The sequence below is a fragment of the Agelaius tricolor genome, unplaced genomic scaffold (genome assembly GCF_023055355.1).
Source record: "Agelaius tricolor isolate 1412-34295 unplaced genomic scaffold, bAgeTri1.0.p SCAF_16, whole genome shotgun sequence".
Classification (NCBI taxonomy): Eukaryota; Metazoa; Chordata; class Aves; order Passeriformes; family Icteridae; genus Agelaius; species Agelaius tricolor.
In genome coordinates, this window is record NW_027269276.1 from 13,322,593 (window position 1) to 13,596,841 (window position 274,249).

General features: G+C 38.5%; 2 protein-coding genes and 1 long non-coding RNA gene across 23 annotated transcripts; 1 reads left to right on the forward strand and 2 right to left on the reverse strand.

Moving 5' to 3' along the window:
* Positions 1 to 5,991: 5,991 nt before the first annotated feature.
* ZNF280D (zinc finger protein 280D) lies at positions 5,992 to 46,050 on the reverse strand. Of its 8 annotated transcripts, none has more exons than XM_071441597.1 (18): positions 45,835 to 46,049; positions 41,005 to 41,156; positions 39,267 to 39,300; positions 37,164 to 37,229; positions 36,688 to 37,058; positions 34,919 to 35,036; positions 28,838 to 28,947; positions 27,008 to 27,234; positions 24,827 to 24,984; positions 24,255 to 24,355; positions 24,014 to 24,160; positions 23,326 to 23,460; positions 21,920 to 22,164; positions 20,670 to 20,810; positions 19,385 to 19,447; positions 18,722 to 18,840; positions 18,508 to 18,544; positions 5,992 to 8,498 (listed from the first exon to the last, which is right to left on the reverse strand). In XM_071441597.1, the coding sequence occupies exons 2-18, from the start codon at positions 41,071 to 41,073 to the stop codon at positions 7,865 to 7,867; spliced, it is 2,775 nt and encodes a 924-aa protein (XP_071297698.1). In that variant the 5' UTR covers positions 41,074 to 41,156; positions 45,835 to 46,049; the 3' UTR covers positions 5,992 to 7,864. The 8 variants fall into 8 exon arrangements, 7 of the variants coding, with proteins under 7 accessions (XP_071297698.1, XP_071297699.1, XP_071297697.1 ...); XM_071441598.1 differs by lacking the exon at positions 45,835 to 46,049 and adding an exon at positions 45,230 to 45,337; XR_011681482.1 differs by lacking the exon at positions 39,267 to 39,300 and adding an exon at positions 16,142 to 16,239 and having other exon boundaries at positions 8,363 to 8,498.
* A 4,203-nt stretch (positions 46,051 to 50,253) lies between these two features.
* On the reverse strand, positions 50,254 to 75,454 carry LOC139596901 (uncharacterized). Its single transcript, XR_011681483.1, has 4 exons — positions 75,211 to 75,454; positions 67,366 to 69,925; positions 65,002 to 65,140; positions 50,254 to 53,999 (listed from the first exon to the last, which is right to left on the reverse strand). It is a non-coding gene; the product is annotated as an uncharacterized lncRNA (long non-coding RNA).
* Positions 75,455 to 79,953: 4,499 nt separating this feature from the next.
* TCF12 (transcription factor 12) lies at positions 79,954 to 240,854 on the forward strand. 14 transcript variants are annotated; one of them, XM_071441604.1, is made up of 22 exons: positions 79,954 to 80,093; positions 81,121 to 81,221; positions 82,010 to 82,082; positions 121,994 to 122,067; positions 123,986 to 124,054; positions 134,571 to 134,673; positions 170,623 to 170,687; positions 185,887 to 186,022; positions 189,254 to 189,306; positions 210,672 to 210,777; positions 211,900 to 212,039; positions 212,358 to 212,502; positions 213,971 to 214,035; positions 218,128 to 218,206; positions 222,768 to 222,841; positions 223,766 to 223,837; positions 224,577 to 224,783; positions 231,676 to 231,790; positions 232,596 to 232,767; positions 233,746 to 233,978; positions 237,048 to 237,201; positions 238,571 to 240,854. In XM_071441604.1, the coding sequence occupies exons 2-21, from the start codon at positions 81,147 to 81,149 to the stop codon at positions 237,188 to 237,190; spliced, it is 2,199 nt and encodes a 732-aa protein (XP_071297705.1). In that variant the 5' UTR covers positions 79,954 to 80,093; positions 81,121 to 81,146; the 3' UTR covers positions 237,191 to 237,201; positions 238,571 to 240,854. The 14 variants fall into 14 exon arrangements, with proteins under 14 accessions (XP_071297705.1, XP_071297708.1, XP_071297707.1 ...); XM_071441607.1 differs by having other exon boundaries at positions 233,749 to 233,978; XM_071441606.1 differs by having other exon boundaries at positions 224,580 to 224,783.
* The last annotated feature ends 33,395 nt before the right edge of the window (positions 240,855 to 274,249 follow it).

Below are 274,249 nucleotides of genomic sequence, written 5' to 3' on the forward strand. Positions count from 1 at the left end.
CAGCATAGGCTGATGTGCTCTGAGCTTTTTTATATTTGCATTAAGTCCTCTGTGATTCCTCCTCTGAAATGTGTGCATATGCTGAGTCCATGTGAGATGCTACCACTGGCGCTTGTCATAAGAATGAAATCCCTCTCAAGCTTGTTTACAGCTCAGCACTTGTCATACTGCTCCCCTGAGCTTCATGCCTGGTTGGGTTTTTTCTTTCTCTTTGGCTTTGTGAAAGATTTAATTTCTTTTTTGTTTATGTGTGTACTTACACTTGCAGGTGCAGAAAAGAAAAAAAATCACTGTACCCAGATGTTCTGAAGCTGCAGTAGCATACATAGAGCTCAAATTAAGGAGAAAAACTGTAGCAGATAAAATCAACTTTCTCGTACATTCTATAACATATTTAATAAACTTATTATGTTTCATTGACAAGAAGACTCTCAAATTCCATTTTAGGAAGACCAGAATATTTTACATTTGTTTTCTTTGCCCTTTTGCAAAGAGCTTTTTAACATCTGAACACGGTCCAATTACTCCTATTTTTAGTTTCACTAATATCCTCTTGTAATGGTTACAGACTCCATCACCACTACAGCTACTGCAAACCAAGCTGTCTTAGCTCATTACTGAGTTTGTTGAAGCTCCCAGTTTCACCCAAATTTTCACTCATAATTTGAAAATTATATTGTATTGTTAAAAAAAACAACAAGCACAAAACAAAAGCAACAAAAAAACCCTAAACAAGCCTCTTGCTTCTGCAGTAATAGAAGTCATTGTCTGGATTGCCTGTAGGGACTGCAGTTCTGATCTCTCATGTCTAGTTAAGCATGTCTCCATTTCACAACTGTCACTGGTTAACCCTGCAATTCCTTTACCCCCCCCACACAGTCCATGAAAGGTGAAAATACCACTAAGCTGTGGTTCCACAGGCAGCTCCTGTAGCCATCCCTGTACACCCAGAGCCATGGCTTGTCTGCCTCACCTCCCCAGCAGCTGCAGGCAGAGCCCTTCCCAGGCAGCACAAGGGCTGCTTCTGCCTTTGCTCCACCTCAGCACCTGCATGAGAGCCTTTCCACATGCATGGTCCCAGGCAGTCCAGTTCAGTCACACAACTGTGTGTGGAACAAAAGAATTCTTCTGTGAACTTTCTTCTGATCAGTTTTTACCTTTTGACTTTTCTAGTCATGCATAATTTGCAACATGGAACTTGCTGACAATGGGAATAACAAAAATACAAGCATCTGATGCAGAACCCACTGGAATTTTAAAGGGCACTCTAGTGAAACCTAAACAGATGAATCTGCTTTTTTTTTTTTTAGCTGTTTTCAGGTTCAGTAACCTCCTCTAGAGCTCCACTGGACACTATGTGCAAGAGCCTGATCAATGGCTCTGTGACATGACCTCTACAATCACAGCATTTTGCCTGCTGGTACTGTGGGAAGTCAATTTTTTTACTTTCATACCCAAGATTTTGTTGGGTTTTCTCTGGATTTCCAGCAAGCATTAACGTTTCCTGCTCTGCATGTTCAGCAGGGTAAATGAAACATAAGAGACCTAGTGGATAATAGAGGTGAGGTGCAGAAAGTGCTTTTCACCTCCTCACAGCCAGACACATTGCAATATATATTTCATTTGATGGACAGGAACTATGTTTGGACCAAATGAACTTCATAAATTATTGATCTTTAACTCAATTGGTGTACATTAAACTCAAGAATATCCGTTTACAGCCAGGTCAAATCTTTGTGCTGTGAACTGCTGGTAACAGTTTTGTCCGATGCTGCACAGAATCTCATAATAATCTTCTTAATAGAGATGTCTATTCTCATTAACCAAACTCTTATTAAATACAAGAACCAAAGTAGAAGCATTTTGCTTGTACATGTTCTAAATTCCACTCACAGTAAAGTCCCCATTTTCTGCTGCTTCTTATTGATCTTTTATTGCAATGAGGCATCTTGGTAATCCAATAACACTCTTTGTTTGCTGCTTTGTGTTTTCTCTGGAGATTCTGTTCAGAATTCCTATCACCTTTAGCATCACCTATGAAGAAGAAAATACAGCTATTATGGCAGGGAGTCAGTTCAGAGTGGATATATTTTACCCACTCTAATTAAGGATAAGCAAAAGACTGACCTTCTAAACATTTTCTTCATAGCTCCCTCTCCTTGTTCTAAGTTTTGCAGGTTAACATACATATAAAAGAGATGTGACCAAGAAACTCTCATAACAGTGCAAGTAGATTGTAAGCTCTCTCAAACAGTACATTTTTTGATGGAAAGAACTAACACATTTGTAAGGACTGTGTAAACACATTAAATAAAGAATACATTAATATAAATCACAAATTATGTGAGAGGACAACAGATTTATTATTACTGTCAAAATATGAATAGCAATTAAGAGGCAACAATATGTTAAAAGCTTCCAAGATAGCTGAGTAGCTCACCTAGTCAAGAAGTGTGCTTGGATTGGTAAAATGCTCTAATTCAAGTATAATGGCAATTTTAGAACAAACTGTTTAGACAACTTTATGCTCAAAACAGCCTAAGGAGCGCTGCTGAACTCTCATTTTTAACATGATAAAAACAAGATCCTCTTTGTGTTTTATTACTCTGTTCAGGTACACCAGGGAAAATAAAAATCAAGTTATGTTGTCATTATAGCTGCACATAACTCTTAGTGTGTGTACACAAAGGAATGAAGGAACAGTCCAATGTAGCTAAGGCTTCACCTTACTTCCCACACTGCCACCATTTATCTATCAAGTTCTGTGTTTCTGAAGTTTTCCTTTAAGGCTGAATTGTTCCTAATTACTCACAGTACTGGGATTCATTTTGACAGCCCCTAGTCTGTCCCGCTTAAATGATATCTAATAAATACACTGGATTTCATTAAATAACCTGGGAAATGATACTATGTGCCTTCAACTTGCTAGCCCCAAGAAGAAGTGAAGTTTTTCCAAGATTAGGTGGAGAAACAAATTTCATGTGAAAACCCAAGAAACTGGTACACAAAATTGAATCCTCATTTCAGGCAGCAAACACACCGGTAATTTAAATACATACAATTTAAAAACTATTAAGCATTCATGTTCCAATTCTACAGCATTAAAAGAGAGGAAAACAAGGGCTTTAATTTGTTGCTAGAATATCATGACAGATCCATATGAAAAACATGTAAGAGGCTGTAAGGAACAGACCGGCAGGTGATTTTCCTTTAACCAAAAGGACTAATTCTTAACTACACTATTTATGAGCAAAACATATGAAGGTTACATTTTCAAGGCTACCACACTGTTAGTATGAGACAACTTCCTTCTTAAAGAAACCAGTTTATTCACAAAAATTTTTGGAGAAAACAGCTCTTTTGACTTAAATGACTAACATCGAGACATTAGTGAACTAAAGTATGAAATGCAGTTTATTTATATTAGATTAATAGCATAAGCAACCTAGCAATGCTGCTTAAAAATGGAGAATGGCTCACTTAAAAGCTACTGGTTTTGATCATGGACTTGATCTTATTTTGGCCTGATTACAGCCCACACATGTAATTTGAGGAGTCAATTTCCTTAATATGAAGATAAATTTGTCCAAAAATAAATGTAGATACAGATATAACATCAGAAAACATCTGGTTGTCAGAAAAAAACTCAGCTTCTCTGATATAATGGTTTTAACAGGGAAGAGCCCCTCAACAAACCCATCACATTTTTATGCCAACAAACTCATTAGCTTTACAGCACCTTGAAGGCACAACTACATTCACCTCCCTCCAAGTATTTCACAGATAATCATTTTCAACTTTTTTGTTTTCTTTAATCTGGTGCAAAAAGGCAATACCAACTTTACAAGGTTAATTTGGGTCAATGAAATGACTGAGTACAAAATTTTAATTAGCTGTCTTAGAGCTATAATAGCGATCCAAAACTCAAAGGAACTCTGCAGAGTGTCTGTAAACAAATCTGAAATACCAGTCAATATACTTTTCCTTTTAGCACAGAATTGGGAAGATTAGAGTCAAAATCTTGCATAAGAATAATGTTCAAAGGAGATAACATGCCATCCCTTCATTGAAGGACTGAGAACTTCCTTTTGAATTACATTAGAACTGGAATAAATATTCTCTTCAAAGCAAAAATCACTCAATATAATCAAAAACATACTTACCTTTTTCTTTTATTAAGGGCATATGAAAATATACAGGATACAGCTAGACAGTGTAAGTTCACAAGCTGCAAAAACCAACAGTAATGAAAACAAAAACAGAACAATGAGGTATAAATCTGCCCACCACAAAAAAAAATCTAAGTGGTCTGTAACAAAATTCTGTTGTGACAGCCAATGGTCACAGTCTTTAGTGGAATATTTGTGTATCTGACAGTACAAAAAAAAGACTTGTCTGCACGGCAGCATATAAACAACAATCATTAATGCCTGTAAAAAAGCTTTAAGATCTATTATTTAAGGTGCTGCAGAATACAAGCATTACTCAAGATTCTTTACCCTGACATTTAGCTTCTGATTCCTTCTAGAAGTAGCATGACAGAAATGAGATTTAACACTTATCAGCCAAGGTTCGTCTCTCTCACTGCCCAAGGAAAAGAAAATAGACAAAGTTTTGTTGTAAAAACTTTCTTTTTTAAATTACATCACACAATATTTAGAATTCAGTGTGTGGTACAATTGGATTTTTTTTGGTTTTGCATTTACTCAGCCATTCCATTTAGAAAATCTGAACCACAGGTGAACCAAAGCTTCTCTCCCAAGCTGCACAAGGCAAACAGACACTGGTTGCATTTGAGGAACATCCAAATGACTGAATGTTCACTGATCATCATAATGACTGCAGTTTTCTATTAAATGTCAGTAATATAGACAGCACACACAACTTCCTTAAAAATAAGCACTATATAAACAAGCTGCAGTGATCATTCAAGCAAATATGATAAAGCCCTTGAGAGGAGGGGAAAGGGTGATTCTACTATGGACACCAAGAATTGACTGTTTTTAGGTAAGGCAATGAAAACTGGAGGTGAAATGTCTTCTCCAGGACAAAAAGAGAGGTGACACACTGTAAGAACCACTGATGGCTGGATGGAAAAAACAACTTTTAAATGACTCAGAAACAACAAATTGAATCATGTGCACTTATGTTCAATCAACTGAAAATGCATTAATGAAACTTGATCCTCCACAGCAGCTTCTGCCAAAAGTACCAATTCAACTTATCTCTTCTTTGGGAAACCTCCCAAATAACATTACAGAAATTTATCTTTGTACTTGTGCAGTTTCCTACAGCATTTACGAGCAAATCTATTACTCCATACAGGAAAAATAGTAATGAGTTTTAGTTTTCCTTCTTCACAAAAATACCATGCCAGTGTTTTCATTATATTCCTTCCCTGCATATGAAAAACTATCTGATGCTCTTGCTAGAACAATCAAGTTCTTTCACCTCTTCTTTCAGAAGGACCAGAAGATACTTGAGTGGTCTTTACCTAACATTACTTTTTGCATAAGCATTGTCAACATGGTTTGAAACAAATGACATTTTACATAATAAGCAGCTGAGATGACATGGATATAATTCTGCCAAATATGCAGGGTTTTGAGTTCTATTTACCACCTTTTATCACCACTATGTGGCCAAATCCTTCCAAATTCTAATTAATATGGTTATGTTTTAAAAGTTTAAATGCATAATAAAAGACACATATGTGGAAATGTCAAGTATCGCAACTGGTTCCAGTTGAACTTTTATCTTTTCTAACACCACATATCAGAACATTATTCAAAATATATAATTTGCATGGAAGATCACCAACCAGATTAAAAACACTACAGATTTCCCTGGGTTCCAACACAGATGCATTCAGAAGTCCCTTGGTAACACAGACATCCAGTTTTGTACTTGATGACCTGTTTTAAACTGCATAAAATAAAGCATCACATTGAGTAACCTTGCATGTGTAAAAGCATGAAGACATCAGACTGGTTAACCAAAGCACTATTTAATGGTTTCACTAAAATTTTTAAAGAACAAAGGAATAATGGAACTTATTCTTCTCAGCTTTTTCACGTATTGTGGTATTTGAAGTTCTCCAAGAGGCAGATCTCAAAGAGCTGTGAGCACATAAACTGTTCCACTTTTCTGTTTTAAAAATCTTCTACACGTGCATGGATGACAACGAAGATGCAGTCCAAAATTTAAATTCTACATCTCTTTGGAGCTTGAAGGAACTTTTGAGGCTGTTGAGATCTGTTTTATGTAGAGGTTTCAATAGTAAGCTGGATGGTCTCTAGGTTTTAATACTGTTAGTCTTACTTAGCAGCTGAGCTCAGTGAACTTAAGAGGACAGAGGAAACTTCCGTTGCAGGCTGATGGGCCAGAAAAAAATCTGTATAGTCTGGAAAGGTTAGCACATCATATCACAATAGACAGGTACAAAAAAATGTTTATGCATAGGCACTTGCTCATTTAATTCTAAAATAAAATGAACAAACAAACCAACCAAAACCCAAGAAAAATCCTCGGTGAAACATAGGTCTAAAATTCACAATAATGGCGTTACTTATTTTTTGGGAACTGTCACTAAATCTTTTTTAAAAATAGGAGAAGGCTATGCCCAAAGTTTCAAGCTGAGCATAAAATTATACACAAAGACAATTTTTTTGTTGCAAATATTTACTCAAAAAGTAATAATTTACAGCAGTACTTTAACAGCTGTTCAAAACATTTAACATTCATTAAAAACAAAACTGTAAGTCAAAAGCACATTCTGAATGTTTCAAATGGAGCAGTGAAATCAAAGGAGCAAGCTACTGTTACCATATGCATTCCTAAATCTAGCTAACTAGAAGACAAAAAAAAAACCCCAAAACCAAAAAACCAAACTAAAACCAGCAGCCATCTTTCTGTACATAACTTAGACTACAAAAAGTCCTGAAATTGAACTGTACAATACTACTTTATATGCCCTTGTGTCCTATTTTTAAGTTTGCCAGTAGCAGCTGCAAAATGGCAAAATGCATGCCAGGTGGTGTTTCCAGTTTGGAGCTTTCCTTATTTTGGCTTAAAACCATTTTTACATCAAACCATACTTTGGTGTGACTTACAGACCATTCCTATGGGTCTATGGCTAAGAGGAATTAAACCAATGGTAAAAGCCTAAGAGCTACAGTACTTTCAGCATTGTGTCCTACTTCATACAGCTATGTTTGGTAGTTCTGCACAGCCTGCACAGTGAAAACTCCACAAATATATTTTTTTATTGTAATAATTTCACTTTCACTGAAAGTTTATTAAGGTAAGTTTACAGCCTGGCAGGATTACACCTGTACAGAGGTGCACAAATTCATATACTTCTGTTTACGTGCTTTTACAGACAGGAATGTGACACCAAGTTCCAAGGTTTATATTTACGTAAACTATCAGCAGACCAATAACCTCCATTATAAGTGTGCTCCATATCAGCATCAGAAGTGAATTCCTACTCAATCCCCTGTTCAGTGATATTCACACTAAAGAATTTAGAAAAATACTTTCTGGGCGAACAAATCACCTTATCCTGGGCTAGGTAACTATAAAAAAATTAGAATTTATACCTCTTTTCAAGTATCAATCTAATAATATATCACATCCAAGAGACAGGAAGATATATTTTAACATGTTACCTTTTTGAAGCTTAATGAGTTCAGTCATACATACACATACATGCTACCTCCATATGCAAACTTCCCTTTGGTGTCCCTTTCTCTTCTCCTCCCTTTCAAAATTTTTAGTCTTTAGCATCCGTGAGCACACTCATCAGGAATGGTCCATGGTGTTCTTACCACAGTTTAAAACAAACAATAAAATTCACACAATTTCAGCTTGCTTCATTCTCATCTGTCTTGTTTGCAGTAGTTTCCATTCTGCTGGGATTGCTTTCTCTAGAAGTCTCATCTGTTTGTTCAGCCAGCTGTCCGGCCTTCTTTGACGAAGGTGCGACATTACCTTTTTGGAGAATTTCAGTAGCCTCATGCTCTAGTACTTCTGATGGAGTTAAAGGCTCCAAATGAATACTGCCTTGTTCACTGATGTCTGAACTCACAGATTCAGGCTCATCCCTCTTTCTCAGGAACTGCTCAAAGCTGACATCTTCCCCCAGGCTCAGCTTTAAGTCCCTGACGTTCTTGGCTGAAAGTGCAGTTCCATCCCAGCTACTCGCTTTCGTCTGCTCATTCGGGACAGCATCAGCTGAACTTTGGCACATTTTCATCTCACTTTCATCAGGAATACATTTTTGTTTCTCATCTACTAACTGTTTGCTATTAGCTGAATCACAGTATGCTCTTTTTTCATGCAAAGAATTCTTTGAGCAGTTGCCAGGGAGCTGCAAACGACGGACATTTTCTGTATTTGACAGTGACGAGTCTTCCCTCTTTTCAACGGATGCAACTTTTTTAGTTTGATTTCTACTGCATTCTTTTGTTTCATCTGAAGAGTCATGCTCTTGTTTGCTGAAAAAACCAAAGAAGTTATTTTTAGATATGATTTTTATAATTTTAGGTTATAAATGAAAAAAAGCTATGCTTGGCTATACTCTGCAAAGTGACACTTGGAGGGGTTTTAAAGATTTCCTCTTTGGGATTTGTCATGAGGATTCACAGCAAGAAAGGCAGAATTTAACTAACAGCTGCATTTTTCTCATCTATTTACAAACTCAGCTTTGTATTTAGCAGTCAATTAATACTCTAGTTCTTGCATTTCAGTTGCAGAAAGGAAGGCTGCCTTTGTGTGACACATGGAATTTCCCAAAATAACACCTGTAGTAGCTCCTCTACCTGCACAGCCTTTTTGACACAGATGCAGATAAAATTGCTTAATACCTTTATACCATCAACTGACTCTGCAATACTCATGAGAATAAAGCTAACAGCTGGAAATCTAAATTAATAAATCCAAAATTTATTTGAGCAATCACAATCTGCATTCACTGAAAAAGTAAATCTGTGAAGCAGCATTTTCAGTCACCTTTCAGAGTAAAACTGTGTGTTTATAAAGAGGAAACACAGAGAAGTTAAATTTTTTCTGTAAAGATTAAATCTGGTAAAAGTGGCGTAATTTTTAATCAATCCAAAGTTTTTCAGAATGATAAGCAGATTGAATTACCTAAAATGATGATGGTGACAAACAAAAGAAAGTGGTGGGGAGAGGAAAGGAAAAGCTGGAAGAACAGGAATTTGTCTGATTTCAGATATAAATTCTGTATACAAAGTGAAATTAAGCTAATTCTCCCAAAGGATCTTTTAAAATTTAAATTGAAGGTAACAATCAGAAGAGTAATATGCAGAGAAAAGCTGTGAGAAACACAATATCACCACTTGGCTCATTAATCAAAATACATTTTCATTTTACTTCTTTAAGTGGTTTTAAACATTTTTTGGCTCAAGCCACTCAAATTCTGTAAGCAACACACAGTTCAGAACTCTTAAAAAGAATAACCAATTCCTTGCTACTATGTTTCAAGCTGAAAACCTATATATGTTCTAATTATCCTTTGAATTTTAATTTTTACTAATTTAAAACAATTCCAGTGATTCAATTATAAGTGACATTGAGTTCTACAAAAATGGCTGTTCTGCAAAAGGAGCTACAACCATTCAGAAATCTTTTTTTCAAGTTTTACTTTTATTTAAATAAACTAATCCAAGAATATTCCATTTCCTCCTTCTACTCTAGGTCAGAGGAATAATTTGAGCAGGAATAAGAGACTGTTGGGACACCCTTCAATGGTGAAATTTTGGTGGTCACTGGGGTACTCATAGGAATCTTTTCATCCTGTTACACTGACTTTCCATTTGTTGTAAGGAATGAACTCAAGAGATAGGCCAAACTCTTTACCAAATTACATCCTGTATTTGCTACTTTTGTCAAACAGAAATGTTAGGGTTTGGGGGTTTTTCTCATTTAGTGGAGTAGCTAAAGAGTAGATGAATTTCTCGAATTCAGAATTTATCCAAGTTCTTCTCTCTCAAACATCTAGAAAGAAAAGGGTAAAAAAAGTAATATTGGAAGGAAAAATCAAGACTAAGTTTCAGTACAAAAATGTCAGTTAACATCAAAGCAGCTTCTGCTGTTCTGTGTTCTCCATCTTTTCCAAATGTAAGGGCTACAAGTGTGGGGTTTGGGTTTTGTAATGTTTTTACCTGGGGTTTAGACAGAGGATGTAGCATTTTTTGTTTTACTTTTTAAATAAAACCCAGTATTATGGAACACAATTCTATGGAGAAAAAAAGCAAATTTGACAGCCATCTTCTATAATGCTGAAAACCAATATGGGACAAAAAAGAAAAACAAGGAGAAAACACACCTGAAGTGATAATGGAATCTATGGAAAAGGTGTGTTTGTGTAAGAGAATTGTTCTTAACACTTCTGAATGCAAATGAAAGGTCTTGTCATTTCTACAAAATCATTGCTTCTGTTAAAGAAACTCACCAAACCCTTTGTACTTTGTAAGGCTGGCAAGCAGTGCTACAAGACAAATTTTTCCTAGCTTTGAGGACTTCTCTCACTCTCTTACCATCTGGGATTTCTGTAACAAGAGTGCCCTTTCTGAAGGACAACAAAAAGACAACCTCTGAAAAAAAAATCTGTAAAATCAGAATCCAAAGATGATATTTCTAAAAAAACCCACTAAGAATATGTACTGTGAGATCACTTAGATTCTGAGAGGCTCCCAAAAATTACAGTTCAGAGTCAATATTAACCAGATCTCACAGTGACCAATTTCCAGGTTCCCTGAATATGAAGATATATAAGGAAAGGAAAGCATTCCTTTATGGAGGTTGGCATTCAAGAGTCAGCCACAGGGACTGAGTATAAATTACAAACTGACTATGAACTACAAACTGCACATCCCTGCTGAGGCAGCCCCACTAAGGTGTGCCTCTGACAGCCCAGCTTTCTGCAGGAAGACACAGAAAGCTGGATTCTTATACCATGCAGAACCTCTGAACACCGTGACCAGTAATTGATGTAGAGTTAAAAAAGAATTGTCTTGGATCTTCACACTACATACAAAGGTCAGAGATACTCTTAGACTATGTGTAGGACAGACAGGACATGACCCCCAGCTTAGCTTCTTTCTCTCTAATGGAGATTTTGGTGTGGATCATGAATTAAGATTCAATGTTTTAAAGTACTGTATGGTTGAAATAGAGATAAGTAATCTGAAACTTATTTTTTAAAGTTAATACTTATGCTGAGCTTAAGCATACTTCACTTCAGAATTTTGAAGTGTTTTATTGGGTGTACAGGAATTATAAGATAAACTTGTTTCATGTGAACTCTTTCAGTTATCTTCCTCAGGAAAACCAGGAACCAACAGTCTGAAGATACTGAGCATTACTTTTATTCTAATTCTACCTGAGGAATGATCTCCATAGCAGAAAGGTCTTATAAACTATGATTGAAGTATTTTAAGATCTGAAATGCTAAATTAAGTGCATAAAGCTACCTGACAAAAACATTCTCCAATATAAGCTCAGTTTTCTCTTATTTGTCTACCATAACTACAGCTCTGTTCTGGATATTTGGGTTAACTTCAGGAGAACTGTAAAACATTGCAGCTGACCTCCAACTACTACATGAGGGGATGCTTCCTGCAAAATACCTTTACAGGCACAGTCCATACATTAGATGAGCTATAAATTATTTAGGCTTATTGACTTTGAAAACCACATTAATTAAACAGCTTATCACAACATCACCAAAATTGATTTTCTGTGTTTCTGTAAGAAAATGTTATCGCAGAGATAGCAAGAAGTATCTCCTACAAACTTGTTAAGTCATCAGTTCTAACAAAATCTAACCTTTCAAAGGTTTCTTACAGAAAAAAAGAAAAAGCAAACAAACCCCTCAAAACTGCTTATGCCTAAATCTTCTTTGTTGATGTTGCATTAAAGGCAAATTTAATCTGCTGAAGTGTGGTGCTGCCTCTATTATATTTAGATAATGTTATTAATCATAAATTAAATTATTCACAACCTCAGCGAGTTGTCTACAGGGTTGTCTACAGGGTGCAAAGTATTTGACATAAAAAACAGCTTTACCACTAAAATTTTATGAAAACTGTATACTAATATTAGATTGATCAACCACATGTATTTTCCTAAATCCAAAAAAGCAGCCTAACCCCAGACCTTTTAAAGAATTTAAGCACATAGTATCTGCACACCATGGATACTTTCTAACATTAATGTTCTAGCAGCTAACCAGCATCTGAACCTGTAGCATAAACAATCACATATTGGTATTTATTACATCCTAATCTGCAACAATAGATGGCAAAATTATCTACAAAAAAGGATTGGTTTCAATAGCACTGTAAAAATACTCTTCTGATTACCAGAGAAATAATCAGGATAAATCAAATGAGAACAAAAGTTTTGGGTCAGGGCTTTAAATACTCTGAAGTATTTAATCAAGGGAAGCCACACCAGTATAAGATGATGCAATGCCAAATATTTAGCTTTACTACTTTAATGATTTATATGCAAGAACTTAAAACAAATATGTAGGAAATACCATTTGTCATAAAACAGTCACTCCTGTTAGACTCACTAACTTACACATGAATAGATCAGATATTGCAAATCCAAGGACAAAACATACTGTTCTTCTTGTCTCGATAAATTAAAGTTTTGCCACTAACTTAAAATGTGTGTGAATTGGATCCAATATCTATAGATTATTTTAAATCCATTATAAACGTTATTTTACATTATCAAATTTGAGAGGATTTTGTGTTCACATTTTATATCTTATAGAGGAGATTGCAACTGGCTCATTTATGTTGGTTTGGAAATGAGCAGAGTTTGTAACATTTTCTTGTAACCCCATCTTTGTTATTTTGGTTTACTTTGGATTCATGATGTATACTCTCAACCTCAATTTTGTTTAGGTATAGGTTTAGAAAGCAGTTCCTTCTAATTTGTGATTGGCAGAAGTTGCATCAATAGACACTAAACCAGAGAAAATTACCACCTTGTGATGATCCCAACACTTTATGACACAAGAAATCTTAAATTCCATAGATCTCAACCATCAACAAAGGCAATGTTTTCTCACATCTGTGAAGTCACAGTGCTTCTGGAAAGAACATTATGAAAATAAACCAAAGATTGTGACCACCTCCAGGAAGTACAGCCTGCTGGTCCAAAAGTTTTGAGCAACTCTGAAACCTTTCCAGAACTCTCCAAAAATTCTTCACTCTACATGAACTTCTAGTCAAGAACAATGAAAAAATGCCCTTTAATTGTCATTCCTTAAAAAAATTGCCCATAAAAAAGGAGCAGCTGAGCACAAAATTTAACCTTGAGATAGCAAACAGAATGGATCAGCCATAAAACCAAAGGGACTCAGAGTGAAAGTCAAGTAAGAACATTAATTTAGACACCTTGAAGTCTACATTCAGTTTGATCTGAGACTTTATTTGACAGATGAAGAGACACCTAGGACTAATGGAGGAGATCTGGAGTCAGTACCAAAAGCTAGACTCTAAAATGCAGTTAGGCACAAATAGGAGTATCCTCATTTCTGAAATTCAGTCTCATTGCTTGTCCTGCTCTCACACAATGAATTGTATATTTTTGCACACATGCACAAAGCTCAAATCATGAGCCACCCTCTTCCCAGCAATCTCTCATGTTTTCTTACAACCCAAGGCTCACTGGGTAAGCAGAATGAACTCAGCTGGAATCTTCTGTCGAACATTTCTTTTTTGTCCACACCTAAACAAAAGTAACTTTTTCTGGGATGACTCTAGCTTCAAGGATTTCTAGAAATCAACTGTAAGTGGCTCAAGGTATTTTCCACACTCAGCTGAATCATACACAGCATTAAAAAATTAAATTTATTTACACCGAAAAAAAATGGAAAGGTCATTGGGTTTGGGATTTTTAGGTGTTGGCCTTTTTTTTAAATTAATCCCACCTTCTTGCAAAAATTCCCTCTTTTGACAGATGTAACTTTAAATGCCACGGCTACATTTAACAGAATAACAGAAACAAACATTTACTTTGTATGACTTTTCAAACAAAGATAAAACATAATTGGCTAGTCAAGCAGTGACACTCAATGTCCTAAAAATAAAAAAAGATAGGTTAAACTACATACAAATGAAATCTTAATTCTTTGACCATAAGCTAAATTGGTTATATCATGCATATTCATGCTCTGCCCCTTGCAGATATGGTCCAATATGTTGCATTATTCATGTTAATTGCTGGGATCATCAGAGAGATTTGATACTAAGGCAGGTTTATTTTAATGATTTAGAACTGCTTTTATGAGTTTTCAACATGAGTAACTTTTCCAAGATCCTCACACAAATGGAAACAGGATGTCACAAGGCCAATTGATTCTACATGAACCATTTCCACAAATCTCTCATATCTCTAAGTACCCTAAGAAATGTTTAAAATGCAAGTTTGAAACTTAAATTTCTGTAGCAAATCTGCAAAAGAACTGAAGGACAATATTCCAAATAAGCATTTAAAAGATGTAGAATTCACATAACTTCAAATCCAAGTGTCTATCTAGTGTCACCTCTGGGAAATTCTTAGAGAATGTTTCTGAAAGCCACAAAACCCTGCAATCACATTCCATTCTTCTTGTTGTCAGAAACCTGAATGAAAGTGAAATAGGAATTCAATTTCCTCTGAAATGAACAGCATGCTCACAATGAAAACACAAACCCACTATGCTTTTCTGAATGCTGCTGTGTCAAAACAGAATTAAGTCCTGCAAGAAAAACCCGTAGTTGGTAAGTGATGCTTGAAGCTGAACAGCAGCATTCAAGATGGAACACAGCTTCTGTCAGAAGGAAAAAAGTTGCAAAAAGAGCAAGACTTTAGAGTACTGAATAAGTGTGCAAATGCTCACTCACAAAATATGTGGAAGAGACCATGGATGACAGGATCCTTGCCATTATTAGCAATACTAAACAGCTGCAGGAGCTCACTATCACCAGACCTGTGATTGAGTACTAAAAGTCAAGAGGACAAAAAAAACTGGTCAAAATGAATTAATTTTAAAGAATTTGATTATCCAGGAAAAGGAAGTGCTGCAAATCAAGAACAGCTTGCATTCACCAACACCAAACTCTTACAACTAGGAAGCTGTATCAGTGACTGATCCTTAAGTGAGGTCAGCTTTATCTATTATGCTGTTCTCAGGCTAGGAAATGAGAGATTCAAAACATATCCACTGTAAACAGGAGGCTGAGTTTGGAGGAATATTACAAGTTCACCATTGCAAAAGCAAAGCTCATCGAATATCCTGATGGATAAACTTGCCATAGATAATCTAGAACTGAAGATGAAATCAGAAGCAGTAAAATCAAAAGCAGCAAATGTCCCAGCAGCTTGAGCAGAGCATCCTTGAAGATGAGAGACGATCCCAAAAGAACAAGGTGTGAAATCAACTGGAACTGTAGCTGCTCCACCCTCAGAATCAAGGCTCAATAAATGTATGTACTTCCATTACATGCTTTCCTCCTCTCACAGTATTTTGGAACAAAAAGAAGCTTAGCTACCAGAGAGCAAAGCAGCTAATAAATTCCTTTGGCCAAGACTCAGTTTACGTAGTTACATGCAACAGAAGACATGGAAAGCATATTTTGCCACTATATATCACAAAGTCACTGGCAGAAAAAAATGTAACTTACATGAATATTAAATTGATCAGGACTTGTATGCTTTAGTGAACACCCAAAAAACAACAAAGCCTTTTAGTTTCAGAAGGTGGGATCAAGTTCAGAACAAAATGGGCTTTGATGTCAGCACATATGCATCAGCATTTACTCACTACTCTAGCTTGGGATGATACTGATAGACTGGAGCAGGGAAGAAATGCTGCACATGAGCAGCAAAGGAACACTGCACCATGTAAGTGACACTCTCTTCAATAGAGCACAGCCCCCAAAAAGCTGCCAATCAATGCTGTAAAGTAGAGAACATTATCAAAAAGGGCCTTTGACTACAGTATTTGGAGAAAAGACCAGACCCGCTGCCTAAAAGATGCAAGAAGAGAATACCACAGCTTCAATGCATGAAGAGAAAGGAAAAGGTCTGGTCAGATCCTTGTTTGCTTACATACCAAAATAATCCCAAGCTGGACTGGGTTCAATTTTCTGGTCCACAATGATGTATCAGTGAGCCAAGGCAGTATAGGATACCTGCTCACTTTCAACTGCCCTGCAACAAAAATGTCTGCTGTCAGTTCATTTAAAAATATGTTAATGGTTGTGCAAAGCAGAGAGTTGAGCAATTAGAAGAGTACTTGCATAGTTATTAAATCTTACTTCCTCAGCACAAGGTGGATCACCAAATAAACAAAGAGACTTATGTAGAGTAAAAATTTAAAAAACAAATTCTGCTGGAACACCCCCAGCTAGGTTATCTGTATTACTAATGGCAGGATTCTGGTCCAAAGACAGGCTCTGTAACAGTACACAGAGTTCATGGAACATGTCTGATCATTAGCAATAAAGATGAGTTTTAAAACACATACAGACAATCCAATATATAATAAAAGACACCCAAAGACACCATCTGAGAGATGCAAGAGAAGATCCAGAAGTGTTCAAGATCGTTAATTGAGTCATTGTTTCCAATGATGAAGTGATTCTGAAGAGTCCCATAAACAAGTCATTGAAATTACAGGTCAAAGAATTGGAAGAAAGATTCAGAGATCACTGAGAAACTATACAGCAGAAGTTATGAATATTGTCTGCAAGTTCCTCTTCTTCCAAAGCAGCCAAAAAGTACCACTAAGAACCAGTCCACAAAAAGATGAACTTTTTTTTTGTACTCTGTACAGCAAATTACGAATTAAAATATCTGCTACAGAGGTACACTCTTCAGTTTAGCAATGATACATTCTTGTCCTAAGTATCAGAGAACTAGCATATGGAACAGGACAAGATTCATTGAAATTAATGAAGCCTATGAGCCTGACAGTTTCAAAAAGCACCATCACTGATTTTCTATCACTTCTTGTGGTACCAGCAACTAATTTTATGTTGGCATCAGAACTCTCAAAAATAATGGCTATCTGCATCTGTCCTACTCTAACATCTTGCAGAAACAAACCTGCATAAACTCTTGACTTCACTTCAAACCTTTCCAGTGCTCATCCATCTGCTTCTGAGCAATAGATAGATATATCCATACAGCCAACATTCTTACATATTTCCATATGTCTCTGCAACGTATTCAAGAAAAAAGGTCCTTTTGCAGTACTGGAGACAGCCTGCCACAGCTGGATTAGTGTATCAGTATATCTATAACCTTTCCTTCCATACACTTCAGCAGGCATTAATTCCCAACACCTAATGCCAGCTCCAAATACAAAAGCTAACATTTCCACAAGTATCATAGCTCAACACTTGATTTTGTCATTGTTTGAGTTTCACTCAAAGCTAAACTACTAGAGGATCTCCTCTTACTAGCCACTTTATGGAAACTAAGAAAGAAAATACTTAATAAATATTAAATAATCTATTTGGGGAATCTTGAAAACTCACTGAAAGCTGATTTATGCTTAGAGGCCGAGGAATTTATCACTCTGTTGGAAGAGTTCTCACCATGCATGAGACCATCTAAACTCCTGTTAGAATCCTGCTAAAGGCTAGATGGGTTATCAGGGTTAAACCATTTTGTTCTTTTAAAATATTTCTTTGCAATTTAACTGACTTTTTTTTATTCTGTATTCTGAAAATGATATGAAGAAAACACAAATGTTTGATTTAACTGACACACCTCTAAACCTTGAATTAAGGCATAAACTACCCTATAAAGCCTCAGAAGCTGTTCCAGGATGATCAGGGAGAGCTTGGCATGTCTGATTCTTCTAAGGTTTAAAAAAACCCCAAACTAACACAATCTGAAATACCACCTCCACAATACTGCAGGTTCTTCTTCCAATTCTTAAAAAACCCTGATTAATACATACTAATTCCTCTTTGAAAGTCAGAATAAAAAAGCTAATACAAAGCAGTATGCCTTGGTCACATGAAGAACATATTTTTTAATAATTTCTAAATATTTTTAAAATATTAAGACTGAATTTGTCCTACTTCAGTAAAGGAGATTCCTTTTTGTGTTCATATTACATAAAGAACACAAACCACTAATTTTATAAAGCTAGTATTAAGTAGAAGTAACAATCTCATTGTATATAGACAGGTTAGAATTGAGAAGTTCCAACATTGCAACAATTATTTATCTTTCTTCAAACTGATTTTATTTTAGCTGCAATAGGTACTTGCTTTATCTCTTCATTCTTGTAGTTGTGGACATGGTAAGATGAAAAAGCACTAGGTACAGTAAAGGCATGTGTTCATCCACACATTTCAAATTCAATGGAATTCAAAAGAAACCCAAGTTCAAAGTGTAAGTTTTGGTCATCTATCACTAAATTAATAGAGAAAAAAAACCATTAAGCAGTAAAATAAAACTTACTGAGACACTTGTGCAGCAGTTGCATTATCTGTGGAAACTGAAAACAAAAACAAAGGATTGAATTAAGAATATTTTAAAATGTGGAAATACAGAAGCACTCACTGTTAAATGCACGCACAGAAAGAATGCAATTGAAAATAAGATTGTGATAACACAAGAGACATCCACATGGAAGTGTTTATATTCTGTATAAAAAAGTACCACCTGTACTCACCTTCCTCTACAATAACTTGACATGTATGAGTCTGGTTCTCACTCAGATGTGTGGCCATGTTATCCAAACCAGAAACATCAGCCAGGAAATCACAGTTGAGACACACTACAGTCACACCTCTAGGAAATAAAAATCAAAAAGGACACGCTATTACAAAATGGTCATAGAAACACTTTTCTTAACTCACAGCAACTGGACAGACTATTAAAAAAATCAACTTTAGATGAGATGATTCACAAAAACATAATCTTACTTTTTCTACTGCAACTAGTATCAGGAAATTCCCATCAATGAGCAGGGCATCTCCATGCTGGATATAGTACAAAGAACATGACTTTAGACAGAAATTTATCTGTAGAGTATGAGTTTCTCTGATTGGATGATTCTCTGATTTCTCTGATTCTTTCCCTGACCCCCTCCCCAATTTGCATCTTATGAATAATCAAAAAATAATAATTAAAAATTAAAACTGCTCAGAATTAAGTTCATAAATGTGGACAAATAAGTATTTGTCACTGACCAGATCACTGCTGCTGGAAAACCTAATGGTTTCATTTCTCTGCTCTAAATTGTGGAAATTCAAGAGGTTACAAAACCTAAGTTAGCAATCCAACATCAGAAAGTAAAACCATACTGATCTGTAAGTGAAAAAAGCTGAATTACCGTAGCTGTTCTGAATGCTTCTTAAAGATCCAAAACCTTTTACTTGGGCGAGCACTGTGAAAGCTGAATGAATATATGAAAACATTACCACTCAGACTGGTTTTAATGAATATATTACTCTGCATAACCCCTTCAACAGTCATGGCACTGCAATTTGCTTAGGCCAAAACACGAAAATAGAAGCCTAAGGTACTGACCTGCATTATTCTGAAACATTAAATGTTTAAAGCTTACAAACCTGGGAATCTCAGCTCTAGTTTAAAACATTGGCTCCCCTGTAAATGAGCTTGGGAGGTGAAAAGCTAAACTTTACTGGCACCATCAACAATTCCATTTTCGAAGAACCATAGCTATAGAATGCACCACAAAAGAGCCAGAACTTGGCTGAACTTGTGCTTCATCAAGAGATGGCTTTCAATGAGACATGAAATTTTCAGATAACAATAGATTACACACATAAAAGCATGCAAACTATTTCAGCCTAGGACTTTTATGAGCATTGAAATTGGTATGAATAGGTCAATATCAAGTGTATCTAAAAACTTAGATCACAGATTCAAGAATCCTAGAGTTCACAAATGCGAAGGCATTTCCTATGTACGTGAATTAAAAAAAAAAAAATCACATTCACTATTTTCCACAATACAGTGGGCTTCTTCAGGGCACAGGATTTTAAAATTTTGTTTTACTGTCACTGCTACGTGATCTGTATCTAATTATTGTATAGTATAATTCTATGGCTCTAAAACCCTGCATTTGTTTTCTTAACAGGCTTTTTTACAGCTGTCATCACTAATACCCTACACTGCCCCACCACTGCTAACAAAATGAGATGTTATTTCTATGGATGACCAGAACTAGGCTAAGGAAAAGTATCCACTTGAGTTTGCTATTTGAGACATCCTTCAAATCTGAGCACAGACTTCACTAGCGATAGCTGTGGCCTGTATGCATTCAGCACTTGTAAAATCAAATGAGCCATTCAATCTGAAACCCAGAAAACATCCCATAATTAGTCATTATTTGCCAAGTCAGGCTGAAGTGATTATGGAAGGTACCACAGAAATTCTGAAGCAAAGGTATAATACTGCCTGCACCATTGGATTTTTAAAGCAAAACAAGAATGTGGAGTTTAAGCCTTTGCTAAAAAGTAAAAAAATCCAAGCTCACGCATTTCCCTGCCAGTCTGAGGACCCAGTTCAAAATTCACCTAACAAACACTTCACCCCTTACATGAACTTAGGAAGTATTTACTAAGCCAGTAAAACCTTGGAAGAGTTCTTACCTCATCATGTGATTGACATAGGCTTTGCTACAGCTGGTGTTGTATCTGCATAAACTACAGTGGACGTAAGCAGGAAAGTGGCTTGCAAAATCTCTTATTTCTGAGAAACACTCAATGCATTTGTGAGTTCCCACATGATACCTGACATGAAAAAGTCATCAGTTAATAGCAACACTTTCAGAAGAGTTAACTACTTCAAACTTTTGTTTTAAATAACTAGTAAGCTTGCCTATACTAGGGAAAAATGGGGAACTTAAAAATGCATCAGTTAAATACTTAAAAGTTACACGAGCAGAAAGGAAGAAAACTTTGCTTTTACTTGAACTATGATTTAATTATGATTGTAATAAAAAAGTGAAAGTTAATGTACACATCCACTATTGGCCACTCCTGGAAACAAGAGATAATGCAGTGGATGAGAACCTCCAAGTTCAGCTGCTGCTGTTGCCTCCAAGTACTTGAGAAATATTTTCAACAATGATTTGCATCCATCACAATGCACAGAAAAAGCCTTTGGCTTTTCTATCACCCCAATATTACCCACGAGGTTTGAAACATCTACAAAGCAAGAATATAATCCTGCTCTTCCCCCAGTTTTGCTGACTGTTTTTGGATCTCTCCCAGAGCTACACACTGAGAAAGTTAGAAAGTGGAGGGGTGGTGTCTTCCATCTCTGACAATAAAAAAAGCTAACTCATCATAACCAATGAAATTACACTCCAGTGTAATAAACAGTCCATAAAACACCCATGAAAACTGTCACATAAGGACAGCAAACCCCAATAAATTGTCAAGATAAGGACTTGCTTTTACTTCCTTGATTTTTTAAATTAGCTCCCCAAAATGCTCTATCTCCTAGGATAGACAGGATTTTATCTTTTAACTAATGGGTTCAAATTAATAAAATTAAAGGAAAGAAGAAAAATAGGAGAAGAAAAAGAAGAAAAAAGAGAAAAAAAAAAGAAAATAAAAAGAAAGGTTCCATGCAGAGAAAATTTCTAAATGTGACAGAGAAGTTTCCAGAACACTTGTTCTTCCATCATGAAGTAGTCTGTCACCACCAAGATCAGTGACTGCAGATTCAGAATTACAACCAAGGTACCAGTATGTAGGAAGTTTATGCATCTGCTTTCTCAGCAAACCTGAGGTACCCACACCTCCTGTATTACAGCACTAAATGAAAGACCATTAAACCATCAGTTATTAATGTTCAAAGTGTACTTAAAGACAATTTAATGCCAGCATTTTACCTTAGATTATGAAATGCTATATTTGTCGGTTCTTTTTTTCTTCTGCTGTTCGTCCACGCATTTTGTTTCCTCGATGTAGATTGTTTTGATTTTCCTCTTGATTTACTTGTATTAGATTTGTTATGATTTTTAGTGGTTGTGTTTTTAGCTTTAGGTGATAACTGAAACGTGGAACTGCTTGTACTAACAGAAGATGTAGCTGATGATCCTGACTGATGAGATCCCAAAGATGCTCGAATAGTCACCTACAAGGATGAAATTTTAAAATAATTGTTTAGATAGAAGCTCTCCAAGTTCCTACTTCTATTTGTCTCAAAGTTTAAGCCACTTTACAGCACAAATCATAGCATAAGAAACTCTCCTGATGAAAGATTACTTTGAAAACTACAAAACACTGAAAATACTGTTGGACTAGAGTTAACCTCTAACAGCCAACTGGACACTTAAAAGGTTCATTTTGGTCAAAATAATTAGTCATGATAAAACAAGTTTTCTTTCCAGAGCTGCAATTGGCTAGATCCTCCTTTCTAAAATGAAAAAAATGTAGCAGAAGTGTCAGGCCAATCAGCCCTACTAAGAAGAATGTCAAACCACTCCATCAGTGCCTGGATTTAACAAAAAGTCCTCATGATGAGCCAGTCCACTCCCTTCAGATATGTTTGTTTCTCATCCTAGAACTCCAAGGAGTAATTCTGGTTTCTGACCTCTTACCTGCCATTCTTGAACTCCTTTGTCATGCTCTCAAATGTGGTTTTGACTCAGAATAAGACTCCTAATTATACTTACCCATATTCCTAGTTTAGAAGCACCTTGTCTTCTAAATCTGGTTCCAGGTTTTTCAGTATTATCATTTCATCCTGTCAAGGTCTACTAACATGAATTTTAACATAATCCAAGCTTTTGTTAGGTCATGAAGACCCTGAAATCTTTAAAAGATTGAGGTATTGTCACAGAGTAAAGAATTGGTGCTTTACATTCCTTCTGCCAAGGAAGACCATCAACAGCAGCTGAAGTAATTTTCCCTTCCTGATTCTACAGCAAATGAACTGTGAAGATCTGATCAAAATGTTAACTTCTTCCTTGCAACTGAAAGGACATATATTCTGATACTCTACTAAAAAACTGTTGGAAAAAGCCCCAAAATCTACATGAAAATCCTAGTCTAAGTAGTTCCTTCTTGAGAAATGGGACTGACCTAAAGACAGCATAAGTGTTCTGAGGGGACCCAAGTTTTCCTCACATACCTTCAAATGCTGAAGCTAAAGAAGACCTGGTGAACCCAGTTTTAGGCATACATATTCTATGCAGAAGAAAGGAGAAAAGCATTTCTTTCCATTCTACTCTTTCCTCCACCAAGACCTTTTTTTTCCCTTTGCCCCCTCAAGTTTTCCTGCATGAACACTCACCTTTGTTCCAGGAGGCAAGCCTTCTAATTGCTTGGGTTTCCTAAATGTTCGGTGATGCTGAGTCTTGTGATCCATTTTCTCTTTGCATGTTAAAAATTGCAGTCTGCATTTAGTGCAACGGTATATTCCCTTTTTCTTTTAAAGACAAATGACAATCTATAGTAAGCATGGATGGCATGACAAAACTCTAGCCTAGGCTGTCTCAAGCAATGCTTATGCAGTTCCTAAAACATCAACTAAACAAACAAACTCCTAATACTACACAAAGATAAGACACCCTGTAGGAATTAGATATTTGTAAATGCAAGGCAGTGCAGTTACTAAGACAAGGATGAATCAGATTCCCAGTTACAGGACACTTCATTATCTTTTTCTTTATTTGAACTAGTGGCAGGTTTGCCAGTAACCTCAAGAAAAGCAGAATCAAATCACTAAAATGTAATGAAGAAACCAAATAGCAAGAAGATTGTTCCAAGGATATTCAGAGAGTACTTTAAACAGGAAGCTGCTATCACACAAAACCAAAACAATTCCCTTAAAGATTTCTGAAATTCTTCTAATGTATTCTTATTAACTACTCTTACCTAGTAACAAGCATAATAATCAGTCTCATTTGTTTTTTCAGAGGGAGATTCCCTAAATGTATTCAGCATTTTTCTAGCATTAAGGATGGAAAAGATCTGCTTACCTGATGCCTCATGTAATGATGCATATATGGTGCTCCAATTTTAATAACTTTGAGGCAAAATGGGCATAGCAAATGTTTTGTGTTTTCATGAACTGTTCTAAAATGTGTTTCTACATCTGAAAAAGCTGAGGATCTGTAGCTGCACACCTAAAATAAGAAGTTTGACTTTTTAGTTACGAGTTTACGGACAGTGAAGACAGGGGAGTGGTGTAATCTAAATACAAAAGTCACTCTGAGATACCTGGCAAACATACGGCATTTCACCTGGCTTATGATTGTCCTTCATATGTTGCAAAAGAACTTGCTCTGTGTCAAATGATAACTCACAGATTTTACAAATCGCTAGAAAAAGTGAAAAACAAGAAAAAAGTAAAAATCTTATAGGGGTCATATGTACATAAATTATAATACATATATATAAATATATACACACATACATTAAATGTATATATCATTAAAGGTGAAGAAATCTAATGATTATTCTACTCTTTACAAGAAATTCCCTGTACAGTTTCAGAAAGCCAGGAAGGCAAGGGCCTTAAACATCAGGTCTTAAAGGAAAGCTTTCAATTAAAAATAAATAAATAAACAAAAAATGTAAGGAAAAAACTCAAATGCTCTTTAAAATAATTTTTGATATATATATATATAGCTCTCAAACGAAAAAAAAAGTGCTCGGTTTCTGGTTTTTTTCATATTAAATCTCAAGATTATTGTTATCTAAGTACATCAGATTTATTCTGAAATTACAATCCAGAAAATAAAAATTGGGACATTTCTAAAAATTTGGTCTTAGAAGAAAATTCAACTCACTGGATGACTCGTAAGGCGTGTGTGTACTCTCGATGTGGCACTGCAGCTGGAACGGCGTGGGGAACTGTCGGTAACAGTGCTGGCACGTGGTGTGGCTTTCCCAGCTTTCATTGCTCTGCTTCTCAAGCTCCAAGTGATGTTTCATGTGGTTCATAAACCTTTAAATTATAGTGAACAGGTGCAAAAAACTACATTTGAATATTCCTTCTACATATCATATGCAAGATGTACAGGATTCTTTAGAAATTTTACTCTGTAGAGCTTCTGAATAAATAAAAAAATTAAGTAGTAAGTGTTTCCTCAAAAAAACAGGCAACAAACCTAAAGTTGACTAGAAATCTTGACTTTAAGGAACACACATTAAATCTAAAACATGTTCTAAGACTAAATCTATTACATTTCTCATGTTTGCTTAGACAAAATTCTTGCCTTGAAATATAGGGAAATAAGTAAAGACAACAAGAGCACATCAACTGTTCACACTTTATTCACACCAGCAATCTCAAAGCCCCATTCTGAAACACATGTAACTTGAGCTCAGCTGAAAAGTATTAAGTAGCAAAAATGTATCTGCAATTTGGACATGACAGCCTTATGTGGCAGGAGTTCCAGGAATGTTCCTTGTCTAAAGCATTTAGGCCTGACCTTGAATTATGAAGGACAGTTATCAAAAACGCCACTGTGCAGCCAACATTAAGAGTGGGAGAAACTGGTATGGTGCTATTTAAGTTACCAGCTTTTCCTCATTAATCTGTCCATCTGTCTGAACCTATTCTGGCTGAGAAGTCCAGGCACTCATGGCAGGACCAGCAGATCACTGTTACTGGTGGAGCAGCACAAGGACAAGTTACCTGCAAACCCACTACAGTTCAACTTCCAAAATTCCTGTTTTGAGTGCAATTTATTTCAGTACAGCCAGAGGAATTAAACTTAAGTCACACTCACAAAAGAAATGCAGACCTTGGAATTGGAAAAAATCAAATGAGCAAGGAGAATAGTCCCTTGAGCTCAAGCTCGTACTACCATGCAGTTGCTTAAAAAACAGAAACAAGAAAACCAGAAAAAGCCAACTGAGTCTCTCCAGTTTTCTAAGCAGACAAAAGAAACTGACACTGTTACTGCATAATGCCTTAACAGAAATTATTGCAATGGTATGTCCAACCACAAATCTTTTTAAGAAAGCAGGGGATTACCATGATGAATCACTTTCTGCTCTTCTGAACTTAAGTCAAAAAAGTTATACTTTAATTAGGATGGTAAGACGTATTTATTTTGTCCACTATAAATAAAGGTGCAAAATAATAATGGAATAAAAATTCTTAAGTTATAGAACTATGGAATAAAGCTACAAGGTTACAGTCAAAATTAATATGGTTAAAGTCAATGCTACAGAAATTAAAAAAAAAGCTTGTACATTTTTAATGATTTGCTGTGGAACACATAGGCACCGCAGCACCAATTGCTTACAATATAATGCTGAGTATAAAATAGTGCCTCTTTAATGATTAATAGCAAATGTCACTGTTTTAATTACAGAAAACTTGTTTTTTTCAATAATATGTGTCTAATGTTAGCATAAACCTGCTCGTTTTAACTTGCAGACTGTGCCCTTTGAAACAATAGTCCATTTTTCAATTTTACATTCTGCTACTTCAGCTTCCCTTGAAGAGTGCATGTGAAAAAGTTCAGTGACCTTAACTTCCAAAGGAACGATGACACAAACTTGTCTACCTACTAAAACAGCTTACTGGGGTTTTATCAGCATTTGGAAGTAAAATTACTCCAACAAAATAACAGATGTTACATAAGTGAACTACTGACTATTAGTCATTGTGTGTCCCTAAAGGGAATTAACGCTCGCATCTACCAATACTGCCATCAATCCAGATGGCAAACTGTAAAATCCTTTGTGTTGCCCTTTCTAACCCCAAAGTCCTACAACTGCTCTTATCAAAACCCTATGTTTATGTTAGACACCACTAAAATTCATACTCTAATCTGTAAAAAGTTTCAAGTTATGGTCATACATGGAAAGTAAATATTAATTCAATTTCTGTTTAGTCACCCAATATTATCAGTTTTCAGTATGAAAGGAACTCTACTCCAGAAACACAAAATTTTAATACATGAGACAACTATGGACTGTGATTAATAAATAATTAAGGAAATGAGCTCAAATACCTTATGTTATTTTTAAGAACTTTGAGACAACTGATGCATTTAAATGTCGTATGAGTCTTCTGCTCCTGTTGTACCTGCTGGAGGTCACCTTCATCCTTCCCATAATAAAAGTCATTAACTAACATAATCAGCTTTCCTTTCTCAGATTCCATGGTCTTGCTTGTGCTCACACATTCTGTTTTGACCATTTCTGAGAAAAAGTTATTTACCATATCTGGACAGCAATACTGGATGCAAACAGGGAGAAGAGATGAGACACAGAAACCATGGTATCAGTCTCACAAACTGCATCAATGACAACAGCATTTTAAAAACCAAAGGCACTAATGAGAGATGCAAAGCTTAATTCTCTGACACACTGACACACTTAGTAATATTCAATTCTGAACAGTGTTTAACTAGTGTTTAAGTAATAAAACACTATTTACTATAAAACTGAAGAAGATTCTCATAGGTTCAAGTAAGATAAATTTAATCAAGAAAACAATACTACTGTTGCCTTATTCTTGCAAAAAAATTTCTATTTCATTTACGTTTAATAAAATGAAAGAAAAAAGCAGCTTTCGTGAAAGTATTTTGCAGACAAGCATAAGTTTATTGAGAACTTAATGGGAAGTTTTGTGCTTTATTTCTTAGGGAAGAATGTATGTTGAAACCTTCAAAAGTTCTTTCCAGCATTGCTAAAAAATTCAGAATTCTGAGTCACATAATAGACATTGTTCAAGCTTCTTTATGTTGAAGTATATGTAAAAAACGCTTAGCCCAAGAGCCATTTCATGAAACTTATCACTTAAAAAGTACAGCATACTCCATAAAGAAGATGCTATGAAGTTTCCAACAAAACTAGAATGTTTCAGAGGACAAATTTTTCTCCTGCTAAATAATGGTTCTTACCATGCAGGACTACTTTCCGTAAGCCTACTAGTAAGGAGCAATTTCCTGCTGTGGAACTGTAACTCAGTATCCTAAGTAAACACACTTCTTCAAGGGTTCCTTCATTCAGTTGATGTACTCAGTGCAAAAGCTATTCTGTACAAATAATGATTAGAAAAAGTTAAAACCCTTGGGGTTTTTTCCACTCCTATCTGCATTTCTTAATTATGTTTCAGAACCGAAGGAGACAGCAATTACAGGGTATTGTAACCCTGTAAATCAGAACCATCTGTGAGAACAGTAACTCAGATCCTCACAAATTCAACTTATACAGTAGTCTGACACTCCTTTTTGTTTTGGATATTCACGTTGTATACAGACTGCAAAGCCATTTCTCTGTCCCTGAAATGAAATACATATGCCTGAGAATTGTGAGGATCTTTGCCAAATGATAAATATTTTCCAGGAAACAATGTTTCTAGAAACAGTAGTACGTAGTTTCACAATCTAAGTGATGCTGAGTTTCTGAGAGTTTTGTTTACTGCAGTGTTTGAGTATGAACTACAAATGAAATTCCTCCCCACAGCTTAACAACTTTTTTATCTATTAAGTATCAAGTATTTTTAACTTGCTGTACCAAGTGATACATCAAGATAAAACAGTAAGTTTATATTGTCATCTTTGTGTCAGCTGCAATCTTATACAGATGTGGGTCACCTGGCTGCCTGTTCTCATAGACCCCTTCAGCACACTGGAAACATGAGGCAAAAAGCAGCCAGATTTGGAGCTCCCCTGCTCCTGTCTTGCTCTCTGTGACTGCAGGACTTTGAGCATTTGGTTCTGCTTGATAGCAGTCAGAAGCCAAACTAGCTTCCTATCAAACCATGGCACTCTTCCATAACCAAGGAGAAGCCCACAAAGTTTGTTCTAATGCTTACCAGCCCCAAAATATTTTACCTTCATGTGATTTTTTAGAGGATCCATAAGATTGAAATGTATATTACATTTTGGACAAGCTCGTGGAAAAGGTCCTCCATTTTTAATGGTACTGGATGCAGCATTTGTCCCTGTAAAATTTAAAACATATAAAGACTCAGAATTCACAAGTAGAATACTCAATTTAGTAGTAGTAGTGGCAGTATTCTAGTAAAATATGCTATTTCAAATGAAAATTATTACCATCAATGAAGCTGTAGTAACCATTAAAAAGACTTTACAAGCATCTTTTAACTATTCTTCCTTTTTCCCAAACTGACTTGGAGTTGGCTCTGTTTGACATAGACTGATAAATAGATTTTAGAAAATCTTATCAGCAAACAAGGAAAAAACACATGAGGAGATGAAGGCAGCATGACAGGGAGAAAGCATTTCTTCTGTGCACTACCAGCCCAGCCCATCCTGGATAGGATGGATTTTTGATGGTTTTATTTCACAAACTTTTCAAATGAACACGTAAAGCCTGTTTTCTGCCACAACCTGATCATCATCACAACAGGGTTCAGATAAAACCCTATTGGTTTGGAAAGGAATTTCACCATTTGGTCCTCAATGATGAGGCTATTTATCTCTGGAGATTTGTTGCAATCTTGGCTTATTCAAATGCATTATTTCTGTTAACAAAGGTGTCTTTGGAGAACCTAGAGAATAAATCCTCTAAATTAATAATTACTCCCAGTAATTAAAGGAAATAATGCTTCTCTTGTCAACATAATTAATACCTTTTGAGCAAAAGAGATATTAAAGCTTTGCATTAAACTTCAATGAATAAACTAAGCTTTGAGTTTTCTCCAAACTGTCAAAAAACATCAGAGCAAGAGCTACTTTTTCAGATGAAATTCTCTTGCATTCTCAAGTCATTCACAGATTTGGAGAACTCCATACTAAGTAAGCAGTTTAGAAGCTAAACACAGGAAACAACATCTCAACAGCAGAGTCAACTGCTCCCTGCCAGGACTATGAAAAGATGTAATAAAAACAAAAACATAAATACAAGGGAATGAATAAGTGTATGAGTTAAGAGATGACCATGCAATAGTGTTTTACATTTTTACATCACAATAGTCCTGCCTAGACCATAAATAAACAGTAATTTTCCTGAAGATAACAGTTTTGCTAAGAACCATTGCTAAGCAGAAAGTCCTTCACGAGTGGATGGCCATGTAAAAGATGTACCACAAACAGAGCTGCAAGACTTCACTCTTACAGTTGGTAAAACATTTTGACACATCACAGCTAAGTGCAAACTGAGTTGAAGAAAACCAGTTCTGCAGCAAAACCTTGTGTTCTGCAGTGCTTCAGTGCTGGATGCTGTGACAGATTAGAAATTGCTATGCCAGCATGGGGTGGCTTAGAGACAAACTCAGCAAAATAAGGTTCTCAGTGAATATGATCTACTTCTTTTTCTACCGAATTTAGCAAGATCCTTCAGTTATCTTTTTTTATGATATGCTGCAGCACAATATCTATTTCACCTGAAAGAGAGTGGAGGAATTTTTTTTGCTGAAATGTTCATGTTATAGCCACGTCCTTCTGGGAGCTGGAAAGAGCAAACAAGCTCTAAATAAGAAATGCAAAAAACTCAAATCTGAAATTGTTCTAAACAATCATTTTAACATTATAGGAGAGAAGATGTCTTGGAAATGTCTCAAAAGTCAATAATAAATCCTGGCGTATTGCAATCACTAGAGAGGACCTTTTGGCTCAGGACAAAAATGCACCTAATAGTTCATATTCTGAAACAGCTGGACCAGCTCTCTTCTTCCAGGGAAGGAAGAATCTTTCCAATAACATCGTTTCTTTAGAATAGACCTTCTCTCCATCCACTACTATTTCAAACTATATCAGAAATGCTGCTGGGGAAAAAAAAAGGGGGAAAACTGTAAAACACACTTTGCGATAATTAGACAAAGTACAGAATCACAAAATAATTTAGGTTGGACTTTTGGAGGTGGTTTTCTGTAACTTCCCAGTCAAAGCAAGTCTAACCTTATGCTCAGAGCATAAGAGTTCAGTCAACTTCTGAGAATCTCCAAGGATAGGGATTCCACAATCTAATTTGTTACTGCCTTGCCTGGCATTGCTAAAAGGATTTTTTCCTTCATCTAATCAGAATTAGTTCATAAATTCAGCAGTCATAGAATTAAGTCAAGAATTCTTTCAATCTTGATTTTCTGATTGGTTGTGTTTTGAAGTTTCAACCCCCTACTCCCTTCTTTGACATAGAAAATCAACTAAGAGAATGAGGTCAGGGGCATTTATTTTTATCATCTGTCTCTGAATGACTAATTACTGCTCTACAGAAATCTAACCTACCTTCTAAACAATAAAGGTCTAAAATTTGAATAGGTAATAACCTCAGGTAAATTAATTTGTAAAGGTATATAAACCCTTGCATAGAATAGTTATTTTATTTTCACAGCATAAGAACAGTTACTTACTTACACTGCCTTAAGAGCATTTAAAACACTGACCAACTGAAACACTACAGATGTGTCAGCTTTTTCCATGACACAGATGCAGGACTGCCAGCTAGATCATTCCAACTTCCTACTGTTTGAAGATCCGTTTTGTGCCTGTGCAACTGGCTTCAAACTGTTCTTATGCTGTAAAGAAAAAACTGTTGGACAGTTACCTGGAGGTGAAACAGCCAAGTTGCTCCTAGCACCGACCTCAACAAGCTTGGCCTGTTTTGGAGTTCCACTGTCACCTTCAGAATAGCAGGAGGTTTAGATACAAAACCACTCTCATTTAGACTTAGAGTACTTTAAAGAACCTCAGGTTTTTTCCCATAGTAATTAGAACACATTAGTGGTGACTGCAATTTAGAGTCCACAGAAAGCTGTTTAAATATTTTCCTAAACTAATATGCCATACTGAACTTAAGAAAATACCCAACTCAGACTGAAGGCCCAGGCCAGTGAAGGAGGAAAGGGTAAATTCAAGAGATACAGACCCACCTCTGACCCCATTAAATCACACTGTGGCCACCTGAATTCATTTGCCCTACTTTTCACATCTTGACCCACTCTAATGTGAGACAAGGTGAGTTCACAGTAATGAAGCTAAGCTAAGCAGCTGGTTTGTGCAATGCCTGCTATCTGGAACAAGCTCTGTGCTTCTGATGGAAAACACCTCTCCTTTCTTTCTGGTCCTATGTTAATGCTGTTTTAGTTTCTTATATACCTCTGTAAATGTCAGTTTGCATGCAAAATGAAATGAGTGTTGTAACTTCTAATGACCAACCACAGCACATCTACCTGCTCTCTTCTTCTGAAAGAACATCATACATGTCCTTACGGTTTGCAGTATTTCTTCTGAAGAAAATCAGTAAAAAAGAACAAACAAAAAAACCTCAAAGAACCAACAAAACAGAAAAACCCATAACAAAACAAAAAACAAAGAAACAAAAAGCCAAACAATACAAAACCAAAAAACCAAAACAAAAACCACCACCACCAACAAAACCTAACAAATCCACAAAAAACTCAACCAAGAAAAACCCCACCAAAAAAAAACCCCCAAAACACCACCCAACAAAAAAATCCACCAACAACTTTGAAACTGGGAGGTTCAGTGGCTGATTAACATGCCTATAAACAGTCAGCTCCATTTGGTCAGAAATCCATGTTTCTGTCACGGTAAGATTACCCTGGATGATATGAACTCAATGCAGAGATCAGTCCTCAAGTAGACCTGAAAGACACAGCTACAAACCAAGGAGTCTGAAGTGCCAGCACAGGTCTTGTAAACCTCTCACAATGACAGACTGCCAACAGCCTTAAGACTATAATAAAATATGTCAAAGGCTTCAGTTCTGGACACAATGATCTAAGCTAAGGACATTCTGGTATATCCCTCCCTACAATGACATAGCTGCACCCTGAGAATTCAGGGTGTAAGAAGAAGCTCAACAAGTAGAGATACTTTGTGTCACAAACAATTATTCACACATCTGAGAAGAAACAAAATAGCTCTCTGGCACCCATAGTTCTGTTTACTCAGTGGGAACTATCTAAACTTGGCCAACAGTCTGGAGAATCTCCCCATTCAATGCCCATAGGCAGAATCCCAGCAGGGAATGCTGATGAACATCTTGGAGAATTTGCCACACTGTGCCTCAAACATGGAAAAACATAACTCACTCAATATACGGATACCTAAACATCCTAACATTGTCCTTTGTAGTACACCTTTCCTTCTCTTTAATATAAATAAACATATTAAGCTCAAATGTTTTGCTCTATGCATTGTTTGCCTAAGGTTCATTCATTCACAAAATGATCAGGTTAATAATTAGATGCTACTACTTCCTAGGGGGTTTAATTTACTTACACTCACCATGTTCAGTACATGAGCTGCTTACATGGACACAAGTCCTGCTCAGTCCATAGAGCTGGTATGGCCTTAGCATTCATCTGTATCACCTGAGGCTATTGGAGCACCCAGCCATCAACCTACAGCAGCATCTGCTGCTGCTGGGAATTAAACTATGTGTAGCTCTGCAATGGGGGCTAGGGAAAAGACACAAGGTCTGACTGACTTTACAAGGATCTCCAGTGAAGTATTTTATTTGACTGCAGAAAACCCTATTTGGAAACAAGGACTATTTTTATGTTAAAAATACTGTTCATAATTCCAATTTTAAAAGCCTAACACATATGTGATAAAAATTTTGAAGACTCTTACATATTTATAAAGGTGAATAGTCTTTGACTAGTAAATTCTCTTTCAGAAGAACTGTAATAATACACAGGTTTGCATTTTAGTTCTTTTGTTTGTTCACATAAAAAAAAAAAACAGGCCTATTTTGAAAACTAATCACACCACCTCCAAGTATTATTTAATATCTTGCTGGTATAGATCAGATTGACACTTCTTATCAGGAAAGTGCATCTCTCAGCTGGAGTGTGGACACCAGAATTCCTTGAATTAACCACATTCTAGGCCAGTTTGTCAAATACTCTACACAGCAGGTCACAGGGACTCTGAGTACTCAGGACAGCAGGGAAAAGCAGTAACCAAACAATTATTTTTTGGCCACCTCGGTCACTTTGTGCTATTAGTGAACACTTCAGTAGCTATTACTCAGGAGTTGGCTGTGCTCATACACACAACATTCCTGTGTACCACATCCATGATGGCAAAAAAGGAGCAAAGTACACTGGCTGCAGCACCACCTTGCTGATAGGTTTCTGAACCCACAACACCACTGAAAACACCTTAATGCTGCTCTGTGCATCCGTGCTGGCCAGGCCTGATTTTATTAAGGATGGAAAAAGACATCACAAATAGTAACCTAGAATAAAAACACCAAATGTACTGTGATGCCAGAGTAGGCACAGGAAAGGCAAATTGCTTCAGGCCTCTTAAGAGCAGTGTCCTGCACCAACACCTCCCTTTAATCTGGAGCTATGGATTCATGGATGCACTCCAGTCAACTCCACATGACAGATCTTTGGGGCACAGCAACTTCTCGTTCCTCCAAGTGGGTGGAGTTGAAAAAAAAGGGTTTTGTTGTCAAATTACACACTCTCTCCCTTCCCCTCCTTTTCAGGAATCATCCTTTTGATCCCATCTACTCCAACTCTTGCATATAGCAGTCAGAAAACCAAGATCATCATTACAGGGAACCCATCCAGACTCAGTTCTTCAGGTGCTGTTCACAGCCCCTCTTTTGCTAACAGTCTTTTCCTATTTCCACAGGCCAAAGAGTGATGAGTATACTGAAAACAAACCTTTGCCTACCAATAAAGATACAGTGGATCTGGCAATGCTTTTTCCCATCTAAATGAGCATTATAAGAAGACATCAGTTGATTTTATAGTCAGCCTGATGCACTGAAAAAGCAAAGTCTGACAACACGAGACTCCAAAGTTTATTTAATTAAACATTATACAGGGTTATGTACAGGAGGAAGAAAAAAAGTAGTTATACTATATTCTAGAAATCTTATTTAAAGTTCTAACCCACAGATCTGCACTAGAGTTAAATGACATTAGGTTGGTTGTTTCTCTTATCAACTACTACAGTTCTACCCACCTGTTACATTCACTGCTGGCCCAGTCTGGTACGGTGGAACCCCCGAGTTCTGTCTCACACCAAACAGAATGCCAGATGTACTATCTGGTGCATCTGGCGGAGAATCCATAATATAATCCTGATCAGATATTTTCAAGAGGGAAAAAAAATTGAGGTTTAATGTTTTTTTTTTTTTACTTGCAGGCTTCAAAGGGTTTATTTTAAAAACATATGATGACTTTAAAAAATACTCCGCTGAAAATCAAGTTCATTACAATCTCCCCAAAATAGCTTCTTTTGACATTTTAATAAGGTTGCAATTCTCATCAGTGCTTGTCAGTTTTATAGCTGTGTATTCAGAATAGTAAAAACAATTGTAAGACCTGGGAAAGACCATTTAATTAAACATCACTAATCTGTTTGAATTGCTAGTTGTAAAGGTTTTTGTTCCAAAAAGTCTGATGATGCTTCAGATTATACTTAATTGTTTTTCCAAAAAACCAAATACTTTCTTCCTTCAACCTAAACTTGGGCATTTGCTTGTTACTCCTGCATAACATTTTGCTGCATTTCAAAAGATCAAAAAAACAGAACTCAAAAGAAGTGCAATCTTGTATCAAGTAGAAGCTTCTCAAAGCAACAGCAAGGTAGAAATGGAAAAGTATTGGCAATTTCAACTCTGCAATAATTCAAATGGTTACACTTCATCAAGCTGTACTGTGAAACAAAAAATTGACTAAAGCAGGGCTATCTTCCTAAAATTAAAAAATCAACAAATTTTAAAAGACATCCAATACATAATACAGAGACCTTGTCATCAGCAAATCCATGAGACAAAGGCCAAAATACATTTTGCTGGGGGAAAAAAAAAACGAAGCTCATAAACTGCTTCCCATTCACAATTGTGCTACTTATTTGAAAGCATCCCTGTGCAAGTTACCACATCTTAAACTACCACCATGTAAACCAAATTTAATGGAAAGAAATCTAAAGGAGCACAAGTCCATAAACAGGTATCATAATCTGGTTTAGGACTCCTAAATACTAGAACAAAAAGGAAGATGTTGCTCCCCCATCCTGCCTTTTTATTGTACATCTCCTTAAATGAAGACCCTTCAGGACCTTAATAAAGAGCCACTCTTTCTTCTGGTGAGTCACCTAATCCACTCTAACCAAATTAAAAATAGATGTTCAGGAGTAGCTGAGGAAATAGTTACTGAATTTCTGTGCCGTACTTCCTAAGAGTAACAGCTACATGAGCTGCAGTCACAATAGGGAAGGTGTCACTGTAGTCACAACAGTTCCAGAAGAGGCAGTGAAAGGACAGCAAAGCACCTCAGCCTGCAGGCCCCAGCTCAAGCACGACTAATGTTCAGGGGATAAACCTGTGGCAGACTCTGAGTGCAGAGCCCTGTGCACATCATTCACATTTGAAATGTGACCAATACAACAGCGACACACAAACACTGCATCTCTTACTAGTCTGTAGTTTCTTTGGTTTTATGTCCTACCAGTATTTTAATTTTCAACAAGATCATAGTTTGGGTATTTTGATGGCATGGATACATCTCCCCAGTATATACTAAACATATCCAGCAAGCAAAAAAAGTAAAAAAAGACAAACTTCAACAAACAGCAGAAGCTTTAGGAGACCACAGAATCTGCACTGAATATCCCAGATAAGGATGCATTACTTCCTAAAGCATGTCAGTCTAACCTGGAATAGACAGAACTGATTAATTTTTTCAAAAGTACCATATCTTTTACATTTTAAATGAATAAAGATGTACCTGATTGAGTATTACAGGCTGTGCTGTAGCAGGAGTCTCTGGCCTGGACACAGGCTGAGCCACAACAGGAACTGTAATATTTCTTGATACCGGCTGTGTCGTCACTGGAATGGTTACAGGTCTGCTAACAGGCTGTGCTATTCCAGAACTTGACCCAGGCACCTGCTGTGTTGACAAACATCCAGCAACTGGTCTCTGCAGTGGTTGTGAAGTTCCTGAAACATTCACTGCTCCAGCCAATGGCTGAAGTGCCACCGAGCTGGTGGCAGGTCTGGGCACAGTCTGAAAGACTGATGGGGCAGGCACGGCTCCGGGGCTGGAGGCAGGCGGCTCGTAGTGCTGACTCTCTGACTTGAATGTAGTGACTGCACCTGTTGCAAAGGATGCCAAAGTGAGCTTTATGTAATTCTGCAGTCAAATGGTTCATAAGTGTTGTGGATTTTTTTTGTAATTACCATATTAGGACAATAAAGTACCTCTACTGGGTGCACCATTCTGTATCCCCCTTCGTGGTGAGCTGAGGTTGACTCTGTTCAATATATCTGTCAAAAGTTACATTTATCTTAATTGCAAATAAATTAATAGCTTCATTGATTTGAAATTTAAAAGCTGCATTTATATACAAAAATTATGCCAATTAGAATTTGGCTTATAAATTAAAATATTATTTCTAAAACAAAAACCTGGCAAAACCAAGTGTCATTTGTACAAATTATGATATGTTCTTCCACTCCTCTTTGGTTAAGCTAGTTCACTTAAGAATCTCAATGTTTATTCTCTTGAAGACAGGTTAACACACAGGAAGAATACAAACAACAACAAAAAAAAGGACATGGCATTAACATTTCAATTTGCTGATTATAATGCCTTCATTTACATCTCTTTCTCACATATACCTAATGTTTCCCAAATACTAGAACTGCCCTACATTAAAGGAAGCATTTTCTCTAAAGCAGTAATGATATCATTTGCTTCTGTATTAGCAAAATACAGCACTTAAAATGTGGATTTTAGACTTCATGATATCCATTTTCCAATGTGAAAGAAAAATCAACAGATCAGCAACCAAAGGAGTCGTATTAGAATTGCATTACAAGAACACTGATTTTCTTACTTATCCTACATGGTAGTCTGTGTCCACAGTTCTAGCTAAGCAGGAGCACATGCAATTTCTTAAATTACATTTACTCCCTAACTAATACCACTCATATTCCCCGACTTTTATGTCTTAGTCTGGGATTTCTGACAATTTCAGAAAGTTACAAAAATATTCATCAAATCAAAATATTCTTCTACTCCCAGATTCTCAGTTCCATTAGAGTTGCTGACAAGTTGCTTGCTCTGACCTGTGAAAATATGCATACGAAATTAGATTGATTCTCTAATATCTAACCCACAAGGCTTGAAGTAACTTCTCAAACAAGGGTCAAATGACATCAGGTTCACAAACAATACATCTCAGAGTATCTACACATTGTGTTTAATAACTTTAAGGCTATTTCCACCACCAATGGCCCATTAGCATACACTTCACCAGTTGATAAATACATCTAATAGCAGTAGAGCTCAGAACACCACAGCTTTCAACCTGTCACCTGCATTTAGATCACACTAATAAAAAAGCAGCTGCAACCAACATATTCAAGCAGGTTTGCATTTTTTAAGATATGACAAAATTTGGTGCTGTAATAGTAATACTATTTTTACTTCAACATAACAGTAACTACAAACCAGGATTAAATTATTTTGGTATTTACCTGAATACATACATTTTGCAAGTGTTAACAAATCTGTACCTCATACATGAATTCCAGAGTGAAATTAAACTAAAGCATCATCTATCTACAAAAGAAAACTTTTGTCTTACAAAGCATAGTTAAGACATCTGATATGCACACATTCTAAATTACAAAGGTAGATTTTATTGCTTTTAAAAAGAACATTTCAGAAAGCCAGTTAATTGAAATTATAAACTACATTTACATGACTCAACTGACTCATCACAGACTTGATGTGCACTTTCCCCTCTTCCATCAAAGTGGTACTTGTCCCGTTTAGGTAAAACAGCACTAAAGCACAAGCATGCTGACATGCAGAGTAACATTTTCAAACAGTAACAAATAACAGGTGTGTATCATTATGAAATAGGAAGCAAGAACAACAAGCGGTAACTGTAGGAAAAATGAGCAGTTGCAGAAAAAGGTAAAGGAAACAAAGTGTGAACTACTTTTCAACCTGGCCAAAACAATCCTCCAGTACATCAGAAGGGACACTTGATACTACACAGCTCTCTGACAGCAGGTCAAAGTTGGAGTATTTACTATTTCCTTCAAGCTTTCCACACAGTCTGTACGAAAACTAGTAACTGTACTGTCAGGAAAAGGCTAAGAAAATGCAATGCATTGTAGAAACCACACCTTTCAGAAAAATTAAGACTTATATGTGAGTTTCTATTTGTCATCAATTTTTCATCTGATCAGGTGCAAATTAAACAGTGATAAGCAAAGCTGAGCTCACGGTATCTTGCCTATCACCGATAACAAACTGAAGCCTGACTAGTGCCAGGTAGTACTACTTACAAGCCAGAGAAGAACTGAGGTCATTCTTCCATAGCTGTTTTTGATAGTGAAGTAGAAGATTAAAAAGAGAAAAGTTGAGGAAAGGGAAGGAAAAAAGATAAAGTAACAAGTTATACCATAAGTGATTTTATTTGTGTCAGGACCGAGTATGGACAGCACTAGAATAAGAAGCAACCATTTTAAGTCTCCATCTTTTACCCAAGTTCTTGAAGTTCACAGAATCATATCAAAATTATAGTTTTCACTATATTATATCACTGAATTATTTCTATCCTTTCACTACAAAAAAACTTGGAGGCTACAACAACTGCAATCAAACTTGGCATGTTTGTTGTTCCAACACAAGCTAGTGCCTTAATGGTTGTTGTATGCCATGACCTACTGCCAATGACCAACAGCAATCCACAGGTCTCTAGACCTTCCAAAAAACAGGGTATTTTTCAACATTCTATATGTTTGTAACTGCAGAAAACTTAAGAATAATTTTAAAACAGTCTTCAAATTTTTCAGAGTATTCAGAGTATTTTTAAAATATTCACTCTTAAAAAAATATTATCTGGGGAGAGTACTTATCAGATTCTGTATTCTTCTCATATTTAAAATAATTTTTTCACTTTTTAACTCTTGTGTAAGAAGCCTTAAACTTGCTATCCTAGTGAGCAAAAAAGTGATAGATGCAAGATGAAAGTATTGTGAACTAAAATGACTGAACAGCTAGCAACAGCTCTGAAATCCACGCAGCAGTGTGACAAATAGCCTCATGTAACATTTTGTCCTGAGATCCTTTACTGCAAATTTTACACCTTCAGAAAACTACTATGGAAATCTTAGCTACAAGCATTAGTAGAGATAAAGCAGAAACTGTGAGGAGTAAACCTCACCAGGTCAAGTCCTGGGTATGTGACTGCTAGGGAGACCTTAGGTCACAGCTCTTAAAAATTGACTACAGGATGGATACACAAAAAAAAGTTTCATTACTGAAGTTAATTAAAATAACAAGAAAAAATGTTATTCTTTACTTACCTGCCAAACCCCAAGCATAGGACAAACACGGAATTCTGAACCATCTCCTGTCATCACAACCACCTAACCTTACTCCCTGCACTACCTGCATTTGGGACAAAACTAAGGAACTTGATGAAAAAATTCCATTTCACAAAGGATGGGTCAATTTATCAATCAAAATCTTGTACTTCACAGACAGGCTTTCAGTATTTTCATATTAGTCACTTTCCAGACTGTGCTTCTATTATAGACACTGAAGACAGTTATCTTGGCTTTGTCAGAATGATGTTCACCAACATATGAAATGAGAGGTGGAGAAAAAAAAAAAGAGTGTAACAGGAAGACTTCAATTCATGCACATTCTTTTATGAGGGAGACACTCCCAAATATATAACTAAATTTTAACTATACTATGTAAGCAATTGCATGCATTATTTCAGCACTGTATATAGGAGCTTTTAAACTCTGTCACTAATGCTAAAACCTTCAAATGTCCTTATTTTGACCTCAGAGATTCAAGGTTAGAAGTAACCAGAGCTGTGCATAACCTGGGACTGGTTTAATTTAAGACAGAATTTCTTAAGAATTCTGATTTTCAGTAAGACAGAGTCGTACAGCTTTAAGGTGTGGAATGTTTTAAGTCATACTATTAAGAATTCTATACTTCCAAACTAAGTTTAACTTTCTATACTTTGAAAGTTCTGTTTTAAATTATGGAAAAGTGTTGTCTTACATGTAGTGGCTGGCTTTGAGCTGGAGATTTCCCCAACAAAGATTGGCTCATCATCATCGTCCTCATCATCCTCTTCTACTTCTCTCACTCTCTTTTGCCAGGGTTCTAGCTCCTCTTCTTCACATTCCATAAATAATTCTGCCATCTTGAGACTAGACAGTAAAAAAACCAAAAAAACACACACACCAAAACATTCAGTACTTTCATGAAATACTTCACTGCTCAATAAGGAATACTGCAGTTGTCAATAATTCCCATAGAATGGTCTCCCTCCCTCCATGTTCTTTACAGATTGAACATCATCTGACACAGGAGATCTTCAAAGACTGATGCCACATCACCATTCTGACAATTACTTGGATGCTCATCTTTGCTATTAAAGAGAAAACACCAAAGATATCCTCCACAGAATTTAAGCTATTCTTGTATAAAGCACCAGTGACTTTCAGAGGAAGCCTCTGACACCACAGTGAAAGGTATTCTTTTTAAAAATTCCAGGTAAGTCATTCACAAGAAACATGAAGGGCCTTCTACAAAGCACATAACTGAGTTAGTGAAACACTGATTACAACTTTTTTTTGATTACTGATTACAAATTTTCTTTGCATCTTAAAAAGCCCAACACAAACACAACAAAACCCCACCCAAACTCACAGCCTCCCAAATTTTCTAAGACTTTGCCAAGGCTTCCCATAAGGTCACATTTTCTTTAAACCCTAACAAAACCAACACAAAATTCCCAAATACCCACAAAAGAACATCAACATGAACAAGCAAACCGCCCATAAAAAGCACTTTAAACAAAAAAACCTCCACAACAGCAAAATCCCCAAGCTGTACCTACAATGCACTGCATACTGATTCCATTAGCAATTAAACATGATAAAAATTTGGAGAGATCTCATTAGCTGGAGTCCCTCATGCCTGTAGATATTTTCTTGTATTAAAAAAGTCATGTATAGAACTAGTCACAAAAAATATGTACTTTTTGGAATTAACCAAATTTACATCAGCATATCTTATCACAATTGATTTTATTTGTTTTTTAAATAAACAGAGATGGCCAATAAAGTTTTTATTCTTTTAACATAACCTTGAATGTATTTCTGAACAACAAATAAGTAAGAAATTTTGCTGTTTCTTTACATGGAGTACCAATAATCTAATAAGACATCAGAAATAATTAGTCTGTAACAGCTTATCAGGGGAGCAGACAATCATCCTCTGCTTGTATGAGAATGGGGCTGCTGGTGTTAGCACATGTTAAGATCTGAGATGAAATAAAGTAGAGAAATGCCCTGGGGTGACTTGATGATGCCTGTGTCCCCAGACTGCTCTGTGTCTGCTGGATTTACACCTTTGGCCAGCGCCAGACCCACTACACAGAGCTGAACTCCTCGTTGGCTTCCTCCATCAGCTGAGAGTGCTGAAGTCAGACATGGTGCTAGAAAAGAGAACAGGACACTAAACTAAATTACTGTCTGGGGGAAAAGGTAGATTCTGAAGTGATTTCCACTTGATAGAGACAACACAGGCCACACGCCAGGTCTCGGAAAGAGAATCAAGCCTAACTAAAACTTTTTCTTCTCTGTAGGGCATTCTTTGGAACTTTTTTTTAATAACACTGAGGCAAAGTTGAATAGGCTTTAAGGCAAAAAAAATTACTATTTCAGAGACTTCTTTTACAGAACAGACAACATAAATGATCAGTGTTTTTATTTTAAGAATTTAGTATTACTTGACCTCAGGGGAAAAAAGGAATAAATTATAAAATATGCTCAGAGGATGCAATGCAATTTCTACTAAAAAGACAAAATAGGCACAAGCAATGATATATGTTAGCAGAATCCTAACAAGATAAATGTAACCTCACCTACACTGTAACACAGCCAATTTTTTCCTTAAATACAGTTAAAAGAAATTTGATAACACAGCCATGGGCTTTTAGAAAGTGACACCAACTGCTGATACCTCGTATGGATATTTCATTTTATGCATCAGGATATGCACATTAAGATACTCTTAAAGGTGACTCAAAATACATAGCATCTTTTAAAAGGCAAGTATCATTATTAATTTCACATCTTTTAACTTTTTTTTTTAATTACAATGTTATAATGTGAAGCCAAGCTTTCACTGACTTCTTTCCTGGGAAGAAAGCTGGCCTAATGAGTTCCCGCCCTGCTCCTGCACCGTGTCCTCAGTTGTGCCAACCCAACTTTACACAGAACTATGGTGTGAAGCAGAGCAGGTTAAAAATAACCTGGCCTAGTAACAGTTTTATCAGCACAACTGAGAAATCAAAAATCTGTAGCCTGAACAATCAAAAGTGCAGTAAGGGGTGATTGATTGGATTAGAGGAGATGTACAGGAACAGCTCCTGTAAGTGGTCTCCATTGCCAAAGGAAACATCTACATCCATGTTTAGAGGACAAATAGCTTCCAAATTTTTAACTTTTTTAACTACACTAACACACAAAATGTATTCTAGGAATCCTGCTAGCAGTGCTCTCGAAGACAAAACCAACCAAGTGAATCCTTCCCCCACTCTGCTTAAATATTTCCCAGTGGTGGTTCAGACACCAGTGTAAAAAAAGTAAACCTACTGACAATAGACTTTATCTTCCTCATTTTTTAATGTGCATAAGTATATATTCATGTTTATACACACATTTCCTTAAAGGTAGTTGACGGAACTGAGAGGTCCAAAGCTCCAATGCACTGCTGTATGCATAGACACAAAGAAAGTGTTGAAACTGGTATTGTAAGGTAAAGCATCAAAATTGTGAACAAGTTCTTTAAAACACTTTAAAAATAACAGTATGGACTATATCAAGATATTGCTTTAAAAAGCAACTGCCCATCTAAAACTAAGCATAACTATGGAAGTTCATTAGGCAGGCACAAATAACCAACAACCTGCAAAAACACAAGCCCTGGAACACTATTATAGTTACTAGAAAAGTGATGAACTAAAAACCTGATACAGGACAGATTACAAAATGAGAGCTCATTGCCCTAAACAGCAATAAGCTTCTAATGAAATAACTGTTTTAAAAGTACTATTTCAGCCATCTTTATCATGGCAGTTAGGTTTAAAAATACCTAACTTTATTAAAAGCCAACTGTATTTATAACCTCTTTTTCTTTAAAGCTAGGATTTAAAAGCACTCGCATAGAAACAACAAAAAATTATCTCATTTAAGTAAATGTATCAAGAGTATAACAGCTGTAGTGAAAACAACACAATGATCTGTAGAAGAGCACCACAAGGATGGACAGAAATTGGCACTATAGAAAATCACAGTAGATAGAGCCACAGTAAGACTTAAGAGTTATTGAAAATCCTGTTACCACTTCAGATGGGAATTTGTCTATTCCACCGTTAAGCTCAAGTGAGCCTTCCAATACTCAAAACTTCCTTGGATTGGCCTAAAGTCAAATAATTAAAATGAAATTGGTAGTGAGCTCAAAGAGTGAGGACATTTACACTAACCAGAAATTTGTCAGACTAGCCTTGTCACCATTTCATATAGAATGGCAGAATATTCTGAGTTGGAAGGGTTCCACAAAGATCACAGTGTCCAACCCTTAGTCCTGCACATGACATCCCTAACAATCCCATCACGTCCCTGTGAGCATTGACAAAACTCTTCTGGAACTGGAAGGTTTGGTGCTATAACCACTTCCCTGAGGAGCCTCTTCCAGAACCCAACCACTCCCTGGGTGAAGAATCTTTTCCCAATATCTAACCTAAATCTCCCCTTACACATTTAAACCATTCCCTCGGGTCCTGTCACTGGTCACCACAGAGATCAGTGTCTGTCCCTCTTTCCCTCATGAGGATTGCCATAAGGGCTGCCCTCAGCCTCCTCTTCTCTAGATCAAGTGACCTCAGCCACTCCTCATATAGCTAAATTAAAATTTTCCCCCCACTTTAATACCTGCATTTCAAATGTCCAGAGAAGTTACCTTATTTACAACACAGATCACACAACGGACTACATGATGTATAGCTCAGATAACGTCCCATACAGGCACATAACTTTCCACCGTATTAGTTGATGAAGGGTGTACAATCCACAGCTCCACCAGGACTGGGAACAACTGGATTTTAATTGAGGGCTTCATTTGTTTAGTAGCAAAGAAACAATGATCAAGCTAAAAGGGCACCTGAAAATAGTTAAAAAACCAAAGCGTAAACCCACTTCCCTTAAACACAAACCTCAGGAGCCAACGCTGCCCTCTGGGCCATGAGAAGGCACAAGCTCCGCCTAGGGAAGGGCAATATCGGCGGTGCCAGCCCGCCAGCAGCTCACGCCGCCGAGCCGCGGTGGTACCAGGCCGTGGCAGCAGCCGAGTCCCGAGGGCAGGCGAAGAGCTGCCGCTGCAGCCGGACCGCCCCGCGTCCCGCGCCGGTGACCGCCGGCACTCGGCTCGAGCCGGGGGCTCCGGTTTGGGCGAGGCCCGAACGGCAGAGCCACGGCCGGCAGGGAGGAGGCCGAGCTGAGCCGCGCCGCCAGCGCCGCTCTTGCTGTTAACGCCCGGGGCCCTTGGGAGGGCCCCACGCGGCCGACTGCGGGCGGAGCGAGCCCTGCCCGGGCCGCCCTCGAGGGCAGAACCGGACGGTGCCAGCGGGGCCCGCGGGCGGCTCGCGGGGGCCCTCACAGCGCGGGGGCCCCGCTCGGGGACGCCAGGCCACGCTCCGACCTAAGATGGCGCCGGTCTCGCCGGCGACAATCCCCCCGCGTCCGTCCCCTCCGAGCGCTGCTCCCGCCGCGCGGGGAGCGCGGCAGGGCGGGCCGGGGGCATGGAACGGGCTGACCTTACCGTGCTTCCCGTCCGTAGGGGCCGCGGCGGGACAGCCACTCCCTGCCGCCCGGGCCGGCGGGGGATGGGGCAGCGCCGACTGAAGCGCCTCGCTCACCTCACCGGGGCGCGGCGCCACCTCAGCGCCGCCGCCGCCGAGGGAACGCGGGCAGGAGGCGGGGGCGGCCGCAGCCCCGCGCGCTGCCTGACGGGAACCGCGGGTCGGACACATCGCGGTGCCCGCGATCGGGGCGGGGCCGGGCCGGGCCGGGGCGGGGCCTGCGCCATGTGCTGGGCCTCACACCCCGGATGGCACCGCCGCCATGTGCCGGGCCTCACAGCCTGGTATAACACAACACCGCCGGGAATCACAGCCTGGTATAGTATCGCCGCCATGTGTCGCGCCTCACAGTCCTGCTACCAGGAGCTGCTGCTGGTTTTGGGCCTCATGACCCGGTCCGCACTGCTGCGGTAGGCCAGGCCTCATGCCCAGCAGCCCCAGCCCAGCCTCGCACTGCCTGCTCTCTGCTTTGGTGAGGGCACACAGGGCCACTGCCATGCTGTCAGGGAAACCAGCCAGTATCAACAGAGGCTGGGGACTGAACAGATCGAGAGCAGCCCTGCCAAGAAGGACTTGGAAATGCTGGTGGACTCAAGGCTTAAGATGAGCCGTCAATGCTCACTTAAAGCCCAGAAAGTCAAACGTGCCCTGGGCCGCATCCAAAGCAGTGTGGGCAGCATGGGAGGGAGAGGATTCTGCCCCTCCACTGTGGTGAGGCTCCACCTCCAGTACTGCATCTCTTTCTGGGGTCCCAGCACAGAAAGGACCTGTTGGAGCAAGTCCAGAGAAGGCCACCAAATTGATCAGAGGTACGCAAACCTCTTCTATGAGGAAAGGCTTTAGAGATTTGGGATTGTTCAGCCTCGAAAAGACAAGATTTTCATAGTAACCGAATTCCAACCTTTCAGTAGGTGAAGGTAACTTCCAGAAAAGATGAGGCAAACTATTTACCCCGAGCATGCAGTGACAGGGTCAGGGGAAATGGGTTCAAATTGAAAGAGAGTAGGTTTGGATTGGATATTAAGGAAAAGATTCTTTACTGTGAGGGTGGTGAAGCTCTGGAACAGGTTGCCCAGGGAAATTGTGTCTGTCTCATCTCTGGACATGTTCAAGGCCAGGTTGGATGAGGCTCTGAGCAATTGGTCTCATTCTACATGTGCTTGCTCACAGCAAGAGGTTTGGAACTAGATGATCTTTAAGATCCCTTGCAACCCAAACCATTCTAAGATTGTGTGCTCCACTACCTAGGAACCTCTTTGGCTGTGACATTTGCACCCCTTGAGCTGGGACCAAAGCCCTTTTGCAGCTGCACCTCCCACACTGACACAGACCAGATTTCCTTACCAGCTCGGCCACAGGTTTTACATAGCAATGCCTTAAAATAATTTAATCGTGGTGTAGTAACTAAATCATAAAATAGCAGCTCGAGTAGGGTACCTCTCAGGAGGGATCCGGGTTTTTATACCCTCACAGTCTAAGGGTATGAAACTCTGGGGTCGTTGGCTCCTGTCTGTGTGTCCCTCACCTGGCCGGGCCGCTGGTCCCCGAGCCCTTTGTTGTGCAAAGGGTCGGCAGTTCACGGCTTCCTGCCGAACTCTCCTGCGAGCTGAGCCTGCAGCTCCAACTGCAGCTGCCCCCGGGGCCGCCAGCACCGAACGGGCTCTTGAAGAACGCGTCCCGGTCCCGGGCGCGCCCCAGGGCCCAGCACGGTTCCCCTCAGCGGCACCGCGGGCGCGGTTCCCGCTTGCTGAGCCGCGGGGCAGCCCGGGGCGGCGGGCAGGCCTTTCCCTGCGGACAGCCAGCAGCGGGAACCCCCCACTGCCCTGGGGCCGAACAAAGCCGGGGACAGCTGTGCCCGCAGTTGACATCGAATAGAGGCAGCGGAGAATGTAGCACACAGCGTGCTGCTGCAGTCAGTGGAGCAGCACAGATACTCGATGCTGTTCAGACTGAAGGTTCGTTGTGCACCTGTGTTCTCATTTCCCCGCTGGGTTAAATATCAGTCAAATACATGATCAACTCTTCTAAAGCTTTATTGAGTAAAACATTGCCATTACTTTCAGTGGGATGTCGCTGGACACAGCCTTACCTGGGCAATGCAGTCACAGTCGCTGGAGAAAACTGCCCTGAAGCACAGCACCTCCAAGAGCTGCGGTTTCCCTCGCCTCAGAATTTGCATACGAAAATCTCTGATTCGAAAGGTGACATAGTGTAATGAAAAGTAATGCAGTTTTCTCATGCCTTTTTGTCTATAGTGCTGTCTCACCCTGGCCAATAACTTAGAATGCTCCCAAGTTTGAATTTGGGGTTTTTTTTCAGGTTTTATGTCCATTATTCCCTTAATTTAAAAAGTCCAAAAAGAACAAAAAAAAAAAAAAACCAACCAAGCAACCAACCAAAAGTTAGAAAAACAAAACCAAACACAACACAAAACTAAAACAAACAGAAAACAAACAAAAACCCAACAACAACAAAAAAAAAAGCCACAAAAAACCCACAAAAAAAAGGACAAAAAAACCCCCACCAAAGTATGATCGTTTAGTAAAATATGAAAATATTTCTGGTGATTTTTGAAGATAAATAATAGGAAAGAAAGTACTCAACTTTTTTTTTGGGTACTTAAACTGAAAGTACTCAACTTTTTCAGACCATACTTCTCAGAACTTATTGTTGTACTATCTGCCATAACTACCTTCCGAAATACACAGTTTATTTTGTGTAAATTCCCTCTCAAATATAGGTATTTTTTAGATGAATGAGTGAAGTGTCCCTCTCCTTGTGAGGTTAAGCGCTAAAGACATGAGTACTGTATTTATTCTGGAAAATATTCTGTTCATTTTAACTAGTATCTTTAGCCCTGAGATGCTTACAGAGTAGTTTGGAATCTTAGAGAAGTGAAGAAAAAAACTAATTAGTAATTAAATAATTGCTGTTTAGTGATTATGTCATTAAATCCTTTGGTTATTACAGTTTAGTTGTTAAACAATTACTAAACTTGCCCTTCTGCCAAAGAAGGATGAAAAAAGAGAGAAAAAATATTCTTAATATTAGGCAGAAAACATAGCTAAAGGATAGGAACCAGAGTTGAACTTATTTGAAGCAAAGTGACTGGGAAATAGTCCATTTACTTGAAACACACATTTTCAACTACTAATTTACCTACTGAGAAATCATTGCAGGTATTTATGCTCCATCTAAAGCAAGATAAACATAAAGAGAATATGAAGATTGCAAGGTAAAACATTGAAAAATTGCGAAGTAACAGAACCATGATGCCCTCTGTACGTTTTTGTGATTAAATTTGTGCATTCCAATGGTGCACAATTGCATACTGTCTGTTCTTCAAAGCCCTAAGTCCTTGGACAGATTGGGGTGAATGTCTCACACCATCCCACAAGGGCATAGGAGCAAACCAGAGTTTATCAAGTGAGAATTAATAATCTTTCGTAACTCTAAAACACAAATTACTCAAGGATAGGAAATACTCCCCATAATTACAAAAGAATTACAGGGTAAGCTGCAAACATATGATATACTCTAAAGAAAAACTTAGCAGGAGCTGATAAAACAATTGGATTTCATGCAGTTGGGCAGCATTCATGCACTGTTGACTGTAGCAGTGCAGTTAAGCTTGAAAGTTAACTAGTCTGAATTACTTCATCTGTTGTTACAGTCTGCTGGCCTGGGACTCAGTTGCTAAAGAGACATTCCTTCACCTGTAGAAAGGTATTGATAGCAATCTCTCATCAGTTTCTGGGTTTTGCCTTAAAAAAGCACAATCTGTGCCAGAGAAATTGATTGATTGCCATATCTTTCAGTGATACAAACTGCTTCTCTTGCTTGTTGCAGGTTAAAAAACTGGGGGAAGCACAACTAAATTTCTGTGACAAATACACCTAATGATGATTTTTTTATTACTATTTTTATTTTAAACTCTCCTAAACTCCCTGTTGTGTCTAGTCACTATTTGAACGTGATCTGGGAGTCAGAGGGCAACTGTCTAGTCCTGATTTTGTATGTCAGTAAAACACCTGGAGCAGAGTGGGGATGTCTTGCTCATTAGCACTGAAATTTGGGTTTGTTTAATATTGTTTGTTATTCTTTGAGGCACTAGACACAGACAGCAAGTACCAACCCGTATGACATTGCAACTGAAGCTGCTGCCAAAGCTTCATTAGAATAGATATGTTCAGATGGGAAGCCTGGAACTATGAATGCACAAACAGATACTAAATGAACATCTGCAACACAAACATTATTCAACACATGTATGCTTTACTCATTTATTCCATAAGGTACACTTGTAAAATTGATTGCATTTAGTCTGCTGTGGTTTGTTCTTACAGTATCATACCTTCAGGAATTTGGCACAAGTATAAACACTGAGGGGTGATCTAATGTGTTTATAACATTATTTTGCACTGCTTGTTAGGCACATGTAACATGTTTATGGTGTCCTTTTCAAGACAATATGAAAAGTCTCAAATATGCAACCCTGAAGAAAGCATCAGCTTCCAGTCTTTGGAAGTAGGCTTCTGTAAATGAAGAAGGAAACCTCAACACAAACCATAATTTACCTTTTTAAATACTTCCAACATATCATTATGCAGAATAACAATAAAAAATTATCATCTATGAGAGCCAGTGTCTCATCAGCATGTATATATTTCTCCTGTCAACATTACCCTAACTCACCAGATGAAAACACAGTCTTAAGCTGCTTGAAGTTACAAGAAATGTGTGAGTTGGATGAGCTGTATCAGAGTGAAAATGGCTACAGAGCCATCAGTATTAAAAATCCAGTTTGTTCATTTGGAAGCAAAAGAAAAATGTTTCTTTTTTTTTTTTTTTTTTTTTTTTCCCCAAGCAGTTTTTCATGGCAGCTTCAGGTTAAAAGAAGTTCAGTAGGTTAACATAAAGAAATAATATTTGAGATAATTTAGTTTTTATTTAAGAAATTGATCTTGGGAAAATGATGCTATGTACATCTACTTACTGCAGCTGCTCACCCAGTTCTCAGAGCAGAGACACAGGGCATACACTTTGTTCATTGGATTTTTATCCTTCCTATTCAAAGAAATTAAATCCAAAATGTCTACTGCTGTATGTAATCCACATGGTAAAGAAAATCCAAGGAAATGGCTCTTTGGTTTAGCCTTTGCATCCACTTCTACTCTATTAAGTAACTCAGCAGTAAAGAACATTGTTCCACTGAGGTGATTCCAGACTGTCTTATATTGACAGAAGTCTTAAAGAGCCTGAAAGGTGACACAACACCAACTCAACGGACGACCTGGACATCTTGTTGAAAAATTACACTACTGGGTAAAGTTTACAGTCATATTTACTGCTTTTTTAAAAAAAAAAAGTGACTAATATATATTTATTGGAGCAGTTGTTTTATTGACAGCAATTGTGCAATCCTACAGCCAGATTGTTTTCCTCTCTCACAAGCCTTGTCAGAGAAAGAAAGGGTGTTGTCTGTTATTTTGTCAGGATATTGTAGTTCATTAAAATATGGTGAACAGATATTCAACAGCATGTGTCCTTGTTAACAGGAAGTGAAAATTTCTTCTATGATGCTTCCTTTTGTTGTGATTTGTAAAAATTAATCAACTCATGCAAAACATTAACCATTGCTCGTATAGGATTACAGAAGCAAACCACATTCTTTTGAGCAGAAAAACGTAGGATAATTCCTTAAAAAAGGATGGGGAAGGGGAAGGGGAAGAAAGGAAAGGAAAGGAAAGGAAAGGAAAGGAAAGGAAAGGAAAGGAAAGGAAAGGAAAGGAAAGGAAAGGAAAGGAAAGGAAAGGAAAGGAAAAAGGAGAAAAAAAGAAAAGACAACTCCAAAAAAGTGAGTTAAAACTTGTAGAAGTACAATGTTCCAATGCAGCTTTTAAACTATTGCAGAATGTACCAGAAGTGATAAACAATGCTGCTACTTTGAAATCATAAAAATAACTCACATTGTATCACAATGAGTTGCCATTGGGATGAATTTGAAAATGCCTGACAAATAAACATGGAAACACATTACTAAGCTTCTAAGCAGAATTTTCTCATCATCCAAAACCCCCAAACTTATAATAAGAAATAAAGACAGAAAATCTGTTACATGTAATATTCCTTTAGCACAATACTGTTCAAAATTTCTGCTGAGGTATCAGCAACTCTGGATCAATCACTGTAAGAAGAAAGTGACACACCTTTAGATTGTTAAATTTCTTTATGTTCTTTAAAAGTAACAATGTGTTTGCTTAGGAGTTTCTGTTAAGAAAACGAGAACTGAAGGTAATTTCTTGGCATTATCATCACATCTGTAAAACTTGTCCATGAATTCTGAGAAAGTCTGTGCCAATAACTGATTTTTATTTATCAAACTGGCTTCCAAACTGAAAGGAAAGAAAACATTAGGATAACAAAACAGAAACCAACAGGAACTGCTGTCTTATCCAGTAGCCAATCAGTTACAGTCTGTAAGGGGACACGTCTTCTTTTCTGTAGGCTCAACACTTCCCACAGATCTGATCTAACCAGATTTTCACAGGGTATTTGGGGTACTCTTCTCTGATTTAGTTGTTTCACTTCAAGAATGATAAATGTCTATCTGAACAGAGATTAAAAGTCTAGGATGTCCCATCTCCCCAGTGTGTGGTTTACATATCAGACTTGAGTCATTCTGACTCAGTGTACACTTAGATGAAACAAAACAAGGAGGTTTATTTCAAAATCCCTTCTGAAAGTCTCCTCAAACAGGCAGGGGTCTTCTCTGCCTAGTGCCTTCTCCCAGATGAATGCATTAGTGACTGGACTTTAGGATGAAAGGTGGCATCACTTCCACCACTTCTTGCTTATGAATCTAGCCAGTTGTGTCCTGGGGCTTTGCATTAATGCTTCTTTATGCAGTTTAGGAACCAGCAGAAGTATTGCCCTCTTTTTAAAGACTTTATTTCATTTCACTACTGCATTGTTGCCTGTCTTTGAGCAGCTGTATTTGGCCAGGCTCTACTAAGAACAGTCTCTAGAATATAAACATATTTCAGTTTTAGAAACTTCCTTTGTAGCACATGAATGATAACTTTAAAATAGTAGAATTATATATTTTTAAAAACCTTAGTAAAATAAAGATTATGCTGTTTTGTTTGGGGTTTTTTTGTAATCCACTGACTTCTATTTATAAAGCTGTCCAACAGGCCTCATATCTACACAGCTATTTCCTTTTTGCCTCAGTATTCAGTCAACTTGTTTATCTTTATTTCAGGCTCCCTTCTTTGGGCATGCAGTGTTTTTAGGAGAAGTTTTTTGTTTTCTTCAAGAAAACCTACGAAACAAAATTGTAAGCAGCAACTCTAAAATAGGATTGATATTGTCAAGGCTCTCCATCATCTCCAGATTCTTGAATATTTGGTCCTCAACTAAAATTTTGCCAGTTTAGAGTTCCCTTGGCAAAGTAGAAAGCAGAATGCATGCATCCTACCTGGGTTATGTGTGTCTGACAGCCTGGAGTGGTTTGTTCTTCAGTCAGAATGCAAAATGCATCTGAATGCATGGTGATGCATGCCTCGTTGGTGTCAATATTGACTGGGCTCAGACAAGGCAATCATTTGCTGAGGAATATCTCAGGTGTTCTAAACAGCTTGATTGAAAATTACTTGTCATGTAGAAGTATAGAGGAAGAGTCAAAAATGCATGTAAAGAATATAATTTCTTATTTATTCCTGCATATTTGAATAGTAGGATTAACATGATATTAAATTTGGTAGGATTGTCGAAAAGAAATTTTTTTTTTCATGTAATTTCTAAAAGATTGAACTTTCATTTGGCTTCTTAGAGGTATTTGCCCTAGTTTAGTAAGGAAAGGAGATTTGTGCAACCATAGCACACATGTCCTGTTAATAGGTTTTGAGCACATAGCCTGATTTGAGACAAATTTTATAAAGTAGTAGATACTCCTTTAAAGTTATTAAGAACTTCAAATTTTTGTTAAAGAAGATACCCAGGATGAGACTTAAAATGAAGAGATCCTTGCTCTCTCCAGGAGAGGTCTGAGAAATGCTACAAATGTGGCTTCCATCAGTTTGTATGCAAGAGTCAAGTTTCATTTGTTGTGATTCTCACAGACCTGAGGAAAGAAAAGGAAAGCACTGTTATATCCCAGGAACTCCTGAACTCTGAGGGCATGGATGGCACATGAGCCATCAGAGTCTGAGCTGGCTCCCAAATGACAGCTGAAGTCCAAATGACACTCTGTGTGTCATTCTGTCACCTCTAACTTTTCTTTGCTGTTCTTCACAAACAGAACTATTTTGCTGAATATATGAATATTACTTTTCTGAGTCCTACAAGTATTCTTAAAATAATAATGGTTTTAAGTTTCAAACTAGAAATTACAGCTCTTTCTTTTTCTGAGAATTCATGACCTCACTTCAAGTTCAGTATCTTTGCTCTGTTTTCTTTATCTCAATACTCCATAGTTCTCCATTTCCTCTCAACATGCCTTATTACTATCCCTGTTTCCAGGGTTGCATAAATGCATAAAATTTGTAAAAATATCCTTTAATTTCTGTCTTCAAATTCTGTGTCTGGCTGGCCAATGTAACATTTCAGCCCAGCTACAGTAAAGTTGTGTGTTGTAGACTCACATCATGGGCTAATAGCAATAGAGGCCAGCATGGCATCAGAGCCTGTAGCAATAAAATATTGTAGAGCTACATCTTAAACAGATGTAGAGTTAGAGTTATAGGAGAACAAAGTTTGACAGATGCATGTTTGATCTCTGAGTAAGGATTCACAGAGAAAAACTGGAATTTCAAATGACATTACAATTGATAGTATTGCATAGGCACTGGCTGAAAATTCTTCTGGCTGAGGACAGCAGAAATGCCATTCTGGTGTTAAAACAGCCATAGATTAACTTTACATTTTATGAAAAAGCAGCATTAAATCACAACAATGCAATGGCAGTAGAATCCATACTGACAAAAAAATACAGGTGAACAGAATCTGCACAGAATTCTTTAAGGGATCTTGATCATAACATTCTGCATGCCACAGATTTCTAACAAATGGTTTTTATGTGCCTGCAGGAGACATTTGCAGGGTGATTTCCTTAATTATGCTACTGTATTAGTACAAATCTGTGTGCAGTAAAAAATATTTTTTCTAGACCTTGAATATCTATCAACACACTGAAGCCCTAAACAATTTGTGGTTTGTGGTTAATTTTGTTGTCGCAAACAAAAGATGTCAGACTAGTTGTTTTCTCCAGTGTCCCACTTCTAGTATAGAGGTTCCTTGGGAAGCATTAACCATGAATCAGTCAAGTGCTCTGCTTGTTTAGACAGGTGGAGTACAGATATTAAACTTCTACAATAAACAAGATACCTATGTGAATATGACAGAATTTTAAAAAGCAGTATTTTGGCATGTTTTCTAAACCACTGTAAACACTGTGCATATGCTGTACTGTAAGCCAGAATTACTCACCAGGTCTGCCAGTCCCCAGAATCAGTGTTTTAAAAGGCCATGTACAAGTCAGTGAAAAACAGCTCATCACTTTGGTGGTTCAAGATAGGGTAATATTTTACTTTTCAGGAAAGAGAGGTATGAGTTACCAAGAAGAATATCAAGAAGTGGTATATATGAAGCAATGATACTTAGCCTTCTGTTCATAGCTATTATTGTAGAGAAGACTTTCTGACATTGACAAAAGGTTAATTTTTAAATAAAATAATCTTTCTGGAAGTTATCCAAGTGTAATTCACTTGCAGATTTAACATCACACCTTGCTTCTGTCAGTATATTCTGTGTGGACCAAAGTTGCACCTTTCAGACAAAATGCCAATACCCTGACAAAATATATAAAAAATGCACCTGTGAAAAATCTGGCATTAATTATAAACTGTCTCCAGTGGCTTTAACTACAGGAATGCTCTTGTTCAGTGGCAAAGTGCTTGCATGGAAACTTGTGTTATTATTTTAGGGCAGTTTCTCAGATGAGTTTTCTATTTCAACAGCTAATTGAAAAGGATTTGCAGGAGCAGCCACATTCATTCATTCATTCATTCATTCATTCACATGAACCTCCTATTGATCTGTAATAGGGGCAGAGATACTGTTCTCCTGGAATCATATAGCCATCAATTCTTCTAAGGTACTTCCAATTTGGTACTATTTTGGAGAGGAATAAAATGTACCCACACGATAAATGGATCATTTTAAACATCAACCTCCAGGTATTCTTTTATCCATTAACCAAACATAGCTTCCTCACCATCCAGAAATACAATATTGTGCTGATTTGCATAACAATTATTTAACTTTACTGATTTCTACTGTAACTTGTTAAAATGTTTTGAAGTTAGAAAGGCTCCTGCAGTGTCTTTGGTCAGATATTTATTGTTTTGGTTCAATTTCTTATGAATTTTAGACAACACCGAGAAAATGATAACAGATAACATTAATTAAAATCCTGTTTGAAGAGGAGTTAAACTAAATTAAGCAACTAGAAATTAGGCAGATGCAGAATAGCAATAATTGTGATGACATCAGTTTTAAGTTATGCTTTTCTTCTGTGATCTATCCCATACAGATGGGACAAGCATCTTCAGAGTTTTTTCATAGCAAAAAACCAACACCAATTTATTTGATACTCTTTGTGCCTAACTACTCTTTTTCTTTTCATGAGTCATTAAGAAGTCTAACATCCATATGCAACCTAATTCCATTTCCTAATTCCCAGTAGTTGAAGTCAGTGCTAAAACCAACCTGCTCATGATTTCCATGTTGTTTTGAAAAGCCAGGTCTTAGACCTCATTCTCACCATTTGAAAAATACATTGATTCATTCACCATTTTCAGGGAAACCACCTCTCCTGTGCAAATATTATGCTTGATTTCTGATTACTCTTGTTGGACTTTTTTATAATGTAAAGTGAGAAAATAGACATTTTGAGAATTTTAAGGAATAGTCTGAAGTAAGTTTTCTTTTTAACTAATGGAAGGGTTGGATGCTATCCTTGCTGTCACCTGGACACAACCTCAATGTGAGGCTGAAGTGAGGAGGAAGGGCTTCAGTTAATGAGGAAAAAAAGCTTTTTAAAAAGCCTTTGATTTGCTTTATATTTGCAGTAGTCAAGATCCAGAAGAATGAGAGCTGGCTAGATGGCTGAATAACTGGATGCTTGGGCACAGGAGATAGCCTGGTCTGTGACAGTGTCTCACAGAAATGAGAAGAGACCCATGAGAGATGAAAATTAGCTTTTTTATCAGCAGACCCAGGTGGGACTGCTGTGACTTACAGTGCAATGAAAGCAGTAGGAGCCAGTGACTGACACGGGCCTGATCAATGTCTCTGGTGGCCCCGAGAACATTTGGCAGCAGAAAAGAAGGTGGGTAGTTTATTGCTGTTTTGGCAGAACTCTTGCTTTTACTACATGAGATGAACCATGTATCTCACTTCACTACAGCAACTCAGAAATAATGTCATTTTGTGTTCTTCTTGGCCACTGTATAACAAATTTTAGTTATTCTCAATGCAGCCTTTGTCTGTGGTTGCTACAATTTCTCTGTTTAAGAGTAACTCTGCTGGTCTCACCAGGTATTCTATAAAGGAAATTTGACTTTGTCATGACTTTCCTCTTCCCACAACTGATTTAATATTGGTTGAGCTTGACCTGTAACACAACCCAAAGTACTTTGCAAGCTTGTCTCTGTCTATCTTCCTACGAGCAGTGAATTTTTTGGGCTGCTGTTCTATTTTTATATTTCTTGCTTATATCAAAATCTGACACCAGTTTGCTACATTTTTGAAGAGGCCAGTAAGATTTTAATTTCAACCATTGCAGATACGCTGCCAACCTAGAATTAGTTCTTTTGGTGGGAAAAGCTTACCATAGGAGCCATAAAGCACTTGTCTTTCTTTTTACCATACCCCCTTTAAACAAAAATCTGTGTTTTTCTAGCAACATAGATTTCTCTTGCAAAAAGCACCAATAGCAAGTGAATAATCAAGGCTTTCCACCCCCAAGTTCTTGCACTGACTACCAGATATTATAATAATCTTCATTCAGTGGGTTAAGACATGAACCAAAGGTCTCACTGCATGATTCTCAGTGTAAAACCGTAATGTTTTGTACTATTCCATTTTAAATGACACCATTTCTCTATAGATCTTTGTGTGAATCTGACCTTTCTCAAAGGATATTAGAAGAATTAATTTAAAATGTGAACAAGAACCAAAATTACCTGAGGGTCATTGTAATCTGCAAAAAATACATCCCATACAGTAAAATAAACTTACCATCAGTTGCACACCAACCAAAACATCCATTTTAGGGTGTAATCAAACTGATCATTTTGTACCAGTGTATCTTTGAATCATATGTGGAGTTACAGTATTAAAAGAAGATGGGCAAAGCATTTTTCACCAGTGTTCATGTATAATAATCTGAAGAATCTGTATGGAGACCTTGAGAATAAAACTTGCAAACCTATGACTGCTTTAGGAATTCAATTCCATCTGTATGCACTACTAAGGTCTCTTTTCTACAGGTACATCATATATTTTACAATACTAAAGAGGATAACAATGCAGCATGCAACAAGGGCACATTGGTAATAATCCCATTCCCATTAAATATTTAGAATTCTGTCATATTTCATAATTGGAACATAGAAGTAACAAATTACAACAACTCCATCTGATGAAAATGACTAGTTAAGTATTAAAAGCTGTGAGAGAAAGCCATTGCTTGAAAACAAAATCCTCAAAGGGCAAAAAAAAGATGTAGTTACAATAATTTCTAAATGCTTTCTCCTCTTGATTTTTTTGTTTTGTTGCAGTGTTAGGGCAAGAACATAAATTTCTGGATATCCTGGACATATCTGTAATATCAAAAGAAATAATTTCATCTCTCTCATCTATAAAATTGAAATATTACAGCTTGTATAGGCTTGGGGCTGTTCTCATGAGACATGGAAAACCTCAGTTTGCAGTGATGCCCCTGAAGTTTTGCACTGAGTCAGACCCTGACACAAATCATAGCAGCTCTAATGCTGTTCCACTTGGAGCAATGGATACAAGTCTTTGGCTCTGTAGCTGTTACCACATAATGAGATTGGAACTACTAATGAAAAATTGGAAAGTACAAACAGGGAGAGCTGCAGCCTCAGCAGGTTCCAACAAAGTATTTGAGCTTCCCTCAGCTCTCAGACAGTTTTTAAAGGTTCAGGCAGACCCTGACAAGCAGTACAGAGCTGCAAAGCTACGTCCAGTGGCAGCACCTGGGTGGGAGAAGGGCAGCAGGGCCTCAAACTCACACAGCAATGCCAGGGATTTGTGCTTCCTGTAACCCACCCAGATTTGTGTTTGCTCTGTGCAGGCAGATCAGAGCAAAGCAGATGGGCTGAGGCTGGTTCCCACCAGTACTGAGTTATACTGGTTATAGCTTTAGATGACAAAACACTGTCTGTTTTTCTTTTAGGGAAAACACCCTAAAAGAGAAAGAGAAGCACCCACAATTCCACATGAATGATGCTTTCTAGTCATCTTCCCATTAAAAGATCAGTCTCCTGTAATCATGTCTGAATTATTTCCTTACGAAGTAGTTACACCAAAATCTGTCATAGTTCATCTATGCCTTTGTAAGGGTCTATAAATGAAAGTAAAACGTCTCCAAGTATAGTAGTTGGATATTCTAAAAGTTTAGGAACATTCTAGCGCTTACATTTTAAATCTTATTACAGAAAATGCATATTTCCAAAGGACAACACAATTTTTATTACCAGATATCCAATGGATTTCACACCGTATTAGCAAGTTGTGGGCAATTAACAAGATTATTCTGTTCTTTGACTTCAGACTTTAGCCTTCTTCAGTCTGGAATACCAGTTTTTTAAGATTAGTATTTTGTATCTGAATATTAGCAGTAGAACTGAAAACTTAAACTTAACTTAAACTTAACTTAAAACCAGTTAAAATCCTTTAAATTAAATCACAAGTCATACCCAACATTAAGTTGATATGGTGCAACACAGAGAGGTCTGCAGGGAGTGACTCAGTATATTCATAACACATAGTTTTATCATAAGCTCCCTTAGTCTGCATATGTAGATGGTGTGGATTTCCTGAAATTTTGATGTACACAATAAGAGTTTGATTTAGAGTAAATTTCAAAATGTTTACTTGCTTTGCTTAATATGATGGGAAATGTTTTGAATTTAAGATTTTCTGTATAAGGCTCTAAATCTCTTACACTCTCAACCAACAATGCCAACTGTCTTAGTCACTCATGTCATGTAAAATACCTATTAGATGATGATCCTCAGGAACAACCCAAGACATCCCCTCCTTAGCAATATTTTCAAGTCCCACCAGCTCCTGAGTAGTGTAGGAATTTCAAATGTGGACTCTGAGCATTTGTTCTATTGGTTGATCTGGTTATGGCATATACAATGATGGAAGATTTATAAATGCTTGTGTAACATAGGAAAGAGGCTTCTGAGAAGCAGGGAATCTCTGGGCCAGCATAGGCAAAGCTCCAATAACATGGCCAAGAAACTGCCAATTAGTTGTGGTTGCTAATCAACTGTATAATATTAGCTGTAGGTGCTAAAACGAGAACCTTTGCTAGAAAAATGTAGATAAGAAACAAGAATGCATCATAGAGCATTTTTTTAAGGTAGGTATTTCAAAATGTCTGCAAGATGTTATATCTGTCTTTATCACCTGCTCAGTGCAAGAAGGAAATGGAGTGTTTCATGCTGGGATTTATAATCTCTGTGGACTGTACCATGGTATCAAAGATTAAGTCAGCTACCATCTGCTTCATTTTATGCAAAATGGATGTGGCCCTTGAACTTCTGGCAGTTTTCTAATTCAATCCTCCACGCAGATTTCTAACACTCCTGCTTTACAAGATATCCTATTATTCATCTCAGACAGTAAATTTTACTAGTCAAGGTCAACTATTTGTTGGCCACGTAGACAGTGAGAAGAGTGGCAGGGCAGAAAGGCTTCTACTCTTGTTTTTCATAAAAGCCCTAAAAGAATGCTCTGAAACAGTATGTATATGTACACTTTTCACTGTAATGACCCAGATTCATTCTTTACCACAAGATTTCTGCAAGTGGCACAGAAGTACTTGATTACTAGGTTTTACTCTTTTAAACTTTTTTCTTGAATACACAAATCCTGTTAAAATTCAAGACTAAAGGTTGAGAAAGGTGATAATTCAAGAAGCCTGATGCAAACAAATATTTTAGGAAACTCAGCCATGTCATTGACGTTAGCATTTTGATTTTAGGAAAACTTGCAGAATTTGAGATCTTTCTCAGAGTATCATTCAACTTTAATAATGTAAAAGTATAATTTTTCTGCATAGTCAATACCTTTTAAAAATCTTTGTTCAGTGGTTAGATTTTTTACATTTATCTTCAAGGCAGCATTTTATTACATGAGGCTGAAGTAATACTTTGTAGTTACTATTAGAAAGAAACTTAAAATGTTTCTATCTTCAAGGATTCCAGATTTGGTGGAATGCTGTGGTTCTCTGTTCATAATGCACTGCAAATTAACACTGTGTTTGTTACATTTCATGTGTGAAACATGCTATGACATTTCACTTCTTTTAAAAAATTCACTCTTGCTTCATTTTTCATTTATTAAAAACAAAGCATGGACTGTTTTTCCAAAAGTCACACCCGGATCTGCCTGTAAAATATTTTAATTTTTAATTTTAAGATGTTGAAACAGGAGGTGTAGCTCCAAAAAGCCATTATTGTTTTCAAAGTACATTTTGAAATTTTACTATTTATTATTAGGAAAGATAGAAATCAAGAATACCAATTGTACAAAGGTGAAATTAATTCACCTTTTGAACTCTCAATGTACACATATTTAGGATTTGATCCTCATAGTCCTAAACAGTTTATCAAATCCAGGGATCCATTCATATTCAGATAAAGGCTGTGATAGCAGGGATTTCTTATCTTCAAAGAAGGAGAGAATTCAGAATCTCAGTAGAAAGAAAACCTCCATACTGCTGATAAGAACTGTAACTGTTTCCTTTGAAAACTGACACTAGGAAGGATTCCTGTTCAGGGAAACCTGAGTGATATCTTTAAGTAATAATGTCTGGACTTAGATGTCACACACTGCAAAATGCAAACGTTTTGACAAGAGAGCATGCTAAAAGTTGGAGCTTACAGGAACTGCAATGGGTACAGCAGCAGACTGAACTAGAGCAGTAGCATCCTGGAAGTGGCAGTCTAAACAGAGCTCCCATGGTTACCAGCATTTTCCATTTGTTGTCATTTCACTCTCATCAGAGAGACATTTATGTCACAGTGACTACTGATAAAGGAGTCTGTGGCACGCCTGCAATAGTGACTCCAGGTTTCAAGGACTGATGGCTTTTCAGAGACATTCCTGCTTTAGCTCCTTATGATGGATTTTGGCATGATGCCAAGACTTTAATTTTGCATTGCATTAAATAAAAATCCAACCAAATAGAAAGAGTAAAGTATTAACTATAGTACAGATAAGGCACCTCTTCTCTATGCAATATTTTGGCAGAATGTTTATTTTTCGGGCTATTATCTTGACCAACAAGAGAAATTCTAAGGCTCAGGTAGGTCCAGGTGCATATTTACTGTCACATCTCTCAAAAGCTGTTAGTCTGTTGTCCCTTTGTTAAATGTTAAGTCAAGGAGTCTGTAAATGCCATGGGGCATGGAATGTGTGTAAACTGTCTTCAGGACAAGGAAGAGATTATGTGCTTCCTATGTGTTACCTGATAGATTCTGGACCAGAAAAGGATGCAACAGAAAGCATTTGGGAAGATTTGAAGGAGACTGTAAAATTTTCCTCAAATGTTATTCTCATGCTATCTCATTCACTTCCAAACTGTGCAGTTTTGACCTTCAAAATTTCCCTCAACTTCCTTCCAAGAAACGTTTGAGCCCACAGGACAATTTTGAAGATGTTTGTCTTCAAAACTTACTAACTGAACTTACTTTGAAGGGGAACAAGGCTGGCAAACACAACAGAGAAGTTATTTTTCCCCTATAATGATTTAGCCTTTGATGCATAGACAGATGGTCATGATCTCGTCCTCCTCCACCCATGGATTTTTCTAAAATGACACCCAAGTTTTTCTTGGCAGCAGTTAGAAAGTCTGGCAAACAGCTCACTTCAGCTCCAGTTATATTGACCACATTAATGCAGAAGATCAGCAAATGAAATGTTCCATATTCATTTGGAAGAGATGAACTAGAATTTGCAATGAAATAAAATAAACATGAATTAGAAACAAATGCCAGCTACTTACCTCCACCCTTATATTTAAGGATTTCCTGTGGCATGTTTTTTTTACAGAATGAAGGCTTCTTAAGGGAGTAGCATTTAATAGAATTAGATTTCTGAGAATGTCTTCATGGGCAGAATAAAACCACTTGCTCTGAATGTTTTAAGGAATATTAGAGAATAACACTTTCCCTCCATTCTCCAGGGACACCAACTCTTCAGATGAATGTTATCTCTAGATTTAATATCAGAGCTTTTCACACTTCTCTGTGCTTGTCATAAACTCTCTGGAGCACGGGAAAAGCAACCAGGAATGTGACTAATTCCCACTCGAAGGCTTCTAGCTGAATATTTTTTTCAAGGCAGTGCCTACCATCCAAGATACATTTCTTTAGCAAGGCAAAAATGAGGAAACCATGCTGGCAATTCTTTTTGCACGCAGTTACAAGTTAACTTCTCGCTGGTACTGTGTGCTGTCACAACTGCACACAGTACAAATTCACATTCTGAATTCTGTCCTTCTTTGAAGATAAGAAATCCCTGCTATCACAGCCTTTATCTGCTTGTAACTGCTGGTCAGGTTAGTACTTCTCTACCAGTATATGGGCCATCACAAAGAGCTTTACCTGTGGCAGCTAAATAACATGGACAAGGTATATCTGAAGACAATTATATTGTAATTATTTATTCACCATCTCTTTAGAAGGGACAGTAGGCAGAGCTGTGTAATATCTGCTATATACATACATATATGTAAATATAAAGAAATCCCATTTATAAAAATCCTTCCTTTTTTTTTAACAAAACTTTAAATACTAACAAGTTACATCAGTGAAGATATCTTGTGATGATAATTTGTTATTCCACCCAGACCATCTATGAGTCTGATTCATTGGCATGAGTAATATAAAATTAACACTGAACTTAAGGTGTTCACAGTTCCAAGCTATCTAAAATAAGTTTCTAATTCTTAGATACTAAATTATCAAAACCTTCTGATCATTCTATGTAGCAGGAAAACTCTTGTGCTTGTGTAACTATGTTTATAAGAATTGCACTCGGGCAACTGTATACTAATTCCCAGCATTGTATTTACACACACTGAAGCAAGTTTATGAATCAAATCTCTTCTTTCAGGTCTCTGAATATTTTAAGGAAATGTCCACTATTGAATCACAGATAGCAGGATTTGAAATGCCATCTTAAACCTCAAGCACGTTCAGTCCTAGTTTTTCATCAATTCTTATCTTTGCCATAAATCACACCCTCCTCTGCTGTAAATATTCATTACACAGCTGCAGCTCCTCCTTTAAGCTTGCTAGCACAGCTGGAGCTGGAGCGTGCAGACCAGATGGCCAGTCACACCCCTACTTCCTATTGTCTGCAAAACACAAGAACTGCTGCCAATAATCTCTGCTTCTGGGCCCATATCTTGTGTGTTTTAACTAACCATTCTTCCCTCAGCTAAAAATCTGGCCTCTATCACACGTTCAACACCATCATATTTCCTTAAGGGCTTCTTCTACTATTTTATTAGCATCCTCAACTCATTTTTTTACCTTTTTTAGATTTTTTTCATTAGAAAAGTCTTTTTCACCTGGTTTAGCCATATTGTGCAATGGAATTCTATTGTGCATTAATTCCAATACTTGTTCTACTTTAGCAAAACAGCAAAAAAGAAAACAGCTTTTTTTTTGGTTTTTTTCTCCACACTAGACACATCATTTCTACAATAACATATACATAATGAAATGATATATCTTATATCTATGTATGTTAAGAGCAAATTCATGAGGAGTTAGAGAAAGCACCAGACTTACAGTAGGAAACAGGTTTGGCAGTTCCTGTACAGCACTTTGTGGAAGTGTGGCCATCAGCTTGGATCAATTGTCAAGACTCCTCAAGGAGAACTGTGGCAACAGCAGCTTGTAAAAGAAATGGATGAAAAAGCTTGCTCTGCTGGAAAGATAACAAATGAGATCATCTTTCTGGTGGTATAGGGAAGCTAGGTCTTGGTATATTAGCACCTCAGTGATGTTATACTGAAAGTGCTGGCTAAATATATACACAGTTTTTATTAAGGCTTTAACATTTGAAAAGACAATACTTACCATTAGTTCCTATGATATAGAAACGATATTTAAAATTACTAATTATTTGTTTGTTTGTGTGGGTGTTTGGGGTTTTGTGCAGTTTCATTTGTTTGGGTTTTCTTTAATTACTGTCATCTGAAAAGAGTTTGAAAAGCATAAATAAAATAAAATAAAGACAACAACAAAAACCCTCAAAAAACCAATCTCCTCACCTTGGGAAGTATAGCTTCAAAATCTCTAGTTTTATTCACCAACCTTTTTAAGAGAGCCATTTTGATGGCAAATTTTTTGTTAAACAAGTATACTCCTCCAAGCCAGTACAGCTCTCTCAACAAATATGAGGTCTCTACAAAGAATTTTAAACTCCATGTGTGCAAGTTTTATTGCTAATAATCTAGTCACAATTCATGAGTCCAGCCTTTCTGCTGTACCTGTTGTTCCATTTTCACAAGTACAAACCCAGTCCCCCAGTCATTTTAAATTATCAATCATTTTCAAGAGCAACTGTTGCTAATCCCTGTGCTCAGCAGTTCTTTCTTTTTGAACTGTTCCATTTGAAGGGAAGCCAAGCATTTCTCTATGGGTAGCTTTTTGAAAAAGGGGGAAATATTCTAACACATTTGCATGGCACTTAATGTCTAACAGTTAGGGGGAGAAAACAGAGTCTGAAGAAGCTGAATTTTAAACTGTTTATTTGGAACATAGAAAGACAAAGAATGTTTTCAACCAAAATACTCATGATCTTTTTCATTCTTTAAAATTACCTTTTCATAAACCAGTAATGCCTACAAGCTTGGTGCAGTAAACAGCAGATAGTGTTTGTCCTCAGAACGTTTGAAAGAGTGAACCCACTTCTAATTCCGAAGAGAATCTACTCAGCAGCATCCCTCTGCTGTGAAATTCCTGCAGCTTTCTAGACTTGCTTGAGTTAGCAACACCTGCCAGTTCAAGATGAGAGAGGAGGATGTCCCAGTGGGGAGATGCTGGCAGAAATCTTGCCAGTGCAAGGCAGCTCCCTCTGTCACCTCTGCTGCTCACTGAGGAACAGAGGGGGAGAGATGCAGTCTCCTATTTAGGGCAAATCCAGGATGGGAGCAGGTAGTTAGCCCAGTTCTTTTAAAATTCCTCCTCAAACACAGCCCAGTCAGGATAAACATGAAACACTAATGTGATTGGTTTGGTTTTTGGTCTCTCATTTGCACTGTTAGGATTTAAAAGCTCTAACAGCTTCATTCTCTCAGTGGTCATGAGCCCTTGACTTGTTCAATCAATTACAGAATTCCAGTTTCAAAGTAAAAGGCATAAATCATGATTGCATTAAGGAAGGTAATCTAATTATAGAATCACAGAATAGTTGAGTTTACACCTGAATAGTGTCATGAGTTACACTTAAATTCTAGAATCAAATATCCCTGCTCAAGGAGCAGCAGCTAGAGCAGGTTGTTCAGGGCCATGTCTCCAAGACTGGAGACTCCACAACCACTCTCAAAAACCTATTCCAGCATTCAGTCACCCTCAAGGTGTTTTCTTATGTTTAGATGGAATTTAATGTCTTTCAGTTTATGCTTATTGCCTCTTGTCCTGTCATGAGCACCACTGAGGAGAGTCTGGTCATGCTCTGCTTGGAAAAAAAAAAAATGTTCCTAATAATTTTAAAGTGTAATTGTTTAGTAGCACCTGGAAATCCAATCTACCTCCAAAATGACATAAACATAGGTATGAAATGATGTGGTAAGCCTTTAGTCATGATTACAGGAAACATGTTCATGCTCATCATCCTGAGCACTGTTTAGTAGTGTCTATCAGCAACTCCTAAGGAGCAGCATGAAAGACAATGTGAGCCCTGAGAGGAACCTTCTCATAGCCACGACAGAGGCATTCCTTAGTGCAGGAGCTGCAAGAAATCTTGTTCAATAGGTACATAATTCTTTGCTGTAGCAAGTTGCTGCTCAGTGGGGAGGCAAAAGGAGCTCGAAGAATAGTACAAATTATCTATTAGTTGTAGTTATGTTTAGGCTATAACAGATGTCAGCAGCCTGACAGACCAGCCTGACAGACCAGACTAGAGCACTTCTAGTCCTTTCTGCTTACCGGTAGGACTGGGGTCACACTCAGCACTGTTCCCAAGGGTGCTGTGTTTGGTGAGTGCAGTCAGAGCCAAGAGGGCAGGCTGTGCAGCTCCAGAGATGACTCATGAAATGCTCTCTGATGCTGAGACAGCTTGGCCTTGCTCTTCTGGAAGCTTCTCACAGCACAGAAGAATACCCTGTAGTGATTATTATAGAAACCTACATGGTTAGTAGTCGTGTATCAAGTGTAGTGTGCCTTTCTGTACAGATTACTAGAAAGATCCAAAAGCCACTGGAAATAACATTTCAGAGATAATCATAGTCTTGCTCAGTGTGGGTTGAAATGACGAACTCTTCTGGAACTGCTGCCTCTGGAAGCAATTGACAGACAGGTAACCTTAAATAAAGTGGGCAACAGTGGGAGCCAGTTTGTCAGTTCTTGAAGAGCTAACACATATCATTAAGAAAATTAAATCCTACAATACAGGAAATATGTCTCTGAATGCTTAGCTTCAAAACTGGAAAATATTTTTGCTTGGTGCCTCATCTGTTTCATGTCAAACTTCATTGACTTTGTAAAATGTATTCAGCCTTGTGAATTGTTCCGTGATGAAATTCGTATACAATATTTATTCTGTTATACTGGTAAAAGTTCAGTGAGTGGGATCTTCTGTTCTGCAGAATTAAACTATAACTTTACAGTGATTCTTAATGTAGTATCTCTTTTAATCTTCACAGAATACATACATCATGCCCATAGGAATAACTCATAAAAATAAATCACATTGACACATTACATGATATTTTCTAAGACCCTGCAGGGTGGCAGTGGCAGCAGCCACTTTTATTTAGCATGTGTCTATTCCCCCAAAAGCTTTTTGTCCTACTTTTAATTTGGCTTTACATCATGCTAAACAGTCTCTCAAATGTAGAAAAATCTCAAAACAAATTATCTGATATTTCATTGCTAACCTTTCTAAAGGCTGACTGTAGGTCAGAGACATCAGTCCATCCTCTGTGATGAAGTTCTGTATACCTATAGAAGTTTTTCATGTGCAGTTTTTAATGCAGAACCATGAGATAAATGTAACAGTTCTGTTATTACCTTGTTCCGTTGCAGTTGTCGTTCCTTATATCCCAAAGTATCACTGCTTATCATTCACTGGTAGTCTAAAAAGCAATGCCACTGGAAACAGCTCTTGTCTTAAGAAATCTCTTCAGGCTTCTTAAAACTGTTTTCTTATTGATCAAAATTAAGTCTCTCCCATGGGGAAAAAAATGGGGTACCTCTTTTTAGCAAATAAAAGCTGTTCAGGTATTATGTATTCTGTAGTGGAAAGGTGGAAAATATGCTCTAAAAATGTGAAATGCAAATAAGTAACAACTCATGGCAAAGAGCTAAGTTTTATTTTATTTCTAAGCTACAATTGCCAAAATAGCTGTAAAATGTACTATAAAAAAATATTCCTGCTTGTTTGGAGTTGCTCAAGGAATGGCCTTGTCTCACAGACTAAGGAGTAAAACATTTTTCTTTTTAGATATATATACCTCATGCTATTTTATCATTTCAGTTTTATAATTTCAGTTTAACCACCATAAATGCAATATAAACTTACATAGCTGCAGCATAAAGCCAAAAATACCTAACAAACACCACCTCTTCCCAGCAGGCAGGTGTCACTCAAATGATACTCTAATAGTTTATCTTTTTATTTGATTTAAGGACAGTTTAAAGGCTATATTGATACAGAGTTGCAACCTATTTTACAGTGGTTTTATAATATCGGGTAGGAGGTGGAAACATGGAAACTGTTTCCTGTTGAAATAAATACATATTTTAACATGTGATGAGTGAAATTGGGTGCATGGAATTTCACATGGGAAAAAAAGTTAAATTCATGATCTCTGCATTAAAAGAATTTAGAAAATCATTGCCTTCACAGGTAATAGAAACTTAGGTATTCTTTAGGTATTGTACGGGTGTAAGGAAATGCAGGTCATTTGTATAAATTTTAATAATACATCTCAAGGCAGTAATTTTTAAATGTATTTATCATAAAGTTTGAAAATATATGTGTAGGACAGAATCTCTTTAAATATTTGCATATCAAATAGCAATAATGAGGGGGTTTTAGATTAACATTATTAGCTTTTCTAAATGAAGGTAGCATATGCCTACTGGTAAAATGTATAAATTATCTAAGATTTTGCTTGATGTACATCTACCCTATAATCCAAAATTAAAATATAGTCTTACAGGTATGTAGAATGTTACCCAGTTCTAGTTTTAAATGTCAAATTACGTAAAATCTTTTTTATTATGTGTTTCATTTGAAGATCTTGTAGTTTGGTTCTTCTTGGCAAGCCTTTAAGGGAGGTTATTGTCTACTCTTATGTTACATGTGAGGCAACTGAGATAAAGAAAATTAAACTTACCTATATGAAGTTACTTGATTATTGACTGAGTTGAAAGCCCAGAAAGAAAATCATAGCTTCCCTGAAGAGAAACCTAAAGCTTTGAGATGGTTCAGGAGGGCAAGATTCTGCTGCAAGTCTTCTATTTGTGCTGCTAAAATGTTTTCCTTAACATTAAAAATAAGATCAAAGAACATAATATTTAAAATTGTGAAATGGAAGGCAGTATTCAAAATTATGTATACAACAGTAGCCTTCCAGAAACCTTAAACTGAGTCTGACATTGAAAAAAAATTGCAAACTGTACAATAATTCTTGCCTCCCAGAGATAAAAGTATGTTCTGAACTTGAGCCTGGGCTCAGCAACCCCTCAATTTTCAGTTCTGAGCCAGTACCCTGATAGCAATGCAGCTGCTTAGGTCTCTAATAACCATCACTTCAATCACCATCAGCAATGAATGTAAACTTTGGAATTGCCTTGAGCTATATGATCAATTTAAATTTTTTGTGCAGTTTGAAAAAGAAGGGATTAATACAAAACAATGTTAGAAGAAAAATCTCTTGACTTTGAAATAACCATTTTTCTTAGAGAACATAATGAAAAATTTCCACATGTAATATGAATTATTTTGACAGGCTGTGACATTTCTGCTGGAAATAGTTCTGAAGGGACAGTGGATGGGCTACACTTTGGTCCTCCTTTGAAGACAATTGCTTCATATCCATTGACTTCAATGAGAACAGAATTATGGCAAGTACCTTTTATAACTGCTTTATTCTGGTTTTTGTTTACCGAAGATAAATTTCTGCAGTTGCACTGCCAGTTTATCTGTTTGTCTTTCCAACAGCTTTTAAATGAATTTTCCAGTTTTTATTCAATTTAACAGAGGGAGCTTGTTTCCAAGATAGTAAATCTCTACAAGTTTCATGAACATAAGAATTTGGGTAGAAGACCCTGAGCCCTACTAGGGCAAAAGCAGAGGGACACTGACCTTTAACCATTTGGCTTGGTCTGTCCAACAACCAAGAGGCAACAGCTTGCATATAGTAGCAAACTAACCATGATACCCTGTGCTAATCACAGTATGTTCCATACTGTAAAAACTCAACTTTACAACTAAAGATAAGGTGATCTAGGGAATGTAAAACAACTGACTAAAAGCTCATATTTTAACTTGGGACTTAGTTTTCAATGGCAATATATTGATGCTGCATTTGATGGAGAACAACCACAAGTCTTCACCATCAAGACTTGGATCTCCTTGAATGACTTTCAGAGTCTTGGAGCATATTTACCCTATTGACAGCATTAAAGAGTTTCATTACTTGATGATTCTTTTGCCATGATTTCTACAAATATGGCTACTGAGTAGTTAAAATAATTCAACATGAACCAAAGAAATTAATGAAGGATGAGCTCTCAATAGCCACTAAAAACAATAATCAAATGCAACTTCTTGCTTGAGAAATTATTAATTTTCTTATTGGCAAAAAGGGGAATATATCAGGTACGGGATTACTCTGTTCGTGCCTGATTCTTACATACTTCTCTGAGTGTCCTGTACTGGCTAATGATTGATCTTTCTCATTAGTCTGGAAATGATGCAATACCAGGAACAGGCACTGGGCCAAAGCCATTTCTGCTCTCCAGAATCCCACTGAATAGTCACTGCATTGAGAACATATGAGAGACTAAACTGAAAAGAGTAACTCTATACTGGGCTGTTATTTTGGAAATTGGCTACTGGGATAGGTGGACCTTTGGTCTGAGCAGCATGGTTTTCTTATGTTCCCTATTCTTATAAGCTGTTGAAACTTAATTTAAAGTTGTATTTCATTCAGAAGCCTCTTTGCCATAAGGCAGCTCCCCAGAACCTGCAGCTGTGGTAGAATTATGGCTCTGGAGGTCATAACTACTACTGTATAAGCACAGAAGAACAGAAAGCATAAATAAGCTGTTTAGAAAGTAAACTGTTCTTCAGAAAAGAAAGTAAAATCTCAAAAATTCACTTTCTTTGAAGTGTCCTTTAGCTCTAGACTTGAAACCTGTATACCTGTATAGAACAGCCCTCTACATGGCGTAACATTCACATTTTCCATGTTAGTTTCAAGTTTAAGAGCAGACTCATAAAATTTCTGATGGATGTAATCTTGAATGGGACACTGTACTGTTCTGTAGCATCTGGAAACTAGGTAGTTGCAACAAGTATCTGAATGTGACAATGTCAAAATCATGTGACTGTATAAGACAGTTCATCTGCATGTGATAAAAGAGGGGTTCAGATGAAAGAATAACCATGATAATCAAGTATCTTCAGTAACTGAGACAACTCCTCCAGATTTTCCTATGTTAAGAGCCATATAAGGGCAAATTATGGGGAACAAGATATATTTTATGAAGCTTAATCTTAAATGATTAATGTAAAAAGAATATTAAATGTAGTTAATCAATAGTTCTCTGGGCAGAGCACTTGCAATACGGTCTCTTATTTCTAACAGAAATATTTATGTAATTAACAAGGAAATTATAAATACGTGTGACAAGGAGACTGCCTACAATTGTATTCCCAAACAAAAATCAATCTGATGTATTCTGCAGATATTATAGGAAACAATAATATTGATTATATATGAGGAGGGAAATACTTTAGTATTAACCATGTCTTCATACCAGGGTCCACCTATGATGTGGCTGCAACAATATTCAAAATAGAACTTCAATTCAGAGCTTTGTTTTTCTTCCTAAAGCCTTAAAAATTCCATATTACCACTCTACTGACTTAAGAAATGAAGTTTCTTTCAGTGTACTTTGAAGTGTAGTTCTATATGTGCATGGTATAAAGAGTTCCTACCATTCTTCAAAGTTCTGATTTTCCTCTGTAAATGTGGTCCTCTCATTAGTTCCCCAAAGTGCATCATCTGATGGTCCCTTAGCTGTGTGAGGGGCAGAAACTCTTCCCATCAGTTCCAAGCAGGGAATTAGTTTTGGGTAGGAATCTCATGCATGAGGGACCCATCTGGGACTGGCTGATGAATGGCTGTAGTCAGAGTTCAGTTAAATTCTTCCAAGCAATTTGAGAATGTAAAACATTATCTATGGGTTATATGGCTTTTGATTACATTAAAGCAATTATTTCCTGGCTCATGTGAAACTTTGGAGATGAGGAAATGTTCAAAAAGTTCTGTGGAAAACAGATGGATGATTCCACTTCCTGTGGCAGACAGAATACCAGAGTTTTGTCTGCCAGAAGGGAACTGCCTGAAGTTACCTTTGCATCCCTGGGTTCTTTGGTCACTAACAGGGATTGACCCTAACTACTCATTTCTTCAGTAGATGCACTAAGAGTCTCTTGTTTTCCTTTCCTTTAATCCTTGTTTCCATGACATGCATGAATGTGATCTAATTTTCCTTGGTTGAAATTGGCAAGTGAATTTGTGATTTATTAAGAAAACTCATCCATCCCCATGAACACAGTGTGCAAGTGATTTCTCTAGAAAACAAGGCTAAAAGTGGTGATACTAATGTTTTATCCTTTCTGCAAATTAGCTGTATCCTGCCTACCTAGCCAACATCATTCAGTGTGAGAACTTACTAGTGGGAGATGCTTTGCCCCAATGGCTTTCACCAGTAATGATCGTCCTAGAGGTCTTTCAGAACTGTTCACGTTGAACTGTGTGATGTGATCATCATAAATGATGTGTAGTGAAAGGCATATAGTTCACATAGGAAACTTAAAACATTGTATTATTTCCTCACTGAAAATAAGTCCCCTTTTTAACCTCAGTTACAGGACTCTTTGTTGTAATCTGTGTTTTCTGAGTTTATAAGTGGGTTCTGGGGTCTCTTAAAATGAAGTAGTTCAAAGTGCTGCAGCTGCCCAGCCCCTGGACTGTTGTTGCCAGCAGTCTGTCCGTCCGGTAGCGGGGCCGTGCTGATCCCACAGCCTCCCCGGGCGCTCGGTGGCACTGGCCGGCTGCGACACCCGCTGCTGGCCGCCGTGCCGGTGTCACCTCCCAGGAGCGGGAGGCAGGGCCATGCTGAGAGCTCCTGAACAGAAAGGTTGAGATACGCTGAAAAAACCCAGCTTTCTCCAGGGATATCAATCTGCTTTCAATGTAATGAATGCTTTAATTAAACATCTAAACACGTTTCTATTAAGCTTTAGATCATACTGATTTTTAAAGCCACCTTTAAAGACAATGTAATTTAGATTAATTTTATTAAGCTTGTGTAAATCTCTCGTGACTACTTACTTCTCTGTAAGTAGCAAAGTACTATAAAAGCAAGAAAACATTATGTCTCTTTTAGCATAAACTTGTTGATTGTTGTAGGTAATTTAAGAAATACTGGCTTTAACAAAACGAGTACCCAAGACAGCTCCTGTGTGAATTGAATTTAACGTCATTTATTTATTTAAACTGCTTACTTCTTCACTGGTTGTGTTTCTTGAGCTAGGGGAAGATGAGGAGTGTTCCAGCACTCATGGCCACGAGCTGCGCCGCGCTCGTACTGGCGTGTACCCGCTCGTGCTGGTGTGTGACTCCCGCGGGAAGCGCGGAGTGCAGGGCATGGAGCGGCAGCAGGGACTGCGGGAAATCACTTTCCCCCGGCCGAACCGTTTGGAGTTCTGCTGCCCCGCCAGCCTCTCCGCGGCCCCCAGGCCGGCAGGCGCAGGGCGGCGGGGACGGGACGGGACAGAACGGGGCAGAGCGCGGCGCTGCTCCAAACGCGCCTCTCACTAAGGCCCGCGGCCGGCGCGGCGCGCCACAGTCCCAGCCAGCCTGCCCCCGGCCTGGGCGGGACGGGATGGGGCTGGGCTCCCCGGGATTTCGTAACCGGCCCTGGGGAGGGCTCAGCCGGCCCGTCCCGCCCCGGGGACCTGCGGCGAGGAGCGGCCCCCGACCCTCCCCCGCGGCCGCCGCTCCCCTCCCCCGGCCGGCGGAAGGACAAATAGTCCTCGCCGCATTGTTCGGCCCCGCACAACTTTGGGCCGCTCTCGGCCGGCGGGTGGAGCGGCGGCCCCGCGGAGGGGCGGCGGCCGGGCGGGCACGGGCACGGTCACTGTCACCGTCACTGTCACTGTCACTCCGGTCCCCCGGGGCAGCGGGACTCGGGCGGCGCTGGGGGCCGGCTGCGCTCGGCGCGCCCGGGGCTCCGCCGCGGGGTTCTCGCAGCCCGAGGGGCCGCTGGCGGGGAAGCTCCCGCGGCCTCGGTCCCGCCGCCCGCCCCGGGCTCTGTGGTCGCGGTCACGGCGGGCGGGTGTCCCCGCTGTGCCCGGCCCGGTTCTGCTGCGGGGAGCGGGACCAGGAGGAACCATCTCTGATGGGGCCTTCCCGCCGCGATTTCTCCTTTCAGGCGCCTTCTTTTTTTTAACCTCGTTCCCCCAGACAACTTTTGTAGGAATTCCTCTTGAGAGGAGGTCCCTTACGGCGAGCGAAAGCTTTTACTCACCGCCTGCTCAGCCACAAGCACTTTGTCAGCGGCAGAAAACAAGTGAAGTGTAGCTGTCAGTGCCCCACAGAAACAGGTTTTGACTTAACAATAGTCACTCTGAATATTTTCTCTCTGGTCATCTCCTAAGTAGTTCTCTTTGGCGACAGGTTTCACCATTGTAGCCTCCTGCAAATGTTCTAAATCTTTCTGATTGTAGAATATGTTACATAAATATATGTTATATAATTTTAATTACCGCGAGGTAAATATAGCAGGCAGCAAATTCGGTTATCTGTAAGATGGGCTGTACTGATAACAGCAAGCACTGCGTAATCATGAGGCTTGGGCATAGGAACACAACTCTGTGCTCTTTCGTAGGATACTTTTCCACTCTGTTTTGCAAGATGTAAGAAGAACAGAATGCCTCTCCAAGAATTTAATCCAGAAGTTTCATGCATTACAAAAAAATATTTTAATTTTTTATTGGGTCAAGTCAGCTTCCAGGTGAAGAAATACATCAGTGAGAAAATGGAATTGGTTTGTCCATCCTAGTGCAAGAAACAATGTTGTTATCTCCTTATTGCTGACTCCAAATGAGCATTGCTCTCTGTACAGGGAAGTTTACTGGAAGAAATAGAAAGAATTCAGTGGTTTAGGTGAGGTCAGGAATTTGTTGTAAAAAACCAAACAAGAACAACAACAAACTGGAGCAGGGAAGAAGGTTTGCTGACTTTTCTTCAGGGCTGTGGATTTGTCGAGCAATAGCATTTATCATGAATAAATTGTTGGCTGTGGATGCAATCTGACCACATACATGTTGATTTAAAGGAGCTGTTCCAGTGAAAACTCCATCCTTGGTCAAATGCTCTGTTGGGGATCACCCTAGGAGTTTGTACAGTTTGAATGGTGATGGTGAATTAATTCAGCATCTGTAATTTTGAGAATAAATAAGCCAAAAGGAGACATGCAAGCTTAATGATTCTATTCACACAGGCATGATACATTAAATAGTAATACGGAATACATTTTCTCACATCCCTGAATGCACAACAGCTGTCTGCTGTATCAAATATTTTTCCTTTAAGGAGTGGGTGGAAAGCAATTCATGAAGGCTGTGAAAACTGCATATGAGTGTGATTATTTTCAGGGAGTTGTGCTCAAGTGATTTGGGTTTTATATTCCTCTTAATTTTTTTATTATGTTCTGTATGTAATTCTTCATTTTCATGGTCACGTTGAAGCATGTGGAAGAACGCTGCCATCGCCATCTGGCAAGTAGCAATTCCCTGATAGCTCTGGTTGGTCGCTGACCATATTGATGTTGGTAGCTCAGCTGTCAGGGCAGTTACCATAAAGATTTACAGTTGTATTGTGTGTTCTGTCAGCGTCTGGAGTTCACTGATGACTTTGTGTGCAGAGGTTTACCTTCCTATTACTTGCACTACTCCATGACAGACTGAAGACTTCTCCAAGGGAAGGGTATTTATTTACTACACTGATACTTCTCTTGGTAGGAAATTCATTGATGAAAATATTTTTAGGAAAGCATCTACAGGAATACAGTCCTGATTGCTGGAGTCCTAGCTTGTGAAATCACCAGTAAAATTATTAGTGCTTATGATTGCTCCTGTATTTTTCTTCTATTCATCTGAATTGTTGCTCCCTACATAGTGAAGACCTTTTATTTTTAATGAAGTGAAAGAAAAGAGGGTGTAACAGAAACAAAAGGGGGTAGCATTTTAGCCTGCTACATAATGTACTGGAAAGGTACAGTCATGTCACAGAGGGGTTGGAAGTTTTTTATTTTTGTGTGATTTATATACTATGTTTGCTGTATTTGCACATGTGCAAGGAAAGAACCATATCTAGGAGTTGTAGCAGGAATGAGACTGGAAGCATTTTCTTTCTTGCAAATGGGAAACCATTGTACCTGTTTGAACCAGGTTTCAGACACTGGTTTCTTCAGATCTTTAAAAGTGTTTACAATACATACTGCCTTGGGTTTGTTTTTTTTTATTTATTTTTAATGTTGACAGGATTAGTTTTTGTTTCATTTTCTGTGTATGGCTATGACAGAATAAGGATATGGAATACATTTTTAAAAAACTCTTTGCAGTGAACAGGAATAATTTATAGGGAGTGGCAGAGCTGGAAGGATTCTAAGTAACACCTTGAGCATGGGGTTGGAGATCCTGAGAATAGGTGAAGGGCAGTATTGCATAGACCTAGAACATCATGCCTCAATGTTTTGAGTGTACAAGTTAGTTCCGGGTAGTGTTACATAATAAGGGGTTAAAAACTGAATACATTAAAGATTTCAAATCTCACAAATGTGGAAAAATATGTTCAGCACCCAGGAAACATTAGGTTAACTATATTTTGAATTTTACTGTAACAAAGGATGTGATAGTTACAGATCTTCCACAACAGTTTTAGTTGAGCAGAAGTACATTCTGAAATTTCTGACTTGGCCAGCTCACTACAATTTTGTGTTCCCCGGCAATCTTCTTTAGGTCGGACTCACAGTGTATTTTGGTCAAAGCATATCTTCCCTGAGGCCTTGTGTGATAAATTGTCTGGCATAATTTCTGGAAAGTTCATTTATGTTCTGATCATATTTCTCTAAGTGCCTTGAAGTTTTTTGAGAGGACCGCTAAGGCAGGGAGGTGTAATGCAGACTGCTACAATGTGACTTCTGGCAATGAGCGCGTTTACTCAGCATCTGCACGAGAAAGTGACATGTCATTGTGGAGCAAATAAAACATTTTGTGGTATTTTCTGTAACTGTAAACCCTGTGCCATGGATTATGTGGCTATATCATCCTCCACTCAAAACTTCTAGCTGCAAATAAAAGCCTATAGATGTAAACTTTAAAATCTGATTCAGATAGCAAATACAAAGTATTTGTATAAATGAAGAATCTATAATTATCTATATCTTAACAAAAATAAGTTATAATTTTAATCCAATTACACATCAACACAAATAATTGTTAGCATTATTACTTCCACGTTCTTTACATTTAGCCAGCTTTCTAATCAATGCTTATCAGGATTGCAGCTGTACTGACTGGTACTGAGTGCCACTACTGGTTAAAAGTAGCACTTCCAGAGAAACAATATCTTCTCAGTAGGTATATAGGGGATCTTGTAATAAAAATATGTTAAAGAATGTTGCTCATGAAATGTATAATGATCTGTGTCAATGGGCACTTCCCTCTAAAGTGTAGTATTATTTATACTTCAAAGAGAAAAAGTACATACTTATATCCCTCAGGGGCACAGAGAATGGAAGTCATTGTGTTGGTATTTTAATACAAATTGCTTCCTGCATTTCTAAGTGGCAAATATATGAATATTCATAGAATCACGAGGCCAAATGATCATCCAGCACAAGGCACGTAAGGGAGAAAAATGGAGGAGCATCTCCAGAATCTCCAGTTAGTCTTTGCCTGCGGGTGGTAAGTTTGTTACCACATTCCCGTTCCTCCGGAAGATGTCACAGTCAGGACCTGGGTGGGAAGAGCTGATTTGAACGGGAAGGGTGTGTGGCTGGAAAGCCCTCGGTACAGCCTGCTGCTTTCCAGAGCTGGGGGCCTGCCAAGCAGCAGCCTGTGAGGGATGCGAGCTCCTCCACACAGCGTGCCCTTCCTCACTGCGCTTACCGGCTCCCTGGTGCCTTTTATGTTCTCCGGGATTTTAGTATCCTTTCTCATTGTCCTTGTGTTTCGTAAATACCCTTGCTCCAAAAGAATAATCTGCCAGTGGCTGCATAGATTATTGCTTTATAATTCTCACTTTCGGAGAGAATGGTAGCTGGCCCTGGGTAGCTGGGGTCAGAAAAGAGCAGGCCCAGGCCCAGGTGGTGGCAAGTCGGTGCCACCTGGGGGCTCTGCAGGCTCGAGAGACGGGCGTGCGACGGAGCACCGGCATCGCACCGACCCCGCTGCGCTCGGTGTCGGGGAGAGCCGTGCGCCTGCCTTAGGCCGGTACGCTGCGGTGTGGGGTGGTTTACGGACACGAAATAAACTTCCCAGCAGGACAGGCTGGCAGGGCGGTTTTGTGAGAAGAAGGAGCACAAAAGAGTGATTTGTCTGTAGCGGTGGCAGGACCCAAATGAGGGCGCAGGTTCTTTGCAAGCTGCTTCCCATTCCTGCACGGAAGCCGTTGGGCTGGTTCGCCTTTAGCATCACCTGTTTCAGAGAGCTGCTGAGTTTATTTGAATGTGTGTTCTTGTAGTAACAGCCATGTTCTTGTGCTTTGACACGTTACGGTTTTAATGGTATGTATTTAAGAGGAAGCTGCTAATGAATGCTTGAAGATTTATGTAATTTACATGCCATTTTATTTTGAGCAGTAAGACTGTGTATTGATATATTGAAAGTATTCAGGCGTATTTTAGGGTCTGTGAATGCAGGGTGAACGCGATAATGTCTTTTGGGGCACGTGCATTGCCGGCAGTGCTGCATGTCGAGGTTTGCTGTCGGTTTGGCTGAGTTGGGGAGCGCTGGGGAGGGGTCTGTTCCCGCGGGGTGCGCGTTTCCCTGAGCGGCCCGAGGAGACCCGCTTTTCCCCATCTGCTGGGGATTCCCGGCGCCGCGTCCGGGACCGAGGCGGGTGCCGGGGCGGCTCCCGGGGGTGTCCGTAGATCCCCGCCCGCCCCGTTCGGGAGCGGCGCGGCGCGACAAGGGTTAAGGCGGCGGCGCTCGGCGCGGAGGGATACGGAGCCGGAGCCGTGAACGTGGTGCTGAGGCTCTGTAAGCAAAAAAATGTCCGCCTGAGGGAACCCACAAGTTCCTTCCAGCGGGGGGGGAGCGCTCGGCTCGTCGCCTCCCACCCAGCCCGCGGCCCGCGCGCCGCCGCCGGCCCGGCCCTGGTCACCGGAGCGTACAGGGGCAGCGGGTAAGTGCGGGCGGCCGCGAGAAGTTGGGAGAGAGCGGCGGGGGAGGGAAGCGGCGGCCGGGCGCTCGCAGGGGCAGAGGCGGCGGCGAGGGGACGGGGCCGCGGGCGCGCGGGCGGGAGTGGGGCTACCCGGGGCGGCGAGGGGGAGACCGCGGGGGAGGCGGAGGCTCCTCTGGGGAACCCGAGGGGCGGCAGCCGGGGCCGGCCGCGCGGGTGGCGGGGCGGGCGTGCGGGGTCTCCGGGCCGCGGACCGCGGGAAGGAGCGCGTCCCCGCGGGCGGCGCTCGGCGTCTACCCGCGCTTATAAAGGACCGAGCGGCTCGGAAACTTGCCGGGGCGCGGGGCCGCGGCGGCTCCCCCGCGGCGCCCGCCGGCACAAGGGAAGGCGCGGGCCCCTCCCGTCCCCGCCGCCGCACGCGCATTCCAGCCCCCCCCCCACCCGCCCGCCCGCTGGTGGCGCGCGCGCCCGGTCCCGCGTGTGCGCGTGCGGCGCGCGGGGGCGGCTCCCGGCCCGCCGCGGTCCCGAGCGCGGAGCGGCGGCCGCGGCCCCCGGTGGGTGGGTCGGGAGAGAGGGGGAGGGGGAGCCGGCACCGGGCGATAATGCCGGGGCAGGGATGGCTCTGCTGAGGCTCGTCCGGCCCCGCTCGTCAGCCCCATTGTTGCGGGGACAGTGAGTCACTTAATCTCTCGCTAATTCTCCGGACCTCGCCGGGCCGCGGCTGTTTATTTGCTTTCTCTTGCCTGGGGGGGACTTAATTCCTTGCGGCCGCCCTTCTGCGGCGTGACGGTGCCTTGCTCGAGGCTGGGGGAGAAGTGGAATGAGGGAGAGGAGGGAACCTGAGGAAACTTGAAGAGAGTTGGTTAGTTCGGGAAGCTGCTGCTGCCGATTCCCTCCGCCCGCCCGGCCGAGCGAGGCTCCCCCGGGAGTCTCCACCCCGCCCCAGGGGCGCAGGTACCGGAGGCCCCTCTTCGCCGGGGCCGGGTTCGCGCCGTGAAGTGCTGCCTGTGCCTCTCTCCCTGTGCCCTAGAAAGGTGATCGGAGGAGCAGAGGAAGATGAATTCCCAGCAGCAGAGGATGGCCGCTATAGGAACTGACAAGGAATTGAGCGACTTGCTGGACTTCAGCGCGGTAGGATATTCTCTGAGGTCTTCTCATGACTTCTCCGTGGTCGTGCGAGCTGAGGAGCAGGGGCAGCAGCGTGCAGGGCTTGGCTGGGTCTGCCTCAGCCAAGTTGGACACCTGAACTTTGATGTAATGTCTAGACTTCCAGATTTAATACTGTAATACCAGCTGGGTCAATTGGTTTAACTGGTTAAAATCAGGCTGACCCAGTGGTGGCATAATCTAATAATTAACATTGGTTAAGCTGGTGTGTGGCACTGGTACCTTGGCTCTTGGGTGTTTTTTTTTTTTTTCTTATTTAAACAAAAGAAAAATTATTTCCCACAAAAAAGAAGTTAATAAGTGATGGTCTTGGCTAAGAAAATTGTAGGTATTTTCTGTGTGTTACTTTTACCATACCAAAAAGGCTCCTGATTTTTAAATATAATAGAAAACTACTGCATCTTAAATGCTGTCTTTGTGCAGTGTCTTTATACTTGTAGATCAGTAAGAAATATAATTTGAGTAAAAAATGGTAAGTCGTGTAACTATTTGAAATAGTCACAGTAGTAGTAGGTGTCCTTTTAGTTTTAAGTTGTTTGTGTTCATGCAGAAATGAGGTTTTGGTCCTATTAAGGAGTACTTCAGCTTATTGGTTTTGTGTTTCCAAACACACATCTTGCATTGTTTTCAAGCAGAAATAGAAAAAAAAAAAAAAAACCTGTTTCCTTTTAACCTTTTTTCTGTTTCCATTAATAATTCAGCACAGATTTTCAAAGCCAATTAAAACATGTGTTTTTTTTCTTGTTTTGCAGATGTTTTCCCCACCTGTAAATAGTGGAAAAACCAGACCAACTACACTAGGAAGCAGCCAGTTCAGTGGATCAGGTAGGATGCATCCGAGACACATAACGTTCATCTCACTGGGTCTTAATGTTTCAGTGTAGTCTCCATGTTCTGAGAGAATTGTAATCTTTCATTTGTGCATATTCTCATAAGATATTCAGATCAGTTAGAGATGTGCTGTTTTGTTCTTTATAGGGCATTTTGCTAACTTTAACCATGGTTTTCCTCTCTGTCTTAGACTTTTAACTGCAGTACTGTGAAGTGTTGAGTGTCTCTGGCTATACTGACATGGAAGTTGTAAATTTCTTGTATTAAAAATGAATGACTATGTTGTTTTTGTTTAAGAAAATCAAACCTAAATGTTCACTTGAAGAATTTCCTAGCCCCCCTGTATAAAGGGAGAAAACTTCTGTAAAATACCAAATAGTTAAATGCTCCTGACTCAAGGACATGCTGTTTTTAAATGCAGTGCTTAAGGAAACTGTGAGTTTAATACAATTTTCTAGTACTGTGTAGTTCTCAAAGACTTGACAACTAGAATTTTCTTGTGTTAAAACTTTATCCATGCATCTGGAAAGCAAGTAACTGTATCTTTACGTGTTGCATGTGTTTTGTGGCTTCAGTGTATAATCACATTATCACAGGGTCCACCTCATTGCTGTGTCAGAGACCTTTAAGCTAGGACTGTAATAGGAAATAAGTGCAATTTTAAAACAGGTGCTTTGTGTCATTCTCTAAAGGGAATACTTACTACAAAAGAGAAACCAAAGTAAATTTTTGATAAAATTTTTTATGTAGGTTCATCTTGTTTGAATAGAGTGAAATGATATTTTTGATCCTATGGATACAACAAAGTGATGTTTGTGTTTTAGTTAATGAAAATAAATGTTTAGAATGCCAGTAGAGAAGTGAAGTAGTGGCTTGAAGTTTTGCAGTGACATCCCCTGTTAACCTCTTGGGTTGTCAGGGCTGTTACTTTGGGAGTCCAAATGACACTGCATTTTAGTAACTCAAAGTTTTTTGTTTTTAAAAGTATCTTAAAACTTATCCATTGAGTAATTTTTCAAATTTTCCAGAGACTGTCTCTCACATTTAATTTAATGAAACTATGTAGCAAATGTAATTGTTACATACTTGAAGGAGTCTTCAAGTTAGTTTTCTCCTGAAATAAACGACTGGCTTCCTCTTCCTCTTTGAAAGTACATCAGGTGTAAGTTAATGGCAATAGTAAGACAGCAAATCTGTCTTACAGTGTAGTTAACATTTAAATTTTTAAAAATACAAATATTTATGAGAGTTGTTTCCCTGAAGCTTGTTTTAAAAGACATTCAGGCACCTAAAATTTAATTGTGGGGAGCACAGCCTGAACACCTCATCCCGCTTTGTCCTTGCTTTTCCTGAATGAGTAGAATGATTTTCTGTTGAATAATAATATTTTCATTTTTACGTAAGGTCTTTGAGCACTGCTAAGTAATGTGGCATGTCCTATTTGTAGGTAATGCTTCCCTTTCTTCCCTTGGATGTTTAAGAAAAAGAGGAAATGCCAGAATAGATATTTCGTGAAGAGAAACAGTGTGACTCCTTGAATTTCCTTGCCAATATGGTGCATCCTCCTATAAATCCAATTCTCAGTACAGCACTGCAACTGTCAAACAAGCTACAACCTCAGCTGAGTTCCCCTTGGAATGCCAGTAGTATATATTTGTGGATTTTCATTAAAAACGTTTCTAGCTGTAGAAATGTACTGGACAGTGGATTCTATGCCCTAATTCTGGTGATGTTATGATCCAAGCCTTGACCTAGCATGATTACTCTACAGGAGTGGGAGGTGACAAACTTCTTTATTAGTTGTGTTCTGAGACATTTTTAAGTATTGTAGAAAAACTATGCCAAGATCAGTGATGAAGTACAGGCATTTAATTTCTAAGTACTTCGATTTAATTGTGGTCTTGCTATAATTTCAAGTGTTTTGTAACTTCTAGGACAAACAATACTTAAAAGCTTTTTTTTTTTTTTTTAACTGACCAGAGATCACTTTTTACAGAGAAACATGGAAAGAGGAGGTATTTATTCCTTTGAGCTATCTAGGATTGAAAATCACACTGTGCACAGATTCCTAAAAAGTACTTCTTTTTTTCTTTGGGTGTTGCTGCCTCTTACAGAGACTTTCAGTGGTTTTGATGGCAATTAGAGAAGTGAAGCTTGTTTTAATATCTTTCCCATTAAGCTCAGTTTTATTTTTGTGATATTTTTACAAGCATGCTAGAGGAAAAGTGCTTTCTTTTTCTTAGTTGAAGTAAGACTGTGTTCATTGTTTTTTATTTTAGAGCCCCCTCTTTCTCATTTAAACTTAAACATCTGCTAACACCTCCCCTCCCCCTCCAACCTGTCAGTGATTTGAGATTCGGCCTAATGGCCCCCATTAAGTAGGTGAAGATCAATGTATGTCTGCATGGCTCTTAAGACTCCATATTTCTGGGAAATCTGATTTAGAAGGAAGGAATGCTTCCTTGGTGCTTTTTCCTCCTCACCCACTGGTCCCTAGTTTAAAAGGACAAATTAGTTGCAGTTAAAGAATGGATAAGTTTTGTTTGTTTTTCAGGTGTGGTTTTGTGAAGTGTTGGAAATACTGGGGTGCATGTTATTAATCCTGATGTAACAAGCTTGCTTTGCTATAACTCTGCAAGACTTGTGTTGATTATATTTTAGAAATATATGTGTAGTTGGGTTGCATGAATAAAACAGCTAATACAACTGATGTATAATTTGTAAGAAATTGCTGTTTTGGATTAACAGATGAACATTGTGTTTTGATTAAAAGATAGCTGGGGCAGGTTTGCTTTCTCCAGGTAAATCAGTTATGAATGAAAGCTGCAGATAAAATAAGTGAACTAATCTGATATATTGTAGTATATTATGACAGTAAGTCATGTAAGCTGCTGATAAAGTCAAATAACTTGGTCAGACTGCTGGTGAAAATAAACATATTGGAAAAGTAACTTGATCTGTAAGCCAGTGAGTTAAGCCACAAAATATTCCTTGTCATACCTGCTGTACTTAATTCTTGTTTGAAACAGAACTTGTGATTCTTTTGTACTCCAAAACCAACTTCTGAAGATGAAGCCATTTCTGTCTTAGAAACTTTAGTAGAAGGTGGCAAAGGTCAGAGATTTGTTCCGTTGGACTTTTGAATCAGATTTTTTTTTCTTCAGATTTTATGTAAAATCTAAGTCTTCTGTTGCTACTATGGCTAAAGGTGGTGTTTGTGATTTACAGTGACATTTTGCTTGTTTTGTCTTTGTCGAAGCTACAACATAAATACCAATACAAACTCAGATGGTTACTGATTTTGCCCAACACCCTTTATTTATTGCATTAGTACATTTGTTACATTAGTAATTCCATTAACAACTAGTCACAATATGCACATGCCCACCATAGGCAGTAGTAGTGCAGTTTTCTTATGGTTTTTAGTAGATTTGATCACAATCTCAGTTTTTTCTGTAACTGATTTTTTTTAATCTCAGGTTTGGTACCCTAAAATAACTCCCTTTGGTGTTTGGTTTTTTTTTTTTCTTTTGCAAAGAAGAGTAACTCCGAGGCAGTATTTTTCTGTGGCCTACCATTTTCAATTTAGTACCTTTTTCAGTGTACTAATAGCATTATTTATTATTTTTGCACATGGCTGTACACATGCATCAGTGAGGTTTCAGTCAAAGAGATGAAAAGAGGGATAAGAGTTTAAATAAGAGGTACAGTTTAGGAGCTAAGTTGTCAAAATATGACACCTCTTGCCTGTAAGATTTTTCTGAAGTTCATGAGAACTAAGTATGCAAATTTGGGAGTGACCAGCTTTGGGCACAGGTCTTGTGTGTACCCAGACATTCCTAATACATGCAGAAACTTCTGAAGGTATCTGTTTGTATTGGTTTGGTCCCTTTTATACAAATTCAAAAGACTAGCTGCCCTTTCCACTTGTCTCTACGAATGTACTGAGTTAGTAAGGGGTGAACTGGATTGGGATAGGCTGCTAATGAGTGACTTGATGCAAAGACCATTTAAGTTGATAGCCTGCCATTAACCTGAGTGTCCCTAAATTAGGGCCGTGTGTCTTGAGAATGGACACAATGGCAATTCTTGAGCAGGTCTCTTAAGTTACCAAACAGCGTTTCCAAAATTAACAAAACCTGACTTTGTCAATCCTGTGAACTCTTATTTTCTTTTCAGTTTTCTTGTAAAAGAAACAAACACAAAAAAGAAAAAAATTGGCAGAGTTACCTGGAGGAGCAATGGTTTAGATACTCTGTTCATTGATCTATTCAATTGCTGAAAAGTCCCTCTTATTTTGTCTTAAATGCTGGAAATCTGGAGTGGCCTGTTAAGCATTAGTGTATGCAGCAGTACAGCTTTTTTATTAAAAAAATAAAATTAATATCTGGTTTGTCCTCTAGCTTCATTAAAGGTGAACCAGCAGACCTGGTAACCTGGTATTTCATCTTTGGTTTGAGGGGTGCTAAATTCAGTCCTCTTCTGAAGAGCCTTAGGAGAGTTGAAGAAGCTTGTGCTTGAAAGCAGAAGGGTGTCTGTGGCCTCTTTACCTTCCATTTTTTGTAGGGGAGAGCCATGGATTACTCTTCAAATGGGCCAGATGCAAGTGAGATGAAGATTTCAGTCTGCATCCCTCACCTGTTGCATTTAGAAAGCTGAGGGTGATGCAGAGCCAGTAAATTCATGACTGCAGTTTGCCTGTTGGCAGCCCCTGTCTCACTGCTGTTGTCTCGTTTCCTCCTTCCATTCCTTGCCTTTGGAAAGATAAATTACCAGGCATGCCATGAAAGGTCTTGAAGTATAGTGTATGTTCCTGTGAGATAACAGCTTCCATACTCCTGTTTAAGAAAGAGAAGGGAAAAAATGTCGGATAAGTAGAGGCAACTAACAACCCAGCTTGAAAGCAGTAAATTGCAAGGTATTTGTGGTCATATGGATATTGAGGTTTTGGGGAAAAAGGAAGGGTTACTAAAACAGCTCAGTATTCTGAATCTAGCTTAGTGAACAGGGAAATAGGTGTCAGTCCATTGTTCATTACTGTTGACTTTGATTCTGAAAGATGATGGTATGAACCTCATGACACTTGGTCAGAATTTCTTTGCTGTTTTCCAAATGGAAGATCTGAGAATTTTAATAGTGCTTGTCTGTCTTCTGTTTAGAGATACATTTGACACCATAGTAAGGGAAACTTGAGTTTTGCTGTGTTGGTGTGTAGAAAGCATTCTTTCAAAAAGTTAATCCTGCGTTTCCAGCAACTTTTTCCTTAGATGAGAGCAGCAGTGGTCACCCAAACCAGTGGTCACACCAAGCCAGTGTTACAGGCACAGCATACAACCTCCAATCCCCATATAACTATTACTGGTTTGGGATGCAAGGAGGATCTTTGCAATGATTTCTGGATGGCTTCAGAAGATCTGGGATTGCAGTAGTGCCTTGTCTTCTCCTGATGTGGATCTAAGGATGGGGTGCCTTGCACCGTCAGCCTCCCCTCAGCCAGTAACTCGGTGTCCTGCCAAATGTTTCTGATCTCCTGTAAGTGATGAAGAATATTCAGAATCTTTGGACAGTGGTCTTAATGGCATGTGGCAGGAAGAGGATTTGAAATTTTGTATTTATCCAGACAGCAGATTTGATAGAAATGGAAATGTGAGGACTAAGGGTTTGAGTAAAGAGGAGGAAGAGCAGTATGAATGGGATTCTTATGTATTTCTATGTCCTTTAATGTCAGCTGAGTTTGTAATCTCTCCCTGTAAAAGTTTAGTGTCTGCAGCTTTTGCTGAGTTTTAGCTTTTTTTGGGTTTATTTGTTTATGGTCTCTTTTTGATGTTTAGCAAAGGAATTTCATGTTAAAAGATTCTCATTCATACATGCTTGCCAAAGTTCCCCTTCCCCTCACTTCTTTCCAGCTGTCACACAAAGAGGATTTAACCCCTTAGTTGTTCTGCTCTCAAGTTGCTGTGACAGCTGTTTGTCTCAGGTAATTCTACTTTATCCATAGCTGAGCCTGCAGATACCATTATATGAGTTCCTGTTAATCTACCCTATACTCTGCCATTAACTCAGTAAACTATATTTTCCTGAAATTGCTAAAGGTACAGTGTAATTTTTTCAGGGCTGAACATTGTGTGTATTTATGAAGAGAAGGTTGTTTAAGGCAGTAATATAATACCATACCACTTAGTAAGAGTGAAGTTTGTGGAGACTGTTTTTAAAATCAAAGCTGCACATAAACTGAAATAGTTTGTTAGGCTTCTTGAACTGACCTCTCTTGACCATGGAGATGCAGTTCTGTTTGTTACTCTATTGTGGAAGGTTTATGTTTTCAGGGAAATAGTATTGAGCATTTTCAGATCCACATAAAATTTATTAAAGTACTCACGGAGCCAGATTTGATCTATGGGATATAATAAATAAGTCTTCTATCTAAAATTTGCTTCACAATAAATACTAATTTTCATACTTGAAAATTCAGTTTCAATAAATGACCTCATGAAATAAATTATCTTCTCTGAAAACCTTTTTTTTCAGGCATTATCTAGTTCAATGTGTTAGCACTTCCTCAGAAATATATAGCAAAACTTGATTGGTTTTGTACAATCTTCTGTGAGGAAGTCACTAGATTTTAAATAAAGAAATAAGCAAAGGCAGTATTTTCTTTTGCATGTGAATTATTTGGAGATTGTTATTGAATATGCATCATTAATTCTAAATAGTGTATTCACCTTTATCACTTTTGGCTATTAAACTTTATAGGAAAAGGCAGGAAAAAATTATCATTCTACTGATAGTTATTTTATATTTAATATCTGAGGGGTTTTTCTGCATTATATTGTAATGGCCAGTCCTGCATTTTGTGGGTTTTATTTGCTTTTTGTTTGTTTTTAATTAATTTAAAAATTTAGCGGTCCCCAGTTGTATTGTATACCTCAACCTGATGATTTGGAGGTACTTTGTGGTACTTGATGGACTTTTTAAATACTACAATGCATTATTTACTAGTGGTTGTAAGGGCAAAGTTGTTTGTTTCTTATTTTTTTCTATTATGACTCTAAGATGAGATAATGATAATTTTTTTTAATGTCTTGAATGAATGCCTTGTTTTTTCATCTGTAAAACAAAACTGTGTTTGTAAACACAACATTCAAAAACATAAAGGACGTACTTCTTTGGTGAAGATGTTAACTGAATACCAAGAATGATCAGAAAGAGTAGCTTTTGTTATATTTATAATATCTCACTGTTTTCAGAGGATAATCAGGCTAAAAAGTACCCAATCAATCTTCAGGACTTTGTTAGATTCCTGTATACTGGAAATGTGATTTCTTATTTTTTTAAGTAAAGGGCTGAAATGGTTTTAAAATGCATACACTTCATGTTTTATCAGTGTAATGCAGAAAAATCTTGCTTGACCACACCAGAATAATTGTTGCTGGTGTGTTAAAGTAGTATTTGGAATGGGGGGGGGTGAAAAAGACTTGACTAAAAAATGTTCACTTTGCAGCACTAATGAATGCTCTCTGTGAATGGTAGTAAAAACTTAGCATAAAACTAAGGAAAGTTTATCTTGGACAGACAAGTTGTACATTTTCATATTAGGGCTATGGAAGTGCATTTAAAAGATGGTCCAAAAGTGTACATTTTTATTATAGTAGCAATTTCTTGCTAAGTGGAATGTAAGTAGGTTTAATTTTTTTTTAATGTAGAGCTGACAATTTGCCTTTTTTTTTTTTTCCTTTCCAGAAGTAACTTTGGTTTATTAAAGTGGATTTCTTGCTCCTGGTCTTCTGCAGAGATTGTCTATATTGTTTTTTTGTAAGCATGTGAGGTATTTGTTACACCATTCAAGTTTGCTCTGTTTTGGTAGCAGATTTTGTGGGGTTTCTTTCTGTGCCAGCTGTAGTTACAGAGCCGGCGGTGTCTCCGTGCCTTGATCAGGTTGTTAATTGTGTGGACTTTAGTAAGAAGCTGAACCATTTCTACTTTGCTCTTCATGAACAAAACTGTGGGACACATTTTGTGTTTAGCTTGTCTCTTTGCTCTTGCTGAAGCAGTGGTAACACAACAAAACTTATGTTAGGTTCGGCTGGAGTTTTCTGCTGAAGTCTGCTCTGAGCCATATTTTGTGGAAGTTATATTTTAGATGGTGTATTCTTTTGCTCCTTTTTAAATATAAAGATGAGTATGCTGAGCTAATTGTTAGAAAAACGTACCTAGTTAATCAAAATCCAAATTTGGCTATTTCTAATTGTGTGCATTTTGCAGGTAAAATGCAAATAAATATCAGACCATAAATGTGCATGTTCTGTACGTTAAATTAAATTGAGTTTAAAACGCTTTTTACCCTTAATTCAGTATAAACAAAAAATCCAGAGGTATTTTTAGTCTTCTGTAGGAGAATGGAATTCACTGTGTGTATGTTTCTTTTTTGTTTACTGAATGCAAGATACTATTGTCTTGGTTGTTATCCCAAGAGCGATTGTGGCTGCCCTATGAAATGATTAAATCAGACAGCTTTGCTTGTAGGACAAACATTTTTCATATTGTGGTGTTTCGACCATTTCCAATGTGACACCTATCCCGTTCCAGTTCTTTATGCAGCAACTTCATGAGTCATAATCCTTGCAAAAGAACACAGCTTAAAATAATCACTGATTGTTTCTTTGCAATTCTCTTCACTGCCCATTGCAGATAAATAAGAGCGGAAGCTACACTATCATTTAATCCTTCAGTGTTTGCTTTTGACGTGCAAAGTATTCTCTTGTAATAGAGAAGTAATCCATAAGGAGGGGAACTGCTCTTTCATCTTCCTGAATGCTAAATGAAGCCAAGGCTTTTATGAAGAGATGGTGATTTAATGAAGATGACCGAGTTTTTGAGTAATGAAAAGCTTTTGTGTATTTCTAAAAATGATGTCTGGTGCTTACTACTGTAGAGCTCAAATGGCTGTATTTTGTAGTGTGTCTTTGCAGGATTAATGCTTGAGATGCATAGATACAAGAGGATTGAATAGAATGGTAATGCAACATTTTTTTCCTTAGCTGGATTTTATAAAACAAATGCACATTTCTGCCAATTTGTGTATAAATGCATGTCATGTCTGGCATGTGTTCTCTGCTCTGTGCAGTACTTTTATTTTGGTAACCTTGAAAATATCTCTGATATCATATTCCCTTGCCAGAGGACTGTAATAAGCACACACAAAAAAAAGGAGCATAAACTTTCCCAATACTCCTTATGACAGGAACATCTGAATTAGATACTTGTGAGTATTTGTAAGATGTTGAATTTAAAAGCTCCTCAATTAAAAAACTCCCCCCAAAAATACCCAAACAAAATCAAAACAACACAAAAAAATACAAACCAAAAAACCCAATATGAAAGCCTAAAAAACCTCCCAAAAATGCAAACCCCAATAAAACACAAACTAAGTCCCCCATATTTCTTCTTCTTTCAGCTGTTAATTTTATTAGTTTATTTGCAATATTTTTTTAACAATCTGCAATATTACTACTTGCTAAGCAAGTCGGAGAATACTGATACTTCAAAATATCAGTATTCAAAGGAAGAAGAGAGCAGCTCTAAAGAATGCAAGACCATATTTTCTCCAGCACATACACCCAACAGTCCTACCAGGCCTTCAGGGTGTAAGTGCTGTACAGTGCAACCAGAAGGAATCTTAAAAGGAGCTAAACTATTTTAGGCATTGTCAGAAACATTAAGAGTGCAGCCATGTTCTAGTCTTGATTGTGTACGGGAAAGATAGAGCTGATTATCTGGGGTGAATGAACTTAGGTGAGCAACAACAGGCAGGGTTTTGTCTGTTTATGCAGACAAAATGTATGCAACTATTACATTAAGTTTTGAAAAGGAATGTAATAAAAGTGCAGAAATGGGTAAATAACTTAAATTTCCTTCTGGTGGTTTTAAATGGCTTGAATTAGTGGCTGGTCCCTGTGTAGTAGTATACAAATGCTTACAAGGGTAAGAGTGATGTATATGAGGTGTTTAAAACTCAGCATGTTTGGTGATTAAATGTCAAGATGTCAAGGGTGGTTTTGTGAATACATTTCTGGGTAGGAGGTGAAGCATTCTATGACATTGTTTGGGGTTTTTTGTAGAGTGATGTGGTATAACCAGAGTTTCTAGCCACATGTGTCTGTTATACTCATTAAACTTACTTTATTTCAAGATACTTGTTGAGTACTGAATAATAGTTTCAATAATTTGCTTCTTTGCTATGTACTAACCCTTCCCTTTTCCTTTGTCCTCATCCTGTTAGGGGAACTTGGGACCAGAACAGGGCTAAATGCCTGAATGCAATTTGTATTCTATGCTAATGATAATATACTTTTTGGCCTTTGAATAGTCTAAATTTGTTTAATAAGGTGAATGGTATTTTTTCTCCCAGAGGCACCAGTTTATAAGCAGGGAAGTTAAGTGAACTATCATAAACCCCCCCTGCTTTGTGCCTTGCATTCCTGCAAGTGCTAACTGGCATGTGTGTGACAGTGCCACTTGTGCTGCGGCGAGCACTCCGGCGGAGTTTGGCCATCTCTCATGAGTGTGTCACAGGTTGTCTCTGCCTTGGATCCTGCAGAACATGCTGTTGCCATAGCAATGAAAGTCCTTCTGAAGGCAGGATTCCTGGCAGAGCTCTTGCAGCTCCTGAAGTGCTTGGTGCATTGGTCTGAAAGTACCTTGTCAGTATTAGCACATGGCTGGAGTAAAAAGAGCGGGAAGCAGAGATGTCCTTGAAATACATTATTTGCTTCTTTGGTTGGTTGAACCCAGTGTTCATAAAGCTACAGCTTTTTCAAATCTGACTATGTGAACTTTTTGTGCATTAAACATATTTAGCTTGAATGCACTTAGAGATTGAATGGTTCTAGCAGCTAACCAGTGTTTATTGCCAAAGCAGCACTGTCTGAGTTTCCCACAGTACTTGTCTCTTTTTCTACCTGGAAGAAATATTTTTTGAAGATTTCCTCTGTAGTTTTGGATAGTGCAGAACAGCCTGCTTCATTCATTGTCCTTTCCTCATTCATGTTTTTGGTTTTTATAAGTAAAATGGTTGTCTTGCTACCATTTTATTTATAAATGGGACACTAATGGGGGAAAATTGCCTACAGAGGTGTAAAGTTCTGTATATTTGGAAAATATACCTTACATAAGATCTCTTTTTCAGGAAACTCAGCTATATCTTTGTATATAAATGCTTCTTCCTCAGACTGTAGTTACCAAATGTTAATTGTTTTCAAGCTAAGAAAAAGCTATGAATTTTTTTGTGTCACATCACATAATATAGATTTTGGTGTTTTTTGTATGTGAGGTTTTTCATTAGGATGAAACATGGGAAATCAGAGACAATTTTTAGAGCACAGACACTCTAGGCAGCCGTAATATCCATTTCTACATGTGCTGTCAGGATGGAGTTGATTAATTTTTTGCTTATTTAAGAAGATAAAAAAAAATTAAATCTGAAGAATTGAGAAAAAAAAGTGGATTTTTTTAAAGTAAGGAGACAATGTGATTAACACTGTACAGTGTATTATTTTATGTGGACTGGGACTTCCATGTGTAAGTATTTATTTTTTACTGAAAAAACCTCGAGATGAGTTCTGAAGTTATCCATTTAGCTTGCTCCTTCCTTTACATCTGTTTATGTAACATAGTCTTTAGCTCCATCACTTTCTCTGAAATAGATAGAAGTGAGAATTCAGCAAACACTTCATTCTTCTTTTTTCTCCTTCCAAGTGAAATTAAGGAAGAATGAAATAATGAATACTTTATTTGTACTTGAAAACTTTCTGCCTGCTGCAGCAGATGTAAGCATGTGCCATACTAGAGATCCTTAGCTTGGGTCTTGTTTTTCAGTCCTGCCTGGCCTGGCCCCTTTGTCAGACAGGAGAGCAGCTCCAGCTCGGCTTGGCCTTGGGAAGGTGCCTGAGCTGCTGCTCTGAGCAGTTCAGCCGGGACTTGGTGCTTACAGTTCTACCTGAGTTTGCACATCCAGGCTGTGGTGTGAGGGCACCAGATACTGCACCGAGGAGAGGTCAGCACTGATCACAAGGAGAGTCTGAACCCAGAGAATCAGGCTCTGCAAGGTGGCTGCTTGTTGTTGTTTTCCCCTTTTAAGCAAATTTAGTGCTGCCTCAGCAGAAGTGTGTCCTAAAGCTCTGCAGCTCTCCTTGGGAACGCACATAGCACTGATGACCCAAGTACCCTCTGACTGCTGTGCCAGTTGGTCTCAAGTCACGTTTGGGAATAAAAGATCTTTCACAGCTCCAACAACTGTTCTATTTATGTGTCCTTTTAGCCTTTGAGTCAGTACTGATTGAGTAGGCACTGTTTTTGGGATTGTGGCAGTAGGGTCACTGACATACATTGAGATAAGCTCATTGTGTTCTGAATGTGTAAGTGTGTATAAATACTGGCCTGATTTTGTCAGGCTTAACAAAGATAGCATTTTAAATGAGTTTAGTATGAGAAGATAGGTATTTATCTTTTAAAATTCTAATGCTGAAATAGTTTTATACTTGTATGACTAATCCTTAAATAAAAGGCACAGATCATTTAATTCATATAACAAGCTTCTATATTGAAATATTAAATGCTTTTCAACATTCTGTAGTTTTATAATCTATGCTATTGTTTTATTGGCTCTGTTAATTATAGGAACATGGAAAATACATAATTATTGAAACGTGATTTTTTTTGTCTGAATGACACTTAATTTATATCTAAAAATTCAATAGGAATAACAAAGTCCTAGGAAATACTATTACTCACTTTCTACTTAGTGCTGTTATTTTTGTAAAATTGTAAAATTTTGTAAAAAGTTCAAGCAGGCTTTTTAGCTCGGTTAAAAGCTTTTGTCAAGATTGTATCATTGCATAGTGAAGAGAAGATATTCTTGAGTTTTAAAGGATGTAACAAAGAGGCAAAATTTCTGTTCCTGTTTTGCTACATTGTTGAGGAACTGCCTTTCTTTTTTCCTTTTCTATTTTTTGATTTCCTGAGCTCTAAAATGAGGGCTGGTGTTTACACTGTAGAACAGACAAGAAGTGTTTTTGAACTTGCTCAGTTAATGTAAATGGTGGTCTTGGAATGGGTTAATATCAATAACCTCATATGACCTAAGCCGAGTTAAATTAGCTTGCACTGTTTTCAGTGTCAATATTCACTCCCTACTTTTGTATTCAGTTTGATCTCTCTGCTTGTTTAATTTAATCTTTTACTTATGTTGATCAATTTTTTTTTTCAATTCAGTTCTTGCTGCGTCTACTATACAGCTTCTTCAATGTAGACTCTGTTATTTAAAAATGTGGAAATGCAAATTTCAGTCTGGGGCTCATATCAGCATTACAGAAACTGTTTTAGCACACCTTCACAGATTACATATACGTCTCATTTCTGTAAATTTTATTTGAATCTTATCCAAATAAGAAAACACAGATACATACATTTGCCTAAATTTCTTCAAGGAAGAAAATTTCTGGTCTAAAAAGGTTTCCTGATACATAAACAGAAAACAGCCCTGTCCATAGCTATCCTTTGTATTTAATGGATTAAATTCACTCTGACAGCTGGATATATGTACCAGTGTCTAGCCTATGGCCATGATCTAATAATCATGGATATGGTAACAAGTCGTCTAAAAAGATTCAGTAATCAAGTGGGTTTTTTGACAAAACCTACTCTGACTGGAACAAGAGATGAGGCTGTGTTAAATGTGGCTGCATTTGCTACTGTATCTGGATTCTGAGTACTTAAATATCCTTTGTGCTGTTGTAGACAGAACCTATGCTCTAAGAGCAGTGGAAAAGCTAATTGTGCTACAACAGTGTGTGTCTTAAAGTTAGGAAACAAATTTGATTTAACCTAATGATCATGAAGAACTTAGTTTCAAACCAATAATTTCTATTTCTCCTAAGTGCTTTTTAACTTGTTTGCTTCTTTTGCCATAAAAATGGTTGTGTATCATTAAATTGAGCCTTGTGAAATAGATGATTTTTATATAATAATTCTGGTATGTGAGGGTAAGTTTAAGAAGTGCTGATGAAAAAATACATGTCAAAGGGGAAGACTTCAAGCACTACAGATATTTTAAAAACAAGTACTTCACATATTAACAGTGTACTTTGGTCTCAGTACCATTTGATTAGTGAAACCTATTTTGTAAATAAATACTATGTAAGAGAAAAACAGTGTCTTGGCCCTCAAATAATTCCTTGAAACTCAAAATTCAACTACCATGTTTTGCCAAACTAGTCTGTTGTGACTCTGGTTTTATATTTGGTTCTAGCTTTTGGGGGAAAAAAAGCTGCTTTATATCCTGTAAACCTCATGAAAATCAACCAGGTTGGGATAAAAGCAAGTGATCCAAATATTGTAGCTTTGTTATCCCTTCTTTTTATCGTAAATGGAATTTCTGATGTACCTAGTGGGAAAAATATATTAGAAAACACTGAAATAGGAGAGAGTGCAAATGAATTAAATGTTGACCTGAATCTATAGATTACATTTCAGCAGCTTCTGAATGTGATACTTATTGCGAGTGTTTGGTGTGGGGTTTTTGTGTTTTATTTTGATTTTTGGCGGGTTTTTTTGGGTGGGTTTTGGGATTTTTTTTGGGGTTTTTTTTGTTTGCTTTTTTTTGGTTTTTTTTTTTTTTTTTTTTTTTTGTAATTCATGTCTGGTTTCCCATCTCTTTGTAATTACAGAAATTTGAGGTACTTATTTTTAAATTTCACAGCAGCTTTTATGACAAGTAGGATGTTTACACTGAAGTGAGTATTTAGGGAGACACAGAAAGCTGGGGAAATCAGGAAGCAGAGGTATTTTCTAGGGAAGCCCATAAGATTATCTGGTTGAAACTGTTAGTGTGGGAAGGTTATTTGCTTTGTGCCTGATGTGCAAGAAACTTTGGAGATTCTCATCTTTTCAACTCTTGCTAATGTGCAAATTGTACATTTGATCCCTGACTGTTATTATTGTAGATGGGATTTTTTTCTCCAACTTGGTTTTGAAGAATATATGTCTTGAAGTGGTAGTGAAACAGAATATGAAGGCAACTTTCATGTTTATTTTGGTATGATTGTGTTATCTAAAAACTTAAAACAAATCTTAAGAGCATCAGCATTTGAAAAGAGGAGTGTCCACCTTTGAAGCAGGGAAATAAAGAACTACTGTGCTCTGGGTCCTTCATGCAGATGGCCACGTCCACCCCCATGTGATTACTTTTGTCCACAACCAGACTTTGTAAGTGGTTAAGGTAGTTGAGGATGTCTTTCTTCTGGACTTGATGTAAGTACTTCTTAATTTCTGAATTAATTATTTTAAAAACCAACTTTTAAATTCCGAGGCAGAAATAAAGAGGAGGCGTAAAAGAATTCCTGAGTTTTAGAGCAGTTTGGTAGTGGTGCTGCTCCTACTAGTAAGTGTTAGTGGCATTGATAGAACTTGGCTAATGTAATTGCCATTGGGTAGCAAGGAAAACAGTAAACTTGCTTTACTTGGGGTAGATTTGAATTTGGATGGTCAGCTGAAGTTTATGAATTTTAAAATTTTATTTGGTGATTTTGCTTATCCAGGGCTTAGTTTCACCATATGGATAATACAGTTAGCTACTTCTAGATGTGTGTGTGATTCCTTCAGGCATTTGTAAGGGATGAACCAAAGGAATGCCAGTCCTGAACACTGTACTCTGTGTTGTGGTTTCCAGTTGACAGACAAATACCCAGGGACAATTCACTAACTTTCTCTTTCATTACTGTTCCTGGTGGTGTGATTTTATTTTTTTTTTTTTAATGGTGATGTCTTGATCAAGAAAAGAAAGTGGGCAGAAAAAAAGAAAGTGTGTAGACATAAATATTAAGAATAATGTCTGTGTTCTGGAGTACAGTTGAATTCACTTTTACTGTAAGGATATTCTTCAAGAATCTCTCAAGACTGTCATAATCACCTTTGAGTTTTAAATATTTTTCCTTTTAAAAATCACTTGTCTTAGTTTCTTCTCACACACATGTATTTCTGGAAATGTACAACTGAAAATGTGAGTTGGAGGCACAGCAGTGTCTGCAGTCACCCCTGAACCAGTGACAGATTTAGTTTTGAGACTTTGCATTCCCATGGGACTAGGAATAGGCTTTGGAGTTGTTTTTAGCCTGATTTGTTTCCTCTAAAACCTCATGATGGATTAAATTTGAATGCAGACAGATTAAAAAAAAAAGATAATTTTTGTTTCCAGCCCTTTTAGAAATGATCTTTGAAATATACAATGTATAGTACTAATTGGTGTGCATCTGGAATGATACTATTAAGAATTATATCATATTTTCTCCATAGGAAGTTTGTTGAACTTATGCAGATAAAATTTAGGACTACAGGGAGGGACTTAATTTCTCAGCAGTCTGATAACTTCTTTGGAAATACAGGCCACCATTATGATGAAATAGGAATTTGATACCTGTACCTCTTTTGTGAAGACTGTGCCTTTGGTGGTTTCCTTTATGCATTTTCTGTTTTCCCTTAACCAAAGCAAAGCTAACAACCAACTTAATGTAGAGCATTGCTTACACATGTGAAATTCTGTGGTGTGTTCTGTAGCAGCAGTAGTAATGAACATAGTGCTAATAATGCCAATAATGCAGGTTGGATTCCCATATGAACCATTCACTTAAGAGTCGGGTTTGATGATCCTTTTGGGTCCCTTCCAACTCAGAATATTCTGTGATTCTCTGAAACAGCACTAGAACTTGGATGTTCTACTTCTGTCAGCACTGGAATATCTGGCCATCTTTTTGAATTCTTTATTCTTGATTACTTCTTTCTTTGACCTTAAGGAATTGGTGGAATCTGTTCAGTTAGGACTTGCTTTGTTAGTTTTCCCAGATTTTTGATAATTTTCATTTTTCTTAGTTCAATTAAAGATGTAGTTTTCAATCAGTGAACATGTCAGTGATACTAGCTGTGTTGTAGTCAAGCACTTACATACCTGGTGTAGTTTGGGGAGTTATTTGAGTCCTGTATAGAGTGCAGAGGAAATATTGATACTGTAAAGCTCCTGCAAGACTGAGTATTTTATATCTGATACAATAAAGTTGTGTCATTACCTTTATTATGACAGTATTTTGCTATTGAAATGTAGTTTGGATGCTGTTTTAATAATCCTGTGCTGTTGAAGTCACTTGCATGCTGGTAGTTTTTACTCCTCCCTTTGTATATAAATTCACACAGTCTCAGCCATTTTGGGACTATTGTTGTGAATTCTAGTTATCTCTGTGCTTTAACTTTTCCCTTTCAGGATTTCTGTAAAGGGTGTCAGAGAACAGAAGTTATTGGCATAATGGCTCCAATTGTGCAAATAAATCTTCTGTTGCTGTCCCACAGTGAACAAGCCTTTGCTTAAGTGGCCTGTCTGGTTTTCTTCCTGCCTGTGAGTGATAGGAGTCAAGCTGGCTGGGAGCCATTTGTGCATACAGCCAGCACTGCACATGTGCTGGGGTTTGGTTGTGGTTTATGTTCTACAGTGAAATTCATTCTGTGCTTACTGCCAGCCTGTGCTGGAGAGCAGACAGAGCCTCTTAGGATTTGTCTGTTTGGAAGCTAGGAGCTCAGCAAGGATGCTAAGGTCTTCTGGGCTATGCCAAGTTAGGTTCAGAAACTGTTATCTGCCTATCCATAACTCTGTTGTAACAGCTTGGGGCAATGCCAGCCATTTGGAAGTTGTCTCTGACCTTTTACTGTTTGTTAAGTAGTTATTCACTCCTTTACAAGACTATTTGTAGGGAAATAGAAGTCCAAAACAGGTGTGCTTTCATAGCCTGTAAAATCTCTGCTGGTTTTTGGATGTGAATGTGGCCTGATACTGGAAGTGCCTTGCAGAGCAGAGAGCTGGCTCTGTGCTCAAAGTACTCTTCTCAATGTGCCTCTAACTTAGGACTTCATGCTGGAGCTCTGTTTTAGTATGACTGTTCAAGTATTTCTGTTCTGGATATGACACATTTTGGCCTTTTTGTAGTTGGCTTTTCTAATTTGACTTTCTCTTTGGGGATTTTGATGATTTGTCTTAGCACTTTCCTCTTGTTCTCCTTAGTATTAGAGTTAGACAAAGTAGTCCTAAGAAGGGTTGTATGCTCATTTGTTTCAAATAAAATTTGATGTTGCACATCCTTAAAAAATATTTCCTGTAATATGTGTCTGGAGCTGAAAATGGAAAACTTCTGAAGTAAATGTTGTGGTACCACAGGGTGCTCTGCAGTGAAGGAGGTGCCTTGGTAAGTGTAGGTATTGAAGCAGAAGCTGGCTGGATGTGCTATGTCTCTGTGAACATCACTTCCCTTTCCTATTGCCAGTGCTGACAGTGGAGGTACTCACAGGTGGTCAGTTGCTTCATATTATTTAAAAGCAACTGTAAGAACCCCTCCTATTGTCTTACACGGTTTCTGATTCAGCTGGGCATGTCTGGATGTCTGTTATTAATCCATATTCTTTAGGAGTGGCAAATTAAGACGTTTGTCCTTTGGTTTTATATTGTGGCTTGCAACCAAGTTAGTTTTTAAGGAAAAAAATCCTCTCCCAAAAAGGACTTCTGCTTAAAACTCTGCTTTTATTATGAGGATTATTAGACATGTGGCTGTAAGCTGTTATCTACTCAAAGGCTTGCATGTATTTTGATTCAAATAATTTTTCTTCCAGAATTAACTTCTCCTTGTAACAAACAAAAAAAAAAATCTTTTAGGTGCTTCAGTTAACAGAAGGGATTTTAAAAAAAAAATATTTTTAGTAAATGATGGCAAGAATGGGTGACTGGCTTGTGTAAGAGTATCCTTATTTTAGTTCTTCCTCCTCAACACACTCTATGCATTGTGCATGCACAATGAGCTCCTGGTAACTCTTAGAAATAAAATGCAATTGATCTGTGTGTCTATGGTTTGAGATGTCATTTACAGAAATAAAGACCTTGACTGGTATTGACTTTACTGAGGTTTTGATTGGACAGACAATGAGGTATGAAGTAAAAGGATGTTGACTTCTATGTTTTATACTTAAATATTTTGTCCCCTGGTCCTGGGAATGGCTCATGGTGACATACTAAAGAGCATGGTTTATTGAATGCATTGTACAATTATTTTAATGTAAATTTAGTTACTGAATCTAGTGAGGGTGAAAAGGTAAGCAGGATACTGGTAGAACAGTTTGGATGCTGTTAATCATTGCTGTTGACAAATCTGTTCAGGCAAATTTCTGTCATTTCTAGTCTAGGACTGTAGGAGTGTTTTCTGAAGGCACACAGATGATAGAAGAATAGCTGTGTCTGTGTGTGGTGGACATGGCATTAAGCATGCTCAAAACTGCCAAGGTGAGGAAACAAAACCAAGTTTGCCTGATGCTATTTGGTTCACTGTAGTACTTGTTTCTGTGTACTGGCAGAGGGCAGATGTGATTGGAGTGCAAGGGTGATGGGTTTTGATTTCTTGACTATTTTTACTTAATGAATTAATGGTTATAGTTCTTGATACTTATTCAGTCTGACAGCTTGCTTTTCCCACAGAAGATCATAATATCCCTTTTTCTCTGCATTTGTGAAAGAAGCTGTTGTGTACTGAGTTAAGTGTACATATATTTTTACTGATTTCTTTAAGTTTGTTGGAAAAGTGATTTAAATTTTCCAACCATGTGCCATTACACATATATTATTTTGAGAAGTGAGATTAGAGGAAGGACTAATATACTAGGTAAACTCAGTATTATCTGCCTTACAACTGCTCATGGATCATAGAAACTGGAACACTACTACTCTAAAACTAGCTACTGTAACATGGCTGCTTTATAATCAGTGTGAAATTCTCAACCACATCAGAAATGTACCATTCTGTTGGTGTTTCAGATGCTAAGCTTTGTCACAATACCTTCATTATGAGCTTAGGTTGGTCTTCCGGCTCCTATGGAGTCATCAGGCTTTACATTTCATTTATAGAAAATGCTTATGAGCACCTTTTACTGTACTGTAATCTTATTAAGCCAAGTTGCTGATGTTTTGCATTAGGTTTGTGCTTTGTATCCCTTCATGCTGAAGGATACAGTTGATCATAAATACAGCCTTGACTATTCCTTATTTAGCAAAAAAATATAGCTTTATAAGTCCTATGAATGTGTACTAAAAAAAGCAGTAGCTCTGCTTTGTTATTGCAGTTCTTTAGCATTTGGCACTAAATTCTATTTACTTTTGAGTCAAATATTTTGGGGAATGTTCAATTTTCCTCTAAAAACATTTAAATGTAATATCAGTGTGTGCTGTTCAGAGGTGCAAACCAAGTAGTTGAGTGATTTCCATTAGAATGCTTCTCACTTAAATCTGAGAGACTTCTCTGTAAATCCTTAACAGTTCTTGACATTGCTACCTCAAGGCTCAGAGCCAGCATGTGCAGACCCAGGGGAGCAGACCCAAGCACCAATCCCAGACTGCTCCCTCCAGGAGCATTTTGCTCAAATCCTTAGGGAAATGTTGACCTTCTCTTTCTCAAAAAAGTGGCACCTGCTGGCTAAGCAGGACGGGCTTCGAGGGAATTTGGAGGAGGATGATTTGGACTTGGTAGGCTGTGAGACAAAACTTGGGTCAGGGCTAAAGAAGTACTTGGCTTGAGGAATGGATGAAAACAAAGAGAAATTGAAATTCCTGTGAGAGAAGCACTGTTTTGATCCATATCTGATGCTCTTTATTCGGATCTTTGCACTCACTCATAATATGATTTTCCTTGATTTTCCCACTGTTTCTCAGTTATTTGGATTGTGCTACAAAATGTGCCAAGTAGTGCATCAAATAGGTGGTCTTAATTAAATCAAAATAAATTAAAACCAAATGTTTACTTGGTCATTTCAAAATAAATAATTAGGTTCTTACAGACCGGCCTAATGCTGAGGGATCTCAACAATCTTCCAGATTCTTAATTTTTAGTTTGGTAGAATGACAACAGACTGAGGAGAAAGTCTGTTTTCTATTTGTGAGGTCAGTACATAAAATGCTATTCACAGCTTTTTAATCTCATTTTGTAGTTTTATGGTCTGTGTATTTAATGAAAAGTAATATATTTGGTAGGGAGCAATGAGATTTCATGCTGTTATTTCCAGAAGATGGCTAATACAATACAAACTAAATGTTTGTCTTTTTTGTTAGCTTTACATAGACTTAATCACAGTGATTGTGCAGTTTTGAGCTGAAACTTAAATGCACGGAATTGTGTTTTTGTGCAGAGTTTTTTTCCCTTCACCCCTTCACTAAAAAAAAAAAACAAACCACCAGCAAAATTTTAAATCTTTAGATGCAAGAAAGTGGGCGGTGTTGAGAGGAAAAGAAATATAATTTGTATGATCTCTAAGTCCAAATCGACTTTTTTTTTTAAATTAGCTATTGAGTTATTGAGTGTTAAATTCTAGACTGCATTTAGTAGGGTAAATTGCTTATAATTCTGGAAGCACTGATCCTGATAGGAAAGGGTGATAATTAGTTTCTAATATGGACAGAATTGCTGTTATTAGCTGTGCTCCACATGTTTGCTTCCCCTGTGGCATTCCTTGAGGTGCAGCAGATGGATGAACCAGGGGCAGAGGTAATGTGTGCCATGATCGGCTGCTGCTTTCCCCTGGGGATACTTCTGGAATGCTGATCTCTTCTTTTTCCTTGCTTTTTTCCCTTCTTTTCTTTTTCAGCAACTTTGCTGAGATGTATCAGAATTAATTTATGGTATTACTCCTTTATAATCCATTAATCCAAGCGTTTAATACCAATATGTTAATGTGTTAGAAAAGGATGGGCTGTTTGTGTGCTGGTATCTTAAATCTTACAAAGTCAATATCATGCTTAAATACTTTTCTCCATTCTGTAGGGTTGTGTCATTAATAGTCTGATGTTGCCTGATACTGTTATCTAATCTTTTGGAACATGGTCATATTGAGAAATGGAGCCTGCTATTGAAAAGAGTTGTCCTTTTCCTTTAAATCTAGCCAAGTAATTATCATTTTCTTTTCTTTCTGTTCTTGATTAAAATGTAGGCAATAGGTTGTGTGTGGGCTTTTGTATTTGAGCTTTTAAAATGTTATTTTATTTATTTTTAATACCAGATCTAGGTATTAAATAAAAGTTATAATAATAAAACATATAATAATAAAATAATATATTATTATAATATATAGTAATATAGTATTATGATATAGAATATATAAAATATAATATACATTGTATATAATAATAATAAAATAATAAAAATAATGAAATGTTATTTAATTTCTTTTTCATACCAGACCTAGGTGTTGAGGTAGTAATGCAGGTTGCCTTACCAGGGCAGCCCTGCTGGGGTGAGCACAGGGAGCCTGCAGTGGGTGCTGTGGGTGGGAAGGAGCCCTGCACTGGAGCTGCAGCTCCTGCTGTGGCACAGCTGCAGCTGGGGGGTGCCCAGGGAGCCCAGCACACGTGTTGGTTATTGGGCAATGCTTCCATCGGTGCTTTGCAAATTATTTTCAGTTTCTTTGTGTATCTATCTTCTTTTTCCTTGTCCTTTACTTATTTACTCTCCCAGACCGTTTCACTCCTTATTGGACTTTGCTGGAATCCACAGTATTTTCAGAGAAATTAGTGATTTTAAACTAAGTGACTTTGAAGGTGAGGCTCCATGGGTAACTGCAAGTTTGCCACCAGGGACATAAAATTTGCTGAAACTCTCTGGCTCATATTTCTGTGAATTTTTGCTGTGTAAGAGCTATAGAAAAAATACCTTCCTCTGCATTTTAAAGATGACATGTAAATGTCAAAGATTTTTTTTCTTTTAATTTTCTTGCCTTTTGCTTTTAACCTGGAGTCTTGATCCAGAATGCCTAAAGAAAATTTTTATAAAGATATATTTTTATACATGTTCATATATATTTATGTGTATGTATGTATTTGTTTTCTTGGCTGTGGAACCATTTCATTATGTTTTATTCTCTGCTTTTGCTACCACATATTACAGATGTGGGTATGGAATAGAAATCTACTGACAAGGAAGTTGCACCTTCTGTTTGAGGTTTGCAATGTTTCTAGCACAGTAACTGCAAGTATTTTTTGTTTGCAGACTTAGAGGGGACATCCTTTATACGACAGGCTTTCAAGTGAATTTTTAAATAAATGCTAATCCACTTAAGGCTTTCAGAAATGGCTGATTACTTGAGTGCTTCCTAAAATTAGGTGAAATTGTAAGGGGACAGTGTCTGTCACTGCATCCAGTGGCTCTGGCAGTGGTAGTGGAGGATCATGTTTGCCAGCTGTGGCAGTGTTTTCTCTAAACTGTGATACATAATTTATAGTAGTGTGTAAGTGGGCATGGAAGTGTGTGGATCCTGCTGTTGTTGGTACTGCTGATGGTGTGTAGTCAGCAAAAAAGTTTTGCTCTGAAGTAGTTACTCTGTTATTTGATAGACTCGTGTGAATCTGGACGGTGTGAGATATTCATGTTCTGGTAATGCACTCGAGTAATTCCTTCACACTCAGGCTGCTTAAATAGGCTGAAGAGTGCAGAGCTCCTTGATGCAGGAGTTCTGTTGCTAGGATTTCTCAAAGGTTGTGTTATTCAAAGACCTTTGTGCTTGCTTTGTCTGCATCTTGGATAACATGAGTGTTCTGGATTAGTAGATGGATTCCTTGGTTTTAATGCAAAAGGTTGGCAACAGCCCAAGATTATGACTTGTCAGAAGGAGGCTCCTAAACCAGGAGGCCTTGTCAGACGCAGCTATTGAGCATTGCTGCCAGGCTCTGCCTCGTCAGTGATTGTCTGGAGATGGGGTTGTTTGTACAACTCACAAATACTGGAACTGGAAGTGTATTGAGGAGGATGGAAACTTGGAGAACCTTGGACAAAAGCTATTTCCCAAGGGGAAGGCTTGGCAGTCAGAAAATAAATAAATAATCATCTGTAGCATGTCCTAAAGACCAAACAAAAGGGTAAGCAAACATAAGAAAATTTCAAAAACAGTTAGTTAGTGTTCCACAGTGAAACACAATTTTGTTATAATCCCCTCTGTTCATAGTGACCCGTTTCAAGCAGCAGAACCTTCTCCTCCTTCATAGTGTTGATGTTTGACTGTTTTTTGGAAACTCCTTTGAATTGCCTTGGTTTTATTGCTGGGGGCTCATTATATATATATATATATATATGAGTTTTTTTCCTGTGAAAAAGACTTAACTGCTTTTTTTTGTGAGCTTTTCCTTTTTTAGTTTTATAACTCAAAGTCAGGTTGCTTGTCTCTTCATGGAAGGAGCAACCTTACCTGAAATGCCTGCGACAACACAGAAGAATTACATGTAACCAAAAAAAAATCAGAGATTTTCTGTAGTGGGTGTTTTTATGCTGCTTTCCTGCTGAAATCAACAGGAAATTTAGATTAAACCTGGTATCTTGCCACACACTCAGAGAAAAAAAATGAAATTATCAGAATTCTTATGATTCTTTTCACCCTCTAGCATAATAATAAAACAGGTATTCTTTTGTATCTAATGGATTTTCATGATCTAGTAAAATATATTTGAGTTGTTACACAATACTTTAAATTTTTGAACTGTTTGAGCAAGTATTTCTGTCTTTCAGAAAGAGCCTTTACTATACCATGTTCATTTTATTATATGAACTGAGCAAAACTCTTTGCTCTAGGAAGGAATTTTGCCATTTGATATACTGTGGAAATCTTTTAATGTAAATTTAAAAGTTGCCTGTGCCATCTATGTATTAATTTTTCTATTTAATTCTCTATAGAAATTCTCGATATTAAATTCATGAAATATTTAATCACAATGGTGGCTCTATTCTGCCTTAGGAAACTGGTTTTATTCAAATGTTACTCCTGTAATGAACCGGTTCAGGAATTTTGTTTTCATCTTCTTCCACGTTGTATTAACCAGAGCAAAATTATTTCCATGCTATTTGTATAAAGGGCAGAGGATACATGCATGTGTGTAGGTGCATTGGATTATCATTATTCAACACACATAGTATCGAGTTCCTCCTAAACGGAGAATTTGACAATTTGTTACATTTTTACTGATACACTTTTAGAATGCTGACCTCTACAGGTGGTTCATTCTTACTCAAGCTGTCGGTGGCTTTGAATTACTTCAGTTGCTTTGAAAAGGAAACAAAATAAATCCTACAGAGATAGTTTTCCTTTCCAGTGAGGCTGCTGACAACCTCACTAGAGCAGTTAGCTCTTATTTCCCTTATCTCTCCTCAATAGCCTGTTGTCTTCCACCCCCAATAACATTTTGGTGCTGTAACCATCTTTGCATCACTAACTTCAGACAGTATTCCATCATTTAGCAGTGTTCATGAGGTTGATTTAGGGACTTTCTTTGCTTTTTTTTTGGTTGAAATATATGGTATTTGTGGAAACATGTATCATAGAGTTTTAGTTAACTCATGAGCTTCTGCAGGTTATCCATCCTTTGGATGTTAGTGTACATGAGGCTTTGAGGCTGAAGTACTTTTGCCTGTGTTTTTAGTTGCTTGATGTGATTTAGATTCAGTTTGGGGCTCTCAGCTGCTGTTAGCAAGATGCTGTGATTGAGCTAATCAGCCCTGCTATGAACTGCCTGTGGTCTGGAAGCTTAACAGCCTAAAGATTGCTGCAGGTATAGAGTTCTAATTTTGGATCTGTTTCAAAAATGGCTTTGAGTGGATTTTCTTGTGTAAAAGGTGGCATACACATAATAATGACACTGTATTAATTCTAGTCAGTGTTTTTCTTAGGTCTAATATTAAGACTGATAGCTCTTTTTAAAATACAGATGTTCCCCTTTTATAATTTGTATATTTTCTTTAGCAGGAAATTTCTGGTGATGTAAAAAAAGTTGTAAAGTTTGTGTTAGAATGAGAGATGTGGGAGTGGAGGAGACTCTCAATAGAAAGTGTTCAGTACAACACTAGATCAATACAGGCACCACAGCAGATTCTTGTATTGCTTCTCTTTAAGTAGCATTATAGCTGGCATTACTCTGGATTAAATCAAGTACAGCAAGTACAGAATTTTGATTTCAACTGTACTTCATTTCGTTCTTAATGGAAAATACAATGAAGTGGCTTAGTTTCGTCTGTGTTTTTGCACTGTCTTATGAACTGCTAGACTCTGATTTTACAATGAAAGAGATAAGAATCCATATTCAATTGAAATTCTGTAGGAATAGGGTGTATTAAATTTTAAGACTTCTTGAAAACCTAATTAGTTCTCGGATGACTTAGAGGCTTCACAGGTCTTAAGAGGTTCCACCATGTGTGAAGCTCTTGTTCACTTTGAACCTTTTTTAATAAAAGCAGGTATTGATTGTTTTTCTGTGCTCTTCTTACTCTGTTATTTGTCCTCTTTTTAGGCTAATATTTCATAGGAACTTTTTTTAGTTTTTTTTTCTTTTGTTTGTCCCATAATACACTCAACATTAAAGTAATGATTGCTCTGAGTCCTTAAGGAGAATAAAAACTAGAGAGATCTTAGGGGCTAAAGTGTATACAATGTTTTAGTTTCTTGGTAATTGGTTAAGAATATATGTCTTACTCAGGGCGAGTTCTGCTCTGATGTTTAAAAATTCAGCAGTAAACTTTAAAGTGTAGAAGGAAGTGGCTTCTTTATTTGTTTTTTCTTTAAAAAGGCAAGAAATAAAATCCAAACAAATATTTTATTCCTGAAAATTATAATTTGATGATGCATTTGATAATATACACAGAATTTTTTTAAAGGCCAAATTGCAGATATACACCTGAGTGATGCACATGTTTATTTCCTTTGCGTGACCTTTAAATAGAAGCTTTACATGTTAAGTGAATGGAGTAGAACAAAATTGTTACTGGAGCTCTTGTGCTTGAATTTTTACATTTGATTCACATGATTCTTGCCAGGTGCCTTATAAGGGTTTGTCTAATTCACTGGGCTTTCATATCACTTGTGGAAATTCAGTCAGGGGCTTGTGTTGGTTTGGCTGCCAGGGAAATCCTGTGTGTGTCTGTGGAATGGGCACAAAAGGACACCAATGTCATCTTGTCCAGCCTTTCAGTTATGGGAGCACATCACCTTTGTTTGAGTTCAGGTGAAGAGTATTAAGGTATGAATTCACTTCAGTTTACAGGAATTTCTTAACTTTCTTAAAAGTATGGGGTGAGCCAGCCTTGTCCCAAGGAACAAGTTTTACATTTTCAGTGCACGTGAACATAAGTTGGGGAGCTGCATGTGATGTTTATTCTGAGTTGCCCTATTACATGTGTGAATCTTCAGATCTTCAGAATGCTCTCGTGCATCTGGGAGGGTTGATATTTTTCTTCTGAACCTTCTTCAGTAATCTTTCCCTTATAAACTGGGATATAAAGATATTTGATGCCTTACTACCCTTTCACAAAGTGTGATCTGCAAAATATTTAAATCACATTATATTGAAAAGTAATAATATTTTTTGTGACTGGAATATATATATATATATATATATATATATAATAATATATATAATTCTTTCCCAAATATCAAGTCACAGTTGTCTTTTTCAAAAAGGCAGAAACTCTGTTCTCATTTTTGTTATTTTACATATTTAACAGAACAGGAAGAGTCTGTCTTGTGTTAAAATTATTTGATAATCCTTATAAATTGTAATATTTTTATTTTTAGTGGTTGAGCAAATCTGGGCACTTATACAAATTTCATTGTCTTGGAGTGTTGCAGTATGAACAAGCAAAGTACAAAATAAAGGAAAGTTTGAAAGCTGTTGTTAGAGATAAAAGCATCTATATAGAGAACTGAATACAGGATCTAAGACAAAGTTGCCACCCAAAGAGGCAATATGGTTAAATTGACTTGTTCTGGCAATGCTTAAGATTCTAAAATGTGTAAGAGAAAATGGGATATCATAATTTGTAGAAACTTACTTGGCACATGGAACCCAAGGCTAAATTTTAAAATGTGCTTTGAAGTTTTTAAATCAAATTAATTTTTTTTTCTTTTTCATTACAGAAGAAACAGAGGCAAGTAAAATTATTGAGTTTTGTTGCCATTTACTTTGAAGTAGTTTACTCTTCTTCTAACTTTTTGGCTAAAATTCTAGTAAGTGAACAATAAAGTGTGTGTGGGAGTTTTCTGGCAGTGTTGAACTTCCTGGTAACCTGTTTCTACCCCAACATGCAGCAGATTCAATCTTTTAAAGATTTTTAAAATTAGATTATTGGTGTTTAATGTATTTGAAACATGCATTTATTCAGTTATTTTTCTCACATACTGGCATAGCATCTACCACTGGTTCAATAAAGCCAGTAGTCCCAAAGTAGACTGCAGGATTTTATGCATCACCACATAGTGATGGCTGGGTTTTTTTCTTTTATTATTTTTTCCCCTGAAAAAAATCACTTTTTTTTTTTGTCTTTTAAATACAGCCAGTCTCAGAGGTTGTAAATGCTTCAGAAATGATAGGCTGGCTTCCCTGGCCCTTCACACAACCCTGACTTTGGCTTTCTCTGATTCTCCTTTTCCTTTCTGCCAGCACTGGTGCTGTCCTGGCCCGGTAGTGAAATACTTCTGTGAGCAAGTCTGGCCAGAAACCAGTGAAGGTTTGTTATTTTTAAGGGTCTGTTTTCTACTGGTTTCTTTCTGAACAGGTTTACTGCAGGTCCCTAGAACCTGGTGCTAGTGTGAGGGAGGATGTGAGGCAGGCTGTGGGCAGTGGGGACAGTGACGTGTTAGGGGAAGCAGGATGGCCTCCCTTGGGTGGCAGCCAGTCCTTAGCTTTGGGAGGATGGGCTGTGTTTGCATACATAAACCTTGACTCATAAGCTGTTGTTTGGCAGTGCTTCCTGCACCAGAATCCCCTGCTGGAGTTGGGAAGTGCTGCTGGCCTGTGTGAAGGCTCACTCTGCACAGGAGCTGTGGTGGGGCTGTGCACCAGGCTGGCTCATGGCATGTTGGACACTGAGCTGGTGAGGACCAGCAGTGCTGGGGACTTCCACTTCTTATTCTTGCTCACCTGTAATATTAAAATTAGATTATTTGTCCTATTTTTAATGTAAAACCATTCACTCCAATGTTCTGGTTAAATATCCCTAGAAATTGGTTCCTAAAACGAAAGAGTAATTTTATAGGAATGACATTAGGTGCTTTTGTAAAAGGAGAGACTTCTGAAACATCCTGGGAGGGGGTATTAAAGGAAATAATTAATTATTGATTGCCACTTGCTTTCTGGCTACTTAGGTAAATGTTTTAAAGTCTGTAATACCATATTATTATTATAAGAAGGATAATTACTAGGTAAGGGTGCTTTTGTCCACACAAAGACTGTCTACCATATTTTATTGGCTTTCAGCATTTTCTAGCTGTAACCTACAGAACTGCTGTAACAGCATACCTGGAGAAACAACGACAGCAAATTTATTTTGTATTCAAAGCTCAACTTGTCCTCATTTAAAAAACAAAACAAAACCAAAAGCAAGAGAGCACTTTAACAGCAACAGGTATGTCTGTTCTGGCTGCTAGAGTACGAAGGCAATTTAAAATGGAGTTACTTAACTGTAAATTCCAATTCCAATTTTTTGTCAAAGTTCTGCCTCTGGAGTGTGCATGGCTTCTAAGTGCATTTTATTAAGAGTGTTTTAACTCATGTAACACTTGTTACCAGAAAAGCATTGAAAATTCAGATTTCTATAAAAAGTGTGATATTTAGGATTTAAGCCAAGGAGAAATGTTATGCAGTTGAACCAGACTATGGACTATTAAATGAAAAGCTAGCAGAAGAAATAAAAGGAAGATCAGTAAAGTCTTCAAACAGGAAAAAAAGTCTTTGGTTGAGAAGTAAAGTTGGAGAAATCTCAACATCTTCACTGCAGATGCAGATATTTCTGGATTCACTTCCACCAGAGCCAGACTGTCAGATTTAGTAGTTATTCTCTAGAATAGAAAAGTGTTGGGTGGTTTTTTGTTGTTTTTTTTTTTTTAGTTAGTGGGATACTACTTTAAATTATTTTTATAATAGTTGCATGTTTCTGCTAAACTAGCAAATTTAAACTATTTTAATTACTCCTTAGCATTTAAAGACCACAATGCTGAGCACAGCATTGACTACTCTAGAAGTTGTTACTTCTGTGCTGCTGATCCTCTCACAGTGTAATTTTGTTTAAGGGTAGTCTTTCCAGTGTTAAAGCTCTAACAATAGGGATATACTAGCAGAAGAATGTTAAAATGTGGGCTGTTCCTGAAGGGCAGCAGAAATCAGTAGATGAGCTGATACCTTTTGATGAGGAAGGGAGAAACCAGTGAATATGGGTGTCATACAGCTCAGTCCTGCCATGAGCTCTGGTGACACATCTTAGTTCAAGGGGAAGCACAGCCTTTCTTTCAAACAAAGGCAAAGAGTGGAAAGAGGAAAAACAAATGTTTTTGGGATGGAAGGTGCACCAGGCTCCCTCAGACATCGCAGTTGCTGCAGTGCTGCTGTGTATTAGCACAAGGCCCATTAACATCAGGCCCCAGTCATCCTTCCACCTCGTTTGTTGATGCAGGAGACTGAGCTGTATCATATCAGCTTTCCAGCATTGTGGGCACACCATCATTTACTGCCACTCACACTAAAGGAGCTGTCAACACAAAGCCTGCCTGCTTGCTTCAGGAGGCAGCTAACAGCCCAGGCAGCAAGGAGCTTGATTCAGCAAATATTTGAGCAGATGTAATGATACCTGGCACATTTAAAAACAGATTTCTCTCCTTTGTCAGAGAACATATTTTTTTCTTAATTTGAGAATGAGATTTAACAATACCTGCAAAAGCTCTGTCTAATAAGCTGTTGGAAGAAATGTCTCAGTGTTGAGAAAATAAAGGTTTCTTTGGGGTTGTTTCTTTGAGTTTTTTTAAGGTGTCTCAGGGCCCTGCTAGCAGCACAGGCTGTGCCAGATCTCCGTTTGTTCAGACTGGATTCTGGCTTTGACTTTTGGAAGTAATGGAATTATTGAGAACTGTTGCTTTTGGACCTCTGCAGAAGGAGAACATCTGGCAAGAGCTTTACTACATTCCAACTCGCTTATGGAGGGGGAAGCACTTGTTGGTACAAAATGCATACTGGAACAAGTAGTCCTTGACACTCCAGGCTGATGCTAACTTCCATCAGCTCAAAATTTCATATAAATGCAAGTAGAGATGTTTCTAGAAATTTTTTAGTAGTTTACTTTAATCCTTTTTTCCCCCTCCATGCCTAAAATAATAGAAGAAAACACATTTTGCACTAGGCAGCTCTTTTACTGAGGGAAGAAGGTGCAGCCTTTGCCTTGGACAAACTGGAAGGCACTTCATTGTGCTGCAGGGCAAATGGTGGAGCCCTAATCTCACAAAAGCTTCTTTCTTGATTGGAGATGAAGTATGGAGGATTTCTTCTTGATTTTTGGCAATAGAGGAGAGAAATAGGTGAGCCAGGTTCTAGTAAGTCAATATTGTGGCTATATTTCTTCTATTGTTTTTTCCACATCTAACTTGGAGCTATCCTACCACAGCTCTGGTTTAGGTGAGCAGATGTGCAGTGCTTGCATTTATCCATTAAGCATTCTTTCCTGTTTAAATACTGAGCAGATAAGCTTTGTTTTCAGAGTTAGAAGAGGGTGTTTAATGCTGAAATTTTCATACAATAAACACTTTCCCCCAGCTGTATTGAAAGAATCAGAATTCTCTCATGATAAACTTAAGTTCACACAACCCTGATGTGTAATTTCTATTTTGCTTAGTAATGAGAGTTAATTCCTGCAGCTGACTTAGATGTGCTCCTTAGAACAAGAAAGTGTAAGAAATCATCTCATTGAGGATGTGCCTGTCTAGAGGCAAAGTTGAAACCTTTCAGACTTCTTTGTATTCTACATGCTTTGTTTTATGAAAAATGTAAGATGTTAGTGCATTGCTTTAATGTGAGAGGCTGAGATGCCATGCTGCTGGTAATAGAGTTTTGATTTCAGTATTGTGGGGTTGCCAAAACTCAGATACAGAGGTACTGTGTACCTTGGCAAAGTCTAGGTTTTCTTCCACGTGCTTCTATGAAGTGGCTTGATCCAGATCTTCTCAAGTTCACACTCAGGCTTCTGTGATCTTGACAGTCTTATCTGTAAGAGCCTTTGTTTCCAGTCACATTATTGTAAACATGGAGTTACACTGGCATTCTCTTGCCTATACTGTATAGTATATTTGCCTTTATACTTAGGACTCGAAATTCTGCCTCACTAAATTCCAAGGTTTTTGTCTGATGCTTGATTTCTCCACTGGTTCACCTTCATGAAAGTCAAAATATATGATGTTTCTTAAAAACTTTCAGTTGTTTTTTTATCTCCCCCCCACCTCTGCTTGATTTGTCAGAGGGTCTCTTTTTCCTTGAAAGATTTTAGTGTTAAGGTATTAATGATCTTCTAAATATCAACCAAGTAATTTAAATTTTTTGCAACTGTGTTATCTTAATTGTATGTGAATAAAGATACATGGCAATCATCAACACCATGACAGGATACTGACCTCAGGTTGATCTTAGGATTTGTTTCAAGAGAGTCAAAATTTGCTGGACACCTTGTGATACAGTAAATGGTTAAAAATACTTTTTATTAACATTTTTAGACATGTTCTTTGGAAAGCTGTCACACTTGCCATGTTTTCTTTGCTCATGAGAGTTAGAACCTCAGTTAGACACTGTGTAACTCACATTAATTGTGTTCTGGTGCCTGAATTGGCAGTTTTCTGTACAATTGTGTTCTTATACAGTTGGTAACAGTAGCTGTTGCTGTGAGGCTGTATTAGAATATTTTTGGCCTGATGTGTGCAGTCTTGTGACACTGGCCTTGATTTGGTGTGTATATAAAAATATATATGTGTATATATGTATTTGAAAGTGTGTGGTTATATAAAGCAGTTGAGTCATAACTGAAGTAACCACAGGAACATTTGCCAGTAGAAAGGATTATTATGATAGCTGGTACTGTAGGGCTGAGACTTGCATGTTAGAGCTGCTCAGCCTGATACTCCATGGCTCAGCACAGAGAGGGAATAAGCAGCATGATGCAATTTAATAGCAGTTGAACTGTGTGTGTTTGTGTGTGAAGAAAAGCTCTGGGTTGTACCCCTGCTAAAGGCTTCAGCTCTAAGCTGGTGTACTTTGTCCACATTTGTAACCAGGGAGGCTTCAAAATATACTCTGTGGGCACACATGTAAATGTTATTTGTATACAGGATAATTTTTGAATATTAGCATTTTAATTTAAAAAAAAAAAATAACCTTAAATTGGATCAAAGAGTAATATTAAAACTTGTATTAATATAGGGAATTTGGAGTGTGTGTGTGTGAAGAATAGCTTTACTGTGTAGTGCTCTGAGCACCTCAGTGGAAAATTCCTTTTTTTATTAGTTTAAATGCTATTTTTTATAGTTGTTGTCATTAACTTATGCTTGAACAGTCTGAATATCTATACACAACTAACAAATGCCTGTTACATACAGTATTATAAATATGCTCTCCTCTTTGAACAGTACCTGCTGTACCTTTTCTGGCAAGATGCACGTAGCAATGTGCAGTTTTCTGCTCTAGTACAGTTTGTGTGGGAAATGCCAGTTCCAATTTTATTTTGAGTGGGTTGTATTGTATTTAAAGTGTCCAGGTCATGCCAGGTCACTTGGTGTGTTTGGGGACATGATTTAGAGTCTAGGAAGCAGAGAATATGAGCAAAGAGAAGCAGGCACTTTCTGATATTTCTGTAAGGGCAGTGCTCTTACAGGACTTAATAACCCAGTGCTGTTCTTAGGGAATACATAGGTCTTATTGCAAGAAATGAATAGTATTATTTGTGAAATCAAGTTAAAAGTAGTAATTGCCTTTTTGTTAAAAAAGCAAATTATATTTAGCTAATGAGTTGAAACAAATCTAAAACATGATAGTTATACAGGAACTGTATTGCCAGTATTGACTTTTGATGCTAATAGACACTTTTAAAACAAATTCAGACTTTTCTTCAGTTTTCCTGAACCAGCAAGGTTTTTTTTTCCCATTTTCTTTGGAATTTATACAATGTTTATTGTTGTTTTAGAAAGTTTTTTTCTTCCAGGGTAAATACTGTTCTTGCAAGTAATTTTCTGTATGAAAGTATAGGTTTTACATACAGGGAGAATTCAATTTGCTGGTATATTAAATTACAACTAATTTTTAATACCTGCCAGTGGCAATATTGGTCTAAGTTTTGGTTATTGTCCAGGTAAATTGTGTACTTGCTGTACCTTCCTGCAACTTGAATAATTTTGTTCTTCTGAAGTTTTAATTGTGATTACCTGTTCTATAGATAGAAACTAACTTTGTATAGCATATCTCTTTACTATTATTCAAATAATTTCCACAATGACTGGCATAGTGGATATTTATTCTTTGCTGTCAGATAATCATGTTCTGGGAATCTCCACGATAAGCAATGTTTCAAAAATGAAAATGAATTTACTTACCACTATTAATAATCAGAGTTGATATTTCAAACATATTAAAAACTGATCTTTGCAAAGATTAATATTCAAATGGAAGCCAGTGTTTTATGGGTACTAATTGAGGTAACCAGTGTCCCCTCAAGGGCTCTTCTCTGCAGGGCTTCCTTGCACTTTTTAAATCCCTGCCTTTAGAGGCTGGTAGCCAAGATCTCAGCTCCCATGGCCATGAACCTGCTGGGCAGGTGGGGAAAGATATGAAAACTGATAGGTAAGCCCGGGAGAAATGTCAGTTTTACAGGGTGCAGTAGGTTAAGGGCCCAATCTGTGACACCATGGCTCAATACAGGGAGCAGAGTGAGCAGCATTGTACAAGTTAATAAAATTATCTTGGGTGGTTTCCTGAAGTAATTGTGAAGTCCAGATGACAGACTCAAGATGGTGTTTCCATGGCATATCTGTAGCTCTTCCATGGGTTTTCTCTGGAGCAGAGGTACACAAAAGGATGCTCTGCTACTGCCACTGGTGCCTCTGATAAGCAGATCTGTTACTGGGCAGCAACTTTGCTTTTTGATCTGAAGGGATCAGGGGGAACTTTGTATCCATATGCTGGAAGACAATTAGTACATTCTTCAACAAACAGTCTGCATTGAGATTTGATTTTTTTCTCCCCCCTCCATGCTTGCAGTTCCCCTTTCTTTTCCTTTATTGTGGAAGGTGGATGGAGAGAAAGTTCTTTATGTAGTTTGAAATGAAAGTGGTCTGTCTTTTACCTGATTAAAATGTTGCATTTCAGTTTATCCCAATGACACTTAAGTGGTTAGACTATTGATAGGTTGTCTGCCTTTCATTTCTCTTCTCAGTTTGATTAATCTTTTCAGCTTTGGATATTTTAAGCCTACCACGTTGTATCTATTGTCAAAGCTGCTTTTGGTTTTGAGTGTCATTCTGGTCCTCTTGTCTGTGTTTTTTCCCACTCCCTGGGTAATAAATGTCTGGAACTTTGCCTTGGCTTCATTTATTTATTTATCTGACTTGTGAATTTTGAGTTCTTTGTTAGAAAAGTAATGGTTTCATTATATCATTAATAATATTACATCTAGGATAAAAAGAGAAAGTTTTTATTGAAAACAACAAGAAGAGGCTGAGAACTAGTCTTTACCTACTGAAAGTTAAGAGATTTGAGTATAGTATATCTCCATCAAATATTATTACTATTTTCATCCCCTTATGAGAAAGTCTAGACCTAAAATATAATTTTGGGTAATAATTGGAATCATACTTCACAATAGACTTTTGCAATATATGGCTTAATGGTAGATTGAGATGTTTGTGTGTCTGACATGCAAAACACAATCAGTGCTGTTATGGTTTGTGCTGTAGGTTTTTTTGTAATTGATTTCAGATGTTGAATCTTATCTGAAGGAATATCATTACTCTGAAACAAAATTGGATAAAGAAGCTATAAAAGATAGAAACTCATACCTTGAGTACCTAGTATAACAATCTACAATGTGATTTTTTTTTTGTCAAATCATTTATTTGATCAACATCATAGCAGATGGTAACCCTATAAAGTATATTATAGTGTTTACACGAACATTAGAGCCTGTATCTCTTGAAATAAGTTTTAAATATAGTCTTCTTTGTCTTATGCCACAAGAGCAACCTTCATTTCAGTTTGATTGTAAGATCCAATTTTTTTTTATTAGATGAATGTTTGGATCTGTTTCTTCAAAATGAACACATATGTTGAAATAATGAGGCAACAGGTTTCTTCAGGTTTTCTTCTAGAATAGCTTGAAATGCTCACAGCAGCATCATAAAAGTCATGTTAAGCAAAGCCTGTTTAGAATGCAATGCATAAAGCCAGAAAACCAATGCAGAAAGCATACTCACGGCTTGGCCGGGTCTCCCCGAGGGGAGGGAAGGCCACGGAGCCTTTCCCCGAGGGGAGGGAAGGCCACGGAGCCTTTCCCCGAGGGGAGGGAAGGCCACGGAGCCTTTCCCCGAGGGGAGGGAAGGCCACGGAGCCTTTCCCCGAGGGGAGCGAGGCCACGGGGCCTTTCCTCGAGCAAGGACACGCTGCCTTTCCTGCAGGCTGGCCCTGCTCTGGGCCGTGCTCCACGTGCTCGGCCAGCCGAGGTCAGCAGTGTCCTGGCTGGGACACGCAGCCAGTGCTGTGGAGCTGCCCTGTGAGCCGGCCCAGCCCCAGACTGCCAGCTGAACCCGCTCAAACAAACATCACACTTAAAGAGTTACTCCCTAATTAAACTGCAGCATATGTGCTATAGAAGTAGTCACTTTTGATTGAGAACTACGAAATATGAGTCATTTCAATTACTTTCCGTCCTCAATGCCTACTAAAAAAAGGAAGTGGGGGTAGAACCTTGTTTTACTCCTGTCTGCCTGAATGCATGTGTCTGTGTTTTTGGACCTTTATAACAACACAGTTCAATTTCCACCTTTTTTCTTTACCTACAGAGGCTGAGATACTGCAGCCTTGTCCTGCACGTTTTTCAATGCTCTGCTAACTGTCACAGCTTTCCTGTGCTCTTTAAGAGCCGTGATTAATTAATGATGAATTCATCCATGATGAATTAATGGATGCTGGAATTGGTCAGTACATTGCCTTGTGGAAGGAGTTATACAAAGGTGATGATCCCCCTAGTTCCTCTGTTCTCTTTTGCCTTTTCCAGGATAACACCAGAACTCTTTCATGACACTTCTGCTTTGAGACTTTATTGAATTTATTAACGTAGATGACTCTCATGTTATTTCTTACCAAGTGTTCCCCACTTCAGGGGCTTTACATTTAAGAGTGAATCTGATGGTCCTGGCTCAGTCATGTAGTTACTTTTGGCTATGTTAAAGTATGTCTTGTTTGTTTGTGTCCATCCTGCTAGGAATGGTCTGGGTCTTTGTCTCATCCAACGTTTGGGTGGTTTTCATCTGTCACCCATGGGAAACACATTAGTGTACAAAGCAGAACAGACTCCTTGAGCACCATGGTGACACATGTGTGATTTCCTGGTTGAGTGTTGCAGGCTACCTGGGGCAGCACTTGTTTGGTGTCTCATGTTGATGGAGACCAAGGGCAGCAGGGGTATCATTCCAAATTAAGTCCAGATGTCAAGCAGCAGTAAGTCAGAGTGCTGGTGTTCTATGTTCAATACATGATGCCTTTTTTCTTGTAGCCTTCACAGAGCATTTAAAATGTGAAAGCATCTTCCTTGTGTGAAAATTTTGAGTAAGAGATAGGTCTACGTGTAAGCCTATTTGGGGCTTATAAGAATGAAAAATGCTGTATGAAAAGGAGGAAAAAGACACCTGGTAGGAAAAAGGAAGTTAGCCAGAATAGTAAACTGTACTGGACTTGTGTAGAAAAAAAGAATTCTGGGAACTAGTCAGAAATTAGTTTTCTTCCCTATCTGAAGCAGTTACATTTTGGTTTAGAGCAGTTTCTTTAAACAATTTATTTGCATAATTCAAATGGTAGAATTAAAATACTTGAATTTTTAGCTGTACATGTACTGATTAAGCAGAACCATAACTTAAGTCCTTATGTCCCACTGACTCAAATTTTCATATGAGTAGCATGTTTCAGTGGTTAGCATCTGAACACTCTATGCATAACCATTATCTAGTCACTTATCTCCTTTAATGGGTTGGTATAACCTACTGTATCCTAAACTTTCCCAAGAACTTTGTCTTGCAGTAAGATATTTTTCTTTTCTCAGCCCACATATGTGTCTTTGGAAACGAAGGCAATGGAAGACTTGTTATGATAATGACTGGATTACTGGCACTGTTGTTTCTGGCAGAAAAGAGTCAATTGTGCCAAAAGATTGCTTTTGCCTTTGTCAGTGCCAGCCACGACTCTTTACTCAGCTCCTGGACCAGTTACAATGAAACAACAACAATACTGTCAGCTGCAAAATGCAGTAAACTTCCCCAAACTGCTGGCTCAAGATAGTGGTGGTTTTGCATTTTCAAAGAGCCTTCTTCAACCTTGAGGATCTTTCCTGCAGTGCACAAAAAGTGTCTGTAGTTTTTATTTGACTGATTTACTGTACTTTCAGTTTAACATTCCTTTTTGCAGGCTGTCTTTGTCAAAGCATTATTTTATAGCTTCATAAAGCACGTTTCTTAAGGAAATAATGATTAGAATAGTAATAATCCATAGGTAGTTATTTACAGTATCAGTTTACATTTTCGATTTTGCAGTATGGCCATAAGAGAAATATGTATGAAAATTTTATAGTTGCAATATAAAGTTAGGATTTAGAGATGACTGTATGGAGTAGCTTGCACTCTACTCTTATTTATAAATTGGGACACTTAGTTCTTATTTATAAATTATGACATTATAAAACTTTGTAAATAGTTTATAGTATATATCACATAAAGAATTTATGCTTTATATCAAAACTCTTTATGAGAAAAGTTTGTGTGACAGGGAAGTAATGAGTTGCATTTTGTAGGCCAGAGTGCTTTGAAGCCTACAGTTTAGGATGGAAATGTTCCACATGTGACAAAGAAATCTCTTGTGAAGCAGATAATCAGGAACCTAATTGTTAGAATAGTAACAGCCTTATCCTATGTGAAGGAGTTTGCTGTAGGAATTCAGGTGCTTTTGCAATTAGCTGTTTGGGAATGTGGTTTATAGGTGGTTAGACTGATTAAATTTGGATAGAAATTGGGTAATACATGGGGTCAATATTCTGATACAGTGTTTGAAGATCTTTTCCTTCCCTTTTCTCTTGTGATCTGTAATCTGGATTTGCATAAAGGGAACTGATTCTAAAAGAACCGTTACAGAGTGTAAAAAATATTACTGTTTTAGTAGTGCAGAGACCATGATTCTCTGTGGGATTTTTAAGCCATTGAAATATAACCGGTCTGTCTTGCCTTTTTTCCCCATTATGCTAAAATATCTTCTGTGTCACATGAAGGCCAAGCAGGGGAAATAATTTTGCACATTTTACAATACTTAAGCAAGACACAAGAGCAAAGAGTAGATAACAAGTATGTGTTTCACAGTGTGTGCTGCAATATTTCAGTGCTTGCTTGAGATGCAGATAAATCGGGCTGCTCAAAAAGCCATGATGTTCACATTGTTGTGCTTGTTTTGTTACTCATGCTAATTTCTTATGGATTGGGTTGGGCCGACAGCAGACTGGCAAATTTCTTGGCTTTTTATGCTCCTGTTTTCAGCAGCTGCAGGTGTCCAAATGAACAGGTTCCTCTGTAGCCAGCTTAATTAATGAGGAAGCTGTTCATCTGAAGTTTTGCTTTTAGAAACACTGCTTTAAGTATATGAAAGCAGATGAATTTACTTAGAGTGTATGGAAGCAGATGAATATTTTTTCAGGTTGCATCAGAAAACATTGTTTTTGCTATGATTTCTTACAGGTTTGTATTTTTCTTTTTGTTGCTAGGTATGGATGAGCGAACAGGTGCCACATCCTGGGGAACAAGCGGTCAGCCAAGTCCTTCATATGAATCTTCAAGGGTAAGATACCCAACTAATAATTCATAATGAAAGTTCATGGGCATGGACAGTCTAAGTCAGCAGATCGTTCAGCAAACTTTTTGAAGGGAAACTCCTTTAAATACACAGATTAGCATCTTTTAGAGACTTTAATGACTTTGAGGAGCTACAGCATCAATTTAGATTTCTAAGACTAAAAAATATATAGGCTTAGAATTAATGAAAATAAGCCATATGTATGCTTGAATGATGAGCATGTATTTTATTTAAGATATAGTCAGAAATTGGAAGTAGAAGTCATGTTACATAGGAGCAGATTTACTGGCAAAGTGTAAGGAACACTTGCCTCTCTTGTTAACATTACCCAGCTATAGTGTGTGCTCTGTCATGATGTTGAAGAGAGGCTTTTCTTTTTAAATACCTTCCTCCTGTTCTTGTTCCAGCCTCATTCATCCCACTTATTGAGCTGAAGGTTCCTGCTACTATCTGATATCCTAAAATAACATGACCCTTTTCAAACTAAAGGCAATGGTCAAAGCAAGCTTGCCCCTAGTTACTCACATTCCCTTTCATCTACTCTATTTTCTTTTTATGAATATTTACTCCCTAAAAGGCCAATGAGCTAAGTACCTGACCTAGATGTGCACAGCATGCCTGATGTTCTGATTTCAGTGCCTTTGAACCAGAGCTGTGCTAGCACTTGTCCCTTTGCAGCTTTCTTGTGCTGTGGAATGAGATGGGTAGGCTGCGAGACCTTGTTCAACTCACTGGGTGTTATTACAGCCTCTGCCTTGCTCTGGAAGACAGCAGTAGGAAGGTTTCTCATGAAGTCCTGATTTTTTCATTGATCATTAGTAAATAATTATAATAAATGTGGAAGTACTTTGTGTGGAAGAAGTATTTCTGTGCAACATGGGAATTCCACATTCTTTAAAACTTCCTTTGTCACCTGGGGCATGGAGCTGAACCTTCAAAGGCCTCCTCTACATTTGAAATGCAATCTTACTATGCAGCTTTATTTAACTCATATTTTTATCGTGTGTTTGGTGTTTTGACTCTCATTTTTTATGTTGCTGATCAATTTTAATTGATTATGAGTTAAGCTGACCTAACTGGAATTTGAGTTTGTGATTTATTGGCTGTGTGGCTGCATTAATCACTATTTTTTGTATGGTAGAGGATCAGCCAGCTAATATTTGAATAGTGTAAAGTCAGTGTGTTAGTTGTGGGATTTTTTGTTTGGTTGTTTTTTTGTTTGGTTTTTTTAAATGATGCAATAAAGAATGGCAATCTGGAATATCATTTAGGTGACAAGAGTTTTCTTTTAAAGAAAGCTTAATTCCTTTTCACAGGAATATTTAATTCCTGTGTTCTCCCCAAAAAAGTGAACACTAGAAATACATATTCTCTGTATATAGAATTGGTAAAGATTAAGAGCCACAAATTAATTTGTCCTGTGGCTGGTATCTTTGGTAAAAAAAAGTAGAACACAGGAATTTCACTTCTGAATTCACTGAAAAAGCACTGGACTTTGTTTACCAGTTTAATTCAAGCTTGCATGCATAAATTTTGGCTATGATGTATGGTCTTTAGTTTTTGGTTTTCTTTCAACTAATGAGGCAAATTACTGATTCAGGATTTTGAATAACGATAACTTCTGTCTACTCCTACATGTGCTGCTAGACCAGATGTCTCTGAGAAAGAGCAAAAATGAGTGTGTGGCTCTGTATTGTGAGAGCTTAGACTGGTTTCTCGGAAGGCAGGGCAAATCATACACAGCCTTTTACATTTCTAGGTTATTCCTTGTGTTGGTTAACACAGTTTAAGTAAGATGTAATTGTCTTACATGTTCAGCTCTCTAATCCAGTGCTTTTCCCCATTATTTCAATGTAGAATGTTATTCTTGTCCTAATTGTTCTTACTAATTGTCTATTTACAGGAAAATGGCAGTCTTCATGGGAAAAGCTCAGACCTCTCCACAGACATAGAAAAGTTGAAATCTCAAGAGGTACCACTTATTCTTTTCATATTGTGTGTGATTTTCAACTTTTTTTTTAAGTCCATGTGCAGCCTACTACTAGAATTTTCTGTTAAAGGTCACAATATAGTGTTACAATTATTAAGAATTTAAAGTGTTGGCTCACTATTGGCTGGAATTTCCAAAGACACTGAGAGAGAAGCAGTTTTCAAGTGAATAGAACTGGAATTTGGTGATAGTTTAGTGCATACCTGTTGAAGGCTAATGAAAAAAGATGATGGAATACTGGCTAAAGGATATTTTTCCTTCCCAAATCCTGCTGAAGGTCTGTTCAGTTCAGTTTAAATGCTCTGACTGTGGTCAGCAATGGTGTATAAGGAAGAAGTGTAAGTATAGGGCAAATATTTTGCCACCTTTACTGTGTAGTCTCCTAGCACAACCCCAGCTCTTTGCTTAGTTTTCCTGGACAGAGCCAACCTTTTTGACATGGTTCTTATAGCTGTTGGTGGCTTGCTCTCTGCTGTTTGTGAACTTTTCTGGCTTTGGTTACAGTTTGGGCAACAATTACGAGGATTTTGTGCTGAAGCTTAGGGATTCTTTTATCTTGTGTGCTGCCCAGTGATGCAACTGATGGCCACCATGTTCCTGTGTTCCAAATGGTTACTGATTCACTTCATAATTTTTACTCCTTTCCCTGCAAACACCTTTATTTTACAGGCCACTCCTATGCTCAGCCAAGCTGAAGGATTGTCATCTATTGGGTTTTGCTTGTATGGTCACTGCTTCTAACCTGTGCTTGGTTCTTTGGTGCTGTTCCCTGAATCTTTCTGCTCCTTCTGTATAACCTCAGAGTTAGGGTGATTGACTGCATGCTCTAGTCAAGAGGAGGGTGTACCATACATTTCTGCCTCACAGAATGATAGATTCATTCTCTGTTCCTTTCTTACTTGTTGCTAAGTCATGTATTTTTTGATTGCCACTGACCTGTGATGTGATAATGTTCTAAAAACTGTGCAGAAAATTGCACCATAGTTACCACATTGTTATGACATTAGGTTATTTTTGAGCATGTTCATTTAGTATTTATTTACACCAGATTTTATCTGCGCCTTAATTACCAATTTCATGGAAAAAATTATTTGCAAATCTGCAGTAACTTGTAGTTAGGATTATTTAAAAAAAAATTTGCTATGAGGAAACTTTACTGTTTATCCACTCTTTGATTTATTCATGGAATTATTGAGGAGTGTTGGTGTGGGTACAGTTTTTTTGGGGAATTGGGGAAAACATATTGGTAATTTCTTTTCACTGTGAAACCAGAGGTATGTTCCTGTGCTTGGGATTGGGTGTTTGTCATGGGTTTTAATCTTTTCATCAATAATTAATTCAGACAAGAACCTTCTCTCATATGTAATAGCAGTTTATCCTATTTTAAAATTCTCTGGTAAACGCTTATTGAAAGCTAAACCATTCTTCCTTCAATAGTGTCTTGAGGTAACATTAAAGGCAAGGAATTCCAGCAGGCTTGAGAAAACCTCATATAGGAGCCTTGTCTTTTCATTACCTAATGCTAAACAGTGTTCTAATACTGAAAGAACAGCAGGTATTTATGTGTGAATTTGCTGTGATGGTCTTAGATTTGTGAAAAGGTACAAATGGAGACATTAGTGACTTCTATGAGTAGAAATCTCTTTTTGCATACGCCAACTGTTTTGTTAGAAAAATAAATAATATGAAAAGATTCTATTTCGGGGGGTGAAGACAAAAGCAGGAAAGTTTTATTGTTTATAGGAATAATTCAGGAATGGTGGTTGGCAGTCACTGGAATTCTGTGATGTGCTGATGACCTCCCTTACTCTTGAATTGTTGTACTGAAGTCCATATACAATACTGTGTACCAAGTTTGTCTCTTGTGGGGCTTGTTTTAATTCCTAGTCTCCAATCTTGTTTTTACCTTTCTATGTGGAGCTGTGGTGGGTTTTCAGGGAATATCTTTGGTTGATGTATGCAAGTCTCTCCCTTATCTGAGTGCTATAGAGCTACAGATGTTATTGCCAGTGTTCATATTGCCTTGCACTAGAAGAGGAGCTCTCAGTGTGTTTTGCAGAGGGTGGTAAAGCTGCTTTTTGAAAGTCTTGCTCTCCTGAGCTCTTTGAAGCATATTCTGAAGTACTTGACTGGAGTACTATGTCTTCTGCACAATAATATATTGCACATTATTATATTGCCCTAGAGCACTTGAAAGTTTTGTCTTCCTGTTGTGAGATGATCCTGACCTTTGTAGCTTGCCTGTGTATTTGCGAGTTGTAATTTGTAGTGTAGCAGCATAGTCACTTTTTTTTGAGTAATTAAACTTTTTTTTTTGTTATAGTGGTTCTTATGGTGTGGCTAATGATTGCTGTTTCATGAGGAATAATGCTCTGTGAGGTTTTCTTTTGTTGTTCTGGTTTTGTCATTACATAAAAGGAGCAATAAAAGGAGCAAGTCAGTTTTTGATCTGTTCAAATTGCAGTCTCCAAATCAAGCCTATCTGAAATGTTTTTCATAAGACATTTCCTTGATGGATTTCCTTTTTATATATACACACATAATAATTGTAACTGTTAAAAATTTAGCATAAATTAGCTGAGGCATTTTTCTTCCAAAATCTCAACTGTGGGTGTTTCAAATAATTTGCACCATGTACATTGCACTAAAAGCTGTGAGTGTACATTTTGACCTGATTTAACATGAATCTAGTTTCAGTGCTGAGGATGCAGTTTATCCTCCTGTTCCTTTACATAACTCTATGTATTTGATTGAAGCCAGAGTGGAACTGATCAAGATAGCACTGTTAGATTAGATGGTTTTGTAGCATCAGGCAACAGGTTCTTCCCTCTACTGTCTGTAAAATACTCAGACATGAATTGGAATCTGAAATGCTTTATGCCCAAACTACACTCCCTCGCTCCAAGTAGTACTTTTAATTTACAAAGAAGTAAAAAAGTAGTAATGAGATAGCAGGTTTTGAAATGGTATTTTATACCTCTTAATCTCAGGTACATAACAAGAAGGGAAGCTGTTAAATAGCAAAACAAGACAAGAGGGACACAGAAACACAGTGTTATCAAGTCTGTTGTATTTGTGTCCTTTTTGTCCTCTGATTTATTTTTTTTTTAATGGGGGAGGGAGGTTGTTTGGTGATTCTGCTGCTGGTTATTTGCTTTTCCTGATGTATTCTACAAGGTAGATGATGATTCACTGTGGAATTAAGCCCAAATTAAGTATTCCATATTTAGTGCTCAGGAAACTTACAAATGCAGCCTACTTTATAATTTGATTTACAAGTAGTATTTTTCAAAGCAAGTTCTGTTTTTAAAATTCTGAATGCTTTAGTCAGGTTTTCAAGTATCTTCTTTAAGCATTTGTTGTTTGTCTGTTGGCTATGCTTGTATCATTTTATCTCCTGGTTTATAGCTTAGATAAGAGCTAGAAAAATCTGGTTTCCATCATATTAATTTTTCATTTCATCTATATTGGAGAAGTGGATCTTTTGGTTGTGGTTTTTGTTTTGTTTTTATTGCAACTACCTACCACATTGGAATTAGCATTGGAATCTGTTCACAAATTAGTTTTCCATGTGGCCAGGGAATTGTCCTATTGCATATCATGTTGATATTTGTCTCACAGGAGTTTAGAGAGGTGTAACGGGCTATTGGGTTTAGCTGTTTAAAATCAGATTTGGCACTCAGTAACTTAACTTCTTGGAAATGGATTTAGAGCTGAAGAAAATGATGTTTATTAAAAAATAAATAACATTCAAAATAAATTTGAAAAAAGAAATAAACCGTGTTTTCAATTGTTCTCCATTCCTGCACACAGTTTTCATGTGTTTCAACTGGATATGGGAAAAGAAGCTAATGAATAGTTTTAGAACTCAGTTACAAAGCATGTTTCTTAGGGTGACACTGAAAAGGTTACTTGTGAAAGCTCTCTTGACTTGTCCCAATATTATGTGAAATCTGGGGTAGTGATACAACATGGCAGGGCAAGGTAACCAAATAACACAAAAAGCTGCATTTCTGTAGTTTGGATATTGCAGTTGAATGTTAATACCTGCTGATGGTTACAGAAAGGGAATCATTTGAAGCTAGAAAGTGGAGCTAGAAAGCTCCTTGTTTCTGGTGTGATTGGGTGGTCTCCATCAGCAAACTGCTTTCATTCCTCTGGTTAGGGAGTATTGTCCAAGCTTCCTGTGCAGCTAAAGGAGATGAGGTTGAAGTCTGGCTGTTCCCCGGGGGCTGGGAGGTGGCAGGCATGGAGCCTGCAGAGGGACATTTGTGTTTGTTTCCTGGCACACCAGACAGGCCTCAGCTCAGTCCCCTCGTGTTTGGATTGTAGTGGGCAAATGAGAGGAACATGGGTGGAAGGAGTGTGGGGTGACTCCCATCACCATCATCCATCTGTCCAGACTTCCTGAGAGGAGTTTGGTCATTGCTTGGAAACAACATTGTTCCCACTGATAGTTTGCTGTGAGATGGTTCATGATTTAAATGGAGTTATGGCCATGACCTGTGCCAATGTGATGTTTCTTGATTGTTCTTGTTCACTTGAAGTCAGTGAATATAGTGCAAGTGATCCTCAAGGCAAAAAGGAAGAGTACTCCTCTCTGGATTTATTTTTAGCTTACCTTAATTTTTGCACCATTCTTCCTGATCTGTGTGCTCAGTACACCAAGCCAGGTTTTTGGCTCTCTAGCCTTTTCTCTAAGAGCTGTTGACAGATAGATTCAATGACTAAAAATACTCTTCTTTTTCTTTCTTTCTTTCTTTTTTTTTTTAAGGTTGTGTGTTTCTGGAATTATTCAGAATCATAGAATCCATAATCTTTTAAATTCACTAGGACATGTTGGCATGGCTTTTGTACAGAGCCTCTTGTCTAACCTTCAGTCAGTGACTCAGCGCAGTGTTCCTGGATGTAGTCAGTCTCTCTGGTCTGTCCGTCTGTCTCTCACCGCCTCTGCATCTTGCTTTCTTTCCTCACTTCTCCCTGCCCCCTTGTGTTTTTTCCCCTTCTTGTTTGTCTGTAGAACTTTCAGATTAGTTTGGAGAGCCAGATAATCCAAAATAAAGTGGATTTTAGCAGTAGCTTCACTCGTTCATTTACACATTAGTCATTTGGATGACTGTTGCCTGATTCATAAGTTCATTGCCAAATTTAGCTTGCAAGGGATCTCAGTATTCCTGAGCTTTAAACAATTAATATTTGTTATTTAAAGTCAGCCAAACTATAAAACTCAAGGAATTGAAAGCAGCATTCATTAAACTTAATCTTTTGGTCTGCAGCCACGTCAAACTGTGAACTCAACCATTCATTTTAGTGGAATTTTAATGTCTTAAGTTTAAAGGCAGTAATTGAGCTATATTGTAAATTGCTAAAATGCAAATACGTGCTTAGTGATCTGGCAGCTTGGTTACGAGCCTTAGATTTTGGTCTGTTCCCAGGGACTTGTGTAGGAGAGGGCTTGGGGCTAAGGGAGGAGAAACAAACAAAACCCCTGTTATCTCTAGTCTAGTGGACTTGAGCAAATGAAATGCTGTGGAGCAGTCAATTGTACAGGGAGGACAACTCAAGGAGTTGAGTATGAGCTCAATAAGTGCATAGGAAAATGGTGTGCCATGTAGTGACAGTGTCTTCTCCCTTTTTCACGTTTTACCCTGAAGTAGAAACAAGATGTTGTGGTTATTTAAAAACAAAACAAAAAACCCTACAACTTGATTTAGGGTCAGGAGTACAATTCTGCTTATGCATGGACAAACACTGATGTGACTTCAGAAAATAATTGCTAAGGGACAATAGGTTTTTGTTTTTGAAGGGGAAGTAAAAGGGAGAGGATTAATCCCACAGAAAACCTGGAACCAGTGCAATGAAACAGGGCAGGGACAGTGAACTGGGAAAGGTTTTTGACTTGTTCTTAGGTGACTTCTGTAATTAAATTTAACCAAAATGACAGAACTTTAATGGTCATTGAAATACATTGAATTTTAGGAGGTTAATTACCACTGTATTTGTAAAATGGGCACAGACTCATTGTGTCATGATTTGGTAGGATAAACATGCCTGGTAAGCAATGTGTTTACTCTGGGTGTATGGTTGGGGATTTTTTCCATTTTGTCTTTTGAGTCTTCTAGAATAGTACATTATGTAAGGTAATTTTCAGGTGTCCTGTGTACAAGTATTAATGATTTTGTAAATAGTGTCAGATTTTTAATTGGTTTGGCTGTGTTAGCATCCCTGTGCTTGGAAAATCCTGATCCAGATAGAGTCTAAATCACTTGGGCACTTGGGGCACCTTACCTAGAAGAGGTAGGAAGAATGTTACAACTGGGATTTTTAAATTAGTGGACTTTATTTACTGGAATGATTAGAGAACATCATTCTAATCCAGTGAAATCCCTGAAAAACTAAGAAAGAGCATGCAATGTTGAGAGTGCCTTCACTACTCAGTTCAATTGCAGTACTAGTTAGTAGTAGTAGTCTTTCAGCTGCATTTCATCACAGGTATTATTAGTGGACAATACTCGTTGTTTTTACTTGTAGATGTATCTGACTTGGTCTTTCTGATCACAAACATTCAGTCAGACTGAGATCCAAGGAGAGGCCTGTGCAAAGTGAACAGTGACAACATTACAAAATGCTGTAAGGGAACAGGTAGCCCCATTTGCACTTTATTTGGGCTATAACAGTACAGAAAGAGAAGTTTTGTCTTCTTTAGGAAAGCTAAAACTTGCTTTTGTAACAGCTGTGTGAGAGGTTGGAACAAGCAAGACAGTGTTGAGTTTACAGCTATGTCATTAAATCATAGTCAAAATCGTTTTGCTTTCTGCAAGCAGAAAAAATGCCCTCAGCTATCTATAATCCCTTCAGAACAAAGTGCTCAAAACAGGAACCAAATTTGTCCAGTAACTCCTATTTTGTAGACTTTAGCCAGTTATTTGCTAAACAGCCCAGGTGTGCACTGCTGTATAGTAATCCGTGGGTAGGTTTGCTGAGGAGGCACAGAGGCAGAAATGAGCGTGTGTATTCAGCATGCAATGTCTCTTTCCAGCCTTTCTGTGTTAAACGTGCCCTGCAGGTAACAGGAGGTAGAAATGCTTCAAAGGGCTTTGGAAGCCCACCTGTGGTCCAAAGAATGACCTCACCAGCCAGAATAAGCACCATCAAATAGCTCTTCCCAAGAGGGGAGAGTAACTTTTGGCATGACTCATTAGTTCCTTTTTCTGCTTGCAGTCTGTATCAATCCAGCTATATTTAAGTGAGCTTGGCTAGATTAGTCTTCAAAATTGTCAGGAACTGAGATTTCCTGCCTTTCTCAGAAAGGAAGAATGAAATTTGGCAGTCTGTATTATTGAGTCCTGCTTAAAACACGGATTTGAAAAGGGGCTCTGATAGAATGTCATGTAAATCCCTCCCTGCCATCTTCTGCTGCTTTTGCCATGAGGGATGAGCTCACATGCCAGCTGATTGTCTTCTCTTCATTACTCAGTCACACAAGTGGGGTGTGTCTTAAAAGCCAGTGTCCTTCATTGGTGTTCCAGACTTTTTAAGGCTTTCAACTGTGTTCTTCTTTGAGCAATAAGCAGATGTTGTCGATTTGCGCTATTGTATTTGTTCAATACATTTTTGAGCTTTGATTGTATGACTAGAAGCTTCCAGTAGCTTTTCAGAAGCTATTGGAAGCTTCTAAAGTTTTATCCATGGTTGGATACAGCTCTTCCCAGTAGTAGTAGTAGTTGCTGTTTACTCTGTTGGTTAACAATACAGATGTAAGAGCAATGAATGGTAAGAGGAATGCAATTTTATTTGAAGTACAGCTTAAATGTGAAGAATGCTCTGAAAAAAACTCTGTAATTTAAATCACTGTCCTTGGAGCTCTTCTGATTTTTCTCCATTTGCTTTTGTGAATTGCAAAATTTGTTAAATCAAAACTGCACGTGTTTGTGGTTATTTTGTATTCATTTAGTGGGGGTGAGTTATTTGTAGGAATCATCCCAAGGTTTCTAATCCAAACAGAGCTCTGTGGCATGAGTTGATAATCCATAACTGAATACTGAGACTGAGGAACTGAGGTGTCAGGCAGGGTGGCCAAGGTGAAACCTCTTTACATTGGTCCACTCTAGGTGAAGGCATAGGTTACAATTTGCACGAGTGTGAATTCTCAAGTGGCAAATAATGAAATGCCTGATACAATTAATTTTAAGAATTGCATTAAAGTCCAGAAAAGACCAATTCTACTTAAAGGGCTTGCATATCCCTTCGTACATTTTCACCCTGTATACCAAATGCTTTGTTTTGAATGGCTTTGGTGTTGTGAAGGACAACCCTGAGTATTTTCCAGGTAGATGAAGTAGCTGATTTGTCTGGTAGTATGGAAGTACAACTTGGATTTGTGGTAATTGGTTGCAAGTGCATTCTGGGAAACTGAGAGGCTATAAGAAAAGAACATGATGTCAAGTATTCTTCACAGGAATTTTGATGATAGAAGGAAGAATATTCATTTTTGTGCGAACCACCCACCCAGTTCTCCAGTCCCCCTATTTTGTGAGGAGACATGTAATATTAACATGGGGAGGAGCATGAAGAGTCCTGTGCATTAGATAGATTGTGATGCATTATGTGCAGCTGTATATTAAATGAGTCTTACTTGTGTTATATTTTCAGTACTTATCTTAGTTACTCTGTGAATATAGATGTCTTAAAGATTGCAGTTTCTGGGCCTTGTTTGGGCACCACTTGCTGAATGTCTGAGATATGGATCTTCTTTTATCACTGATAGTGTCCTTTATAGTTTCTTTCTTTTAAAAATAAAGTAGAGCTAAAATCTTAGGGAAAAAGTTTTTAAAAAACAAGCATGATAAGGAGTAAAAACAGAGATGTAAATACAAAGCTACACAGCTACCTACTTAGGACCTGTGGTTTTGGTCCTATATTTGCAAATTTTTGTTTCTTTATTCAGCAGATTTAATTTCTTTCTTGTTTCATTTCAGCATAAAAATAAACCACATGTGGTGACCTTAGCTAGGAGCCACTCCATTTCCTCAGCAGCTGCTGTTCCACGCTGCTTGTCTGACAGACGGGGCTAGGTCACGCTTTCCAGAGGACACCCTTGTGGTCATAAGCAAGTTGTAAATGTCACTAAGATTGTTTCTGGATGCCTATCACAAGTGTATGGGCGATTGTGAGGCAGATGAAGTCAGCCAGAGCTGCAGAGGGGAGCTGGGTCTGGGGAAGGATTGCTGTGCAGCCCAGCAGCAGCAGGAGTGTGCCACGCATCCCTAAGCAGCAGCAGGGCTGTGACAGTCCTTTAGCCCTCACTTAGCAGCCCTTTGGTAGAACTGACAGCACGCCTGCAAAGATAGGGAGGCCTGTTTCAGCCCCATTAATGTTGGCTTGAATGTGAGCCTGCGGTCTGGAGAAATGATAAATGTTCAGTGATTGATGATTTTATAGTCCCAGGGCACTTGCCATGGTTTCTGGTAGCTGTGAACAATTTTCCCTCCTCTCTTAATTAGGCCTCAGCTTTAGGTTTCTGAACGAAAAGTGACTAAGTGTGAATTGTAAGATAAGGTTTACACAATATTTTTCAAAACTTTGGCTACAAAGGAAGTACAATTTTGAGTGCCAGGTCTTTCATGTTTTGTATAGAATAAGTGATTCAGCGTGCATTTGGTAAGTCTGAAGGGCAAATGGCATATTCATACCTTTATATGGAAAAGCTGGTGGGATTTCAAAATGTCTTGGGGAGAGCTTTACGTAACCGGGTTAATTAAAGAATATCTACATCCAAGGACTTCTTTGTTTTCCATCTCCTCTGCCTTTGGTGTCAGCTTTCAGTAAGCCAGTACTTCCTGGCTGTGCAAGGGGCGCTCCAAGCCTGGTAAGCTGCCTGTGCTGATGGCAGAAAAATGCAAAAAAGTCTTTCAGTGCTTGGTTGCAAATTGGGTGACAAAGTTGTTAGTTTAATCACTATATGGAAGTAAACCTTTTGTCAGTGAGCTGTGCTGGTTAGTAATGTGATAGTGTCAAAATGCCTATTAATCTGTAACATTAAATGCAGGCTGCAAGAAGAAATGGAATTTGTTCTCATCTGCACCAGCATTTTCTCTTACATTAGTGACTCTTCCTGAACTTTATACTGACTTTTATTAATGCAAGCAGAAAGCTTAGGAAAAAAAAAGTTGTAAGTTCTTCAGACTAATTTTACTCTCTGTGGTTAGTGACTTTTAGCACTAAGAGGATTCAAATATCAAAATATCTCTGTATTATTCAATTTTTAGAAGTCTTGTCCATGAGGACACAGCTTATTAAGAAACTATGTGGTTTCTTTTTGATGGGGAGAAAGTAATATGTGGGCAGAGAGTAATTTCTGTGAGATAGACCTGAAAGCCAACTTTTGTGATTAATGACCAATTGTGACTCTGCACATTTAATTAGGAAAGTGTCATTACACTCAATTAGCAGGGCTGCCAAATAATCTGTTTAATACTCTGGTCTTTTTTTTCTCTAGGGTTTTGCAGACAGTCCTCATTACAGTGATCACTTGAATGACAGTCGATTAGGGCCTCATGAAGGATTGTCCCCGACACCTTTCATGAACTCAAATCTGATGGGTAAGTAGGTAATTCTTTACGAGTATCCCCTCAAAGCCTCTTTGGTCAGAAAGAGACATTTTTCATTCCCTTGTCTAGGCCTGACATGTCAAGCATCTGGAAGTTGCTCTGTTTCTCATAGCAACACTGACTTTCCTATTCAAATCTTTTTATGTTGGGTGAGTTCCTCAGAAAGGCCTTTTTAGAAGAAGGAAATACCAAGATTTTCTTAAATTGATCTAGAAAGCTGATATATTTTGATGTAAATTCTAAATTATTTTCAAGGTTATTTTCCTTAATGTTGTTTGAGAAGACATTTATGCTGATTTTTTATTTGCGCATTTAAAGGTTTTTTTTTTCCCCCTAACATTCAATTCCTGAACTATCTACCAATTTATTGTAGGCTTCCCTTCAGGTAATAATTTGAGGGCTTGCTTCTTACTTTTAATTTTCTAATTTTTTTGATATTTGTTGTATTAGAAACTCTGTCACTTGTAAGAAATAGATGGAAACTCCTGCTTCCAGACCTGTTTAACATTTTCTGCTTTTGAAACTGAATAAAAAAAGGAAGCAAATGGTGTATTGTGGCCTTAGGTATTGAAACCTTTCTTTCATTGCCTACACTTCGTGTTACCTGGAACAGGCTAATGTGTTGATGGCATTGGTTGAAAAATCTCCTTTTTTGTGTCCAGTTTGGAACATAAAACTGTTGATTTCAAAATATTTAATTTTGAAATGCATGGTCTTGGGACCATTTTTGTTTTGTATCTTAGATTTCAGGATGACTCTGAATATTTGTTCTGAATTTCTACATTTCACATTGTTTCATTTCTATATTCCCCATCTTGTAGACATGACCTATTTTGTGATCTCAGTATTGTCCTTTTAAGACATAGCCATGGTAATCTAAGTGGATTACCTAAATCCAAATCCTGGTGGTCTGCAATTTCTTTTGGAAATCTTTCTACTTTGCTCAGTCTTTGTTTACTACTTCAATTTTCTCTGAAACAGAGACAGACAAAGCTCAGCTATTGCTGAAAACAATTTTTTGTTTAAACAAAGAATTTTGTTGAAACTTCATATATAAAGCTGAAAACAGGCAATTTTAAAATGCCCATCTCTGTAGACTGTGATTAGAGAAAGGACATTGGTCAATTGGTCAATGATACTTCTATCTGAAGACAGCAAAGCTAAAATGTAGCAGTTATCAAGATAAAGCAAAGTAGATTTTCCCTGAATAATCTTTCAAACATGTTGTCTTTCTTTTTTAGCAGAAAGTTAAAAAGACAAGTTCCTTCTATTGCTTCTCCAGTATTTTGATCAGTAGCATGTGTGGAATGTCTCTAGGCATTGTAGCTGATACTGATTTTATGTTAGAAAAATATATATAGCAAAGTTTGATTTCTTTTTTAATTCATGCTACCAAAGGCAAATTAATTGCTCATGTTATTAATTTAAGCCATTCAATTTCTAAACAATATATGCCTTTAAATATGTGAAAAAAAATTGGTGCGACTATATCTTCTTGGCTTTTCATTTTTATTGAACAGATGATTCTATTAGACATAATAGAATTACATCATTAATACAGATTTGAGAAGAAGCCTCCATTTAAATGGTTTTGTGGAGAGGATTAACAAATAGCAAGATATGTATGTGTCAGTCACCCAAAGCTGCTGAGAACTGAAATAGTTTTGTAAAGCTTTGTGGCTAAGAGTTCTTAGGGATTTTATTTTCTTGGGGTAAAAGTACTTAATTTCCTTCTATATGCAGCCAAGAATTATAGAAAGCTTTCTGTATGTATCTCTAAGATATGTTCACATCAAAATTCTAAAAGTATGCCTTTAAAAGTATTCCACTTGTGGTATTTGGCTTGTCATAACAAAAAATTATGTTCATTTGACTTATGTTACTGTATTGAGTGCAGCTTTGTTTATTACACCTTCACATCATTCATTTTTGCATTGTATTTTAATTGATGGTGAAAGTTTGGAGAGAGGAATGATAAAAGCTACATGAAAACATAGAGTACTCCTTTTCTGTGTGGTACTGCTGTCTGTGTTTATAGTTTCTTTATCAATTATTGAAAAGAAAAATGATAATTCTTCTAAAGTTTTTTTGGACAAAAAGATGTCATACAGTTTTTGAATATTAAATTGTGGACATGTTCCCATGAACAGAATGAACACTTATTTTATTAGCTAATGTAGGCATATGATATTTAAGGCATTGGTTCATCATTTTGTGATCTTTGGAGTTTAAAAGGAGATGGAGGGAGGCTAAGAACAGGAACTTGATGAGCTTATAGGAAATATCTCACTAGCTTATAGCAGTGATTGAGCATCTGGGGTTCCACAACCAAGATCTAAGAAACACAGCCCTTCCCAAAATTTTATCACAACTGAAATACATTTCTGAAATAGTTAAAAACTATTAAAAAAGAAGAAGAGAGAGCGACAACATATTTCACCATTGCTGTCAACACTTAAGAGTACCATTAAAAGAAAGAATTGTGTGTCAAGGGGATGTTGTTGTTTTGTGTATTATGTTCAGCCGTAAGCATATTTGCCTGAAGAGATAGTGGCTTATAAAGTGCCACTGTCTTTCATGATGGAGCTCTCAAACATTTTAATGATCTTGTACATTGCAAAAGAGAGAAATTTTGTCTAACAAGAGTTGATAATGATTCAATAATGAACAATTTACCACAGAAAGATGCATTTCCATATTCATTTAGATATTTTTTGAAGTGTTTTGCAGAGGAAGTAAAGCTATTATGCTGGATTGGTTAGTGTTCTTCACTAATGAATTCCAGAATTATCGTGTTGATTTGGTAGTATAAAAAAAGAAGGGCAGTTACTTATATTTTGAGTAAAACCACTGAATCCTCTTGGGACCAGCATAGTCTGTTGGTATCCATAGAGATATGTAGAAAATCAGGCAAAGATATATTGGTGGTATTGTAGCTCCATTTAGACTTGATAATCTTTGCTTATTCAACACTTCTCTTTTAATTACATTCTAGAAAACTATTCACAAGGATATGAGATTCTTTTCTCTGTAATTATGCTGCCTTTTAGTACTCTGCACTTGCAAGGAGAGGTCAGTTTTTGCTAGGACCCTTCAAGCATGTGGTATTGTATCGTCTGTTGTACTGTTCCCTGGACTTTATTCTCCTGAGCTTTTTTACTACTACTTACTGGGAAGAAAGAAAGCAGATTATTCTTGAATATAGCTTAAAGGGGTTTTTGTTGGTCTGTCTTGAAAATTTGAAGTGGGTGAATTACTTTCTTTTGTGTGCCTGTCTTTCCACAAGAGGTAGAAAGGATAACAGCCAAACTTTTGTGCTCCACGTTCGTCGTCTGTGTACTGCACAGCTCCACAAGGTTGTAAATGACAAAAAGTCATTAAAAAATTTAGTCAATAGTAAGTGAAAGAACAGTGGTTGAATATCAGCTTGCCATGTTGAAATCAATCTCTTGAAGTAGGAAGAGAGATCATTCTTCCAAGTGTTCTTTCTAATCCATTTCCTTGTTTTGTCATTATTTCTTTAACTAGTTCCTTTAAAGTTTAATTGGGTTACATTTTAGGTGTTTCTGTTTCATCTAGGTGTTCCTGAGCTAGCAGCAGGGTTTGAAGACCTGTCAATGAAATCAGAGATTCTGAATGTATGAAATCAGAGGATTTTAGATTATCTGCCTCATTTCCCACTGACCCCAGTAGATCAGCTGCAGGTTGCAGTTAGTAGTTTAGTTCATACCATCTGGTGATTTTGTAACTCTCACCTCTGTTAGCATCCTGGTGGCTTTGCTTCTCTTCCTAACAAGTTTCTGCTGGGTAATGCTGTGGTGCTTTCTTATGGCCAGCATTAAGAGATGGAAGGACTGACCATGCAGAGAAGCCAAGACACAACAGTTGGTATTTACAAGGTGGGAGTAGAAACTTGTTACAATAATTAGAGCTATAAATTATTCTGATTTTTAATAAAAATATAGCTTATTTTACTGTTTAAAATGTGAATGTAAAGGGTAAGTCTGATTCTTCTCATGTTTAAAATAAATAGGTGAAAGAAGCAAAGGTAGTACTGGCAGAGGGAGGTAGAGTAATACATGTTGGGGTTTTTGCAGTGAAACTTCTCTGCCATTGGCTGTACTTGATGCACTTGGGTTGCTTGGGTGGTTTGTCATCAGGCATCACAAAACAGGGTTTGTGAGTAAATTACATCTCCATCCACCATGGATTTTACCTTCTCTTACTGCTTAGCAGTCTTGTTCCAGTGTAGCAGGGATTAGTAGGTGTGTGCTGGGCAGAAACTGTTGGGTGAAGGGTGGCAGGAGCAGAGAGGTGCTTCATGGGTGGCAGCCACATTTTCAGAGTTTTCAAAGCTAATCTTTGGGTTACTGTGAAACTCACAGTGGGTTTTGTTATTAATAATATCAATGAGAGATCAATATCTGAATTGGGATGCCTCCTGGTTTGAGAGTTACTATTAATTTAATTTACTTGATTGCCTGATTGTGCAGGTTTCTAAGAATGCCTGGGCTTCTGTCAGTGCATCTTTCAAACTGAAATTACTGCCTTAATTTTTATTGTAAAATCTATTATTTGCCTTGTAATTTAAGCCCTTCAGCTGGCTTGGATAGAGTAGTGAGTATTTTTAAAGTTGAACACGGGAGAGGCATTTTTGAAACAACATGGTAAATAGCTGAAGCCTCTGTAAACCTTCCAGTACTGACACAGTTCTTGAACAGCTGATACAAGCCTTTAAAACCATAATTTGTGAAAGGTTATTCTCAGTAAAAGGAGAGGCTTTTGAACTTTAAAATACAATTAAAAGAAGATGTACATCTGAATTGGTACTCAGTTAAGAATCTAACTAATCTTCAGGAAAATTGCTAGTTCTCTTCCTCAGTAACCCTTCAATAAAAGAATTTTGAAATTGAAGAGAGACATCTTGTTATCAAATGATTTTATAATGATGAAAGCAATAGTAGCAAACCAGCAAGGGTAAATAGTTGTTAAAATGGCACACATTAAGAACGATGCCATTATAGTTTTTGCTAGGAATCTTGTCTTAATTACCTTTTAGGAAGGGAGAGGGCAGATGCAAGCAGGGAGTTGGCAGACTCTCTATTTGTCCAAAATAATAGTTAGATTTCCTTGAATTGCTTTCTATAGTCATTAATATTTCAACACATAAAAAAACCCAAGCATCACAATGGAAATTATCTCCAGAGATATGAGTAATAGCAAGATTGATCTAAAATAATTTATATGCAGTTACATTGTTATTAACTTGGAGAATGGTGGGGACAGAGTATTTTCTATCCTTTGGAGAATTCATTAGGAAGAAAGAGGAAAATGTTAAAAGAAGAAAATGACAAAACAGTGACATAACAAAGATTATGACAAGTCTTTAGTCAGTCTTGTTTTACAGGGCAGTAAGTTGAGAGAAAATTGTAAAAGGATACCTGATAAGCTTCACATATGAAATATTAGTGAGTTTAGAAAAACTTCCCCTAGTAAAAAGCCCATAAGATCATCCACAGTTACAATAAATACTTAGAGGTATTGGTACTGAGTCCACCACAAGGCATAGACTGTAAATTTGCTGAAAAAGTTCCTTAACATTCACTTGACATGACTGTATTGTGCAGTTGCACAGTATTATGTTTGTGTATCATTGAATTGTTTATTGTTTTGGTTATTAGAGCTAAAAATACCAGGATGCTGGCTCACCTCACCCGTGATCTAATACATCATGGCTACTTTTCCCAATGTTGCTGTTGCTTCACCCCAGTAATGCTTCTTGTCTTCTTGCTTCTGATAGGCTTATGTTCTTTTAATAATGAGCATTTTTCAAATCATTGCACATACTGAATCTGGCAAATGGAAGATTTTTGTTTAAGCTCCCTCCTAAGGTTGTTTCTTTTCCTTTTGGGGTATGTCACTCTGTTGAATTGATGCTGGTTTTATATCATATGGATTGGCTAAAAGCCTATTGTGACTTTCATAGTATTTTGGGTTTTATAATGAAATTTCAAACCCAGAGTAACATTTTAAGTTAAATTTCATTTATTTCTTCCTCTCTTCCAGATAATTATTTGAATAATTTACTTCACATATGAATATATTAAACCGCCATAAGTAAATGGAGGTTCCTTTCTGTTTGTTTGTGTTTTGAATGCAGGCAGTCCTTTTGTGCTGGACTGTTTGTGCTGTGTCTGGCTGTGTCCCAGCTCTGGCGTGGTGTGTTGGGCAGAGGCAGCTCTCAGACCTGGGTGACACACTGGTTACTGCCAGCACACAGCCACTGCTCTGTGGGCTGAAGCTTTCTAGAGTTGCAGTGTTTTCTATCTGTTCATACAGTTTCAGATTTATCTTTTTTTTTTCCCCAGGTATTACATTAAATAAATTCCACTCACACCAAAGAATTGCTCTCATCTGCTCTTAATTTTCCTTTTGTGAAAGCTAATGGGTTTCTGGGAAATTAAATTACACAGTCATTTAGTGAAAGTGCTAAGTGCAGGGCATTTTTACCCTTGGGTTTTTGCTCACAAGAGCGTGTGTTAAGCTTAGTTTTCCCTTCTGTTTACAGTAATATTTCAATCAAATCTCTTTCTTAACGTTTCTTTACCGTGGGTAACACACGGAGGCTTCCTCCGCCCGTGGCGAGGGGCTCGTGTCCTTGGTGCTGCTCCTGTAGCAGGTGTCTGCCTGTGCTCCCTGCCCCTGGAGACTTTGATCTCTCTCCTGGTGAGCAGCTGTGGCACGGGGGGGCCCTGGCAGCGCTCCTCAGGTGCTGCTCAGGTGTGGCAGTGCCAGGGAGGTGCGTGGGCACAGCTGCCTGCCCGCTCTCCTGCCCTGGGCAGCTGCGGGCGCGGGGAGGTGAGCAGGGCTGAGCAGGTGTGTGCTGGGCAGCCTTCCCCCCTCCCAGGCACTTCATCCTTAACCATTCCTGAGTATTGTGCACGTTTGCATGATTTTTGTATCTCTGGAGCAGTGTAGGAGTTGTTAGCAGGCTTAGTCTGTAGTGCTGTGGTTCAAGGAAGAACCAGAAAGGTTTTCTTTCTGTCAAGTAAGGAAGTGAATAAATTTGTTCTAGAAAACCCATCAAGTGTATGATTAGACATTGTGCTAGGAAGAGGTGATGATTCCTTTGAAAACCCATCAAGCTGTAGGATGACACATTGCACTAGGAAGAGGTGATGGTTCCTTTTCACTGGACACTACCAGTGCCACAGGTATCTTACAATCCACTTGCAGCTCTGGTGGTGCGTGGGCAGTGGTGGTGCTTGCACTGTGCACTGACGGGAGAAAACAACGGGACCTGGTGCTAATTGTGTTGGAAGATGAAGTGTTGCCTTCTTCAAAATGGTCTCACACTTGAACCCAGATTTTTTGTCATATGAAGTATTTTTGAATTGCCTGTCTCGGAATAAATATGCAAAGTCTGTGGCTTTTACATTTTGAAATATTTTAGTTCTGATAAAATTTGTTCTGCCAAGCTTGGGTTGTAGTTAATGCAGTCTGATACATTTGAGTGTTGATTTATTCACAGTGTACTCTGCCTCTGAAAAGGGGAGTAAATAGTAATCTGATGAAATTTTTAAGTCTTGTATTTCCTCTTTGTTATAACATGTCAGTTTAGCTGCTGCAGGGTATGTTTATCTGTTACAAGGCTCATCAGTGCATGAAATGCTGAAAGGGCATATTTCTCTCCTGTGGTTCCTGCCATCCCTGGGCACTTGTAGATGTGTTCCAGTGGATGGGATCAGCTGGGTGAAGCTGTAGGATTTTAAATTTGAGTCTGTCTGAAGGCGCCAAGCTCCCTTCTAGGGAGGAGGGGTGATTTTTTCCCATACTGGTGATGTAACTTCCCCATGAGGCAGTTGCTTAGGGATCTACATAATACCTATTATCCTGTTCAAATAGGAGGCTGTAGAAAGCTCACTGGTGATTAAAAGATAATTTTGTAATTTTTCATGGCTTGTCTTTGTTTTGTAATAAAGATGTTTGCTTATCGCCAGGTGCATAAAAATCATTTACTTAATCTCTATTTCATTCCATTAATTTTTTTTTTTCATTCTTGCATACATGTAGCTGTAGCCTGGGAGTTGCCAGCAGTCCAGTTTTTAATAAATACAGCAGCCTGTATCCAGTGATTATATTCTGAACTGATCAACCAAAGTGTTCTAACTAGGCTGCTCGTGCCAAAACAAGTGGCTTTTGTGATTTGGGGCATTATAGTATTTGCATTAATATGATTTGAAGTTCTAATAGTTTTCTTTAGAGACTGGGTTTTAGTGAGTCAAATGTTTGTTGCTGCTGGAAACCTGACTTCGTTTAGATAACAAACGTCTTGGAGGGGAAAACAAACCAGATGAAAATAAAAGATGCAGTTTTATTTTTAAGGTGCTTGGGGCTGTTGGACCTCTAATACTGTGATTTTTATGAGTTGCCTGAGCATTTTCCATAGACCTGTAAGATGCTGTAGGTGTGCAGTGCTTCAGCTACGTAATAGATGAACAGGACAAGTACCATCAAAAGAAAACAAAAATTTTAAATTTTATTTTGGTGATAATATCTGGACACGTTCACTTCAATCTAATATTGCACCAAAGTTTTCTTTCAGAAAAGTGGATGAAAAATTTTCATGTAACAGAAATGCGCAAGGACCAGAGGAACAGCAACTCATTCTGTTAAGAGATGGTTATAACTTGCTTTATTTGCCAGGCTCTCTTGGTTGCTGGCTTTTAATGTTTTTTCCTGGAGGCTGTCAGCACTGCAGCTTTCAGACAGGTGTGCAGCTTCTGTCACTGACACGTGTGTGTAAATGGGGTCAGATGAAAATTCTGCAGAGTTATTTCCTTGGCATCCCTGTGGAGGGACACTTGGAGAAATTGTGTGTGTGGCAGCTTCACCAGGATGGCATTTGGTGGAGGGAGGGTGCTGCTTGGTTGGGGTGTTTTTGGAGGGTGCTCACACAGGTCCTCTATCTGAGGATGAAATATGAGGGAGAGTTGATGCATTATTTTATAAGGTGATGTGTTACATACACAATTAAAGAAACTCACACTCTTTGGGTTTGCTGTTACTGATTCTTTTAAAGAAAGCAATAACCATAAATTAAGAGATAAAAAAGGTTCATTGAAGTCAGAATGAGGAAGAAGCACAGTGGTTACTGTTGAGATGACTTGACTGATTTACAAGTTTTTTGTAAAACTGGCAAAGTCTGGCCGTGAGACTTAAAGGTTCCCTACTAGGGAACCAAAGGCAATAAAATATGTAATGTGTAAATGTACAATGTGTAAATTCGAATTGGAATTGTACAGACCGTGGGCAAAACTAGTGCTATGGTCACAATAACTGCAGGGAAATTTTAAATTCCTTCCCATTGTAACAGCGCCCTCTAAAACAATCCTGGCCTTTTGGACACGTGCAATATAAATGAGGCATCTTGCAATATCTTCCTCTTATACAATGGGACATAGAGAGCAGAAGTCTTGAGAGTGATGTGTGACTTTGTTAACAGTCTTGTAAGCTTCAAGACTGATCCCTGGGGTTTGTGCTGAATACCTAAGTGCATGACTGTATCATAACTAACTTTGTATCATGTTTAAAAAATGTTCTGCAGTGATAGGAAGGAGTGTACTTGTATGCTCTTTATCAGGATACTGCAGTTTTAAGTATGTTTGCTCCCTGGTCGGAACAAAGAGAAGTTTGTTGTACTATTTTGACATGATAAATAACACTTCTGTTTCTGATGGAATTAATTTCTTTCCTATTACATCATTTATTTATTTCACATATTGCTGGTCCATTACAAACTGTCACCTCAGATTTAATTTATTTATATATTTATATGAATCCTTGAGGTACTTCCCAGCTTAAACTGATTGATCCGCTAGAATCAAGATTTACAAAAATAAACTCCTTACAGAACCATATTTCTTAAATTATGCCTAACCTGTTTTAAAAGTTGCATTGCATTATGAAATACTATAGGGAATTTTCTGATCATGTAATTCTAACTTCAAAGGAGTTTTCAGAAGCTCCTATTTGAGCTATACTATAGAAAATATTTGGCACACCTTAATATTCTACCTATCAGTCAAAAAATGAGAACTTCTCCCTCATATTTGCAAGTCCTTTTCACTGTAATTTTAGAGGAGATTTCATTTCCTTATGGATGTTCTTTATTATTATACAGCTTCAAGTTTGAAAGATACTGGAATCGGTACAGATATGCTAGATCAGAATCTGAGCTGTTGCTTATTTTCCAGGATACAGTTTTTACTTTATATTTAGACAAATATCATCCTTTCACCATTCACAAATTAGATCTTTTTTCTCTATGATAGGTGAGGTGATTTTTTTTTTCAGCAGTGCTGTGTTCTGTGGTAAAAGATTGGCTAATATATTTTACCATCGCTGAAAAAAAATTTCTTTACATCTTCAGGGATTGATATTTTTAAGATTAAGATAAATTTCACTTGCATTAGTAGCATTCAAAAATCATTTTAGATATAACAAAGCTGAGAAATCCACATGGCTTTTTGTGTGTGTTGCTTTGCTGGGTACTTTGCAGGGTGAGCTGTGGGAGCACAGCCTGCAGTCACTGGTTCATGCAATGCTCTGTTTACCTTGCACCACTACGTTGTTCCTGCCCAGCATAGTGGGGGCTTGAGGGTTATTTTGTTTTGTTTGATTACAGAGTGGTGGGAGGAGGAGCGATGATTGCCTTGTCTTTCTGAGGCTTGGCTGCATTTTTAAAATTTTTTTGTTCACTGCTTTTATTCATCAGTGACAATTTATAAACAGTGCATGTTTCACAATGATTTCAGCCTTGAGTGCCAAACAACTGTATGATTTTGTTCCTTTGTTTGACAGCTATCTGGCACTCAGCCCTGGGCACAATTATAACAAATAGTTTTGTCCAGTATACTTGTATGTTCTTTATTTCAATTACATTTTTGCTATTACATTAGAAATGGATCTTCCTGGAAATGTGGTTCAAAAGGCACATGGTAAAAAACCCAATCCAAACCCTTTTAAAATCAGATAAAGGAATTGAGTATAAATTTGTTCCGTCAGTATTTTGGAATTGAGGGGAGGAGGGGGCAGCAGGGTAAACAAAGAGAGGCCAGTAGAAAAATACTCTGGGTTTAGTTGGTTCAGTTTCACAGTTACAAACTATGAAAAAGAATATAGTTTGTTGGCAGGGGGAAAAAGGCCATGTGTTTCTCCAGTTGGTAACCATTTTATCTAGGATAGTTTGTGTATGTATAGACAATAAGCAGTGGGCTTGCAACTATTTATTTAGAACAGAGTAAAGCAAAATGGTACTTTTAAAATACAGAATATTTTTTGTATTGATTTATCTCATTTTACCTACCTAGAAGAAAATTTAGAGCCCAAATGTCTGGAACTCAAGGTACTGCATTTATTTGGCTGGGTTGACATTCTCCAACACGAAGGAGGAACGCTCCCCTGTTACTGTGTGCCTCGAGTCTCTGTTCTGTGTGCCTCCCCCTCTCTCCCCAGCTCTGACACAGCTTGGTCTCATGATAGAGACATAGTGCAAATGCCAGTAAACCAATGTGCAATAAAACACCAAATGGAAAGGCAGTGATTCATCAGGAGAAAATGTTATCCAGACCCCAGTAACTCTTTTTCTTCTTTTAACCTGTGCTCTCAAGCATTGTTATTCCCTTGATAATCAGTTTCAGCTCTGTTATTGAACTCAAAGCTGTGTTTTTAAAGTTGCTGTTGCCCTTCTACTGATCTCTCCTACTTCCTTGATGGTACTTTTATGTTGCTTTCTTTTTTGTTAATGCAATGTAATTGTGTCATTGGTCCAGTTTATTTTCTTCAAAAACTGCCAAAGCCTCAGAGGTAGGAAATAATGTAAACTTTAATTTACACTAAAATCATTAATAGAATCATCTGTCCTCAAATCCGTAGAGTATAATTTTACTGTAGTGTTACTTTGTGGTTAAACTTGTATTTTTGTCCCTTGAATGCACCCATCTGGATCAGTACACTGTTCCACCTGAGCACTTTCATAAGGCTTGTGCTCAGCTGCACGTTGGGATTTTTCCTGTCTTTACCTGGCTTGTCTGTCTGCCTTGCTCTGTTGACTTGTTTTGCCTCTTAAGAAAAGACCATTTTTATGTGGTTTTGCACAGATGTGTTGCCCTTTGTAAAGATTTCTTTTCTTTTTCTTTCCATCATCTTAAATATAAAGACAAGGTAGATTCTAAAACTGCTTATGCTCTGTTACTTGCCCTGTGATACAAACCAGGCTATAATGCCTGACTCTTCAAGTCCAGACCAGATCATTTTTTCACATTCTCTCTGGGTTTTTGTGGTTCTTTCTCTGTGCACCTGTTAGTGGCCAGTGCTGTTGCTGGGACACCAAGGTAGAGGAGTCTTTCTCCAACGTGGGTATTTTTCTTTGTTTGTGAGACATTTCTATACTCAAAATTGGCATCTTCTAAGCAGTCTTTAAGTGCAGATTCTAAACAGGACTGCTGTGTAGTAGTGTAAGTTTTCCCCTTCACAGGACAGATTATTGGAAGATGAAAACTTCATATTGCAATGAGGTATAGTAATGCATTCACTAATACTCTGTTAGGAATGCTAGAAGTTGTGGTGCACAAACAAGAGAATAATAAAAAGCAATATGGGAAAATACATTTTAAAGTGGAAAAATAATAATTCATTGATGGCCAACTTTTAAAGAATATTAAAGCAGGACTAAAGCTTAGACACATTGGAGGAAGGAATATGAGCCAGAAGATAAAATTAGACCTGAAATAATTGGAGTGCAAAATTAGTAAAAATTTGCTTATTTCTGTGTTAGGTCAACAGCATGGCTTGAAGGGGAACCTTGCAGTTTTCCACTGCAAAAAGCAAATTCACATACACATTATTTGTGCCCAGTATTTTGTTATTTGAAACATGTCCTTTCTACTGCAGCTTCTGAGATGTGTGTGGATGTTTTTCAGAATGCTTGATCCCTTGTAGCATGTACCATGCTGCTCAAGGCAAGAATCTTTAGATGTCACAGTCATCTTGCCACACATGATGAATCACTTTGCCTAAAGATTTTCTGCCCACAAAGCCTCTGGGGTGGCTCTGCCTCCCTGAGGATGTTCTGTTCAACTGGCCATCTGAGCTAACTGTGCTGTGACCACTTTGTAAAGTACTAAATCCTAACTTTTTCACATTTTATTTCTGTCAGTACATTATAAAAGGGGACATATGCAGAGAAGTAGTTTAGCTTTAAAAAGATGGTATTGCCTTGAATGTGTTTTATTTGAATTTATTTTTTTAAATTTAATTTGCACGAGAATCATTAAATCAAGTGATTGTAACTGCAGGATACCATCCAAAATGCATTTTCCTAGATTATCCCTTTTTAATTTCTTTTTTTAAAATATTGCCAATAATGAATTTCATGGCTTTCCTGATTGTGTCCCTCTTTGGATGTTCTTTGGTTGTATTGGCCTGGGAGAAAGGATTAGTGGCAGCTGGTAATAAAACCTGAAGTTTCAAGATATTGAACAGGTATCTGATTGATTTATTGTTTCCTTTCAGAGGTCCATAAATTTGCTGTGGGGAGCTTGGGGGACCACTCCAAGAAGAACATTTAAAATATATATGTTTTAAATGTTTTTAGGATTTAAAGAGCAATTAATGCATTTTAAATAATTCAAAATTTGTGGTAGGTAAACTTAAATTCATATCTGGTTATTAATTTTTCATATTCAGCAGGCTAAAACAACATGCATTGAGCACTTTGTCATGACAAATCTGTAGAAGTAATACATCAAAAATAAGAGAAAATTGTATTTTTAGCTTCTTTTAAAAAAACTATTATTAATTATTTATGTTCTTACCCTTCCTGCCTTTTTGCCTTTGGTGTCTTTATGATAATATGCATTGCTGTGTTCTGTCCTTCCCGTGTGACCAGTGGAGTCCCTGGCTCCCTCTGTAGCCCGTTCAAGGTCTGTTGTTGTTGTGAGGAGGACGTGGCCCTTCGCCTGCTCTACTCCTTCCCCCTGAGAAAATTCATGAGCAGATCTCAGCAGTGATTTTAAAAAGGGGTGGCAATGTAACTACCAACTCTTAGATACTGTATTTCATCTTCTGCAGTTGTACAAAGAACCACCTTTTCTAACTTAAACCTCCTTCCTCCTTTCTGTCCTGTTGACCCTTTTCAAATATTTGCTTAAATAAGCATTGATGGGAGAACTGCTCATCTGTTTTCTTTTTTGGATGACAAATATAAATATAAAAAAAATTGCACAGACTTACCTTTTTTCCCTTGTGGATATTGTTTTTTTTTTTAATAACTATCCATCTTGCAAAAGATATTTTCGCTACCAAGTACATTTTTTAAATACAAAATAGCTCTGAGCAGTGTATATGTTCTCTCTATCATAACTTGGAAATCCTTTTTGTTGAAGATGTAAAAGATACCAACTCTTTGAGAACAAGCTCAGTAACTACTGAAAAAGTGCCCAAAATATTCCTCATAGCTTTTGCAAAAAAAGTGAAAACACACCCACCCTCTTCCATGTTATTCCAACACTTCTTTGCAAGGAGGTTTTTACCTATAGAAGATAAATTCTTAGTTCTTGTCCTGATTCTTTTTTGCTCATTAAAGATTTTGGTTTTGTTACCTTCTTTACATTTGCAGCTCTTCAATAGATGCAGTCTGTGTCACATTGAAAAAAAATTGTATTGGAATGAATGTCTTATTTAATACCTGAAAGTATAGCATGATTAGTTAGAAAAATGCTTATTTGGAAGTCAAAGCCAGCTATGCTTGCCCAAGGTTTAAAATTCTGGTTTTTTATGATGAATCCAGCTGTGAAGCCTGAATGGAAATCAGACAGCTTGACGCTAACAGCTGATCATAAGGAGTCCAGTTAGGCAAAACACAAAATGAATCATTTTTGTTGACCCTGGATAAAGCTGAGTAACGTCAGTATAGCTGATTAGATAGAAGGGAGCACTTAGGCAGGATCTAAACTTCAGAGCATTCAATGGAGCTGGGTTTGAATGTTTCTGCAGTAGTTGAAGAAAATTCTTAGTAGCACTGAAGATTTTCTTTAGATTTGAATTCTTTTAAGAATTGCTTTCATGGAGGGAAGTAGATTCTTAATTTGAGCTGTGCTTTCAGTTTTAAGTTTCATTCATTGAATGAATCTTTTAAAGCTTCTTTTAATATTGGGCAAATGTGTGTCTCTTGTTAGTGTAACATTTGCATTGCCTCCCTGCCATTTAACCATTTTCACTCAAGAAATTGTAGAACTCTCAGTCTTAGCTATCAACTGTCATAAGCTTCCACACATTCTTGCTTATGATTATTGTAAATATTAATTTTGCCTTATTTTTCATGCTGTGAGTACTTTTTAAAGAAATCCATTTAGGATACTGCACTGATAAGATGAGGTTGTTTTTGGTTTTTTATAACTGTTTTGTTCATTAACTTCTAGCTCCCTCTTTCCAAACACTGGTGCTTTTCTGATTTTTAGTGAATGAATTTATCAAAGCTACTTTTTGCAAGATGAATTTCTTAATTTATACATTGTATACTTTTGAATTATATATAATGTTTTATTGATAACTTTGCTTCTGTATATTTTGGGGATAAGAATTATATATATATATATATATATATATATTATAATATAACTAAAGCTTCATTGGAGTCCTTTGCTGTAGAAAATGCTTCCGGAGACATCTTAATGGATTAAAATTTGTGTTACTATTGTCATGATTCCTTCACTGATCTCAACAAACTGATTAAAATCTGTTCATGTTCATCCTGAGGTCCTTACAGCCTATATAACTTAGATAATAATTAGATCCCTGATACCTGTGCCATGCACTTTATAAAAACTCTTCTCAGAGGTTCACTAAAATGAATGTCTGGTGCATTTCATGCTGTCCTTGTGGAAATCCCCTGCTCACAAGCAGCACCACTTTTTGCTGTCTTGGAATACCCTTTCTTTTGAAGTGTCTTTGATGAATCCTAATCCTGTTGTGCTCTAGTTCCCATGTGTTGAGCTGAGCCTTTTAAAGGTGCAATTATGGCACAAGCAAGTGCAAGCCAAGCCCCGTTGCTTTCCCATCCTGTTGATGAGAAGCTGGTTTTGTCTGAGCACTAGAAGAGGTTTAGTGGCTGGTTCATGCTGCCCACCAGAGTTCCCTGTGGTTTTGGCTTCACTCAGGCAGAATTTTAGCACAGGGAAGGGAAGAGAGATGCTCAGATGGACCTGGAGACGTGAGCTGTCCCCTTGTTCTCCATCTTATTTAATGTTCCCAGGTAAGGGTAAGCTTTGCTGAGGCTCTTTGATTTTGGATGACATTCTTTGTCAAACTCCTCCCAGCACTTTCCATTGGGAATGTCACCAGCTGTTAGTTTTTTGGCTCTTAAGAGATGTCAAGTCTGTAGCATAGCCATCAACTTTCCCTGTGTTGCATATGAAGTGTAGTGAATATTAGTACTTAATTCATTATATGACATTTTCATTTCTTTTCAAGAGCTTTCAAAATAAAAGGAGCTGAATTTAATCTAAAAAATGGATCTTATTAAAGGAGAAATTCTGATTTTAACACTATAGGTTCCCCTAACACTGCAGTAATTAGCATTCTGTAAGTGCCCGGAATAGAACCAGTCATCAGGCCCTTAATTTAATAATTTATTGATTAATGATTTTTGTATTCTAATGAGGGAGAACACTTCCTCTGCTTCTGGTCAACATAATTCTGCAAAAGGATGTGAATATTCCTTTGATAATACTCATGTTTGTTTTTTAACCCTTTCATGCTCTTCTGTCTAGCACCAAGTGTGCCACCTTTTTACTGTGTGTAGGGTTTGGATTACAGGACTTGGATTTGGCCCTGTGGTTCTGTGAATCATACCCAGACTCTGAATTGTTAACAAAATATAAATATTTCTGTGCATTTCCTTGAGATCTTTGAAATAGAGAAGGGAGGAAGTCAAGGAAAGATTAGAAGGCCTGCAGCACCACAAATCACCAGATTACCTGGATGCTAACCATAAAAAAGTGTGCTTTTTGCTTCTGACGTTTTCTCCCCCTCCTTGTATTAATGAATTAAATTATGCTGTAATTCCTTTGTGTAGCCTCCCAGATAGGCCAGGAGGAATTGCCATCGACCTAAAGCAACATGTAGTGCTTCAGAGTGCAACCGAAGAACTGTACTCTTATCATGCCTACATACTTATTTTTTCAAGTTCTCAGGAATTTATGCCCAAAAGCAAAACTGAGTTGGTTCAGTCGATGCTACATTTGCATAATTTTTAACTGTAAAATTTAGAGGTGTCTACTCTCCATATAATCAGTTTAAGAAATACATAAGTAAAACTAAGCTCTTTGCTTTGGTACCAAATGGGGGAGTCCTACCTACCTGGGCACTTACAGCATTCTAAACATTAAATGTGTGTATTAGTAGTTTGTTTAGTCTTTTACATTTCAGTTTCAACTCATTTGACTTTTGGCCCCAAGGTGCAATGTAATTCCAGAGAAGATGCGCTCCTTATCACATTTGTTTCCCAAGTATCTTTTTAACAGTGTGAATACTTAACAGTATAGTGTGATATGCTCTGGCAAAAATGTCACCATGTCCTTATGTCCGTAATGTTTATTATACTCCTGAGTCATCAATAACACAAACATAAATTACCATTTGTAATTGACCTTTTTTGTGAACTAGTCAAAAGCAGCTAGTGCTCTGATCCAGGTCTTGGTGTGTCGGGATCACACCGCATTGTGTACTTTATCTGCTTGTTTTAAAACTAATCTGTGATACTTGGCCTAAAAGAAATACGATTATTTCTTTTCCTGAGTGCATTGGTAAGCATATCAATGATTTTTAAAATAGTTTTTCTTTTTTTGTTGTTGTTACCGGTGTTCCTGTTTGTTTCATAATTTAGTCCAGCAGCACATTCTTTCATTGATTTTTCATCCTGCTTTGTCCTTTATCTCTGCTTGCTTGCTATTGTTCAAGGGTGGCTTGGTGAAAGGTGCGAGCGTCATGCAGAGTTTATTTTGGCAAAATGAATAATGTTGCCATTGATCTGGTTTGAGCGGACTCCTTCCTCGGGCAGAAGTTCTTAGCTTCAGGTTGTTTCCTTCTTGCAGGCTCTGCTCGAATTGCAGTGTGGAGCTGGTGGTTGAGCTCTACCCAGCACTCTATTAATATGCACAACATGACCGGTTTCGGGGGAAGGTTATTAGAATGCTGGTTTGTATCCTCCAGTGAATGAAATGATGTGTGATTATGAAGTCATCAGGCATGGACCAGTAAGGCTCGAGAGAGCCTCCCCCCCAGGTCCTGGGGGTGCCATTGATTGGTGACCATGTGTTTGTGCCCGATAGACTGTGAAATGGTGTGTTGCTACACGGCTGTGTTGCACCTGCGCCCCACCGAGGTGATTGATTGGTTTGGTCATGTGGAATGTTCCCATCTGGTCTGCAGTAATGTGTTTTTTTTGTTAGGGTTTTTTTTTCCTTCCTTCCTCTTCTCTCCCATTTCCCCTTCATGCGCAAGCCGCGAGTGCTGGCTGGGGACTCAGAGCAGGCAGTGGCAAAGGCAGCGCTGAGCTTCGCCTCGTGAACAAAGTGGGGCTGCTGCAAGCGCTGCTCTCAGCCCTGCTCAGAGATCAGACAGGCTCAGGGGGATCATGAGCAGCTCTCCTAAAAAATACGAACTGGAGCAGGGACAGGATGCAACAACCGAACCCCAAAACCTACGTGTCACTGCAGATTTCTTACTGATTTTACAAAAGCGCTCTGCTATTGTAATTAGATTACCCAAGTAGCAGTGCATGTGGAAGATCTTATTTAACCTCAGGAAAGTAGTAGTTTATTTATTGAAAACTACTGATGTTGCACTTTAAATGCCAAGAAATTATTTTAGTTCCTTTAAAAAAAATTCTATGGTTACATTGGGCGGTCTTGTTTGATATTTCTTAATCTCACTCCTTTTTCATAATTGATCTATTCATTCCACTTAATGACTAATTACATATCAGAGCACATCATCAGCAGCATTCATCATTGTAGAATGTAATAATCAATGACATTTCAACAAAGGAAAAAATAAATATGCAAATAAGGACTCATTAACATTTGCATGAGCTGTTTGAATAATCACGTTGCTGACAAGGCTGTAATTAACAGAAATTGATGCTGAGTTCAGTATTTGATAGTGTGTTTTCTCAGCGTTTTATTGTTGTCACTGCGGGGGCTGGAATGAAGTTCTGCTCTACTTGTACCTTGACTTAGGCTTGATGTGATGGGTTGTGCCAGGTAGCAGAGGCTTCTGGGAGTCCTTAATTCATCTGTGACCTACACTTAATGCATAGAAAGATATTTACTTAAATTGCCATATTGCTAATGAAGGATTGTTAAATTCTTGATAATTATATAACAACTGAAGGCAAACCTTTTTTCCCAAGTCAGGAAAACTAAAAATTATTCATATTTTTTTAAAATTGATAATCTTTTGCATGAGTCAGGCACTTTGAAACTATAGAATGTATTATTTACCTTGAAAATGAGGTATTGATGTAGGATTTTTGGGGTTTTTGTCTCTTCTTAATCTGGCACACCGTATCAGTGTCAGGAGTCTTGAGCTTTATTGTGATTGAAAATCACTTGGTAAGGAAAATGTTGTGTAATTATGAAATGTACAGTCTCTGTCTCTTCCCCTCCCTTTTTATTATTGCAACTTTACTGCCTCCTCCCTCTTTTTTTTTTTCTTTTTCTTTTTTCTCCCCCTGAAGCTTCCTCTTTTTGTCATGGATATCAACTGAAATGAACAAAACACAATAAAGCTGTTTATGTCAGTTTTTTTGGATGACTGTAAGTGCTGATTATAACAAGTTTAAGGAATTTCCTTTGTTGAGTGTGTACCCACGCCATATGGCTCAACATGGAACATTAACTTGACAGGGATAATGGATTGTGGTATATGGAGACAATTTTGCCTGCAGCTTCACTATAACTCATTCTGGTTGGGGATCACAAGTTTATAATATAGGATGCAGCAAACATCCAGATGGATTTACTTTACATAAAAGAGTTGCGTTTCTTTTTATTTCCTGCCTGTAATTGGGGGGGGGGGGGGGAAGACTTTTAAAAAAAGAATTAAAAAGTGGTAAAGAATGGGTCTTATTCAGGGAAGAAAAATCTTAGCATGTATGTAGCTGAAGTGTTTTGGATACACTGAAATGTGCATAGGTGAAGTGTTGTTACTTATACACACATGCACACAATTGTTGAAATAATATTTCAAGTGCTTTCACTTTTCAGAATATTTCAGTACAGTTCCAGTCCTAGAAATACGTAATGTTCTAGGATAGTGTGAAAAAAGCTATTTAAAACATATCTCTGATTTTTACTTCAAGGCTGTTTTTATCATAAGCAAAATGACCGCTTAATTAGCATTTCTGGTGCTTTGGTAATGCTCCCATAGTACTCTGCTTTCTTTTAGGAAAATAATAATCCTTCTAAGCTTTTTGTGATACATGCAAAGAAAATACTGCTGAAATAATTCTACTTCTGTGTTTACCTCATTAAATAGGAAGTGTCCAAATGTCTTACAAATATAACAAAAGTCAGTATAAATCTAATGTGTCCTACTGATCTACATGCCCAAGGTAAGTCCTAATTTTATGAATACTTCTGCATCTAAGAGACTTTAAGCACACATAATCCCATTAAGCATGTATGTAGCTGTTTGAAGGATCAGGGTCATAAATCCATATTTAGGATTTCAAGTAGAGCTACATGACATGGCTTCAGCATTCCTGTGCACTTGTGATTGAGTTATAATTCAAATAAAATTGGGTGGTTTGCTATTTGAAAAGCAGCCATTTTTTAGCTATCAGTTTTGGAGATTCTTTTAAAACACTATTTTTTTGAGACTGAATTTTGACCTTCTGTATCCAATATAGCTGCTGTAATTTTTTTTAACCACTTTCTCATGGATAAGAATTTATTAATTTTTTTCCAATTATCTCTTGAAAAAGAGGTAAGTACCTGAGCAGATGGACAAGACATGGTTCATGGTTGGGCAAGACAGATGCTGGTAGTGATTATAATAGGTGCTGTTTGTCTGTCCAGTCTTCCTCCCTTGTCACTGACTTAGTATGTTGATATTACAGTTTAGCATTTTTAGACATTATCCAAAGTTTCAGAAGGTAGATAGCTATAAAGAATCAGCATTTGAGAAGGGAGCAATAAAAAGGATCACTAACTATTGACCTATGAAGAACCTATGAAGAATCTGTGGTAGCTTAAGATGTGGGGTTTCTTTCAGGTTTTCATGCTGCAAATTATACTTGAAAAAGCTTCTCTATGTTCATTCATCTTCCCCCTGCATGCCTGGCTGGGTGTGTGATAATTACAAACAGGTGGGATTTTACTATGGACTTAGACATAGTTGCTTGTATTCTTTCTATCAAGTCCCTTTTTTGCTACTGCCACTACAGCTACAAAAAGACAGTTTCAGGAAAACACATGGATTTATCTTGAATATTTTCAATAAAACTGGTACCATATTTGATGTAAAGGAGCAAAAACATTATCTCTAATATACCAGTCAGATGGTGGATCTTCAATTTATTGTCTGGTGTTTGGGAAACACTAGGATAGGGAAATGTACACCAGCGTTGCAATAAACTTGAAGAATTTAAATCTATAGATAAGAAAATTCTTTCCAGGAACTGTAAGGGGAGTTGACTCTTTCTGCCAGATTCTGGACTTCTTGTCTCCTTTTAAGCTTCAGAAGGAAAAAAAGAGTCAAACCCTCAGGAAACACTTAATAAAATTGAAATTTTGAAGTAGCATTTGTGTCCTGTATCAGCATTTACCAGCCCACCAAAGGACTTCTGCAGGAACTTCTATTTGCAGAAGAACATGAATGTTCTTCCTAGGTTACAGTGGTGACTACCTGCAGCACAGATTACACTCCAGAATTAGAGTTCTGTCAAGGTGCAATTGCTGGTGGCAATAAGAATATTGCACTCTGTGCGTATTTCTCTTATTCAGCTCCTGGAAAAGCTACAAAAGCAAGCTTCACTTTTTTCCTGGTCTTGTAATGCATAGTGGCCTGTGGGGAGTGCATTTATAATCCAGCCTTGTTAATGGCTTAGTGCAAGGATGTGATAAAAGTCCAGTAAGTTGTCAGTAGAAAGGCCATCAATAGAAATTTATGAAGAGTAATGCTTGCAAGTGAATTCCAGCGGCCTCTGACAGTAAGCTGCCCTAACCCTCTTTGATCCTCAAGGGCCTGCTGAATCTCAACTTGAAGTCAATGGTTTGGGTATAAAGAGCAATGATTTAATTTTTGTTTCGCTAATGATTTATTACTAACTATTGCTGCAGCCTTTGGACTACTGTTTTTCTTTACTGAGCTGCCCTTTAAAGGGACTCGGTCGTGAGGGAGTCTCGGTCCGCGCCGGTGCAAGGCCGCGCTGTCCGTGACATTGCCGTGCGCTGCACGCCCGGTGCCGGGAGGGGGCGCTCTGGGCACGGCAGCGGCCGCGCCGCGGGGAGCGGGAACGCGCCAGGGCCGCCTCCGCTGCCCGGACGGCACTGCCACCACCCCCCGGCCGGCGTGACGGCATTGCCACCCCCTCCCGCGGCCGGCATTGCCACCACCCCCCTGGACGGCATTGCCACCCCCTCCCGCGGCCGGCATTGCCACCACCCCCCTGGACGGCATTGCCACCCCCTCCCCCGGCCGGCATTGCCACCACCCCCCCCCCCCCCCCCGGCCGGCATTGCCACCCCCTCCCCCGGACGGCATTGCCACCACCCTCCCGGCCGGCATTGCCACCTCCTCGCCCGGACAGCTTTGTCACTTCCCCCATCGCCACCCACCCCGGACGGCACTGTTCTCCCTCCGGACGGCATTGTCACAGCCACACGGCACTACTGGCTCCCCTCTGCTCCAAACGCGAAGTGCTGCGAGCCATCACTTTGTTTCTGCCCTTAGACAAGGTGGACTGTATTTTATAGAAAAACCAGAAATTAATATCTACCTAATAATAGCACTACTGTTAAGCTGCAAACGGGTTAGTGTTAACTTAGTACTTTTTCAATATTTCTCGTAGTTTTGACAGAATTTCTTAAGAACTCCCTTAAGAGTTGGCTGAGACGATGCGTTTTCCTTTGTCAGATTTCCCTGTGCTCTGCCTGCAGTCCCCTATCAGTTTCCTGAGTGTGTAGTTCACATGAGAAATCCCTGCTGAATTTAGAACATTTGAATACTTGGAAGTAGATATGTGTGTGCTTAGTTGCTTTACAGAATTTGTGCCTAAACCTACTCCTAATAAATGTGGAGTATTGATTAGGTCCTATTTTCAATGAGACCTTCAGAATCAAACCAACGTGATTAAGTCTCGGTGTTTGTTTAACAGTGGTGTGCTGACCAGTGTGAAAAGGGGAGTGACCATATACCCAAACTGGATCTCAAACAGATGAAAAGTTAGCTAATATGGGGCAGGATTAAATTACTAGCAAGTGGAAGTCTTGTATCTTGCTCTAAAACAGAAGACTGTCTTTGTTCTAAAGAGACATGCACACTTTAATGCTCCTTTTTGGGGAGGGAAGCAATTCTGGACTGCCATGTGACTTTCTCCATTTACCAGTTTTTAAATTGCCCCTGTAATTTATTTTCAACAGCTTACTTGAAGCAAGTGAGTTGGAATTGTATCAAGGAAGAAAGTTTGAAATTCTTTGGCCAAAAATTTTCATTTTAACTGTAGGGGCAGATGCTCCTGCCACCGAAGCTGTGTTTCTGCTTATGTACTTTGTTCGGTAATTTGGAAGACTTAGCATTAGTATCATTACTTACAGAATTGAATAACTTTTCATTTCAAGACAGAACAGCAGCAGGATTTGAAATGTTTGAGTTTGGCAAGAAAAGGCTTGTCTGTAAAACAATGAAATTGCGTTGGGGAAATACAGTGCCTCTGTTCAGCTGTGGCGGGCTGAGGTACACTGCGAGCTGTTGTGAGCTGCAGCTGCATTTACCATCAAACACTGAGCTGCTGCCGATGAATGTTTTGTTTTTAGTGTCATGGAAACTGTGAGCCAAAGAATGGATATTCTATTCATCTGGGAAAATAGCAGTTCACTGCATAAAACATCAGTTGCTTCCAAAGCAGTTCTTAAAATAGACTTTGTGAATATAACCCTAGAAGTAAAAGTGCAGCAATTTAAATGACCTCGGTACTGCTTTGGTTTTTTAAAATTAGAATATATGTGTGAATTAAATAAACCCAGAGGTAGTGAAGGTTTCAAGATACAGCTGTGGCATGGAACTCCTACAATGTTTCCGTGTTTTACTTAACTACACAATTTTTGATTTAAAGAAATGGAGAAACCCAGATATTTCAATATCAGTCTTAATCCTTTTTATGACTCTTCTCCAAGTGGCTTGCCTAAAGAAGGATAGTTTTGGTCATCATTCAGAATAATTTGCTGTTTTGTACAGCAGAGTGCAAATCATAAATTCATTGCAGAGACCGGATATCCAGGAGAGTGCTCTCATGGGCAAAGAAGGAAAGAGGTACAGATCAGTGTTGTGTGGGTTTTTAAATGCATGAGCATTTTTGCAGAACCAGTATGTAATGAATAATTAAGGGACTTAATTCAGTTGAATTGGAAAGCTTAAACTTATTTCACTAAGTTTTGGTGCTGAGGGAAAGGTATATGTAAGAGATAAAGAGAAATCAATACAGAAAAATAGATACAAAAATAGATATATGAAGTCATTGCAAAAGGAAGCTGAAGAAATTAGAAGTAATATGACCTGTTGGAAGTTGGGGGCAGAATTGCCAGTTGCAAGATTTCAGAATCCAGGATTCTCGAATGGATGTGATACTGGTGAAAAGAAAGAAACCCTTGCATCCGGTGAAAGCACTGGGTTTCTTTCTGTTTATTGCTCTTTAGCTTAGGGCTGATTGGTTGGTGTTTGTGGGCTGTTGGGATTTTGTTTGGAAATTAGGTGCAGTATTTTTGATCTGGTGTACGGAGTGCTGGGCAGAGGTGGATGGTCACTGCTCTGCCCATGCTGTCTCACCTGCAGCCGCCCCTTCCAGACCCCAGTCTGCACTGGTGCAAGGGGCTGCTCCAGGCCAGGTGCAGAACTTTACATTTGTTATGGTTGAATTTTATGAGGTTCCTGTTGGCCCAATCCTCTAGGTTGTTTCTGTTCCTCTGAGTGGTGGTCCTGCATTCAAGTCTGCCAACTGCATCTCTGAAATTACAGTCTGTAAAAGCTCTTTTAGGGTGTGCTCTGTGTTTTCCTCCAAGCTGATAAAACTTTAAGCAAGAAAGGTTCCATATACACTGCATAGTTGGTAATAACAGAATTATAGACGCAGGGAGAGTGATAAAAAGGTAAATTTAAGTTGAAAGAACTGCATGAGAAGTAAAATAGGTGCTTCAGATGCTGAGACTTAGATGAGTTACTTAGAACAGGATCAAGAAAAGTGTATTATAAGTGTTTATGACTGTTTGATATCAAGTGTAGTTGAAAGCTTACAGCAGAGATAACAGCTAGGTATGAAATGGGAAATGTCTTTGAAATTAATCCTTGTTTGTGTATAAAAGGCTTGCACAATAATATACAGAACCTGTTCTATAGTCCAGAGAGTTGAAGTACAAGCAGGTAAAATAGATAAAAAGATACAAAGCCCATGTGGTTTTACTTTCACTCATTAATACTGTTCAGGCTTACCAGGAAGATTTTCACTCTGCAATACTTTCAGGGACCATAACCACATAACACCAGGGTGGACATTTGGCCTTTTCTAGTCAACACCTCAGGAGGTTCCCTGTGGGATTTGCCAAGGCCACAATGCCTTTTGCAGAGGTGCTGAGGCAGGCCAACAGGAAGGGTTGGGATAATGGGGGAATGTGGAAAGTTTCTGTAGCTCCTATCCTCCCCCTGAAGGGGAAATCCAGTTCCAGACTGCAGGGCCTTGTCTCAGTCCTGTACCTGGCTGAGTAAGAGGCAGTTTGCTTCCCTAAGTGCAGTTCAGAGCACTCCACTGACCTGTCTTCATTTGTTTCAATCTGCCAGCTCTGAATTTCCAGTAACACATTTAGGTTGACAAGCTGATGCTTAAAAAAAAAAACAAAGAAGGCAAAAAAGACTAAATCTAGGGGTGAGGTTTGAGTCATGTTGTGTTTCCAGTTGCATTTAAAACATTATCTGATGCCTAGCTTTCACTCCCTTAATGCATTATTATTTTAATAGAGTAATGAGGTGATTCCTTTAATTCTTTTAAATGTAGCCTTTTATTGTCAAACAGTTTGTTATCAATGCACATAACTTACAAAACTCAGGTACATTGATAGTGTACTGTGCCAGCTTATACTGAAAAACCCACACCTTTCCCACAAAATCAGATTGAAGAGTATTGCCATTAGCCTACTAATCCTTTATTAATAAAATTCCATTTTGGTGATGTCATTATTTATGATTTGCTATCAGGGGAATAAATTGTTTGGGTAATCCTATTTACTTATTTTAAATAGTGTACAAAATAAACTTTCTTCCAGAGATCTTGCACTTTATGAATATTCTAAGACTTAGTAAAAACCAGCCTTAATATCTGAGATAACCCCTTGGTTTATATATTTAAAAAAAAATAAACTTAATCCTTTTGGAGTCAGGATACCTTGACCTGCTGATACAGATGTGCAGAGCATTAGTAATTGCTTTTACATTCTCCTTGCTGTTGTAATAGAAAGTATTTCATCATTCTTATTCATGTCACCATTTCTATAAAATAATTACCAATATTGCAATGAGCATTCCTTTTATTCTCAACATGCTGAGGAAAAGTGTTCTCCTTATCTGCTTTAGGTCATTTGAAGCCTCTGTAAAGCATGTGTAGCCAAGCAGAGAGGTAGGATTGATTGATATATGAAGTTTTAGTCTTTAGTGCATTGAGCAGCTCCCCGTGTTCCACGGTGTTTTTAAACCTGAGACTTGTGATCACCTTGACTATGTCTGGACTTGGGTTATTATTCTTAATGTTTCTTCAGTTGTGTTCCCACACCTATTATGATCTCTTATAAATAATCTGTGACTTAAAATCCAGTGTTCATCCTGGAGGTGCCTTGGCAGTAAGGTATTGATGTTTTCATAAACACATGGAGATGGAAGGTGCCTACAGATGAGGGATGGTTTAGAGAGATCTGTGGTTTTGAGTGTTATTTTGGTGGATAGTTAAGAGTTCATTCTCTGTGTAGCTGCAATACCAGTTTACATTTCTGCACACAGTGATGTTCTCTTGTGCAGTTATCATCTGTTCAGGGCTTGGGAGGATTGCTTTCAATTTTTGGACATTCCAAAGTCCCACACTGTAAATATTGCTTTTGTACTAAAAGAAGAGCACCTATTTTAAGCTCCTAGCATTTTAAGTACTTTGCATTACTCTAGACTATGTAATAATTCTTTCTGGAGTTTTTGTTTCACATTCTTTTGGCTCGATGCACCTTCATATAATGCATGTGAATAGTCAGGAGTTTCCAGCCCCTAACCAGGACATGGCTCCTTTAAGGCACCATCTCCTCAGGATTCCCCCTCTTGTTTTAACAGGTAACTTGGTTATTCTGTCATAGCTGTGGGAATTGTTTCTAGAAGAAGTAATACTCAGAAAACATCTAACATGTTGTTTTGTCTTCCAAAATGTGTTACAGCATCTAATGTGTGTTTGGGGTTTGGTTTTCTAAATTGTTTTCCTGTGTTGTTTGGTTCTTTGGGTGGTTCAGTGGGGTTTTTTATTTCATTGGTTTTTTGTTTGGGGTGGTTTTTTTTCTGTTGTTGGGTTTTTTGGTTTTTTTGTTTTTTTTTTTGTCTTCAGTTTAGCAGCTACTGCTGGTCTGGAGCCCACAGATTGCAAATTCCTGTTTTGCAAACCTCTGTCTCTGCAATTGAGATGGCTGTTAGGGGTGAAGTTAGAAAAGGTTATGCAAATCATTCAAGTAAGGACTGTCAGAAGTGTTCTCCAGCAGAGGACCAGTGTATGCATTTGCATTTGCCTTGTGGAAGATGCTTATAAATGTTTGTTTTGTTTGTGCCTGTGTTTATACACAAAATGGGCAAGGGGAGAATCTTTCTTTGTTGACAAGCTGGCTTTTCACATGAAATGAGAATCAGTAGATCTTGGATAGTAAGAGAAGCTGTAGATACCTGCAGAACTTATATATGTATATATATATACACATATGAAGTAATCTAGTAATTTGTAGTAAGTAGTGTCACCAAAATAATCTTTTAATTGGAAACAGGTGTAGCATTTTGTTGTAAAGTGTGGATTCTCTATTCATTTCCAATTAAAAAACCCTCTTGACTTTAGACTTAAGAATGTAATTGGCGTTCAAAGTAATTTTTGTCCTTAGATCTGGGACAAATTCCACACCAGGAGAGCAAGGGATGCTTTTCAAGTTAACTATAAGTAGCAGCTTTGCTAGTTACTTAAGAATTTCAGCTAAATCCCTTGGGGATGAGGTGGGGAAGATGACAAAAGAAAAATACTTTAATTGACAAAGTGAAGACAGTTGGATCCTCTAGAAAAACATGGGATGGATAGGTGAGTTAAGTAAATGTATATGACTAATACCAGTGTGGAATGGCTGTGTGTTCACATGCAAACTCACTTTGGTCATTGTTTTCTGCATATTCTATATCCCTGATCTCCCTGATTTTTAGTATATTTTTAATCTGTGTCTCACTGGCTGTTCTCTCTATGTGCAGCACACATAATGGGTTAATAGACTGCTACCACTGATAATGGTAAGGTTAGCCTGGGGTAGACATAGTAGTGGAGGATTTGAAATTCTCTTCAGGAATTATTTGCTTTGCAGATACTTGCCTACATATGCTTGGGGGAGGAAGAGAAGAAAGTTCTTTCTTCAGGTTTGTCCTCCCTCTTCCCTCAGTTACTGCTGTGCATTCTTCCTGCCAGCGACTTCAGTGCCTTTTAGCCTTGCAAACGTTTGATTTGTTATTCAGCTCAGAGTAAACCTGCTAAGTGGAGGGACAGGAATAGTACTGGGGAAGGAGCCCTCATGGATCAGCCTCTGTTGGAATAGAAATGTTCCTAGTTGACATGAGCATATAAATTACAAGTTCATAGGGTCAATCCAAATATAATGTGGAATTTAGTCCACCCTTACCTCCTGTGTATTTGAAGTACATAAGAACATTAATAAATTGTTTTTATAGCACAAGATCTGTGCAGTGATCTGCAAACTGACAAAATACTCCATCTTTTCTTAGATGTACTTACAAATCAATGGGATGGAAGTGTCAAAGGCATGTCTTTGAGAAGCAGGTTCTTTAATACCTCTTCACACACTGACATTATTGAAAAAAAATATTGTGTTAAAGAAGTTGTGAGAAATCCCTTGACTTCTGTGTTTAACATCTTTATAAATATACTCAGAGATTTATTGCCTGGTTGGTTCAATCAGTAGAATTTTCACAGTGAAAGGCATCTGCAAATGCGACACAACTGTAAGTATAAAAGCATATACATATATACTTATATATAAGTATAATCTTTTTAGTCTTTGGAAAGCAAACTTGATTTTTTTTTTCCAGCTCATCTTGTCCAAATGTTAACAAAAGCAATAATTCAGTATTCGTTCCTAAATTGCAAAAGTTATAATGGGAAGTTGATTACAGGTAATTCCATCTTCAGTTTTTTCACATTTTGGATTATTTGGATGTGAAAAGCAGTTCTTGCTCCAAATAAGTAATTGGACTTGATAACAAAAGTATGATGCTGTCTTCTTACAAATGAGAATTTATGGCATGGAGAATCCTAGGAGATTACTGGCAGACCTGAGATTGGACTGTTAAATCCCATAAATCTCATTTAGAATCATAGTTCTTACTTCTTGATAATCATTAGTTTTGTAGGATCTCAATCTTTCAAAATTTTGGCCAAAAAAGGAGGGGGGAGCAAATCTGTAGTGTAAAACCCAAGTTTTGCTAAAACATGTACTTCTGCTGTCTGGGAAAATTGGTCTTACAAGATGTCACGGTATGGGGGGAAAAAACGACATTTTTTCACTAGTTGCAGTTGGTACAGAGCATTTTATCATGATCATTGTATTTATCATGAGACTGCATTGCTGATCAACACTTGGGCATGGCATTTCTGGCTTAAGTATGTTTGTAGTTTTTCTTCTGTTACTTTATTAAAATTCTGCCAGTAATAGGATTCTATTGTGTATTAATTACTTATTAAACTTCAGGTTAAAGATGTGTCCTACAAGTTTGCAGACATTCTGTATTGTGTAGGCTTGACTGCTTTATTAAAAGGTGTGAGTGTGGATGAGTTTGCAAGACTTGGGGGGTTATTGACTGGAGAAGCTGCTTGCAGTTGGAAGTCTGAGCTGAGATGGAGCAGTGATGAGATAAAGGCTGGGTTAGGAAAGTGATTACGGCTGGGGACCTGCTAATCACTGACCTCTGTAGGGATCCTGTAGTTTATCACTAATCTCACTTGCACTTGGCATTTTTCTGTGTTGCTGCTTCATTGTTCATAGCTGAGTGAGTAATTTGGCTTGGAATGAACAGGAGGAGGGTGCTGCAAGTCCAGCAGCTGCACTTGTTGGCACTGGCTTGTTAAACATCCTCAGTGCAGCCAGCAGCATGCTTGGCACACATCAGCCAATAATACTTAAACATTGTCATGAAGAGAATAGGAGGTCATTTGTTTTAAACCATTTCTTCTAATTGTGTTGCTCCAGATCTCTGTTTCATTTCCAGGAGTTCTGGGGCTCGAGTATCAGAAGGAAAAATGCATGTTGTATCTTTATATGTGTTCACAATATATACATGTGTGCATTATAGATCTTTAAAATGCTAGAGAGAAGATACTAAAACAAGGACAGCCTCTATTAATGAGTAGGTTATGTAGCAGTAGAAAAGGAAGAAATTATTCCTCTGCTGCTCTGTGGGAAATGCATAGATATGTAGTAAAAAATTTTATGGCTGCATGTGTCAGTCTTGCCTCAAAGAAGGCAAAACACGAAGTTCTAGGAGCAGAGATGGATTTGTGTTTTAACCAAACATAATATTTTTTCACTGTACTGAATAATTGCTGAATAAGAATTTTTAATGCCAACAAAATTTTTAAAAATAAGAGTGGACCTGCAAGAATCTTATTGTATAAGCATTGTGTACTTTCTACCTCATGGTAATTTGGAAAGCAATATTGATGAGTAGAAAAATATCGAATTTGTTGAAGGTTTTCTTGCATCTTTTGTATGCGCCAGTGCAGCTTGTGCAGCTTGTTCCTTGTTACATTGGATCTGCATATGAAAAATTGTTTGAATGTATTCATTCTGTGAGTAACAAAGACACGTACTTTGCTGGATGTGGAGGGAGAGAAAGCAGTCTAATAATTGATTTCTAACTGAATTGAATTGAAATATTAAACTGAAAACACCACTTTAATAACTTGAAAAGAAAAAGGAATTCTCAAGCTTGTTAACAAAGTTTATAAGCTGATTTTTGGGTAGGCTCTCTGTAGGGACCAGTTTAAAGTGTTACCATTGAAGAAATAGTGTTTAGGCACTGTAAAAACACTTTTCAGTATTCACTTAGAGCAGATTCTCTGTACAAGTAGGGCAGACATACTTCATGTCTGACAAACAGAGCAGCTGCCAGCTGTGGTCACTGTGGCATTCATACTGGATGATAAACATTGCTCATTAAAAGACCTTGCTTTCCATATTGCCAACCACACAAATTCTTAGCAATGCACAGACAGATCTTCAGTCTGTAAAGGGTTAATTCTGTGGGAATTGAAATAATTTTTTGAGAGTTCTGTCATCTTCTCATAAGCCAAGCATTTTCTAGAAGCAGTGGGAAAAGGCTGTTTGATACTGGCAGGCATTTATAGCACAATCACTGAAGTAGTCCTCAGCTGAGTTCATGCAGTGCTGTTTTCAGCTCACTATCACTTTGCATCTTGCTGTTTCAGTTCCTTCTGTGTTCAGAGTATTTAGGCTGCACAGCTGTTATAGGATAGATGGATTGTGGAAGACAATTCCTCCTGTGGTATTCAAAGGCTGTGTTAAGTTGTGAGCATATCACATTTAGACAAGTGATTGCAAGAGAAAAAAATTATTTACTAAATGCCTATTAATGTTTGAATTGGTAGAGAATGTGTCAGGGTTTTAAATTTATGCAGTTGGGAAATATTTGTGGTTCAAAATGCCTCATGGGATTTTCTTGGTTGGGTTTCTGTTAACTCCATAGTGAAACTTCAAAAAAACAAAAAACAACAACAACAACAACAAAAAAACCCAAAAAACAACAACAAAAAAAAAAACCCCAAGGCCCAATAAAACACATTAATTCCAAGTTATTAAAAGATTCAAATGCCCTGTGAATTGACCTGCGCAAATGTAAAATTTTTGCATATCACCAACTCAATTGTTTTAAATGTCTATTGCTTTATTCCAAATCTGCTTGGAAGGCACAACTGTGGTATGTAGAGCCACTAAGATGTAACCTGAAGAAAAGTTTACCATGACCCTACTTTGTAAGCAAGGCATAGATTTTGCTTTTAAAATGGCAGCCTCTGACTTTTTTGTTGTGGGAAAATAAAATCAGATCTGAAGAGAAATCAACTTCATCTGGGCATCTGCTTTACCTTCCCAGCTGATAAGTCTGCACACTACCTTACCTCCATCTCTGCACAAACCTGTGCAAATGAAAGTGCTCAATAAGGATTTTGTCATTAACAGTGGTTTTTGCTCTCTTTCTAATTGATGTTCACCAAGGATTTTGTAATTTATAGTGTTTTTTGCTCTCCTCCTTTTAATTAATATCGGGTGCCACAGTGATAAGTGTCCTTATGTCCCTGAAATGCTGAGCATTGGTGTTTCTGAATTTCCAGCTGCAATGCAAAGACTATTGCTGTCTGTGTAGTGGGCACTGACTAAGACAAGACCTGAGAGAGGGCATAACAGACTCAGCTGCAAATCTTGTGGGGTAAGCCTGCAAGTCATTTCAGGGTCTGCTTTGGCTCTCACTCTCATTGTATTTTTAGAGTTTGCATTCTCATAAGGACTGGGACTCCAGTAATTTGGGGTTTTACTATAACCTCTACGTTTTTATTCTCTTCTGTCAATCTGTAGAGAGTATGAGTAAATAATAAAGGTATTTCATAAGCTGAAAACCACCAAAGGGATTCTGCTTTGATATATTTGGCCATGTGTATGAACTTTATTGGATGCTAGAGACTGCCCCTGCACTGATCACAGTGTGAGTAGGACCTACCTGTTTGTGAGCCATCCAGGAAGTGTCATCTTCTCAAAGCTGACATTAGTCACCTTCCAAGTACTTGTGAAGTGTAGTGCTAAGTATTTTCTGTTTCTATTGAGAAGTAAACATCACCTGTGCCATTAGCTTACAAGGGTTTGAATAGTGAGAGTAGCATTGTGTCTGGGCTGAAGCAGCTGAAGTGTGTGGAGATGATAGCAGCAGTTTGAAATCTGTGCTCCATCACCTTTCCATTGTGTTGGAAGTGAAGCTGTCCTGTGATATGGCCAGGCTGGGAAACCTTGTTGTTTTCTCACTGGGGCTTCAGAGGCTTCACTGCAGTCAGGGATGTGCTCTGATGGTGCCCAGGATCCCCCACCCGCCTGTGTGCCATCCTCGTGCTGTGCCCGTGTGGAGATGAAGCTGCTGACCCTGCTCCAGTCCCACCCCAGGGACCGCAGGGCGCAGCTCCATGGATTGAGAGGGAGCCAGGACTTGAGTGTGGGCACAGTGGCTGTTGCTGTAGTGTGTGACTCCTAATTCTGAGTGTTTAAAAAACGTGTACCTTGAATATTATGACACTATTGCAAGTTTGAGAGTCCTAAGTGCTTGAAAGGGGAATGTGTTTGGGACACTGTCTATGAAAGGCCCTCTCATGGTTGATCCTGGGTTGTTTTCCAAACCCTTCGTAGAAAAGTTAGGGCATTTGAACTCAGATTAAATGTTAATTTGCCCAGCTAATTTTTGATAAATATTTAGGCACTGCAGCATCAGAAAGCTTTGACTTTTCCTGGTCACTTCTTGGAACCAAATTTACTATAGATTGGGCTGTTGGAGTAAGCTTTTCTCCTTTAATATGAATCTGCCATACTTTAAAATTATAACATTTAAATAACACAATTTTATGCATTCTTATCTAACAATTTCTTGCTTGCTACACAAACCATAATTTAAATCATAATTTTTCTAGCCTCTGTAATTGACTCTTGTACAAATATTTGTTTTAAAGCCTGCCTGGAATACTGCATACTTCAGTCAAAGTTGTTTATCATGTGATATGAGATTCTCATTTTCTGGAAAGAAAGTGCTGAGTCTGGTTTAAAATGAACAGCATGATTCATCCTACTACTTATAATTTTGCATGCTAGGTATTTTATTTGCTTGGTGCTTGATAGATTGTTAGAAGCAAATTGCTTCAGCAGAAAAATGTTAACTTTTTTCCTCCCTTTGTTACAGCAGAGCTGCCATTTTTCAAGCAAGCTATTGTTGACCATACCATTGGTAGCTATCATGATGATAACCTTGCAGAGATGTTGTTCCAAGAGATTCAGACTTCCTCTTCCTCCCTGCTTACACAAGATGCGCTTTAAAAATGAACAGAAAGCATACTTTAGATTTTCCTCTTATGAAATTGTATTTAGGGACTTCTGGTAGTAAGAGAGAAAAATCAGAAAAAGCAAAGGAAGTCCTATTCTTGAAGTGCAATTGCAATAACTTGGAGCTATTTATCACTGAAATGGGAATGTGAAAGAGAGGCTACTTTTTCTTCCTATTAGGACAGGATAACACACACATCATTTGCAAAGGGAGTGCCTAGTTGGGTGAGATAGCATTCATTTTCAAATGGGTAGATCTGCTTAATTAATGCTTGCCTTTGGATAAGGCTCTGAGTGGTGGTACAGGGTTTTTCTGAGCCCTAACTGTGCTGTAATTAGGGCAGGCACATGCACTTGCTGCTTTTTGTTACACACAAACTTGATGAGTGTCTGATGCTTGGCATTGTTCCGTGGGCTTCTATTAAAGATTTTTTTCAAAGTGTAGCTTGATCAACTTCTGAGCTCTACTGTAGAAGTTGCACACTGAGTTTTCATATACAAGCATGCCATTTTGGTGGCATACCTAACAAATACAGCACTAAGTAGATTTTCTGGAGCTGCCAAACCCATTGCTAATGTCTTGTGACCTGAGGCAGCAACATCAGAAGGCAGCCCTCTGCACCGTGTTCTCCATGTGCTGCTTACCCACTAAAATTGCATTTGCTGTCTTGCCCAGTTGTATTGCTTGAGTTTTGTGCCTGCTGATCTGTACATTAAACAAAAAGAGATTTAGGGGTGACTGTCAAGAGCTGAATAAATCAGCTGTGGTTTAAGGGTGATGTGAGTTTTAGTGTTTTAAATGAGATTTTTGATTGATTTTCATGTGGTTTTTGATTTTATTACTCAGTATATTAATTATCTAAGATGGATACCAGCTAAGTGTTACTTTCATGTAGGAAGGAGAAATGTCTGAAAATGTCTTTACCTTTGCTTGTTAATAATGGAAATAAAAATGGATTTTTGCCTTTTGTATTTAAACATACTGAATAGGAATATTTTATAGTGTCTGACTGATTACAAAAGGGATTTAATTAGGTAAATATGTCATCTATTACTGTAGTGCTGTTTGAGAGTGTTAAACACAGATATAGAAACCTGATTTTATTCATGCAACTTAATGTTTGTAAATTTATTACAATGCTAACAGATTTTCTGAATTGCATAAAAGGACAACTGATGTGGATGTCTAGGGAATTTTAAAAATAACCAAATTTTAAATTTCTTTCTTTTTTAGGAAAAACCTCTGACAGAGGTCCATTTCCACTCTATGGTAGGGATACAGGCTTGCCTGGCTGTCAAGTAAGTACAGAGTTTCTTCATTTTAGAGTGATGATTTTCATCAGGTTATTTCTAATGAGCGAGACTAAGAATACTTTGATCATTGTTTAAAAGTTTGTTTTGAATGCACAGGAAGTTTGACTGCTTAAAAAGTATAATTAGCATGTGATTACATTCAGTGTCTGTTGATAAAGATTTAAATAACTAATATGTTTATAATTCTAAGAAATTAATTTACATTTATTTTCTCAAAGAGGAATAATTTTTTAATTTTACTGAAGGTTGACTATTTCCTTTGAGCTGATATTTTCAGAAGTGTCTTTCTAACATCTAGCTTATGAGTTTGACATCTTGGTTTTCAGTCTTTAACTAGTAGCTTGGGAAGTGTGAATGGGCAGCACCATGTGGCAATGCTTCCCCTATTAAGAAAGGATCATTCTCACAGCCTTTACTACTTCTCTGCAACGCAGATGTGGCAAACAAAGACCCATTTGTAGCTGTATGGGTGAGCTTTCAGCAACATTCTCCCAAAAAGCAGTATAGCTCTTTACCTGAGAGTTATGGGCTTCACATTATTGCCAGTCTAAACAGTAAAACATTGTATTAGTGTAGTTACTATTGTTGAAATAACTCTGTATGTACTCTATTTAAATATAATAAATTTGGCCTTAGTTTGGAATCAAATTAATTTCCACATTACTCTTTCATTAAATTAATGCTTTGTATTGGAAAATGGTTTTATGTGAACTTTGCATAAAATTCCACTCTGCTTTGCAGTAATGAGTGTAATTTCTGTTGTTCGCTTTCTCAGTGAGGAAAATCCTTTTATATCTCTGTATATTTAGAATTGTTTCTGTCTAGTACTGTTTAATATACCTACAATCCTACCTTACATATGCCTACAGTCTTATGCATGTTTGTTTCTGTTAACATCACTTTTAGTTCAGTGTATCCCTTTGATAAGCTTCTGACTATTTAATCTCCCTCCGTTTCTTTTTCCTTAAAATTTTTAATATGTGGGGGAAATGTTACTGTAGGTAAATCTGTATTAGTTCTATATTCAGGAAAATAAAAAATGAACATAGAGGTAACTTTCAATTAGATTTTAAATTCCATTTAAATTCATGTGATAAGTTACAGTTTGTACTTTATTTTGGTTTTTGTCAAGTAAATCTGACAGCATTTGAATTCATTTAGCTTGGACTGTGCTGGGATTTCTGAATCTTTTTGATTTGTTTGCTTGTTTATTTGAATGCATGGTAGTGCTTGAAATACAGCCCTCATTGTAGCTACAGTGTTTGAAATCTGTCATAGAGAAGGTCCAAAGTGAGAGGTCATTACAATCTAAATGAAGAATCAGCTGCATTGTCTCTGGCAGAGGCTTCATGTGGTCAGTTCTCAAAAAAGTCCAGAGATGGAAGAGGCTGCAGGACCACCCCGGGTTTTGTTTTCAACTACTGAAGTGCAGTTACTTAAAGAAAGTTTCCCTGGTGCCTTATCTAAACATCACTGTAATTGAAGTAGCTGACTCTTGTCTTACAACAGTGGACATGGATCTACTCTCTTTTAAGTCTGTAGGGGTTGGGAAAACCATTAGATGATGAGGATGATAAGGAGTCCTTAGATAAGATATAGCTGGAGTTAATTTTGACCTGGTTATGTATAGTGCAGGTATATTTTAACAGTGGCTGTGTAACAGGATCTATCTCAGAGTGAAATATTGGTAGAAAAGCTGCTCTGCTCTGAATGTTCTCCAGTAGGTTCACAACTCTAGGGAATTCCAGTGTTTTAAATGAGGTCAAGTACCTCACCTAGGGCCTTACCACCACTGCAAAAGAAGATTTCCTGGATCTTTCAGACAGTACTGTGAATGTTGTGCTGGGTAGTACTTGCCTGTTTTCCTAACAAATACCCAGTTTCTGATACATAATTGAATTGTGGTGATCAAAAATTTCCCAATACCTTTTTATGGTAATGGGAAATTAGCTCGCTATTCCCCACCCTGTGTTTTTTAGTTTACAGGTTCCATGTACAAAAATGTATTTACTTTTTTAATGCATTGCTTCTGCCATCTCTAAATTTGTCAGTGCAATTTTGAATTCCAGGCTTGCACGGCATTTGTAGATCCTTATGGGTTATTTGCTTTGTGAGTTCAGTAAATGTAGTTTTCATTTTTCATCCAAGTCACTAATTAAGAGGTGGAATGATGCCCAAAACAGAGGCCTGCAAAGTCTCAGCTAATACATTCACCCACTGTTGATCATAGACTCTTAGCTGTTTTTAATCAGCTTCTCTCTGTATTCAGCATTAGTTTTAGTTGTCCTTGGTTCCTTAGTTCACCTGTGAAATGTGGAAGTGGTAAAAGCCTTATTAAGACATCTATTATGCAATCTGAGAAGGAAATTTATTTTATATAGGGTATTCCAGCTGAATTGGTATCACTTCTTCATCATCTTCTGACGTTTGCAGTCTATTTCTTCCAGTATTATTAAAAAAAAAAAAAGGAAATTTAGGTTTTTGAGGAATTACAAGCCACTACTTTTCTTCCTCTCTGAAACCAACTAACCCCACTCTTTTCTGGTCTCTGCTCTGAACCATGAGTTCTTCAAGGGCAGTGGCTAAGGTTTCTGAAATGGTAAAATGGCAAGAGCTAGTCAGTCAGAGTTTGGTATTGAGAATAGATAACTTCTCCAAATACTCTTGAATCCATCCTTCTCCTACCTCCTTTCCTTATGTTGCTGGTGTAAAAGGTATTAATAACCTAGTATGGAAGTGTGAGGAGTTTGAATTTTTACTTTCTGAGTTTACAGAAGGCTGCAATGAAAATTATCAAGACTACTGTAAACTGCAGTGTTTCAGAGTCTTAGTATCATTCTCACCTTTTACTGAAAATAATCTAAGCAGTGATTTGTAGGGACTGTTTGCTACCTACAGGCTTTATATTTAGGCTGTAGGAGTTGAAGTGTGATTGATTTTCAATGTAGCTTAGGAACCTGAGTGACTTAGGTAATAGAATCTGATTCAGCTGTAACATTAGTCACAAGAACATAAATGTGGCTGATTTACAAATATTTTATTAGCAAGAAGTGCATGTTTTCAGGTTTTCTCTCCATCAGGTGTTTTAAACAAGCCAAAAAGGAACATCCAAAAGTATATAAACTCTAAGTGGATGGTTAAGATGACAAATTAAGGCTTATGCAGAGCTGATTTAGATGAATATCAAAAATTTTTACCTGGAGGAAGAATTGACAGCTTTTAGAAGAAATACTAAAAACTCTATTTAGCTGTCAGAATGAAATGCAATGCTACATGACTTGACAAAAAGTCTCTTTTTGTGTCTTTGAATTGAAGGGGGGGGTGGTGGTTTGTGATTTTTGTGGGGAACTCCACCATTCCTGTTGGCCATGTAATTGCAGTTTTGGGAATGGCAACTTTTCACAAATTATAAATCAGGGAAAGGTTAAATTTTCAGAAAGCTTCTTGTGATAAAAAGGGTTTTCTTCACATTTGTGTGATTTTGTACTGAAAACAGTAGCTTACGTGAAAGAAACAAGATTAGACTTCAGGTATTGAATTCACTACTCCCATTTCTAATATCATCAAAAAGGTCCCCAGCTGTCACTGCACATTGGTTTGACAGCTCTGAGCTCAAAGAAAGCCAGGGGTCTGCACTATTTTTGAAGTGAAATTGAGATAAATGTGCAGTACATGTATAGCTGTTAGACTAATTCTTCTAATTATTGGTGTGGGTCTTCCCAGAAGGTAACTTTATCCCCAGGAGCCTGAGAGTGCCCTGGGGAATTGCTGGGGATGCTCCTTTGGCCTCACTGTGCCTGTTCTCATTGCCTGCCACAGTCTCTCCCCACTGGCATCACTGGGCTCAGCATAGGAAATTGTTGGTGCCCATCCCCTTTAATGTTCTATTTTCATTCTAAACAATCATGCATGAAAAATAGACATGATGGATTTTTTGACATGTGGAGATAACACATTTTTCCTCCCTTCATAATCATTTGAAGTCTGCACTCTATCCTGTGTGTGGGAAAGGAGGAGAATCAAGTGCTGAATGTAATGGATGCTGGGCAGGAACTGAAGAGGCATTCAGCACTTGTGGTTTAAAGTGTAGCCTTTTATAAAGAGTCCTCTCTTAATTTACTCCATTTTTGTTACTCATTAATCTCTGTGGTCTACATGATGATGGGACACTTCAGAACTTATAAAACCCATTTAGAAAAAGCTGCTGCTGGTAAAACTGTAGAATATATGAGTGCTGGAAGGAGCTATGGATTGAATTTAGTAATTACATTTCACTTGACTATGTACAATCATATTTATATATGTAAAATCATTTATAAAATATATACCATAGTACATGATGTATATACATATTGCATGAAATGTAAAGCACTACACAGAAGGCATATGGATGATCTATATGATGCTGTGTACTCTACATATATTTTATTTAGTGGCAGATGGGTTTCTAACTAATTTTTTTGCTGTTATTATTATATAGGTTTTGTGTATGTTGGTAATACACAATAAATAAGGCAGCTTTTCCTTGGATGAAAAAAATCCAATAGAAAGCTGCTCCATCAATATTTGCAGTAATATTTCTACCCCATTTTCCCTTCAGTAGCCATCAACTCTGCTGTTGCCATGAAGCTAATGTGGGGTGACTCATTTAGCAGCATATTATTGCATCATTGCAACATGATGTAAGGCACATCAGGCTTTATTAAATTAGCCTGAATTTTGCAGTATCTCAGTAACATTTTATGCACATTAGCACCACACTTAGTGCTCCTTATGGGGATATACTTCAAGTAAACATATTAAGACATGATTTCAGACAACTTTTCAGAATTTACCAATTTCTCCTTTCTTCACAATTTAACATGGAACTTTAAAGATTTGCATCTTGTTGCCTGCAAATTTAGCTATTTGTTAAAGAATAAAATGGCAGCGTTTGTTAGCTGTTACATCCTTAACGGACTAAAAAGTTGCTTTATTTTTGTGTAAAAAAATTTGTTTCTGAACAAACACTATAAGAACTTTTGAAATAAACCCAAAAAATGCCTTTAGCATCAATTTCTTGGGCAATTTAACAGATGATCACTTCAGCAAAAGAAATGACTGCAAGTGTATGTTACTTTGTCTTTGCATAGTCAGTAATTTGCCTCTTTAAAATTTAAAGAGACTTTAAAGCAGCTTGAACAGAATTCAAACCTAAAGAGCAATCCTGCAATGTTGGGGCAAGTAGTTATCTCAGAGCTCATTCTCTAATAGCTGAGGAAGTGTAATAGGGTATAACTCCAGAAATTTGAGCTGTCTAGGGAGAACATAAAAGCTCATTTGTATTGTGCATAAGCAAAAATGGCAACTTTTTTGTATTACTGGCTGGGTGGTGAGGATCAAGCAAGCAAAAGTTAAAACAAGAGTATGGATACCAGAAAATAGCACTAACTTAAATTTATCTTTAATATGTTCCTAAACATATTAACTAATATTAATAAATTATATCTAACAATAAATTAACACATTATTATTAAAATTTATTTTTGCTAAAATGAATATTAATTTATATGTAAAATTATGTGAATCATTATTTATATTATAATTTTAATTTATGCAGTTATATAAATTCTATAACTGTAAGATGTGTATTTGGTGTAATGGAGATGATTGATTTTAATATTTTTAATAAAGCATCAGGAAACATTAAGCAGCTATAAGATTAAGCACACAGACAAAAATGTGAATGTTAGGTTACAAGGATGTGCAAAATGTATGTGGGAAGCAGAAATGAGATTTACTGACAAAAATGGAAAAGTAGAGAAGAATATGAAAAATATAATTGGAAATACAAGTTTGGTGAGGACAAAAAACTCAGAAGGGACAACAGTGAAAGAAATAAGTGATTGTGAATAGTGGGGTAGAGCAGGATTTTAGTGGCATTTGACAGCTGGGATGTTGCTTAAAATGTACGAGTTAGACTAGAAAAAGGGCTTTGTAGCACAGGGCATTCTCCCAGGTGCTGGTTGTTCAGATGGATGCAAAGCACACAGCTAAATCCTCCTCATGCTGCAGGAGCAGTGTGGCAGCCTGGCACTGCAGTTGCTCCTAGGACGCTTTGCCAGGGTTTCTGCCAGCCAGCGTCCATGAAACAACCAGAAAGCTTTTCCTCCTCACTGCTGGTGTGTGGCTGAGGATGCTTTAGATGGCTTTTGCCAGTGAGGCAGAAAATTACATCATTTTCTGCACCTTTCTGATGAGTGGGGCTTTACAAAGGCTACAAGCAGTGGTACCAGTTGCTTTTCTTCCTTCTCACATAGTTTTAGAAGCAGAACAGAGAATGTGATGTCTCCTTAAATCCAAGTAATACTGAGTTATGGAAGTATAAAAAAATTTAAGGCTTGTGCATGTGTGGGGATTTTAATACCAATATAACTTTAAAGCTGAAAAACTGGTTTTATTTTGTAAATTCTCTCTTTTTAATCTCCCCTTCTCTGACACTTTTGATATCAGGTGTCTCCCTGAAGCAGATTTTTACAGCTGAGCTATCAATCTCTAAGAAATGCAGCTGCTGAAGGAAAGGCTGACACAATGTTAACTGAAGCAGTGACTCTGGATTCTGCCAGCTGATACCATCCTGAAAGATTGGGATGGGGAGAGGGATATATAGTTTAAGGGCAGATGGAATGCCTGAACTTTAGTTTATTTTGCTTTATTTTACTTCTCAAGCAATATTAACTTTCTTTTCATCATGATTTATTAGAAGTGAATTACTTATTGTGCTATTGGGAAAATATCTCCTGTCACTCAGTAGATAAGGAGTCTGGAAAGCCTTTTTAGAAAGTAAAAATGTATGGGGCACAGGCTAGATTTCTTTTTCCAGCGCTGGAGGTGACCACCTGAAGTTAATCAGGGAAGACATTCCCCCTGGAATGAAGTGGGTAGCAGGTGTTAGGAATTTGTTATAGTTGGAGGAGGGATGCTATTTATAAAGGGGGAGCAGCTCTGCAAGGAATAATTTTCAATGCCTTTACCAAGCAAACAGTTTCTTGTCTTTGCCCTTCTCTTTCTCACACTATTTAGGCTTGGCAAATTTCCTTGCCACCTTTATTTTTTTGTTTATTTTTGATTGTATTTAAGGTTATGGGTGTTCTGTAAATTAATATGCATATTGCTACATAAGGAAGGAAAAATATGCTAGAGCACAGAGTGCAGGTAAAACTTCTTTGATGAATTACTATTTGTGTCCAGCTATTCTGACTGCCTCAGAATTGGGTGCTTCTCAATTACAAATTTATGGTATTAGTGGAGGATGGGGAAAATATTAGCTCAGCTCTGTACTCCCAGCCATGCCTGCTTATCTGAATGAGCTGGATTGCCCTTTGGAAGTGTGCATTCCTTTTGTCTGTAATTACTCTAGTATGTTACCTTCCTTTTTGAATTCATAGGTAGAGAAAGTCCCTTCCCAGACTTCACAAATGCACAAATCGCTGGTGTCAGGAAGAACAGAGGCCCTGAGCAGGACAGGGGAGGGGGAGTTGGTGCTGTGGGCAGCCTGTTCTGAGCTCAGCTTCCTGGGCTGGCTGGGACAGCACAGCCGGGCCGCTCAGGCACTGCTGGCATTTACATTCCTCCTCCGTGCAACTAAACCATCCAACTTGTTTTGGTTTCAGCTGGGTTCTGGAGTGCTTTTCCAGACACTGGTGCTCCTCTGGCACAGGTTTCTGAAGAGCAGGGAGAGAAGGATAACATTTATTCGGGAGAGGGGATTGTAGCCTAGGATATCTCCTGGCCATTTCCTAGCACCCTAGTATTGAACTGAGCTCTCCCTTGATCATATGTGAAAACATTTGGGTTCTCCATGTTAAGTGCTAACAATTAACTGGTTGCTAATTAACATACCCTCATCGTGTTAATAATTTTCTGACTTGGTTCTTAGAGCAAGATTTTTCTCTTGGTTGTGTGGGAGAGGAGATGTACAGCTTCCATACTATATACATGAAATGATCTACTAATGGTCTGAAATATTTTAAAATAATTTTGCTGAAAATGCAGAGAATAGTTTGAGAACTAAGGAACAGATGCAAATATAGTTTGAGTTTTATAATATCTTTTATAGTCTAACTTCTGTAAATAAGGCTCAGCATAAAATCCTTTATTATAATATTGACTCCTCATGCTAGTATCTTGTAATCATAAAGGAAAGCAAGGAGGGTGGTACCATAAAAATTAAAAACTACGTGAATAACCACTCAGCAACTTCTCTTGTAAAATTTTAGAATTTTCCAGAAAGAGGCTTTTGTATAATCACAGAAAGGAAGCTGTTCAAATTACTGTTTTCATAGTGTAGCAAAAAGATTCAAAGGCAAAGGGAGGGGTGCCTGACCTGTAATCACAATGCTTAGTAATGCCTTCCTAGAATTCAGTCAGCAAGGCAAAAATCCCTTGCCCGGGGGGATGAAGGAAGACAAGCTGAGGCAGCATAACCTCGGGGATTGGACACAACATCAGCAGGGTGCTGCTTTAGAGGCATAAAACTGAATTTGTAGCCTTGCCAATATGCAGCATCAGTGCAGGGGAGACAATATTACAAAAGAGAAGGAAGGGACTCTTCAAAATATTTGTGTTAATCGGGGTCTTTAAAGACATTTAGATGCAAAAAGAATACAAAATTATTTCTTCCCTTTGCATTTAATCTTTGCTCTCCTCTCTGCTTAAAAACCCCCATATATGTAATTCTGAATAAACTCCTTCTCTCTCCTCTGTCCCTGTGCTCAGTCCCAATATATTTACACATGAACAGAATATGCCACAGTAGCAGCCTCTGCTTAGGTGCACACATGAATAAGCAGCTCTTGGTGATCTGGAAAAGCTTTGGCATAAAAAGAGAATATATTGATAAGCTGATCTTCATTGGAGTTACCATTAATTGGAAAGACAGTAAAGCTAAATGTAATTTTGTTTATGATGTTGCATCACTTCAGTATTTAGTACCCTAGGTAGCTGGTTTTAAATCCAGTGAGCAAGATTAGCCTGATTACACTGGCAGGATGCAGTTGATGGATGACTGTCATTATCTTCTCAAACCTGCATGATACTTTAGGTATAGGAGATGATAATTAAATTTTCAAGAGACTACACTGAGATTATAAGACCTAAGTATTTTTTTTTAAATGAGGAATATGTTTGCAATTATCAACATGTTGTTAGAGGATCCTCTCCTGAGATGTTTTATTGGCAACCCCTGATTTCCTTTAAATTGATCAAGAAAAAAAAGCTCAAGTTATCATATAACACTTTAGATGTTGTTTTGGTTTTCTAATTCTGATATTTTCCTCCTCCTGAAACAGACCAAAAATGTATCTGATCAAATCTATTGGTAATGGCTTGAAGATGTACAGGTTAGCACAATATATTTAATGAAATGTTGTTTGAGACAAAACACTAGAGAGGATCATAATTAATGCCTCATTTTCTGCCAGTTGCTATTGATTACTCATTCAGAGTCCCTTTGTTCTCAAAATGGTAACACTGTATTTCACATTACTATTTGATGATATTCTCAGGATGAGATTCTTTAACAACATGCTGATAATTGCAAACATATCTCTAAAATTTAAATTTAAAATGAATTTACATCATATGTCAGTGTTTTTTTCCAAATTCAGCTCCTATTTTGGAGTGCATATTCATTACAGTTTCCAAAGACTGGAGACTTGCATAAAGTGAAATTCAACCCTTTATATCTTAGTTATATTTTTGGCTTGAACTGCATGACGTGGAACTCAAGTGAATGGTCTTTTTGCAGCCCTAACCTCTCTACTGGACTAGGATTTCAGAGCAATTATTGGTTCATGTTTTAGTGTTGTGCTGGCTTTTCCTTTGGAAACACCATAACAAAATATACAGCTTTGCTGGGGGATTTTGCAAGTTTACAGAGTTTGACTTTTCTGTTTTGTTATGTTCTTTAGAGCCAGCTTATGCAAATTGTCAGGTTTATCTATAAGGCAAGACATGCAATACTGAGCCACGTTCTATCCATGCTGTAAGTCATCCAAATAGCTCACTGAGTAAAAAGGACATGCACATGAAACTTGTGCTCTACCCAGGGCAACATTTCAAGTTTACAGTAAGGCAAGGAATGCACTTGCCATCTGCTCTGTGTAATTCTGAGGAATAGAGAGATGCCAAGTGAGTTTGTCAGCGACTGTGGCGGGATAATGGAGGGATTTGATTGAGATGAATGGTGTTGCATTACATTATTTTGTAAAAGTAAAGTACTCAAGCTCACAATTTTTAACTAAAAACTCAAGTACTTTTTTTTTGTTTTTTACCTCTAGACAGTTTTGCTGCTTTAAATAGGTACAGCCTGACTGCTAGGATTGAAAGCATAAATTTTATGAAAAGGAAGCTAATGCAAAAAAAATAGGAAAAATAAAATCGAGTTGAATCTAGTTGACTGTTGGGGAGGTTTTCAAGATCTAAGTTTGCAGTTGGTGAGTTGCAGCTCTCATTTCACTGCCAAAGCAGACTGCCTTATTATGCCAGCATAATAGGCCTGTCATAATCAGTTGCATATAATGGGCTAATGCTTTTATTCTCAACCATATTATTCTTTTGATAGAAAATAATGAATAATGTAAAGGCACACAGTTGTATTTGGATGAAACTATCACATAGTTTGGCTATGGCTATGCTGGGAAAATTTGAATTCTTAAAAGTGTTTGCCAATGTTTGCATTTAAGAAAAGAATATGAACAAGATTTAGACCAGGAAGTACGAGGCTACCTGCCTATGGCAAATACATTTTTGAATAGGTAAAACTGTATACAGGTAGTGTATGGAGTGTGTTTGTTCAAACTGTTTGTGTGCTTTTCAGGACAGCTTGGCTTTCCTGTTTGCATAGAGCCTAAACATTAGAGAGCTGCGAATATTATGTAAGGACATCTGTGGCCTTTACTTGTCTACTTTTTTTTTGTTGTTTTTTTAATATCAAAGTAAAATCAAAGAAATGTTTACCAATGTATTAGAATTCTGCTGGCTGATGTCCTAGAAGTTCATTGAAGTCAGAGCAGTGTTTTGGCATCAAATTGTATCTGAAGAGTCATAGAGCTGGGCTGGAGTGAAGAAAACTTAAGAATTAGTCAAACTATTTTTTTACTTTTATGCTTAAATTATTTGAAAGAATCAATTAAAAAACATTTTTAAAATAAGTTGACTAAGGACCTTCTTTTTGTCTCAGGCATATAATTTTGATATAAGCATATGGCTGATGGGCTTGTTAGTTTGAATGGAAGCAAACTTTGCCTGCACGAAAATGCAGCTGCAGTGCAAAGTTACTTGTTTCCTCTGACAAAGGTGCATAAATCCACCCCCCAATGTAGATATGATTGTTTTCCCCCACCTCATCCTTGCAGTGTTTGAATAGACACCTCCCCTGCATTTTATTTTTAGGAGAATACTCTTTAGGAAAGCGACCCCTTTAAAGTATTTGTAGAGATAGTGGCCCTTGTGAAAGCCTTTCCTATTTGGGTCAGGCCATGCCATTTCCCCTGAGGCTGTCAGAACTGTTTCTTGGTTTCTCTGAGAGGGATGAATCTCAAAAGTAAAGCAGTCATGTTTAAATCTTTTTCTCTTTTCACTTCTGAATACGGCTTGCTGTGTTCTTGGTTGATTGTTATAAAAGCCTTTTTTTTTTTCTTAAGTTATCGAACACTTATTGCTTTTTTTTAAAGTTATTGAACACTTATTGCTTAGGGAAAACAGTGCTTTAAATAACTTTTTGTATATCTTGAAACTGGATATATGCATTATAAAATCCAAAGAGGCAAGTTTTTAGGAGTGATGCCTGTTTATTTACAATGGTAATACAGACAAGGACTTGGACAGGCATTCAGAGAATAACCAGTCATTGATTATTCTTTGGTAATTGGATGCATGCTTGGCAGATGAGGTTCAGAGTGAGGGTGCAGGTTCTCTGTGGAGAATGCCCCTAACCACGTGTGTAAGTGATCTGCCTCTGCACAGGGACCTCGGGCACTTGGGCAGGAGGAGCTTGATGCTGATAATACAAAGCTGTTCTGCTATCCTCAGTGGTATTTTTGTATTCCTTTCTTTATCAGATGCCCTTAGGAAAGGATCAGTCCTAATCAATATTTTTTCTCAATTGGTTCAAACAGGCAGAAAAATCAATGAACTGAACTAATGACATCTATTTTTATTTTCTTTTGGAAGACTGAGGAACAATTATAAAATTCTAAACAGATGTTTCATTTGATTGGGCCAATGGTAGAAGAGGGTTGTGGTTTTGTGTAGCTTTGGTTTTTTAATCCTTTTTTACAAATAAAAAAATGCTTACCCAAATACAGTATAGATCAGAAAACTTCTTCAGAGTGTGTTGCACAGCTTGAGATTTACTATAGCTTGAGTATCTAATCTAGTGCTTACACACTAACTTTATGTTATTGTAGAAGTCAGGCTGCTTTGAAATTCAGGGTCTGGTGAAAATGTCAAACACTGGAATATTTAGGACAAGAGCAAGAGTGGCAAATATCATGAAGTAAAGGTTGGAGGTTAAGTCTGGAAAAGACATAGACTCACACCTTTTGGAATGATTTTGTAGAAATGAATTTCAGAGTTTTTACTGGTTGGTTCTTTTTATTATTTTTAAATCTTTCCCCATCTCCTAATGAGTAGAGGAACAGAGGAACTAGGAACCCTCCCAGCCCTTTTTTTTTTTGGCAGCATCTGTATGGATCCCACTGCATTTCCAAAATCCCTGCAGTGGTCAGGGGAGATGCTGGGGTGCAGGGAGGGCTGTCTCTAGTGTGAATGGGCCGTGGTTCCTGATTGTGTTTGACAGCTGCTCTGAGCGAGCAGGGCTGTGCTCCTGACCCCCAGAGCTCCCTGCCAGCCTCAGCACTTCTGCTGCTCTGGCAGGGGGACCTTGCCTCAGCTACTTGAAATGACAACTACCACAATACTTCCTCCCTTCCCCACAGGCTATGCTAAGAAATTTTCCTTCAGTCCTGGGTATTCTTGGTCAAGAACGTCAAGTGTTGGCCTAAGTGAGAACCGGTTTCATTTCTTCTTCTGGCTTGTGTTGGTTTGGAGGAGCTGCTTTTCACAAAACATTGCCCAGGTTTCCTACACAGTGTTCACCTCTTAAACTGTAGTAAATGTTTAGAATAGGATCTTTGCTAAATTCAGATTTATACTGAGTAAGCCAGATATTCTGATGTTCATGTTTTCTGCAAAACAATAAAATCTTAACGATTTGACCAAAGCAAAAATTAGAAGACCTTGGAACAGCCCACCAGCAGATTTCCCCCTGCGTGTATTTGCTATATACTTTTGTCACCCTGTCAGAGTATCTCATTTTAATATGAGTTTCAGATTAAGAATTCTGTTTCAAAGACTGTTGTTAGAATAACACTGAAGAAGTTAAGCTGAGAGGAAGCTATTTCTATGCAGTAACATTTTTAATAAATTTTGATCTTCACACTTTTGTATAAAATACTTAACACTTTTGGGCCTTCCTTTAGTTTGTGATGTGGTGATTCTTTCACATCCCACTCTATTAAATTAAAATATAACATTTTCATGCTCAAATTAGTCATCAAACAAGAAAAGAGAAATTTCAATGGTGATACAATGAAAAAAAAAGCTTATTTTATATCTGTTCTGTAACTCTGTCTGAAGTCTTAATTTTCTGCGAATCCCAGTGCACTGCAAGGGGGAAGGCGTTTAGTACCTTACTGTGAGCTGTATGAGTGAACCTCACCTTTCACATCTCCTCACAGCAGACACATCAGTTTTGGTGATCTAGTATAATGCAAAAATACATTTATTTATGAATGAGGTATTTGGGCCTCAGAAGGAAGGTGAGGAGAGGCAGGAGCAATGAGTACCTGCTGTACCCCAGGCAGGCAGCAGCACTGGAGCACTTCCTGCCATAATCCAGCCCATGAGCAGGTTTGGTGAAACCTCCGGAACCGCGTGGGCATGAGGGCTCCTCCTGGAGAGCAGCTGATGGCACAAGGAATGTTGGCTTGGGAGCAGCCAGGCTGAAGGAGGAATTAGGTGGGGTTTTGGTATAAAAGTTACTCCAGTTAGCAGTTCCTGTCTTAGCATCAGCTGGCAATGAAATGTCAGTGCAGGTGAGTGTAAGGAAAAGATGCCTGTTGTCCTGCCAGAGGCTGCACCATGTACTGACCATGGCTGAAGAAATCTAATTGCTCATGAGGCTGCTGCTTCCACATGACCTTAAAATACTGGCAGACATTCATAGCAGTGTGTCTTTAGCTGTGTGCAATGTGGAGTGGATGGTGCTCCATGAGGAAAGCTGTGTGCACCAGCCAGGAGTGAAACACAGTGAATATTTACCACCTGCTACAAGAACATTTTCTGTACAGACAGTTCTGTGGGTTCCCTCCATGTCAGGATTTTCAGACTAAAATAAAGTTAAGCATAACCCATCACCCATGGAAAAACTATGTTGTTCTAAATCACCAACATTCGTTTCAGTATTACAGAGGAAATCCAAATAAAGTGAGGTCAAACAATATACAATGCACTTGTTAAGTGTTTAGAATGTTTTTGTTTTTACTGCATGGGAAGGGAACGAAAAGGGTAGGGTTCAGCCACCTTGTTATTTTGAAGGGTTTAAAATGTCAATTTTTCATGTTCTGTTCATTAATCTACTCTTGTTATCTCTTGTCTGCATTTGATTTTTTTTTTTTTTTGGACAATTTTATTCTGTGTTTTTATGAATGTAATCTAAGTCTTGATTTCTAAGTATGTGCTAAAACTTAATGTCATGCTATAAACTCTTAGCAGTTTTTATCAATTATGTTTATATTGTGTAATAGAAGAAGTGTTATATTGCAAACTAAACAAAGGATTATGATTTTTGTTTAAAATTTAAATATGAATTAATTCTTTCAGATGTTTTCAGCTGAAATGGTTATGGCTTTCTGGAGGCTCACAGCTAAATTTGCTCTGCCTTTCTGAGTTATGCAATAGTGCATACTCTGAACATTGATTTTAAAAAGTCTACATTTTTTTGAACTCTAGAACCTTCACTAAATCCCAGTAAATTCCTCTAAATGCCAAGAGCAGTAAGTGTGGTTAATAGTTTGTCAGCCTGGCATATTAACAGCTGCATTGTAGAGTTTAATTTGACTTTTGTCTGTGTACTTTGCAGTCCAGTCTGCTTCGTTCTGACATGGGGCTTGGCAGTGCAGCTCAGCTGGCATCCTCTGCGAAGCCTGGCACACCCTACTACCCCTTCTCTGCCACCAACCAGCGCCGCCGACCGCTGCACGACTCTGCAGCTCTTGGTGAGTGATACACACACATTTCAACTTGCTTCCCAGTGCTGCTCTGCAGACTTCATTTTGGGTTTTGACAGTTCATTTAATGTACAGGAGATGGTGCTGAGCAAGTGAAATTACATCAAACTGCTATGTAAGAGGAAAACTGGAATTATTAATGTTTTCTTTGGGACGTTAGCTTCGATTCAACACTGGTCAGTCTGGCTTACAAAACAAACAAGAAACTCTAATAAAACCCTTAATTGCAAAAGCAATAATGACAGATGGATAGGAGCTGATGACCAGCTGAGTGCCCTTAACCCGTGCCATCATTAACTCCTGGAAATGCCTGACCTTGAGGTCATTACCATTATTTAGTAGGGGAAGGACACAAAGGGGAAACAATTATCCTTTTATATGCTAAAAGTAACTTTATTCAGGGCAGTATATAGTTCATTGTAATTGGTTCAACATGCCTTTAAAGATCTTAGCAATTGGAGGCTAGTAGTTTATCCTAAAATCAAACTACCTTGCAAAATATGCAGGCAGGAACTTGCTTAAAATTGTTATAATCCTGTGACAGTATTAGTATTTTAATCTGGGGATAGCTGGAGGTGAATGGAATTTTCATACTTGGTCACAGACAGCAGTAATATTTTATAGCTTTCTAATTCTGTTGAATCAGAGAACCAAGAATGAGCCACCTGTTCTGTAGTATCTGCTATAAGACTATTGTGAATAATTTTGTGTGAAAATTTAAAAAAAAATCTTTTTGGTATAAAAAGAGAGACTGTAACCTTATATTCTAGTTTACCATTATATTCTAGTTATATAACCTTATATTCTAGTTACCATATATTTAGGTATTAGTATGGTAATAAATCATTAGAATTTCTCTAATTATATAGTTGAGTCTTTAATGCCCCTCATTCTGTATAGCACTTTTATTCCATAGTAAAAATCTTGTTTGTTGGAACCATGTAACTCCAACCATACTTTTCCCAAAATAAAATTTTCAAACACAAATTGCCTTGTGAAGTAACCTTAATATCAACTATAACTGCAAACTTCTTGGGCACTAAAATAGTCCTGAACATGTTTGAAATTGTTTTTTAAATATTTTTTTATTAAAAAAATATTACTTTAGGACCTAATCTTATATATCATGGGATCATTTAATCTGAAAAAGCCCTCTAAAACCATCGAGTCCAACCTTCACCCAGCACTGTCCAGTCCACCACTAACCCATGTCCCAGGTGCCACATCTACACATCTTCTAAATCCCTTCAGGGATGGTGCCCACCACTTCCTGGGCAGTCTGTTCCAGTGCCCAACAGTCCTTTCAGTGAAGAAAATTTTCCTGACATCAAACCTAAATCTCCCTTGGTGCAACTTAAGGCCATTTCCTCTTCTCCTAATGTATGTGTGCATATGTGTATTTTAAATATATATTTGTATGATCTTTTTACTTGTTGTCAAACCAACTGCCACTTAACTTGGGGTTGGCTGTCTTTATGAAGATGCCTGTAAGTGTTCCTGTTGCTCGGAATACCAGAACAAGCACAGCAGCTCCTCACACCTGTTTCAGAAAAAGAACACTTAAATTGTTTACAGCCTGAAAGGGGGGTTGAACTTCAAGAGAAAAGAACTGTGTTTTAAGCTGCTGCTGCTGGTGTTTTAGCCCAGACTGAATTGGTTTTAGTGAGGAACTACTTGCAGCAGTAACCTGCTCTGGGCTGGAGTGGCAGGGGGTGTTGGAGTTGGGCACAGGGTGCTGCTGTGTGCAGCAGTCACTGAGATGGTCCTGAATGAGATTCTTGTTTCCTGTGCAAACTCCACAGAGTTTGGGAAGTTTCTGATATCGTTAAATGAAATAAATGGAAGTGAAGTGTAGAGTTTTCAGAGTATATTTAGCTTTTTCCTTGAAAGAGAAGCTCAGGGGCCATAAATGTGTTTAAACTGGTGATATTCCTCTCTCTGTCCTGGTTGAATCTGAGGCTTGTAGCCTGGGATATGGCAGGTGGTGGTAACAAATCCATGGAAATGTTTTTCCAGGAATGTCAGGAGGAGGAAGTAATCTTTTATCTCAAGTCTTTTCCAATAGCTTGAGAAAGTATGTCTGAGTTATATTTTTTTTTAATGGACTTGTTAAGTGCTACAAATCTGCTGCCTGAGAATTTCTAACAAAGTCAAATTATGCCCATTTTATCCCTGAGAAGGAGTTGTCTGACCAGGATTATAACAAGCTCTTGTTAAATTTCATATTAAATTGCATTGAAACCAACCAGTGTTCTCTTCCAGGTGACATTCTGAATCCAATGTAAATATGTTTTCCAAAAGTCCTTTTCTTTTCTTTCTGAGCATGCCCTATGGGAAACAATGAGAGTAAAGATATCCAGCAGATATTTCACATTATCTCACCTTTATCTTGTCATATCATCATAAATGTTCTGAATGAAAACAGAAAAGTAAGAATTTTGTGTTTTATTAAAGACTTTATTGGTTAACTGTTGAACTGGTAATCTCACCAGATACTCATCTTCAAAAATCAGGTTTTTTTGCATGCAGAGTTTTCAGATTAATTGTATTAGCATCTGAATAAACTGGTTCAGATTCTTGGTTTAGGTAGTGGAATTGCTGGGTACTTCTGTTACAATACAGCACCTACTGGAAGAAAGAAGCAGCTATCCTACCTCCAACTTTACTATTACGTGCAAATTTGAGATGTGTTGACTTTATTACTCAAGGAAAGTAATTAGGTCATTAAATTTGCTGTTTATTTACAACCTTGGTAGACTCTAAAAACTGTAAAATGTACATCATGTTAGTATTCTTAGAGTATAAATCATGTCAAATTCCTTTTGGATGTCTTTACTCTGATGCACAGAAAATAAAGCATTTCTCTTGCTAATAAGTCCCATTCTCCTCCTTGTATATCTCAAAACCATACTTTGTTTTTTAGCAAGTGTATAAGGTCATAAGTATATCCTTCAGAGTAACTGTTCTTAGGAATAACTGTTTTCCTTAGGAAAAGGATTGAAAGGAACTATTTAGCAAGGCTGTATTTTAGAGAACATGGTTATGCTACATTTTTATATTGATGTGACAGACAAATCTCTTTGCCAGGGAATAAAAAAAAATGCATGAAATTGGAAAATAAGACATTCATCATGGAAGGAAAAAAGTGAGCAGTGTAGCTATTTATTCTTTCTCACCTATAATGTAGATATTTGATGAAATGCTATTTTTCTTGTACAGATCCTCTACAGACAAAGAAAGTAAGAAAGGTGCCCCCTGGTTTGCCTTCTTCTGTAAGTACTACATTTTTTACTTGTAGTGATAAAAATTGGGCTCAAATTGCATTCTCCTTACCTGCCACACATACCAATTACTTACCTTTAGCACTAGGAGGGCTGTCTGCTGGACATGAACAGCTAGGCTAGGTAATTGGGAGTGGTTCTGCAGGACTAAATGCACATTTGATGTGGAATTTTTAGATTTCATAGCAGTGATTTGTAGCTCGCTCATATGCTCCTACCCACTTGTCCCTGTCATTTGAATTCCTCTCTTGGGAAGAGAGCTGGGCCAGGAGCTGTCAAAGAAGATCTCCTGTACAGGTCTTTTGATGTTTAATTAGTCATTATGTTGCTGAACAGGAGGACAGACAGAGATTAATAGCTGAGAATCTTAGAAATTTACATTTGTAATAATCCCAGTGGAGCTGAAGACATTAAGATTCGGAGGACATGTACAGCTCAGCTTGCCTCAGTAGGACTGAGGTTATTAATATGCATAAATCACCGAGTCAGATGTTCATTGTGAAGTCCTGGTGGATTTTAAAGCCTTCATTAAGCCTTTCCTAACTTCAGCCTAGCATCAGGAAAGCTTTCAAGCAACTAGTTTGTTGATCCCTCTTTGCTTGAAAATTTATCCTTCGAGAATAAAGGGCTTTGATAAAAAAGGTTGGAAGGGTTTTGGTGGAAAAATCATTAATGGCTGTGATAATGTAATGCTATAGGGGTGTTTTGTGGTATTAAATATGCTTTATTCTTAAAAGGAAGAAAATTGTTTATAAATGAAGCTGCATTTAAAAATCCACGTGAAGTGAAAAATCCCCAGTGAAGTGAAGGACAGAATTATTTTCTCCCTTGCTCAGAACAAACAGGAGGGGAGGGGGAAGCTCCGCTGCCTTGCGGGATACATCTCTTTGTTGTGTAAATGGATGTTGGGCTTTTATTTGGCAGTACTTAACACATGGGCGCAGGTGCACTTGGATGAGTCATAACTCAAAGCCGGATAGGCTGAATAGAACACAGTGCACAGGAACAGCAATATAGCGGCAGCAAAATGGGGCTGAGCTTTTCATTTCCTATTGAGCCTGAACTACGGATGGTGTCTTCCAGTCCTCGCAGCTCCCCTGTTCTCTCCTCCCTCTCTTTCCCTTCTTCCTCCCCCTGCTCACGATGATACAGACAGAACCCGGGATCTGAAATCCTATTTTAACAGTACTTCCAGATGGAGCTGAGATAGTGTGGATAGCCTGGGGCAGCTGTGCTCTGAACCTGCAGCCTACCTGGAAGCCAGGATTGCAGCTGCAGGCACTCTTAAAAGCTTTTGCTTGCATAAGCACTTGGGCCCCACTAGAGGCTGAATAGCTGCTTGATAAACAAAATGAACACAATGCCTCAAATCATTATTCCCGAGGCCAGGAATATTCTTCTTTCCCCCCCTCCTTTTTTTTTTTTTCCCCTTCAGCAGCAGCTAAAAATAGTTTGGCAATTTACATTTTAACAGTTGCGTGTTATGTAGGGTGGCTTTACAGTCTAGCAGATGATTTCTGCTAGATTAACAAAAATATATTTAAAATGTCAGAGAAGCTGAAACACATAGCAGTGCAATTTTAATGAAATTTATTACAGTAATTCTAGGCAGTAATAAAGCTTACGCTACATGTTTAATATTTAGTAGCATCAGCCAGGTAAAAAGATCATTTTGGAGAACGAAAGATTTCTCTCATTTGTCTTACCAGGGTTTAATTTTAACAAGCAGTATTTTTCAAATGGTTTTCATTTAATTCTTCTTCTGTAAGATTGGAGACAAGGAAATGCTGATAGATTTTATTTGTATTAACATTGTACCAATCTGTGCAATTAAGTGCAGTTACTGTGAATAATCAATGATTGTGATGCTGCAGGTTTTAACACTGTTTCTCTGTATTTCAATGCTTTCACTGCTGAATAGAGCCTTGAAATGAAATGACACGTTACAAAAAAAATTGAGATATTGCATATGTGGAAGATGATACAAAACTAAATTTCACTGAGCATCATGAGAAATTTAAATTGAGTAGATCATTATGTAAGTGTAGTCTTTATTTTAAATATACTTTCCTAAGAAGTCAGAATGTATTGTGGGAAAAAGTTGCTTTAGTGCAGAGAAGTTTAATTATAATATGAAAAGTCAAAGGAAAGATGATACTTAATTTTGTTATACAAATCTATGTTTTTTAATTTTTCAGTTTCTAAAATATTGCTTTCTGCAATGTTTTTGTTAGTATAAGGCTGCCATGTCAACGGATACTCAGCAGTAATTTAATTTCCTAGATAACTGTAATTTAATAACAGTCTTTTAAGTAATAATGATTCAAAAAACCCCAAACAACCCTTCCTCTAGTTTATTTCTTTTCCCCTTGGTTTTATATGGTATTTTCTGAAATTATTAGTTTTGAGGTTTATCTTTTTTAATGTTTTCTTATCAGGGCCTAAAGTAAAACAGTTACAGAGAAAAGTGCCGGTGAATTGCTTGGCTTCTTTCTGGAATGCAACTCAATCTGAATTTGTCCTCTTACTGTAAAAATTAAATGTTCCAGGCAAATGCATTTTTTAAGTTTTTCTGTTGTAACTTGTTGAGTGGTGACTCACTGCCCAAAACATTTTGAATGTTGACATGCAAGCATTTATGTTAAACTACAACTACTAAATTTAAAGCACTCTGAGGGCAGAAATTAAAAACCATATTTTTTAAAAAGCCAGGTTTGAGTGAACAGCAAGATTGCTAGGCTGTTTATGTTATAGGGGGGGAAATACTGTTTGGTGACTTATATTGTCTTCGGAGATGGAAAACTGTTGTATTTGTGAGAATTCTTCTGATTGTAGGAGTGAAGTAAGCCAGACACTCATAACATCATGTGACCTAAAAGCAGCGTAGCTCCTCGGCCAGGCACAGCAGTGTCAGGGCTTCCAGAGAACTGCTCAGGCGGCACAGGGACAAGACAAACAAGGGAGGCTCTCTCAGAAATGCCCAGGGACATCATCATCCAAAAATGGATGGGCTGGGAGCAGAAACCTCCTATTTACATGTGGAGTCAGGAAATATTTCAAACTAACATTTGTTACTAGTACCATAATCAGTGGCTATCATGGGGCCGTAATTCTAAGTAAAATAGTGTGAATATCTATCATCATTCTTTTGCTATTTAATTAGTGTCATATCAGAGAAATAGCTGGAATACATTGTATCTGTTGATTTTTGTTACAGAAAATGAGCTGTGACATACAGACATAAATGTCTGCTTGTTTTCTGTGTAGTTTCTAATAAGTATTTTGAGTATATTAGGCTTTCCATAGCACCTGAGATGTTCAGTTTAATATTAAACTTTGGATTGCAGTTATTTAATAAGAGATTGTCAAATTGGTATTTTCTGACACCAGGGATTTCTTTCTAAATTCAAACTTGTATTTTTCAATACATGTAAGTCAACTTGTAGTTTCATTATAGGGGTTTCTCATATATCACCCTGTATGGTATGTGTATAGTCCATGGGTGCTAATTTCTTGCAAGAACTATTTATGGTGCAAAGATACAGAAAATTGTGTTTGCATGCATAGAACTACCTCCCATTTAAGGCACTTTTCTTTCTGTTTTCCTGCCAGTCTTTTAAGACTGAGCTTGTAGAGATGTTGCAAAACACGTCACATAAAGATACTGATGGTAAAGAAGAAAAATAATAGATGTTATCCCTTCTGTGTTCTCTCCTTCCTCTACTCTTCACGAAAGGGTAAAAGGAGATTATTTGAAATGGTAGAATGAGAAGTATCTTCTGAATGATTATCTGAAACCAAGTTTTTGAGAGTTTAAAGTTTATACTGTATTAGAAATAATACAATGTTTACCACACTGAGTGGACTCTGTCAGCATTAGCAATTTCCATGTGTATTCAAGTAGCCTGGTGTAAAGCAACACCACTGGAATACTTTATGAACTGTGTGGTTCTGAATCAAAACTTCAGAGCATCCTGGGCAGATACTTTGTGTGATGTTGAACTGACTGTGATGTTGTATTTAAGTGACTTTCTAGGGAGACATTTTTTGGTAAGATTTTTTTTCCCACTGCCCACAAACAGTGCCCAAATGTGAAAAGCAGGATTTAGTTTGTTCAGATCTGTTTTGAACCGCCTTGCACAGTCAAGTGATACATTCAACTGTCACTTGTCTTTAATAGGGAGAGCTCTCAAAGCCAGCAGGAACTCTCCTGACCCTCTCCTCTGCTGCACTGCTGTGTTTTAGAAAGCAAGTTTAAATAATGAAACTGAGTAAATAAATCTTTATGGATAATGCCACACAGAACTTAGGATTTCTTCCTCAGTACAGAGTCTTCCATCTTCTGCTTTCTGCTTGTTCTTTGGTTGCTTGATTTATGGAATAAATTCTTTAGGGACTTGCTAAGTACTGCTTTTTAAACACTGTGTTCATCTATGTACCTGAACAAAATGCAAATGTACAAAACATCCAACCTCTAAATTATGTTACAAACCAAGTAAAAATATTTGAGATGTTATGTTTAATAAGAAAAAGATCTATTTTTCTGGTTAGATTATTGTAGGGTTTTTTTTTCAACATGGCCTTTATTTGAAATCTATCTGAAAACTGCAGTAGCCTCAGATTATAGCATCCCACCTGCTCTTTGCTGCATGAGAACATTTAGCTGTCATTAAACAAGCAGGCAGCCCATTGCAAATTCCTGCTGTGAGAGTTCAGCTTGACTTCTCACTGAATTAGGGTGAAGGTACTTGAGCAACCCTCTCTTAAAAGCTTTTTTAAAAATTGCAATCAGATTATTTTTCCAAACTAACTGTCCTGTCATCTGACTGTGGTGAACTAATGTAAGGTTGCTGAATTAAGAGATCTTCTCTGAAAATCCTGTGTATACATACATCCATGATGGATATATAATGATGTCAAATAATTTCTGTGTTTAGGTTTACTGGAGGTAGTTAATTTTTGAAGTATTCATAACATATCAAAACGAGTGTATTGGATGTTCTTAAATTAGAGTGTAGATTTGCATAAAAGAACGTTAAATTTTGTGCATTGTTAGAAAAAATGTTATTAAAGAAATACTGAGTTGCAGCTCATGCAATTTAGGGAGAAGTTACATGGAATTTCTGCAACTCTGCTTTTCCTCAAAGATGAATGCGTCCATTACCACAAATTGGTGTGGTGTTTTATAACAATAGATAAGGATAGAAGCTTTTCTTAAGACTATTTCTTATTATCTTTTGCTTGATAATACTTGTGGCTTTGGTGGGAAGATGTTTATAACGTTTGAAGTGAGCTGGCAAAGTCATGAGGAATGTTGTGTTGCTGGACTTCCATGGGCTGTTGAAGTAAGAGGTTTCCCTTTGCTTGCTTGCTCAGCCCCAAAGTGGGGCAGGGGCCAATACAAAACCAAAACAAGTGCAAAACCAAAACAAATGCTTTTTCAAAAGAATGGTACTGAAAGTAAAGCACTCCATCATTTTTAAGTAAAATTTCAGATGTAGATGTGTCTTTATACAATGAAGCAAAGAAATTGAATTAAATTACCTCCTATTTAAGTGCCACAGTTGCTTGTGACATCAGGTTTTATACAGCAAGCAAGTTGTTCAGCCTTGGAGATGTAGTTGTGGGATTTCATTCCACTTGCACTGATAGCTAGGATTAGTTGTTAGCTGTTCCTTTCTGTAAGGCACGGGCGGGTTCCTGATCCTGGATGTCAGAAGGATTGTTTAGCAGCTTGTGGTAGCTCTCGGCTTCGTTCGCAGAGCAGTTTTGCCGAGCAGCGAGCTGGAGCACAGGAGAAGGGGAGGGACGCAGGGCGCTCCATGCCGAGGCATAGCCAGCGCTCAGCGTTCCGCCTCGCCATGTTCAGAGCTCCCTGACAGCCAATTTCTGCCTCAGCCTCGGCGGCGAGTGCGGGCCGGGCCGGGCGCGGCGCAGGTCGTGCCTCTGGAGCCCCCTGCAGGCCGAGGCCGCCGACGCAGGGCCCGGCCGGGCACAGCCGGGCCTGGCGGTGGCCCCGGGTGGGCCGCGCCGGGCACAGCCGGGCGTGGAGAGAGCCCCGGGCCGGGCACAGCCAGGCGTGGAGGGAGCCCCAGGCCGAGCACAGCCGGGCCTGTAGGGAGCTCCGGCCGGGCCGGGCACAGCCGGGCGTGGAGAGAACCCCGGACCGGGCACAGCCGGGCCTGGAGGGAGCCCCGGGCGGGCACAGCCGGGCGTGGAGGGAGCCCCGGGCCGAGCACAGCCGGGCCTGTAGGGAGCTCCGGCCGGGCCGGGCACAGCCGGGCGTGGAGAGAACCCCGGACCGGGCACAGCCGGGCCTGTAGGGAGCCCCGGCCGGGCAGAGGGACCCGCAGGGACCCCGCAGCTGCGCACGGCCATCGGCCCGGCCCGCTGCAGTCGGTGCGCAGCGATCTGTGCTTCAGGTAGTCTTGTGCGAGTTTCAGTAACAGCCGTGCTGATTTATCTCAGGGTTTAAAACTCTTTTAAGGTCTGCATCGGTTTCTAGGTTGGATAGGGTTTTAGCACGTTTTGTGGTGATTATCTGGCTTCTGATAGGAGAGTTTATTGCCTCAGGATAATAAACATGTTTGTTTACTTCTTAATGTAGATATGCGTGGTTAAGGCCTTCCTATAGGGGCTTTCAAACTTTAGGTGCTTTATATTTCCAGAAAAATAATAAAACTTTCTGAACTTGAGCAATATCCTATCAAAGGTAAATTTGAATGGTTTTGAAACAAATTTCAAACTTCCTCTAAGAAATTATTTTGGGATTGATTGTGAAAAATGGGATGTGCAACACTTTTTCCCTCATTCTTCCCATTCCAAGAAAATACTTGTTTAATAACTTAAATATCTCATAAAATTCAATATTTTCAACTTGAACATTGAATAAATTCATTATTATTTAGAGAACTACTGAACAGAAAAGTCCTGGCTGCAGTTTCCTATTAAAAAAAATTGCTATTTTTTTTACTCATATCTGCCACAGCTAACTGGAGTTTTTTTGCAGGAAAAAAAAAAAAGAGCCCAAATCGGCAACAAAATCCACAACAACTATCCCTCAACCTTGTAATACTGCAAGGTGAAAGTAGTGGATAGCAATTAATATCCATTTAATTAGTATTTACTGTTTATTCACTATCCCTTTAAACTCTTACCTTGGTTGTAGCAACGTGAATGTTAAATGTGCAGTTAAAGACAAACCCTTTGAAAATGAAAACCACCAAACTATTTTACCTCTTGTGTGGATTAGCAAATTAATTTGCATAAAACATCATCCTTTGGATATTGGCAGGAGGCATTGCCTATAAAATTTAGTCTACTGGGTTATTTTAAATTGCCTTCCATACAGCTCATCTGCTCCATCTCTGCTGAGCAGCAAGCTTAGTGGCTGGTTAACACAGAAGGCTATCCTTCCAGGATTTTAAAATAAATTAACATTTACTTAGCTGATGAATTACATGGAGGACAGTATAATAAGCATTGTGTTTCCCCTGAAAACAGCCAGGTTTCTTTCTTACAGCTTGAAATCTTGTCTATCCTGACAGCTACATTATGCAGCATATTCAGTGCATGGCTTAGCAATGGTCCTAAGTCTGGCTTTGCTATAGTTAATCATCGTAAATGTTTGGCTTTACAATAGGTTGTATTTGGAATCCAGAGATGTATAGTTTTTTTCCCTGAATTTTTGCTGGACAAACAGCTCAAAATTACTATGTATATTTTAGATAGCAACAGGTTGTTCTGTATCAGTTCCAGTGTGTCTCTCCTGTTCAGGTTCCCGTTTTCTTAGAACTGATAAGAACTTTATCACTTGTGAAACTTCTGTTCCTCTTTGAACGTGGTTGAAATTGATAAGATGTTCCAGCCTTGGACAGTGTGGGATGGAAAGGAGAGAGTTCTAGGACAGTTGCCTTTGCCTTATTTCCAAAGCTAGAAGGTTAACCTAGCCCCATAGAAAATAATGGAAGTTGGTAAGAACAGAATATCTGGGTTCCCCATGGAAAGCAGGCTTGGGCTCTGACCATGTTACTGTTTTTTTCAACAAGACTGAAGCTTGCTCTCCATAAGGAGATACTTGATACTTGGGTTTGCACATCACAGTTGCTTTTGTTGGTGAAAGAGGAGCTTTAATTTCTAGTAGTAATTTAAAGAGATTTGGTGTTTTTTGTGTTAGAACATCTAAAATAACAAAACTGATCGAAGGCATTAACCTTTTTAAAGCATTTTGATATTTCAGTTTTGTGGAATATGTTTGACTAGAGAATGGCTCATCTGTTGAGACAGTTATGTAACTATCTTTCATATGGTATAACATTCAGTAATCTGTGGAAATTGTGTTTATTTTTTATAAATTCAAGTGATGAATTACATATGCTTATGGTGTATTTACTTTGTGACTCTGACAAATGGAACAAAAATGTATTTCACATAAAAGTTTGTTTTCAGGGAGAATGTGAATGTGGTTCATTCACAAAATCTCTTAGCGTTAAAATCATCTTTGAAAATATTCTCTTACAGGTAGCTTCATTTATTTTTAGGTCAGTATTTCACTCTGCATCAGCTTTCATAATCTCTTTACATACTTTAGGAACAGGCAGTTTATTGTTTTTGACACACACTACAGGGTCATGAGTGGAAACAATTCGGGCTACAAAAGTGCATGTCAGTTCAGTGTTCCTCTGCTGACGGCATGTCTGTCTGAAATCAAGTTTAAAAAATTGGTCCTGTCTCCAGCTGACTTGTTTTGTCAGGCTGAGTCATAAGATTAACCCTTGACTTGTCACCAAGGAAAAATGGAGTAAACAACGGTACCCTGTACAGTACCACTTATCCAGCTATGATTCATTTCACTGTAACATGATTCTCTTAAGAAAACAAAGTTCAGAGCAGCTGTTGCTTGGCTTAAATGAGGATTAGAAAAATTGCAACCACAAAAAAACTTGCTTTGGACTTCAGGAGCTTTTGGAATAGTTACCTGGTAGCAGTTCCTGCACATGCAGAGTTATTGCTAACAACATAGCATTTTTTTCAGCAGTCTTTCAAATTCTTCCATTTTAGGTTCATATTTTATCCTGGTGAAAGTAAACTTATGTAGTTTCATGGATACTTTTTTCATCCATAACTCATGATGGAGTTATGGCCTGATCCTGTATGGTCAATCAATGTACCAAATGTGAGAATGTTTTCATACAGTAAATGTAGAGCAGATACAGTGATGTGTTTCAAGCATTGGGCACTCAAGATTTTATTCCCAATGATGTAACTGAGTGTAGGACAAATAATTTCCTTTTCAATAAAATGCAATTGTTATCCTTTTGTTTTGTGGGGAAGCAAGCCAGGAGCAAATTCATTTAGTGACTCATTATGGAGGGACCAGTTTGTCTACAAACAGACATTTGCAGTGGCGTTCCTCAGTTTTATTGATCATATTGTTGCTTTTGTCTTACCCATGTGCTGGTGAACAAGGTTAATGATTTACTTCTACTGATAAATGTTAATAGTGTTAGTAAACATTACTAGTTAATATTACCTATGTATTTTTTGTTACACTGCTCTGTACGAGTATAGGGCAGCTCCCACCAATGCTACACAGTCAAGTTAGGTTTCTCTGCTTGATGTTTTTAACATTTTTCCAGTTGCTTATATATAGGTGGATAATGGTTATTATTTGAAGGGGGTTGATCATGCTCTTCAACTCTAATACAACTATTATGAAAACTGGGCACGTGTGCATGGAGGTGCAGTAGCAATTACAACTATGTTGGTGATAGTCTTCAAAGAATTGACTGCAGTTACCCTGGAAGTACTTCTAATGTTTCAAAAGTTTGCATGCTAAAATTATTTTTTAAAGGGTTCTCTTACTACTTCAAGTCTGTAAGCTAAAATGTCTTTTCCAACTTTTCTAAGTTGTACATTATTCTGAAGTAGTGTTTTTAATCTAGTGCACTATAAGAAGTAGCACATGCAAAGATCTGAAGATCTTTTAGCAAGTCTCATCTGTAGAGTCCTGAACATTAGTGAGAAGCTTTAAGGAATGGCATTGTTAGCTGCAAATCAAAGGTTCTTAGGGACTCTCTGGGGACTGAAATGGGTCTTTGTGGTCCCTAGGGAAGGAGGAAGCCGCCAGTCACTCTGCAGGCCTGGCAATTTAATAGTCTGCAGTATAGTGATGTTCTTTTTGCAGCTGCTGCTGCTACGCCTTTTGTATTGGAGAGGAGTTTGGTTCAGATATCATTAGCTTTGCTGCATAGTTAAACAGTTCTGGATGCGTAGTTTGACTTGCAGTAAAAATGCAAGTGTTCTTCAGCAGATGGAAACTTCAGGATGTATTTGCCAACATATTCTGAGCACAGTAGTCTAATTGACTGGAAGAGTTCACTGAAAAAGCATTTGAAGCTTGAGATGGGAATATTTTTTGTCAGCGTGTATATATTCTGTATATTTATAGACACTACAGTAGTTATGTCCTGAGATAATGGACATTACGCAGAGATTTTTATCTGATTGTAGTATTCAGCTGCAGTCAGTTTATCACCCTTGTGGATCTTTTTAGTTCAGAGGGTTTCACTGACACACGAGGTGCTTGGCAGAATGAACCAGACTTCTGCAACTTGCTTTCTCTCCCTGTAAATGGCTGAATTGAACTTTACCCATTTTTTTCCTTATCCTGAAATATTTTCCTGCTTTTGTCAGGAGGAAGGCAGGGAGAATTCACAGCATTGGCAGTAGACACAACTGGAGGTGGAGAAACGTGGTTGTGTGTTAACCTTTTTTTCCCTGGATTGAAGTCGGTATCTGACTTAGCAGAAGCTCAGTTAATAACCAGTTGTGTTCACTTGTAGAAAATAAAAAAAAATGTACGCCCCATTAAGAGTTAATGTTAGTTAATGCCCCCGCTCAGTGAAGAAAGCAAAAAGGCCTAGCAGGCATTGATAGTGTGCAGATATTGAGGGATCTCTGTGCTGGAAGTTGCAGTCTGTTTGCTGTATTGAATAATTCACGATTTTGTGATGTGACAAAGTTGCTGAGGTCCTCTCGCCTTCTCTGTCCTGTCTTGTATGGGCACGTATGTGTGCTTTATTCATACAAAACTGTATTATACAATATAAAGGGACCCTGGACTTGTGTTTCCAAGAGAATCCTTCCTTATAGATTGTATACCCCATCTTAAAGATGGATTTTGGATGATTCCATACAGTGAAAATATTTACATGATTGATTTTTTTTTTTAACCCAAGCACCTCCTATAGGTGTTGTCTGTGTCAGGGTCACTCCCTGCCCCATCCTGCCCGGCTCGGAGGGGCCCGGGAGCGCGGGGTGCTCGGGCTGTCCCCTGGGACTCGCTCCCAGCAGCTCCCCGCGCCTTTGGGAAACGTTTGCCAAAGTTGGAAACAAGTTTAGACAGAGCCAGATGGCCGTGTGGCTGGAGCTGCATCGAGCAGCGTCTGCACGGCCACAAGTGCTCTAATTTAATTAAAACAAAAAGCAGACGATTATCTTAGGGCTCAGGACGTGCCCATGTGCGGGTTCCCTGCGGCCCCCGCCGCGTAGGCTGCGTGTGCCGAGCCCTCAGCGCCCGCGGGCCCGTGCGCGCCTCCTCCCGGGGCCGGGGCCGGGGCGCGGAGCGGGGGCTGGCGCGCCCCCCGCGCCCAACCCCCGCGCCGGCCGGAGATGGTTCAGTCCTGCTTTGCATAAGCCGCCTTTGAGCGCTCCATGTGCGCGGCGGCGGGTGGATGCCGTGGGGAGCGGGAGGCGGCGCGCTGAGCCCGGCCCGCGCCAGCCGCGCCATGTACTGCGCCTACCCCGTGCCCGGCGTGGGCAGCAGCTCCCTCATGTACTACTACAACGGCAAGACGGTGAGGGGCCGCCTTTGTCCAGGGCTGCCGGGCAGGGCTCGCGCAAGTTCGCTCCGGGGCCCCGCCAGCCCGGCCGCGCTGGGGCGGGAGCTCCCCGGGGACGCACGGCGGGTCGGGCTCTGAGGGGAGCGGGCTGGGGCGGGGGACTGCTTTGTGCCACGGGGGACGGGCGGCCGCGCAAGACCCGCCGAAGTTTGTGTTCCTGCGTGCCCGCGCCTTTTCTTTGGGGGTTGCAGGTTTGGCCGGGGTTGTTTCGGGTTTGTTTTTAGGCAGCGCCCTCCCCGAGCGCTGCGGGCTGCCTTGTGCAGCGCTCCCGGCTCCAGCGGCCCGAGCCCCGCGCAGCGCCGCGCACCGGGCCGGCCGCCAGCGCTGCCCTGCCCGCGCCGCGCGCTCGCCGCGGGACTTCGGAATCATCAAATGTTCCTGCAAAGGCGGGAGGGGGGAATGCGGATTCCGGGGGGGGGGGATCTCTTCTCTGTGGATTGAACTTAGTGGAAGTTGGACGAGGTATTTCTGTTTCGTGGTAGATAGTTCTGTTTTTTAAATTGGAGCACCAGTTCTGATTTTTGTGTGTAAGAATTAGCATACGATGGTAAATTAACAACCGTGTGTTTCTTCCAGCCTGTTTATGTTGTATGTGGTTTTGGCTTTCTTCTGTTATAAAAATAGTATTAAGTAGGAAAAGGGGAGATGCTGATACTGATCTTTTTTTGTGGCTTTTTTTTGGTTTTGTTTTGTTTCTTTATTGTTGGTCCACCTCCCGTGGGCCTGTGTGAGTTTTGCTTTCATTAGTAAACTTTTTTTTGCCAAGATTTTTGTTCAATGGTAATTAAAATACGAATCTTTATATTCATAAAATACGCTGTGTATGAGCTTCTTGAATAACAGCAAAGACACTGGAGGAGAGGTTGAGGAATCAGTAAAATCGCTTGGTCTCTATTTCATTTCCTTTAGTATAAATGCCAGCTGTCTTTCAAATATGAAATGATTTTTCTTTCATGTCTGCTCCTAGGCTAAAACAATCTGTTTGAAGTTTTATGTGAAGATATATATAAGACTTAAGTAAAATTAACTATACAATACCCCTGAAGCAAAGGGAATATAACTTGCATGGAGTTTTGATTTTATTCTTTCTAGAGCACAGATCACTCTATTACAACATTTCTCTTTGTTCTTGTAGCAGGAAAAAAGGCTTTGATCTTATTAAGTATTTCCAGGCATATAGTAGATGGAAGTGCTGGTACTGTAGGAGGGCATGGTTGAAAATTGATAGCATGTGCCTGTTATGGGTCAGAGGTGACCTTTATGAGCTTGAAAACTTAGTAAATAGATGACAAATCATATGATCATCCTATATCATGTTGCCCAAGGTTTTATTTAATTTTTTTTTTAATGTTTTAGTGACTTTTACCACTGTTTCTCCTAGGAATATTGCAAGTTTTCCTAAATTACTAATTTAAATATACATAAGGAGGTTATGTGGAGTTGTGGGATTGGTTTTTGTGTTAGTTTTTGAAGCACGCCTCTTGGTGTGTATGCCAAATCTTTGTATGAACCATTCTACAGTGAGAGAACAGTACATACCCTAATTTTGATGTCTCAGTGCTTTTATTTGTATTGTCTGATAAATCAGTGGTTGCTAGCATGAAGCTCATTGTTCAAGTTGGAGATTTTTATTTAGATCATCGTATATAGATTTTGGGTGCTGGCATTCCTCGATACCTGCTAATGTATATAAAATCTGATTTATTTACTCACAAAATAAGTGAGAAATGACATAGAAAATGTGTAAACTTTTGATTAAAAATATTTTCTTCTTTTCAATTTCTTTAATCTGTAAGCCAAAATAAAGCTTAATATTATGCTTAAAACCAAGCATATGAGCAGCCCAATAGAAGATTCGGTGAGGACTGACATATATATTAAAGCCTGAAATATAAATCAGAGGCTTTTACTGTTAGAAGAAGTTCAGTTTTTTAAATTTCTTTGTTTTAGGAAGGACCCATCAAAGTAAAAAGTAGTGGTTTATACAAATCCCTTGCTGAGGACTGAAATTTTACTGTTATGTGTGATAGGTGCTATAGGAAAAAAATATGTATTTCAAGAATTCCCTTTAAATCAAAAAGAAAAAAAGATCTAATCTGTTTCATAAAGAAAATAAAGCACTTGCACTGTACTAGACATAGCCTATTTTTTTTGTTGTTGTGTTTGGGATTTTTTTGTTTCCTTTTTTGCCCTTCACCTGTTGACATACAGAAAATACTCTCAGTTTAAGGAAAGCTTACAACATTTTCGTATAGAGCTTTTAGGAAAAAAATTTAAAACTATACTTAAAAATTGTTTCTATCAATAAGGTTTTATCTTCTCTTTCACTCAAGAGCCATGCTGCAGACCTCACCCCCCCAAATATTCCAAATACCTCATCTCCATTAAAAATAAACCTGCAGAAATATTTAGGTAGAGATAACAGCACAAATGTAAATTATGTCTTCTTGTGGTTTTTGTTTTTTTGGGGTTTTTTTAAAGCTAATACACAATTAAGCAAACTTTGTCATTCACTGTGGCCTTTTCATTTAGATTTTAGGAAGTGCAACAGTACCGAAATGATGTTTAATAGAAGTCTGATACCATCTTTGTGTTTAAAAGTAAAATAGACTTGCATGATTCCACTCTTTTCAGTTCACCTACAAGTATAGAAATAAGTTAGTTATTTTCTAAATGTACTGTAGAATTATTTAAATATAGATGACAATGCAGTAATGTGTCAGTTATCAGCAAAATAAATAATTTTTGCAAAAAGATAATTTTATATCACCTATCACTACTATTTAATATGGGAACAGATTTGTAAGTATATTTGGTTTATTGTTTTATTTTGTGCATTTTATGGGTTGATTTAATATACCAGTCTGTGTACAAGTATATTTTATTATTAAATAAATATTTATTTTTCTCATCATAGGCTGAGATTGAGCCCTTCTCCAAGGTGGAGAACCTGCATCTTTTACAGTAGATTTCTACAATGCCTATTTAAAAAGGACCAAAAAAAAGTTAGGAGATTTAGGTATTTTGCATATACGCAGTGTGTTGTTATTTGCTTTTTGGTGAGCTAGCTTATATTGGAATATTTTTTGAGAAAATACTCTTTTCCTTGAGAATTTTGAGAGTGTAAGAAGCTTTTTATAAACATGTTGCTGATGAGCACATGTGTATAGATGAACCAGTGCGTAGAGATGAACCAATGCACGGCGTGTGGGGAGAGCTGGGTGTGTTTGGGGGTTTTTAGGGCAGCAGTTGCCGGTCCCGCGGCCGGCCCTGAGCGCTGGGGCAGAGCGCGCGTTGATAATCCTGTGTGATGCTCAGCTGGCACGGCAGCGTGCCTGGCTCTGCCTGTTCTGCACTCGGGAATGGACCTAGGCTTCCAACGTCCATGGAAAATGGTTTTGGTTTGTAAATTTTGGAGCAGCCAGGTGCTAAGATGCAATTTCGCTTTTATTAGTACTGGGCCAGCCCGTGCACAGGGAGGAAGGTACAATTAAAGCTGTTCTGTACCATATGCTGCCCACAGCAACTTACACAAGGTCAAAGCTAACATTTGTGAGTCAGGACAAATATAAGATCATCTGGAAAATCTCTAGGGGTATGCGGCTGTGGACATTGAATAAAGAGAGGCAGTAAACACTGGTCAGCTGGATTTTTATTTCTTTCTGTTTCTTGCTCTTTTTTTTTCCCCTCTGCATCCCACTGAAAAACGATGAGTTACAATTCATCAGCCCAAGAGAGTTTTCCCTGCTCCACTCCATTGGGTTGAACTGCCAGTCTGCTAAGCAGTGGTCCCCTGCCAGAAGGGTGTCTTGTCTGCAACAAGCTTTATCAATGCTTTAAAGTGAAGGTTCTGTCCATTTCCTTGGACACATGAGGGCAGCCAGGGAAGGGCTCAGGTGCTGGATGGGCAGTTGTGGGTTTCTCAGAAGGCGAGCACCAAGGAGGAACACGCCCCGTTTGCTCCCTGCCTTGGCTCCCTTTAGCACGTGCACAGCAAGGTCCGCCTGGAGAAATGCAAAGTCTGTGCTGGAGGTGCAGGACCAGAGAGTGGCTTTGGAGAACAGAGGGACAAACGGAAAAGATGGCGCCTGTGTCCCTGCTGCGTGTTCCTGGGGGCACTGCTGGTGCTGGGGACTCCTCCTGCAGCTCGAGCAGCCTTCTGAAGTACGGGGAGCAGGTTAAGAAACAGGCGGAGTAGTTTCAAGTGTTCTGGTTTTCGTTTCCTGAAAATCTGAATTCAATCAGGAATTTTTGAAGACATAGATGCATGTGTCCCTTAGTGACAGCATGATTTGAAGAGTGTGGTGAAGTGATTTTGCTTAGGAAATAAAATATAAAAAGAATCTTCAAGCACTATATAAACACATATTTCTTCCTAATGTTGTTTTTGCTGCCTTACCTTCTTTTTCTTTCTCTCTCTAGTTCACACTACAATAAAAATAAAAACTACTACTAATAATAATAAAAAAGCAAACCAGGCCAAGAGGTTTCTCTGTACTGAATTTGAAATTTTTGCTAAGTTTGTCTCTTGCTTTTTAACATTACTTTAAAATTGTCTTTCCCTAGGGAAGAAGCTGGGAAGTGCTTGTGCTATGTATCATTACAGTGGGATTCTGCATTTCAAAAATACCCAAATAGGCATGTATAGCATGCCTAAACTGCATAAACATTTATTTAAGATGGAATTCAGTTTAGCTACTCTAAGAAGTTTGAATTTTATACCATCCTTAAAAAATACGGTTTGATTTGCGGACAGGACTGTTCTCTTAAAGGAGTCTTGTATTTCCATTTTGGATGGTGAGAAGGGTTTTTTATATACATGAACCTTTACACCTGGAATTGGAAGCAAAAGTACGTTTGAGGATGTGCTGATACTGACTTAGTACACTAGGGCTCTTCATTTTATCATCTTGCTTAAATATTAGTTAGACAAGAATTTGGACTGGATCTTGGGTTTGGTTGGGTTTTTTTGTTGTTTTTTTTTTGAAGCTTCTGTCTTGCTGTAAAGAGGAACATAGAAAACTGTAGTTAATATTCTACATTCCTGAAGTTTTAGTATATGATTTTGTCAGAAATACAGTAAACATGAAAACAAGTTTCCTTTTCTTAGAACTGCCTTTCAGCAAAATTAGCTTTTGCTGCAAAACCTGCAGATAATAGTCTGTAAAGTTCTGCCACATGTACAAATCATTCATCAGTGCGCACTTGCATGACTGATGCTGATGGAATGCAGATAGGCTACTTAGCAGAGTTTACAAGCTACAGAATAGGTTATTCATCTTTACTGGTTTCAAAAAATTCTGTCTCAAGCAGCTTGACAAATATTTTCCTGAACTTCCAAGAATTGCTAATAACTATGCTTAAATGAGTAACATAATTCATAATTTCATAAACAGTGTGTGTGATGGGAGCCTTGGTCTTGAGATAGCATGAGCTCATCGGAAGTAAGTTTGGTTGCTTCACTGCTGGTTTTTTAATCTGCTTTTAACATTAATATTAAACACTGATAAATATTTAAGAATTTGAAACAGGAAAATTCCCTGAGAGGATGGATGCCAACAGGACTCCAAGTGTTATATTTATTAAATGCATTTATAGAACAAGACTTGGAAGTTTTACATAGCATAAAATTTGGTAAACCCAGATCTTCAAATTACTGTTGAAGTTATTGGCACTTGTATTATTAAACAGAAGCAACAGTGAGTAATATTTGAAATGTTTTAGCTATATTCCATCCATATAGGTTTCATGGTAGTGTTCATTACCTGTGGTCATCACCAAGGCAGATTTCAGAACTGGGATGATGTTTTTGTTTTGGTTAAACAAATCAAACAAATGTTTAAAAAAACCCAAATCAAAAATCTGATGTCATACATCTAATATCTCTCAGCTCTGAAGTCAGGCCCCACCACTACCCCCGATAAAGAAATCTGAGTTGTCATCCTTCTTTTCCTGCTGGAGAGATGTAAACCAATTCAGGGTGCAGGAGAGACTGATGTGGGTCTGACTTGACATCCTCTGCAACCCGTTTGTCGTGCTTGCCCCAGCAGAGGCTTTCAGCCCTTCAGGAGCACTGCAGCATTAGGATTGATGTATATATTAGCACAGCTCCAAAAAAGTCGAGTCCAAGACTTGATAAGTCGTGTAAAAAAATTGGTTTTGGCTTGCGTTTATCGGAAGGGAATTTCCCATTCATAATGGGAGAGTGTTTTGCTTGTCAGCATGGAGGCACGCTCGGTGCCTGTGGGCACAGTGCTTTTGAGGGGATTAACGATGGGCTCCTCTTCTACCTGCTGGAGACAGCCCTCTTCAAGGAGACTGCAAACAGGCTGACCTTTTAACAGGACTCCTTCCTTGTCTTAGCGGGAATGTCAGCCAGGAAAAACTGGTTTGATGCCTCCTGGATGTCAGTGTTATCAGTTTAATAGCTAAGAGAGGCCGTCTTGAGCAGCCACGTCATATTTTTAACTGCCTTACTCAGCTGTTGCAGAAGAGAAAGCCCTTTGAGTAGGACACCAAGTCCTACTGGGGAGCCGCTGCACAGCCATGCCAGCAGCCACGGTGTACGTGTGCCCTGGGGAGGGGTCCCACTGCTTTCGGGCCTTTCAGAGTGAACTGGCTGCTTGCCCTGATGCATTCCCCACTCAAAAATAAAATTGCATCCTTTTTGTCAACTTTCTTATTTAAAACCTTTCTATTTTGCATCTCATAGACTTTGGGTTAATTTTAGTAAAATTTCTCCTTTGCTTTTAAATTTTGTTTGTAGTAACGCAGCACAAAAATTATGATTAGGTCATTAACCAGAAAAAATCCGGCGCTCATCTGCAGGTGATCAGATGACATCAGAGGCCTGGTTTTAATTTGTGGGTAGTTCTGATTGTAACTAAAAGAGACTCGTTCCTTTTGTGGAATTGGCTGGCTATTTCCCCACATCTGGAGTTAATGAAGTCTTTGAGACCACATCAGTTGTGTTTTGCCGCAAGAACCCTTTGATCTGAAAAATCTAGACTGGCACAAGTGCAGCTTCATAACATTGCAGCTATGTTTTTGCAAGCTATAGTTAAGATACCAAAACAAGCAGAAACTGTATGAAGTTATGTGTCTGTGCTAAGACTTTCATGTAGCTGTTTGGAAGGGCCTCTTTTACGTTTATATAATTCATAACATTTTTATTATGTTAATGGCTTGTACATACATATTTGTAAATTATACATTTGTAGGAGTTTTTAATTCCCCTTTTGAGATAGTGTTTAATCAGTTCTTATAAATCACCCAATTATGTAAAATGTTAAAATTTCGGTCTGAAGCTTGTATTTACAAATCTCACAGATAACGTTGCAGTTTAAAAGAAGTAGAATTCGTCACTGTAGGTGACTTCGCATTAATCAGTGTACATCTCCATGGCAGTGCTAAATGTCATAAAGCTTTGTTTCCACTGCTGTCCTGTGACAGTGATAGATTATCCATCAGCTATAGCATATGCTGTGTTATTCTGCACAACAGAGAACTTGTAAATTAAGCCCAGTTTTACCTAATATGTTTGCAGTCTTATGAGTGCGAGTATTTACAATTTGACAGAGTGACATTTCTGTTAAAATATGTCCTAGGCATGCAATATACATGCATTCATCATATAGAGTAAATACATATGTACTGCGAACATTGCTCAGGATGTATTGTCATTCTGTCACTCAGGTCTGGTAAGCATCTCTATTTTACGTCTATTCCATAAACTGAAAAATTTCGAGTAAAATATTGAGCAGCTTTCCGAAAAGCTTTCTTTCCGAAAAAAAAATTCATTTGTTTTCAATAAAAAACAACGGTAAGCAAGCATGTAACTTAAAGTTTTGAGTTTTCCACTTGACTCCTCCTAACCAGGTGTCTGTTTACCTGCTGCCCCTTTCATTCCAGGGCTCATCCCGACAGCTGTGCCCTTGTCCCGGTTCCACCATTGTGGGATTGCAGGGATTTTGCTGCAATGGTGCCGCTGTGAGCGAGGCCGAGAGCGCAGTGCCTGGGCGCGGGTGATGTCAGAGGCGCTGGCTCAGGCACATCCCGGCCATTTGTTCCCACAACAGCAGGGCTGCAAAAGCGTTCGGCAGCGGGAGGAGGGGGATTGGGATGCAAATGGAGCGGGACTTGCCCACTTCACTATCCTCAATGTCCCTATCAGAACAGTCCGCCTCTGGGAGGACAATGGTTCTTTTTTTAGGGGAACTTAGGCTTTTTTGTTGGTTGGCTTGGTTTTCCTGGCCCTTCTCTTGCTTGGTAAACAACATCTCAGAAAGACCAGGGAGAGTTGTGAATGCCGTAGAAGCATATGTGTGTCTGTACGTGCATAGGAGGGGATCAAAATAATCACTTTTGAATGTTAGGGCACAGTGCACTTTTGAAGTTGCATTATATAAGCTTTAAAGTTGTGAAATTATTCATCATATATGTATTTATGAAGTCATCTGTATTTAACAAATAAGATAAACAGTTAAAAATGCCACAGTTTTTACTTCATAGGAAAAAGATGCTCCAGTTTTGATGTTACATTTTTTATATTTTTTGCTGTCGTATATGTTAATTTGCTTTTTATTTAATTTCTCTTCTAACACACCCTAATCATTGCAATATTCAGTATAGAACAACTACTTATGGATAAAGTCCTCAACTCTGTGAATACTGGCCCTTGTTCATTTTACTGAACTTATTCCTGAATACACTTTATATTTCTTCTTAGAGTTGCTGCAGTGAAAGACTTCGAGTCATTATGTTTATTTGGCATCTTACGTTTTTAACTTGAAAAGAATATTTGTTGCATGAAGTTGAGAACAGGCATTCCACTGGTGTGTTAACACTGAAAAAACAATAGTATTGCTTTTCTTTAATGCTAGGCCAGTGTGAAAATTACGTGCTTGCTGTTGCAGTTTTTAGATTATTCCTGAGGACATGCATGCGTCTATTTCTGATGGCTCTCCAAAAGCGTACGAGTTTCTGAATGGATGATAAAACGGCTGCATCAAAACCTTTCAATTTGTCACTGGATGTGCTTTTCTTTCTGATTGTTGGGATGCCAGCTAATTAAATATTCAAATAGGCATACAGTTGTTTTAAAATAAAATTTGTTTGGGGCCCAGTTGTTTTATCTTGCTTTTTTATCTTGAGCAACAAGTCTGTGCGAGTCATGTACTTAGAAAGCAAAATCAGCATTCAGGCTTTTATCAGGCCACCTGGCTGAGTTGGCACACCAGAAAGTGTGTTGTTAGGATCATTCTACTGTAGTTCCTCTGTACTGTGGCAACTTGCTAAAAAGCAAATAAAACAAGGGCAACAAATGCTGCGGCTTGCTACACTGTTCTTTTTTTATTTGTGCTTTCTCTCTCTATATCTGTGTGCTGTTGTGGTTTTTTTAATGCACGACACCCAGTTATTGCTAACCTGCTTTTATTGCCCTCCAATATGTAGGTGTATGCACCATCCCCGAGTTCTGATGATTTCAACAGAGAATCTCCAAGTTACCCATCTCCTAAGCCACCAAGCAGTATGTTTGCTAGCACTTTCTTTATGCAAGGTGGGTAAAATGTCACTTGTCCTTTAGGCAGAAATCTGCAGTCAGACACCGTTTTACTGGGTGAATGGAGAAGTGTAAAAGAGAGCATATTGTGCTAGAGCCTATGGTTAAGTTTTATATACTTTTGAAACAGTTAGATGAAGGGAACTGTCTGTTGATGTAAAGTTTTTCTCATGACATTAATTGCTGACTGAAATTTAAAGGGATTACACACAAGGCCAGATGGACAGAATTCCCATCCTTTGATTTGTAGGGGCTTCAGAGCAGCACACTGGAGCGATAGAGAAAAATGAGGTGGGGGCTTATTGACTCTTCTGGAATCTGACTGTACAATATCAGCTAACAGTCTTATGTTCTCAAATGCTTGTATATCCAGCATGCCAGAAAAAAGAGGCTTGCACTGAACGAAGCAAGAGCAGAATCCATTTCCTTAGCCTCACGTCACAAAATTAGCTTGTGCTGCAGTCTGGTGAGGGTTTGGAGCACATTGAGAGCTCAGTGCCTCAGAACGGGAATTCACAGAGCACTTCACTTTGTGCTGCAGAAGGGAAGGGAAACAGCACTGACACACAGGCTGAGGCTTATGTAATGTAGTCATTTCAGCTACTTAAATCTGCTATTTTGAAATGGTTTTTTTATATTTTTGTGGTGCTAGGGTATCTTAGACTATAAATTGCTTGTTTTAGGTAAATAGATGTTTTGCAGTGTATGTTTAATGATGAGTTCTGTTTGGCCAAACTTCTTATCCCTCCACCTCCTTTTTTATTATTTCTTTCAGTCTGGACTTTTTATCAACACTCTTGATTTAAATCTGGCCTTGCTGAAGGTCTGTGTAATTAGCAGAAGTGCGTGGTATTTTCTCAGCTGTGGTTGGATTATATTTCAGCTATAAAGCCTCTGTTGTTTCTTTGGTTTTTTAAAAATAAATATAGCAACAGTGTGGTGGTATGAAAATAGAAGATGCAGTATAAACTGGTCACCATTTCCTCACTGATATTAGTCTCAATAACTGAATTCTGTATTTGTTTAAAATAATCTTCTAAAGGAACAGAGAAATTAGTATTCTTCATTAAATGTATTTTTCTTGTTTTCTTTCCTACTGAAAAAATACTACAAAAAAAGATGGGACCCACAATTCTTCTGACCTCTGGAGTTCATCCAATGGCATGAGCCAGCCTGGCTATGGTGGGATGCTTGGAGGCTCCTCTTCCCACATGTCCCAGTCCGGCAGTTACGGCAGCCTGCACACACACGACCGTTTGGTAAGACTCAGCTCACATTAATCTGTAGTTGTGTATGGAGATCTAACTGATGAGAATTAACTTCTCATTTGCTGCTCATGTATGTCAGTTAAAAACCCAGTTAGAAATCACAGACTTTGTGTATTATTAGATTTATGTGCTTTTAGTTATGTCTGTTGTATAAATAAAAATCTGTGGCTGTGTAATGGTCCGTTCAGAGGTTGGAGGAGTCCCTTTCTTCTGTAAGAAAGAGCTGGGTGTTACATGTTTGGTATCTTAAAATATCAACATTTATTTAAGGACTACTTAATGTCTTATGTCTGCTTCTCTTCTCTCCAGAGCTATCCCCCACATTCAGTCTCACCTACAGATATAAATGCCAGTCTTCCTCCAATGTCCAGCTTCCATCGTGGCAGTACCAGCAGTTCACCTTATGTAGCTGCCTCACACACTCCACCTGTCAATGGATCAGATAATATTCTGGGTAAAAAGTTCTTCCTGATCTTTTTTTTCATTTTACAAGAAAATGAAATTTAGGGCTGCATGATGCACAAAATTAGTAAGATTTAATTTATGGCATGCTTGTAGATCAAGAAAAATTCACCACTGTGATATTTCTGCCCTCAGTGTGGCTGACATAAGGCAAATTGTTTTTCAGTCAGCTTAAGACTTTCCCATTTATTTGCTTTCAGATTCAAGCCTGTGCTCAGGGACTGGATGGGTGTGACTTGATGGCCACTGTCCCTCCATAGTTCAGTACATGTGCGGGCCCATAGAGGCAGTTCTGGCACTGAAGTTTGCAGAGCTGCTCTGGAGAAAGGCAGGAAGGCTGCTTCCAAGGGGAGGTTGATAAAGTGCATCGTAAATTCCTCTCTTAACAGTTTGAGAGATTACAGAGTAGCCAGTATGGTGGCTGGTTTAGCCTCCTCTGTGCTCACCTAGGAAGAAAGAAATAGAGGATGAGCATCTGTTCCTTGCACATATTTGCTCGTCTTGAGATACGGCTGTAGAAGTTAAATGCTTGTAGATGCTCCCTGTTGGTTCAATAGGATTTGCACTTAGCTTCATTTTTGGGAACGTTTTAGACCAAGATCTTTAAACAGACCCCAGTTAGTGAATCTGCATGGGAAATTCAGGCTGGAAAATCCAAGTTTGTCACAAACTTGGAAACAGTGAGCGTTGCATTATTTAGATTTCTGATGTGAATGGCTTACATTCACATTCGATACATTTTTTGGCTTTAGAAGTTGATAATTGGAGAAAGAAGATTTGCTTTTAAAGGGTCTGTCTTCTACAGCAAAGCAGATATTTCTGAGGATTCAGTTCCTCTCTGTGTTTCCAATTGGCAGGGCTTCAGACTTCCTCTTGGCTTAATGGTGTGTGGAGCAAAAGGGCACGCAAAGCTGCTGACATGCAACTGAGAGCAGGGGTGACAGAAAGCTTGGTGCATCAGAGCTTTTCAGGGACTTCTTAAACTAAAGATGAGAGCACAGCACAGGGAATTAGAGCAGGGGGAGCAAGGAGACACACAAGGAACTATTTTGTGAATTTGGCTTTAAGAATTAATTAAAAGTGCAGCACTTCATGATAGCAGTTTAGAAATAAGCTGCAATAATGTAATTTTCTGATTTTGATTTTCTTTTCCATATTTCATTAAAATTAGACTATGATCCTAGAAAATAATTTGTCTTTTTCTAGCTACTTTCACTTGTTGGTCCTTAAGTTATCATGGTGGTACTGTGTTTGACTTTTAAGAGAAGAGCATCTAAATGTAAATCTAATTGTTTTAATTAAATTTTTAAGTCTAATGAGAACTGATTCCATTGACACTGACTTCCTCAGAAAATCAGTTTTAAAAGTGGTTGCTCAACTCTATGTGATGAATAAAATAATAAAAGCAAATAAAATTTCAGCTTTAAAAATAAGTGTTGGGTTTACTTTCCACATTACAGGAAACAGAGGAAATGGTGCTGGAAGCTCACAGACAGGTGATGCACTTGGAAAGGCATTGGCATCTGTAAGTAGTGGTTAGAATATTCAGATCTGAAACACATATTTTAATCCATTATTTATGTGTCATTCATTTGATAATATCAAACCAAGAATTTTCACATATGAAGGCAAGACAATATACTATGATGCAATTTCTTATACTAGAAAAATGTCCTTTTAAATGCAAGTGAAAATGCTTTTATTTGAAGAAGATTCATTCTGAATTGCTTTTTCTTTAGGTGATCAAAAGATTTAAGGCGGATCTGGTTTAAAAAGCTGGTTAGACAAAGTAAAAGATAATCACAAAAAGTTGGTTTTAATTTTTTTCTGTAGTGTTTTAGGTGAAGTCAAATATTTTTAACATTAGTCTTGGAGCAGATCCTGCCTCAAGGTTTAAAATGTTTTCTCAGTGGCCTTAGAAAACTGAGAGGTTTTGAATGCTGTATTGTATAGCTATAATTTATGGAGGAGCCTTTAGAATGGTTTATATGCATAAATTTAAACTTTTAACTCCTGTTGGAATAATGTAAAACATAGCAAGTATCTTCAATCTACTGTAAGTTCTGTTTCCATATGCATGTATACAGTAATTATTTTTTCATTAGTGCAATCAGATGTGCTTTTTATAAAAGAGTAATTGATAGTCAGCAGCAGAAATTTCAGAATTAGGAATGGTGGTTGGGGAAGCACTTTGTATTTCTTGTCTAGAGCAAACTTTGCAGCCCTGAATGACCGTCCCTGTGTTGGCTTCTGCATCCCTCACCTCATACCAGTGAATGCAAATGTGCATATTCATGCAGATCCTGTTACCCTCCATCCCTTAGAGGGTCATATGTTAAAAGATTACCAGATCTGATAATGTCTGTAATGTCCATATTGGGGAGGAGAACTCTGACCTGCTGGCTTTGAGGAGAAAAATGTCCCTGTTGCTTTCAGGGATTCAGCGAGTAGATAATAATTTGGGAGTCCAGAGGGCAGTTAACGCTCCCTTTCGGTCTGTTTGAGACCTGTCAGGAAAGAGCTGGGATCGTTTTGCCTGCTAGAAATGGCAGTGCTCACACACTGCAGGCTGTTCCCTGCTCTGCAGATGTATTTGGGTGTCTGCTGTTCTGCAGCCGGAACAAGATTTCGTTGTTAAGTCTGACACGCTGGCCAGTTAGACCTGCGGGACTTGGTGACATTTTCCGCTGCTCTCCTTTTCTAAATGATTTTCTCATCCTTTCAGGTATTTTTGTCCAAGTCACTAGCTGAGAAAGCCAGGCTGATGTTTTGAGGAAAAACTAAATATATTGCGAGTGGAAGTCAGGGCAGAAATGTTTAATCTAACTGGTGGGTGGGCTCTGGTTGTCATAGAAACTTGTTTCTGTCATCCCGTGTTGTTGCTTGGCAGGAGCAGCCAGGTCATTCCATAAATCATTTCTGTCATAGCTGATGGTGATGCATTCCATCTGCTCTATCAGTGCATGCCATAGTCTGCACACTTCAAATCCCTCGCCTCATCCATCTGCTTCCCCCGCACCCCGCAGCACGCGCACCCAGCACACTCCCTGCGCTCCCTCTGCGAGAGCGTGGCTGCGGCTGGCCCAGGAGGGAGCTGGGCTCTCCTGCAGGTGAAGCTGACACACATGAATTTTGACAGCTAGGAAATCAAGAATATTTTTCTGTTTGAGCAAAGTTTTATTCGAATACTGCAATTGTCATGCCTTTTTTTTTTCCCCCTAAGATGCCACTGTGTTCCTTTCTGTTTTGGCTTTAAATGCTGCTGCTGCAACTGTTGAGAGGAATTTCTAGTTCTAAAATTCTGTTGATGTACATCTCACAATAGGCCTTTCATGTGTGAAACATCAGAGGACACGACATTTGTTCTTCAGTTTAGGTATTAAAGACCATACAGAATAGTATGTGATTAAACATGTAAGGCCAGATAATACATTTGCAAAGGTTCTTTTATTTTAGGTTTAAGCCTGGATAATTGTGGTCTTAATCTCAGGGTAGGCAAGAAAGAGAATTGTACATGAAAGTATTTACACAAAGTTCCCAAAGCCCTGTGGATTATGCATTAGTTTGGATAATGAACTAGTATAGATAGAAAGAAAAGAAAATCTGGGTATTCGTGCCATTTCTAATGTGTTTCCCTGAACATTTGCCAAACAATAACCCTTTAAGATTGTGCCCATGGAGGGTTATATGGCAGGAGAAACATCTGGTTTATTTCATTGCCTAATGCCAAATCAAAACACTTGGTCTTTAATTTAGAGGAGATCAAACAGGAGGACTGTTTAACTTTGTTGATTATATCAGACCTCTTTGTGATAACTTATGTTTTGATTCCTACCTCAGCACTGGGGTAAAGGCCTTTGTACCGTCTCGGTAGTTAAATAGCCACTGGTCCCTCCACAAAAGAAAAGAAAATGTAGGGAAGTTGACTTCTAAAAGTAATTCATGAATTAAGTTTCTTTGTTGCTTTAGACTCAATAACATTAACATAACAAAGCCTAACTGAAATGTACACTGTAGTGTTTAAAAAATTGGACTAACAGCTCCGAGGTTTGGCTCTGCAGGCTCTCAATTGTGCAGCTTTTGTCTAAGAGCCTTTTCATTAGACCCTGGCATATTGGCACCCCACTGATTGGAATGGACCATGACTGATAGGAGGAGGAGTCTCATTTGTTGCAGTAAAATGAGTCATGTTACCGTTTAAGCCTGGCAGAAGGTGTCAGGGTTGTTCATCATTGGTCATTTAACAGCACAGCAGCCAGGGACTGCATGCAGAATGAATTCTGACCTCGTATTTTAGTTGGGGCTTTGCTGGACTGTAGATTTTTCCTGTTATAAAATACAGCAAAATAAAATTGGTAGGTACGCCTGTGGAAAATGAGCAGTTTCAAAGAAAACTTTGTAGCCTTTGACTTTATTTTAATTTTCTGTATCTTATCTGTCTGAAACTCTCTGCAGTTCTTACACTGACACCCAAGATTTATTTTTATGCTGATGTACAATGCATGAATTTCCTCCGGTAGTATGAGGTAGTTTGTTCTAAATATATTTCCTTTCTAGCATGTATGAAAAGGAGGAAGCATTTCCATTAGGGAACTGATGGTCTTTTCTAATGGAAAAGTACAATATACCAGGAAGGAGCATGTGGTCTATCAGGTCCTGGTTTTGTCAGTTCAGAAAATACAATATGGAACTTAATGAAGTTATTGTCAGCTAAATGCTGAAATGTCATATTGTCTGTGTGAAGAGACATCAACCACACTGCCAGTGAAGATTTTTTTAACTGCCATCTGATGACTAACAAATCCTGGTCTCTGCTCAAGTAAAACAGGTTTGAACTGATGACCTATAAAAATATGTTCTGAAGTCCATAGTCAGCCTCTAAATCTATTAAATTCCCTTCATAAAATGAATTTTCCCAGTGTCTTGAGATTTTAATTTTTAATTAAAGCTTTAAGCATTATGTCTTCTATTTTTACCGATAGTTTTTAATTTAATTATTAGCAAGAAAAGAATTGTTGTAAGTTTAGTATCTCTAGAGGCCAATTGATACTGAAATAAGAGAGAAGCCTGTTATGTGCTGCAATACATTGCAAGAGGAACAAAATTTCAAGGTTTTTTTGTTTGGTAGTTACCAATAACAAGAGAGCCTGAATGCTTTCTTGGTGTTTTGTGAAGGATTAATTTTTAGCAGATAACATGTGTTGACTGCTAAAAATCTCCGTCTAATGTTTGGAAAGTCATTATTCATTGGCATTTTCTTGAAGTTTTGTTTGATATAATTAGCTGTGTACTGTAATCTCTTACGTGAATCGTTCCCCTGCAGAGACAAAAAGGCTGTAATTTCTGCTGCTCTTAAATGAGCAGGAAGGTCAGTTATACTTGTGTCACTGTGAAATACAGACTGTGCTTATTTGGACAGCTGCTTGAAAATGAAAGTTCTTTGGACATTTTTAGAGCCTTGAGTGTAATAAAGCAGAGCTATGATTGAAGGATCAAATTGCATTTTTTATCAATCCAGAATCAAGAGTGACAATTAAAACATGAAAAAGAATCCTAACAGCATTTTTCCTGTGTATTATAACATATATTGATATATAATCTCTTTGTCTGTCATCAGATTTATTCTCCTGATCATACCAGCAGTAGTTTTCCATCGAATCCATCAACACCAGTTGGGTCACCATCGCCTCTTACAGGTAGAGACTGGCCATTTGTCAGTACCTTGTTTGTGGTTTTGAAAATGTCCTGTTGGAAATCAGCATTAACTTCCTTGCATAACTGCTTGTGCATTTTGGTTGTTTTTCCATTGTACAAAAGAAGATTTATAAATCCAGATTCATAGACATTTTGGTAGGGGGACTCACTTGAGTCCTGGCAACTTGCTTTGAAAATTAGCAAATTAAAATAATGTTTGGAAGCATTAACTGACCATATATATGAGGGCTATAAAGATATCTTTACGGATTTGCACTGCTGAGAGAAAGAAGAGTGATTTGATTTGATTTGGGTTTTTTTAAAGCTATATGTTAAAGCTCTGCGTCAGCTTTCGGTGACAAACACAGCAGATGTGTGTTCCCTCTAATGAAAATATAGTAGGCTATGAGACTATCCAACTTGTACACAAGATAGCTTTTCATTCATATATTTCATGAATGTTTTCATTCTATGGGAGAAGAATTTCTGGCATTTTCAAAAAGAAATGCTGTGTATTGCAGGCACCTCTGTCACCTGTGCTTTGTGCGTTTGTAGTGTGAATGTGGGAAGAAGCATTCCAGTGTGGAGATGAACTGTGGGCAGCTGCCTACAGCTATTAGTGCTAGTGCAGCTTTCACAGACACTGTGGCCTCAGCTGTCTAGTAAAAGTTGAACAGCTGTTCTCCATATAGAGAGGACTGTGAAAGCTCCATTGACTTAAATTTGTTGTTTAACAAAGAACTAGAATTACAAGTAAGATGATGTAACTTTAACCCTGTTCTTTCCTATAGTGCAATTTGTTAAATTATTTAACATTTATACAACAGTCTGTTTCCATGTTCTCCGTTGTTTAATATATCCCCGCAAGCTTCTGGCTATTGGTCACTTTTTTGTAAATGTTGTGCTTCTTACAAAACAATAAAATTACCTTAGGTGGAAAGGGTACAGAATGAGTTTAGCTGAATGTTTTTGTAATCTAGATGAATAAATTAGTAAAGGTATTGCATGCAAAATGCAGTCATAATCATATGGCTGTGAATATGCATATCTTTATATGCAGTGTCACTCAAAGCCTCCATCATTCATGCTTCACTCCTGTTTAATGGACACTGCTCTGGTTTTCTGTGGATGTAATGGATTAATGAATATCTGACATGGCTTACCTGAGCAGCTGCTTTAGGCATTTCTTTTCTATTGAATAATCCATGTTGAATTGAGTAATGATGGGATTAATGGGATTTTTGATTTAGTGATTACAGTTGACAAAAATGTTTTGTGTATTCTGTTGTACTGAAAAGGCAGATCAGACCAGAAAATTATTATTATTTTCTTTTTAACATCAAAGCAAGTATTGAAAATATTTTGTGGCTGGAAGAAAGAAGTTCTGACATTTCCAAGTATTTAAAATTATAAAGATCCCAAAGAGGTTTTTTTCAGGAGTTGCCTAATGAGATACTGCACCTCGTTTTGTAAGTGTGAAAGCACTAGCTAATTTCTGAGCTTAGAATATAAATTTGAGGTCACTAAAATTTGTGTTTTTCTTTTGCTCTTGTTGTCTTTGCCTGTTGCAACCTGTATGAAATGTACAAAATTTGCACTTAATGTTCCTTATTCTGGATTCTGATCGTTAAGACAGTAGTAGACATGAGCAAATAATACTGAAATCCTTTTCAGGCTCAAACTTAGCATCTGCTTCACATTTATACCCTCCCATCCCCTTTAATTCCAGTGATACAGAATTTATCAAGCCTTTGGTAAATTGCTCCAGTAGTTAATTACCTTCATTTATGAATCTGGACTTTTATCTTTATTCCCAGATGAGTCACTAAGAACACGGTGAAGCACAATGTGAAGTAATTACTACTGCATTTATTGCTATTTATACTCCTGGTAGCCATTTTCTGTCTTGACCCAAAAAGTTATTGCAGATAAAACAAATGTTTTATGTGTACCGAAATAATATATTTTGGAGCATTTTAGCCTTCGTTGTCATTTTCCCCTTTTGCAGTTAGGTATTTGTTTAGTTAGCATTCATAATATTACAGATTGCTTAAGTCATAATTTGCCCATGCTTTAATTGTGAGTTAGGGTAGGAGTACTGTGTTTACCAGGGAGAGCACTGACAGATACCAACGTCATGAGACCTTGGGGTTCATAAGCTCATGACTGACTCTGGCTCTTCTGTTGCTGAATGAGGATTAATGACGTTTTTTAATTCAGTTAAGTAAAAGCTTGGAGAACAACTTGATGAAAACCCCCAAGTATTATGAGACAATAGTGCGTGTCTCGCCTGCCCTGCCCTCATTTAATTTCTAATTTTACATAAACATGCCCAGAGCTGAGCATCTTGCATAGTTTTAGTGATTGTGTACACGCATGTGAAGTTTATATAGGGATCTGAATGGTGGGAGCCTCGGTATTTTAAGAATCCTTCTGCAGGATCAGAGGCATGCAGGAGGTTTGGTGGGTTCTGAGGGTGCAGAGCCAGCCCTCTGCAGCTCTGAGTACATTTGAAAGGGGAGCCAGAGGATTAGTGTTGGGGAGACTGGGGGTAAGAACAATACTGCAGTGATTGCTGTCGGTGACCCCTGTAAATCCTAACACTTGCCTGGCTTATTTGTTTTTTAATGCTGCTGTGTTGGTGCTGCCCTAAAAGCTGCAGTTGTTAATTGCAGGGCTTGTGGTGCCAGGATGCTTTTTAACATAATTGGTGGATTTCATGCACAAACTTCTAGGAGGGGGAGTGGAATGAGGCAAGCAGGAAATCGGTGCCATCTGGCAACATGCAGCCATGGAGGCAGAGTGCCACCGCTCGGGAGGAGCCCCGGCGGTGCCGAGGTGTCACTGAAAGCTGCAGGTCACAGTTGGGTTGGTTGTTCCCTCCCATCTTTTCTTTTTGTCTCCTTCATGAGATAAGCCACTCACAGTTTTGTTCTGGGCTTACACTACAGAAATAGGACTTTCTTCAGTTAAAGCCCCCAAACAAACAGAGGAGGTGCACGGGCTTTTTCAGTCTGCTTGCTGCTCACCTGGCCACCTTCCTGCTTAATCCTGAGCTGCTGCTGTGCTGCAGGGAGTGCTACTCTGAGTTCTGATAGCAGCAGTGCTCCTGACCACAGTCCTGTCTCTAAAAATGGAGTTCTGAGCAAGGAAAAATTTGAACATTATGCTGAACCAAAATGCTCCATAGTTTTTTCATTAATGGTTATGCAAAAATAAGTGGGACTCCAAGCATTATTCCCAAGTTCAGGAATGAGAGCAATGCAGACGGAGACTACAAGTCCAGACCCAGAGTAGCTGTGTGAAGTGAAAGTTGGTAATTATAAACTTACTCACTGAATTCTTTGTATTTTAAAAGAGAATTCCAGCACAATTATGGCAGCTCTGGACTTGCATGAAATAGGAGATTTTTATTATTTTTTAATTAGAAAGGAAATATTTAGGTATTTTAATAGCTGTGCAAGCTGTACTCTTTTTGTTAAATAAAACCTTGTCTTTAAAAGGTAACTACTTGCAGCTCTCTGAACAAAGGAACTGTAATGTTATTAAACCTTTTCCCAGTTTTCCAGACGCACAGCTCTGGCTGTTATTGAAAGAACAAGCCCACAGGCTCTTCCTTTAATGAGCTGCGTTGGATTGTATATCCATAATTTATTAATGTAATTGCTTTATTATTACATTTGTATGGCTGAAAGGAAGCTGTCTCTAATGGCCATAGAATTTCATGTAGTATCTTTATAAAAGATGCATTATAAGTTGGTGAGAAAAATGCATGCTGTACTACTTCAGGCTTTGTGTTAAAAGTACTGCTTTATTAGTTATTGCATTTCACATCTAATTATTTAAAAAATTTACATGATAATTAGGTATATTTATGTCAGATTAGAATGGCTATGTTTTTGAATTTGAAGTATATAGGTAATATTAATTTAATTGTCAATTTGTTGCACAATCAATGATTCTTCTGCTGTGATTTACCTTAGTATATCTGAAATACCAAATGGGATTGACTTAGATATATTTTTACTCTTCTAAATCTAAAATGGTGTGGTATACAACTTGACTAGATAAAGCTTTTAGATCCAGTTTTAAGTTTTTGTGTTTAGTAGAGAGGTGTTATAAAAATGGTTCTCCAGTTCTCCTTAACTTGGTGCCTATTTGATGACTTTAAATATTTTTGTTGTGTATTTTAACAATATAAAAAATGCACCTTCATATACTGAACAGAATCTGAAGAAGAATTCAGCAGGTCTTTTTTGGTGACCCAGGCAGAGACAGGTATTTCAAATATGGTGTGTTTGTACTTAGTCCACTTCTTAATGTTGAAGTACTCAGACGATGTCCCCCGCTTTTGTCACTGACGGCGATCTAACCCTGCAGATGCCAGGATATGAAAATTATCCCTCACTAAGGCAGAATGAAGGAATTTGTCCTCCTTTGTATACCCATATGTTAGCTTACCTTTATGCAGAATATGTTGGGTTTAATTATGTTGAGAAATACAGTCTCTGCTTCCCACTTCTGCTGTGTAAATCTGTGCACTAACCTAGACAATTTTGACAGGTGCCAGTCAGTGGTCGAGGAGTGGAGGACAAGCCCCCTCATCTCCCAGCTATGAAAACTCTCTACACTCCTTGGTAAGAATTGGTGAAAGCAACATAGTACTTTTTACTTAGGAGTTGAAGGCTTGGTTTTGTATAAATCCTGCATATCATTAAAGGAAACAGTAGGATAGCATTACAAATGAATTCTTTGCTAACAAATGGCCTGTTCAGTTGAACAATATAAGACGTGCAGGGTGTGTCTTTCACCATCTGTTCCTTGGGCATCAGGCTTCTGTGCTGAGGACAGCTGGTGCTAAAGCGCTGTTATGAGATTCTGGTACCTTTTCACAAATCCATAGCTAATTCTTATCTAAAGTTCAGTCTGGAGAAAGATAAAGACTTCATGCCTCCGCATTTACTTGTCCTTCCCCCCTCTCCCTCAAATGGCTGTCTCTAGGGCTTGTTTGCATTACACTGTTATTAAAGTATTAATACATTTTATTTGTAATTATTATTTGTTGTCAGGAATGTTCATTTATTAATTAAACATGTTACAGAAAAACACACAGGCAGTAATCTACAGCATTGTAAATTTTCTTCTTTTGAGGATTCAGCAGAGGATTTCACTTACTGACTTCCTTCTTACATTTCCGATACAATATTGAGAAGGAAACAGGGAAAATTTGAGGGAAGGTTTTGATTAGTTGCTTAATATTTCTAGTTTCCACAGATGTAATTTCTATTTTTTTCTGTCTAACAAGAATAAATTACAAGTTAAATCAGATTTCTTTTCTTCAATATTTTTGCAATTAAATATAATGGTTATGTACATCTTAGACTCCTAACATAACTGCAGTGTTAAATATTAGCCTTTTCTTATCTTAATATAATCAGATCTCTGTTGCATTAACTTGACTAACAATTTATTGCTGACATGCACATCAGCTGTTTCCTCACCTCTTTTTTGAATTAATCTTAACCTGTGCTTTGCTTCCTGTTCTGTCTTGACTTTGCCAGAAAAATCGAGTTGAACAGCAACTTCACGAGCATTTGCAAGATGCAATGTCCTTCTTAAAGGATGTCTGTGAGGTACTATTTCACTTTAGATGGTGCCTTTTTGTGTTTCAATTAACGCTTCCTTCGGATTCCCCGTTAAAAACTTAAAATAGCGTAGTGTGTGACCCATCTTTTGACTCCAACATCCTGCTATTTCAGTTTCTAGAGCTGCAATGTCAGAATTGGTTTTGCTTTGGGTTTTTTTTTTTTTTGGTATTCCTTTTAATAAAAGAAAGTAATTAAAAGAAAGTAATTTTAAGGCAGACTTCAACAGTAACACAACTCACTTTTATTTCTGAAATACCTAATCTGTTTGAAGGTCTATTTTAAAAAATGATAACTTGAAGTTTCGTCCAGTTTTTTCTTTTGTAATGCAGATTCTCAAAAAACCACTGCCTCTCTTAATTGTTTCCAGCATGGTGAGGCTGATTTTATGATCATTCTTTCTTGTCCTGCATTAGCTTATTTTGTAGCAATTCCTTTTTTTCTTTTCATGCAATATAATAGCAGCTGAGTAACATTAACCTTATAATAAGCTTCACTTTCAAAGCTGCCACCTATTTGTGGAATGAATGCTATCTTGAGCAAAATCTCCAGATAATATTTTCTTTTTCCTGTTTGTTTGTAGTGCTGGTAGGTGTTCTCCAAGTCTTTTGATACTATTTTGATACCACATTTCATCTTCTATCTTTAATACCTCCAAGCTAGACTGTGTTGTGGTGGGAGAGCCTGGGAATTTATTCAGTAATGGCTGTTCCTGTCCCTCTTGCAGCAGTCCCGGATGGAGGATCGCTTGGACAGACTGGACGATGCCATCCACGTGCTGCGGAACCACGCCGTGGGGCCTTCCACCAGCCTGTCAGCTGCCCATGGAGATATCCATAGTTTGTTGGGACCATCCCACAATGGGCCAATTGGAAGCCTGAACTCAAACTATGGAGCGTCCAGCCTTGTAACAGCCAGCAGACAAGCATCCATGGTAATGATGTTATAAAATATGTGTCTGTTTATGCAAAGCAACTCCATGCATTGAAACTATTGTAGAGCCTGCAGAGGCAGAGCTGGGCTGGAAGACTCATATTTATCAGGAAGAAACCACTTGAGATTCTTGTGGAGGACAAGATGGCAGACAGCTTGCACCTGCTATGGGTTTCCAATTAGAATGTTGGAGTGGGGGTGGGCAGAAATGAGGGGGAGGAAAAAGATAGGAAAACTTAGACTTTGGCCTGGTCAGTGGCCCATAAAATCCTGCTGTGACCATATGCAGAAAGCTGAAACTTTCTGCTGAGAGCGTTTCAGCTTATACATGCATTTTTTCCAGATGTGTAATAATTGGCAGAACCATTTTCTCCTTGAAATAGTGAATAGGGAGATTGAATGGGAAAAGCAGTCGAGAAGGACTGAATTTCAAGTGTTCTGGTCTGGAAAAGCTGTTTATTGTAAATTGGAACTAGTCTTCAATAGCAGATGCTGGCAGAGGACTGGGAGGAAGCTGTTGGAATGTGGAACCATAGTGTGCGCAGGCTCAAAATTTAAACTTTTTTTCTAAACGAAAAGGAGTTTGAGCACAGCTGTAGTGTAAGTAACAATGAAAAGGAAACTACTTTCAGATTAATCCCCAAGAAGGGTGAAATAATTCAATCCATCTCTTTTTGTTTTTTTAAAAATGTGAACTGTTCCGAAAAAATGTAGTCGAGCTTTTTATAGATCAGAAATATGCTAAAAGCATTACACAGTAAACAAATCTATTTGTAGCATTGCTCACTTCCCTTTTTCTTCCTTTTCATTCCACCCTTCTCAAAAATGCTTAAAGGAAAAAGAGCTTTTAAAAACATGCTTGTTTTAGTGGTGCCATGTGTTTGCATGTTTACAGCGTAATTTTAAAGACCAGTTACATGCTGTGAAATTTTCTGTTATAAAACAGATTCACAGCTGGGTACTGTGTGATCAAGGCAAAATTTCACCTATCATCAAAATAATTAGGTACCCCAATTGCTGAAGGGTTTGTATTCTATAAAACAGAATTAGTTCCAGGCTCTCCCATTCGCACGTCACACATCCATTTATATTAATTTCAGGACCACTGCAGTAAACATCAAAAAGAACTGCTTGCTTTCTATAAGCTGCGTGGGTTTGGGGGCTTTGGGGAGGGGGTACTTTCCAAATGCACATCCAACTTCAGCTTTCTATACAAGTTCACAGTTACTTTTAGTAATGAAAGAAGTGATGCATAACTACTTTTGAATTTTTTCACAGTACCTACAGAGATTTAATATTTAAAGAATGTTGTTAAAGTTCTACCATGTTCTAGGGTAGACTGAAATTTAGTCCTACAAAAGAAAACTTTTTCCCCCTCTGCTCTTGATGTGGTGTAAAGTGAGTGACTGAAACTGCAGTGACAATTTTTTTCTGTGACTTGAGGAACCTTCTGATACTGCTAAGCCAGACACAGTCAAATATATCCAGATAGTGCCAAATTGTACCTAAAAATCTCAGTTTCTCTTTTAAATCAGTTACAATAAATATTTTATCAGCTCAATTTTTATTAAAATAAGAGACAGTGGAAAATGACTCTCCAAAATGGACAGAAGTTCCTTGATCTTCTCTAGTTTAATGTAGTTGTGCAACTTAAATGTAATACAGACCTAATTTATCATCTAATTATTTGACTGACAGAAGCTTGTCTGTTAGAAATAAATTTAAATTAAGAAAACAAAAAAAATTTGCCTGTACGTTTCATCCTCACTTGGTGAAACAAGCTTGCAGATCAGTTTTGCCTTGTAAAGTGAGTCAGCTAAAGAATGTCTTGGATTAACCTTAATTTTGTTACATCAGAATAATTGGCTCCAACAGAAGGCATGCAGTTGTGGTCTTGCCCAGTCCCCAAAGAGTGCCCTTTGACATCATTGGCAATTGCAGGAGCTCAGCGTGGCTGAGCATGGAGTCCTGAAATAGGTACAGAGCAGGGCTGCCACATCTGGCTGTGCTGCAGACTGAGGGCTTCATTGGTGATGACTGCATTGCAGTAATGCTCCCCGAGTATCAGGGGGAATTCTTCTTCAATAACCAGTTCATTTCAAACTCTTATTTACTGTGAGGTTGGTGTTCTTTTTAAATAGTTAGTAGGAGAGCAGAGGATTTGACACGCGACCTGAACTGGAAGATCCAGCCTTCATTCCGGATTTAAATACTGCTTTACTTGAGATGACATCCAGTAAATTTTAAGAAAATAATGAGTATTGGGCTAACATAGTGAGAAATGTCAACATTGATAATGGTGATTACCTATTTTTGAAGTTTTGTTTGACATAGGGTGAAGAAATGTTCGTTGGAATTCAGCACTAAATGAAACTTCCTTGTTGAAGGAGAGTGGGATCTTTGCACAAAACATTTTTGCTCTTAAAAAAAAAGTAGGAAAAAAAATAAATTTAATTTCCCTTGAAGATGATGATCTTGGCAGAAGGAGCTAGGAAATGAGTAATTTAACTCCTTTTTATGTAATTAGTGTAACCAGGCATGGTTTTATTTTAACATTTGCTTAATTTTTGAGCCAGATTTATTTTACAACTCTAGTTGACTTCATTTCCTGCTTGCTCTGAATGGTCTTGTTTTCTTTTTAGCTGGGCTGGCCATTAGACTTATTCAAATAGATTTTTAATATCTCAAACTCATCAAATATTTGCTAACTGGCCTTTGAAGTTGATTTGTATTTTATTTCATGTATTATTGAAAAGTTAAGAAGTAATACTTTTTGTTCTTATTCAAGCTGCTTTTTATTTGTCGTTGTAATACAATGGAAAAAGAACAGCCTGAACTGATTAAAAATAAATAAATAAAAGGCCTGGAAACTCAGTTAAGGATGAAACTCAATCTTTAAGTCAGAGGGTTTTTTCAGGTATAACAGGAATCTAAGAAAATTGGTGATCTCCCTCTTTGTGCCCTGTGCTGCTGCAGTAGAAGCATGAAAGGCCAGTTAAGCAGCTTTGCCAACACCAACCTCTGCTCTTGCTCAAACCTTTCCAGAGTTGCTGTTTCCCTGTAGAGATTGTGCTCCCACTGAACAACTCTGAGCTGTCTGAAGTGTAAAATTCTTGATTACAAAGCCCTTTTCATTGCCTTAATTATGCACACCTTGCCTAAAATGGTTTTAATGACCATAGCCAAACTGACCGGCTAGCAGGGCTTGAAAAGTTCAAAGACTCAGACCAAGAGTGGTATTTTTGTTTTCCAGTTCTCAAAAGCTATCTGTGCTAAAATAAAAATGAATAATCAGACTAAAGTGTGAGATGCAGAACCAGTATTAACAGGACAGAGATGTCCTTTCCCCACGTGTCACTCTCGGTTCTCCTACATGCAGTTGTGTGTCATCACTGCCCATGATTTGTCTAGTTTTTATTTAGTTGCCTAAAATACTTAACTGGTTTTCTGGTTTCAGATCCCAAATGTTACCACTTAAATCAACCGAAATATGTTCTGCCCTCAGGTTTGGAGTTTTTTTAGTTTGCAAGTGTCAGTTGGGCTGCAGTGTGTACAAGTCTTGAAATGCATAAAAATGAATACAGCTGACCTGGTAAATTACAACAACATACAGTCTTGTAACAGGACTGTTGTTTTTCTCAACCTGGGGTTACTGAGGGGTAAGTTTTTTGTGATTGTACTGGATGGGTTGACATTGTGTGGAGGAAGCAGGCAAAGGGCAGTGATGGGAGCGTGTTGGTACCGAGAGGGTGCCTGCACAGCACTTCCCGAGCGTGGTGGTGCCTGCCCTGGTCACTGCTCACAGCAGATCCCGAGTGCGGGGTTTGCCCTGGTCACTGCTCACAGCAGATCCCGAGTGCGGGGTTTGCCCTGGTCACTGCTCACAGCAGATCCCGAGTGCGGGGTTTGCCCTGGTCACTGCTCACAGCACATCCCGAGTGCGGGGTTTGTTCTGGTCACTGCTCACAGTGGATCCCGAGTGCGGGGTTTGCTCTGGTCACTGCTCACAGCAGATCCCGAGTGCGGGGTTTGCTCTGGTCACTGCTCACAGCACATCCCCAGTGCGGGGTTTGCCCTGGTCACTGCTCACAGCGGATCCCGAGTGCGGGGTTTGCCCTGGTCACTGCTCACAGTGGATCCCGAGTGCGGGGTTTGTTCTGGTCACTGCTCACAGCGGATCCCGAGTGCGGGGTTTGCCCTGGTCACTGCTCACAGCAGATCCCGAGTGCGGGGTTTGCTCTGGTCACTGCTCACAGCAGATCCCGAGTGCGGGGTTTGCCCTGGTCACTGCTCACAGCAGATCCCGAGTGCGGGGTTTGCCCTGGTCACTGCTCACAGCACATCCCCAGTGTGGGGTTTGCTCTGGTCACTGCTCACAGCACATCCCCAGTGTGGGGTTTGTTCTGGTCACTGCTCACAGCAGATCCCGCGCCGGTCGCTCCTCACCGCTGTGCTCCCGCTTTCTGTGTGTTCTCTGCCTGCGGTGTGGCAGAGCCCGGCCTTCCGTTTGTCTCCCATTTTGTGTGCCTGGAAAGCTTCGAGCTTTGCTAGGGAGGAGAGACGGTGGAAACAAGGCTGGATTAGCGCCGGAGAGAATGGATTCGCTCCGAGTGAGTTTGCTCTGGGGATGAGCTGCCGCGAGTGCCGCGGGCCGGCGCTCCGAGGGCCGGTGCCCCGCACAGCCCGCGCTGCCGGCCGGGGCAGCTGTATGGAAATGGGGAGCGCTCGGGAGCCGCCGCAGCGCCGCGATTCCCGCACCGCGGCACCCGCCGGCGGCTCCTGCCCCCGGAGCTGGCCCTTGGCGCTAGGAAAGCGCCTGACTGGGAATCGCTTACAAATAAATAATAGCGATAAAACACGTCGAGAGCTCGTTTGTTCCGAGCGCCGCGGAGCTGATGGCCCCGGACGCCTTTCAGAAGACTTAAAGGAAGCCCGAGGTTGTGCTCCATTGAAATGCAGATGGGAGAGCCCTTTCTCTATGCAGTTCGAGTCCAGGGAAAGGAAAGAAAACCAAATTTTCGAACTCTGTGTTTAAAATACTTGAATCTTGGTTAGCTTGAAGTAGCCACCGATCAGTTGTTACTGTAGCAAACAGAGCTTTTTGCCTCCACATGGGATGCAGTGACTTTGAGCAAGTCATGTCGTTTGGGGTTTTTTGTTTGCCAGATTGGATTTTCTGGTATATCATAGATCACAGATAAAAATCACTGTTATGGTCAGTTTGGTAGCATTTTAGATCTTAAGATTTCTGTGTAAATCCTGTTAATCTAAATTGTATGCTTTTAATTTGTACATCTTGGTTTTAAAGGTTTGGAACATGGACTTGAATTCAGGTTTTATTTCTTATCTATTCTCTGCCTTTATCAGAACTGACTTGCTAATCTCTTGCCTTTAGATTAGCTCTAGATTTGAAAGTTCTGCCAGGGTTCTGACAGCTGCTGTGTTTGTACACAGCTTTAAGAAATTTTTGCCTTTTTTAAGAAGTAGATTTTGGAACAAACCTGGCCCTGAAACAATTAATAGTCTGTAGCTTAAATAAAAGCACCCTCAAGTGTTAGGACTAAGCATGACCAGAAGGAGAAAATTAAACACACAACCTGCAAGGCAGAATTAGGAAAAGACTCAGTTTTGAAAAGTTCTGAGTGAGAATGAGCTTCATGTTCCAGTTGTAAAGATTGTTGTCTCTGAGGCTGAAAGAGCCAGGCTCAGCTCCTTCCTCCCAGCGAGTTCATGACTCTTGCAGGAGCTTGCAGGGCTGACGATCCAGAGTAGAACTTCTCACAAACAAAGCCTATTACACGCAGAGGAAGATAAAATATACTTGAAATAGCAACAGATATCCCACAGTATACAAGAGGAGATTTTCTGCAGAACAATAGATACAAATAGCAGCCCGGAATGACCTGATATTAGTTGTGGGTTGTTGGGGAGGGGGGGTTCCCCCTTTCTTTTTTTGTTCCTATGCATTAGCTTACAGGAACAAGTGTATATTAAACAAAGGATAAACTTGCATAAGGGTATTTATCTCTCTCTGGGTAAAACCCATACTAAGACATGAAAGGTAAAAGCTGCATTAATTACTCAAGAGGGATTCAAAGCTCAGCAGTTTACTAGGATTGAAGGATTTATTGAAAAACAGTGGTTCTCATGTGTAACTCCAGGCAATAAACCTATTTAATTAAAGGCTTAATCTTCTAGTTGACATGTTTGCTACTGTTCCAATAAAAAGCTTCATCTGTAGCCAGTTTTTGTAACTATACAAATAATAGTAGAATCCCTCGTCTTTGTTCATTTTTAACTGTTTAATTGTATTATGTTGGTTATACTATAAATGTTTAAGAACTTTTGTGCCTTTAGAAATCAAAAGCTTTAAATGGAAATTATTTAAATACAGGCAGTGTATCTTTATCCCTTTTTCTCTACCAAATATATTTTTAATAGAAGTTGATGACAGTATTCTGTATTGAGCAGCAGTTTTTTAACAAGTTGCCTCTTCAAGTTAGGTATGCATACTCAAAGCTGTCTCACATAAGTATCATTCATTCAAGTTTATGCAAAATTAGAATTTTTCAAGACTCTTCATCTCAATGCTTGCTGCTCAGAAATTAAATCATGATGTATTATGAAGGAATAGATGAAAAATAGGTGATAATAATAGTTAGATACCTGGATTATTTTATTCCAAATAGGGTTGGTCACTGCTTGAGACACGGTAAGGTCTAATCAAGTGTTTCAGTGTAACAGCATCTACCAACTAAATCTTTCCTTTTTTCAGCAAGAATTTAAACTTGGGTCTCTAATCCAGCAAATACTTCCAGTTTTAAACTTCTGGTTTTGGACTATTTCTTTGAATCACATCTTTAATGTGAAATCTTTGCTTTGCCTTGCTTTAGGTTGGGACTCACCGGGAAGAAGGTGTCAGCCTCAACAGCAACCATTCAGTTCTTCCCAGTACAGTTTCTGCTCAGAGCACAGAACTAAATCATAAAACACAAGACAGCTACAGAGGTAACTTTCCAGGCTTAAATGCTGGACAGGGTCTGCAGTAGTTCAGAGCCAGTGAAGCTGTAGATCTTGGTAAAATGTCATCAGTGCAAGGGATAGGGGCATAGATAATGTTGAAAAATAAAAATTAATAACAGGTCTGATATACCGCCACTGTTAGGGATTCCTGCAACAATTTTGAGGGCATCCCTCAATTATCCCAGTATAAGTTCAAGAGAAGGCTGCATTACAGCCACGTTCCTCCAGCTTAAGGGGCCATGATGCACTTGCAGAGCTGCAGCCATTTCCCAGTTTCCCATTTGCCAGGAGAGCTGTGGAGTGGGCTGAGAGCAGAGTTCAGCACAGCCAAGGGAAGGAGGTCATTCCACACCCGTGTTTACAGTTCCTTCCATTTTTAGCTGAAGAAGTAAACTGCAGAAAACAGAAGTCAGCTCCTTTTATTGGCATGCTAGCACCATTTAGGGGGTGTTGCACATTCAGCCTAAACCCTAAACTTGATGTCAGTGCAGCTTTGCCCTTCAGTTTGCAGCCCAGACATCAGGTGCAGATTTCCTTACTTCACTCAATGTCCTTTTGTCTCAAACAGTGTTTTCCTTAGACTAAGCTGCTACCAGTCAAGCTGCTCTGTGAGCTGTGATTGCTTTATAACCCATGACACATGTCCAAGTGCAGCAGTGTTAGCAGGATTTCTTGTTTCTGTTAGTTCTTCCTGTTGTCTCAGCCCTGGCCCCTCAGTGCCATTCTCTGCTGAGGTCCTGGGCAGAGTTTCAGTGCTGTAACACTCACTCTGCTCTCTGCTTGCTTGCAGCCCTGTCAGGTGGCTTACAGAGCCAGTCTGTGGCTATAGGTCCAACAGAAATCAAGTCTGAACATAAGGAGAAGGATGAAAATATCCATGAACCTCCCTCATCAGATGACATGAAATCAGATGATGAGTCCTCCCAGAAGGATATCAAGGTCTCCTCCAGAGGAAGAACAAGGTGTGTTGCTGACATAACGTGGAGAATCTGTGCTTTGATAATGCTCAGTAGCACATTGTCCTTACATTTGATACATTTATTGCAAGGCTTTTGTGTTACTGCACTGCATACACCAATAGGCAGCTGAAAGGGAGAAAAAGTGTATAGTATCTGTATATATTTAAATACAAGGTGGAGGATGTGCTGGGAAAATCATCTGTCCCTTACGCTAGTGCCGTGCCTAATGTCTGCCTGTACCTGTAAGCAGCAAAGGACTGAGGGCCCTGCCTAGCACAGAGGATGGGACAATGTCAGAAATTACTGATACTTTGTACCTGGGCCAGGGCTGCCCTTCTGGGTGTGAGTCTGTGGCAGTGGAGAGCTCCAGCTCCTGACCTGGAGCCTGAGGCCAAACACTGTGGCTAAATATCGTCTTGAAACACTTTGTCCCCTCCCAAGCCACAGACACAAAACTGGAGCTGATACTGGGGAAATGCTTCTGGATCTGCCTGATAGGCCTGATACAAGCACTGAAATTTGAGGTAACAGTAAACAATCAGAATTTTGCAACCATAGGCAGCATAATCTGTATTAAGACATGATCAATGGCATTTAGTGTGTTAGTTTTAGTAGAACAGAGGTTTTGCAGAGTTTTAGACTAAATTGGATGAACCTGTATTAAAAAAGACTGTGCAACTTGATATCATTTGAGGCAGTTCAGGAATTCTAAATATAACTGTTTATCTCTACACCGAGTAGTAGAAGAAAAAATAGTTCTAGAATTTGCCAGTGTGGTCTTTACCAAAAGTAAAACTCTTAAATAAGCACATGAAATGGAAAATTCCTTGAGTATGTTTCTATATAAGCTGATGCATTGGAAAATAGCAAAAACTTTATTGGAAATTATTTCATTCTTCACCTCTTTGGAGTCGGCACCAGGATCATTTGTTTGGAACACCGGTGTTATTTCAATACCCTGTTACGTTTCCTTTCTTGCAGCAGTACTAACGAAGATGAGGATTTGAACCCCGAGCAGAAAATAGAGCGGGAGAAGGAGCGGAGGATGGCGAACAACGCCCGGGAGCGTCTGCGCGTGCGCGACATCAACGAGGCCTTCAAGGAGCTGGGCCGCATGTGCCAGCTGCACCTGAAGAGCGAGAAGCCGCAGACCAAGCTGCTGATCCTCCACCAGGCCGTGGCAGTGATCCTCAGCCTGGAGCAGCAAGTCAGAGGTCAGTGGCTTCGGGCTGGGCCAGCCCTGGGGCAGCTTCACCCATGGAGCAGTGTGGGGCTCTTGAAACCTGCTCAGCCAAATGTATAAGCTACTGAAAGGGTGTTTGCTGTTCTGTAATGATGCTGAAGTTCTTTAGAAAAAGCAAAGAATCACTTTTTTTAAAAAAAGAGGGAACAGAGTGAGTGTAAGGTTTATAATTTGACCTTTCATTTTCCTCTTCAAGCAGTCATCACTTTAAGTTTTCAAGGTAAATTCTTTTATTCAAATAGTGATGCATCTTGCTTTAAATTGTAACAAGCACTTGTTTTGTAGTAGAAAAGATTAAGCAACAATAGGAGATCTGTTTTAGGCTGAACTCTGCATAATTGAAATATTAAAATGCAGTGTGTTTGTTTGTGTTTTCATAAGATTTTGCATTAAAGATGTACTGGGGAAGGGAGGAGGCTTGTACTCTAATTGAATCAGAGCTTGGTTTGCATGAATCTTCTTTCTCTGATTCCTTCAAATTTTTCCAAGAAAGAAACAATAGGCTTGCTGTAGGTGCAGAAGGAAAGCTACTTTTTGCCATTCATTCTTGTAAAGAGAGATGGTTCTAGGGATTACATTTGGTTCTTCAACTATTCTGTTCTCGTGAGTTGGTGAAGCCACAGTTGACTTTAAATCTCCATGTTTATTTTTGCCAAAGACATGTTGAAGTTTTGGGGCACCTTGCTCTAACTTTTGGTCAGCCCTGAGTTGGACTGGTTGGTGGCTGGGAGTCCCTTCCAACAGAAATAGTCTCGTTCTGTGGAGGTGGCACCTCCCAAATGAGTCTCCTCGTGTTTTGCTGTTTGGGACTCGTCAGCAGCCATCTTCCTTGGCGTCTCACTGATGGAAGTGTGTCAAGTGAAAAGTCTGAGATGTGGAAGAATGTCAGTGCTTGTATTTGCTCAGTGCACTACATCTTTGTATAACTGATGTCACCGAGTGATAGCGTGTTTTATTTTTGCAAATCTCATTTTTACTTCCTTTTTCTCATTTGTTACTTGCATTTTGCACAGAAGATCCAAGCAAAACTTAGAAGTTTATTGAAAGAGGCTAAATAGCTAACTTAACACAACCTTATGTACTTCATGCAGTAAGGATGAGATGCTGTGTTTTCAGGCACGTTTACTGATCCAGTTGTCAGTAAAGGAACACTGTCTCCAGCCAGAGGTCTTCCAAGGCACAGAGCAACTGCAGATGAGACAGCAGCTGGGGCCATTGTACAACCCATTTTAGCATCTCTGAGAGTTAGGTCTCAGGCACTGTTTTGGTCTGAAAATGGTTGCCATGGTCTAGAAGATAAGGTTGAGCATTATGAAGTCAGAGGGACATTAATCAGGCATGGGGTCTTTAAAAAGCATCTCCCTGCTCTCACAGATTCTGGAATTCACAGGAAGCTCCATGTTAATAAAATCATTCTGCCTCCATCAGAGGACTTCCAACTCTGGTGTCAGTGGTAGAAAGCTTCAGTGCTAACAGCTCAGCTGGCCCCACTGTCCAGGCAGTGTAAATGGAGAACTTCCCTTCCTCCCATTCCCTGTGCTCCCAGAGAGAGGCCCTGGCTCCCGTTTGTTTTCCCGTCCCCCTCTGCACCTGTTCCTGTGGGTGACTGACCAGAGCTTTGTGTGACACCCACAGGAGCTTGCACAGTGCTTTGTGTAATTGCATAAACAATTTCCTCTCTCTGCTGCTAAAGAAGCTCCTCATTTTGTGATTGGTGCTATTCAAAATGAACCATTTCAGATTTAAGCTTTCAGTGGAGGCCAGGGGTTTTTATCTCTATTTCCTAAATCACTGTAAATTAACTTCCTTTCAAAGTTTCCACGTAATTAAATCTTTAAAACTTCAAGGCAAGCCACATTTAGACAAAGAAAACTGTGATTAAGGAAAGTTCGCAGTTTGGGGTTTTTTTCCGGTAGACTCTTTAGGAGTGCTCATCCTTAAGGAAATGCAGTAGGAGGCTGCTGATAATGACTTTGGTGACAGCAGAACTATCAAGTCCATCCAAAATAGTCTCTGTCAGATGAGCTAAAATGCACAGGGGTCACTAAACTGCAGTTACTAGAGGGGTGCCTGTGCAGTGCAAGAAAAGGGCTTGTGCTGTCTGTTTAGTTTTGGCAGACTTCTTGCAGTTATAATTGTATCTGCCATCTCCAACTGCAAAACAGAATGTACTGACAGCTAGAAAATACCTTAAAATGTTGATTAAATTCCACAGTGGAATATATTACATGTTTTTTGTGTGTCTTTTGGACCCCTGTGATTGACATCTTCTGTATTTGATTCATGAAAAGCCATTTTGAAGAACAGAAGCAGTTGACTTTTAGAAACTGTCATTATTTGGAAATGAGATCCAAATCTACATCTATTGAAGCTAAGTGGGGAAGTGGAAACACACCGATGAAAATACCTTGATAGCTGGTCCACAGCTGGTTATTATAAAGTATTGGCTTTAATGTGAGAGGAAATAGGGTTTGGAAAAAAATAATGCTCCTGCCGTATGTGACTGTCATCACAGTCTTCTGATTGAACCAAGATGGGCACAAGGTGATTGAGGCTGATGAGAACTGTCCATTCAGGGTGTGCTGCCTCCCCTGCCCTAACAGCTGGCTCATACTGGGAAGGAAGAAGCAGCAACATTACTAAAACCAGTGTGATGTCAGCAAGAATTCAGCCTACCAACAAAATGGATGCATTCAATTTTATTATATTGTAAATTACAGACAGTTCTCATTTAGCACTTAAGTGTCTAATGCTGATAAAGGAGGTGCTTTTTAAAAGTTTCTGAAGGCGTATGTGGGCTGCTGAAAGGGTTTGGGCTTGGCTTTTCGTCTCTTTGGGTTTTTTAAATACCAATTCAGGAGCTGTCTGGCAGGACTTTCAGTAGTGATTGTCTGCAGCTTTGGACACCTGTGGGTGAGCAGAGGGTGTCAGCAGCTGAAGGGGGAAGCTGCAGAGCTATTTTTGCTCCAGGGTTCTTGTATCGATATTGCCCATGGTGTCAGTGGATGGGAGATTAAGAACTCTGATTCTTGTGTTACAGAACGAAACCTAAACCCTAAAGCAGCCTGCCTTAAGAGAAGGGAAGAAGAAAAAGTTTCTGCCGTATCGGCAGAGCCACCAACAGCACACCCAGGAAGCCACCCTGGCCTGAGTGAAACTACCAACCCTATGGGTCATATGTGAACACCAGCCAGGTACGTGGGGACAGCTCTGCTGCTTTGTGCTGGCCATAGTGGGGACACCTGCAGATGGGGGTTCAGTTCCTGAGCTGCCAGCAGCACCGAACTCATCTGTGCTTTCACGTCTCTCAGCAGAAGCAGAAGGCTGCAGATTTGTTTGGGTTTATAATAAAACCCCAAGAAATTGTCGTCAGTCTCTATTTTCTTGCCTTGTTGCCAATGGCTACATCTCTTGGCTCAGGTGGCCTTCTTGGCATGACATCAGAGGAACAGTGAACAGCTTGCTAGATAAGCCAAGCTTATTAGAGATGAATTATACATCTTTAAATGGTCTGAATATCACATTAGTTGATTTAAAAATCCACATATTGTTTCCCAGTGCTGATACAGTCTCAGGGACTCCTCATCCCAGAGAGATTTGCTCTCTGGCTTAAGGCCAGTCATTCTAACTCCTCTCATATGCCCAACAGAGACTGGGAACTGTCTTAAGTCACAATCTGTATTGGTACAGATAGTTAAAATTTGAAAGTAGTGTTTGCAGCTTTGCAGGGTAGCCCAGTAGTATGTAACATCTCATTGAAACACACTCATGGGGAGGCCCCACAGGAATATAAGTCTTTTGGGTTTATTCTTGTTGTTGGTTGGTTTTCTAAATAGTTGGGAAACCTTGATTTTATAAAGGGAAAAAAAAAGAGTATTCCAGTAGACCTGTTGCCACTTTCAAAAAGAACAAAAAACTGGGTTCAGTGGCCTTGTTTTAATCCAGAACTTTACTGAATTTTATAGTTTGGGAGGTTTCTTGTTGTTGTGTATATTCTAATTCTTAATGCTTTGAATTTCTCTAATTTGTTTTATTTCATACAAGAGTAATTGGCTACTTTGGAATTGTCAGATAATTTTTAATTTACAGCCAACTTAGTCTGTTCTTTCCATATAAATATAAAGAACCACTTTCAAAAGTTTGGTGTCTTTGCTTTTTTAATAGCAGTAACTTTCTGGGTTGACTGAAGTGCACCATTGACAGAAAGGGCTGTACAGGAACGTGGCAATTTACCTTCAGGAGGGAGAGAGCTTGGCACTGCTTGATTTGGAGAGCAAAGTCAGACACAAACTGAAGGTCTGAGATGTGCAGCTCATTCTTTCTCCCTTATCCAGAGAGGCCCAGCAGAAGGTTCTTTAGAGTAATCTCTTCAATGTATCACGTTCAAGGCGGATATCTCTGGAACGGGGGATTTCAGGGGCTCTCAATGTGACCTGCTTTTGCACCTAAATGACTGAAAATGCCACCCAATCCAGTTCAAATTAGGTCTCTCTAGTGTTGATACTAAGCTTTTTAATTATTCTTTTCCTAATAACCTCTTTCTTCTCCTAAACTTCTTTCTAGAATTCCAGAATTATTGGTAGGATACACAGAAGGTGACCTTTCTTCACAAGGACACAGACAACTAACATTATATGAAGACACAAACCTGACAGGAGAAAACACTTGAAGCAAGAAACCCAAATGCAATCTTATGATCAAAGCTACTGGTCAACACCTGCATCAGGAGTGAAGATACAAGATCTTCAGACAGAATTTCAGCCCATGAGATACTCTGAACATATCATTCTGTTGCAAGCAGTGTGTCGCTTCTGCACAATCAGAGACTGTTGTGATCTCTCCACTCATTGTGGAAGTTGCCTTGTGCCTAAACTGAATTGACAAATGCATTGTAACTACAAATTTTATTTATTGTTATGGAACTGTAAAGGTCTACATATAAAGGGAAAAGTTAACATGTTAAAAGCTGATAAAATTTCAGCTGAATGCCAGCATTTACTAAAGCTGTTCACATTCAGAGAACAAAGCAGTGACAACCGTCGACCCGTAGCATTCCCAGCATACCTATTAGTGTCTTAAAAAAGGAAGGGAAAAGTCTTTTGTTGTCCTTTCCTCTCCTTTTGCCATATGACTAGTGTTTTCCATGCAATAGGAAACTATTCCTTGGTATAGCTTTTTTTATGTTATTTTTGATCTCTGGTAATCTGAACAGTTATGGTCACAGTTCCCCTTCCATACTGAGCTCTGTGCCTCAAGCCACTCAGAGGCTTCATGAAGGCTGCAGGCTGGAGCAATACTGTGACCATAACATTTCTTGGATTTAAAAAGTGATTTTTATTTTCCCTCAGACTTTCCTCAAACGTTTTTTTTTTCTAATTATAAACAAAACCTTTTTAGGCTTCTAGGCTTCATAGTAAAGCTTGTAACGTGAAGTGTAAATTGGGTGGGGAGAATCTACTTTGTTAGAGTTGCTTTGTTTTCCGAGCAGTAAGTACTACATATAGTACATGTAAAGTGTTAGCTGTATGTAAGCACAAAATGCATTAAAATACAAAGGAGATTTTTTTCAGGCTGTAACTTTGGTGAATAGTAAAATCCTGAATTCACCATGGCAGGTAGTGTGATGATATAACCACCAGCCAGGTGGGCTTACTACGTAATGGAATCTTAAGAGCAATGGTCACCAGTTTTTCCTTCCTGTACACGTTAACTATCATGTCATGTTGTATGGCTTGTCAGTGGAGAAAAATAGTGTGAATCAAATGCAAATACCCCCATCCCAAGCCATATTAGCATTAAACCTTTAAATGTTTCTCCACCAGAATAGTGTCCATAAGTATTCCTTTGTCACAGATGTGCTGAAATGGTTAAAATCCCTTTTGAACTTCCATGGAAACTGTCTTCCACTGCAATGACCATGGGAGGAAATTTCCTAAGCCAAGGTTGTCTGAGCTATTGTTTATATAGTGCATCTTTCATCACTGGCAATTGGTTCACACACAAAACAGGAACAAAACTATAATTTTTATGAAGTCGTTTAATTTGAAAGAACAAAAGATGGATTGATAAAATAAACTAATGAATTTAAGCTCATGTTCTGGATGGTTCCTAACAAAACAGTTTGTGGAATTAGTGGACTCATTTCTATTACTTTAATTTGCATATATCATCAGATAACACCTGATTATATCTGTGGCCTTGTTCTTCATTTCAGTGTTTATCAGCTAAACGGAATTTGTTGCTTATGACGTGTGAAAGTGATCACGTGCCACTGCCTGGCCTTTTTCCTTCTAAGCTTGTTGTCTTTTTGGCTATATTAGACTTTGCAGTATGCCCAGAAGCTTTCCTTCATAAAATAGAAAGAAAAAAACATTTGGCTTATTTTTCACTGTAGCTAGTCTTTTATACAATAATCTTGTAAGAAAATTTCTTGAATTCTAAATATTACTCTTTCTAGATTTTTGAAATCAAAAAAAGTTTTCAGTAAAAAGTTTCTTACTTTATTTTACTATATTAGGTAGTAAAAATGTAGGGTTATTTACCATAACCTGTTCATTAATATCAGAAATTTACAATAGCATTGTAAGACCATAGTAGGGTTCTAGCATACCGTGTAGTACCTATGGAGTATTGTAAGAGCTAATTGTCCGAGATGAATTGCTTCTCATCTTGTTCTCCAGTTTCCATTGTTGGTTTATTGCAGATTTGTACCCTGTGTCAAATTTCAAGGTATTGCTGATAAACCTTTCCAACCAGCAGCAAGAAGTTCAAAAAATTTCTGTCAATGTAACAGAAAACACTATGTATATAACATTTATGTAGCAATAAATGTGCCATCTTTTTTTAACATGGTAAATCAGTGAGTTTTTTAAATTTCTCTCTCCTCATAGGCAATGTGTTGCTTGAAAAACAGCGGCAGAATTCTGTTTTGCCATTATCAGAACAAAGCCTGACACATCCTCAAGGAGCAGAGCACGTCACAGGCACAAGAAGCGCTGGTGCCCCTGTGAAGCCAGGCCAGAAGTGCCCAGTGCCTGAGGAGCAGCAGTGCCTGAGCTGTGGGTGCTGCTGCAGAGCAGGGAGGGGATTGCACAGACAGACAGACAGACAGCAAACCAGGAGCAGCTGATCCCACAGGCACAGCCCCTTGTCCAGCTCACTCCTGTCTCTGCCTGTCCTGAAGAGAGTTTGCCTGGAGCTGTAAGGTTTTGTGGCACTGTGGGGAAGGTTCAGGCACATGAAAGGTGCAGCTCCTCTGTCTGTCTGCAGTGCTGATGTGTGGGTGTGGGGGTCAGCACAGCTGCTCTGCTCAGCACCAGTTCTGACCCCAGAGTCTGCCCAAGGTAACCTCAGGGACCCAGAGTGCAGGTGAGGCTCGTGTTTGTTACAGACACAGAGACAAAGCTCTGGGATGGTCTGGCCAAACAGGAGAGCCCAGGCCCAGCCATGCCAGGTGTCTTTTAGCATGGCTTTAGCAGCAGCAGTGGCACAGATGCCCCGTGCCTTCCCCAGCACACATTCCCAGTTTGAACTTTACTCCAGTAACAATTCTAAATCCAGCCTTTATCTTTTACCACACGCTGTCCTGTTTGCAAATACTTTCTGATCACAAGTCCTTCATCTTTTTTTTTTTTTCCCCATTTGATTTTCATGTGTGTGTGTGTCTGGAAGAGATGCATGTTGGGATACCTTTGTTAAATACAGTTCTTCTATAATTAGCATTTGGAATATTTTAGGAAAGCTCTCCTGTAAATCTAAAGCATTGAAAGGTCTTAAAATGGACTTTACCTTTTTTTTCCTCCAGCTACTGAGTAGTTGCTGCTAAAAAGATTCTGGATTCTTCATTAATTAAAATTTCCCCAAGAATTAAACATTTTCCCCCAACATCTGGAAATCGTGGCAGACCAAAAGTAAAACAGAACCATGTGTAGAAGACAACCAAGGCAGTGGGTGGTAAACTTTGCTGTTTGTTTGGAACACCAATACCTTCTGCAGACTAATACCCCTCGCCTGTGGATACTGAAATGTCCTGTGAAAAGAAGGAGCTTTAAAGCCTGGCAGTGTATCAAGAGTGGGGCTCCAGCAGGGAAGAAGGGCAGGCTGGCACCTCCCTGCCTGTGCACACAGCCTGGGGCTCCCTGCTCCCAGGGCATCCCCCAGCCTGGGCTGCAGGGAGGAGTCCCTGGGGCACGGCAGGCCCAGCTCTGCCTTCTGCTGTTCCTGTGCCCAGGGCAAGGAGGTGAAACTCCCAGGCTGGGGGAGAAGGGTGCTAAGAGGAGACTGCTGCAATCCTTCCTCCTGTGCCCCTCAGCTCTGTGCTGCACAGAGTAGATAAGTCAGGTGCTGTTTGGGGGCTGTTTTGTACTGTTTAACCTTCATTTGTTTTACTGAAGTTAATCCCTCTCTCAACCTGGATGCCTTGGCAAAACAGGGACAGTTTATTTCTTGGTGAAGATATAAATCCACTGCTCAGCTCTCACCACGAGCACGGCGTGTGCTTGTTCAGTACTTCAGCTGCTCAGCTCAGGTTGTTTGTATCAGTCAGCAACTGTCCAGACCAGGCTCTGGAACTGCAAATTGTCTGGGCTGTAAACAGAATCCCTTTCGATTCTCCCTTAATCCTGACTTTTAAAATGTTTTGATGCAATTAATAATATCTGTTAAATAGAACCTGATTTAAAAAAACCCAAAACTTATACAAAATTATACCAGCTGAGATAAAAATCTTTCTCAAAATAGTGACTGTGACTTGTCCTGGAGGGCAGAAAGGAAAAAGAAATACTTGTGATGGTCCAATACAACTAAAGAAATTTCATGACCTGAATGTGTGTGTATCAATTATAAAAATAAATCCTCCAAAATTGAAGTTATAAACTCATCTGTAGAATGAAATATCTGAGGAGCTATGGCTCCACTTTTTACTTCCCAGCACCAATAAACAAGCAGAGATGATCAGAATAACTGGTTTATCACAGAAGTGGAATTCATCACCAGCCCTAGTTGTGTGTTTGCTGGGAAGACAAACCATAGCCACTTGTTTTGTGCACAGCCAGATCAGGTGCTCCAGACTGCTCCCAAATGACTTTCTCTGAAATAACTGCTTTCACAATCAGGTGAGTTCTTTAGGACATTTGTGGGCTTAATATTTCCTCATGAGCTGTATTTGCTCAGACTACAACCTGGATGTGCCAGAATGAGAATCCACTTCTCAAGATGCTGAATGGCCACTCTGTGGAAGAAAAATCTCCTGGGTGTAAATATGAAATAACAAGGTAGGGGAAAGTTTTGGATGATTTGAATGTTCAGTTCACACCTGCAAAAGCTAAATAATCAGTATTTCCTTTGCAAGGTGACAAAGAAAGTCTTGCAGATGCACCTCCCATTCTGTTTGTACAATACATAGCAGGAGAGAGCTCCCATCTGAACTCATCTTCTGTGTGCCACAAAGACACAAATGCTAATGCATCTGATTATGAATAGAACAGTTAAAGTTCATTAATCCCTAACACTACCTGACTAATTAAGATAAATGCACACAATATTGGTTTTAAAGTCGATGGACTCTGCTTCCAGTTTACCCGTTTAAATGGGTAACATTTAATTAAATGTACATTTAATTTGTTTATGTGTCTAATTAATAGCTGAAAATGTAATTAAACATAAAGCTTTTAAAATGCTTATTCATTTCCTAGCGCACAAGAATAGTAAATGTGAGCATCATAAAATGCAAGTACAACAGAGGGCAAGAATGCTAAAAATTTAAAGAAAAAAAAAGGTAACAGCCTCCAGAATCTGAAGGTAGTAACCCAATATAAATTAGTGCCTGTCATTATCTGTAGCCAGCTGTTCGTCATTATCCTGTTATATAGAAGTAGAACAAATGTGTCAATAAAGCACTCATTAAAAAGTGTTTTGGATATAAATGCAGATTCTGCATTTACAGGAGCATCAGGGAAAAGAGTGTGAATGACACCAAAATTGACACGTCAGGCTTTGCCGTCTGTTTTTCTGCTGTGGCTGTTTTTCCTATCTGGGATAAGCGATGAAAATTAACGGCACACAGGTTCATTCCCATGTTTCTGTGCCCCTCCACTTGGCAGCTGGAAGGCTCTGTAAGCTGAGCTGGTTGTGTGTCCTTCCTCAGGCCTTCCCAACTTCCTTCCCTGGCCCTTCCCTGCCCCACCCCATCCCTATTTCTGATACGGTCTCCAGACTGTGGGGTGTAAGTGTAAAGCTTCTGTTCCTTCCAGGCCCAGTGCCGGGGCTGCCTCTGCCCCCAAGAGAGGAGCTGGAGCTGTCTCCAGTGCAGGCAGGCCCAGAGCTGGGGTTGCTCAGCCTGGAGAAGGCTCTGGGGAGACCCTACAGCACCTTCCAGTGCCTAAAGGGGCCACAGGAGAGCTGCACAGGGATTGTTTCAAGGACATGAGACAAAGGGCAATGGGTTTAAACTGACAGAGGGCAGGTTTGGATTACATATGAGGTAGAAATTCTTCCCTGTGAGGGTGCTGGACACTGGCACAGGTTGTCCAGAGAAGCTGTGGCTGCCCCATCCCTGGAAGCGCTCAAGGCCAGCCTGGATGGGGCTCTGAGCCACCTGGTCTAGTGGAAGGTGTCCTTGTCCATAGGAGGGGGGTTGGAAGTCAGTCCCTTCCAACCCAACCATTCCATGATTCTATGATTGACAATAATCTGTTCATTGGAAAAAAAAAAACAATCTCTCCCACATTTGTTTTTAATTTATTTCATATTATTTAGTAATATTTTAAGCTCCATATGGAATAAGGAGGAAATCTGAAGGAATTTTCATCTGAGATCTGAATTGCTACATTATAACCATACAACTTTTCTGCACATTTGCTAGAGTAATTTTTTCCTCCCTAGCCTATTAAAATTCCCTCTGCCCAAGGGCCTTGATCTCACAAACACATATGCACAGTTCATGCACAGGATAGCCCTTCTCATTTCAGTGGGCACACTTCTGTACCTCATAATGGGTTTGTATTATTTCTTCACAGGTCATGAGTCTGATGCTTGCAGATCTTTCTGGGGTAGGAATCTGTGCAGCAAAAGCTTCAATGCTTCTTTTCTGTTAGAGGCCTGAAGACAAAAACATCAATATAACTTCTTTCTCTACTTCCCTGCAAGTGAGGCAAACCCCGTATTTCAGAGCAGAAGGCTGGGTGTGGAACATAAGTACTTTCTATCTGTGCCTTTATAAAGAGATTTGGAGACATCTATTTTGCAACAATTGAGAAGCAACTGGGTGGGTGGTGTAGAAGAGGGGAACTGTGAAGACCAAATGTTTAGCTGTATTCAACTGTAAACAGAGTGATAGTCAGTAAACAGTTCCTCTGAAGAGAGTAATTAATAGGCACATGTGAAGAGATGGAAAAGAAGATGTATCCTTCCTCAGCAGACATCAAAGGGCAGGCTGGACAGTGAGGAATTGCGCATTCCCAAGGAGCCCACACAGCTGTATGTACATTCAGCTAGGAAATGTAAGGCAGTGTCATGAGCTGGGGAAAAGAGGAGTGAGGAGTAAGACAGGCAGTGACAAAGGAAGGAGCAACACACTCTGTGGGCATGGGAGCAGGAGAGGAGAAGCACGGAGGTCTGAGCAGGTCAGCTCTTTCTGCAGAGGGGTCAAGTTGCAGAGAAGTTTTGCAGGATTAGAAGGAGTGATAAGACAGCACCGTAGGTAGGCTCAAAATAAGATAAGGAAAGAGAGGAGGAGCCACTGAAATGAATGGTTCTTCATTGTGATTCTCCTGCCTCTTGCTACATCTGAAAGCAGAACCCTGTGGCAGTTGGCCAGTTTGACAGGGAAGGCGATAAAAATAAATTACATCCTCTGTTTCCAATACAGCCTGAGATGTTTCCAAAAGAATGGGGGAAGGGAACTTATCTGCAGGGAGAAAAGGTACTCACAGGATCCAAAACTCATTGTCTGTTCTCTATAAAGGGGTGTCATGACTGACTCCATAGCGAACGTACTTGGCTCCAAAATGGGAGTTTGGAACATCCCACCTCTGGGACCAGCTGCTTTCACAAATGTTTCACTGGAAGACAAATATTAGTTCAAAATGAAGGAAATGCTCTTTTCTGTCTCAAAGAGCACACATGAAGCTGGGAAGAACAAATCAGAGAAACTGAGGCCAAGAAATTTGAAATTCCCAGTGTCCTGGGTGGTCTTTGTTGTTTAATTCTGCTTGTGTCATCAGTGGAGAATGTTTCTCTCCAAAACCTGACTAACACTTGGACAAGATAGATTTTCCCAATGACTTTGATTCACAGTTGAGCAGAATACATGCACGTCAGCGGTGTGGTTTTGGGCTACTTTTCAAATCAGGTCTTGTGCCCCAAACAGAGTCTAAGGAAACAGGTTGTCTTCAAATGTCTTGGCACAAGTAGACAGACATTTTTGCTGTAAAAGCAGCTTTAGCAAGGATAAATAGTCTCTCTTGGATGCAGCACTACAGGAGTGGTTTTGCACAAAACAAAACAAGAAAACAATGAGAAGGCTCATTGTTTTCTAGTATCTAGTATCTAAGCTGAAATGTTTGTAGGACCTGTTGTGACAGGACAAGGGGAATGGTTCTAAACTAAAAGAGGGTACATTCAGATGAGAAACAAGCAAGAATTTTTTTACAATGAGGGTGGTGAAACACTGGGGCAGGTTGCCCAGAGAGGTGAAAGATGTTCCATCCCTGGAAATCTCCAAGGTCGGTAGGATGGGGTACTGAGCAACCTTATCTAGATGAAGATGTCTCTGCTCACAGCCAGGAGGGTGGGACTAGATGGCCCTAAAGTTCCTGTCCAATCCCAGCTACTCTATGATCCTAAGGAACCTCCCCTGTCCTCTTGCAGTCCTTTCCTTTTGGGCTGTGCTCTGTGCAAAGGAAGGGCTGCCCTGCCTCCTCTGCTGTGTCAGGTGACACTTGGAGGGGAAATGTGCCTTTGTATCCTCCAGGGAAAGAACTGTGGGCCACACAAGGCAGGGAATACTTTGCCCTCCATCCTGTGCTTCGGCCCAGGCAATTGCCCTGTTAGTATTCCACCATCACTCTCCCCTTAAGAAAGCAGTCCAAATTTTTGTTCAACCACTTGTTGTGGAATAAGCCATCAGCTCCCAATGAACTGGAAATGAAAAGTAGATCTCCCCTTAAAGATCCAGAACAAATATATTATTCATCTTACCTGGAGATTTGTCCCATACCACTAGTGATTTTCCCAGAGAAAGATGCTGCATATGGCTAATGGCATTTTTTGAGAGTTAGACATTCCAAAGATGTCTACTCAAGGGAAGAAATTTCATGTTCCAGCAACTTAGAAACATTGGCTGCAGTTACTGCTAAGAATGGAATTGCAATTAGTCTTCTACAATCTTTATAGGCATGCCTGAAAAACAGAGATGTCAATATTGCAAATCTAGAGGTCAGTGAGGCAGTGTCCTTTGCTGATAGACAACAGACCATTCCTCAAAACTCCCACTTGCTGGGCTGGTGGAGATAACATTTAGTGTGAGACAGAGCAGCTTTAGTTTTAGGGCAGGGGTGCTGCCTCTGTGGTTCTTTGGAATCCTCTTTGCTGGAAAACAACGTTGTATTATCCTCCAGAGATCAGCCAGGGCTGGTCTCCCATCTGTTCATGGATCTGCACCTGTTTTTCATTTCACCAACAGTGGCCACATGGCCTAAGATCGTGGGGGAATACAGAGAAGAAAATGAATGTGTGGCTCAGGCACTGGGGTTGTATTCAGAAGTTCTGAGTTTAAATCCTGACTGTGTAGCACAATCTTGGAAAGTATTTTCATTTTTGTCTACCTTAACCTGATCTGTAATGGACACAAAGGAGTGAATGTTATTTTGGAGCCTTCTCCTTAAGTTTTTTTAACAAGAAATTGGAGAAAAATTTCTTTTTCTTCTTTGCTTCTTTCTCACCCATCACAGAAGTCTTTACAGAAGTAAATCTCTATAAAACATGTCACTTATGATTCAACCTTTTCCTGTAGTTGCAGTTCTACTTATGGGTACACTTGGATCTAACTTTAAAGTTCACTTTGCTCTCAATGGGTTATTTACAGGATGAACTCCAAAGGCCCCTTTCCATTTCAATTACTCCATACCTTGAGAGCATTGGGTCCAAATTAGTTTACCTTTCAGCAAATGCATTTACAGCATTTTATGAAAAAACCTGATATAATTGAAGTAACTTAAAGGTAGGCCATAAAAGAAAGCTGAGTCATGAAATAGAGGAAATATCTCAGTAGCTGCCTCTTTCAACATTAACATCTCCATTCTTAGCACCATATTGGCATTGCCTGCTAGTTTAAGGTCTGGTCTTGCCATTCAAGAAAAACATTCCAAAAAGGATGTTTCCATTGAGTCCAAGGTAAATTAAACATCTGAATGTGAAAGAACTGATTTTATAACTAGGCCTTACAAAACTAGAGAGTGTGAACCACAGGAGTTTCAATGATAATGTTTTAAAATAATATAGTGATTTGGATCACCAAAAGCTGGATAAATTGGTATAGTCTGAATTCTGGAAATATATATACTGGAGTTAGGAGTGAATGGAGACCTGAAATATAAACCTGACTCTGAAGATGGTTGAGAAGAAAAAGTAAACAGTTGATTGACTGCACTGCATCAGGGTCTACATGGGATTCTACAGAGCTGGAGTCCCACAGTAGGCACAGGTGAAAGCAGAACAACATCCAGAGACATGAAATGAAAGTTAACACGTTTAGATGAGAACTGAGGAACAAATTTTAAAAACTGAGGAAAAGAAACCTTAGATTGCAAGAAATTTTCCATGACTGGAGGAAATTAAATCATTAGAATTGTAATGACCAGTTAAATTGAGAAGTATGGTCCTTTATAAAAACCATGAGGCATTTGTAGTTTGCAGAAAGTCGAGATGAGTGATCATAATTGTCTCCTCTAATGATCTCTTCTGGCCACAGCACCTGCAAATGTGTAGTGTTCAGCATAACATTGTATCCAGTTCTCTAGAGGTTTTCTGAAGCTGATACAAAACTCCTAATCCACAGGTCCTGCAAAAGACCTTCCCTTTCCATTGTTGCAAAATTCAGACAAAAGTAGGTAGTCTCAAGTGCACTTGATAGTCTCAAGTGCACACCAACGAGGCAGGTAGCTTTTAATTTGGGATCAAACATAAAGAACTCAATAGCAACCTTGCTTGGTGCCAATTTCCTTGTGATCTGATGGAACCAATCTGAACCCAACAAGCTCCCAGAGATAACAATTTGTCAATTTTCCATTTCAAAGGCAGCATGATAACTAAAAGCTTACAGATGTATCACATGGAAATCAGACTTGCAGCAAGCAGCAAACTTTCTGATAAAGGCCTCAGCCTAATTCTGTGGAAGTCAATGACAAACCCCAGCAGATTTCAATAGAGGTTGAGTGAGGCTCAAGGTGAGAAACAACTCTGAGAACAGTTGTAATCAACTCAGTGCCCAGTTAGGACAGAAGAAATGTGAGAGGATTTTTTGGCGAGCAGTGCCCAAGTTGAGAATTCACAAAGAGTGAGTTGCAAGGATCTGTGACACTGAGAATTTTAAGGGACCCGTGCAGAAACTGATAGGATTTGGCAAGGTCAGCATGTGCCCAGTTAGCCTGGTATTGCCATGCCCAGGGAGCACTTTCATGGAACCTGACAGCAGTTACCCTCTTTATAAACTTTATCCATTTTATGCAGTTACCCTGCATAAAATTAACCATTCATAAAGCATGGGACTTACAAATATTATGACAGATTATTGCACCAAGGATGCTGCTATTGTATTTTGCTAGGCACCTTCTCACTGTGCATCCTTAACATAAATTATGGAGCAAAACTCTACTAATGACTCTAGAATCAACATAAACTCTCATGAAAGTGTACAAATTACTTTGAAGTCTTCTGTCTCATCAGTGGCCCAAGAACTAAAGATTACTTTAACCCTTGAATGTGCAACAAGTTGACTTAAAAATTTTTCACTATCTATATGCATTTGTATTTCAATTCTACTTCTTAAAAAAAAAAAAGTCATCCCACTTATGGAATGATCTTAGTAAAAATAGATATTTGACACAAATCTGTAAAGTGATATTTTTTAAATTATAAAATACTGTTGTAACATTTGCTCTTCTGGTCTTATTCTTTATTTACTACAGTTTTTCGACATCTGTTCCTGTCTCTTTTCATCAAATATTTATCTGCAACAGCTGAAAGAGCCTCATTTGTTTTAATTAAGAAAAAGACCACCAAGCTGGGATCACTTCCTTGGCTCTTCCATGGCTTGCACAGACAGACAGTAGATCTTGTGAGGTTTCCTGAGGGTGGCCCAGTGACAGGCTTTCCCCCCCTCCCTATATCCTTTTCTTTTGCACCATGTTTATTTTGGGATAGAGAAATGTAATCAGAGCCACATTCCGACCACAGAAACTTTTTACAGTTACATGCATGAGAAAGGAGGATGAGCTTGTTGTGTTTCATTTGCTGTTTCATTGGAAGAAACTGTTTTCTGATTTGTGACTTCTGGGATGGAATTATCACTGCCACAGAAACACAGGAACAGCAATAAGGCCTCTGGTTGTCAATACTGACAGAGGCAGCAAGTGCTTAAGGAAAAATTGTAGAAATTCAGCTGAAGAATATGCTGCTGTCTGAAAATATTTTTGTGCTTTTTTTCACTAGCTAACATCTATTTCATCTCTTTTCTTTTTCCCCCTGTTGACTTAAGACGAGGAAAAAACAAAGAAGCAACATAAACTAAGTTCTTTGTACAAAGTCAGTATTCTAAGGCAGTGGTAGAGGCTCATGCCTATTGCTGCTAGAACTGCTCTGAAGAGTGTTTGGGACATGCTATTTTCAGTTTTATGTATTCTAGAGAAATACTTCTGGAGTGCATAGACTGCTCATGACTTCTAGAGACGGTGAGATGTCTCCTGGCCTTGGGATCCCAATTAAGATGCACATAACTGACCTTCTCAGCCATCTTAATTATCTTAGTCCTTGATAAGAAAAATTTTTAAATTAAGCTTTTACATTTATTTAAGATGAAGGAGACTAATAAGAAAATCTTGGTTTTTTTCATACCCCATTTTCACTTCAAGCTTCATCTTACAAGAAAAATAAACAAGCCATTCCTGTGAATCAGCAAATTAAGGCTGTAATATCCTCACCTGGCAAAAATTACCTTCAAAAAAGATCCTACTTCAGTCTCCCTTGGCAGTGCATTACAGCAGAGTCATTAATGCTTACACAGATATTTCTTACAGTTGTTAGTTAGATACAAACCACTGATTACCTTTAAAATGAGAAGATCCCCTTTCTTTGTAGATTTCATCAGTTTAGAACTTTACAATCTGGAAGTTGGAATTTTCTCAATTCTGAAAAAACCCTATCAGACTCAAAGCCTGACAGTAATTTGTGCACCTCTCAGTTTATTTTGCAGGCAAAGAAGAAAGAAAGGTAGGTTGATGTGATCTTGTGTATGAAAAATTACCCCATTACAGCTAATTTTTTTTCCTCATAATAGACATATGCAACAGGCTTGTATATGGCACATTTCATACACTTACATAGAAGTTGTTGACTAACCAAGAGGTCAAAGGAGATTTTATCTCAGCATCTTTTCCAGTTCACAGTATTATCTCCTATTCCACAGGACATGGTAACGTGGCTGTATAAGGTTCTCGTGTAGATTGGTTCTGCATTTCAGACACATGGGTAAAACTGAGCCCATTTTAAAGGCAAAGTTTTCAGAAGGACATTAAGAGCTTAAAATTAAATAAGAAGTTGTTCCTTATGTTATCCAATACTAATACTTTTTATTTAAGTAACTTTTACAATGACTCACTATATTATATTTACAGTACTATACTGTAGCTTTCTAAGATCTTGATATTGGCATAAAGGAAAATAATCAATTATGTAACTTGGAATCAGAATTTAATCCTTTCCTTGCAAGATACTGAGACAGGAGACAGCACCATTGCTTAATCAATTGCACAACAGAAGGGCATGCAGGAACCTAGATTTTCTTTCCAGCACTGCCACTGGATTGAGGGTGACCTTCATCAAATACTCTTTCTACTCTGTAAAATCTAACTATAACTTCTCCTTCTGAAGACATTTGAAATGAGAAAGTACTGTTAAGTACCCTAGATTTGATGCTGATTCCTTACAACGGTAAGTGAAAGAAGAGTTAAACTAATTTAAGGGAGACTTTATTAACTAGAAAGATTATGAGCTTGTCAAAGAGATATTAATTAAAGTCTGGGGACTGCTTGCCAGTGTCATTCTAAATTAATTGCTAATAGGTTACTCTTAAAAGTGGAGTGCAGCTGCAAGAACATCAGGCTCAAAGGAAACTCAATTTTGTTTATCATTCATTTTTACTTTGTTTAGCAAAGGATTTCTAAATACCAAAGAAACCTGAAACTGTTTCTGGTAAGGATATTTTTGATTATAAAAGTATTTCTATAATCCAAATGGCAGGATTCACACACTGACTATAGAACTTCCTACACTTTTCTCTCTTTTTGTAAAATTTCTGATAATATAGAAACCTTTAGGACTGAAGAGTGCAATCCCTGCCAGCAGGCTGAGGCCATGCTGCAAAAGGCCTGCCCTACACTGAGCTCCCTCCTTGCCTGTGATCAAGACTCCCCTGCTTCTGACCTTGGACAAGACTTAGCCCGGCTCCCCTCCCAGGCTGGGCATGCACAGGGCTTCTGCTTTTCCATTCAGTGGTAGTGAGCTGCCACCCATGATACAGAAAAAATGTACCCCACTGAATATCTGTTGAGCCATTTATTTTGTTATTTTATGCTATCTGATAATATAAGCATTTTCATCAGTCCCTGGGTTAAACAAAACCCAGGTCATTATTTTAAAGAAAGTTGGAGAGCTCTGTGCTACCTCATACAGAAATTTTTAGAAGAGTGGGAATTCAGTGAAAGCACTTATCTTTTATAGAGCTCTGTTACCAAAGAAGGAAGTGACAAACTGTTATCTTTTTTTATTCTTACCGTTTCAATTTGAAAATATTAAAGCCATGACTATATATAATTCTGTTTATTCAGGTATGTTAAATCCTGACAAGACTGTCAGACTCAAAAAGCACAGCTGGGGCTTTGTGGAAATCAGTGACAAAAATTACAATTGATCATAAAAGATGTCAAAATTGTGCCAAAGTGTTTTGGGGTTTGACCCCAGAAAATACGAATATGATTTACACCTTGATCTTTCTGTTCAGACAGTCATGATCTTCATCATACTGGGACACTTCAGTGCTTTGGCTTTTATTCTGGATGCTGTGATTTTGGCAGTGTAAATATGAAGTGACATGGTTATACGGTACTTTGAAGTGCTGATGACTATTCTGTTTAATGGCTTGAGAATACGGCTAACACAGCTGTCTCCATATTGCTTGTGAGCAGAAGTCCTCTTCTGTTTGCTTCACAGAATTACATGACAAAGTACTACTATCAACTTTCAAAACTCTTTAATATCCTAATTGAAAGCTTCCTAACACTTAGAAAACCATCTCAGAAAAGAGGGACATAGTACTGTTACATTAATTGTCCCATTTGAAACATCCAGACTCTAAACCTATGGCTTCAAAACCTCCAGCAGAATTTACCAGACAGTTCTGTTCAATACTGACATGACCAATTTCATAGCATTTTTCTTAAGGGGGATTTGAAGCATGGCCTGTAGTTTCCCTTCCTATCTGGTCATCTATTTCTCCCTGAGCCACTATTTTTCTACTTGTACACACATATACTTGTGGTTTTCATAGCTGGTATGTGCAGAATGTGACATGTGGAACCAAGCAGGAGGAGCACCAGCAGTTGGAGAAATCTTGATGACAGAAACTTTAAGGAGTGAAGTACAAAGTATTCCCTGGAAATGAGATAAGCTGGAATGATGGAATAACTTTCTGTGTGCCATGTTTGAAGACTCCACACTTGATATTGCTCTGAGAAGAAGAGCACCTGTAGTGCACCATGTTGTGACTCTTGTTTGTGCAACACAGATTGAGTTGACAACAGAGTAAGTCCTGTAAGAATGCCATAAAAATACATAGCTGTGCTTACTGATCATGATGTAATTAAATAATATGCACACGCTGCAAGGTGGATGCCATGCAGTGTCTGGTTGGAATCAGGATTCCTTTAGATCCTATGGACAAGGAAGTGGCATGATTCACAGACTGAGCTCAGAGCAGCTCTAGCACCCTGGCTATATGGAAGCTGGCAACTGATTGTCATGAAGAAAAGTTCCTTAATATTAAAAGTGTGTTTAAAAAGAAGAGTCAGAGAAAACACAGTTAATATGTCCATATTGTCCTACCATGAAAGTATTTTGAACAATTGCTAAAAGAACCTATGCATACTGTGAGGTTTATAGATACATTATAACTCAGATTTATGAGAAGTCTTACTTTACTGGATGCTCCAATTTAAGATTTCCAGGCATTCCATCTAATCTTCTAATCCAATAATCCTAAAATCCAGCAATTAAAGAATGTTTTGACAAAGCAACCTGAGGTTCATTCCTCTAATTATGCCACACAGTTTAGGCTCACTGACTTCAAATAGTCAGGTTTACTTATGTAAAATATGCATTCATTGTGTCTGGATTCACTGGAATCACAGATGCTTCTGCAGAACTCAGCCTACTAACAGTTTCATCCAACCTGAGACTAAACCAAGAAAAAGGAAATGCTGTTTCCTTGTTGAGAGTTAATGCAATTATGCCTCTAACACAAAGTCATAACCAAGACCCAACAATCTTTCAAAGAACCCCAGAACTTAATAAGCAGCTTTTAGAAATCCTTCTTATTCTGCCATGTGTGTTGGATTTCTCCTTAATATCTGCCATTTTGCTGGTGTTTCCTATCAGAAGGTGCAGGTCTGATGATTCAGTGAGACTGCAGGTGCACAGTTTGTGGTAATTGGGAATGGGGCTGCAGATCATCCCCAGTGGGTACAGCTGTATAGGTCAGGTGAGCAGCACTGACAGCAATGAGCCATGGAGTGCCCAGGGGCACTGACCAAGGGAGCAGAGGGCACACAGGTGCAATGCATCAGCATGAGAGGTACAAAAGGTTGGGCTGAAGAACAAGGAAGAGCAGCCATTTGAGCCTTCTGCAGTGATGTTCTTCTGTATGGGCAGGCTCCTGAAGCCCTCTGATGAGGTGAGGTGTTACTGTGCATGGGTGAGTGCTTAAAGCCTGCTGAAACTGTGTGGGGGTGCTCTGTGTATTGTGGCCATCTCAACTGTGACATGTGCTGTGACAAGCAATGTTAAATGTACTAAAGTCATGGGGAAATTGGAAACTTCAGCAATGCAGGGAATTCATATTATGTGTTGTTTAAGATAATAATGGAGTGTATAGGGTTTGCCCCAGAAGCTGGAAGAGAAATTAAATGATACACTGAAGCTGTTGTAGTAGAAACACAGAATATAGAATCATTTACCTAGAAAAAGCCTTTGAGATCATTGGGTCTGACCAAGCTGTCTTTTCAGAATTCTAAACTGGACTCAGGTTAAATATGAAGTCTGCACTAACAGTCTGATACAGCATGAGTCTCCAGTAAAGTACTAGTTTGCTAGCAAAACAAATTACAATATTTTCTTTGTGAGTTCTGTTGACCTTCAACCTGGTAAGAGGATAAAATGTTAAAAAAGCACAGAAATAGACAAGAGTGGTTTATACAAGTGGAACCTTTGTAATATCTGTATCTGTGTGAAGGGAAGGCTTGGATTGTTTGTTGTTTGTTTTGGGGATTTAGGAGAGTAATGAACAAAGCAATTACAAGAGACAAAGATATGAGCTTTTTCCTTCTCCCAGTGATCTCCAGGAATTGAATCCACTGGCTGCCTGGAGTTCATTCTTATAATCCCTCCCTTAACCTTTTCACTTAATGAGCCCTCAGTTTTCCCTTAGATGCAACTACAGTTTGCTTCTATCTATGCCCAGATTCTTTTCATTTTTATACTGGGCAAGAGTCCTTCTCTGTAGTGTTTGGTTCCTTTTACATGCATTAGTAATGTTTTCTCAGACCACCTCCAGCTTTTCCATTTGTGGGCAGCATTATCCCAAAAATACAGAGTACATTGACATTAGTGATCAGTGATCAACTGATCATATTGAATCATTCTTATTTTCTGAATGACCTCCCATAACTTCCTGGATTTATAATTTTTCTATTGCTTTGGTATGTGGTTTTCACAATCCTTGAGTCAGAAGCTAAGGGGTTAAGTGGTTTTTCATCATATATATATTGTACAGACTGAGATGAAAGCCATGGCTCAGCAAAGTCTTGCTTAACATGGTTATTAGCATCAAACACTCATTCTAAAGAGGTGTTGCTATGCACCTGCTGTTTTAATTCGTATTAGGTTTATTAAAATCAAAACCAAGTGTCAGACTAGAAACAGAGCAGTGCTGTGATCTGCTGGAAGACATGAAATATAGACAGATTATGAAGTCTGATATGGCTACTGAGTAATGTCTTCATTTAGACTGTGTAAAATTTTTAGGTAATATCGTCAGCAGAGATAACTGGCACTGAAGCCACACTGTTTTTATCAGCAAGACCTGGATCCCTTTTATCTTGCATAAAACATTAATTACTAGATTTTATGCAGTTGTCTTGCCCACTGTGGTTCTCTAAAGAAGAGGTGTGAAGGAAATAGTATTTGTAAGGAAAAGCTGAAAAGTGTTTCCCTCTTGCAAGGCACCCACCTTGAAACATTCTTCACACAGGATACTGAGCTGGATGGGCTTTGGGCTGACCCAGCTCTTAACTTCTAATCCCCTCCTGTCACCTGGAACAAGGCCTGGTGTTACTCTTTTGCTTCCAGTCCTGGTCAGACAGCACCAGGGAAGCACATGACAGTACTGCAGTAACTGCTAAACAGTCTGCTGGGCTCAAACCCTTTGTGTGAAGCACTGAAATGGATCCTGCCTGCCAGAATTGTCACTCCCAAGTGAGAAGTTGGTAGACATTGGTATGCTTTGGATCTCCCTGCCAACAGGAGAATCATGCATTTTTTAATTATAGAGTGGGGTACACAGTTTGCCAACTGGACACTTAAAATACTGATCAGGAGTTATTCCAAGAAGTACAGACTGCCTGTTGGAATTGTATCTTGCAATGCTGCTGACATCCTGCTTTGTGTCCTAGAATATGAGATAAGATTATGTATTACCTCAGCTAGGAAAGATGAAAAAGAAAACATTGCTTGTCAATAGACACAGATGAAACTGTTTCTCAGAAATCAGGTGACCTGAAACTCTTCTATAGCAACTCTAAGTCTTCAAGATTGCACATGAATAAAGAACTTCAAAGATTTAAGATGAGTAAAGAAGATATTAGAAAGTACGGAAGTATCAACCAAGCCTGGGGATCCAAGAGAGGCTTAATTGCAATGAGAAAAGGAATAAAATATAAATGTCAAAGTATACATACAGAATACTCTGGTAGTATCTGTAACTACTTAGTGAAAAAACTGAATAGATTAGATCTTCTTTCCAAGTCTAGAGATTTTTTAGTACACAGATGGCCTAGAATTCAGTGGAAACAAAAGTATCACATCATAAGTCAGTTGTTTAACATATTCTGTGTTTATATAAACTATGAGTAGACACAGCATTACTGTAATACCATGGTTGAGCAATCAGGCACTCAGGGGTCAGAAAATGCAGCACAGGTCAAACCACAATCATAATTCTCCTCTTCTCTTGCTTATGCATGAAAATATGAGTCTGGATGTTCCACTGACTTATATCAGGGGGCCTGAGTGAACCAATAGGGCTTAACAGCCCTGACCAGCCTCACCTGGAACCTCTCTCCACACCCCTGCCATGAGCTCAGGGGCTTCATTTGAGCTCAGCCATGGATGTTTAGCCTCTGCCTGAGCTACATCTTAGGTGAGGCTGTGCTTGGCCATGGACCCTGCTGATCAGATCATGAGCTGAGCTGATTCCCAGCTGCCTTTCACATGCAGAGTCCTGCCTGCTGATTCCTGAGCTGACCCTCCCTGTAGGCTGCCTGCCTGCCTGCCTTGATGCTGCACCTGCTTTGCAAACTCGCCTGGTTCTTGGGCTGTGCTTAACCCCTGCTGCCTCCCCTTCTCCTGCTGTGCTGGTGTGGGATGGAGCTCTGGTTGACAAGGCCTCTACCATGCTGGCTGTAATATCATGTTTGGCTTCTTTGGTGGGGGCCAGCCCCTGCTCTTATCTGATCACTTTATCTTACCATTTCTATTTCTGAAGATGGGAGAGTGTGACTTTCCTATGAAGTCCTACTTATCCAGTAAGACTTGAAGGCTAAGTATGCATTCAGATTCAGCAGCTACAGACTACTGGTTAAAAGATAAAATTGAGTTAGTAAAATCTTACAACTACTGCAACAGTATGGTAACATAATATGAATGAATTGTATATTGAAACAAGTTTAGTTGTAATTTTCTCAAAACCTTGAAGACTGCTTGAATGACACTTTTTAAGAGATTTCACAAAACAATATTTATTGGCCTATTAAAATTTGTCTTTCTCTTTGAATTTTTCAAAAACTTCCAGATTTTACTAACTGAGTTTCATCTTTTAACCAGCAGTCTGTAGCTGCTAAACTTCTAGATTTCAGTTATGAAAACTAGGATTTCCTTTAACCAAAAAAAAAAAAAATTTGGGGGTTGTTTGCAAAGTTGTGTCAAAAATACAGAAGTGTTCCACCTCTGCTATTAGTTTTTCTAAGACCAACAGTTCCATAGAAAATATTGAGAGAAGGCTGAAGCCATCTCAAACTGGTGAAATGTTGCATGTTTCTGGGCTTCAGTGCAGAGGTGAAAGAGGTGTAAACTTCTGGCATCTTAGAATTTGGTGGCTCCTGTTGATGTTGTTTCCCCTGAAATCTTGCCCAAAGGCTAAAACAGTGAGACTATTCTGTTGAATGAAACATTTCTAGAGACAAAATAAAATAAATAATAAGAAGGAAAAAAGTTAGGAGATGGCTCTTGGAAAGATTTACAATGCACAAGAGAAAGCTAACTGACAAAAGAGATACTGCTCAAAGGCATTCTCATGGACAAAATATGTGCTTACTTTTCAAAGCCAAGGAAACTTCAAGTACTTAAGGGTGGGGGTGTGTGCATGTGTGGAGATCTTAACCTGTTGCACGTTAGCAAAGTATGGTGAGAAAACAACAATCAGTGGCTTTGGAACTGGAAAAACTAAGGCCAGTACCTAAGCAGTCTCTAGTCTGTTCAAGTTCATTTGTCAGTTCCAAGATGAAATTGCAAGGACTTTTTCAGAGTTAGAGAAATTTGAAGTCAGAAGAGACTGGGGGGGAGAGGAGGGGGAGCATTAGATGGGGAAAAAACAGTCTTTTGAAGTTTTGTATGCAAGGCAAGATCTGGATTTGTGCCTTTAAAGCAAACCTTCCTGATGTTACAAATTCAAAAAAAACTCATTGTGGCCAAAAGCCACATGGCATGCACTTATCTTTGGGAGGAAGGGGGAGGGAGAACAGTTCACAAGCAGGAAATGGCTTCCAGGTGTCTCCCTACTCCAGTGCACAACTTGATCACTACAAACCAGCGGTGCCAGGTTTAGTAGTCCCAGCTGTCTCGCCTCTTCTCAGGGATTTGGACTAATCATGCATTATCACAGCCTTTCTGCTGGTGACACAGCATCAGCCTGGCTCTGGAGCTATGCTTGAACAGCTTACAGGCTGTGGGTGATTGAAAAAGTTACAGGTAGTCCTTCTCAATCGAGTGTGAGCATGTGGAAATAAGCAGGGTACGCATCCCTCAGTCTGCGTAGGCACTCGGGCCCATGTGTGTAGAAATTCAAACCACATCTGTTCCTGGAACTGGACAACAAAATCAGTTACTCTGCTGCTTGCTGTGTTGTGGGAGGAAGTAACTGAATGTGGCACTCTCTTTCCATCACTGAGCTCTCTACAGCTGGCAAAGAGGGAGGAAAAGATATATTTAATTTCTTCTACCTCCATGTTGGTTTCAGTTTTTTTCCCTCCCTTCTTTCAACAGCAGAAACACTTCTTTGTTGGTATTATTCTTTCATTATACAAATGTGGTAGGAGGAGCTTTACAAAGCCTCACCCCACCTTGTTAGTTTAGAATATAACAAAAAATTAATTAGCTTTTATCTAACCGAAAGGAAAGCTAGTTTTAAGGAGTATTGTTTAACATTCTTTTGGCCCTTTCCTCAGGCAGAAGTTTGAAGTTGTAGCATTAAGCTGACAGAAGAGTGCTGCTATCCATTTTACTCTATTATTTACATCAGTAGGAGATCATAGTGAGCAGAGCAGTGTCCTTTTATTTAGCAATGCAGTGATTTTCCCAGCTCGATAACTCTACTGTTTTCTGGTTAACCAGAATAAATTTAATATTCAACAGGGAAAGTGACATCTTGAGGAGGAAAAAGGAATAGTAAAGAAAACGAACAGTAATTTTATTTTGATTGAATATATTGTCACAAAATAGTGATAATTTACTTGGCTATAGAATCAATGAGTGTTTGCATTCTCAGTTCTGGTGAAAGCTTCTCCATTGCTTGCCCAAGAGATACTGTTTTCACTGGTGGTATCTGGAGTTTTGTTCAAAACTCTTGCATTCAACTATAAATTTTTTTGTGACTATTTCCCTCTTAAAGATGAGTGAAAATATAGCAAGCACTTCCTTGGTGTGGAAAAGAGTGTACATAATTTTTCTCAAGTACAAGAGCACTTTCCCCAAGCCAATGGAAGAACAGATTAGTGAGAAGCTTAATGAAGTAAATATTTTTAGCCAAAAGCAGTCTGAAGTGCAGGAATTAGCACTGTATTTTCATGGCAGTGCAGAAGGTGAGCTGGATGGCATGAGCAGCCCTCTGCCTGTAGCAGTGCCCTGGCAGTTGTTCCAAGCCTGTCTTGTGGCTTATGAACACCCTGAAATGTGACAGGCTGCATTAAACTGGCCACATAAGGGCCAAGCCATCGCCTTCTCTCCTTCTCTTTGTTTTCTGGCAGTACCAAACACCCTGATGATAAATGCTCCTACATCATGGTGTGCTGGGTCTATCAGCACTCAATATTCAGTTGATGATTTCATGAAGCCCTGAGATATTTCCACAGAGGTGTAGGGTCATGCTTTTGTTTTTCTTGTCCCACTATTTAATATTGTAAGTTTTAAACCCTATTTCTCAGTGTGTGAAAAACCCTAAAAAGCTTTAAGCTGTAATCCACAAATTCTATTGTCAAAACAGGAAAACCTTGTATATGCAAGGTTTTATTACCCATTTTTTGTCTAACTGCCTAGTTTCTTCCCAGATTAGTCTGTTTCAAAATTAAGCAGACTACTCCTGCACCAGATGTCCAGATGCTCCTCGGGAGAGCAGAGTTGTTTTTCAATTGGCTCACTGTCTTTTAATGAGGCAGGGGACTTGTGACCTCAGTGCATTGTGGCTGATAAATGGTAGGATGTACCCACACATACTCACAGAAAACCTGCAAACACAAATGAGTTGTTGGTAATCTCTAGATTTTCCTAGGGAAAGGCAATCTAGTGGGCAAACACTTAAGCAGAAAGCTAATGCTTAATAATACGTGATTTTAAACTGGCAGTGCACAAGCCTGTCAACATTTATTTCCAGGTTCTCTGATCCTTTTTATTAGTTTCCTGTCTTGTTTTCATCTTAACCAAGCCACAGAAAGGAATGATTTTCTTTTGTTAACAAATATTCAATTTTTTTTCTTCAAATCTGCTTGCATTTCTCAAGGATCTGAACAGGTTAAAAATGTTGTTTGTGCTGCTTGAAAGTAAAGTATGCTCTTAAACAAAAAGTTATGTAACTTTTACAAAATAATATCACATGCTAGACCATTATGCTAAAATCTGATCAGATAAGTAAGCTTTGCCTTCATTAAGGGCTTTAATCTTGACTATACTCAGGGCAGCTTCTAAACAACAGCTTTGGAGTTTTCCTCCAAAAGATCTTTCATGCTCTAGTCTGGAATTTTTAAAGTCACTAACACAATGTTTTTAGAAATCAAAAGCAACACTTTTCCCTCTTTGTTTTTAAAAGTAACAGGGTGATGACAGAAAAACTTCCCTTTGGCTATAAACTGGGTGTTATAAATACCCAAAAGCTAAATCCTAGTCTGGGTTGTTTTTTAAAAGAAAAATTATTTTAATTTCTTTCTCCAAGACCTCTTTTCTGAGATGCATTTGAGCCTTAGATCTCTGCTTGCATTGCCACAAAACTGATGAAAGTCTGAGATCTCAATCAAAGGCTTAACAAAACAATAATCCTCTATTGCCCTAATTCTTCTCGGAAACATCTCTCTCTGACAAGAACAGTCCCTAAGCTTTTACATCTTTTTTCCTGCTTAAAATTACTTTCCTAATTAGAAGGAATTGTTTCCTTCCCAAGCCTTTGTGCCTGAAGAACACTGTATTTATGGAAAAGATCTCTCAGACTCTTCAGTTCCCTGCCCTCAAATACTATGATAGTGATTGCACTCTACATCCTCCAAAAATTCCAACTTCTTTTATAAATAAGCAGAAGAATTCAGTAACCTTCATAATCTACCCAATTTCATTTGAAGCAAAAATCAGAAATAGCAGGAATAATAATGAATCACAGACTTCATGCATAGTGTAAACACTAACTTTCAAGCACAACTTTACAATCTAAAATTAATTTTCTTTCCCAGATATATTTACTTTTTACACTTCCATGTTAGCCCTGAGTTTTTACACATCACACTAAGCAGGAATTTGAATCAGAATGTGTGAAAGCAGTATAGGTAGAATTAGTTCAGTATTGAAAATTGAGAAGGGAATGTAAAACAGATTTCCATACCAGAGGGTTTGGGATTTGTTTTTTTTTTTTCCACTCAGTAGCTACCCATCCTTACAGACATAAAGGCCCCATTGCAAGAAGGTACTTCTGCAGGAATAGTGTCAGCAGTTTCAAGCATCTGAGGAACTCTATCCACCTAGGTAGGACACATGCTCAGATGTCATCCTGACTAGGTTTGTTGTAATAAATTTACTTACCAGCAAATTTCAGTGTGCTAACTGCTGACATGGACTATGCTCCTGGAAGTTCTTGATAAGCTGCAACAAGATTTGGAATGTCATGAACAATCAATGAAAAAATAGACAAATTTGAGTACAGCTGAAAAGCAAATAATTCATACTAAATGAGATGAGTCCAAGTAGTGTGGTTTGGAAGAGCACTGTATGAAATTTGTTGGTGCCTGTTGGAAGTACTCAGTGTGAAGGTGTGATGATGGCCATGGCTCCTGTGTCCAGGTGGTTGCTTAAGCACCTATCCAGTAGGCATGGCTGCCCCTGATCTGACACTCTTTCTTCACAAGTGAATGGAAGTGGCTGCTCTAACAAGTGACTGTCTCTTTTTATGCCTGTCAATACCACTGTTTAAATATGAGAGGAATGCTGAAGCTGCAGCAATGGTCCATCTTGCACTTAGCAGGAACCCAGCTTAGAAAGGCCACCACTGATTCATGGCAAGGTCTTGAATTCATCTCCATTGGATATTGAAATCTGGGAATGGACTGCTTTTCCTCATTTGAATTCACATCTCAGTAAGGATATTGCAGTCACAGAAAAAGTCCAGACGTTGAGAATGATTAAAAACAATCTGAAGAGACTTTTGTAGTGCCAGATTTGTGAAAACTCGTGCTACTGAGCTGAGACACAAAGTAACAAAGATCATGAGGTTATGTAAAGCAATGAGTATTGGTACCAATGTTCCCATTGCTATCCTATTGAATAAGAAGACAACATACAATAAAAAAGATCAGATATTAAAATTTGGTTTTACAAATATTGCTTTCCCTCATCTAGGTAGCTAAATACAACAGGATGATAATCAGATGGGATTAAAAATATTACTAAATAGTTAAATGAATTACAATATCATTTTATGTTCACTAGGTCAAGTAACGTTATTTTTCAGAGAACGACTTTATTATTTGGAAATAGAAAGTGCTGTAGGCACACAGTTTGTGGTAATTGGGAGAGGAGCTGCAGCTCATCCCCAATGGGTACAGCTGTGAGAAGCAGGCCAGCAATGAGCCATGGAGTGCCCAGGGGCACTGACCAGCACCAAAGGGAGCAGAGGGCACACAGGTGCAATGCATGAATGTCTGATGTGATGTTACTCTGTATGGGCCAATGCTTAAAGCCAGCTCCTGCTGAAATTGCATAGGGATACTCTGTATATCATGGCCATCACGACTGTGGCGTGTGCTGTGACAAAGTGCTGCATACTTTGGGTATACATAACCTTTTTAATTAAGAAAAAAAAATGTTCTAGAAAATATTTTTTTTATTCTGAAGGTATTCTCCTCAATTAATCCTAAAATTGCCTCTGAAAATCCTTGAACACATGGATTTACACCCTAGAATTTAAAGTTCTGTTTCTGTGGCAGATGCTATTTATGCTCTTTTTTTGACATCTCAGAGGATGAACATGGCAGAAGTTGCTTTTGTTTGCATTGTTACTGCTCACAGCTCCATGAGGGAGTTATACTTCTGAGTAAAGTCTGAGATGTGTCATTAATGATGAACACACACATCTATGCTGTAAGGAGATATTCTAAATGTAGGGTCACCCTACAGCTTGTACAGTTTCACAGGTAAGCAGCTGGAATATAAGAGAAAGTAGAGGAAGGACTTGTCTTTCTCATAGTCTGAGTCTGCTCGGGGCCAAAACCTGGCAGACTGCAAAAAGAAACTTGTGCATCTGGACAAGCCATATCAGAACAGAGAAGGCTGAACTGACTTGAAAACAAGCAAAATCTGTGAAACAGATCTGATCTTTTGAAGAGCCAGTGCAGAGCAGAAGAAATGACAGAGCAGAGGGGCCATGCTGAAAACTGACTGCATCATCAGCACTCATGGCAATGGGAAAACTCTGGATTGACAACAAATAAGCCGATCAGGCAAAATACACTCAGCTGCTTCCCAGGTCCACATGCAGACTTGGAGGAAGCTGAAGTGCAGAGCAGAGCCAGCTGGCTGTTCCCGAGGGTGGGCCCACTGCCAGGCAGCTGCGACAGGGGGAGCCAGACTCAGTAGCCACCCCCTGATGACCTGGGCTACCCTGGGACTGATACTCTTTATTAGGAAGGGGGAAGTTGACTACACTTTGTGAAAATAGCCATAGATTTTGTTAGTTATTATTTAAAGATATCTATACAGCCCATGTCCTACAGTCTGCTGCTTGCATTACAAAATAATGAAGAGCACAAGAATATCTCAGTAAGAATACAAGAAAAGGTTTAATTCATTTTTTCCCCAGAGGGAAGTCAGAAATTAAACTCTAAGCAAGAGCTTTGAGTCATGGCTATCTTGCCAAAAAGAGCTGTAGATATTGAAACTGAAACTCTTTGCTACCAATTTAGAAATTTAGGTTTTGAGCCTCTTTTATGATTTTTTAAAAAAATTTCTAATGTGATTCATTGCTTATTTTCTAAACATTCAATGTCTCTGTTAATTCCCTAGTTTCACATATGGAAATGTGTATGCACGGATGTGGCTGGGCAAGGACACATTTCAAAGACACTGATCACAGAAGGAGGCTGTCAAAGCCACTGCATAAGCACAGGTCAGCACATTTGTAAAATAAGATATTTATCTTTCTTCAAGAATTAGGGGTATCCCTTCAGTGAAGTACTAGAAGATGCATAAGTGCAAACACTGCCAGCTGCCCCTGTTAATGCAACAAAATGAAACAAATATTTTCACTGCACCTCAGAAAAGAAACATCACTGACACCCCCTACCACTCTTGTGGTTTGCTATAGAGTATTAAAAAACAGGAAAACACAATATATGTATTAGGATCCCACCCCTTCTTACCTTCATGGATTTCAGAGAGGAAATGATGAGTGTTTCCATATATTGTTTTTTCACTCCAGAAAAAAGAATGAAAATAATTTTCTGTACCCAGTTTCTGCACCTGGGGCCTAAATGAAGGGAAGTAGGTAAATAGTTCCAAGTAATTAATGTAATGACTCAGAGGGGCCACAGAAGGAAAGAGGAGTTTCTCCAGTTTAAATGTTTGCATTCATGCTTTGCCTAAAGCAAAACAAACTATCTGTCTTCTGGTTTGTATTTTCCCTATGAAAACTTCCATTTGTCTTATTGTCACTCTAGCATGTGCATCATTTACAGCTTTCGCTGCTTGAAATGTCCAAGTACTGTACATTGTGAGATTTTTTTTTCCTGAGCTTTTACGATTTTCTAGAATTGTAGAATGTGCTGTAGGAAGTGACCCAGTAAAGGCAGACTCAATGTAGAATGTGTTGGGTAATTTTTGTAAGTGGCTGCAGCTTAGAGGTACTGTGATGTTTGCTGTGTGGTGAAGTCTCCAACCCCAAATTAAGTGCATTGGTCTCTTCACACTTCAGGAAAAGAGAATCCACTACAGGAATGACTAAAGTTGATAAGTTACATCCTGACTGGGCATTATTAAAAAAAAAGATGATGGGTATGGAGTTCCATCTGTTTCTGATATTCTGGTCCTTTAATGTGAGCTGCAGAGGTGTGAAAATCTTCAAAATACATTCTTGAACTCTCTCCTAGAGTTAGAAATTTAAGTCAACCTGTTCTTACAAAATGGGAGGAAAAGTATAATCTCTTTTATCTAGTAGCTTGGTCAGGAAAGGATTAATTATCAGAGGAAGTCTGTGTTCAAGTCTTGACTCTGAGGGTATAAGATTTGCATTTCTAACTTTCCATTTTAGGAGCGTCAGTATAAGGGATGTTTAGGGGAAACACTTGTAGTTTCTCCTAGGGAAGTGAGAACACTGCCCACCAGAAATACCATGAATGGAAAGAGAACTAAGTATGACCATTTGTCTTAATAGTTTGTGTGCTTAAGGTTGAATGAGGCCTAGGTTTTGTTTGATCAAATCTCTACTTAATCCTGAGGAGGAAAGCTCTGAGACAAAATCCTTGTCTCTGGCCAATCATTGTGTTCTTGACTTGCAACAGAAATATTTTCCACAATCAGACCTCAGGCAGCAACATTTCTTCTGTAGAAGAGACTTGCCTGATGAGTGGTGATAGTTAATTTTTGCCAGCTCTCACAAAGAATTTCATTTGACTATGGCAAGCCTGCAGTCACTGTGCTAGGTAACACCAGGACCCCTTTGTATGATCCAGGGACATGCTCTAACCTGCAAGTTGCTAGTGAGGAATTTGATGTGGAAGCTGGAGACTGGAACAGGACAAGTTCATCTCATTGGAAGCCAGCAAACAGCTCTTAAGCTTGCTCCATGCTGACAAGGTTTCCTAATGTAGTGGTCTTGGCAAAGCCTCCCTAGAATAGATGGTGCTGAATTTGGCCAAAAATGCTCAGAGGCCTTCCCCAGGCAAGACAAGATGCACTGACTTCTGTGTACTAAACTGGGCCTCCAGTAGAGCTGCTGAAAGAGTGAAGAGTCACAGTCTTGGTGACACTGAATCCAAGTGAGTGATCACTGGTGAAGCCTTAGAAAACAGACTGAGTTCACATCTAACAGGACCATCTCATGGGAAGGATACAAATCCAGTGGAAGAAGCAGAGTAGCTGGTGCTAGGAAAAGCTTGAACAGGGAAAACTCTGCTTCTGTAGTACCTGTTTGATGTCCTGCCAGTCTCATGACCTGTGAGGGCAAAGGGCAGTTCTGGTGCTGCAGTGCAGCCCCAGCAGGCAGGGATCACCTCCCACAGCCCTGACTCAGAGCAGGGCTGCCACGAGTCTGTAGCTTCATCTTGGTCTCACTAAAGGTGGTCTCACCTAGGGAATATTAGTTCTCCTTATACTGATTTAAAACGGGCAGTTCTGATTATTAAAACAAAATTATTATACTTTTGAGGTTTATGGACTCCACTCTCACTGGAAAGAAACAACATTTCTTAACCACACAGAATTAACTCAATTGTTTCTTGACTGTACTGAGTGGAACATAAAATTTAGTATTTAAAAAAATATTGTATTGTTGAGGGAAGAGTATAGCAGGATACATTTTGATTTCGTCAATTGTACCTAGGATTTTTTTCACTTGCTAATTAAATTACAAAAGTATAAGAAAACAGCTTGGGAGTGTGGTGAGGCAATCAGTAGAACTACAGACAAATGAAAGTAAAACAAAGTTAAATCCTTCCCAACAGAATACCAGATAGCACAATGTAGAAGCATCATCTTCATGTAACTAAGGATTTTTAAAAATATTTAAATGGCTTGCTTGGAACAATAAGCTCTTATTCAACTCTCAATGGCCTTGCAACTAAAAATATACTCTATTTAGTATTTCTTTCAACTTGTTTTAGAGAACATCAATAGTTTTCTCAGAAGATACTATCACTGTTTGGCAGAAACATACTTGCAAAAATAAACTAAATCCAGAAAATGTTTCCAGGGATGTTTTTGGATGCAAATGTGGATAGTGACTCTGCCCACATCAAAAATAAAACACACTAGCTCTACCATGTCCTTTGCTAAATATAAGCATCCTAACATTGATAAGATTTACAGAAAAAGAAACTGATTGCCATATATTATTACCATCTCCAGTATTTTAAGAGCACCCTCTACAGACACAAAACACTAACCCGGAAGAGTTCTTCCTAGAGAAAAGAGTATTAACTGAAAACTGGAGGAGCAGTTTAGTTCATTAGCATAGTACCAGATCTATATAAAAATACCTCTTTTGGTAAAAAGGAGCAGACTTGGCACAAATGCCAAAGATAGAATCTATTGCATCACCAAAGCCTCCATCTTTGAGAATTTAAAGTACCTTATATATTCTGTGCTGACTCACAATTGGGCTGTAAGCTTCCTCTCTTAAAGCAATGGATGGCTGTGGGATCTGAAATGGAAACACATAAAATACACTGTTTTTTTCAAAGGAGAACAAGTAACAAACCATGGTAAAGGCCAGGATGAACTAGTTCCCCTGAGTTAATTTAATTTGTTTGGTCAACCCTTATATAAGAGTTGTGAAAATTGAGGACTTAGTTCATAAGTGGAACTTAAAAATTTCAAAAAATTGAATCATTGAAATTGATGAAATTTCATCAATTTCATTTCCATGAAATGCTTATTATACACATGTACATTCTAGCTTTGAAACCTCAATCCTCTAAAACCTGCCTTTAAGTTGTCTTTCTGTGTTTCTCCTAGATTTGCAAACATACAGTTATTTTCTTAAGTCTTCAGTGAATCAGTAGCTAAATTACTGCAGGTGAATCAGGAGTGATGTTTTTTCTTTCAAGGAGAAGGTGTAGGTACTATCTCTAAGCTGATTCTTAAAATCATTGGACATCACTAAAATGTTTACATCTCTTCGAAAATATTGCTTCACAAAACTGTTTAAATGGTACTACCGTACCCAATTAAGAGAAGTAGCTGGAAATAAAAACAAATGTAAAAATATTAAAGAGAATACTTTTTTCCTGGTTTTTACTTTCCAGCTCCTCGGGAACGTGTCGAAGGACGGAGCTGTCACCATTAGCGAGGCCAGCAGGTGGTGCCATTGCCCCGCAGCACAAAGGACCCGCGGCCGCTCCCCCGAACCCAGCCGGACAAAGGGCCTGGATCAGGAGCTGCTTTAGGCTCCCACAAACATTTCCTTATCTTTGTCCAAAAGCAGGAAAAAACCCACCCCAAACCGAAATTGCTAAGACATCCATGCATGCCTATAAGAAAAAAAAAGTTAATTTTTACTTGGGATAGTGATGCTTAGATTTAGACCCAGGTAATTTAACATTTCACCTCTCTATTGAAATAAATAAGAGCTACATGCATAAAGAGCATAGAAGGCATTTCATTTACTACATTACTATTTCTGTGATAAATGAATCAATATTTACATCTGCAATGACTGAAACAATATACCCTTTAGGCTTTCTTCAAATAAATACATTGACAATGCCAACAAATCACTCTGTATTTGTGGAAATAAAGGCTCAGACTATGCTACTCTTAAAAAATTAGTTTGTGGCTGCAGCCTGGGCACAGCTAAATCCCAGCAGCCTGGGCTTGGCCAAGGAGGGCTGCACAGACCACAGCCAAGCAGGTAATGACTACAATGGTTTCTGGAAGTTTAATGCATTTGGTAGTACTTAGGCTTTTTGCAGGCTCCTTCTGGAAAAAAACTTTTTTCATTGCTAGGATTACTAAAATGAGTCTAGTGGGAGCAAGACTATGTCACTAAGGTGAAGGAAAAAACATGGATTTAGCCAAAAGTTGCCCAAGGAGAACAAGAGATCAGAAACCCTCATTGTGGCTAGCTGCTGAACAGTGTCCAAAATCTTCACCTTAAATTCATATCAGTATTAATTACTTACTTAATTACTTGACTACATATTTTTTTCTTAAATGAATACTGAAACTATCATATTACTTATGATCAAACTTTCTGTTATGTGCATTTTCTCTCAAAAGGTTTTAAAGTCAATGGTATCTTCTCTTCATCTCACTCTTGATTTCTGTGCACCTAAGTAAGGTTAATAATTGTACAGCTTTATATTCAACATGAAGAGTACTTGTAAACTTGAGCTAAGATGAAATTGAATTCTACAGAAGATGTTACAATTTAAATCTTCATCTCCTAAGTTTCTTCTTCCCATGCATTAGCTAATATAAAGTGTTTTCCAGTGTTTAAGTGATCTGAAAATCTAAATCTCTCATTTTACAATTTAATCTGTAATTTTCTACATTTTATTAAATAAGTCCAATTCTCCTGCAATGTAAATATGTTCTTGAATATATGGCTAGGATTATTCAGGCTGTTTTAGAGCCCATGGAATGCTAGGGTTAGAGATAGAGAGAGCCCTGTGCTCTGGGTTCTGTCAGCAGTACCCTGTGTTTGACAGCTGCATGTGGGAGAAGAGAGAAATGGGAGAAATGTAAAAGATTGGGCTACCCCCAAACAGGAAAAAGGAGGAGAGGGGGGGAAGAAGGGAGGAGGAGAGAGAGAGGAGAGAGAGAAGGTCCCCTGTGAAAAGGGGGAGGTGTGGGGAATATAAGAAAGGTAGAAAATGAAAGGCCTGCTTTTTGGGTTAGTTGTATTTGAGGAAAAAGCACAGATTACACATTAAAAAGCATCTGATAAGAGTGCATCATTACATTTCTTCAAATGCCTCATCTCTTTCTCTAAAGACCTGAATTTTTAAGATGGTGTTTCTTGAAATAAGAAATGGATAAAAATGTCTATTTAGTAGCTTACTGAATATAGTAGTAAGAAGTATAGCTGCTATTTCAGACATCTAATATTTGATAATAAAGAAAATTTCCAACATATATTGTAAAGGATAAGTCAGAAGCAGTGCTTCAATGGGATTATACACCAGACTTTTTCCCTCCTACTTTGTACTGTGATTATTGGATTAGATTCTTTCCTGAAAGGCAGTGGGGGACTATAATGAAGTGCCCACACTCAGTGAAGTGTGTAGGGCCACAGCAGAGATCGAGGTGCATCTTGCTGGAGCCAAGCACAGCACTCATACACCAGGCTGTCAGCACAGATACTCACTGCACAATGCAGGGGAGCTGCTCAGCTCCTGAGGTGTGCTGGAACAGGCAGCAGCTGGAAATCATCTACAGCACAGGCTGCTGGGGCATTCCTGTTTGTTTGTGCTTGAGCTGCAAACTCCATTTTGTATTGTGTTTCACAAGTGCCTGATAATACACTGCCTGAACAGAGAGCCATCAATCAAAGTGTCGAACCAGTTTTGTAAACAAGGACCAAAACCTTTACTTAAAGGCAAGGAAAAGAAAAATAACTGGCTGAGGGGTGGGAAAGGAAATGACAGTCTCATAGAGATGATATTCTGTATGTGACCCAAGTCTGTCCTCAGTGCAATTTTAGCTTATTGCTGGGTTTGTATACATTCCTTCAAAAAATTCTTACCTCACTGGATAGCCTTGTACTTCTGCAGTATTACAGCTGGACTATGGCTCCTACTGAACAGCTCATGCTTGCAGCATTACTATAACTAAGTACTTGTAAAACTCATGCTCAGAATATGCCAAAGATCTGTAAGAAACTGTCTGACAAAATGTTTGCCTTAATATTTCATTAAAACTGTAGTCTAAAGGCTCAAAGATTCAAAATAAACTTCTCTCAAAGGCTCAAGAAGTGTAGGATAGTTTGTGAAAATCCAGTCAAAATTTTGGTTTGGGATGCTCACAGCCAATACAAGTAATTTAGCAATTGTGCTTGTCCCACCTTTTTCTTTCTTTTTTCATTCCCTCATCTGTGATACAGAAAAATAAAGTTAAATGAAAGAAAGAAATAAAAGAAAGAAAAATGCCTTGGCATATTTTTCTGAAAATCAGTACAGAACAAGAGAAAGGTTTCCTGAGCAGTTTAATGCTGAGCATGACAGATAGCAACTGAATTGTCTCCTAAGCTGTTACCTGAGAGGTATATAATGAAAAAAAATTAATTATAGACTATGTAGTAATGACTAGTCATCATAGACAGGTTGTTTTAGTAAGAAATTATTCTTATAGGGTTTTTTTTCTTTTTCTGGTTTGCATCTAAATTTAATGGAAATGTATTATTGTACAACATCATTGATTAACAGTCTTCATTAACCTTTAACAACAATGTGAAAATTATAGGTGTATACACCTCTTTAATTAAGCATTTTGTTTTCTATTAAGTGCAATTCCTTCACATCTTACCAAACGACAGTATGAGGCTGAAGAAACTGTCAGCATGTTTCTTAACACTCTAATTGTAATAAAATACAGCCATTATAAATGTCTGTACAATATCTGTGAGTTCAACTGAAATGTTGCCACACAACTCATGTAACTGAGGAAAAAAAAAGTTTAATTGCTTTCTTTTCTGTTCATTGTTTCCCAGATTTTCAGGTAGGGTGAGGGTATAAGCTTCATGTGCTTTATCAAAAACTACAGGGAAAGGAGCTAAGCCAACTCTGTGCATCTTTTACTTAAACAGTTGCAAGATTATGGAGTTATGTGGAAAAAAAATGCACATGAAAAGCAAATGTTAAATGGCAAAGTATGTAAAAGATGAGATGGCAGCACAAGTTTGGGCTGTTCTGTCTCATGAACATATTTTTTGTTAATACTAAGGGCAGAAAACTCCATACATCTATGACTCTCTTCTCAAGAACCATTTTGAGGGAGAATTAGTGCTTTATGTAGACATGCAACAGAAGTCTTTACAGACCCTGTCCCACTGAATACTTCCATCCTCTCAGCAAACACTGTCAGTAGTCTGCAAACACCTCACTAGCTGCCTCCTTAGAGCTGTTTATAATTTGTGCAATTCCTGGAGTTTACAGCTCCTTCTGCTGATTAACCATCAATATAGTACTTTATCACAAGCAGTTGCTGTCAGACACTACTGGTTCATTGTTTTGCTTTTGACTGTTTCTTCCAGGCCCCAACAGTCCCTTATGGAATACTGACTTGTAATACTACCAAAACATATATTTTTAAAAATTCTTAGAATGCATTTAATTTTCTGGGGTAGATTTGTGAGAACTTTACCTTTTTTTTTCCCAACAGAGAACCCAAAGCTGGATACAGTGTCCCAGCAGTGTTAATACTGATGTTGTATTTGGAACACTGCCTTTTCCAGTTGAACCTCTTCTGTTTATGCATTCTAATTAAGACAGGGCCATTCTCTACAGAAACCCCATACAATTATATAAAATTCCATATATATATATATATATATATATACACACAGTAGTCTTTGCTAATTGTTTTCACAGACATGTAACAGGCATCAGAGCAGCTCTGATAGAAATTTGAGCAGTGACCTCCAGCACTGTTGGATTTGAGGAGAGGATGTGTTCCTATCCATGCTCCTCCTGTTGAACAACTTTGACATGCCTTCCATGACTCATATACTAAATTTTTCCTTCTCATGTTCACTGCCCAGCATTTTTCTGTTGTAGGCAAGGATATATCACATTTTGTTGTGGTTTTTTTCTGCCTGTAGATTCAGTAGAACCTTCCTTCTGACTATGCCCCTTGGTTAATGTTGTTCAAACCTTGAGAACAACTTTAATAAGCATGGAAAGGAACTGTCTGAGGCCCATTTCTTGTGACATGGTTGCAGACACTGTTTTTTGGGGTTTTTTTTGGACGACAGCTGTGAACCCTCACCTACCTTTCCTTCACTGATGGATGAGGGAAAGAGAC

Bases quoted from the DNA above. Each gene is read 5' to 3' on its own strand.
- ZNF280D (XM_071441596.1), bottom strand. From the start codon at position 41,149: ATGGCAGAATTATTTATGGAATGTGAAGAAGAGGAGCTAGAACCCTGG. The intron at 19,448-20,669 runs GTAAGAACTCTT...ATATTCATTCAG, and splicing joins TATGTCAATCACATGATGAG to CTTTCACAGTGCTCGCCCAA. The intron at 18,841-19,384 runs GTAATTCAGCTT...TTTATTTCCTAG, and splicing joins AAGCATTCAGAACAGCTACG to AGGTGTGACTGTAGTGTGTC.
- TCF12 (XM_071441604.1), top strand. From the start codon at position 81,147: ATGAATTCCCAGCAGCAGAGGATGGCCGCTATAGGAACTGACAAGGAA. The intron at 214,036-218,127 runs GTAAGTAGTGGT...GTCTGTCATCAG, and splicing joins TTGGAAAGGCATTGGCATCT to ATTTATTCTCCTGATCATAC. The intron at 233,979-237,047 runs GTCAGTGGCTTC...CTTGTGTTACAG, and splicing joins CCTGGAGCAGCAAGTCAGAG to AACGAAACCTAAACCCTAAA.